This window comes from Pistacia vera, unplaced genomic scaffold (genome assembly GCF_008641045.1).
Source record: "Pistacia vera cultivar Batoury unplaced genomic scaffold, PisVer_v2 Contig62, whole genome shotgun sequence".
In the NCBI taxonomy this organism is placed as follows: domain Eukaryota; kingdom Viridiplantae; phylum Streptophyta; class Magnoliopsida; order Sapindales; family Anacardiaceae; genus Pistacia; species Pistacia vera.
Window position 1 is genome coordinate 233,123 of NW_022196468.1, and position 245,089 is coordinate 478,211.

General features: G+C 34.2%; 28 protein-coding genes, 1 long non-coding RNA gene and 4 pseudogenes across 38 annotated transcripts; 17 read left to right on the forward strand and 16 right to left on the reverse strand.

Annotated features, from left to right (window-relative positions):
* Positions 1 to 34,693: 34,693 nt before the first annotated feature.
* Positions 34,694 to 36,671, forward strand: LOC116110891 (transcription factor MYB108). The gene is made up of 3 exons (XM_031397103.1): positions 34,694 to 35,022; positions 35,493 to 35,622; positions 35,718 to 36,671. Exons 1-3 carry the CDS (start codon positions 34,827 to 34,829, stop codon positions 36,382 to 36,384), a joined length of 993 nt encoding a protein of 330 aa, XP_031252963.1. The 5' UTR covers positions 34,694 to 34,826; the 3' UTR covers positions 36,385 to 36,671.
* Positions 36,672 to 52,759: 16,088 nt separating this feature from the next.
* LOC116110915 (alkaline/neutral invertase A, mitochondrial) lies at positions 52,760 to 57,672 on the forward strand. 2 transcript variants are annotated; one of them, XM_031397134.1, is made up of 7 exons: positions 52,760 to 53,071; positions 53,549 to 54,147; positions 55,272 to 55,437; positions 55,666 to 55,877; positions 56,191 to 56,684; positions 56,771 to 56,819; positions 57,022 to 57,672. In XM_031397134.1, the coding sequence occupies exons 1-7, from the start codon at positions 52,885 to 52,887 to the stop codon at positions 57,346 to 57,348; spliced, it is 2,034 nt and encodes a 677-aa protein (XP_031252994.1). In that variant the 5' UTR covers positions 52,760 to 52,884; the 3' UTR covers positions 57,349 to 57,672. The 2 variants fall into 2 exon arrangements, with proteins under 2 accessions (XP_031252994.1, XP_031252993.1); XM_031397133.1 differs by having other exon boundaries at positions 52,760 to 53,064; positions 53,542 to 54,147.
* A 116-nt stretch (positions 57,673 to 57,788) lies between these two features.
* Positions 57,789 to 60,595, reverse strand: LOC116110916 (gibberellin 2-beta-dioxygenase 2-like). The gene is made up of 3 exons (XM_031397136.1): positions 60,147 to 60,595; positions 58,847 to 59,195; positions 57,789 to 58,296 (listed from the first exon to the last, which is right to left on the reverse strand). Exons 1-3 carry the CDS (start codon positions 60,524 to 60,526, stop codon positions 58,033 to 58,035), a joined length of 993 nt encoding a protein of 330 aa, XP_031252996.1. The 5' UTR covers positions 60,527 to 60,595; the 3' UTR covers positions 57,789 to 58,032.
* A 9,443-nt stretch (positions 60,596 to 70,038) lies between these two features.
* On the reverse strand, positions 70,039 to 70,890 carry LOC116110919. Its single transcript, XR_004124984.1, has 2 exons — positions 70,833 to 70,890; positions 70,039 to 70,744 (listed from the first exon to the last, which is right to left on the reverse strand). It is a non-coding gene; the product is annotated as an uncharacterized LOC116110919 (long non-coding RNA).
* Positions 70,891 to 75,415: 4,525 nt separating this feature from the next.
* On the forward strand, positions 75,416 to 80,571 carry LOC116110910 (beta-glucosidase-like SFR2, chloroplastic). 3 transcript variants are annotated; one of them, XM_031397127.1, is made up of 11 exons: positions 75,418 to 75,654; positions 76,387 to 76,744; positions 76,915 to 77,053; positions 77,279 to 77,445; positions 77,840 to 78,061; positions 78,461 to 78,629; positions 78,705 to 78,938; positions 79,033 to 79,182; positions 79,263 to 79,392; positions 79,656 to 79,885; positions 80,316 to 80,571. In XM_031397127.1, the coding sequence occupies exons 1-10, from the start codon at positions 75,483 to 75,485 to the stop codon at positions 79,847 to 79,849; spliced, it is 1,935 nt and encodes a 644-aa protein (XP_031252987.1). In that variant the 5' UTR covers positions 75,418 to 75,482; the 3' UTR covers positions 79,850 to 79,885; positions 80,316 to 80,571. The 3 variants fall into 3 exon arrangements, with proteins under 3 accessions (XP_031252985.1, XP_031252987.1, XP_031252986.1); XM_031397126.1 differs by having other exon boundaries at positions 75,419 to 75,654; positions 78,458 to 78,629; XM_031397125.1 differs by having other exon boundaries at positions 75,416 to 75,654; positions 78,461 to 78,938.
* A 2,621-nt stretch (positions 80,572 to 83,192) lies between these two features.
* LOC116110879 lies at positions 83,193 to 83,811 on the reverse strand. The gene has a single exon (XM_031397093.1). It carries the CDS (start codon positions 83,778 to 83,780, stop codon positions 83,283 to 83,285), a length of 498 nt encoding a protein of 165 aa, XP_031252953.1. The 5' UTR covers positions 83,781 to 83,811; the 3' UTR covers positions 83,193 to 83,282.
* Positions 83,812 to 83,998: 187 nt separating this feature from the next.
* Positions 83,999 to 84,532, reverse strand: LOC116110931. The gene has a single exon (XM_031397154.1). The coding sequence runs from the start codon at positions 84,530 to 84,532 to the stop codon at positions 84,089 to 84,091; it is 444 nt and encodes a 147-aa protein (XP_031253014.1). The 3' UTR covers positions 83,999 to 84,088.
* A 620-nt stretch (positions 84,533 to 85,152) lies between these two features.
* LOC116110927 (F-box protein At5g49610) lies at positions 85,153 to 88,440 on the forward strand. The gene is made up of 2 exons (XM_031397150.1): positions 85,153 to 86,782; positions 86,890 to 88,440. Exon 1 carries the CDS (start codon positions 85,713 to 85,715, stop codon positions 86,775 to 86,777), a length of 1,065 nt encoding a protein of 354 aa, XP_031253010.1. The 5' UTR covers positions 85,153 to 85,712; the 3' UTR covers positions 86,778 to 86,782; positions 86,890 to 88,440.
* A 1,520-nt stretch (positions 88,441 to 89,960) lies between these two features.
* Positions 89,961 to 91,404, reverse strand: LOC116110932 (annotated as a pseudogene).
* Positions 91,405 to 93,439: 2,035 nt separating this feature from the next.
* LOC116110908 lies at positions 93,440 to 99,505 on the forward strand. The gene is made up of 11 exons (XM_031397118.1): positions 93,440 to 93,574; positions 93,681 to 93,751; positions 94,801 to 95,747; positions 96,010 to 96,139; positions 96,243 to 96,694; positions 96,982 to 97,062; positions 97,158 to 97,256; positions 98,041 to 98,199; positions 98,386 to 98,472; positions 98,668 to 98,739; positions 98,976 to 99,505. The coding sequence occupies exons 3-11, from the start codon at positions 94,932 to 94,934 to the stop codon at positions 99,294 to 99,296; spliced, it is 2,217 nt and encodes a 738-aa protein (XP_031252978.1). The 5' UTR covers positions 93,440 to 93,574; positions 93,681 to 93,751; positions 94,801 to 94,931; the 3' UTR covers positions 99,297 to 99,505.
* A 633-nt stretch (positions 99,506 to 100,138) lies between these two features.
* Positions 100,139 to 102,768, forward strand: LOC116110912. Its single transcript, XM_031397131.1, has 5 exons — positions 100,139 to 100,474; positions 100,917 to 100,971; positions 101,057 to 101,113; positions 101,458 to 101,535; positions 102,087 to 102,768. Exons 1-5 carry the CDS (start codon positions 100,247 to 100,249, stop codon positions 102,578 to 102,580), a joined length of 912 nt encoding a protein of 303 aa, XP_031252991.1. The 5' UTR covers positions 100,139 to 100,246; the 3' UTR covers positions 102,581 to 102,768.
* A 945-nt stretch (positions 102,769 to 103,713) lies between these two features.
* Positions 103,714 to 104,993, forward strand: LOC116110940 (desiccation-related protein PCC13-62). Its single transcript, XM_031397158.1, has 3 exons — positions 103,714 to 104,032; positions 104,125 to 104,350; positions 104,452 to 104,993. The coding sequence occupies exons 1-3, from the start codon at positions 103,728 to 103,730 to the stop codon at positions 104,836 to 104,838; spliced, it is 918 nt and encodes a 305-aa protein (XP_031253018.1). The 5' UTR covers positions 103,714 to 103,727; the 3' UTR covers positions 104,839 to 104,993.
* A 902-nt stretch (positions 104,994 to 105,895) lies between these two features.
* Positions 105,896 to 108,233, reverse strand: LOC116110885 (pentatricopeptide repeat-containing protein At3g48810). Its single transcript, XM_031397098.1, has one exon. It carries the CDS (start codon positions 108,095 to 108,097, stop codon positions 106,091 to 106,093), a length of 2,007 nt encoding a protein of 668 aa, XP_031252958.1. The 5' UTR covers positions 108,098 to 108,233; the 3' UTR covers positions 105,896 to 106,090.
* Positions 108,234 to 108,561: 328 nt separating this feature from the next.
* LOC116110903 (ER membrane protein complex subunit 6) lies at positions 108,562 to 111,133 on the forward strand. Its single transcript, XM_031397114.1, has 5 exons — positions 108,562 to 108,599; positions 109,314 to 109,438; positions 109,877 to 110,072; positions 110,404 to 110,423; positions 110,786 to 111,133. Exons 2-5 carry the CDS (start codon positions 109,323 to 109,325, stop codon positions 110,814 to 110,816), a joined length of 363 nt encoding a protein of 120 aa, XP_031252974.1. The 5' UTR covers positions 108,562 to 108,599; positions 109,314 to 109,322; the 3' UTR covers positions 110,817 to 111,133.
* A 264-nt stretch (positions 111,134 to 111,397) lies between these two features.
* Positions 111,398 to 117,140, reverse strand: LOC116110909 (protein REDUCED WALL ACETYLATION 2). 5 transcript variants are annotated; one of them, XM_031397124.1, is made up of 16 exons: positions 116,945 to 117,140; positions 116,771 to 116,862; positions 116,556 to 116,699; positions 116,417 to 116,473; positions 116,230 to 116,302; positions 115,719 to 115,877; positions 115,225 to 115,374; positions 114,888 to 115,143; positions 114,694 to 114,809; positions 114,452 to 114,538; positions 114,250 to 114,338; positions 114,104 to 114,166; positions 113,913 to 113,969; positions 113,679 to 113,775; positions 112,004 to 112,162; positions 111,398 to 111,758 (listed from the first exon to the last, which is right to left on the reverse strand). In XM_031397124.1, the coding sequence occupies exons 1-16, from the start codon at positions 116,975 to 116,977 to the stop codon at positions 111,753 to 111,755; spliced, it is 1,638 nt and encodes a 545-aa protein (XP_031252984.1). In that variant the 5' UTR covers positions 116,978 to 117,140; the 3' UTR covers positions 111,398 to 111,752. The 5 variants fall into 5 exon arrangements, with proteins under 5 accessions (XP_031252984.1, XP_031252983.1, XP_031252981.1 ...); XM_031397123.1 differs by lacking the exons at positions 111,398 to 111,758; positions 112,004 to 112,162 and adding exons at positions 112,895 to 113,193; positions 113,439 to 113,597 and having other exon boundaries at positions 116,556 to 116,684; XM_031397121.1 differs by lacking the exons at positions 111,398 to 111,758; positions 112,004 to 112,162 and adding exons at positions 112,895 to 113,193; positions 113,439 to 113,597.
* Positions 117,141 to 118,340: 1,200 nt separating this feature from the next.
* LOC116110897 (importin subunit alpha-4-like) lies at positions 118,341 to 122,247 on the forward strand. Its single transcript, XM_031397107.1, has 11 exons — positions 118,341 to 118,424; positions 118,643 to 118,873; positions 119,208 to 119,304; positions 119,391 to 119,482; positions 119,602 to 119,733; positions 119,839 to 120,024; positions 120,154 to 120,317; positions 120,597 to 120,675; positions 121,045 to 121,173; positions 121,420 to 121,547; positions 121,703 to 122,247. The coding sequence occupies exons 1-11, from the start codon at positions 118,380 to 118,382 to the stop codon at positions 122,073 to 122,075; spliced, it is 1,656 nt and encodes a 551-aa protein (XP_031252967.1). The 5' UTR covers positions 118,341 to 118,379; the 3' UTR covers positions 122,076 to 122,247.
* Positions 122,248 to 123,372: 1,125 nt separating this feature from the next.
* On the reverse strand, positions 123,373 to 124,922 carry LOC116110933 (prostatic spermine-binding protein-like). Its single transcript, XM_031397155.1, has 2 exons — positions 124,542 to 124,922; positions 123,373 to 123,742 (listed from the first exon to the last, which is right to left on the reverse strand). Exons 1-2 carry the CDS (start codon positions 124,920 to 124,922, stop codon positions 123,500 to 123,502), a joined length of 624 nt encoding a protein of 207 aa, XP_031253015.1. The 3' UTR covers positions 123,373 to 123,499.
* Positions 124,923 to 128,801: 3,879 nt separating this feature from the next.
* On the forward strand, positions 128,802 to 129,267 carry LOC116110899. Its single transcript, XM_031397109.1, has one exon. The coding sequence runs from the start codon at positions 128,867 to 128,869 to the stop codon at positions 129,113 to 129,115; it is 249 nt and encodes an 82-aa protein (XP_031252969.1). The 5' UTR covers positions 128,802 to 128,866; the 3' UTR covers positions 129,116 to 129,267.
* A 2,332-nt stretch (positions 129,268 to 131,599) lies between these two features.
* Positions 131,600 to 135,588, forward strand: LOC116110894 (nuclear poly(A) polymerase 3). The gene is given in 10 exon segments (XM_031397106.1): positions 131,600 to 132,103; positions 132,195 to 132,272; positions 132,483 to 132,590; positions 132,692 to 132,754; positions 132,843 to 133,004; positions 133,235 to 133,348; positions 133,543 to 133,605; positions 133,725 to 134,027; positions 134,368 to 134,532; positions 135,049 to 135,588. Coding segments are annotated over 10 exon segments (1,662 nt in total). The 5' UTR covers positions 131,600 to 131,887; the 3' UTR covers positions 135,439 to 135,588.
* A 2,412-nt stretch (positions 135,589 to 138,000) lies between these two features.
* LOC116110898 (cell wall / vacuolar inhibitor of fructosidase 1-like) lies at positions 138,001 to 138,837 on the forward strand. Its single transcript, XM_031397108.1, has one exon. It carries the CDS (start codon positions 138,208 to 138,210, stop codon positions 138,766 to 138,768), a length of 561 nt encoding a protein of 186 aa, XP_031252968.1. The 5' UTR covers positions 138,001 to 138,207; the 3' UTR covers positions 138,769 to 138,837.
* Positions 138,838 to 139,809: 972 nt separating this feature from the next.
* Positions 139,810 to 142,432, forward strand: LOC116110934 (annotated as a pseudogene).
* Positions 142,433 to 144,042: 1,610 nt separating this feature from the next.
* Positions 144,043 to 146,574, reverse strand: LOC116110936 (prostatic spermine-binding protein-like). The gene is made up of 4 exons (XM_031397156.1): positions 146,521 to 146,574; positions 145,036 to 145,182; positions 144,696 to 144,720; positions 144,043 to 144,200 (listed from the first exon to the last, which is right to left on the reverse strand). Exons 1-4 carry the CDS (start codon positions 146,572 to 146,574, stop codon positions 144,043 to 144,045), a joined length of 384 nt encoding a protein of 127 aa, XP_031253016.1.
* Positions 146,575 to 153,103: 6,529 nt separating this feature from the next.
* On the forward strand, positions 153,104 to 156,084 carry LOC116110937 (annotated as a pseudogene).
* A 3,013-nt stretch (positions 156,085 to 159,097) lies between these two features.
* Positions 159,098 to 161,057, reverse strand: LOC116110918 (prostatic spermine-binding protein-like). The gene is made up of 2 exons (XM_031397138.1): positions 160,440 to 161,057; positions 159,098 to 159,641 (listed from the first exon to the last, which is right to left on the reverse strand). The coding sequence occupies exons 1-2, from the start codon at positions 160,818 to 160,820 to the stop codon at positions 159,405 to 159,407; spliced, it is 618 nt and encodes a 205-aa protein (XP_031252998.1). The 5' UTR covers positions 160,821 to 161,057; the 3' UTR covers positions 159,098 to 159,404.
* A 7,848-nt stretch (positions 161,058 to 168,905) lies between these two features.
* Positions 168,906 to 169,734, forward strand: LOC116110941 (cell wall / vacuolar inhibitor of fructosidase 1-like). The gene has a single exon (XM_031397159.1). The coding sequence runs from the start codon at positions 169,113 to 169,115 to the stop codon at positions 169,671 to 169,673; it is 561 nt and encodes a 186-aa protein (XP_031253019.1). The 5' UTR covers positions 168,906 to 169,112; the 3' UTR covers positions 169,674 to 169,734.
* A 2,186-nt stretch (positions 169,735 to 171,920) lies between these two features.
* Positions 171,921 to 174,079, reverse strand: LOC116110911. Of its 3 annotated transcripts, XM_031397129.1 has the most exons (5): positions 173,964 to 174,079; positions 173,542 to 173,713; positions 172,875 to 173,493; positions 172,164 to 172,302; positions 171,921 to 172,025 (listed from the first exon to the last, which is right to left on the reverse strand). In XM_031397129.1, exons 3-5 carry the CDS (start codon positions 173,392 to 173,394, stop codon positions 171,965 to 171,967), a joined length of 720 nt encoding a protein of 239 aa, XP_031252989.1. In that variant the 5' UTR covers positions 173,395 to 173,493; positions 173,542 to 173,713; positions 173,964 to 174,079; the 3' UTR covers positions 171,921 to 171,964. The 3 variants fall into 3 exon arrangements, with proteins under 3 accessions (XP_031252989.1, XP_031252990.1, XP_031252988.1); XM_031397130.1 differs by lacking the exon at positions 173,964 to 174,079 and having other exon boundaries at positions 172,164 to 172,299; positions 173,542 to 173,739; XM_031397128.1 differs by lacking the exon at positions 173,964 to 174,079 and having other exon boundaries at positions 173,542 to 173,739.
* Positions 174,080 to 179,816: 5,737 nt separating this feature from the next.
* LOC116110893 (galactokinase-like) lies at positions 179,817 to 183,790 on the reverse strand. Its single transcript, XM_031397105.1, has 13 exons — positions 183,452 to 183,790; positions 183,159 to 183,343; positions 183,029 to 183,075; positions 182,627 to 182,721; positions 182,413 to 182,495; positions 182,209 to 182,277; positions 181,840 to 182,025; positions 181,328 to 181,462; positions 181,023 to 181,157; positions 180,866 to 180,936; positions 180,415 to 180,492; positions 180,168 to 180,309; positions 179,817 to 180,084 (listed from the first exon to the last, which is right to left on the reverse strand). The coding sequence occupies exons 1-13, from the start codon at positions 183,708 to 183,710 to the stop codon at positions 179,941 to 179,943; spliced, it is 1,629 nt and encodes a 542-aa protein (XP_031252965.1). The 5' UTR covers positions 183,711 to 183,790; the 3' UTR covers positions 179,817 to 179,940.
* An 11,723-nt stretch (positions 183,791 to 195,513) lies between these two features.
* LOC116110938 (sugar transporter ESL1-like) lies at positions 195,514 to 196,043 on the forward strand. The gene is made up of 2 exons (XM_031397157.1): positions 195,514 to 195,767; positions 195,876 to 196,043. Exons 1-2 carry the CDS (start codon positions 195,594 to 195,596, stop codon positions 196,041 to 196,043), a joined length of 342 nt encoding a protein of 113 aa, XP_031253017.1. The 5' UTR covers positions 195,514 to 195,593.
* A 3,363-nt stretch (positions 196,044 to 199,406) lies between these two features.
* On the reverse strand, positions 199,407 to 201,647 carry LOC116110939 (annotated as a pseudogene).
* A 785-nt stretch (positions 201,648 to 202,432) lies between these two features.
* Positions 202,433 to 206,494, reverse strand: LOC116110900 (5'-nucleotidase SurE-like). The gene is made up of 10 exons (XM_031397111.1): positions 206,144 to 206,494; positions 205,511 to 205,605; positions 205,070 to 205,137; positions 204,940 to 204,983; positions 204,645 to 204,722; positions 204,401 to 204,554; positions 203,584 to 203,736; positions 203,361 to 203,468; positions 203,107 to 203,172; positions 202,433 to 202,843 (listed from the first exon to the last, which is right to left on the reverse strand). Exons 1-10 carry the CDS (start codon positions 206,419 to 206,421, stop codon positions 202,724 to 202,726), a joined length of 1,164 nt encoding a protein of 387 aa, XP_031252971.1. The 5' UTR covers positions 206,422 to 206,494; the 3' UTR covers positions 202,433 to 202,723.
* A 23,435-nt stretch (positions 206,495 to 229,929) lies between these two features.
* LOC116110884 lies at positions 229,930 to 230,295 on the reverse strand. The gene has a single exon (XM_031397097.1). It carries the CDS (start codon positions 230,218 to 230,220, stop codon positions 230,080 to 230,082), a length of 141 nt encoding a protein of 46 aa, XP_031252957.1. The 5' UTR covers positions 230,221 to 230,295; the 3' UTR covers positions 229,930 to 230,079.
* Positions 230,296 to 235,753: 5,458 nt separating this feature from the next.
* LOC116110926 (AP2/ERF and B3 domain-containing transcription factor RAV1-like) lies at positions 235,754 to 236,746 on the forward strand. Its single transcript, XM_031397149.1, has one exon. The coding sequence runs from the start codon at positions 235,814 to 235,816 to the stop codon at positions 236,690 to 236,692; it is 879 nt and encodes a 292-aa protein (XP_031253009.1). The 5' UTR covers positions 235,754 to 235,813; the 3' UTR covers positions 236,693 to 236,746.
* Positions 236,747 to 239,826: 3,080 nt separating this feature from the next.
* Positions 239,827 to 241,256, reverse strand: LOC116110923 (protein rough sheath 2 homolog). The gene has a single exon (XM_031397145.1). The coding sequence runs from the start codon at positions 241,056 to 241,058 to the stop codon at positions 239,916 to 239,918; it is 1,143 nt and encodes a 380-aa protein (XP_031253005.1). The 5' UTR covers positions 241,059 to 241,256; the 3' UTR covers positions 239,827 to 239,915.
* Between the last annotated feature and the right edge of the window lie 3,833 nt (positions 241,257 to 245,089).

Consider the following 245,089-nt stretch of genomic DNA (forward strand, 5'->3'; position numbering starts at 1 on the left):
GATATTAAATTAATGTAATTGGATACAAACCCACCTTAAATTTTAATGTCAAAAGAGATTAGGTGTTACTGCAAATCAAATTACCTATCATAGTGCTTTGTTCCAATTCATAGGGCAAGGAATCCTTATACAGAAGATTTAATTGACCATAGTTGGGATTGGTCAACTTTGTGACTGCCCTTAAATCTTTGACTTTCTCCCAAGTAAAACTTCGTTTTTGACTTGCTAACCTGTTAGCAAATCTACGGCAAGAGAGATTCATTATATATTTTGTTCATCGAATTTGAATACCATGCGGGAAATCCGGAACGAATAAATCCCCTTTTAGCATGTATATTAGCTACTTTCCGTTTTATCGAATTTGAGTTTATTTTTAATTCAACCGTGTAACTGACAATATATAAACTCAATTGTAATCTATTATTAGAGATAATATGTCACAGAAAGTCAATTTCAAACTTTTTGTAAATCAAATTATTGTTTTAATACATTTAATAACATAACAGTGGACGTAAATATTGTGATACGAGCTATTGAACCACCCTAAAAATCTTTTCCTTGTGTTGTTATTTGATTTTCTTATTCATCCATTGATCTAGCAACGAAATCACGTGTTTCATACAAACTCCTGCATAGATTCTACCATGAATCCTGTTTATTTCTCGTTGGTGCAAATTTTGGTATCAACACACCCATTAATGATTCCTTTCACTGTAAATCGTGCAAATCGAATCTATCGAATACTTAACAGTTAACACGTTTGCTATGATTAACTCATACTTTAATCATTTGATTTGAGACCAATATGGGTGATGGAAGTAATATTTAATTAACTTGGGAAGCAATAAGCAACTAAACAAGCAGCGCATGAATGGTTTGTCGATGGCTTTATTTATAGGTGTTGAAACTTTAGGTCACTATAAATAAAAAAATATGAACAAAGGGTGAAAAAAACTATATAATATTAATCAAACATAAAATGGTAAAGGAGATAATGGCTTGTAGCGTTCACATTGAGATGGGTTTGGATTAAAAAGTCCTACAAGGGTTTGATTTAACATAATAAAACTATAATGCAGGGGCTTTAACCAACAAAATGTCTCAAAAGCATGAGTAAATAGAACAAAAAAGAGAATATGTTTCAGCTTCTTTAATTAATTAATAAATTTGCTAATGGGATCTTAAAGTAGTAAAACATGTTTCCTGCCGCCATTAATGTAGCTTTAGATGCATGCACATTGGATTAAACTAGTCAATCACCGACTTGCATGTACAATGAGGCTTTGTTTATTTCGAGTTCTCTTCTTAATTAATCACCTTTTTTAGTTAATAAATTACTTTCTTAATTGATGTGCTTATCAAGAGTGAACATAGATGATCGATGCTTTTCTGAAGACCAACATGCTCTTAATATAATGAAAAGAATAACTAGTTAGAGTTCAAATCGATGAGCTATATCATAAGAATATGAATGTCAAAAAGCTCGGCGCAAACTCATTTAAACTCAAAATTACGATTAGATAGAGATGATTAGACTAATATAGAAATTACTAACAGTTTGAATATAACATACATAATAAAATAACGGACACAAGATTTACGTGTAAAACCCTCAATTAATTATAAAGGAAACATCCATGAAGTAAGACTAGAAGGATTATTACTACTTGTTTCCACCATTCAAATCATTTTGTGTCAAGGATTATAGGCCAATAAATTCCCATGCCCAAATTCTTTGTTCAAAGATTGTGGAACAATTAATTACCATGCATGCTTGTATTTGGAATCATCTGCATTTCAACATTCTCCCACTTGAAGTCATCTTTCACGATCTTCTCTTATCAATATCACCTGCAAAACCTGAATCTGCATATCCTTGTATTTGGAATTCTGATTTTGATCCTCCATAACATAATGCAGCATTTGTGATCCATTTGATATACCTAAGGATCCTCGTCCCAACATTAAAATGCTTCTAACCTAGATTCGTTATGAATCATCTCATCGTACCTACTGCTTGTGCAATTAATATCTAGCCTTGTGCACATCATGGCAAACATTAGACTTCCCATTGTTGATGCATAGGGTACTCCAGATTTCCATCATCTTTGCTTCATTGCTAGGACACATACTTGAGGATAATTTGTAATTAACAGGAAGTAGGGTAGAAGTTGGCTTACAATCATGAATGTTGAAAGTCATATATTCATGTTTTCTTTTTCTCAGTGAATTTGCAACCCTAGAATCGTGTTTTCTGGTCCCATGTCTTTCATATCAAACATCCTATCTACCCATTTGTGCCTTCAATTCTCTGATGTGATCTATGTTAGGCCTGAAATCAACATGCCATCTACATACAACAGTAGTTTGAAATATGCACAATGATTTGAATTCAGCCTGTTATATCCAAGTCTTATTAGCTAGGAAGGAATTAAATCCCTTGTACCAACTTCTAATAATAACAAAATGAGAACCAAAAGCTCATAAACAATGTGAAATTTCTTTGTTTTCTTGACAATCAACGTGGAAAGACGAGTGAGCTTCACAAAAAATATTGTTATTGTCTTCACTTAGTTGTATTTTTCTTTATGGTTGTTATTGACTTTGTGAAGTCATTGGAGTCCCATTAATTCAACTTAATTTGTTAATTAAACCATAACAAGTAAGCCTAATTAAGTCTACACTTATCAAAATCAATATGGAAATTTACTTGCCCAGCAGTAAAAAAAAAAAAAAAAAAAAATTCTAACTTCTGAAATTTATTGCCCCAAGTGGGACTTTCTTAAATCAATTAATTTGAAAGTAACACATCACCAAAAATAATAAAAATTGACATTAATTGAGCAAAGAATAACCACCAGCCGGATGCTTGGGTAGACTGATAAAGACTCTAGGTGTATTACTCAAACGTTCTAAGTTTGATTTTTCTCAATTACTAATATGGGTGGTTACTAGAGAGTTTATCCGTTGTTAACTTTAAGTCCTGAAAAATTAGTTGAGATGTGTACGAATTAGTCCAGACACCGACAGTCAGAAAACAAAAAAAAAAAAAAAAAAAAAGGAGGAAATAGCTAGGGCAAAGATTGCTACGTAAAAATCGAAAGTTAAAGCTTTAATGATTGTGTGTATACGTGTCTATCTTATAATAAGAGAAATAAATAATAAATAAGTGATGAATGAGACTAATCATGGCATAATAGGGGGTGGAAGAATGAAGAGATTGGGAAGTAACACAAGTTTTTTGAAAAAAGCAAAAAGCAGAAGGAAGAAGACTTGGTATATCAATGGAGAAGTCATTTCTAGCGTGGACTTGATCTAAAGAAAGATTTGTGCCATTGATCTGGACTAGAACACTTTAATTTTCTTTGATTTTTTTGTCAAAAATAATTAGATTTTATGTTGTGTATAGATGTAGTTGTGTGTCCATTACCACGTATCATCCTTATCATCATCATCACCATCATATCGTCATCTTCATTCTTACTTTCTCGTCATCTTCATTTCACCCATAACATCATGAATTCTAGTTTCCATTTACATTTAAAAGGTAAAAGATTTGATTCAATAAATTCTCAAAAATAACTTGTTTTAATTATTAAACTTTGATACGTTTGTTCTCGACATATGTACCCATTTTGAATATATATATTATGTTAGCATATGCAATCTCGACTAATCCTTTGAAGAAACTAAGACAACAATCTACCGTCACGACTCCCTACTTAAATCACAGATGTTCAAATGGGGAATAGAACCCGTTTGAATAAATTTTTCCATTTTTATGTGTTTTTAGTTTATATTTGTAAGTAATACAATAACAAGATAAATGCTGTCAATTAATGTTGGGTATTTTATCACAACAGAAACAACGTGTTGATAACGATAATACGAAATTTCCAAGGGAAAAAGGACGAACATGCTGAAAATGTTGGGTGATTTCAATCAAGTATTTAAAGAATACGTTATAAAATTGGAAATCTAGCTGGTAAAATTGGTCCCCGCAAATCGCAATAGATGTAACCGGTCGGTGGCTATGGAGAATTGTATTTGATCTATGGAAAATTGACCAAATTTTTTTCTAAGTAAATGAATCTGTCACATTGGTCAATTTGCTATACAAAAATAACCATGGAAGGTTAATTGGATTTTATCGAATCGCAAGTATTGTTTGTTGGATTCTTCCTCTAACCTTAAGAAAACAGCTAAAATGGAACGAAGACCATAAGAGTTTATTCAATGAACACTCACCCATTGGCTTATTGCGGCTTTACTAATATTCCTGCCATCTTTGAAATCATGCTTAAGCCAATTCCAAATTGACATGACACCATTATAAATCCAACGTCTAGTTAACAACTCTAAGTGGATTAACTATTATAATGTTGGCTGATCTTGAAATATTTCTAGAATTTTACGTATATATATTTGTATAGTTTGCTTGCAAAAGTAGAGCTGACGCCAAGCCTTGTCAACATGGACGGTCAGAGCTTAGGTAGTTCTCAACCGTTCAGTCCGTCCCACTCGCATGATGACGTGAGCGCATGCTCCTACCGTATGGTATGCGCCAAGAATGCGAAAGATTAGAATCGTTCCACTGTCCAATCCCTACACAAGTCGAGAAGTCATCGAGCAGGGGAGTGAGGACATAAAGAAAGATTTACACGACATCTGACCAATTCCCAATTCAATAATCATTACCTTAATTCATTCCACTATAATAAAGACTCCTTTCCCATTTGTGGGATTAGCTAATTTCACTCTATAATAACATTGCCTCTCTCTCTCTCTTGTATTCACTTATACTCTCAATATATAAATCAACTCGCTAGACGCGACATGATCTCACATATAATACAATATCAATGGACGTAGGAGACTCGCTTGTTTAAGTATCCGAACCACTTTAACTTTTTCTTCATCTCTTATTCAACCAATATCCCATATACACATGTATCTTCTGAGTCAGCAGCATTTCACGTGCGATTAGTTGGTGTCAAAATCACGCATCAACAGTATCTGACATTGATGTCAAAACAATAAAAATGATACATACAGTACAAACATAACTATTTTAATACTGTACTAACTACTTTTAGTAGTTAGCCCATAAACTGCAAGTTGCTTCTGCACCATAAGAACTTCAGGACCCAGTGTCAAAACAGGTAGTTTTCTAGTGGTATACAGATCCAGTAGTCTTATACATTAGTGTCTTTCACTAATACATAGACGTTAAAACGACAAAAAAAAAGGTATATACAAAGTTAACTATTTTACTACTATACTAACTAATTTTGTAGTCAGCACCACAAGAAATTCGAATTCTTCGATGCATTTTAAATATTTTGACGTTGGGTTCCTACTTCGGGACTCACATCAAATAGGTCAACTTTCTAATGGTGTAGAGATATATAGTTTTAGAGCATCTCTAATGATACTCTTTATTTAAAGAGCATATTCCATATAATAAATAATATTTTCATTGATTTTTAAATATAAATAACAAAATTTTTTTCAAATCCAAGAATTTTAAATTTTAGGCAAGAAAATATGTTTTTTAAAAAAAAAAACGTAATAGGAAAAATAAATCATAAATAAATATAAAAAACTTGTAATTTATTATTTAAAATATGATAAAGAGTTAAATTTGACTCTCTAATATAGAGAGTCAAATTCACTCTTTAATTTATTTTATAATAAATAGTCTGTTGTACTATTATTTTATGAATAATTCTTTATAATAAAGAGTTTAAATCATTTAAACGTCATTTGGAGATGTTCTTATATATAAATATCATTCGCTAACGCAAACATCTCATAATGTAGATGTCTGCAAAACAAAAAAATAATTAAACCTAATTTAGATAGAGATCCGAGAGTACTCCGTGCATTTCATCTTTCTCCAATGCAAATATTTGCACCGTATGTATGAAAATATATAATAGTATTTTTCCATCGACATAATATTTGCAGCGTAAATAAATAACTAAATTTATTTATTTATATTGTAAAGTTCAAAACATGAGAAAATCATTTTAAATTTATTATATTAATAATTTTTATTATTCGATATTCAAGATGAATCCTATTCAATGATGAACTATCAACTTCAATACGATCAATCTCTATATAAAAAAGGAACCCAAGTGCCCATTGAAAGGTCATCAATTATACCCAAAGTGGTCCTGCTTATTTGGTCCCTATCAAGACCACCAACGAACATGAACATGTGTCAAAAGGCCGAGCCGTCGGCAAACACGTGGTGCCGCCACCTCATCCACCGTATCAGATCTCCTCCGAGCCAGATGGATAGGTAGCTTGACCACAGGGGGGGATAGAGATTAGTTAAATAAAACCTTTGCTTAGTGGAGTAAAGACACGATGGTTTAATTAAAAGAAATTTTTTTGTTAATTAATCAAGGTGTAGAGTTAGAAACCAACATAATTACGTATACTTTTTAAAAGATAAATCCCCAAAGACTATAGCTATGGGAAGGCGAGCACATACTTAATAGTTTTGAATATCGCAAGCGTGCGTGCGTCTGAGAGATGAGACATTAGTGCTCGTCTTTATCTTTATTTTACTACGCTTTGGCGGCTTTCTTATTATACTGCCATTAAACCGGCTACATTTTAACCTTATTTTATTGACTTTTTCTTTCTATTTTATCGTTTTCTTTTCTTTAAGAAGCTATCACATGAGAACTGAATGATGTATGATGCATGAATATAATAGAATATGAAAGGATCACCACCCAAACTGGCATGAATATGAAAGGAGAACACTATAACCCAGAAATCCCTGAAACCCTTTTTATGGAAAGCTGCTGATATTTTGAAAATATAACATAGCTGAAGTAAGGGCTAGCAGTTTTTTCTTCCATTGCTGCTAAAGATATTGATGGCGGCTACAGTCTTATAGAATTAATCAAGTCGACAGTCTTATCTGAAACTGATAACAGAGAAGTCAGTGTTATGATATGTCTATTTCATGGCATTCTCACAACCTTTTTGAGCTACCATTATTACAATGTTTTGATGATGAATGTAGAAAAACCACGTAAGATTCAATGGATTATTGATATATATAATCCAGATCACAGCACAACTTTTTCTTTGTCAGCTGATCTTTATACAACTAGAAGTGTCCATTATTCTTCATGAGAAATACGCTTAATACCTAACAATTTAAGTATCAGGAAAAAACTTAAACGCGTGCCTCAAAGAGGTCAAAAAAATGGTGAGAATTACGAATTAAATATACCTTAAAGAAGTTTATAATCTAGTTTGGGTCAAAGACGCTACAGATTAATTAACAAAGGTTTTGTAATCCTATCATTGATTAACTTAATTATAGTAATAAACAGTAGCAATATATTAATTAATTAAATGATACACTTGAGTAAAAGTGAGAAAAAAGGTTCCTGTATATGGACATAATGAACACCGTCCATGGAAAATGTCAACTCCATAAACCCTAAAATTCTGGCTAGCTTTTGACAATAGACTTGGAAACATGGCCACTGTCACTCTCATCAACCTAGTTTTAACTTATTATTCCCTCTTCTTCGGTCACTGGATTTCTTTCTTTCAATTTGTTTAATCACAGTATTATTGCAACTAATTATTGAAATTAACGACCACTTCAACAATAAAGAGTTCGAGGCGACACACATGGGCTCCCGCTCATAATAGTTTGGCTTAAGAACTCCTAATAGAGTTTTACTTAGGAATAAGAATCCTAGTAATTTTAACTTTCTCTTAATAAATCAAGTATATAAAAATATTATTCTCTTGTATGAGTGATATATAAAATCATAGTAAATATATTCATTATAACGAGATGAGTGAGAAAATATTGTAACAATATTGACTCTGCTGGAGATAACCCGATTTTGGGTGACCAGGATAAATCGCGTGTGCTCTTTCTCTTTACTATTTTCTTTATTTGTGTGTAATTGGTTTTGGTTTGATTCCAAACACTCTTTAGTTCTTTCACTAATCAGCGCTTTTAACTGAGTTTTTTGAAACAATTAACTCGAGTTTGAATGTTCTAAAGTTTTTAATATTTTCAGCCAAAATGACAGGTTTTCGAAGTAGTTAATCTTAGGTACAAACGTTCTAAAGTTTTTTATATGTAGATCTATAATACTATCGAAAGTTTTACCCAAAAAAAACAACACTTTCAACCAAAATGACAATTTTTTGAAGTAGTTAATCTCAGGTACGAACGTTCTAAAGTTTTTTATATACAAATCTATAATACTGTCAAAAGTTTTTCACCAAAAAACAAAATTTTCAACCAAAAGGATAGTTTTTCGAAGTAATTAATCTCAAATACGAACATCATAAAGTTTTTTATTTACAAATCTATAATACGTGGAAAGTGTTTGACTATTAAAAAAAAAACCTGAAGAAGAAGAAAGAAGTAACCAATTTTTTATTGGCTAGTTATAATATTCCTTGTAGACTAAAAACACATACATTGACTACAATACAACTTCAACTTCGTTGTCAACTTTACATTTGCTAACTACTTTCTTCTTCCACGAACATTGTCAAAAAATTTAACTCTCTGGTCAGAGAATTGTAAATATATATAATTAAGTGGAGATTAGATTGAGTTAATTATATTTTATTACCATTATTAATAGTGGAATGAACCTATAGATGATGATGGGTTAAGTAAAGCTAATTTAAGGGAGGTGTTTAAGTCCCACAAGAAAGAATTGAGTATTGTATTGTGATAATATACGTGTCAAAGGTTTAAGAATTTGTTCTGCTTTCCCCCCTCCAGTCTCCTTTTGGGAGGTACCATTAAGCTATCAATTACTTAATTAATTAATTAAAATCTCTAGAATATTAATCTCTTTAGATTTTCACCTTTTCAACACATTTTTCTTTAGTTTAAGTTTACGAATCTGTAAATCAAAAGGATCTTATGTTAATTAAAGTTAATTGACAATTATATACATAAATATTCGATATTCTAAGTTAATCGTGAACGGATCATGAATGATATCGACCCATCTGAGCTTCCTGATACCCTAATCTTTCTCGAAGATTAATCGCTTTTGTTGTTTCTAATTAAGTTATCTAAAGGCATAATCACATACATTGCATCTTACATTAGCTAGGTATAGCAGCATCATAAATTTTCTTTTACAAAAAAAATTGATTAAGGAGCCGCAAAATTGAATTGACATAAGTGGAATGCTGGCCCTCCACGTATTTTAATTATGTTAATTAATTAGTGATTAATTATTTTAAGTTTATGATTAAGTAGTAGGAGTATGATGTTCACACCAGTGGGCTCATTGATTAATTAATTTTATAATTAATATGATAAATGAAAGGGGATTAGGATTTGCACTTAAAAGAATCACTTAACAAAAAAAATGGTGGAATTATTTAATCTAAATATAGTGATTATTGGGTGGGTTAATGGGTCCTCTTAATTAATTTATTTATTTATTTATTTTGTATTTTATTTTGAGTCTTTTGGGTGGTTCTCTTTCTTTTGCTTTTCCACATAATATTTACTAGTGGCATACTGATAGGTATCTTTCACTGTTATTATTCATGCCAATTCCTTTATTTTTTAAATACAAATAATTTAATTTATAAATAATCTCGTCTTTTATCAAGTTTATTCAAATCGACCCCCTTTTATTAGACCTAATTTTTCTCTCGAATGTAACTATACACGTATTTATACAAATTGATATAACATTATATAATCATAAACCTCCGACCGACGTTATTCCTCCGACCAAAACCATATAAATTAATACGAAAAAAAATTAAAATAAAAAAAAGAAAAGAGATTGTGTCTCTCACTAAAAGAGACAAACAAGGTATTGGATACCGAGAGCAATAGCAAAATCTTAAAGCTCCAAAGAAGATGGCAAACAAATATATATATATTCATTCATATAATAAATATTTATATAATTAATCAAAAAAATATTCCAAAACACGTGATCTTCATGCCTTCAAGTAATATTAATTCCCATCTTTATTATTTGTCATATAATATAATCTTTTTTTATAAAATAAACCTATAGTTTAATTTGGACTGTCCAAAGTTAATAGAATAAACCACTTTTTCCCTCCCAATGTTTGCCTTCATGACCATTTCCCACCTAAAAAGTTTCAAAATACTATTTTCTCACACAAATTTTATATTTCGACCAATCGTTAGCCGATTTCAACATCTTTGCGATGTCGCACCACCGCAATTATCTTCTCCGATTATCACTCACCAAAAACCCCTCAAACCTTTCTCCTGCCAACCCCGTCAATAGTCGACAATCGAGCAATTTGTAGAACGTGTAGCTGCCCCTCCCAAATCAAATTCCGACCAATCCCGACCATCAAAATCTAACCTGTCACACTAAAAGACTCGTCGACATCCTCTTTTTAAAAACCTCAATAGCCTAGACCAAGTTTGTTCTCTACTAGCGGCCAAATCGAAAAATGTATTTTGGGTAGTAAACAGAATATAAACTTTTGGTATAAAAGTGGTATTTAGAAGCTTTTTTTGGGTGGGAAAGTGTCAGTAAGGCAAACATTGGGTGGGAAAAAGTCGTTTACTCAAGTTACTATATCAATTTCTTGTAGACCCCAGCACCCAATAATCGAATTTGAAGTGTTATTGCTGGTGTCCCATTTTTAAATTTTGTTGGCCACGATAAATATAAAATAAGTAATTAATTTGATGTCCCAATTTCAAAATAGACTTTGTATTTTGTTGTCGGCATGTGGAAATTATTGTAATAATATTAAGTGCCACACTTTGCATATAGCGTGTAGTATGTGTAAGCATTTTTCACGCGGCTTCTAAATTGGAGTTTATATTATAATTTATTTATTTATTTATATTCAATTTAATATATAGTTTGGGCTTGAAAGAGATGTAACGTAGATTAAAGAAATGGCCACATACGGATAATGGTATTTGATTAAGTTAATAGTGTGATTAACGCACTAATTAATCTTTACTAAGCAAGAGTGATAATGGTTAATTATAAATAGACACATCGTAGATTAGTTTGGTTTGGTTTATTTTATAAGTGCCTTTAAGGCACGATCAATTAAGTTTCATGCTGTGTGGGCAATGTCATTTTGTAAATTTTTTTTTTGAAATAAGGTGTCTAGGTCTGTTTACGCACATTTCAATTAATCTCTATAAGTGACTAACACAACATCTACCACGATTATCCGCTTAAATCTTAAGAGCTAGAGCGATTTGAACTTGAGACCGTGCGTCTTAACCACGCATCACAGTACTCGTCCTACCACTTGAGCTACAAAAGGATGGATTTTTAATTGAGAATATTTTAGCAATAATTCTTTTATTCGAATATATCTCTTAACAAAAATAATTTACAATATTTCTTATTAAAATTAGTTAATTTTTTTAGGTAAATTATTATTTCAATCAAGCATGATATAATAAAAATAAAAACAATTGTGTATTATCATTAATTAATGAGGATACTAGTTTACAAACTTTTCTCTTTAAAAAAATAAAATAAAAAATAATAATAATAATAAAAGAGAACTCTACGGGTGCGTTTGGTTCATTATTTTGGATAAGATTTTGAAAATAAGATTGGGTAGTTGAATATGGGAGTATTACGAGGTAAAATTTATAAAAAAGCCCCTAGGTTTACTAATTTAATTAAACACCCTAATATATAAAATGAAAAAAACACTCCCACCACCCGCAGTGCCAGACTCCGGCCATCACCGCCGAAATCTGGCTGAAAAACTGCGTTACAACACAAACCGGTCCGATCTGTGTCGTAACGCATCGATATGGCCTTTTCCGGCCCAATTCACCACGAATCTGGTCGGAAAAGGCCAAATCTATAGGGAAATGTGACCGTCGACGGCCGCAAAGGTCCATATTTGGCCGTCGTTTTTGGTCAACGATGGCCAAGATTTGGCTATCGTTGACCATCAACGACGGCCATTTCTTTGGCTATCGCTGAAGGCCAGATCGGTGAATAACCAGCCACTTCCAGTCATAGTGTAAGCCGTAGGGAAAGATTCCGGCTACCACCGACAGTGGTTGCCGAAATCTGGCAAGTATGGGTGGGTGGGGGTGTTTTTGCTAATTTTTAAACTTTTTTGGGGGTATTTAGTGAAATTAATAAACTTAAGGGGTTTAAAAGTAATTAAAAAATACACAAATATTTCTGGAATAATGTGCCAAACAATATTTGGGGAATAAGATTGGAAATATGGGAAAAAATATTGAACCAAACGCACCCTACGATACTCTCTCTTGGTGGACCAGTATAATTTTGCCTGGTCCTCTTCTCTTTTTAATCTCAAATTCTAGGCCATTTTCTGCACCAATTTGGTCCGGATAAACAGTACCATGCCAAATTTGGTGCAGCACTGTTCATCCACACCAAATAGTGTGGCACTATTCATATAACGAAATTTTTTTTAATTTAAATTGTGTTATTTATATTAATATTTATAATAATGATATAATTCAAAAAATAATGAAAAATTAAAAACAAAACTTTATTCAATGCAAATATTAAACTACAATAACTCAAAATAAAAATTAACACTAATTTAAAAACATTTAAATTAAAAGAAAATACAACATAAACTAAAATAACAGTTTAGTATTCCGGTAGATTAGTTCCGGATCTTCTAAGATCATCAAAATATTAGAAAGAACTAGAGTTATTTTGAAATCATTAACCTTGTTGTTGACACTTGACATAAACTAAAATAATGTTTTTCTATATTAAATGTAATGTTTATTTGATTAAATAAATGTTTAATTTTATTAAATTAGTATAATTTTTAAAGTAATTATTATTTAATAAAAATATTATTCACAATCTTTAATTAATATATACAAAAATAATGAGTGAAATAGATTAATTGTTGATTATTACAATAAAAGAAAAAGAAAAAGAATATTCTAAAGAATATTCATTTTGGTATAATATTTGGTGCAATGGGTTGGAGATGTAATAGTATTTCATACCAAAAATCAACCAATTTGGTGTGAAACTTGCACCAATTTGGTGCAATGGGTTGGAGATGGTCTTAGGCATGGCATTGTTCCTTGGAATTCTGGGGACCTGTCCCGACCCGCCCCATATGGGGCGAGTAAGCCCCTGTTTTTTTGGAGATAGGGGCGGGGGTGGCGGGCGTTTTAATGTGGGTGATGCCTTTCCCCCGCCCCGCCCCCCTAGTATATAATATATAATATATAAAATTAAAAATTATATATATACACTTTTCACTAATATCTCTATATTTCACTTAATTACACAATTATCCTACCTATATAAATCCATATTTTCCCAATTTCTCTCACCCTAAACAATTGAACAAGAACAAACCCTAACTCATATTTATGTAAATTTAGCTATGTTTAAACAATTAATTTAAGTGTTTGTCATGTGGATGAGAATTAATTATTGCATTTAGTAATGCTCAAATTGATTTATGTTTATGTAAAACTAATGGGGTGGGGACGGACCTCCAACATTCCCCTATGGAGGCAAGAAAAGGGAATTCTTGTCATCCCCGTAATGGGAATGAGGCAGGGCGGGGAGTGATTTTGAGGACAAGGATGGAAACGGCGGATGAGATCCCCACCCCACCCAGCCCTGCCCCATTGCCATGCTTAATTACCATATGCTCTAGCCTCTAGGCAATTAAAGCATTTGATTTATCCTGCCAAATCACCATCAAATTCCTGCATTCTCTAAACATAACTCACTACAGAGTATCCGAGAAAAAATAAAAATTGTTTTATTTTTAAATACAGAAGAATGAATTATATAAAAAGTTAATAAATTTTGTTTTAAATGAAAGAAAATTGTAAAAAATAAAAATAAAGCAAGAAGAATTATGATACTCATAATTAAAAAAAAAAAAAAACTTATTTACTAGAGTTTAAACTCCTCAAAAATATTTAAATACCCTAGAAAATATCATTTTTCGATTAAATGTTATTGTTATTCCTCATATCGGCAATTGTAAAATTTCAAGGAGCTCTTGAAAATAAAAGTTTTTTCAATAAATAAGAACCCTTGTAAAAACGTAAAAAATTCCATCGAAAATATGATATAGATGAGAGTGAAATTGACTATCTAAATGTAGAGAGTCAAATTCACTTTTGATTTATATTTAAAGAATAAATAGTGTTAGACTTTGTTTAATGGATAAATTTTTTATAATAAAGAGTTTAAATATTAAAGAGTCATTTGGAGATGTTTTTTATAATAATTCATTCTGCTGACCGCAAACATCTCATAATGTAGATGTCTGCAAACAAAAAAAATAATTAAACCTAATTTAGATAGAGATCCGAGAGTACTCCGTGCATTTATCTTTCTCCAATGCAAATATTTGCACGTATGTATGAAAATATTAATAGTATTTTTCCATCGACAGATATTTGAAACGTAAAATATTTATTTATTTATATTGTAAAGTTCAAAACATGAGAAAATCATTTTAGTTTATTATATTAATAATTTTATTATTCGATATTCAAGATGAATCCTATTCAATGATGAACTATCAACTCAATACGATCAATCTCATATAAAAAAGGAACCCAAGTGCCCATTGAAAGGTCATCAATTATACCCCAAGTGGTCCTGCTTATTTGGTCCCTATCAAGACCACCAACGAACATGAACATGTGTCAAAAGGCCGAGCCGTCGGCAAACACGTGGTGCCGCCACCTCATCACCGTATCAGATCTCCTCCGGCCAGATGGTAGGTAGCTGACCACAGGGGGGGATAGAGATTAGTTAATAAAACCTTTGCTTAGTGGAGTAAAGACACGATGGTTTAATTAAAAGAAATTTTTTTGTTAAAATCAAGGTGTAGAGTTAGAAACCAACATAATTACGTATACTTTTTAAAGATAAATCCCCAAAGACTATAGCTATGGGAAGGCGAGCACATAACTTATAGTCTTGAATATCGCAAGCGTGCGTGCGTCTGAGAGATGAGACATTAGTGCTCGCTTTATCTTTATTTACTACGCTTTGGCGGCTTTCTTATATACGGCATTAACCGGCTACATTTTAACCTATTTTATTGACTTTTTCTTTCTATTTATCGTTTTTTTTCTTTAAGAAGCTATCACATGAGAACTGTATGATGTATGATGCATGAATATAATAGAATATGAAAGGATCACCACCCAAACTGGCATGAATATGAAAGGAGAACACTGTAACCAGAAATCCCTGAAACCCTTTTTATGGAAAGCTGCTGAATTTTTGAAAATATAACATAGCTGAAGTAAGGCGTAGCAGTTTTTTCTTCCATTGCTGCTAAGATATTGATGGAATTAATCAAGTCGACAGTCTTATCTGAAACTGTAACAGAGAAGTCAGTGTTATGATATGTCTATTTCATGGCATTCTCACAACCTTTGAGCTACCATAATTACAATGTTTTGATGATGAATGTAGAAAAACCACGTAAGTTCAATGGATTATTGATAATATAATCCAGATCACAGCACAACTTTTTCTTTGTCAGCTGATCTTTATACAACTAGAAGTGTCCATTATTCTTCATGAGAAATACGCTTAATACCTAACATTTTAAGTATCAGGAAAAAAATTAAACGCGTGCCTCAAAGAGGTCAAAAAATGGTGAGAATTAGAATTAATATACCTTAAAGAAGTTTATAATCTAGTTTGGGTCAAAGACGCTACAGATTAATTAACAAAGGTTTTGTAATCCTACATTGATAAATATTATAGTATAAACAGTAGCAATATATTAATTAATTAACGATACACTGAGTAAAGTGAGAAAAAAGGTCTGTATATGGACATAAAGAACACGTCCATGGAAATGTCAACTCCATAAACCCTAAAATTCTGGCTAGCTTTTGACAAAAGACTTAGAAACATGGCCACTGTCACTCTCATCAACCCAGTTTTAACTTATTATTCCCTCTTCTTCGGTCACTGGATTTCTTTCTTTCAATTTGTTTAATCACAGTATTATGCAACTAATTGTTGAAATAACGACCATTTCAACAATAAAGAGTTCGGGGCGACACACATGGGCTCCGCTCATAATAGTTTGGCTTAAGAACTCCTAATAGAGTTTGCTTAGGAATAAAATCCTAATAGTTTTAATTTTCTCTTAATGAATCAGTATATAAAAACATTATTCTTGTATGAATGAATAGAAAATCATAGTAAATACATTCATTGTAATGAGAGAGATGAGAAAATATGCAACAATATTAACTCTGCTGGAAGTAACCCGGTTTGGGTGACCAGGATAAATCACGTATTCTTTCTCTTTACTATTTCTTTATTGTGTGTAGTAGTTTTGATTTGATTCAAACGATCTTAGTTCTTTCACAAATAGCGCATTTAGTTGAGTTTTTCGAAATAGTTAATCTCAAGTTTGAACATTTAAAGTTTTTTTATATTTTAGCCAAAATGACAGGTTTTCGAAGTAGTTAATCTCAAGTACGAACGTCTAAAGTTTTTGATATGCAGATCTATAATATTGTCGAAAGTTTTACCCTAAAAAAGCAAAACTTTCAACCAAAATGACAATTTTTGAAGTAGTTAATCTCAGGTACGAACGTTCTAAAGTTTTTGATATACATATCCATAAATTGTCCAAAGTTTTACCCTAAAAAACAAAAGTTTCAACCAAAAATGAAAGGTTTTTGAAGTAGTTAATTCAGATACAAACGTTCTAAAGTTTTTATATATAATCTATAATACTGTCGAAAGTTTTTCACAAAAAAAAAAAAAAAAAAACAAAATTGTCAACCAAAATGACAGTTTAAAGTAATTAATCTCAGATACGAACATCATAAAGTTTTTATTTACAAATCTATAATACGTGGAAAGTGTTCGTCTACTTAAAAAAAAAAAAAAAAAAAACCTCAAGAAGAGAAAAGAAGTAACCAATTTTTTATTGGCTAGTTATAATATTCCTTGTAGACTAAAAACACATACATTGACTACAATACAACTTCAACTTCGTTGTCAACTTTACATTTGCTAACTACTTTCTTCTTCCACGAACATTGTCAAAAAATTTAACTCTTGGTCAGAGAATTATATATATATATAAGTGGAGACTAGATTGAGTTAATTATATTTATTATAATTATAATTATAGTGGAATGAACCTATAGATGATGAGGGTTAAGTAAAGCTAATTTAAGGGAGGTGTTTAAGTCCCACAAGAAAGAATTGAGTATTGTATTGTGAAATATACGTGTCAAAGGTTTAAGAATTTGTTCTGCTTCCCCCTCCAGTCTCCTTTTGGGGGGTACCATTAAGCTACCAATTACTTAATTAATTAATTAAAATCTCTAGAATATTAATCTCTTTAGACCTTCACCTTTTCAACACATTTTTCTTTAGTTTAAGTTTACGAATCTGTAAATCAAAAGGATCTTATGTAATTAAAGTTAATTGACAATTATATACACAAATTCGATATCTAGTTAATCGTAAAGGATCATGAATGATATCGACCCATCTGAGCTTCTGATACCCTAATCTTTCTCGAAGATTAATCGCTTTTGTTGTTTCTAATTATTATCTAAAGGCATAATCACAACATTAGCTAGGTATAGCAGCATATAAATTTTCTTTTACAAAAAAAATTGATTAAGGAGCCGCAAAATTGAATTGACATAAGTGGAATGCTGGCCCTCCACGTATTTTAATTATGTTAATTAATTAGTGATTAATTATTTTAAGTTTATGATAAGTAGTGGAGTATGATGTTCACACAGTGGGCTCATTGATTAATTAATTTTATAATTATATGAGAATGAAAAGGGATTAGGATTTGCACTTAAAAGAATCACTTAACAAAAAAAATGGTGGAATTATTTAATCTAAATATAGTGATTATTGGGTGGGTTATGGGTCCTCTTAATTCTTATTTTGTTTATTTTGAGTCTTTTGGGTGGTTCTCTTCTTTTGCTTTTCCACATAATATTACTAGTGGCATACTGATAGGTATCTTTCACTGTTATTATTCATGCCAATTCCTTTATTTTTTAAATACAAATAATTAATTTATAAATAATCTCGTCTTTTATCAAGTTTATTCAAATCGACCCCCTTTTATTAGACCTAATTTTTCTCTCGAATGTAACTATAAACGTATTTATACAAATTGATATAACATTATATAATCATAAACCTCCGACCAACATATTCCTCCGACAAAACCATATAAATTAATACGAAAAAAAATTAAAATAAAAAAAGAAAAGAGATTGTGTCTCTCACTAAAAGAGACAAACAAGGTATTGGATACCGAGAGCAATGCAAAATCTTAAAGCTCCAAAGAAGATGGCAAAAAAATATTATATATTCATTCATATAATAAATATTTATAAATTAATCAAAAATATATTCCAAAACACGTGATCCTCATGCCTTCAAGTAATATTAATTCCCATCTTTATTATTTGTCATATAATATAATCTTTTTTATAAAATAAACCTATAGTTTAATTTGGACTGTCCAAAGTTAATAGAATAAACGACTTTTTCCCTCCCAATGTTTGCCTTAATGACCATTTCCACCTAAAAAGTTTCAAAATACCATTTTCCCACACAAAGTTTATATTTCAACCAACGTTGGCCGATTCCGACATCTTTGTGACCTCACGCCACCATCATTTTTTTCTACGATTATCACTCACCAAAACCTCTCAAACCTTTCTCCGTCAACCCGCCAATAGTCGACAATCAAGCAATTTGTAGAACGTGTAGCTGCCCCTCCCAAGTCAGATTTCGACCACAAAATCCAATCTGTCACAACTAAAAGACTCGTCGACTTCCCATTTAAAAGCCTCAACAGCTTAGACCAAGTTTGTTCTCTGTTAGCTGTCCAAATCGGAAGTGTATTCTGAGTAGTAAATAGAATATAAACTTTGGGTGGAAAAGTGGCATTTAGAGCTTTTTTTGATGGGAAAGTGTTATTAATGCAAATATTGGGTGGGAAAGAGTCGTTTACTCAAGTTAAATATCAATTTCTTGTAGACCCCAGCACCCAATAATCGAATTTGAAGTGTATTGCTGGTGTCCATTTTTAATTTTTGTTGGCCACGATAAGTATAAAAAAGTAATTAATTTGATGTCCCAATTTTAAATAGACTTTGTATTTTGTTGTGGCATGTGGAATTAATGTAATAATATTAAGTGCCACACTTTGCATATAGCGTGTAGTATGTGTAAGCATTTTTCACGCGGCTTCTAAATTGGAGATATTATAATTAATTAATTTATTTATATTCAATTTAATATATAGTTTAGGCTTGAAAGAGATGTAACGTAGATTAAAAAAAATGGCCACATACGGATGATGGTATTTGATAAGTTAATAGTGTGATAACGCACTAATTAATCTTTACTAAGCGAGAGTGATAATGGTTAATATAAAATAACAAATCGTAGATTAGTTTGGTTTGGTTTATTTTATAAGTGCCTTTAAGGCACGATCAATTAAGTTTCAGCTGTGTGGCAATGTCATTTTGTAAATTTTTTTTTGAAATAAGGTGTCTAGTCTGTTTACGCACATTTCAATTAATCTCTATAAGTGACTAACAACATCTACCACGATTATCGCTTAAATCTTAAGAGCTAGAGCGATTTGAACTTGAGACCGTGCGTTAACCACGCATCACAGTACTCGTCCTACCACTTGAGCTACAAAAGGATGGATTTTTAATTGGAATATTTGTAATAATTCTTTTATTCGAATATATCTCTTAACAAAAATAATTTACAATATTTTATTAAAATTAGTTAATTTTTTTAGGTAAATTATTATTTCAATCAGCATGATATAATAAAAATAAAAACAATTGTGTATTATCATTAATTAATGAGGATAATAGTTTACAAACTTTTCTCTTAAAAAATAAAAATAAAAAATAATAATAATAATAAAAGAGAACTTACGGGTGCGTTTGGTTCATTATTTTGGATAAGATTTTGAAAATAAGATTCTTTAATTTTCCTTTGATTTTTTTGTCAAAAATAATTAGATTTTATGTTGTGTATAGATGTAGTTGTGTGTCCATTGCCACGTATCATCCTTATCATCATCATCACCATCATAATCGTCATCTTCATTCTTACTTTCCCGTCATCTTTATTTCATCCATAACATCATGAATTCTAGTTTCCATTTACATTTAAAACTTCAAAGATATGATTCAATAAATTCTCAAAAATAACTTGTTTTAATTATTAAAACTTTTGATACGTTTGTTCTCGACATATGTAAACCCATTTTGAATATATATATATATATATGATAGCATATGCATACGTCGATTAATCCTTGGAAGAAACCAGGGCAGTAATATACCGCCACGACTCCCTACTTAAATCACGGATGCTCAAATAGGGAATAGAATCTGAAACCGTACACCTATTTATATTATTTCTAATTCGTCATAACCATCTAAACTACCCACCGATGGATTATTTTATGTTTTATAAACCTTATAGAATAACATATATGAACCCGTTTGAATAAATTTTTCCATTTATTATGTGTTTTTAGTTTATATTTTGTAAATAATACAATAACAAGATGAATGAAATGTCAATTAATGGTGGGTCTTTTATCACAACAGAAACAACGTGGTGATAACGATAATACGAAATTTCCAAGGGAAAAAAGGACGAGCATGCTGAAACTGTTGGGTGATTTCAATCAAGTATTTAAAGAATACGTTATAAAATTTGGAAATCTAGCTGGTAAAATTGGTCCCCGCAAATCGCAATAGATGTAACCGTGTCGGTGGCTATGGAGAATTGTATTTGTACATATGGAAAATTGACCAAATTTTTTTCTAAGTAAATGAATCTGTACAATTGGTCAATTTGCTATACAAAAACGTAACCATGGAAGGTTAACTAATCGTATTTTATCGAATCTCAAAGTATTGTTTGTTGTGATTCTTCCTCTAACCTTAAAGAAAACAGCTAAAATGGAACGAAGACCATAAGAGTTTATTCAATGAACACTCACCCAATTGGCTTAATTTTGTGGCTTTACTAATATTCCTGCCATCTTTGAAATCATGCTTAAGCCAATTCCAAATTGACATGACACCATTATAAATCCTAACCTGTCTAGTTAACAACTCTAAGTGGATTAACTATTATAATGTTGGCTGATCTTGAAAATATTTCTAGAATTTTACGTATATAATATTTGTATATGTTATGCTTGAAAAAGTAGGGCTGATGCCAAGTCTTGTCAGTCTGGACGGTCAGAGCTTAGGTAAGTTCTTCAACCGTTCAAACGTAGTCACGTCACATGATAACGTGAGCGGCATGCTCCTACCAATGCAGTAGGTATGCACCAGAATGGCGAAAGGTTGGAATCGTTCCACGTGTCCAATCCCTACACAAGTCGAGGAAGTCAATCGAGCAAGTGAACAACGGGACATAAAGAAAGATTTATACGGTAATCTGACCCATTCCCGGATTCAGTAATCATTACCTTAATTCATCCCACTATAAATAGAAGACTTCTCTTCCGTTTGTGGGATTAGCTAATTTCACTCTGTAATAGCATTTTCTCTCTCTCTCTCTCTCTCTTGTATTCACTTATACTCTCAATATTATAAATCAACTCGCTAGACGCGACATGATCTCACATATTAATACAATATCAATGGACGTAGGAGGACTCGCTTGTTTAAGTATCCGAACCACTTTAAACATTTTTCTTCATCTCTTATTCAACCAAATATCCCATATACACGTGTGTCTTCTGAGTCAGTTTAGCATTTCTTACATGCGATTAGTTGGTGTCAAAATCACGCATCAACAGTATCTGACATTGATGTCAAAACAATAAAAATAGTACATACAGTACAAACATAACTATTTTAATACTGTACTAACTACTTTTAGGTAGTTAGCACCATAAGAACTGCAAGTTGCTTCGATGCACCATAAGAACTTCAGGACCCAGTGTCAAAACAGGTAAGTTTTCTAGTGGTATACAGATCCAGTAGTCTTATACATATAGTGTCATTCACTAATACATAAACGTTAAAACAAAAAAAAAGGTATAAACAAATTTAACTATTTTACTACTGTACTAACTAATTTTAGGTAGTTAGCACCACAAGAGATTCGAGATTCTTCGATGCATTATTAAATATTTTGACGTTGGGTTCCTACTTCGGGACTCAACATCAAAATAGGTCAACTTTCTAATGGTGTAGAGATATAATAGTTTTAGAGCATCTCTAATGATACTCTTTATTTTAAAGAGCATATTCCATATAAATAAATAATATTTTCATTGATTTTTAAATATAAATAACAAAATTTTTATTCAAATCCAATAGAATCTTTAAATTTTAGGACAAAGAATATGTTTTTTAAAAAAAAAAAACGTAATAGGAAAAATAAATCATAAATAAAATACATAAAAACTTGTAATTTATTATTTAAAATTATGATAAAGAGTTAAATTTGACTCTCTAAATATAGAGAGTCAAATTCACTCTTTAATTTATATTTAAATAATAAATAGTCTGTTGTACTATTATTTTTATGAATAAATTCTTTATAATAAAGAGTTTAAATCATTTAAAACGTCATTTGGAGATGTTCTTATATATAAAATATCATTCGCTAACGCAAACATCTCATAATGTAGATGTCTGCAGAACAAAAAAATAATTAAACCTAATTTAGATAGAGATCCGAGAGTACTCCATGCATTTTATTTTTCTCCAATGCAAATATTCCCACCGTATGTATGAAAATATATAATAGTATTTTTCCGTCAACATAATATTTGCAGCGTAAATAAATAACTAAATTTATTTATTTATATTGTAAAGTTCAAAACATGAGAAAATCATTTTAAATTTATTATATTAATAATTTTTATTATTCGATATTCAAGATGAATCCTATTCAATGATGAACTATCAACTTCAATACGATCAATCTCTATATAAAAAAGGAACCCAAGTGCCCATTGAAAGGTCATCAATTATACCCAAAGTGGTCCTGCTTATTTGGTCCCTATCAAGACCACCAACGAACATGAACATGTGTCAAAAGGCCGAGCCGTCGGCAAACACGTGGTGCCGCCACCTCATCCACCGTATCAGATCTCCTCCGAGCCAGATGGATAGGTAGCTTGACCACAGGGGGGGATAGAGATTAGTTAAATAAAACCTTTGCTTAGTGGAGTAAAGACACGATGGTTTAATTAAAAGAAATTTTTTTGTTAATTAATCAAGGTGTAGAGTTAGAAACCAACATAATTACGTATACTTTTTAAAAGATAAATCCCCAAAGACTATAGCTATGGGAAGGCGAGCACATACTTAATAGTTTTGAATATCGCAAGCGTGCGTGCGTCTGAGAGATGAGACATTAGTGCTCGTCTTTATCTTTATTTTACTACGCTTTGGCGGCTTTCTTATTATACAGCCATTAAACCGGCTACATTTTAACCTTATTTTATTGACTTTTTCTTTCTATTTTATCGTTTTCTTTTCTTTAAGAAGCTATCACATGAGAACTGAATGATGTATGATGCATGAATATAATAGAATATGAAAGGATCACCACCCAAACTGGCATGAATATGAAAGGAGAACACTGTAACCCAGAAATCCCTGAAACCCTTTTTATGGAAAGCTGCTGATATTTTGAAAATATAACATAGCTGAAGTAAGGGCTAGCAGTTTTTTCTTCCATTGCTGCTAAAGATATTGATGGAATTAATCAAGTCGACAGTCTTATCTGAAACTGATAACAGAGAAGTCAGTGTTATGATATGTCTATTTCATGGCATTCTCACAACCTTTTTGAGCTACCATAATTACAATGTTTTGATGATGAATGTAGAAAAACCACGTAAGATTCAATGGATTATTGATATATATAATCCAGATCACAGCACAACTTTTTCTTTGTCAGCTGATCTTTATACAACTAGAAGTGTCCATTATTCTTCATGAGAAATACGCTTAATACCTAACAATTTAAGTATCAGGAAAAAACTTAAACGCGTGCCTCAAAGAGGTCAAAAAAATGGTGAGAATTACGAATTAAATATACCTTAAAGAAGTTTATAATCTAGTTTGGGTCAAAGACGCTACAGATTAATTAACAAAGGTTTTGTAATCCTATCATTGATTAACTTAATTATAGTAATAAACAGTAGCAATATATTAATTAATTAAACGATACACTTGAGTAAAAGTGAGAAAAAAGGTTCCTGTATATGGACATAAAGAACACCGTCCATGGAAAATGTCAACTCCATAAACCCTAAAATTCTGGCTAGCTTTTGACAAAAGACTTAGAAACATGGCCACTGTCACTCTCATCAACCCAGTTTTAACTTATTATTCCCTCTTCTTCGGTCACTGGATTTCTTTCTTTCAATTTGTTTAATCACAGTATTATGCAAACTAATTGTTGAAATAACGACATTTCAACAATAAAGAGTTCGGGGCGACACACATGGGCTCCCGCTCATAATAGTTTGGCTTAAGAACTCCTAATAGAGTTTTGCTTAGGAATAAAAATCCTAATAGTTTTAATTTTCTCTTAATGAATCAAGTATATAAAAACATTATTCTCTTGTATGAATGATATAGAAAATCATAGTAAATACATTCATTGTAATGAGAGAGATGAGAAAATATTGCAACAATATAACTCTGCTGGAAGTAACACGGTTGGGTGACCAGGATAAATCGCACGTATTCTTTCTCTTACTATTTTCTTTATTTGTGTGTGATTAGTTTTGATTGATTCCAAACGATCTTTAGTTCTTTCACAAATCAGCGCATTTAGGTGAGTTTTTCGAAATAGTTAATCTCAAGTTTGAACATTCTAAAGTTTTTTATATTTTTAGCCAAAATGACAGGTTTTCGAAGTAGTTAATCTCAAGTACGAACGTTCTAAAGTTTTTGATATGCAGACTATAATATTGTCGAAAGTTTTACCCTAAAAAAGCAAAACTTTCAACAAAATGACAATTTTTGAAGTAGTTAATTCTAGGTACGAACGTTCTAAAGTTTTGATATACATATCCAATATTGTCCAAAGGTTTACCCTAAAAAACAAAAGTTTCAACCAAAATGACAGGTTTTGAAGTAGTTAATCTCAGATACAAACGTTCTAAAGTTTTTATATATAAATCTATAATACTGTCGAAAGTTTTTCACAAAAAAAAAAAAAAAAAAAAAACAAAATTGTCAACCAAAAGACAGTTTTTCAAAGTAATTAATCTCAGATACGAACATCATAAGTTTTTTTATTTACAAATCTAATACAGTGGAAAGTGTTCGTCTACTTAAAAAAAAAAAAAAAAAAAACCTCAGAAGAAGAAAGAAGGAACCAATTTTTATTGGCTGTTATAATATCCTTGTAGACTAAAACCACTACATTGACTACAATACAACTTCAACTTCGTTGTCAACTTTACATTTGCTAACTACTTTCTTTTCCACGAACATTGTCAAAAAATTTAACTCTCTGGTCAGAGAATTATAATATATATTAAGTGGAGACTAGTTGAGTTAATTATATTTTATTATAATTATAATTAATAGTGGAATGAACCTATAGAGATGATGGGTTAAGTAAAGCTAATTTAGGGAGGTGTTTAAGTCCCACAAGAAAGAATTGAGTATTGTATTGTGATAATATACGTGTCAAAGGTTTAAGAATTTGTTCTGCTTTCCCCCCCCAGTCTCCTTTGGGGGTACCATTAAGCTACCAATTAATTAATTAATTAATTAAAATCTCTAGAAAAATATATTCTTTAGACCTTCACCTTTTCACACATTTTTCTTTAGTTTAAGTTTACGAATCTGTAAATCAAAAGGATCTTATGTTAATTAAGTTAATTGACAATTATTACACAAATATTCGATATTCTAAGTTAATCGTAAACGATCATGAATGATATCGACCCATCTGAGCTTCTGATACCTAATCTTTCTCGAAGATTAATCGCTTTGTTGTTTCTAATTAAGTTATCTAAAGGCATAATCACATACATTAGCTAGGTATAGCAGCATCATAAATTTTCTTTTACAAAAAAAATTGATTAAGGAGCCGCAAAATTGAATTGACATAAGTGGAATGCTGGCCCTCACGTATTTTAATTATGTTAATTAATTAGTGATTAATTATTTTAAGTTATGATTAAGTAGTAGGAGTATGATGTTCACACCAGTGGGCTCATTGATTAATTAATTTTATAATATATGAGAATGAAGGGGATTAGGATTTGCACTTAAAAAGATCACTTAACAAAAAAAATGGTGGAATTATTTAATCTAAATATAGTGATTATTGGGGGGTAATGGGTCCTCTTATCTTTTTTTTGTTTTATTTTGAGTCTTTTGGGTGGTTCTCTTCTTTTGCTTTTCCACATAATATTTACTAGTGGCATACTGATAGGTATCTTTCACTGTTATTATTCATGCCAATTCCTTTATTTTTTAAATACAAATAATTTAATTTATAATAATCTCGTCTTTTATCAAGTTATTCAAATCGACCCCCTTTTATAGACACTAATTTTTCTCTCGAATGTAACTATACACGTATTTATACAAATTGATATAACATTATTAATCATAAACCTCGACCAACATTATTCCTCCGACCAAAACCATATAAATTAATACGAAAAAAAATTAAAATAAAAAAAAGAAAAGAGATTGTGTCTCTCACTAAAAGAGAAAACAGGTATTGGATACCGAGAGCAATAGCAAATCTTAAAGCTCCAAAGAAGATGGCAAACAAATATATAATTCATTCATATATATAAATATTTAATAATTAATCAAAAATATATTCCAAACACGTGATCTCATGCCTTCAAGTAATATTAATTCCCATCTTATTATTTGTCATATAATATAATCTTTTTTTTAAAATAAACCTATAGTTTAATTTGGACTGTCCAAAGTTAATAGAATAAACGACTTTTTCCCCAATGTTTGCTTAATGACCATTTCCCACCTAAAAAGTTTCAAAATACCATTTTCCCACCAAAGTTATATTTCAACCAATCGTTGGCCGATTCCGACATCTTTGGGACCTCAGCCACCATCATTTCTTTTCTACGATTATCACTCACCAAAAACCTCTCAAACCTTTCTCCCGTCAACCCCCAATAGTCGACAATCAAGCAATTTGTAGAACGTGTAGTGCCCCTCCCAAGTCAGATTCGACCACCAAAATCCAATCTGTCACAACTAAAAGACTCGTCGACTTCCCATTTTTAAAAGTCAACAGCTTAGACCAAGTTTGTTCTCTGTTAGCTGTCAAATCGGAAGTGTATTCTGAGTAGTAAATAGAATATAAACTTGGGTGGAAAAGTGGCATTTAGAAGCTTTTTTGATGGGAAAGTGTTATTAATGCAAATATTGGGTGGGAAAGAGTCGTTTTATCAAGTTAATATATCAATTTCTTGTAGACCCCAGCAACCAATAATCGAATTTGAAGTGTTATTGCTGGTGGTCCCATTTTTAATTTTGTTGGCCACGATAAGTATAAAATAAGTAATTAATTTGATGTCCCAATTTTAAAATAAGACTTTGTATTTTGTTGTCGGATGTGGAATTAATGTAATAAATTAAGTGCCACACTTTGCATATAGCGTGTAGTATGTGTAAGCATTTTTCACGCGGCTTCTAAATGGAGTTTATATTATAATTAATTAATTTATTTATATTCAATTTAATATATAGTTTAGGCTTGAAAGAGATGTGAACGTAGATTAAAAAAATGGCCACATACGGATGATGGTATTTGATTAAGTTAATAGTGTGATTAACGCACTAATAATCTTTACTAAGCGAGAGTGATAATGGTTAATTATAAATAGACACATCGTAGATTAGTTTGGTTTGGTTTATTTTATAAGGCCTTTAAGGCACGATCAATTAAGTTTCATGCTGTGTGGGCAATGTCATTTTGTAAATTTTTTTTTGAAATAAGTGTCTAGGTTGTTTACGCACATTTCAATTAATCTCTATAAGTGACTAACACAACATCTACCACGATTATCCGCTTAAATCTTAAGAGCTAGAGCGATTTGAACTTGAGACCGTGCGTATAACCACGCATCACACGTACGTCCTACCACTTGAGCTACAAAAGGATGGATTTTAATTGAGAATATTTTAGTAATAAATCTTTTATTCGAATATATCTCTAACAAAAATAATTACAAATTTCTTATTAAATTAGTTAATTTTTTTAGGTAAATTTATTTCAATCAAGCATGATATAATAAAAATAAAACAATTGTGTATTATCATTAATTAATGAGGATACTAGTTTACAAACTTTTCTCTTAAAAAAATAAAATAAAAAAAATAATAATAATAAAGAGAACTCTACGGGTGCGTTTGGTTCATTATTTTGGATAGATTTTGAAAATAGATTGGGTAGTTGAATATGGGAGTATTACGAGGGAAAATTTATAAAAAAGCCCCTAGGTTTACTAATTTAATTAAACACCCTAATATATAAAATGAAAAAAAACACTCCCACCACCGCCAGTGCCAGACTCCGGCCATCACCGCCGGAATCTGGCTGAAAAAACGCGTACAAACACAAACGGTCCGATCTGTGTCGTAACGCATCGATATGGCCTTTTCCGGCCCAATCACCACGAATTGGTCGGAAAAGGCCAAATCTATAGGGAAATGTGACCGTCGACGGCCGCAAAGGTCCATATTTGGCCGTCGTTTTTGGTCAACGATGGCCAAGATTGCTATCGTTGACCATCAACGACGGCCATTTCTTTGGCTATCGCTGAAGGCCGAGGTGAATAACCAGCCACTTAGTCCTAGTGTAAGCCGTAGGGAAAGATTCCGGCTACCACCGACAGTGGTTGCCGAAATCTGGCAAGTTGGGTGGGTGGGGGTGTTTTTGCTAATTTTTAAACTTTTTGGGGGTATTTAGTGAAATAATAAACTTAAGGGGTTTAAAAGTAATTAAAAATACACAAATATTTTTGGATAATGTGCCAAAACATATTTGGGGAATAAGATTGAATATGGGAAAAAATATTGAACCAAACGCACCCTACGATACTTCTCTTGGTGGACCAGTATAATTTTGCCTGGTCCTCTTCTCTTTTTAATCTCAAATTCTAGGCCATTTTCTGCACCAATTTGGTCCGGATAAACAGTACCATGCCAAATTTGGTGCAGCACTGTTCCTCCACACCAAATAGTGGGGCACTATTCATATAACGAAATTTTTTTAATTTAAATTGTGTTATTTATATTAATATTTATAATAATGATATAATTCAAAAAATAATGAAAAATTAAAAACAAAACTTTATTCAATGCAAATATTAAACACAATAACTCAAAAAAAATTAACACTAATTTAAAAACATTTAAATTAAAGAAAATACAACATAAACTAAAATAACAGTTTGATTCCGGTAGATTAGTTCCGGATCTTCTAAGATCACAAAAATTAGAAAGAACTAGAGTTATTTTGAAATCATTAACCTTGTTGTTGACACTTGACATAAAACTAAAATAATGTTTTTCTATATTAAATGTAATGTTTATTTGATTAAATAATGTTTAATTTTATTAAATTAGGATAATTTTAAAGTAATTATTATTTAATAAAAAATTATTCACATCTTTAATAATATATACAAAAATAATGAGTGAAATAGATAATTGTGATTATTACAATAAAAGAAAAAGAAAAAGAATATTCTAAAGAATATTCATTTGGTATAATATGGTGCAAGGGTTGGAGATGTAATAGTATTTCATACCAAAAATCAACCAATTTGGTGTGAAACTTGCACCATTTGGTGCAATGGGTTGGAGATGGTCTTAGGCATGGCATTGTTCCTTGGAATTCTGGGGATGTCCCGACCCGCCCCATATGGGGCGAGGTAACTGTTTTTTTGGAGATAGGGGCGGGGGTGGGGGCGTTTTAATGTGGGTGATGCCTTCCCCCGCCCCGCCCCCCTAGTATATAATATAATATATAAAATTAAAAATTATATATATACACTTTTCACTAATACTCTATATTTCACTTAATTACACAATTATCCTACATATAAATCCATATTTTCCCAATTTCTCTCACCCTAAACAATTGAACAAGAACAAACCCTAACTCCTATATGTAAATTTAGCTATGTTTAAACAATTAATTTAGTGTTGTCATGTGGATGAGAATTAATTTGCATTTAGTAAGCTCAATTGATTTATGTTTATGTAAAACTAATGGGGTGGGGACGGACCTCCAACATTTCCCCTATGGAGGCAAGAAAGGGAATTCTTGTCATCCCCGTAATGGGAATGAGGCAGGGCGGGGAGTGATTTTGAGGACAAGGATGGAAACGGCGGATGAGATCCCACCCCACCAGCCCTGCCCCATTGCCATGCTTATACCATATGCTTAGCCTCTAGGCAATTAAAGCATTTGATTTATCTGCCAAATCACCATCAAATTCCTGATTCTCTAAACATAACTCACTACAGAGTACCGGAAAAAATAAAAATTGTTTTATTTTTATACAGAAGAATGAATATATAAAAAGTTAATAAATTTGTTTTAAATGAAAGAAAATTGTAAAAAATAAAAAATAAAGCAAGAAGAATTATGATACTCATAATAAAAAAAAAAAAAACTTATTTACTAGAGTTTAAACTCCTCAAAAATATTTCAATACCCTAGAAATATCATTTTTCGATTAAATGTTATTGTATTCCTCATATCGGCAATTGTAAAATTTCAAGGAGCTCTTGAAAATAAAAGTTTTTCAATAAAAGAACCCTTGTAAAAACGTAAAAAATTCCATCGAAAATATGATATAATGATAATGGAAATTCATTTTCAAGAGCAAAATAAAAAAAAAATTATGATAATCAGTACTAAAAAAAAAAAAAAAAAAGCAAAAAAACCTTTTAGAGAGTTTAAACTCCTTAAAAATATCATTTTCTGATCAAATACATCGTTATTCCTCATATTGGCAATTGTAAATTTCCAACAAGCTCCTGAAAATAAAAGCTTTTCAATAGGTAAGACTTTCATTCATACGGCTCCTCCTTATGTGCATAATGAGAATAATACAAGAAATCAAAAAAGATTGAATATTCTCCTTATGAACTGGTTGGCTAATGTTTTTACAAGAAATCTCTAGCTAACATTCCTGCAAAAGATATTTTTTATAACATCGCGCGTGTTGGTACTGGACTAAATAAAATGGAAACTTCAACAATTTCTTTGTTCCAACGCCCCTTAATTTCTAGGAATTAATCACTGAACAGTCTTCGATGATTATAAGGGTATCCAAGTACGACGAGATGGATGTTTGTTATCCCAACCATTCTCTTAGTCCAATCCCGATAAGGAAAATGGAAATTTATAACAAAGTTTTCGTGTTGTTGATTCTTAGGCGTAGCGCCTCCCTTATAAAAACGTAAAAAATTCCATCAAAAATACTATAGACGATGATGAAATTCATTTTCAAGAGCTAATTCAAATAAAGACCCTTGAGGTTCCTCAAAAACCAAACAATTTTGTTCATATTTCAAATTTAATCAACGAAATTGAAATAAATAAACCAAGAACAAAAAGAAGCACTTATAAAGAAAGAAATACAAGTACAATTAACCACATCCATGAATTGTTCTAGGGCGGCACAATTAACCACATCCATGAATTGTTCTAGGGTGTACTTAGTCATCTTTCAATTATACCCCCCCCCCCCCCCCAAAAAAAAAAAGTGCCTTTGTTTACGGGAAATTAGGCTGCGGCTTCCCTTAATTCGGATGCTTGTCCTTGCCGCCCATTGTAAAATTGATTTAACTCATCCTAACGCGACCATGCTAAACAGGTTCGTACACCTACTAAACTTAATTAATTTGACTGGAATGTTAGCAGTAATTGCATTAACTCCATGGATCTGATCTCCATTGCAAAAAGATTCCATAGATCATTGAGTTCGGTGTTCGAATCAAGTAGAGTGGGGCATGTATTCATCCCTTAGATTAGTAGGAATAATAGCAAACTAAAATATCCAAATATATTATATATTAAAAAAAAATCACGTTCGTTTGATTATCAATTGTGGTGTCGGAAGTTGAATTTGTTCAATATCGTTAAATTGGTAGATTGTTATAATGTATATATGTGGTTGGGTTACCTTATCATTTGAGCTAGCTTTTAGGACTAAATTCTACTCGAGTTTGTTTATTATTCTCGTCGTGTATTTAGAGTTTTAAAATATCAAACTCAAAATATATTATTAAAATTACAATTTTTGCTAAATTTTTTAGTGGCAAAAACATTTGGGTGTGTTTGTTTTATTATTTTGAGTAGTATTTTTGAAATATTATTGTTAAGTTGAGTTGGGTTATTATTACCGGGTAGGATTTAAAAATTAACAAAAAAACCCATAGGTTTGTTAATTTAGCTAAACACCCACAATAATAAAAAGTTTATAAATTGACAAAGATACACCCATCCACCCACAGTTGCTAAATTTCAGCCACCACCACCGAATCTGACCGGAATCTTGTTTCATTGCGCATGATTGGCTATATCTGGCCGGTCGTGTGCCGTTATGACCTTTTTCGACCAGATCCACCAGAGAATAATTTTTGAAGATCAAGAATAGGCAACCTAAAAGGGCTAAAAGTAAACTAAAAATTGATCTCTTGGGTGGTACAATATGCAAATTTATTAATAGATTTTATATAAATTTGACTGGAGTGTTAGCAGTAATTGCATTAACACCATGGATCCAATCTCCATTGCAAAAAGACTACATAGATCATTGAGTTTGGTGGTCGAATCATGTAGAGTGGGACATGTATTCATCCCTTAGATCAGTAGGAATAGTAGCAAACTGAAATATCCAAATATATTATATATTAAAAAAAAATCACATTCGTTTGATTATCAACTATGGTGTTAGAAGTTGAATTGGTTCAATGTCGCTAAGTTAGTAGATTGTTATGGTGTATATATGTGGTTGAATTCCCTCCTCATTTGAGCTAGCTTTTAGGACTGAGTTCTACTCGAGTTTATTTATCATTCTCATCGTGTATTTAGAGCTTTAAAATATCAAACTCAAAATATATTATTAAAATTACAATTTTTGCTAAATTTTTGAGTGGCAGAAACATAAGGGTGTGTTTGTTTTATTATTTTAAGTAGTATTTTTGAAATATCATTGTTAAGTTGAGTTGGGTTATTATTACGGGGTAGAATTTAAAAATTAACAAAAAAAAAAAAACCTGTAGGTTTGTTAATTTATATAAACACCCCCAATAATAAAAAGTTTATAATTGATAAAAACACCCCCACTCACCCACAGTTGCTAGATTTCGGCCACCATCGCCGAATCTAGCTAGAATCTTGTTTCATTGTGCATGATCAGCTAGATCTGGTTGGTTGTGCACCGCTATGGCCTTTTCTGGCTAGATCCATCACGGATCTAGTCGGAAAAGGCCAAATTTATGGCCAAATCTAGTTGTCAACGACGACCAAAGATATGGTCGTCGTTGATGGTCAACAACGGCCATATATTAGCTGTCATTGACGGCCAGATGTGGCTATAGATCTGGTCGTCAATGGCCAGATGTGACCAAAGATCCGACCATCAACAGCTAGATCAACGCACTATCAGCCATATCCAATCGGTAGTATGCCATTACACTAGATTCTGGTCACCTTGCAGCGATGGTTGCAAGAATCTAACAAACGTGGGTGGGTGTGAATGTTTTTCTCAATTTATAAAACTTTTTTGTTGGGGGTGTTTAGTTAAATTAACAAACCTATGGGGGTTTTAAATAGTTGAATATTATAGATATGATTTTGAAAATAGAGAAACAAACATGCATTTTTTTAAGGATAAAAATAGAGTATTTTGAAAAAAAACAAAACCAACGTAGCCTATTTTGTGAATAAGAAGCATTAGGGGTGTTCAAAAGAACCGATTGGAACCGGAACCGGTGGATACCCTGGGTTTGGTTCCAGTTTCTACCCAGAACCAGTCATCAACGGGTAGGTTCCGGTTCCAAATTTTTGGAACCGTTACTGTGCGGTTCCGATTTCGGTTCCTATAGGAACCGGAACCGATGGGTACTAATAGTAAAAAACGAACTAATTTCATGTAATTTAAAAAAAAAAAAAATAAGATAGTATCTTTCGCATTGAAATTTTATATTTTTGTGTTAATTATCGTATGACATAAAAATCTATATTTAAACATGAATTTGGGGATATCCCACTTTACAATTTTTAATTAAATAAGAACAAATATTGGAAGAAATTAATTTTTTAATATGAAAAAAAGGGATTAAATAGAAGACAAGTTGTGTCAAAGGAGGGGGGAAAACCAAATCGATGGGGGGGATTGGATTTGATGATAAACTCGTTCGCACACACAAGGAGAAGAGTTAGAAAGTCAAAGAGTCAAACTTCAAAGCCCCCTGTGGCTAATTAGTTATAATTACTAGCAAAAACTACTTAAGTGTTTAATTAAATTAATTAATTATGGAAACCAGAAACCATGAGTGACTATTGCGGCTATCTTTTTCTTTCTCCATATTCAAACCTATCTGTCTATCTATATAAACACACCCTCTCTATCTTCCCTGTATAAATCCAATCTCTCTTTGTTTTCTTTTTCTCTCTCACCTTCTCCCTTTTAGCTTCTTCTCTGTGTTATCTCAAACCCCTTTTTGTTTTCAATCAATCAGTCTCTTCATTTAAGGAAAACTAATGGAAGTTAAAGGAACTAGATCATCTTCAGCTAATTACAGCAACACCTCTTCCTGTTCAACCCTTCAAACTGGTAGTACTGATGAAGATATCGACTTGAGGCGAGGTCCATGGACGGTTGAAGAAGACTTCAAGCTCATCAATTACATTGCTAATCATGGTGAAGGTCGATGGAACTCTCTTGCTCGCTATGCAGGTAATCATTTTACTTTATTTATTATTTCATCTGCTTTTTTCAGTACATACATAATCACAAAGGCAAAGAGCCAAAGAATAAGTCGACAAGTTGAACCCAACTTTTTCTCGTTATGTTTCTATCTTCATATCTGTGTGGTCGATCATAATGGACTTTTCCGTCCTTTCTCTGAAAGAGAAAGGACCCTTCACAACCATCAACAAATTTGATCAGAAGGGAAATTCGATAGGTTTTTATCAGAGTTGTTCTTTAAAATTGTACCACAGGTATTAAAAAAGCATATTTGTTGTGTGCTATAGCTTGTGTTGGATAATTCATGACCCAAAAAGTTTAAGAAAGCAAAAGCACCACCAGTTTGTGAGCAGTGCTCGTGATGATAAAAAGTCTATAGTGAAAAAAATGTCGTCTTTCTTAGATTTCCTAACATCTCTTCTCTCAAAAACTTTACCAAATTAAATTCAATGAAACAGGTCTCAAACGAACTGGAAAAAGTTGCAGATTAAGGTGGCTCAACTATCTTCGCCCGGATGTTCGACGTGGGAATATCACACTTGAAGAACAACTTCTGATTCTCGAGCTTCACTCTCGCTGGGGTAACAGGTGCAAATTTATTTGAATTATTCTTTTGTTTATGAGATTTCTAGCCTAAAGTTTAAACCCTAACGATCATTTTGCTACATCTTTAACCATCACAGATGGTCCAAAATTGCCCAACACTTGCCTGGGAGAACCGATAATGAAATCAAAAACTACTGGAGAACACGAGTCCAGAAGCACGCTAAGCAGCTTAAATGCGACGTGAACAGCAAGCAATTCAAAGACACCATGCGCTATTTATGGATGCCAAGGTTAATGGAAAGAATTCAAGCCGCAAATAAAGCTACTACAACCACCACAGCCACGACGGCTGCTGCCGCCGCCACCGGGTCCAATTCCACAGGTCTCACCACAGCCACGGTGGGTGCCGCGGCCACCACGGGACACATGATGATGCCGCATATGGGACTCAACAATATTAGCAATGAGTTTGGCGGTTCACATGTTACACCAAGTTACACTCCAGACAATTCAAGCACGGGGGCCTCGTCGGACTCGTTTGGAACCCCGGTTTCGGATTTGACTGATTATTACACTATTCCGGTCAGTAACAATCCAAATCCGGATTATTTCCTAGGCGTTAATAACCAAGTTTATTCAGAGTGTTTAATCAGTCCGTCGGGTTACTTTAATCCTGGAATAGAATTCCAGGAGATGGAGCCAAACAACAATCAATTGCTGGACGGTGGGGTCGATGCATCGGACAATTTGTGGAATGTTGAAGACATATGGTTCTTACAGCAACAGTTCAACAGCAACATGTGAAAAATTAACAGAAATAAATGTGGGTGAAAGTGAAATTTTCTAAAAGTATAGAGAGATATTTTTATATATGGGAGAACAAAAAAATAATAATTTAATTTTAACTAGGACAGTCAGTTATTACAAATTTGAGATAGCCTAAGTTAAGATAGACAGACAGAAGTCTAATTGTGGATTATTATTGTGGATTATTTGTAATTTTCTTATTTTGGGGGGTTGAATTTGTAATTTGAGATTTTTATCAATCTCATTCTTTGATATATATTAAAGAAATTGACTCTTTTTAATTAGTCATATTTTATTAGTGCCTTGCATTATAGAAGCATGTCTTTAGATAAAATAAAATAATGATAAGATTTGAATAATTGGTTCCACCATATAATTTATATATACTAAGATGTCATTATTTTAACAGTTATGATTAGAATAAGTGTAATCTAAGTCATGCTACTTTTGACAGCTTTGGCTATGGGGCATGAACTTATAGATTAATAAAGTACCAAAGTTTCTAGATCATAAAAAGTGAACATAAATTTCATTTTATTTTTTTCTGAGACGTGGAGCTCTAGGATTCATCTATTTTTAACTTATACTATATGATCTTATCATCTTAGAATTTCAGATCATTCTTGCCACCTAAGTACAATCTTAAAACTCCCTAAATTCCTCTTTTGTTTGCTTCTACTCGTACGGACATTTTTATAGCCCCATTTAACCGGACAATTCTTATTTTATTTTTCTTATTTTAAAATTAAATTACTCATTAATAATTTATTATTATTATTTTTTAAATATTTTTGGTGGTATTTGGTGAGTGGGATTGTGGGAGTTACGAAAAGGGATTGAAAGTCTAAGAAGAGAGAGGCTGTCACGTGCGAAGAGAGCAAAAAAGAGAAATAAGCACGTGACAGAATAGTAGAATGAGAGAGAGAGAGAGGGGTATGGTTATGGTATGGCGGCGGGGAATCTTTGTAGGCCGCGTGCCTATAAGAGAAGCCACCGAGGTGGTCCCAAAGGTAAAGTGTTGAGAAGACGACACGTGGAATCTATAAAACATTAAAATATTGTTTTTTAAATGGGTTTGATTAGGCTTCCTAGACTCAAACACGTAGATTAGCCGCAACTCTTGAATCAGCCGTTTGCGAAAAAGTCCACGTAAGACTTACAATACATCTTTACAAATACATAACAAATATTTTTATATACTATTTCTACATTTATACTATAAAAATAATACAACCTATTTCGAATTAAGGGATTAATAAATTTGACAGACATTTATTAGCTTTATGGAATTTAGTAGATATGTGGGTCCTGGTTAGACTGGTTAAACCAGTCGGACCGGACCAGGTGTTAAAATAGTATTAAATATCATATAGAACTATATATATGATATTAATGTTTAACCGTTTAACTCATCAATAGGTTTATTTATGTATGAAAAAGTTTTTCATATGCTATATTTAGGGATCTATGTTGAAATTCAGTATTTGATCCAAAATAGGGGTTTGATCTTAACAATATTTATAAATAAATTTACACAAATCTTAGTGAATTTGAATTTATTAAATTAGTTATTTATACAATCTTATTATTAAATTTATTCAGAAGATAAACGAAAGAAAAAACCCAAGAATTATAAATGTTTTTATATTAAAAAAAGAAAAAAATTAAATTAAAACGAGTGTACCACATTGTTCTTATGTTCATCAAATAAAAATCAATCACGTATGTACTGATGTTTAAAATATTCAATTATAATTGGTGGTTGACAGATAAAAAAAAGAAAAAAAAAATATGTTTGACATGTTTGAACACATATATAAATATTAAAATATGTTTTATATTATCAAATAAATAATAAATTGAGAAGTCAAAATATATATATTTTTTATAAAAACATAAATACAAAGTTCCGTAGAGATACGAAAAGAATGTCCAACTGGAGTCCACAACTAATATTGCCAAAGGACTTTTATCTTTGAGCCACGTGGAGCCTCGCGATTTCATAATTATCATCTTCCCTTCAAACTTTCTAACTTGATATTCGGGTGGAGGCCCCTGCATTCCAAGAGTGAAGATGACTACACAGTCAACAAGTGTAGCCCATCCAGTCCCACGCCAGAATCCCCACGTGGTGGCTGATGAGACCGTCTGATGAGGAACCTTAATCGATATGTGAAGTGGGTCCGTGTAAATTTATCTGAAAAGTGGACGGCTAGCCATTGTCATCTTTTCCATTTTCGTTTGATTCAGGCAGTGAGCGAGCGAGCGGTAATAATGAGAAAGCAACAGTTGAGAAACTTTCTTACCTTGTATGTATCTCTATTTGATTATGAGGCTCAAAGATGTGCATGTGCTTTAATGTTTTTTATATGTGAAAAGCATGTCTTTTTCCTTCCATGGCTGAAAAGAAATCAGAAGTCATTTTTCTTTATTTGCAAACTAGTTACATGTTTACATGCAATAGCGGATCCATAATTTTTTTTTGGATAGGTCAAAATAAAAACTAATTACATATTAATATTTTTGTTAGAGTAGACAAAAATCCAAAAATTATATATATTAGTATTTTGAAAAAAAAAAAATTGAGGATGGGCCATGTGGGCTGCATCCGTCCCTGTTTACGCGTGATTTTGATGCTAAGGACTCACACGTGTAAAGTGTTAAGCTCTTTTTAGAAATTATACGTGAATGATTCATAAGAAGTGTTTATGGTACTGAGATTATATATTTACTGAAACATAAATAAAAGATTGGTAAGAGAGATTTTTATAGCGGTTCGGATGCTTAAAGCGAATCTTACATCCACTGTTATTTTATTATTCTTTGACTATTTTTCTGATATTGCCTGTAAAACATACAAAGAATGGATAAATATTTTGTTTACAAAGAAAAATAATGAAGTTCAAATTTGTACGCAGCTCACATATACCTAACCTCTTCTTTTCATGAAGAGAGGTGCTCGTTTATACCTTTGAAGTCAATGTAATGAGTGTTTTTGCAAGTTGTCTTGACATGGGAACCACTCTTTAATCCTTATCTTAAAATGGGATATGATTGATATAAAATATCTCTTGGAGACGGTTTGGGTTTTTGACAACTAATACCACATTATCTTTAAGCGCTTGTTGAACTATGATTGATGATGCTGACATTAGTGTGTATTTTTTGCACAACACACACACACACACTCTATATATATATATATATAGTAGCAGACCCAGGATTTTTACCAAGGGGAGACCTCCGCGGCTCCGCCATTGTTTGTCAAACAATTAGTGAAAACTTTAAAAAATTATCAAACATTACGCAAAGAAAATAATACAATATCAATAACCTGAAAAAAATGTAATAACACGATACTTTCCTACTTGAATAAATCTATGAGAGGCAAAATTTTGAGAAAATGTGTTGAGTAAACTTTGAACAAAACCTTCTTTTATTTTATTTTTTTAATTTTTGGCTTCCAAAGATTATACAATATAAATTTTCATGACTTTGATCAAACCTAGCATTAGCAAAAGTCAACTAAAACTTAAATCAAGTCAACATTGTGTTAACTTTTAATATGAATTAATAAAATAAGGGGGAATTTTCTTGGTATAAACATAGATAATAACTCAAATTTCTTTAATAATTTTGAGCAACTGAACGGTGACATTTGAAATGTAAGAAAGTGGTGGGTGAAGGATAAAAAATAACTTCCTTTAAAATATAGTTAAAGTTTTAATTTGGAAAAGTAAGAACATTCTTAGACACGAAATACATAATAAACTCATAAGATACATGTCTTTTCTCTCAAATTATAATAAAAAATCTCCAAAAAACAAGCATGATTCAACCCCAAAATAAACTAAATTAAAATGAGCAATACACATACCTAAAACTGATAAAACAGAAAACGGAGCTAATTTTAGCACCTTGAGTAGTTAAGGCTTCAACAATTTTAAGAGGGAATAGCATGAGAAAGAGAAAGAGAGGATGAGAGAGTAAAAAAATTTAAGGATAAAAAAAAAAAAAAAAAAATTTGGTGGTGCTGTGGAAAAGATGAGTAGAGAGAGATTTAAACTTTTTATATGATCTATGCTTGGAATATATATATTAATAACAAGTTTTTTGTAGGCCTGAATATATGTATATATACACGTTAAAATCAACGTCTCAGGTTCGATTCTCCGTTCAACATTAAGAAATAGTGTAGGAGTGCATAAACTAGTTCAAACACACACACACCCCACACTATAACATATGGGTTAATTGAAGTATTTAACCCACTCAAACTTAAAAAAATAAAAATAAAATAAATAATAAAATAAATTATATTTTATGGTATTTACAATTTGGACACCAGTTTAATTTTATGGAGTCCCTCAAACTTTGAAAAAATAAAAAAAATGCTTTATATTTTATAATATTTATAATTTTAACCCTACACATTTTTATTTAAATTTATCAATTTAAATGTTTTCAACCCACTAGTGTAAATCCTAACTACTATATATATATTCTTCCATCTCCGTACTACCCTATTCTTTTAGCTTATATTTAAAGTGCTTCCACATGCTTCATTTTCATATCCACACAATTGTTTTGAGTGGATGTCTTACACCGTACACTAAATTCAATCGCCAGAAGATCTTGTTACCATAAATAGCACAAGTTTTCTACATCATGATAAAAAGATCCATCATAAGTTTTTCCACAATGTGACACCATTAGATCTTAAAATCTTATCCTCAGTACATGTTCAACGATTTTTAATAACATTGAATTAATTATAATTAAAAGCAATAATAATGCTATTTATACAAAGTTGAAATCAGTACCATGTTTAATTGTTTTCGATGTGGTAAAAGATTTACTTCCTTATAATTAGTATAATACTGCTGACATGTCATCATGTATGCTCATTGCAGCATTCCGAAAACTCTTTGAGAACCAAATAAAGACGTATAAAATTGATATATTAAAGATACCCACATGATGAATTAGGAAAATTTTGTCAGAAATAGAAGTTAAAACAGTTACGCATAAACTGAAACCCTAATTAGTAAATGATATAGAAGGATTTGCTATCAGATGTACTTTATATNGGTGCCATTCGCTGTCACTGACTCACCGAGTCATCTTCATCTCTATTCTCTGCAGACCAGTGATTTCATTCCAGTAATCCAGCCTTCCAGGTAAGAAATTTTATTTATTAGTCTTTGGATACATTCATCTTTATGTCTACAATGACTCTACATTAATGGCAGTGAAGTGAGTTATCTTCTCTTACAAACATTTGCTCTGTCAGTTTGTGTTTGCGTTATCTTCTCTTACTTCATCCATTAATGGCAGTTTGCATTTGTCCTTTTATGAACTTTAATATTAAAGTTATGATTATTTAGCTTCTGGGTTTTAGCTTTTGCATATATGTTGTTAAGTATTTTTGCTCTATTAGAGCATTTATGAATGTAATGAATGGATTTCACACTTGAAAATTACATGGGAATTCTTTGTTAGAGAATGTTAAGGGTATAGTTAGATGAATGAAACACGAAAACCTCAGATTATAGATAGTTATATTAAATGCATTTCGATGCAAATGTATATTGGATTAGCTAGTATAGATGATGGAGGCAATAGAACAGAGATGCACTATGGATTATTTTATTCATGAATTTGGTTGTGATGTATTATTCTTCCTAATCTTCATAACCTTTAGAGTAAAAATAAGTAACGAGACGATAGGAGCACCAACTTGAGAATCCTTGTTTAGATGTAAATCGTATGGGCTAACCTCTGCTAATTCATGGTTAGGCATTGAAAGGGATTGATCATGCATGTTCTTCAATTACCTATTCAACGAAAGTTAGTTTGTTAACAGTTTGAAAATGAACAGATTACTATAAATTATACGGAGCTTTAGAAAATGAAGGCGATTAGGCACAATTAATTCACTTAATACATGCTAATGGAAATTATAGAGTCAGCCTCAAACCAGACGTCTAAGTTGAATGAGTTAGAGCTACTAAAAAATCCTAGTTTATTCACAGCTATAAGATGGAGAATTAAGAAGACTGAAGGAAGGGATTAAGTAATTTATTTAACAATAGTATTATAATGCGATGTGACAAACAAGATTGCATCATTGAAAATAGTTTTAGTCTTTTGTTACACATTTGTTTACTAATCCAAAATATGCAATTATTCTTGTACTTTAATCTTTAAAATTAGTAGATAACTTTTATTCTTTCTTCCATTATAGGTATGGAAGGCTCATCTAGTAGCCGACCCACATTGATTGACTCAAGTTCACCAATTCAAGCACCAGGAAGTAATCTGGATCCAACTGTAAGTGCAAGTGCAACTTGTGGCACTAGTCCAGCTATTGAAGAAGAAAATGATGATGTTGATAACCCATTCCAAAGGAAGAAAAGAGTGAAGACATCTCCTGTATGGGCAGAATTTAGAGAGGTTCTTCAACCCGATAATACGAAGAAGGTAGAATGCATCCATTGTAAGGCCAAATTGTCCATTAATGCAACTGGAAGCACAACTCAATTTGCTAGACATTTGAAGGGGTGTCTAAGGCGAAGGGTTTTCAGTAATCAACAATAACAGTTGAACTTTCTAGCTNTTTATATACTATTTCTACATTTATACAATAAAAATAATACTACCTATTTCAAATTAAGGGGTAAATAAATTTGACAGACATTTATTAGCTTTATGGAATTTAGTAGATATGTGGGTCCTGGTTAGACTGGTTAAACCAGTCGGACCGGACCAGGTGTTAAAATAGTATTAAATATCATATAGAACTATATATATGATATTAATGTTTAACCGTTTAACTCATCAATAGGTTTATTTATGTATGAAAAAGTTTTTCATATGCTATATTTAGGGATCTATGTTGAAATTCAGTATTTGATCCAAAATAGGGGTTTGATCTTAACAATATTTATAAATAAATTTACACAAATCTTAGTGAATTTGAATTTATTAAATTAGTTATTTATACAATCTTATTATTAAATTTATTCAGAAGATAAACGAAAGAAAAAACCCAAGAATTATAAATGTTTTTATATTAAAAAAAGAAAAAAATTAAATTAAAACGAGTGTACCACATTGTTCTTATGTTCATCAAATAAAAATCAATCACGTATGTACTGATGTTTAAAATATTCAATTATAATTGGTGGTTGACAGATAAAAAAAAGAAAAAAAAAATATGTTTGACATGTTTGAACACATATATAAATATTAAAATATGTTTTATATTATCAAATAAATAATAAATTGAGAAGTCAAAATATATATATTTTTTATAAAAACATAAATACAAAGTTCCGTAGAGATACGAAAAGAATGTCCAACTGGAGTCCACAACTAATATTGCCAAAGGACTTTTATCTTTGAGCCACGTGGAGCCTCGCGATTTCATAATTATCATCTTCCCTTCAAACTTTCTAACTTGATATTCGGGTGGAGGCCCCTGCATTCCAAGAGTGAAGATGACTACACAGTCAACAAGTGTAGCCCATCCAGTCCCACGCCAGAATCCCCACGTGGTGGCTGATGAGACCGTCTGATGAGGAACCTTAATCGATATGTGAAGTGGGTCCGTGTAAATTTATCTGAAAAGTGGACGGCTAGCCATTGTCATCTTTTCCATTTTCGTTTGATTCAGGCAGTGAGCGAGCGAGCGGTAATAATGAGAAAGCAACAGTTGAGAAACTTTCTTACCTTGTATGTATCTCTATTTGATTATGAGGCTCAAAGATGTGCATGTGCTTTAATGTTTTTTATATGTGAAAAGCATGTCTTTTTCCTTCCATGGCTGAAAAAATGAATCCTATATCTACTGTTATTTTATTATTCTTTGACTATTTTTTTAATATTGTCTGTAAGGTATACAAAAAATGGATAAATATTTTGTTTACAGAGAAAAATAATGAAGCTCAAATTTATACGTAGTTCATATATGTTTAACCTCTTCTTTTTATGAAGAGAGGTGTCCATTTATACATTTGAGATCAATGTAATGAGTGTTTTTGTAAGTTGTCTTGACATGTGGGAACCACTTCTTAATCTTTATCTTAAAATGAGATATGATTGATATAAAATATCTCTTGGAGATAGTTTGGGTTTTTTTTACAGCTAATACCACATTATCTTTAAGTGCTTGTTGAACTATGATTGATGATGTTGACATTAGTGTATATTTTTGGCACAACATTATATATATAGTAGCAGACCCATGGTTTTTGCCAAGGAGAGGCCTCCGTGGCTCTGCCATTGTTTGTCAAATAATTAGTGAAAACTTTAAAAAATCATCAAAACTTAAGCAAAAAAAATAATATAATATCAATAACCTGACAAAAAAAAAAAATGTAATAATACGATACTTTCTTACTTGAATAAATCTATGAGAGACAAAATTTTGAGTAAATGTGTTGAGTAAACCTTGAGCAAAACCTTCTTTTAATTTTTGGCTTCCAAAGATTATAATATGAATTTTCATAACTTTGATCAGACCTAGTATAAGCTAAAGTCAACTAAAACTTAAATCAAGTCAACATTGCGTCGACTTTTAATATGAATTAATAAAACAAGGGGGGATTTTCTTGGTATAAACATAAATAATAACTCAAATTTCTTTAATAATTTTGAGCAGCTGAACAATGACATTTGAAATGTAAGAAAGTGGTGGGTGAATGGTGAAAAATAACTTCCTTTGAAATATAGTTAACATTTTAATTTGGAAAAACAGGAAAATTCTCAAACACAAAACACAGAATAAACTCACAAGATACATGTCTTTTCCCTCAAATTATAATAAAAAATCTCCAAAAAAAACAAGCATAATTCAATCCCAAAATAAACTAAATTAAAATAAGCAATACACATACCTAAAACTGATAAAACAGAAAGCGAAGCTAATTGTGATACCTTGAGTAGTGAAGACTTCAACAATTTTAGTCTTCAAAAGTTTTAAGAGATAATAGCATGAGAAAGAGAAAGAGAGGATGAAAGAGTAAAGAATTTTAGGGATAAAAAAAATAAAAAATTGGTAGAGCCGTGGAAAAGAAGAGTGAAGAAAATTTTAAACTTTTAATATGATCAGTGCTTAGAATATATTTATATTAATAGCAAGTATTTTGTAGGCCTGAATATATGTATATATACACGTTAAAATCAATGTCTCAAGTTCAATTCTCCGTTCAACATAAAGGTAATACCTTTGTCCATCGTTATTTGAAGGGTCAAAATGGTCGGTTGTTTTAGGATGAGTTTTATTAAGAAATAGTTGAGGAGTACATAAACTAGTTCCCCCCACTATAACATATGGGTTCAATTGAAGTATTTAACCCATAAAAACTTTAAAAAAATAAAAATTTACAATTTGACCCCACTTTGATTTTATTGAGTCCCTCAAACTTTGAAAAAAAAAAAAAAAAAAAAAANATTTATTAAATTAGTTATTTATACAATCTTATTATTAAATTTATTCAGAAGATAAACGAAAGAAAAAACCCAAGAATTATAAATGTTTTTATATTAAAAAAAGAAAAAAATTAAATTAAAACGAGTGTACCACATTGTTCTTATGTTCATCAAATAAAAATCAATCACGTATGTACTGATGTTTAAAATATTCAATTATAATTGGTGGTTGACAGATAAAAAAAAGAAAAAAAAAATATGTTTGACATGTTTGAACACATATATAAATATTAAAATATGTTTTATATTATCAAATAAATAATAAATTGAGAAGTCAAAATATATATATTTTTTATAAAAACATAAATACAAAGTTCCGTAGAGATACGAAAAGAATGTCCAACTGGAGTCCACAACTAATATTGCCAAAGGACTTTTATCTTTGAGCCACGTGGAGCCTCGCGATTTCATAATTATCATCTTCCCTTCAAACTTTCTAACTTGATATTCGGGTGGAGGCCCCTGCATTCCAAGAGTGAAGATGACTACACAGTCAACAAGTGTAGCCCATCCAGTCCCACGCCAGAATCCCCACGTGGTGGCTGATGAGACCGTCTGATGAGGAACCTTAATCGATATGTGAAGTGGGTCCGTGTAAATTTATCTGAAAAGTGGACGGCTAGCCATTGTCATCTTTTCCATTTTCGTTTGATTCAGGCAGTGAGCGAGCGAGCGGTAATAATGAGAAAGCAACAGTTGAGAAACTTTCTTACCTTGTATGTATCTCTATTTGATTATGAGGCTCAAAGATGTGCATGTGCTTTAATGTTTTTTATATGTGAAAAGCATGTCTTTTTCCTTCCATGGCTGAAAAGAAATCAGAAGTCATTTTTCTTTATTTGCAAACTAGTTACATGTTTACATGCAATAGCGGATCCATAATTTTTTTTTGGATAGGTCAAAATAAAAACTAATTACATATTAATATTTTTGTTAGAGTAGACAAAAATCCAAAAATTATATATATTAGTATTTTGAAAAAAAAAAAATTGAGGATGGGCCATGTGGGCTGCATCCGTCCCTGTTTACGCGTGATTTTGATGCTAAGGACTCACACGTGTAAAGTGTTAAGCTCTTTTTAGAAATTATACGTGAATGATTCATAAGAAGTGTTTATGGTACTGAGATTATATATTTACTGAAACATAAATAAAAGATTGGTAAGAGAGATTTTTATAGCGGTTCGGATGCTTAAAGCGAATCTTACATCCACTGTTATTTTATTATTCTTTGACTATTTTTCTGATATTGCCTGTAAAACATACAAAGAATGGATAAATATTTTGTTTACAAAGAAAAATAATGAAGTTCAAATTTGTACGCAGCTCACATATACCTAACCTCTTCTTTTCATGAAGAGAGGTGCTCGTTTATACCTTTGAAGTCAATGTAATGAGTGTTTTTGCAAGTTGTCTTGACATGGGAACCACTCTTTAATCCTTATCTTAAAATGGGATATGATTGATATAAAATATCTCTTGGAGACGGTTTGGGTTTTTGACAACTAATACCACATTATCTTTAAGCGCTTGTTGAACTATGATTGATGATGCTGACATTAGTGTGTATTTTTTGCACAACACACACACACACACTCTATATATATATATATATAGTAGCAGACCCAGGATTTTTACCAAGGGGAGACCTCCGCGGCTCCGCCATTGTTTGTCAAACAATTAGTGAAAACTTTAAAAAATTATCAAACATTACGCAAAGAAAATAATACAATATCAATAACCTGAAAAAAATGTAATAACACGATACTTTCCTACTTGAATAAATCTATGAGAGGCAAAATTTTGAGAAAATGTGTTGAGTAAACTTTGAACAAAACCTTCTTTTATTTTATTTTTTTAATTTTTGGCTTCCAAAGATTATACAATATAAATTTTCATGACTTTGATCAAACCTAGCATTAGCAAAAGTCAACTAAAACTTAAATCAAGTCAACATTGTGTTAACTTTTAATATGAATTAATAAAATAAGGGGGAATTTTCTTGGTATAAACATAGATAATAACTCAAATTTCTTTAATAATTTTGAGCAACTGAACGGTGACATTTGAAATGTAAGAAAGTGGTGGGTGAAGGATAAAAAATAACTTCCTTTAAAATATAGTTAAAGTTTTAATTTGGAAAAGTAAGAACATTCTTAGACACGAAATACATAATAAACTCATAAGATACATGTCTTTTCTCTCAAATTATAATAAAAAATCTCCAAAAAACAAGCATGATTCAACCCCAAAATAAACTAAATTAAAATGAGCAATACACATACCTAAAACTGATAAAACAGAAAACGGAGCTAATTTTAGCACCTTGAGTAGTTAAGGCTTCAACAATTTTAAGAGGGAATAGCATGAGAAAGAGAAAGAGAGGATGAGAGAGTAAAAAAATTTAAGGATAAAAAAAAAAAAAAAAAAATTTGGTGGTGCTGTGGAAAAGATGAGTAGAGAGAGATTTAAACTTTTTATATGATCTATGCTTGGAATATATATATTAATAACAAGTTTTTTGTAGGCCTGAATATATGTATATATACACGTTAAAATCAACGTCTCAGGTTCGATTCTCCGTTCAACATTAAGAAATAGTGTAGGAGTGCATAAACTAGTTCAAACACACACACACCCCACACTATAACATATGGGTTAATTGAAGTATTTAACCCACTCAAACTTAAAAAAATAAAAATAAAATAAATAATAAAATAAATTATATTTTATGGTATTTACAATTTGGACACCAGTTTAATTTTATGGAGTCCCTCAAACTTTGAAAAAATAAAAAAAATGCTTTATATTTTATAATATTTATAATTTTAACCCTACACATTTTTATTTAAATTTATCAATTTAAATGTTTTCAACCCACTAGTGTAAATCCTAACTACTATATATATATTCTTCCATCTCCGTACTACCCTATTCTTTTAGCTTATATTTAAAGTGCTTCCACATGCTTCATTTTCATATCCACACAATTGTTTTGAGTGGATGTCTTACACCGTACACTAAATTCAATCGCCAGAAGATCTTGTTACCATAAATAGCACAAGTTTTCTACATCATGATAAAAAGATCCATCATAAGTTTTTCCACAATGTGACACCATTAGATCTTAAAATCTTATCCTCAGTACATGTTCAACGATTTGTACTAACATTGAATTAATTATAATTAAAAGCAATAATAATGCTATTTATACAAAGTTGAAATCAGTACCATGTTTAATTGTTTTCGATGTGGTAAAAGATTTACTTCCTTATAATTAGTATAATACTGCTGACATGTCATCATGTATGCTCATTGCAGCATTCCGAAAACTCTTTGAGAACCAAATAAAGACGTATAAATTTGATATATTAAAGATACCCACATGATGAATTAGGAAAATTTTGTCAGAAATAGAAGTTAAAACAGTTAGGCATAAACTGAAACCCTAATTAGTAAATGATATAGAAGGATTTGCTATCAGATGTACTTTATATTTTCTCCTTACCACCACTTAAAGCAAGTTAATTAAATGACGAAGATATGCCCACCATTTTAATAAATATCCTTATAGCTTGCGTAAAGTTTTGGTTTGAATATTGAAAGCGAGGTTGCATTATCGGTACAATACATATCTTTAACTAGGGTTTTTCATCCACAATTTGGAGCTGTTCAATTCATCCAATTGGTCATGGTCGAAAATGAATAGAAAATCTTTCGGACCCGTAACAAATAAAGTAAGTGCTCATGCTACCCTCCCACTATAAGCAACTACACAGTTCCGTATCATTATTAGGTCATGCTTATCCATGTGTATAAGGTTCTAGCTATAGAATGGTGCTAGGGTTAGCGTTTCACACTTGAAAATTCTTTGTTAGAGAATGTTAAGGGTATAGTTAGATGAATGAAACACGAAAACCTCGGATTATAGATAGTTATATATATTATATTAAATGCAAATGTATATTGAATTAGCTGGTATATATGACAGAGGAGATAGTGCATGTGCTTGACCCCAATTGTTTTGGAGAAGGCAAAGTCATAACCCAATTTCTATTACGTATGAAACAGTACAGTTTGTGCTGAATACGTACGTTAAAGCGATAGATCAGAGATGCACTATGGATTATATTATTCATGAATTTGGTTGTGATGTATTATTCTTCCTAATCTTCATAACCTTTAGAATAAAAATAAGTAATTAGATGGCAGGAACACCAACTTGAGAATCCTTGTTTAGATGTGAAATCGTATGGGCTAACTTCTGCTAATTCATGGTTAGGCATCGAAAGGGATTGATCATGCATGTTCTTCGATTACCTATCAAAAGTACTATTAACGAAAGTTAGTTTGTTAGCAGTTTGAAAATGAACAGATTACTATAAATTATACGGAGATTTAGAAAATGAAAGCGATCAGGCACAATTAATTCACTTAATGCATGCTAATGGAATTATAAAGTCAGCCCCAAACCGGACGTCTAAGTTGACTGAGTTAGAGATACTAAAAAATCCTGGTTTATTCACAGCTATAAGCTGGAGAATTAAGTAGACTGAAGGAAGGGATTGAGTAATTTACTGAACAATAATGTTATAATGCGAGCTGACGAACAAGATTGCATCATTGAAAATAGTTTTAGCCACTTAACCAAATTATAATTGGCCAACGATTCAATTACCAACTTGTCTAGCTAAGAGCTTGACTGCAAGGTCAAGGTAAGAAAAACTAGTTTTTTTACTCCGTCTGTTAGTGCAAAAATGGGATCACTGCTTACGCCATCGAAGACTCGTGTTCTTCGGGGAAAAAGTCTAATGCAAAATTGGGTCAGGGCTACGAAGACGAAGTGGCTGTATTGGACCTTACAATGGACTTTGTTGGGCCTTGTTTAATAGCCTTATTATCATTGCATATACTCATCAAGCATCTCTCCCCGTGTTACAACGAAAACATCTTCGTATTTATTTATGCAAAGATTCACACTAACCAAAAGTATGTGATTGACAGTATTAGAATCACGTAGGATATGTGCATGATCCTGTTGAATCAGTAATGAAACAATATGATGATGGATAAGCTATAATTAATCTAGAACATAAAGAACAAAATAAGACTTTTTAAAGTGGTTCAGTTGCTCGTAATGTAATGTCTCTGTCCACTGTTATGTTATTGATTGTAATTCGATCTACAAAGAGTTATTAGTCTGCTTTCTACGGCTTGTTTTTCATTCCTAAAAACAGATTACAACTAGGTTTATATAGTGTCAGTTATATAATTTAGTTGGAGATAAACTCAAATTCGATTAAACGGAAAGTTATGCGATTATCAACCTTGATTATGTGATTCATATTGTGAGATATTTGTATGCCAAGTGGGGATTCTATCCTCACCGGATTTCCACAATATTATTATTATTATTTCAAAAGATAGCCTATTTAGAAAGCTTGTTCGTAAAGAGACTCAAATAATAAGGGTGCTAAATCATGATTGGATACGTCGAGTGTAGTAAAGTTCTTCTCAAGGGAATAAGGTTTCATTTTTTATTGGGTCAACTGAAAGCCCATTAATGGTCTTGAGAAGGAAAAGAGAAGCCCACGTTTTGAAACTTCGGCCCACTAACTAAAATTAAGCCCAACGTATTTCATCCGGCGCCACGTGCCAACAAAAGCAAATATCTCTGTTCATTTTACAATATCTCGCAATATTTCCAACACAGATGGAGAGATCTTTTTTAGTTTCCCGTCATGAACAGATATTTTAGCTTCCCCAATTATACGTAACGTATCGTATAGTTTCAAGTATAGTTGGGGTTCTATGTAGCCAGTCATTTTCACCAATAGAAAGTTCCCACGTGTAAAAGGTTTTGATAAAGTTCTCCATCTGCCCAGTTGGATTTGTCACGGCGTCTTTTTTTTAAAACAGTTCCAAAATTTTAGCTTTCTCGATTTTCGCACATTTTCTAAGATTAAAATTTGGGACCACAACCGACCAATCTGATCCACTGATAAATGGCAAATTTCATATGACGATTATACCCTCTTATCAACTTACACGTTTCGGTGTTCGTCAATATTTTTGAAGCGATAATAGCGTTGATTTTTTCCTTTTTATTATAATAATGTGACTTTTTTCATTTTGACTATTATTTTAGGAAGATACTAATTTTTTTTTTTTTTCCAGAATTTGTGACTCCAAATATTCCGATAGATTCTTACAGTAATTTGACTTGCCCACTTCTCTTGTGATCGGATGACAAAACTTTTGAGTGTTATAGTTTGAATCTAAAAAAGAGTGATTACTAACCACATTTCTGACTTGCATGATCTATTTGATTTATAAAATATTCAATAAACTTAAAAAATTAGGCCCGTGATGCAATCACGCTGGTTTCAAACGCTCCAATTATAAAAAAAAAAAAACATAATTTAACTTCAAAATTAGAATTGTCGTCAAACCTATAATATTTGAAAAGCACAATCAATAGCTTTTGGCTATACAAATGTCTATGATAACTAGTATGAAAGCAAACCATTTCATGTTAATCACGTTTAGAATTTTCCTAGTCATCTCTAAATTAAATTTTATATATATATATATATATATAAAACCAGCACCTACAAAAAGCTTTCAAGTAATAATCTCAAAAGTTCAAGGTTATTCCCGTACTCTTACAACAACAATATCAAAGCAACTTGCACGTGCAGGGATATCAACGTAAAATCAACACTTTTGAATCAACAACGAACTTTCCCCATCACGCAGTCTATAAAAGGCCATTGAAGCTCTGCACCAAAAGTCTAGACGCCTTCAAAATTCAAAAGCATTTTCTCTCAAGCTGTTCTTCAATTGTAAGTAAAAAGCTAGTTCCAATTTATTTTCATTTTAGCTTTTTAATTATAATTATTAAATTATAAATTATTCTCTGTTTTTATATTTTCAAGATTAACAGAGACGTGTAAATATAAAATTAGGATAGATTTACATATACTTGTAATTCGTAACAACAATGAATACTAGTAGCTGTATTGGAATCTCTACTATGAAGCCTTGTTGTAGATTCTTGATTGGTTACAGAATCTCCTCAATATTTGGGGTTTCTAATTTCAAATCGAGAGATTTAGTTACAAGTAATTTGTCGAAGTCACAATCGAAATCGGTTCTTCGTAATGGGGAAGCAAGATGTAAGGTTATAGGTTATAATNACTTTTGAATCAACAACGAACTTTCCCCATCACGCAGTCTATAAAAGGCCATTGAAGCTCTGCACCAAAAGTCTAGACGCCTTCAAAATTCAAAAGCATTTTCTCTCAAGCTGTTCTTCAACTGTAAGTAAAAAGCTAGTTCCAATTTATTTTCATTTTAGCTTTTTAATTATAATTATTAAATTATAAATTATTCTCTGTTTTTATATTTTCAAGATTAACAGAGACGTGTAAATATAAAATTAGGATAGATTTACATATACTTGTAATTCGTAACAACAATGAATACTAGTAGCTGTATTGGAATCTCTACTATGAAGCCTTGTTGTAGATTCTTGATTGGTTACAGAATCTCCTCAATATTTGGGGTTTCTAATTTCAAATCGAGAGATTTAGTTACAAGAAATTTGTCGAAGTCACAATCGAAATCGGTTCTTCGTAATGGGGAAGCTAGATGTAAGGTTATAGGTTATAATAAGTGTGTAGTTGATCCGAATCGGAGGACTTTTTGTGTATCCGATTCGAGTTGGGCTCCCGCGAAAGGGTTAGGAAAGAGTAGTTTTCGTGTTTATAAAGCTAGGAAAAGGGGTGTTTTAGTAATTCCCAATGTAGCGTCGGATTTTAGGAATCACTCAACGTCAATTGAAAATCATGTTAATGAGAAGGGTTTTGAGAGGATTTACATTCAAGGTGGTTTGAATGTGAAGCCTTTGGTAATTGAAAGAATTGAATCAGGAAATGAAGCGGTGAAAGAGGAAGATAATAGGGTAGATGTTAACGGGTTAGGTGTAAATTTAGATAATTTGAAGCACTTAGATGAGAATGTCAAAGCTCAGAGAGAAGCATCGAAGATTGAGGAGGAAGCGTGGAAGTTGCTTCGAGATTCAATTGTGAGTTATTGTGGGAATCCAGTGGGTACAGTTGCAGCTAATGATCCTGCAGATAAGCAACCGTTGAATTACGATCAGGTGTTCATTCGTGATTTTGCACCTTCAGCACTTGCCTTCTTGCTAAATGGAGAAGGGGAGATTGTCAAGAATTTTCTTCTTCACACATTGCAGTTGCAGGTACTTTGTGATCTAAATACCATAAAATTGTCTCATTTTATGCTTCTTTTATTTCCTTGTTCTTAAAAGTACAGTGTTGGTGAATGTTTATCATTATTTTTTTAATTTTCTTGGACAAGGAATATTTCTATTTTTGAACATTGAATTTAAATATACAAGCTTATTGTCTGGTAGAAAATGCTAGAGAAACTTGCTGGGATTAAAATACTTGATACAAAGCCGGCTAGAGAAATCTCTTGGAATGCACTGATTCAGTTTGGACCTAGAAGGCTGCCGTTATGCATAATGGTCTCACTTATTAAGCTTGCCTAGAAGCTCATTGATTAAAATATGCATGTGAATTTGACTATTAACTTGTGTATTTTTTCCTTTATATGAGTGCTAGGGAAATTATTTCCTATCTAACCAATAATGTAGAGATTGTTGTTNCAGTTGCAGGTACTTTGTGATCTAAAAACCATAAAATTGCCTCATTTTATGCTTCTTTTATTTCCTTGTTCTTAAAAGTACAGTGTTGGTGAATGTTTATCATTATTTTTTTAATTTTCTTGGACAAGGAATATTTCTATTTTTGATCATTGAATTTAAATATACAAGCTTATTGTCTGGTAGAAAATGCTAGAGAAACTTGCTGGGATTAAAATACTTGATACAAAGCCGGCTAGAGAAATCTCTTGGAATGCACTGATTCAGTTTGGACCTAGAAGGCTGCCGTTATGCATAATGGTCTCACTTATTAAGCTTGCCTAGAAGCTCATTGATTAAAATATGCATGTGAATTTGACTATTAACTTGTGTATTTTTTCCTTTATATGAGTGCTAGGGAAATTATTTCCTATCTAACCAATAATGTAGAGATTGTTGTTTTAACTATGGAAAGTATAGCCTACTTTTTTTTGTTCGTTGTCAATATCTCAACCCATGACTATATCCTGAACACTTCTACACAATAAAAAGTGAAGAGAAAGAGAGAGAATTTTTGTTGAAAAATTTTCTTGCTTTTAGGCTACATAGCAATTTTCTTTCTAAATAACTCATGAAACATTAGTTTTACTTCCTATGTGAGCTCTGGCAGGTCATCCAACTTTACAGTTGAGTCGTTTTTTCTATTTTTTGATTGTCAGAGTTGGGAGAAGACTGTGGACTGCTATAGTCCTGGGCAAGGGCTGATGCCAGCAAGTTTTAAAGTTAAAACCGTGCCTCTGGATGGAAGTGATGGAGCGTTTGAAGAGGTTCTAGATCCTGATTTTGGTGAATCAGCTATTGGTCGTGTTGCACCTGTTGATTCTGGTAAGATAATGCTCAGTTCTGTTCAATGTAGCATTTGGTAATTTATTAATTTACCGTTAATGTTGATTGAAAAGTTTTCACTATTGTTCAACATCTTTTCTGTTTTTTGGAATTTTTGTCAAATCTTCTGCCAATTTAGAATACAGCAGTTCTCAACACTTTCTTCACTCTTGAAATATCGATATGGGTATAATTGGAATTTGATCAATATTTTCACCACATTGATAGGGTTATGGTGGATCATTTTGTTGAGAGCATATGGAAAGATCACAGGTGACTATGCATTGCAGGAGAGGGTGGATGTCCAGACGGGCATAAGGCTGATCCTAAATTTGTGTTTAACTGATGGATTTGACATGTTTCCATCTCTGTTAGTCACTGATGGGTCCTGCATGATTGATAGACGTATGGGTATCCACGGACACCCTCTTGAAATCCAAGTAAGTTTATCAATCTCAGTATGGTTCAAAATTAACATAAATCTGAAAGTAGTTGCCTTATTTTCTTAATTGTGTTCAGAGGTGGCTGGAAACCAAAATTCAATACTTGCTTTTGTTGTCCATCTTTATATAACCAATGCCATTGAAGATTTTAACTACTAATGCTTTTGCGAAGCATAGCACAGATGTACCACATAACAATTCCTACCTACTGACTCCACTATTCAACATATTTTGTCATTATCTTTTTACTTTTTTCTTTTACATGCTTTCTTTTGCCTTTAGTTTATGTTTTGACAATCTCATTTTGTAGGCCCTGTTCTATGCTGCATTACGCTGCTCCCGTGAGATGCTCATTGTCAATGATGGAACTAAGAACCTGGTAGCTGCTGTAAATAATCGACTTAGTGCACTCTCATTTCATGTCAGAGAATATTATTGGGCGGATATGAAGAAAATCAATGAGATCTACCGTTACAAGACAGAAGAATACTCTGTAGACGCCGTCAACAAGTTCAATATCTATCCTGATCAAATTCCTTCATGGCTAGTTGATTGGATACCCAATGAAGGTGGCTATCTCATTGGCAATCTAGAACCCGGTCATATGGATTTTAGGTTCTTCACACTTGGAAATCTTTGGGCCATTGTTTCTTCTTTAGGTACCCCAAAGCAGAATGAGGGTATTCTGAATTTGATTGAGGCCAAATGGGATGATCTTGTTGCTCATATGCCTCTTAAGATTTGTTACCCTGCTTTGGAGTATGAGGAATGGCGTATAATCACTGGCGGTGACCCAAAGAACACGTGAGGCTCTTTTCATATGTTTTGTTACATGTATCTCCGTATTCATATGGATAGAATTATTGATATGTTGCTCTGTCTATATGCAGCCCATGGTCGTATCATAATGGTGGATCTTGGCCAACACTCCTATGGCAGGTGAGAATAACAGTAATTCAAGTGGAAATTTTTCCTGTATTCTGTTCTTTTGTTTGCTTTTGGGATTGAGTCATCTTATTTAAACGAAGTTCTTAACTATTGATCATGCCTAGTGTAATTATGTTTTGAGTATTTGGCTATGTCATAATGATATGAATTAATTCAGTGTACTCACTAATTCTTTTGCCGATTTATTTTCCAGTTCACCTTGGCCTGCATCAAGATGGGAAGACCAGAATTAGCACAAAAGGCAGTTTCTATGGCAGAGCAGAGGCTATCAGTGGATAAATGGCCTGAATATTACGACACACGAAGTGGGAAGTTCATAGGCAAGCAATCCCGGCTTAACCAAACTTGGACAATTGCTGGTTTCTTGACCTCAAAGATGCTCCTGGAGAACCCAGAGAAGGCATCCTTGTTGTTTTGGGAGGAGGACTACGAGCTCCTCGAGACATGTGTTTGTGCACTTAGCAAAACCGGTCGAAAGAAATGCTCACGCATTGCTGCAAGGACCAAGATCCTCGTCTAATCCCAAGCAAACATCTCTTTATCGCCTTCTGTGACCATCACTGGCATAGTTGGAATTCTTTAGAAAATAATAAGACCAAGGAAGAAAATTCCCCTCTCTGAACACGTTCTGAAGTTGACTTCATGTTTAACAGCCAAAATTACTGATTGGTTGTAACATTCATTGAAGTATTTGACTGATTTGATTTAGTGGCTATGTTTTTAGATAGCCTCTTAACTCAATTTATTGCTGAAAATTGCATGTATTCTTTGATACAAGTAGTTGGACATCAATATACTTTTGACTTCATTTGTATAAGCTTTAAATCATTTAACTCTTATTTTCTAGTATTGTTTTGAAAGGGGAATGTTGTGGTAGTATGCATAGATATTCTAAATGATCAACCAAACTCTTGTGCTTTAAATTGATTTCTATACTTCATAATCAACCAATTTCTTGCATTTTTTTTCTATAGAGTATACATAATAGAAGATCTTCCATTGATAATTTAACTGCAGTAGTAGAACATTACAGTACAAGTCATATTCCCGGTCCCATTTACTAGTACTAATATTAACTACTCACTGTGGACAAAAGCTACGTCAAGGTTTATGACCAAAATTCCCCCTTCAAGGTGGGTACAAGAAAACGTGGACTTTGAAGCCTTTCAAAGCCAAAAACTGACAGTACCCTTAGATCCATGCATCAAGCATCTTCTAGATCATTTCTAGATTTTCTAAAGAGATTGAGACGGCTCTCTCCAAGCCTTAGAGAAAATGCTGTTTTTTTGTATTCAGCCCAAGTAAAAGGCTTATATAGGGAAGGCTCGCCGTGTGTGACCATTTCTGGGGGAGTAATTATCTTTGCATGAAGTGGCGGTGCTCCAAAAAAGGCCATCGACATTCTTGATTGATAAGAGTTGCTCAGTGCTCTGTGCCTCACGCTCACAAACCTCCCATTCGTCATAGCCTACAAAATGACCCCAAGAGGATTTTGTTAGAAAAAGAAAAGGACTTGGGAAAAAAAAAAAATCTTTGCTTTGAAAAAAAATCTTGCCGAAAGGCTTTGTCCATATACTCAATTTCCTTTTCTGTAGACAAATCAAACCAGTCTGATATTTTCATTATTTTGTGTTTCTTAAAACACAGAAAACAGAAACAAACTTAGGTGACAGTTATAATAATGAAGTTTATAGTTTTCCCTTGTTGGCTCCAAGGCCCATAAATGGCAACACAGTCACAGAGGCTAACCAACCAACCAACCAACCAGGAGACTTTTTCAGTTCCATTTCATCTCGAACTTGAATAGTGAACTCAATTACTGAACTCCGAGGTGGAATGGTGATTGGATAGAAACTGATATGTGGGGTGCCACATTGCCATCAAATCCAATGCTTGAGGTAAAGTTTTGCTTGTGAGTTCGTACTGATTCCCAATACACATCACTCTTCGTCATCAGTCCTATCATCATCTTTAAAATAATAAGAGAAACGAAAGGGTAGAAGTAGACCTTCACGTACCTGTAACAAGTCACCAACATTAACACAAAAGGCAGTGGGATCGGGGGAAACCGGGATCCACACACCATCATAAAGAGAAATTTGCAAGCCATCCACGTTGTTGGATCTTAAAAGAGTGAGAATTTGAGGATCCGAATGCTCTCCAAAACCGATTTTAGTGTCCCTAATGTTATCTTTACAGAGAACAAGAGATGGGTAGTGGTTGATCCTGAAGAGCGAATCATTATCAACGTCTCTGATGAGATTACTAAACAATGACGTGTCATGGACCCATAAGCCTTCTGCTATTAGATCCAAGATCTCACATGCTAAGTCCCTAACAGCTTTTATGTAGCAACTCACAGCGGACCTGTCATGCACATAATGAAAAACTCACATGTCAATGAAACAGCAGGTTAGCTTAAACTCACACTGTCTCTCTTTTCTTTTCTTTTGGTTTGGGAACTGTTACTTTCTCTATTTTTGGGTAAAATAAATTTCGGGTTGATTTGATTGAACCTTCCTTGACATACTACTGTCTTTCTTCTTTTAAGTTACAGAACGACTGAGATGCAGGGGCATGTGCTTTTGCTTCTGTTCATTACTGGGAACAGGTTGCTTCTATGACATGCATTTAAAAAGTGATGCTGACACAAGCTTAATAATCCAACTTTTTAGGAAGACTTTATTTAACGCCAATTAGGTTCATTTCAAATCAATGGTTCACGTGTTAACTTTAAACCAAATTCAATTGCATATAATTTACCTTAAGTTATAGACCCTAGTTTTTAAGGGGAAATAGCTTTATCCATTGTTGAAGCAGCAATATCATAAATAATATGGCCCGAAAGATAAAGAAAGAAGACCTATTCATCATATCAACTTCTTTTGAAAACAGATGTGAAATGACTTATCATTCCACTGTGTATAAACTATACAATCAGCTATAAAACTTAGACGTGAATAATGCTTTTAAAAAGATTGACAGGTGAAGCTGAAATGAAAGCTATGGAGGAACCAAAAAAACTAATTAATACAACCCATTTCAAGATAGTTCCTAACACCACGTTCATTCATGTATATAAAAACTCATTAAATTTGAACAAGCTGGCAAATGGCAAGAACTTATAAGCATGGTCCATTTAATTTTTTTTCATCTTATTATTTAAAGAGAAATCATCTCATAACATGCATGCATAAGAATCAACAACACTCATTAATATAAATATTCAATACGTTCATGAAATGCAAAGCCAACTGGTACAACCAGAAACCGTAATAATAATAATAATATTATGAGTATAGGTTTTAGTGTAAGTACCGGAATTTTGTAGGGTCATTGGAAATGGACTTGGATGCTTGAGCAATGGAGAGAGGATTGTTGTGAAGAAGAAGATATTCAACCTCTCCTATGTCACCATTAAAGCCGATATTCTTACAACCATAGCCAAAAGGATTAGCAGGGCCAGCTTGTTGCTTCTCGGCGACTGGTTTTGAAAAGAAATTCAAGCTTTCTTCTTCCATTCTGGCAATGATGTCCTGGTGAACACCATGGTTAATCACCTTGAAGAAACCATAGTCTTCACAGGCTTTAACTATGAGCTTCGAAATCTCTGACCTCTCTCCTGAAAGGTCTATGATAGGTAGCTCAATACCTTGTAGTTTTTCACTTCGTTTAGGAGTTGCAGAAGCCACCACCATGTTTGAAAAATATAAGAGAGTTGTAAGAGTAAGAGAGAGAGCTTCAAGTAAAAAATATAAACCAGTGTGAAGTTCAAGTGTGAGTATTTATTGACAAAGAGAGAGAGAGTTTGTATTGTTTTGGGTGAAGTACAACTAGCCAATTCCTGTCATAAAAAGAAGGTTGACTTTCAAGACTAAATTTGGACTCGAATTTTTATATTTTAATCTCATTTAATGACCCTTTTTAAAATCAGCCTTTATTGACCCTAATAGAACTCTGCTTTAATCAGCTTTATTGTTTAATACCAATTTATTGACTGACGTTGTCTCTCAAATCTAACCTAACCCCACTTGGTCCTTTCACTTTCTCTCACACTTTCACATTCCAAGCTTGATTTGCAAGTAAACCAACCCATTTTGGACCAAACGATCCCCCAACGTGTTTGACATCTCTTCTTGCCCTAGCTAGCACTAAGGCCAACCATTCCATTCCAATATTCCATTCTTTTCTTCATTATATCTTTTAAATTTTAATTTGTGATTTATATTTCGTTTCAAGTAACACATGTTTTAAAGGTGGTCCTCCTTTGAATTGAGTAACTTTCACATTTCCTTTTAATTCATGGAGACTCTAATTTGAACCATGTTCCTTTTTCTCAAAACTGGGGTCCAAAGTCTTGTAGGATTGGGATTCGAATCCTACCTATACTAAGAATTGAAAATGAAAGATTTAATGGGTAGAACTCAAAAAGCCAAAAGCTAGTTTTGGAGAGGAGACAGTCTAATAGTATATACACCATAATAGCCTCTTCCTCACACTCAGACGTGCAGAGTCATGGTCCAAACCCACCATCGCCTCAAACAAATGTGATTATGTTACTATAAAAAAAATAGATTTTGGCATAACTTACTCCCAAAAGCTAGCTCAAGGGATGAAAGAGTCCAACCACACATACACACACACACACACATATATACACCATAACAATCTATTTAAATATACCATAAATAGTCTATTAAATTAACGGTATGACTTGTGAGATAGATACAACGACGTGAGACAAATATAACTTTTAACACTCTTCCTCACACTCAACATGCACAATCAGGGTCCAAACCCACCATCGCCTCAAACAAATGTGATTATGTTACTATAAAAAAAATAGATTTTGGCATAACTTACTCCCAAAAGCTAGCTCAAGGGATGAAAGAGTCCAACCACACATACACACACACACACACATATATACACCATAACAATCTATTTAAATATACCATAAATAGTCTATTAAATTAACGGTATGACTTGTGAGATAGATACAACGACGTGAGACAAATATAACTTTTAACACTCTTCCTCACACTCAACATGCACAATCAGGGTCCAAACCCACCATCGCCTCAAACAAATGTGATTATGTTACTATAAAAAAAATAGATTTTGGCATAACTTACTCCCAAAAGCTAGCTCAAGGGATGAAAGAGTCCAACCACACATACACACACACACACACATATATACACCATAACAATCTATTTAAATATACCATAAATAGTCTATTAAATTAACGGTATGACTTGTGAGATAGATACAACGACGTGAGACAAATATAACTTTTAACACTCTTCCTCACACTCAACATGCACAATCAGGGTCCAAACCCACCATCGCCTCAAACAAATGTGATTATGTTACTATAAAAAAAATAGATTTTGGCATAACTTACTCCCAAAAGCTAGCTCAAGGGATGAAAGAGTCCAACCACACATACACACACACACACACATATATACACCATAACAATCTATTTAAATATACCATAAATAGTCTATTAAATTAACGGTATGACTTGTGAGATAGATACAACGACGTGAGACAAATATAACTTTTAACACTCTTCCTCACACTCAACATGCACAATCAGGGTCCAAACCCACCATCGCCTCAAACAAATGTGATTATGTTACTATAAAAAAAATAGATTTTGGCATAACTTACTCCCAAAAGCTAGCTCAAGGGATGAAAGAGTCCAACCACACATACACACACACACACACATATATACACCATAACAATCTATTTAAATATACCATAAATAGTCTATTAAATTAACGGTATGACTTGTGAGATAGATACAACGACGTGAGACAAATATAACTTTTAACACTCTTCCTCACACTCAACATGCACAATCAGGGTCCAAACCCACCATCGCCTCAAACAAATGTGATTATGTTACTATAAAAAAAATAGATTTTGGCATAACTTACTCCCAAAAGCTAGCTCAAGGGATGAAAGAGTCCAACCACACATACACACACACACACACATATATACACCATAACAATCTATTTAAATATACCATAAATAGTCTATTAAATTAACGGTATGACTTGTGAGATAGATACAACGACGTGAGACAAATATAACTTTTAACACTCTTCCTCACACTCAACATGCACAATCAGGGTCCAAACCCACCATCGCCTCAAACAAATGTGATTATGTTACTATAAAAAAAATAGATTTTGGCATAACTTACTCCCAAAAGCTAGCTCAAGGGATGAAAGAGTCCAACCACACATACACACACACACACACATATATACACCATAACAATCTATTTAAATATACCATAAATAGTCTATTAAATTAACGGTATGACTTGTGAGATAGATACAACGACGTGAGACAAATATAACTTTTAACACTCTTCCTCACACTCAACATGCACAATCAGGGTCCAAACCCACCATCGCCTCAAACAAATGTGATTATGTTACTATAAAAAAAATAGATTTTGGCATAACTTACTCCCAAAAGCTAGCTCAAGGGATGAAAGAGTCCAACCACACATACACACACACACACACATATATACACCATAACAATCTATTTAAATATACCATAAATAGTCTATTAAATTAACGGTATGACTTGTGAGATAGATACAACGACGTGAGACAAATATAACTTTTAACACTCTTCCTCACACTCAACATGCACAATCAGGGTCCAAACCCACCATCGCCTCAAACAAATGTGATTATGTTACTATAAAAAAAATAGATTTTGGCATAACTTACTCCCAAAAGCTAGCTCAAGGGATGAAAGAGTCCAACCACACATACACACACACACACACATATATACACCATAACAATCTATTTAAATATACCATAAATAGTCTATTAAATTAACGGTATGACTTGTGAGATAGATACAACGACGTGAGACAAATATAACTTTTAACACTCTTCCTCACACTCAACATGCACAATCAGGGTCCAAACCCACCATCGCCTCAAACAAATGTGATTATGTTACTATAAAAAAAATAGATTTTGGCATAACTTACTCCCAAAAGCTAGCTCAAGGGATGAAAGAGTCCAACCACACATACACACACACACACACATATATACACCATAACAATCTATTTAAATATACCATAAATAGTCTATTAAATTAACGGTATGACTTGTGAGATAGATACAACGACGTGAGACAAATATAACTTTTAACACTCTTCCTCACACTCAACATGCACAATCAGGGTCCAAACCCACCATCGCCTCAAACAAATGTGATTATGTTACTATAAAAAAAATAGATTTTGGCATAACTTACTCCCAAAAGCTAGCTCAAGGGATGAAAGAGTCCAACCACACATACACACACACACACACATATATACACCATAACAATCTATTTAAATATACCATAAATAGTCTATTAAATTAACGGTATGACTTGTGAGATAGATACAACGACGTGAGACAAATATAACTTTTAACACTCTTCCTCACACTCAACATGCACAATCAGGGTCCAAACCCACCATCGCCTCAAACAAATGTGATTCTATTACTATGAAAAAGTTGATTTGAGTATAATTCACTCTTAAAAGCTAGTTCAAAGGAGGAAAGAGTCCAACCATACACACACGCATAGAGAGGCGGATCTAAAATATGTTGGCCCTGCCTCAAATTTAAATTTATTTCCTATTAATTATTAAGTTTGTAGGAACCAAATAAGAAAATATTAGAGAATGGAACAATAATAGAGGAAAGTTGGGATAGAATAAAAAAGGGTTAGTTTAGTAATGTGATAAACAATAATGAAGGGGTGATGATGTAGATGAATTAAAAGATAAAGATTAGATTAGGATTACCTAATCTGCAACTAAATTTAGAGAATAGAGGAAATGCCTTTTGACTTTCAAAAGTGTTTGTTGACCTCACAAAAGTCTAAAGGTTTGCATTCCCATGCAATCTCACGCCCGAACAGTAGATTTATTAATTATAATATTAATATATAAAATGTAAAAGAAACTTCCTCTTCTCTTCTTTGTTAATTCCTCTACCATTTCCATTCTTTCTAACTTCTTGTAATGGGCATTTGCCACGTTCCCACATCCTTACTCTTAAATATAAGTTTCTTGACTTTAAAACTATACTTTATCCATAAATAGCCGAAAGCGTCATTAGTTTATGTTTTAACTGGAGTAGCATCGGGTACGTAGAATCTCGTGTGAATCAACAAGAACAATTTTACAAGACTAAATACTTATCGGTGATTGATACTGAAGTAGTACCGTGAGAAAAGGATGAAAAAGAACATGAAATCGTAAGCTCTCAACCAGTGTGAGGAGACCAGGGCTCGGATAGTGTGCTTGTTGAAGAATGAACAGACGAATCAATTCTAATAAAATGATCTCACTATTCCAACCTGATAAATGTGAATTTTAAGGTTTTTCTATTGGTTTATCTTAAAAGCCACGAGTAATAATACATTAGACAGATATGGGAGAAATATATAATTATTACAGCCAATAATTGGCCGACAACAAGCAACATTTATACACTCTTTAATTCATCTCTTATACTATAATTAGAAAAATAAATAAATACAGGCAACGGTTATATTCATTTGGTGCGGATCTGTGGGCGGACGGGCCCAAAAAAACGGGCCATGGGCCCAAAGAAAGGTCACCATTGACTATTGAGCCCCAAGTGCCACCAAACTTGACTTAGATATTGGCGGTTTTTACTATAATTTTTAATATATAGTTTTCTTAGCTCAAATAAAATATGTTAGGGTGATGTGAATTACAATGGAGATAGCTATATATATATATATATATATATTAAATTATGGGTATCATATTGTTGGAGGTTAGCATGTTGAGTTTTGCAAGTCTCTTCTGAATGGAACCTCTAGAAAATGATAGAAATTGATGGATTATATTATATTATATCTAATAATTTGATTAAATTTATTAATATTATAACCAACCCACATCAAATAAATATAATTTTAGTACCTTTGGTTATAACATAGACTGTACAACAGCTATTAAATACTAAAGATTGGGACAATTTTGGGTTTTAAAATAATAATCAAGATCACGAGAAAAAGAATAAAAATAAATATAATAGTTTTATAAAACAGGTGAATGATTAGTGGTAAAGACAAACCTGAGAATTTTTAAAAAGATATTAATATAACATACTTTAATAACGAATCAAGTAAAACGCGATAACGCAGTTATATGTATGTTCAATAAAATTCCATCTCATATATGTTTTTTATTTTAAAAATTTATTAATAATGGTAAAGATAAACCCGAGAAATTTGATGAAGATGAATATACAAATGATGTGATATAGATATGTCGGTCGGGTGTATCGAAGATTTTTCTTGGAAGCTTAAACAGAGAGGCAGCCAATCCATGTGTCTTGGGCCATGATAAGGTTTGAAAAACGAAAGGTTTAGGCCTGTGTAGAATGAACCAGAACATGGTCACTGTAGAAAAAGATGAAAAAGATAGATGGCTAGGGCTAACCCAACCCAACCAGACTTTTGAGACCACAAATGGAGAAGCCGAAGGGCCTATTGAAAGAGAGAGTATAGGTCATGAGATGTGAACAAGAAGAATCAAGCTGGCAACAGCAATAGCAGTAGCATAGCACTTGGAACACTTTTTCTGGAGTCTTTATCATGTAATTTGTCTGCCATTTTCAATAAATGTTTAACCATTTTCTCCAAAATGTGTCAAAAAGTGTACTAGATTGTGGATAAGGGTGAAAATCGAGCCGAGCGGCTCGAGTTCGGCTCAAAGACGACTTGGCATTAGTTGAGTCAAGTTCGAGTGAGTTCAAGTTCGATCACAGTAGAACTCAAAACTCGATTAAAACTCGAATACTCTAATTCTATGGAAGCCCGAATACTCAAATTTGATTGAAACTCGTATTCTCGAACTCGAATAAAACTTGATTATACGAACTCGAATTGGAACTCAAATTCCAATTTCAGGTACTGAGTTCGAGTTCGAAGTCGTTTCTCAAGTTCGAACCTTGAACTCGGTACTATAGCTCTCGAGTCGAGTTTGATTAACTAGATACTCGACTCAACTTCGATTTTCCCCTAATTGTGGTTATTTAACACAGAGCGGAGCTAGCTAGCAATTGATTTAAAGGGTCAAAATGTAAGATTAAACAAATAAAGGGGTCGAAGTTAAAAAAAAAAAAAGAAATTTCACATGTAAATATATGTTTTACATACTTTTAAGTTTTAGCAGGCCATGAATGTATTATTTAACACTATACACTCATCTATTTATTGATCCAAAGTGTTAGAAGTTGTATTTCAGTATTTCTCCCATCGCCAATTTATACCCCTTTTTGTTAAAATAATGTTAAAACTCTTTTACATTTTTCTAACTAAACGACCACAAATTTCTCATAAAAGTTGTCCGTTTGGTTTTCATATCCTATATTATTCCACTATCCTATCTTAAAACTAAAAACGCATTTTTTTAAATATTCTTAAAATTCAATCATATTCTATTTACTTAAAAATTTAGATTATTTTTAACACCCCTTAGATTTGTAATTTAACTAAACACCCCTAACAATAAAGTTTATAATTTGACAAAAACCCCTCACTCACCTACATTGCCAATTTCCCGTCACCACCGCCGAAGTGGTCGAATCTACATAAATCTAAACTTTTTCCAGCCAGATCCAGTCGATGGTGCACCATTACGGCAAATCCCGTCCACCTTCCCCGGTGGTGGTCGGCTACCGGCAATACGTGGGTGGATAAGATGTTTTTGTCATTTATAAACTTTTATTGTTGGGTGTTTAATTAAATTAACAAACCTATGGTTTAAATAATCAAATATTTTCAGAAAAAAATTATTTAAAAATGTGCAAAAACTTATCAAAATACTACTCAACCCAACTTTTTCTAAAAAACTATTCTAAAAAGTGGCAAAATAGTGAACCAACACTGTATATTTTCATAAACCCAACTCAATAAGCTGTATTGAAACGTTTTAAGCTTGGATGTATGGCTAGATAACCCAATAGAAGCCCCTTTATTGGACGGCTATTGAAATGGGTCAATTGTGGATTTTCTTTCTGGCAAAAGAAAATATATATTGATGATGATGGGAAATGAGAAAGAAGTAAAATGAATTTCCACATGAAGCCACAGTAAAAAGTGAGGGAAGGTTATTATGATTTACCTATTGTCGTTCATGTAGGCATATATTATTGGATTTGAGAGGGCACTCAGATCCTCTCTACTTTAGAAAGGGTCATGAAAGGAATGAATGATTTTAGAAAAAAAGTAAGAAGAGGTAATGAATGAACCATGTTAGCATGTTACCCAAAGATGGTAAAAAGTTTGAAAAGAAGAAGGGCCCATCGCTTTCAGAAACCTAACACTCAAAAAGGGATCTGGATCTAGAGCTCAAATATTAAGTAATAAGATACAAGCAAAATTAATGATTAGTTTTGCCTCAATTCAAATGATCTTTTAGCTTTTATGTTGTCACCATTCTCTTTCCTCTTCTTCTCTCTGCCCATGAGAAAGACCAGAGGGAAAAAATAGGTCATTAGTCAGTTCATCAGTATGTTGGAGACGAAGCAAGGATTGAGCTTTTCAATGCCCACAGTGAACATCATCATTTTCTGATTCAATTCACCACCATGATTGTTAGTATCCTACGGTATCCGATACTACATCATACGATCGATACCAGGTCGTCAACGATCCATATCAAAGTATGTATTATAAACCTTTCGATACATTGATATGTATCCTACGATACGATACGTAATCCGTTCGTATCCTTAAAATATCGATATAAATCGCTACGACTTTATTAATTTGGGCCAAAGGTCCAAAAAAAAAATTCGGGTCGAACCCCGGTCACCCAACTCGATTCACTAAAACCTGTCCAAATTTACCCATTTTGCATGAAGAAAGTAAGAGGAATATGTATTGCCTATTTTACATGATAATATATATAAGTGGAATATAGATATTGACATTGATCTTGAATTTTGTGATTAATTTTGATTAGTAATACCGTAATTTAAAGCCAATAATACCACAAAATTTTTTTAATTAATCTTGGGATGAATTAATTTTTAGAAAATTTTGATTATTTTATTAATTTTTTTGAAAAAGGCGTATCTTAGGATACGATACGATACGCGATACACGATTCAAAAAATTAGGTTTTCGATACATGATACGTACACGTTTGGAACCATGGTCACCACTCCTCTTTTATTATTCTACTAAAAAATTCAAACGTGAAACTATCTTTGGGTGATCGAGTGAGGTTTTAAGTTCGAATCTTTCCTCGATTGTTAATAGGAGTAACCATTAGAATTTTTACTTGACCGATAATTTTAGGGTTTTTCGAGGATTAATTGAACAAAGTTCCATGTGACATGTCCAACAAATATCAATATCTAATTGGGTTTGTCTCTCTTTCAACACATCATTTAGTAGATGAGTAATAAGGGTTGGGACAGTTGTCGAATAGAGGGAGCCTCTCAGGTAGGGCTACCATTTTGCAGCACAGGAAATAATTGAAAATTAGGTGTAGTCATTAATTATTCCAATGTTAGTGTAGGAATCTTTTGCCTGATTATGCCATGTTGAAACTCTTACGCATACATAGAAGAAGATGGATCATCAATTTAACTAAGTTCTACTGTTAATTTAATGGTTGATATTCTTGGTGGGTTTTGCGCAGAATAAGCAGTGCAGAGAGAAGCAGTGTAGAGATATAATTTTTGCAGAAACAAAGATTTGAGTGTCAACCGGCAAACTGAGGAAGATGATCACTCACTTTTATTTTATCCCACTTTGTCCTGCGCAAAAGGAGAAAAAATATGGAAGAGAAGATTGAAATTAAGTGCTTTCATGGGCGGCTGCTTTTTGTTTTTTGGTTTCTCTGACCTCATCCCATGACATTTATGAGGAGAAGTAGAAATTAAACACAGTGAGGGTAAAAAAAATAAAGAGAGAGAGAGAGAGAGAGCTCCAATAATACAGTGGAAATACTATGGCTATACAGAATAAGAGCAGTCACGAGGGGAAAGTCTAACTCTTTACGCACAGATCTGAAAGAATATTTATTTCTTTTGCCTATTTTCTCAGAAAACAACATAAAAAACAACGAAACTGAAACCTGCAACAGCATATTTCTGCACACCTCACATAATAACAATTGAAATTGATGGTCTTAACAGAATATGAAATAGTGTTTTCACTGTCAAATACATAAAGAAAACAAAACAAAACAAACTATACACACAAACACAGAGACTTTTTATTACAATTGCTTCAAGTAGAACTGTAGAAGTAGTACTCTTTTACAGAACTCTCATCTCAAACTCATGATACAATATCTACATATTATGGGATAAAAACCTAAACCCCACATTGCAAAAATGGTGTTTAATTGAAGAATTTTATACTTATGAAGAAAGATCGTATGCTACTTTTGCTTCGAACAGCTCAGGAGGGATAGACAAGGAAGGAGAAGATGAGTTGGGCGGAACCGGGGAGAAACGATGATCAAACTCTATATCAGAAAATTCTGCTATAGAATTTGTTAAAAAACAAAAACAAAAATAAAAATTCACAAAATGGGGTCTTACAAGGTCAAGAAAAGGTCTTACAAGGTCAAGAAGACTTTAAAAGTAGAAACAAATTAAGAAAAGAAAGAAATTAAAAACAAAGTAAAAATGAAGAAGAAGAGGATAGTTGAAAAAGCTCAGGTAGGATAGCACCAAATTAAGATGAAGATGAAGATGAAGTAGTCGTTGCCTCCATTACAAACCAATTACTCTTATTGTAATCTTCCATGGAGTCTTCACCTTCACCTTCGCCCTTCTGCATGATGGTCTTGGCTTCAACATCACCTGCATGGACAACATCATAATTAATATTAAACTTTACATAAATTATTGTACTAAAATTCCAATTCAGACATATATATCTTATTCATACCTTGAAGAAACTTGTGTCTTGATTTCATCTGTATGATCTCTTTCTCTCTCTCTCTCTCTCTCTCTCTCAGTGCAGAGTTGTGTGGGAGAGAGAAAAGAGAAAGAATAATAAGAAGAGAAGAAAGTAAGTGTGATGTAAGGGAAAAGTGTGCAGGGAAGGTACATTATAAAGAGGGAGTTTGATGGAGATTTTGTACACCCAACTGGGCTTTCATGGACCTATCATTGTCAGGTCTAATAGGCCCATGAAGAATGTAAAAAGGCCCGCCCGGCCGACCAAGGGCAAGGGACCGGCAGCACTTAATTTATTAAAGCAAAGTCTTATAAGGAGGTGAAAAAGATATTTATGAAGGTAGGTAAATGATAATTTTCAAACTATAGGAGTATAAGAAATTACTGATATAAAACAATTTACCCCTTGAGGTTTGATCTAATTACAAATATCCCCTTAATGTTTTTGAAATAACAAAAATCCCCTTAATCCTTCCAATCTTTTGAGCACAATACTATACTTATAACCCAATCTCGACGTGAAAACTCGCAATTGATTTTTGATGAATTTTTTTGCATAACCAATTGCGAGCTGTCACGTCAGGATTGTGAGATTGAGGTGCGAGTCAATCTTTATTGATCTTTTTGTCCAAGTGGCAGCTTTTGGTCCATCAAAATTGATGATATGCTTATGAATCACATAATTTATAATTTTCAAATAACTAAGATGTTTTATACTTCAAAGGGCAATACTGGGCTTACAACACAATTTCACAAACTTTCTCTCACAACCTCGATGTGGTAGCTATCAATTGGTCAACTCGCAATGAGCTCACTTACCCAATTGTAAGCTGACCAATTGCGAGTTATCACGTCGGGATTATGAGAAAAAAGTTTGTAAAATTGTGTTGTTAGCCAATCTTTATTGTATTTAAAAATACTAATTTTGTACATAAAAACGAAGATTGTATGCATATAAACTTCCAAACCCTAAAAGTTAAACATTAAATACTAATTTTATTAGCCGAATAAAGGTTGGTAACAGTTAAGGAGCAAGGCATAATCTTGTATTGTACAAGGATTTCTTCGCAAGACTTGCAAGTAAATACAAAGCCAGCTAATTCATGATTAGAATTAATTAATTAAAATTTTAATTTGCACAATGAGCTAAATGCTGAATGCTAAATCCAATTCTTGACTCATTAGAAAATGGATTGTATTGTATTAATTGACCTTATTGAAAGCTAGAGTCGGTCCAATTAATATTATTTTCTATAATGTATAGAGCACTAGAATGGGGAAATGGGATTTCTAGGTAATTGCAATACAATGCTTAAATTAAGTGGATTTGAATTCTCCTTTGTTAAGGCCATTGCCATCACAGTCTCCTAAGATAATGGTCAAAATATTGAGAAAAATAATCTCACCTTCCCCAACTCCTTGGCCTGCGTTCTTTGTAATATTCTACTACAACTTTGTATTAATTTAACATGCTTTGACTCCTCTCCTCTCCAGAACCCACCACCAACATAGATCCTCACGAGGGTTCATGAACAACACAACACAAATCTCTCTGTTTGTTCATGAATCATTGATAAAATTTAGACAAAAACCTGAAAGGGTGTTGAATGATTGGGTAAAGTTAAGTTTGTGTCAAACAAAATTGAGCACACAATTGCAGATTTAGCAAATACATGAAGCAGCTGGGTTAGGTGCAGTGCAGGCGTGTAAGAAGGGTTGACCTGTTCTTGAATGAGTCCCAGTAATGTGTTAAGAGAGTGATGATTGATGAAAATAATACAGCTAGGTTTCCATTATTCTCTGAAACTTCACTGAACACAAGTGACCAAATAATACGCCATTACTATTCATTCACCCCTCGTTTTATCTACGAGGGTCACTGTTTTCTGCCCCTTTTATTCCCATCTCATGCCCATACTGTACATTTGGGAATAATTATAATATCACATTTATATATATATTACACATGACTATGCATTATATATATACATATAGGACCACGACATGGGGAATATCAAAATATAAGTTAGTAAAATAATGTTATTTAGTGGATTCTTTTTATATATAGTAGAAATTCGGTTTATTAATTAATATGAATGAATATTCTTTTATGTACCACCTTTGTGTAGTTCAAGTGGTAGGACGAGTCTTGAGATGTATGGTTAAAGTGTATGGTCTCGGGTTCGAATCTTTTTGGTTTTCAAGATTTAAGAATGTGATTATAACGGTGAGATGCTATGCTAGTCACTTACAGAGATTAGATGAAGTGCACACAAATTGTCGATGGATATATTGACTGCATAGAACGTTTAATGATTTAGCTAACAAGAGAACAAGGATTAACCACACAAAAAACGAAGGCAAATCGTTACTCATTTACAATACTAAAAGAGTTACTGAGAGTAATATTGAATAGCAAGATGGACTGTCCCCATGATCACCTACCTATCTCTCAAGATTTAAGTAGGTGATCATATCGGTGGGATATTGTACTATAGTTGAGATGTGCACAAATTTATCTGGACACTTTACGATAACCAATGCTTTAGATTGGCTATTGTATACTCTATATTATCATTCCTAAATTGATAAGCTATGTGTGATCATTTACACTAAAACAGCATAAAACGTTTCGTAATTTAGCTAAGAAGAGAACAAGGATTAACCACACAAAAAACGAAGGCAAATCGTAACTCATTTACAGTATTGAAAAAGTTACTGAGAATAACATTCATCAATTTTCAAGAAAACGTCTCTACTAAAATGCTATTGAATCGCAACAAGATGGGTTGTCCACAACCCATGATAGAGCAAATTGTTTGGCCTCTAAATAGAAGAAAAATTTGACGTGACTTAAAATATGAACCATTTTTGGTTACAAGGAATCCCTTCAATACTAGCAGACAACCACTAGTTGAAGATGATAAAAAACATGGAGCCACTATCCATGAGACAGACTTAGAATGTTAAATTTGGTCATAACCATAACAGGAAACCAATAATGCATAAAGTCAGAATAGAATAATTTAACCATATTGTAAATTCATTAACGTAAAAACTTGGTATCTCGAAACCCCTTTCGATGTCTTTCCATTCATTATCAACGTGTCCAAAGTTGGAGGCGTTTTGGTGTGTTGAAGAGAGGCCCATTTGGGCCTAGAAACATACAAAACCTGCAAAGATTCTCGCTGGGAGCAAAATTTGAATTCTGGTTTCATGGTCCAACTACAATCTCCAGGTAAAATGGCGACAACCCATTAATTTTTTACCATTTTGTTAGTGGATTTTTTTTTTTTTTTTTTTTTTTAAATTTATGACCGAAGTGTCTGAGCCAGTTTAGGCACACTTTAATTAATTTTTCGAGACCCTAAAACTACCGACTATGTAACAACGGTTTCGATTCTGGTTCTGGATACCCTGTAAAATTACAATGACCCTCCAAAAGTTTTTAAAATGGCAAAAAAACTCTTAAAAACTTACAAATACCCCCCCACCTGGAACTTGTTAACAAAAATAAAATTACAAATTACAAACTCCATTACTTTGTAAAGATAGATTCTTAAAAGTCAAATCAACTTACTTTAAATGTTATGAAATATAAATATATATTTTATTAACCCTCTACTCTTTAATTTTATTTTATATTAGTCTCGGTTCCCGGTTTTGGTTTCTAACTATGAGAACCAGAACCGAAATTGCACAGTAACGATTCCAAAAATTTGAAACCGGAACCTCTCTGTTGATAGCCGGTTCCAGGTAGGAACCAGAACCAAACTCCGGGTACCCGCCGGTTTCAATTCCAATCGGTTCTTTTGAATACCCCTAGCTATCACTATTAGCAATCAAGGAGGGATTTGATCTTAGGACCTCTTAATAATACACTTAAGAGTCTCTATCAAACCATTCAGCTATTTAGAGGTAGTTAATTTTGTTAGTAGTAGGAAATGTTGACCCTATATGTTTTTACCTTTTTGCCCTAAACCCTAAACATGAAGAAGAATAAAAAAATAAATTATAAAAGGCCCACAATCTCTCATTTGCAGATTGATTGTGACTTGTCATTGTAATTAGGGCTACCTTGCCTTCTCCTTTCATATTATATACATCCTTTGTGGTAGAACAAACAATGCCATTTGCCTTTTGAAGTAATTCATGATTGGGCTGGACCACCAAATACATTTGTTCTTGGACCACAAGATCATGTCCAACTAAGAATTATTACAACTTTAGAATAATGTTTGATATTTAAGCCATACTCTAAAAATATTTTAAATTAAAATCATATTATAAAATTTTCATGTAATTATGAAAAAATATATATTTAAATTCTAAATAATCTTCTCCTTTAACCGTTTGTGATGTACCCAACAATGACTCGGCCCATTAGGCCCATTGCACAGACCCGTACACTTCACGTTTACTGTGAGTGTGAGTGACAATTAGATTGTTTGTCTGTGACTGTGAAGATCAATTTCTATCAACCACGTGGCGAGTTTGTGAGTTACAAACTCGCCACGTCACTATTCGAAACGCGACTCACTCATGTCATGAGGATTGATTTAATTTTAAAATTTACCGGTTAAGAGCTGAGAAACTTTTCGGCTTTTTTCGTCCTTTGAGTGGATGAAAATTGGATGAAATGAATTTGATAACACTCTTTGTGTCGGCGACGAAACTCGCTGGAGTTTTAGTGACTGCTACAGTAGCAGCTAATGCCTTCTCGTTTTCTCGTTACCGGAAAAAGTATCTCCAGCGGTTTCGCTCTCCGATTGACGAGTCTACTGATATTCTGGCGTCCTTCAATAGTGAAGGTTAGTGACTAATCTTTTAATTTATAATTAACTTCATAATTGTTGATAAGATTAAGCAACCAGAAGAAGCTTAAACTTAGTAATGTAGAATTGCGGATATTTTATTACTTGAGAAATGTTTTAGTGTATTCTTATGACGTTGTTAGGTGCGTTGCTTGCTTGTGATATCTCTAATCTTTTGTTTATATGGTAGAAGATATGTTGCTAAATCTAATGATTTACGTAGAACAAAACAGAACGATACCATTTTTGTACATTTACCATGTTGAGAAGACTATTTCAGGGCCCTTTTGATTTACAGTTTTTGCATACGATCTTTAAATTAGCTAAAATGAGAATAAGATAAGCACTAAACAGTTAAAATAGTATTATACTTACTAACTATCAATATAAACTTATGTGGGATGATGTGATTGGAGCAATAAAATTAATAATGAATTACTTAAATTAGAAGTAAATATGGGAATGATGCATTAGTGGTGTTTCAGTCTGTATAAATTAGTTTGTATCTGGTTAATGTGTACTAAAAAACATTGTCCTTAAATTACTTGTGTATGGATAATGTACTTGGTGTCGCACAGTAGAAAAGTGGGAAATGGAGGCGTAATTTTTATATAACAATTCTGCTGGCACCTGGCTGGTGGGAAATTGAGACTGTTCTGTGTTTGTGAATTGACGAAGCGCTGGGGCTGTCAAGTTATCGTAAGTGGTGTTGTGTTCTATGGTTCTCAGGTGAAGGGGAAGATGAGTTCTTCTTTGGGTTGGCAACTGCACCAGCTCATGTTGAAGACAGGCTTAATGATGCCTGGCTCCAGTTTGCAGCAGACGAACCTAGCGATGCATCAGATCAGCAGGGCCTGCAACCTGCAGATGCCATAATGGGTTCTGGTGAGGGTGATGGTGGGTCTCAGCAAGCTCCAATGTCAGGTACAGCAGTTAATCAGACGGTGAAGAAAAAGAAGTCTCTCAAGATAGCCATGGAAGCTATGATTAGAGGGTTTGAGAAGTATGTAGAAGTAGAAGAAGAAGTAACTGCACCGAAAGAAGAATTGCATCATAAAGTTGCTGCATGGCACAATGTTCCACACCCGTAAGCAATGATATGATGTGATATGATGTTTTAAAATTTTAAAGTTGAGTGCATGACAAGAAATTTTACTTTGGTCTAGCCCCAGCATCATTATCTATAATCATTGCATTGATAAAAGTTGTACTTTTATATTCTTAATTTGATAAATGGATTGCTTGAATTGGTTCCAGCGAGGAGAGGCTACGATTTTGGTCTGATCCTGATACAGAACTGAAGCTGGCCAAAGATACTGGTATATCTGTGTTCCGTATGGGAATAGATTGGGCAAGGATCATGCCTGAGGAGCCAGTCAATGGCCTTAAGGAAACTGTAAGTCTGATGTTAATTACTCATTTATTCTAAATGCATTTGATATATTCTGATGCCTTGCTGGAACTTGAAACAATTCTGGAGTTTAACTTACGATTCTAATATTGAACCAAATGTCCTGGTTTTTTTTTATAATAAGCTGTGCAAAGTAAATACTATTCTTTTCTATAGAAATTTTTTTTAACTAATTTTATGCTTAGTTAAGCTGTATTTGTTCTGTTTTAGGTTAATTATGCAGCACTGGAGCGTTATAAGTGGATCATCAATAGGGTTCGCTCCTATGGAATGAAGGTAATGCTCACTCTATTTCATCACTCATTGCCACCATGGGCTGGTGAGTATGGTGGTTGGAAACTGGAGAAAACTGTTGACTATTTCATGGATTTTACCAGGTTAGTCATTTTCTAAGTGAGATGTCTCAGTGAGTTGCTTTATGCCGTTCAGATTGTAGCTGATCACTCTGTTCCTCATTTGTCTCCCATCATAAGTGAACAAAGATCATGATAAGACAAACTTGTGAACACATTAATATGGATAAAGCTGTTGCTTTCTTGGTTGCTCATTCATGTCATATCTCAAAAATTAACTGAATGTAGTCATTAAAAAACAGAATATGTAGTGACCTTGATCAGATTGTAAGAAGTTGGAAAATGTAGATTTCTTGGTTGCTTCTTGATATTGCTTCTTGCATTGAGCTCATTTGATGGTTCTTACTTTGGGAAATCAGTGGAATGACTTATACTATCTTATTAGCTATGGAAGTCTGATGTTTCTGGTTTTCTGCAGGCTTGTTGTTGATAATGTATCAGATATGATAGACTATTGGGTAACCTTTAATGAGCCACATGTCTTCTGTATGCTTACATATTGTGCTGGGACTTGGCCTGGTGGTAATCCTGATATGCTGGAGGTTGCTACGTCTGCTCTGCCAACTGGTGTTTTTAATCAGGCCATGCATTGGATGGCCATTGCACACTCCAAGGCGTATGATTATATCCATGACAAAAGGTTTCTCCTCCTCGTACAATCTCTGAAGAATAAAGAATTTTGTGAAGATATTTCTTTTATATAGAACAGAAAACAATAACATACACGCAGAAGCATTTCTAATCCAAACAATATACTCAGTAAACTTCTCATAATTCTCAAAATCGTTGTAATTTGAATAATGCTTTAGTTCCAACAACTTGAGGCAAGTTAAGATACTAAACTTCTTGTATCATTATATTGTTTAGGGCTTTACTCTGTTAAATTCATGGTAGGCCGTATCTTTCCCCACCATATATATTGTTTTTGGTTTTGTCTCCCTGCTTACCTAACAAGATAGCTATTCAAATAGATGCAAAATTCTATATTTCTTTCCCTTCTTATTAGCTTTTCTAATATTCTATGTTCTTTTTTCAGCAGCACATTATCAAAGACAAAAGTTGGGGTGGCACACCATGTATCATTTACACGACCATATGGTCTCTTCGATATTGCTGCAGTGACACTGTCTAATTCTCTTACCCTCTTCCCATATTTGGATAGTATCTCTGATAGGCTGGATTTCATAGGCATTAATTACTATGGACAGGTTCTTATTGATTTCTCTTTCCAAGTACACTGTAACTGTCTTCATCATACAAAGGTACTAACACTTCCATTTCAGGAAGTGATATCTGGTGCTGGCTTGAAGTTGGTAGAGACTGATGAGTATAGTGAATCTGGGCGAGGTGTATATCCTGATGGCCTTTACCGCATGCTGATTCAGTTCCATGAAAGATACAAGCATCTAAATGTACCATTTATCATTTCGGAAAACGGGGTTGCTGATGAGACCGATATCATTCGTCGACCATATCTTATAGAACATCTACTTGCTATTTATGCAGCAATGATGACAGTTTGACACTTGAACTTTTCACTAGTTTTGGATTGGTTAGCTTTCATTAGTTCATTTCATAGTCACTATTGACCTTCCTGTGGTTAATTTACAGGGTGTTCCTGTGCTTGGTTACCTGTTTTGGACTATTTCAGATAATTGGGAGTGGGCTGATGGTTATGGTCCCAAGTTTGGTCTTGTTGCAGTTGATCGTGCCAATAATCTTGCCCGGATTCCTCGTCCTTCATACCATCTTTTTACCAAGGTTTGAATTATGATTGTTTGCATTAGATTCCTTGGTCTTTTTTTTTCTTCTAAATGGCATTGGTTGCATTTTGATTTCAGGTTGTGACCACTGGTAAAGTCACACGTGGAGACCGAGCACGTGCATGGAATGATCTCCGAGTTGCGGCTAAAGTGAAAAAAACACGACCTTTCTACAGGGCAGTAGACAAACGCGGTTTAATGTATGCAGGTAGACTGAGCAGTTTAAATTCTTTAAATTCCAAGTTATATTTCATCTTCTTTGTTCTCAGTCATGCTATTCATCCTCACAAAAAACCTTTTTGTCTTAATTGTTAACTATATGGTCCATTTGCTCGCTCTAACATTGATGATAAAGTTTCCTTATAAAGGCAAACTTCTCACTTGAGGTTGTGAATAAATTTGTTTATCTATTTTTGTTTAAATCCCTTAAATTATGTACGATATAATCTTCTCATTTTGTTCTATTGACAGGAGGCCTTGATGAACCAATGCAACGGCCTTTTGTTGAACGAGATTGGCGGTTTGGCCACTATGAGATGGAAGGTCTGCAAGACCCATTGAGCCGCTTATCGAGACTCATTCTGCTGCCATTCTCCCTTATAAGGAAAAGAAAACCACAGAAGGATGATGCTGAGTTGGTTCTTCAGTCCCTTGAATTTAGCTAATGATCGTTTACCTGTTTCATCAAACTCTTAAGCAAGGTACACCAACTTCCCCTTTTGCTTATAAATGATGTGTGTTCTACTAGTATCTTAGCTTGGTGCCTCGAAAAGTTTAAAAGTTTGTAAGGGTAACTGCATCTGTGGCATGTCTGTTCCAAGTACCTAGCACCAAATAATTAAATTGTGGCTCCCTTCAAATGATAGTCACTGCTTTTGTGTGCTTTGAGCATTAATGTCATGATTTACCTCTACAAATTGCTTCTCATTTAATAAGCCACGGAGGGTATTGCAGCTTGTTATGAGTCGTCGACGATCTATGTTCTTTACTCACAATGTTTTCTTCATAGTATTATCTTGTATCAATTATTGACCATCTTCTGCGCAGCCTAAATGCTTCTTTAATCTCTAGAAAAATAACTCATGAGGTTTTTTTTTTTCTTTTTTTCTTTTTTTCTTTTTGATGCTTCAGTGCGGAAATGATTCAACTAAAAATATATTTTGCACCAAAGAGTTGTTAAGATTAGAATGGGTATTAGTTGGTGTGGATGCTGCAGAACCGCGGGGCAGCATTTTTGCAACTTAATTGTAATGTAATCCGGCCGTGATCTTAAAGTACTGTTACTACAGATACAAAATCACGTCGGTATTTCGTGTGAACAGATATCATGTATATTTATTACAAGGTTAAAGCCGTGGCAATAGATTACTGTGTTAGTCTCTTCCGAGGATTAGTTGAGGTATATATTGGATTGAACACCTTGATTATAGAAAAAAAAAAAAAAAAAAAAAAAAAGGAGGTTGGATCTGGGACTATAAGTACATGGATTACCCAAATCATAATATATTAAAAATGAGTAAGTTGGTCTTCCCATACCTTAATCACCTTCATTAAAGGTTCTAGCTCTCTATAAATTGATTGAATAAGTTTATTTATTTGGGTAGGCTTATTTAAATCTCAATAAAACTCTTTGTATAAGCCATTTTTTTTTTTAATAAATAAAGTTCATTAAAAAAATTTATTTATAAATATCTTATAGTTTTATTTCAATATTATCTTCGAGATATATGATACATATAATTAAATATATAGGTATAAGATCACTAAATATTAAACTCATCAACTTCGTTAGAAAGTTTTAAAAAACTTCTTATAATTATCATAAACCCTACATATATCGACAACCGTAAGAATCATCATGTTCACCTTGAAAGACCTTAACTCGGCGAGGAAGATGTCGGAGAAAGCTTGTCGGAGATACATACTACTCTCAATTCCTGTTGCACGCATTGGCAGGCAGTTAATTAACCAGAAATTGTTTTGCCTACTTTACATAGAGCATACGTCTTTCACTATATATGCTTCTTCCACACTACTTTTCCTTCTCCTCCCTTCACCCTTACCCCTTAGCAATCCCCTCCGCCCAAACCCCACCGTCCTAGGGTGCTTTTGCGGCTTCGAACAAGGCTACGACGAGTGCAAACAACTTCTTCTACTAATCAGCAGAATCTTAGCCAAAATGTTAAACTCAAACAATAATACTAACTTAACAAACCCCTCTCATTAACTCCATGTGGGAGTTTGTAATTAGCTTGATCAGGCGGGTTCTATTATTGGACAGGCGAGTTCCATGTGAACTGACGAATTATGAGTTGACACGTGACGTTTGTGAGAGAAAATTAGTGAGAAGTGTTCGCGAGTGTAGTGTTGCTCGTAACTCAGAATACTTCACCGACTATTACCCCTAAAATTTTAATATTGATATGATCCCACTATTTTAACTTCCTTACAATTGTGCCCCTCTTCTAATCTTTTTTTAATTCTTTTTTTTTTTTTAATTACTTATATCAAGTATTAATATTCTAATTATTATATTTATATATATTTTTTATTATGTTAGTTATTTTAATTATATTTTTTACTTGTTACATTAAGTTGTTATTTATCTTGAAATTTTTTAATTTTATAACATAGTTAATGAGTTAATTGTATGATAATTTTTAGTATTAATATTCTTATGGTGTCCTCAGACCAAAGTTCTGACCGAAGCTCATTAACAGCCGATGAACTCTACTGATTTCTCGAAGTATTATAGATTCACTGTATATAAAGCATATTAAAAAAAGGAAAAAGAAAAAGAAAGTAGAATCAGTAGAAGTGGGTTCCATAGAATTGGAATATGCTCAGTGGACATAATATTAAGTAGGAAAGTGGGGAATTCTTTGGTTGTTTTTGGTAACCAGAGGGATTGTTTTTCTTTGGCTAATATTGTTGATATAGAAATCTGCACCAACCAGAGAATTCTAATTGACTTTGTCAGAACCGGAATGGATGTGTGTGTGAAATAATGTAAATCAGCAATGAACAAAAAAGAAAGAGTCATAAATAAGAACACAAGACAATTTTTAAAATGGTTCGACAAGTTATAACTTGAACCTACGTCCACTGTTATCTTATTGCTTTTGAGAACTTACAAAAAACAATATAATTCATAGGAAATTTTACTTAGAACAATAGTCAAACCCCCCTAAAAATAAGTTATGATGGGTTTATATATCACTCATTTACATGATAGAGTTGAGATAAGATTCAAATACGTAAAATTAGGAAATCGCATGATCTTCGGCTACCTTAGTTGCAGTCTAAGTCAATCTGAATGTCTTTATTCTAAATTAAACCAATCTAAATATCTTCTCCTCTAATAAGGAATTATCTACTCCGGATTGACCGCACATCAAATATTATTAGCTAGCTGGTTCAAGAATGAGCACGACAACATCTTCTCAAAGCTTCTATCCCTTTGGTTACGTGAATGATCGACAGAGAATAGAGAACAAAATTTGCTGCCAATAAGCATATTCCAATTCCAACCCAACAAGCATTATTTTTCAGCATATTCTTATTTTAATTACCTCAACTAGCTCAAGTAAACTATTAAACCAATATCATTAACCTTCCAAAAATATATACATATTGTTGTCAAAGTCAAACATTGGTTAGTAGACGACGGCCTTAGTCACTTATAGACTAATACAGAGCCGAATTATACCCTCACAACTTTCAGGATAAAACCGTGTGGGCCTTAGGGTTTAAAGCGGATAATACTTTTAATAACCCACCTACCAAGTGTCTAGATGGATAAAACCGTGCGGATCTTAAGATCTAAAATGGATGATACTTCTAAGAATTCACCTATCATATGTTTTGATCCGACATAAGTCAACAATACACATGGAATAAATAACTAAGTTTTCAATATATTAAAAATTATACATATACAATTGATCAATTTCAGAATAAATATACATGTGGTTCAGTTTTATTGAACAATTTATTCGAGAAGTGTATGCACAATTATCTTCTTTTTTTTTTCACACATTGACTGCGCAAATTTCCCTCCTGATTCTCCTCTTCTTCGACTTCTTCACCTCGTTCAAATCATGGCTGGCTTGGAAGTTGGAACACGGATAAGGGAAGAGACTTGGACAAACCAGAAGGAGTCTTGAAGGTAATATTGGACCCATTTGGAGAATCATAATTCACATAAATTTCACGTAATGAAATCCAAATCAGAAACTCTTTGGCTTTGACACCGGTCAGGTTCTTGATCCTGTTTTGCTCAAAATAGGCAGTAACTTCGATATCAAACAACACAGCTACATTATCAAACCTGTGCTCACTTTTCTCCTTGTGTTTAAGCCATACAAACCCTAATTCTTTCACGTACCCACATTCTTCAATGTCTTGGTGAATCGTTAGGAGACCAACGGGCAAGCCATTGTCGGCTAACAGAAGCATGAACTTCTCTCTGCACGTTTCATCTCCATGATAAACTTCAGCTTTTGCTTTCATCTCTTCTGTCACCACAGACATCTCCTTCAGCATCTGCCTGCTTGAGCTTGATTTAGTTGGCTGAAGAAGATTTGGAGATAACATGGCGTGACTCTTTGTTATTTCTCAAAGAATATGGACGGTTTGAAAAGTTATGGGGGTTGCTCTGAAATTATTTAAATGTATTATCAAATCATATGAATATTTTATCAGGTATATTATTTATAATATTATATGAAAAGAATTATTAGCTNAATTGATCAATTTCAGAATAAATATACATGTGGTTCAGTTTTATTGAACAATTTATTCGAGAAGTGTATGCACAATTATCTTCTTTTTTTTTTCACACATTGACTGCGCAAATTTCCCTCCTGATTCTCCTCTTCTTCGACTTCTTCACCTCGTTCAAATCATGGCTGGCTTGGAAGTTGGAACACGGATAAGGGAAGAGACTTGGACAAACCAGAAGGAGTCTTGAAGGTAATACTGGACCCATTTGGAGAATCATAATTCACATAAATTTCACGTAATGAAATCCAAATCAGAAACTCTTTGGCTTTGACACCGGTCAGGTTCTTGATCCTGTTTTGCTCAAAATAGGCAGTAACTTCGATATCAAACAACACAGCTACATTATCAAACCTGTGCTCAATTTTCTCCTTGTGTTTAAGCCATACAAACCCTAATTCTTTCACGTACCCACATTCTTCAATGTCTTGGTGAATCGTAAGGAGACCAACGGGCAAGCCATTGTCGGCTAACAGAAGCATGAACTTCTCTCTGCACGTTTCATCCCCATGATAAACTTTAGCTTTTGCTTTCATCTCTTCTGTCACCAGAGACATCTCCTTCATCCTCTGCCTGCTTGAGCTTGATTTAGTTGGCTGAAGAAGATTTGGAGATAACGTGTCGTGACTCTTTGTTATTTCTCAAAGAAAATGGACGGTTTGAAAAGTTATGGGGGTTGCTCTGAAATTATTTAAATGTATTATCAAATCATATTAATATTTTATCAGGTATATTATTTATAATATTATATGAAAAGAATTATTAGCTGAGACTATATACCTATTTACTATATATGAGTTGTTTGCCTTATTTAAAAAGAACATTAAAGATTATTCGTTACATTATTTTATATTCTATTTTCATTTTATTTGCTTAATAATTATTCTAATTTTTGAAACAAGAAATAAAAAAAATAGATAATTTAATATACTGTATATAACTAAAAAAAATTAAAGACACAAAAAATATATAAAATATAATATTAAATGCCACCTTTTTTTTTTTTTTACGTGGCAGAAGCCCATTTCGGGCCCTTGTCCCTTCTGACAATTTGTCAACGTGGACCAACCCTAATTTTCTTTGTGGCCCATCATGCAACTGGGATGGCCTCCAGATAATCTCCTCTTAAAAGTAATCACAGCCGTTGATATTATTTTTTATATTTTATGACTGTTATGCCGCTCCACTGTCTGAAGAAACGGAAAAATTCTGACATCCGACGGTAGAAGACTCGAAGGTTTTGCGTAATTTCTGGCACATGAGGGTTTTTTTTAAAGTTACAGAAAGCATCAAGGGGTTTAAATAATCCCATAAAAATAATACCTAAAATGATTTTCTTATCAATTTTGTATTATTTTTTTCTTCCTCTAGTTTAGAGAGACTTTTTATTTAGCCCTTCACCTTTTGATGATTTATCCGTTGGTCGGCCAGAGCTCGGTATATATTATCCTCAAAATTTGCGAATCTCTAATCGGTGATCATCTTAATTAAACCCCGCAAACTCTCATCTTTATTTACCTAAAATTAGCTTCACAAACGTTCTTCTTTTCAATCCTTTGATCCATAAAGCTGCAGAAAAAAATTCCAATTTTTAAGCGCTAAAAATGATCTCTTTTATTCCAAAACAATAAAAATATGAACTTCAATCGAACACCAATCTCGAAATCTTCATAAGGTAAGCAGATCTCTGTCCTTTTTTGATTTTATCAACTGGGTATTTAAGATTATGAGTGATGAATTGAAAAGATGAGTTTTTTTCCTGATGAAGTTTTACAACAAATTCTTGCAAGATTGCCACTTAAGTCCCTTTTTAGGACAAAAACAGTGTGCAAAATTTGGTATCGATTAACTTCTGACAAGTATTTTGTTCAACTGTACAATGAAGTGTCTTCTAAGCATCCAATGTTATTAGTTGAGATTTCAGATTCAACAGAATCAAAATCTAGTCTTATATGTGTGGATAATTTGAGGGGTGTATCTGAAGTTTCCTTAGATTTTTTACATGATAGAATTAAGGTCAGAGCTTCATGTAATGGATTGCTGTGTTGCTCTAGTGTCCCCGATAAGGGTGTTTATTATGTATGCAACCCTATGACTAGAGAGTGGAAGTTGCTCCCTAAGAGTAGAGAGAGGCCTGTGACTCGCTTTCATCCAGATGGTGAGGCCACTTTGATTGGTTTAGCTTGTGATCTAACAATGAATAAGTTTAGTGTTGTGTTAGCCGGTTATCATCGCACATTTGGTCACAGGCCTGATGGGACTTTCATTTGTTTGATTTATGATTCTGAATCAAATAAATGGAGGAAGTTTGTTTCGTTTCAAGATCATCAATTCAGTCACATGAATAGAAATCAAGTTGTGTTTGTGAATGGTGCTCTTCATTGGTTGACTGGTAGTTCTTCTTGTATACTTGCGCTTGATTTGGATTGTGACACTTGGAGGAAGATTAAATTGCCGGATGTGGTTTTTTATGGGTCTGGAAATAGAGTATACTTGTTGGAATTAGATGGGTGCTTGTCTGTGATTCAAATTTCTGATGTGTGGATGAAAACTTGGGTGTTGAAGGATTACTACAGAGAAGAATGGCATACAGTGGATAGGGTGAGTCTTAGATGTATAAGGGAAATGGTTCCAAGCATTTTTCCAATAAGTCAAACAAATGAATATGTCTTCTTAGCGTCTCATAAGCAGGTGTTGGTGTATCATCGAAAGAGTAGATTGTGGAAAGAGATGTATTCTGTGAAGAATAGCTCAACACTTCCATTGTGGTTTTCGGCACATGCATTTCGAAGTACCATTTCCTCTTTGTAATGAAGGTGTGTTCTTAAATTCTTATATGCATCTACTGCTTAAATTCATATCTGCATATTCTGCTTATTTGGATGATCATCACATTTTGTTTTGTAATTTGACATGTCCTCAGAATAAGTTGAAATGAAATGAAGTTGCTGTTGTACATATCAAGCTTTGTATTTTTATGCGATATGACCTTGGCCAATAATATCTTCTTTGTCGATAACTAGTGCGTCGAGTTTGTTATCAGATTCAAATTTTAGTGCTCTGGAGTTGGTTGTTGTCACTTGCACCGCAATAATCTTCTTATACGGACAACTGGTGCTTCAAGTTTGTTATCAAATTCAAATTTTAGTGCTCTGGAGTTGGTCATTCTTACTCAGCTGCAATAGTCAAAGCAATTGAGCTTGGTAATGATATGTATTGCATACAATTCATTTAATCTTGATTTGTATAGTATGATAAAAATTTTAGTCCTGGTAAGAAGTCTTTCATTTTGCAAAAATTTTTTAATTGTAATTATTGACTATGTAAATCTGCTGGAAATTAAGTTATGAATAAACCCTTTTTCCATTTCTTCAAGAAAAGGTAATCATCTTTTGGTAATATGTTCATTACTATATCAAAGCTAATATCAGTTCATGATTATGATTACAGTTTATCATTATTGCTCTTCTAAGAAATTTGTCAGATTGTTCACGTGTTTTGAATGAAGAATTTTTATTATTCAGTAACCTTAGAGCATAACATGAAAGGGCAAGGTATTGCTTAGTGTGCTGCTTTGAGGAGGCGCACAAAGCAGAAAAATTCTAACATAATATAACAATAAAATAACCCACCAAAAGAAAATGAAAAACAACTGCAATCTTTTATAAAAATTATGAGGAAGAACAATAGATTGTTTAGAATGCAATTAGAGATCAATTATCTAGAGAATAATACCACCATAGAGGAGCAGTTAACTATATAGGTGACCAATTATCCAATCTGAAATGCTCCAATTGTTGATCTGAGAACCAGGTCGATGCTCCATTGTGGAAAGAGATGTATTCTGTGGAGAACAGCTCAACACTCCTGTTGTGGTTCTTGGCACATGCGTTCCGAAGTATAATTTCCTCTTTGTCAATTAGGGCGTGTTCTTACATTCTTTTATGCATATACTGCTTATTTGGATGATCATCACATTATGTTTTGTTATTTTACATGTCCTCAGAATAAGTTGAAATGAAATGAAGTTGCTATTGTTCATATCAAGCTTGGTATTTTTATGCAATATGTCCTTGGCCAATGATATCTCTTAAATGGACAACTAGTGCGTCGAGTTTGTTATCAGATTCGAATTTTAGTGCTCTGGTGTTGGCCATTGTTACTTACACCTCAATAATTTTCTTATATGGACAACTAGTGCATCAAGTTTGTTATCAAATTGAAATTTTAGTGCTCTGGAGTTGGTCATTCTTACTCAGCTGCAATAATCAAGGCAACTGAGCTTGGTAACGATATATCATACTTGTACAAGATGTTTATGAGTTGGAGATCCTTTATATTGCATACAATTCATTTAATCTTGATTTGTATTGTATGATAAAAACTTTAGTCCAGGTAAGAAGTCTTTCAATTCACAAAAAGCATATAAGTGTTGCTTCAATTGTAATTATTGACTATGTAAATCTGCTGCAAATTAAATTATGAATAACCCCTTTTCCATTTCTTAAAGAAAAGGAAATCATCTTTTGGCAATATGTTATTATATTTCAGCAAATATCAGTTCATGTATCAGATTACAGTTTATCATTGTTGCTCTTGTAAAAAATCTGTCAAAATGGTTCATGTGGTTTTGAATGAAATTCTTACATGTGAGTAAACTTGGAGCAGAACATGAAAGAGCTTAATTTTGCTACTTTTTGGAGGGGCTTAAAAGCAGAAAGATTCTATCAAAAATATAACAAAAAATAACCCACCAAAAGGAAAATGAAAAGCAACTGGTCTTTATTAAAATTGTCAGGGAAAGAACCATACATGGTGTAGAATGCAACTGGGTCAAGTGCAGCAGTTAACAAAATTGGTGACCATTAAATTTAGATGGTAGAAAAGCTGCCTGAGTCATCAGTATCCAGTCTGAAAATGGTCCAATCATCGATCTGAGAACTGGTTCAATCTATGTTCACGCCCATTATGCCACTCATTACGTCATGGAGGTTCAAGTTCATATTATCTTAAACAAGTTTTAGACTTAATCAATTTCTCCTCCATCATTCCCTTCGTACACAGTGCTCGTGACAATTTGAATAAGAGAAGCAACGAACAGACACAGAGCAGGATACCGACCAATCGGTTTCTTCCAAGCGTAATTTCAGTGATTGAACTGAATAATACGATGGAAAGGGTTGGCTTGGCACGTCAAAAATACGATGAAGAGTATGAAATTTCCCGATAATCCAATGTTTCAGAAAGTTTATCCTGTTTTTAATTTTGTAGAACATTTTGCAAGCATACTGTTTGTTTTATCAATGGAGTTAAGAGTCATTGACTCTTTCATGCGACTGGGGACGGCTACTTATTCCTTTGTTATGTGGAGCAGGAGCACCATTCTCTCACTCGTTGCTTTAGTTGGGTTGCCCAAGTTCACTGTGCTCATGGTAAGTCCGTCTTCTAAATAAATTCTTAGATACTTAATTTAGTGGTTGAAGTTATTATAAAACAGCTGCTGGTTTACATTGCAAAATTTTGTATTTCAGTTTATAGCTGCTTTGTTGTCTTCTCCAGTTAGGTTCACCAATGGAATTATAATAGTAGTTGCCATTTTTGGAACTGTTTTCCTATGGTTTCATTGAAGTTTCTGGACAACTGTGATTGTTATCTTCCTTAGAGGTGATCATTTTACCCTTTTTCTTATGGATGGTTTGGAAGGCAGTTTGAGTCCCTCCTCGTATGCTAATAGGGATAGCTACTTGAGTTCTTATCCGGTCAACAGTTTCATGATCCTAGGGGATTAGTTAAGGTGTAAGTAAGCTGACCCAAACATTTCCGGTCATAAAAAAAAAGTACGCATAAACTGACCCCAACAAACCCGATCATTAAAAAAAACAAAGATAAGAGAGATGGGTGAAACATTCTTGTCAACCAACACTTCAAATTAGCAAACCTACACACTAAACTAAAAAATTTATCTACAAATAAATTAATGGAAAACTGTTCATGCTATAGACAACTCTGGGGCATTACCATCATGCCGCTACTTGTTCCCTCAATGTTCTTACATGAAGATTTAGACTCTCCATTCGTGTAAGTAAGTTTAATATCTTGCAAATTGATCCCTTTGCATGGATTACTAGGGCTGCAATCAAATGTCACAGCCTCTTTATTAGCAGAAGTTCCTCGTGTTTCTGTATGTCACTTCACTAATCTCCACACCCGAAGCCTGTTAACAATGGTGGAAAAATTAGTTAAAAAACCTGACATTATGTATCAAATTTTACCTTTAAAATGCCCATATTATGTACCTGATAAGGACATCCTTGGTTGTGGGGGCAATAATTTTGATCTATTATAATGGGGTTCTTGACGTTATTCATTAAGATGTTTTCGAAGACAACATTTCTCACAAAACCAGTGCTAGGTCTTCCCCATGACTTGATTCGAACTCCATTGTCTGACCCTGTGAAAACTGCGTTTGTTAGTGTCACGTTTTCGACTCCATGTTCATTGAAGTTCCTCGCAAGACTGCCAATGCTGTGAAAGGCATAAGCATATATAATATTAGCATAATAACATTCGTATGGTGAAAGTTCAACCCAAATTTTGTTCTATTGATTCCAGTACCTTACACCATGTCCAGGGCCACATTTGATGTTGCTGATTAGCAAATTCCTGGTACCTGGACCGATTGATATACAATCATCTCCGGTCCGGAAAGTTCCACCCGTGATTAAAACGCGGGAGGAGGATTGAACATGAATACCGTCTGTATTGGGACTTTTGTCCGGAGCAATAAGCTTCACATTTCGGACTTTAACACACCGTTGCAACTATCGATTACCAGATGAGCCGCCTGACTGTTGATTGATGTCAAGTCTCTAATTTTGATGTTATTTGCCCAACTGAATGTTATTGACCGCATCACACAGACGATATCTTATATGCAGTTATGCACATATAAAAACCAGTTTAAATTACGAGGGAATTAAGAAACTTATACCTTAGCACCAGCTGGGCAATTCTGTCTGGATTTCCTGCAATCCCAGAAGGCAGCACCCTTTGCATCAAGATGGCCACCTTTGACTGAAAGATTATCAACTTTTCGAAACAAAATCCAATGTTTCGACTTTCCAAGCGCACGGTAATTATCTGAAGGAGCCACAATCGTTCCGTTTATTTGAACTGTAATTCTATTCCTGCATGGCCCTCCAAACTCTACTGCCATAATCAGATATCTTCCTTTAGGGATTAAAATTGTGGAGGAGGCCTGACCTGAGCTACATGCAGCTCTCCATGCCTCGAGGGAAGACTGAGTTGAGTCTACTTTGCCATCTGGTTTCGCACCATAAGTAATCACATTAACGTGTGTTGAATTTGTTGATTGGATAAAGAATATGATAAAGAGATGGACTATAGAAGAAACAAAAACAATAAGCTTGGCCGCCATGTGCAAACAGAGACAAGAAAGCTAGAGAATCTCAGATAATTTGTAGAGAGTTTGATAAACAAAGAAGGGTACACAGTAATCGGTTCTCATTATTATTTATATTAGACCTTATTTTTTATATATATATATGGGTTGAGTTTTTGCATGACACAAAATTCTTCAATGAAAATCTTTATAACTAAATAAATGGATTAACTTATTGATAATTATGATTAATTATAAGATTAATTAGAAAAAGAAAATGATTTAATGTTTAGGAGCATGATCAGACTCCCATTATATTTATGAAGAATTTGCATGCCCAGGAAATATACAGACTTAAATAGAGAATTAAAGTCCAACCTATTTATAATAGATATCCATAACATAATAAACGTAAAACCTAAAATAAATGTGAAATTATAAGATAAAGATAAATACTATATATTATGTAAAATAAACCTGATAAAAATATTATCTCAAACTTTAATATATTGCTTTGTAAATTAAATGTAATGTGATAAAGGGTATATAGATATTTAAATAAACAATTGACATTTTTGGACGATCGATGTAGCCTTTTACATCAAAGAATTTTAATAACACCAAAACGGTAAACCCTATAACCGAAACTTCTAATAATTTGACAAAAAAGATATTGTTTTCTTGCCAAATCTAAGATTGCATAATAAACACTTAATTTGAGGCTAAAAACTACAAAAATTGGATGTAAAGTGACTAAATGATTTTTTTATATTCTTTTTTCTTTTTTTCTTTTAGTTATCTGAGGCATCTAGAGCCACATTAGAACCTGCATAATACTCAGGGCCATGGAACATGTACCCTACAAGCCCAATGAACTAAGATAATTGCACAAATATGGTAGATACTTCTCCTACGACTCGAACACAAAACCCCTTAAATATAATTAATCATAATGGCTAAAAGGTTTACCATCTGGTTACAGGAAAGAGGTATTATATTCATTTTGGTTGGTGTCATATAGTAATTAATTAAAATGTGGAAATATTAAATATGAAAAACCTTTTAAGTCACTAGGGTTAGTTATAATTAGGGGTCTTGTGTTCGAGTCGCGGCAAGAGAAACACCTATCACATTTGTATAATTACCTTAATCTATTATACTTATACAATGTTTCGTGGCTATGAGAATTAAATAGGCTCAACTGATAATTATGCTCGGATACTTCAGTTATTGAATAAATAAAAACCATTTTATTTATACTTGAAGGCATTTGTTTGTCTATGATTTTTATTTTTATCAATGTGTATTGAAGCAATCAACAAAATCTAATATATATATTAAGACGATTTGATCATGCTTAAAGAGAGTCGAATTTTAGAAATGGTGCATTTGTTTCCCTATTTTTGCCCTATCTTATCCCTATGATTTCCAAAATACACATTTCTTTTCTTACTCTGAAAATATTATTATATTTTATTCAATTTTTAAACCCTCTAAATTTGTTAATTTAACTAAATACCCCCTAAAAAAAGTTTAGAAATTGATAAAAACACCCCCACCCATCTACATTTGCTAGATTCTGACCACCACCAACGAAAGATGGCTGTAATTTGGTATAATGTCACACTACCATCTGGATCTGGCCAGTAGTACATCGATATAGTCTTTTTTTGCCAGATCCACGGTGGATCTAGCTAAAAAAGGCCATCTTGACACACGACCGACTAAATCCAGCCAGTTGTGCTCCGATACGACAACTTTGGCCACCCTCCGACAGTGGTGACTAGCTACTGGTATTTAATGGGTAGGTGAGAGTGTTTTTATAATTTTTAATATTTTTATTAAAGAGTGTTTAGTAAATTAACAAATCTAAGAGAATATTTTTGTTAATTTTTAAATCTTACCTCCTTGTTATCACTTCATTCTTACTTTTTCAAAAATATCAAAACAAATTAGACTGATACACGTGTATATGTAAGTATAAGACTAATGAAGGAGAATCCTAATCCAGAGTGGCGCAAGGCATTCCTACGCCGCGATTGGAGACAGCAATATCCAAGTGAGCCAAACAGTCCGTAACAACAATAACTCACAAGTCACAACACAACTTCGATTACCTGGCTGCTTCGTGGTAGTGTCTGTCTCTGTGTCTTTGCCTTGCCCAGTCGCATATATTGTTACATTTTTTTAATTCAAAACTGAAAAGGTTTGACATTCTCTCTTTTCTTTAACAACAGAATCAGTTCAAGAACACCACCAACATCACTTTTTTAATTTTCTTTTTTTAATGCTCTAAAAACTCCTTGTTTTAGGGCTTATCTCTGCTTATTGTTCATACTCCTCTCTCTATCTCACAAAGTGCCTGCACTTGGCTTTACTTAAGGTATGTCTGTTGAATAAATTGTTTATTTATTTATTTTGATTTTTGATGGTTTCATTTAATCACTAATTGAACTTTTTTTTTTTTTCTTCTTCTTAGACCGAATTTTGATGTCTAAACATTGTAGAGGATGGTTAAAAACTGGGTTTTTAATTAATTTATTTTTTTGTTAAATTATGAAGTTTGGTTCTGAAATGGGTTTGCCTTGGTTTTATCACCAAGCCGAGTTCATGTCATACGATTCATGGATTATGTTAAGGTCTTTACAGAACTTAGTATTATAGTTCTATCTTGTAGAAAATTTGATACTTCAACCTATAGCTAACATGGGTATTTCTTTAATTTTGATTTATTTTATTTATTGCTTCTTCTTCTTCTTCATTTTTTTTTTTTTTTGTGGCTTGAGAGCATTAGCTTTGTATATTTATAGTTGCAAGTGCATTTCCTTGCAGAAAACTATAGTTTGTAGTGATGTAGAAATAATTTTGTGTGTTGTGTTGATATTAGAATATAAGTGGAATTGTTTTGATGATAAGGAGTAAATGACCCTGTAGCTTACTGATAGTTATTTAGCTTCTCGTAACTTAAGCGCTTCAAATATTGTGTTTCATTGAGCTCTATGGGAATGGTTTGTTTTAAGTATTATTGACTTCATTTCTAAGTTTTCGGTTCAAGAGAGAAATTTTAAATGGTGGAGCAGTGTGATTTATCTTATGCGATAAACAGTTGAAAAGTAAGGTGTAGAGCATCACTTGTTATCTATGTGCAAAATATGATGCATCTTTTTTTTTTTTTTTTTGGTGAGGTATTGGTGATTCTGCCACTAGTCAATCAGTTTCCTGTTATCTTGATTTGTAGTTTTATTTAACCTGCATTATTGGTTGTTCTTCATCAAGTATTGTTTTTCTTCCTGTTACATCATTGTATACAAGATCAGAAAACAATTGTTTAGAAGCATCAGACATGACTTTCCATTGTTTATGAAAAATTTTCTGCTTGCTTTTAAAGCATCCCTATGAAATATACAGACTGATTATATTTTCTGTTGACAGATTATATTCAAGTGATAGAAAAGTTTATGTTTGTCTTGTGGAATCCATCTTGCTTGACGTAGCTTCTGTGATGGCTTAAAATGGATTAAATTGTCTTCTTCTGTAAACTATTTCTTGATAAATATTGTTCCATGGCTCGGAAGGGTAATCAGCAAAAGAATGGCTTGGATCGTCAAGCATCAAGCCACAGAAAAAAAGGTTCGAATTCAGGGTCTCCTGTCCCTGATATGACAGGACAGGGTAGAGACAGCAAGGTAAAGGTTTTTCCTGGGGAGGATCTCCCAGATGGTTGCCATCAAGGCATTCCTTTCGTGGACAGTGCAAGTAAAGCCCATCATGCAGGAGATGAGAATAAAAGGAAGCAAAATTGTGGGGCATCTCCCAGAAAAGAGAAGCAAGGAACTGATTTGCAGGATATTGACCAATCGGTTTCTTCCAAGGGCAATTCTGGTGATGACACTGAAAATATTTCTTCGATGCAAACGCCTAATATAAGAGAAGCAATTGCTCGCCGTGGTAGAAAACATGGAAAGAGTGGCCTTGGTTGCTTGCTGAATGGATTGCATGTTAAAAATGCGATGGAGAATGTTAAGTTTCCGGATAACGAGCTGGTTAGAAGCCTAAGGGCACAGATATCATCCAAGTTGGAGGCAGCATTTGAGTTGTTGGAGAGGCAGATGCCATTGTTTGTTTCTCTAACAACAAAGTTTTATAATGCCTGTGATTATGTTAAAATGAAGTTTCAGCAAGTTTATCCTGTTGTTCTAATTTTTCTCAAACATTTGGCAAGCATACTACTTATTTTATCAATGGTTTGGTTGGACTGTGCTCTAAGGGGCATTGACTCTTTTCTGCGGATGGGGACAACATCTTTCTTTTCAGTTATATGGTGCAGCATTCTCTCAGTAATTGCTATGGTTGGGATGGCAAAGTTTCTTATGGTCCTGGTAAGCATTGGTGCTTTCTCTTAAACAAATTCTTGATACTTTAGTTGTTGAAGTTATTATCGAGATTTGGTTATATATATGACCAAATGTACTTTTAGTCTGCAGTATATTCGATTTTTTTTTTTTTTTAATTGTTGTGGCTGTAATCCTTGCATGCGATAGAAACTTATTTTGTCAGCTAGTGAAGCGTCCCTAGATCTTTTAAAATAGCTTTTGGTTTACATGATTTCTTATGTAGTTGAACCAAACTTTGTATTCTCAGGTTATACCTGCTTTGGTGGCTTTTTTTATTGGGTTCACCCTTGCAATCATAGTAGTTGCCCTTTTGGGAACTGTTTTTCTATGGTTTTATGGAAGTTTTTGGACAACAGTGCTTGTTATTTTCCTTGGAGGTGATCATTTTTCCCTTTTCCTGATTGTGTGTCTTTGTGTTTACTTTTTTTCAATGTTTGTTTTCCTGACCTTGGGAAGGTTTAATACCTGCTAATGTTTCAGGATTGGCATTCAAGTTGAGCCATGAGAGCCTTGCACTATTTATTACAACTGTGTACTCAATATATTGTGCTTGGACTTATGTTGGATGGCTTGGTTTGCTGTTGGCACTGAATTTATCTTTTATCTCAAGTGATGCTCTGATATACTTTCTAAAGCATAACATAAATCAACAAAGAAGAACGGATGGGCCCCATGATCAAACCTTTGGGATGCAAGGTGGACCAGGGTACTTCAATGGTGAGTCAGGGCATGCTTCATCCTCTGATAATGCCCCGGGGTTATCTGCTGATCGTAGTGCGGGAGTGCCTTCAACTAGTGGGGCAGACTCTGAGATGACTTCTGAAGATGAAGTAGCTCGGTTGTTGAACTGTACTGACTACTATTCAGCTTTGGGCTTGTCACGATATGAGAATGTTGATGTTTCTGTAGTGAAGCGAGAGTATAGAAAAAGGGTATATCCCATCTTTGTTTATCATTTTTATGATGATTGCACTTTATTTCTCCACTTGCTATATACATGCTGGTTCTGATATTTTCTTGAAAGTTAGTCTTGCAGATCTATCAAAAATTGTTTTGATAGTCTTATTGGCCAAAATTATGGTCTTATAGCTATCGAGGCTTCTTTACTGTTAGATATGTACTATTACTTGCCATTTTGCATTCTTCCTTTAACCAAAAATCAAAGAAGAAAAAGGATAAAAATTTATGTATATATAATGGAGTTTTTCAAATATTTTAGGCTATGTTGGTCCATCCTGATAAGAACATGGGTAATGAGAAAGCTGTGGAAGCGTTTAAGAAACTTCAGAATGCTTATGAGGTAAATTTTATGGTTTCTTCTTATTTATCATTTGAAAGAATCATTTTCACGTTCTATAGACTTATTTTAATTAATGTTAAACTAAAATTTTCTAGGTTCTCCTTGATTCATTAAAGCGAAAAGCATATGATGATGAGTTGAGGAGGGAGGAGCTGCTAAACTGTTTCCGTAGGTTCCAAAGTGCTTCTCAGAAGGTTTGAATATACTTCTCGTTCCTGTTATCTTCCCAGTTTTTTCTTAGATATTAAATTTGAACTTTCTCATCCTTCTCTTTGTTTTTTACCCTACCATTTTCTTTTGTCAAGAAGAAGTCCCTAGCTTATTTTCACTCGACAAGCTTTTGTAATTTGATGAAAAGAATTAAAAGAGTGAGCTTGAGTAATGCTATACTTTGAAGATCAAAATTCGTAGTGGCTCGACATACTGCATTACTTTCATTTTTCTTTTGAGCAAAATTTCATGTGTTCAGTTGGAAATGGTTTGACCCATATTTTTCTGATTGAAATCATTTTCCAAGTTTATACTGAAATTAGCAACTGTCAATGCTGCAAGTAGGCTAGTCAGTATTTGTCATTTATTCTTTTGATATGACTTCAAGTCTTCAATTGTTGGCCTTTGGTTATGTTATTTATTACTAAGGTTGTCCTAGATTTCACGGAGCTTTAAATTGCTCATATTTTCCTTGAATCCTACTTTCCTTCCTGTTTGTGACTGAAATTATTTTTTTCTTTGCTTTTATTTTTTCACTGCCAATATTTGTTGACTATATAAAGCATCTAAGAATCAAGATTATAACATTTACTCAAAAGTACAGCAATAACACAAAAGGTGTTATGAAAATGGAAATTCAGATATTGTTTTTCTAATGCATTAAGCTTCTATAAACTTTCAACTCTGTTCTTAGCACTTAATGTTTTGGTCTAGGTTTTATCAAATCCTTAAATTGTACTTGGCTTTTAATTGTGATTGATTTCTCAGAATGGCAGGCATGGTTTCTTTGCATCCGGATCTGCAAGGTCAGAAACTGATAGTGAGGACCCCATTGGAGATTCTAGGCGAATAGCCTGCAAAAAGTGCAACAACTTTCATGTGTGGATTGAGACCAAGAAATCAAAATCACGAGCAAGATGGTGCCAGGTTTTCCCCTTTGCTTTCTAAAGTTGTGCATGTTTTTAGATGCCAGCCATTAATTGATGTTGGCACTGAACATATTAACTGTACAAGATGGATCCAGCTTTCTGTAAGCATGGTGCGCCTTGTTGGTGTCAATAAGAGAATTTTGTTCCTGGTGCTTATATTTTTCCCCTTGGTTCCCTTTTGAAGGAATGCAAAGATTATCATCTAGCAAAAGATGGAGATGGATGGGTTGAACAATCTTCCCAACCCTTCTTTTTTGGATTACTGCAGAAGGCAAGCATCTCTTATATGCACAGCATTTTTTATTTTACTTTTTTGCTTTTATCATAATTAGCCACTTCTCTATTTGTGAAAATGCCAAAAGTTCATGCCATAACTTTATTTAATCAGACATAAGCCTTAATTTTATTGAATAAGACATAATTTTGAGGTGTGGTTCTGCTTTTTCACTGAAAGTTAAATGTGCAGGTAGATTCGCCTTCTGCATATGTTTGCGCAGATGGCAAGGTTTATAATGCTACCGAATGGTATATTTGTCAGGTTAGTCATTTCTTCCTCTCATCATGAATCAGTACTCATATCATGACGCAATAGTTTTTTGTTATTGCGGATCACAAATTTTGAAGATTTAAGAGTGATGTAATCAAATATTAGAGGATAGTTTTGTATATCTAGCTGTGGTACACGTCCTTTGTCCTTTCATTGAACACCTGCACACAATATGTAAACACACCTCTACACCAAGAGGTATTGGAGTGATGGGATTTTTATTGCAGGGAATGAGATGTCCAGCCAACACTCACAAGCCAAGTTTTCATGTGAATACTAGTTTAACCTCCAAGCATGGTACTAGCAAGGGAACAAGTTCTGGACAAAGAGGTGGTCGGATGCCAACATCTAACCTGGATGAGACCATGACTGAGGAGGAATTCGTAGAGTGGTTACAGAATGCAGTGCAGTCCGGACTGTTTGATAATTTTGGTGCTAGTACCTCCTCCGAAAGCCCAACCGCCAACACGGGATCAGGCTTCAAGGGCAGTGGTGCCAATAATAGCAGTGGCAACAAGAGAAAGAAAAAGGGAAAGAAGCAATGGTGATTTCTTCTTTTTTCTCTCCTGATTCTTATGATAAAACTTGTAAGCTTTGAATGAGCCTACCAAAGATAGGCTCTGAATCTGATGGAAGATGAGATCTTTTGTCTTTTTTCAAGAAAGAAGAGGTTTTACTTTACTATATTGTATGCCAGCATATGATCAGAAGTGCCCTTTCAGGCGCCAATATACAAAGCTTGTATAGCTTTTTACCATCTTTCTTCATCTTCTGAAAAATCAGCTTGAGATGTTCTACTGCCCTAAAATTTGTATACATTGAATTTTCTCCATATTACATAAAACGCCTATCCTATTTATGCCAATGATGGTGTAATTTCTTGTTAGGGTTAATGCTACTCACATTCCTCCGGCTCACAAAATCAACATTTGGTTTTCATAAAATTTAAAATAAAGATAGACTGATAAACAGTTTTTACAAAGTTTCTTTCGTAAATTCAATATGACAGTTGATAATTGGTTTCTGATGAATTCATAGAGTGGAAAAATTTATTAGAACAGAAATCAATTATTAATTATTACATCAGTTTTGTGAGAGAAAATTTATAAAATTCGATTGTTAGTACAATATTGTCCAAAAATTGATGGTTTACTAATGATATCATCTGCTGTTAATTTTTTCAATTTTTGGTCCATTAATGACATCATATTATGTTAATTTTTTTCAGTTGAGTAAATATGACATCATCTTATGTTAACTTTTTTCAGTTGAGTAAATAATAAATATGACAGAAAATGAGGGTAAAATAGATATTTTAAAATGAAAAGAAAAATAAAATCTAAATTAAAAAGAAAAAAAATTACAAATATATATTTTTTAAAACAATTAACAGTAGATTTCTATATATCCATTCAACGGACTTAAACCTCCTTTCTCCCCTAGTACTCCTCTTACGGATATCGTTTCTGAAGCATTTCCCATTTTCTCTTTAAAGAAAATGGACTCACTCCTGCACACAACCTCTGCAACTTCTCTAGCTTCTAAACTCCTAAAACTGAGTGTTCATAAACAAAGCAACTCATTCTTGACGTTCGCAAGAAAATCAGTTATAGTAAGCGCCAAAAAGAGCAGCAAGAAGAATACCAACAAGGAAGACACTCACAGCTTCTTTGACAAACCGGAAGAGGATTCTCTTTTCTTCCCTGAAGCTGTCCTCCTCAAAGAGGTTTTTTGGGACTTCTTTTGTTCCTCAATTTCCATTTATTTTATTGGGTTTCTTTTTTTTTTTCTTTTTTTTTTTTTTTGAATATTGTAGTTACTAGTATGAGTTGTTAGTTTGTAGTTATCACTGGGCAGGGTTTTGTGGTTGGTTTTTAGAATTTAATTAAAAAAAAAAATCCTTTTTTTATTGAATTTTTGGTTGATTTTGTGAATTGGATTTATTTTGTTAAGCTTCTTTTGTTACTCCGTTTCATTTATTTTATTGGGTTTTATATTTGTTTTGACTGTTGTAGTTACTGGTATGATTTTATGGATAAAGTGGTTATCTTGTAGTCAGTACCATTTAGAGTTTCGCGGCAGGTTGTTGGAATTTAGTAAAAAAATTCATTTTTGATTGAATTTGTGGTTGAGTATGTAATATGGGTTGGTTTTAATCTGGGTTGCAGAAGAAAGTTCAGGAAGATGGTAGAGTTCTTCCTGAGTTTGCTGATGCTGAAGAGGGTAAGTGATTATGCTTTAAAGTTTTATTTATTTTTGGGTTTTACAGTGTTTGTTGTACTGATTGTAATGTTTTGAGTATTTGCAGAAGAGCTCTATGAATTTCTTAACCTCCAGTTGCAAAGTGAAGTGTCTGTGGATAGAAGTAAGTAATCTTGCTGGGTTTTGTTTGTCTTTTGCATGACTGGATTGCTGAAAAGAACCTCAGAAAAATTAAAATGTTGTTTGAAGTATTTTTCAAAGTTTGTGTAGACTGGGTAATTGAAGTTTGAGTTATTGTGTATGGTGAAATGGAATCCAAAGTGTTGTGATTGTTTCGCATAAAATAAATGGATAACTTGAATTGGTTGAAGAAATGTTCTTTGTGTGTTTTGCCAGAACTCTTCAAAGGAAATTTGGTGGGAGAAGATTCTTAACTAGCTTGTAGATTGACCTTGTCATGTGCTTTAGGATATATCTTATGACTTATTGTTTCCCTTGTTTGTGCAGTGCGCCACTATGAAGTGGTTTATTTAATTCATGAGAAGCATGCAGAAGAGGTTGGAAGTGTCAATGAGAAAGTTCAAGGTGGATTTTTGGACTAAAATTTTTTAGTGCAATTGTTTTGTTGATTGTTCAACATTATATACTGCTTGGTTCTGAACTATTTTCTTTTCCATTATGAATGAAATGTGTCCTGGATTGTATTTTTTGAGACTGGATGCTTGCGAAGCAGAAAGGTCTCTTTGTTGGATTTCCTTGTGTGTGTCATTTCACTATCCCTTTGTTAACCCTTAAATGTACTGCATGATGCTACTTCTAGCTTGAGTGTGATGAGCATCTCAACTGTGTCAATTTATGTTCCTTAAATCTATTATGCAGAAAATCAGAAAAGTTTTGCAAAATGCAAGTCTAAACTATCAATTTTTCTCAGCCTCTGAATCTTACGTATTCAACTTCACACAGAAAAAAGATTCTTGGTTCCATACAACTATTTCTGGAGCAAGTTGCATGTTGTACTCAAGACAAGGATCTTCTATTTTCTATACTTGACAGGATTTTACTAGAATATATTCTTCTTTGAAATTTACTTTATATTCTTGCACAAGTTCCATATAATCATGAAATACGTATTGCAGATTTTTTAAGGGAGAAGAAAGGCAAGTTATGGAGATTTAACGACTGGGGTCTTCGAAGACTGGCATACAAGATACAGAAAGCCAAGAATGCCCACTACATCTTGATGAACTTTGAGTTAGAAGCCAAATATATTAATGAGTTTAAGACCATGCTAGACAAAGATGAAAGAGTCATTCGACACCTTGTGATAAAGAGGGACAACGCAATCACTGAGGATTGCCCTCCTCCCCCTGAGTTCCACACTTTGCGTGCAGATACGCAAGGTTATGACGATGATGATGAGGACTCAGATTATGACGATGCCTATGATGATGAAGATGAAGATGACACTTGGGATGGTGAAGGTGAAGAGATGGATGGCTATGACGATGTTGAAGATGGTGTTGTTATTGTCAACGTAGATGATGATAATAAAAAACAAAAGAACAATAAATCACCTAATGCAATTGCCCTAGGAGGAAGAAATCTTAGCGCCGAGAAAGTAAGTAGATAGTAGATTATCGACATTTTCGTTTCTGGCTTCATAATAGTATCGACTGTCGATGAATGCTCATAGTTTGTTGCTATGTATAAGCTTGTATGAGAATTAAATTATGACAGTTGAATTTATGCATATTGATCTTCTTAATGTACCACTTCAATTGAATCAGTTCTTTTCCGAGGAAAATGATCGTGTTATTTTCTGGGTTTTGCTGACATTATTCAAGCTGTCTATGATGAGCAAATACTCAGGGCAGAAGCTATTGAATTGAACAAACAAATTGATTATAAAAATATAAGATTATCTCTTCTTATACACTAAACCAATCCATATTTATAATAATCTTCAAATATCTTACTCCCCATCTTTCTTCTCCTGCATAATCCTCAAAATTTATGTTATGCAATGGTATAAAATATTTTTTTATGGCCATATATTATATTTGATATATGGGAATGTCATAAATAATTTTGGCACAAATTGCTGGCCCTTGATTCCCTTTCATTAACCATCAATTATAACCTTGATTTTTGCATTAAACATAAATTAAGAGAAAATCATGGTCTTTCCTATTAAGCTTCATCCATTAAAACATGGGAAGCAACCAAAACTGAAAGAGTTTATTTCAGGGAAGAAATCTGAACTTTCTCATAACCTCTTCATAGATATGGAGGAGTACTTATCCACAGCTTTAATTAGAAAGAACCGTTACAGAATGAAATCCGACTATAACATTACAGCTATTCAGAAATATTATATTCATGCATTTACTTTCAATTTTTTCCCCCTTTAATCTTTGCACAATCTTCTGTGTCCACATCAAGAAGATGTTCCTAAAATTTAGCTTCCTTTTAAGATCAAATAGAGACAGTTTTGGTTTTACCTTTTCAAGATTTCCAGCTCACCATGCAAAGACTATGCCCACTTAAGGACACAATGCTCACTCTACACTATTAATTCTCATCTTCAGAATCAGTAACTGATGAGATTGTATCAACCCCACGTGGCATTTCCATGCTTAGACCAAGCATTTTCATCTTCCAACGTGTCACTCTACACTTTCTTTTCTCTAGTTAACTCTTCAAACTCTCTATATAAACACCCACTTCGGCTAAGACACAACACAAAACAAATACACAGATCTTATAACATTAAGCCAATGGCAATGTATAGTTCTTTCACTCTTTCAGCAATGGTCATTTTGGCCTTGTTTCTTGTTCCAGGCTCATATTCTACCGCTTCAGTACCAGAATCTGATGTTGATCTTCTTGAGTTTCCATTGAATTTAGAGTATTTAGAAGCTGAGTTCTTCTTGTATGGTGCTTTGGGTGTTGGCTTGGACAAGGTTGCTCCAAACTTAACTGTGGGAGGTCCTCCACCCATTGGTGCCCAAAAGGCCAATCTTGACCCTTTCATTAGAGATGTAATCTTGCAATTTGCATGGCAAGAAGTTGGGCACTTGAGGTTATTATATATTTTTTCATAATGCTTTTGTTTTATGCTTTCTGTTTGATGGTTTTTTTTATGTTTTAATTCAAGTGTTACTTTTTATGCAGGGCTATTAAGAACACAGTAAAAGGATTTCCAAGGCCATTGTTGGATTTGAGTCCAAAATCATTTGCAAAAGTGATAAACAAAGCCTTTGGAAAGGATTTGAATCCTCCTTTTGATCCCTATCAAAATAGCATCAATTATCTCATTGCATCTTATGTGATCCCTTATGTTGGTCTCACTGGATATGTTGGTGCAAATCCTAAACTCCAAGGAGCTGTTTCAAAAAGGGTAAGTTTAAAATCCACAAACTTGATCAACTTTAATGAAATCAGAACATTTTATGTTATAATTTTGGCTTATTTTTGTGCACTTTGTATGGTTCTATTCAGCTTGTTGCTGGGCTTTTAGGTGTTGAATCAGGTCAAGATGCAGTTATCAGAGCATTGTTATATGAGAAAGCCTTGGAGACGGTGCATCCATATGATATAACAGTAGCTGAATTCACAAACAGAATTTCAGAACTGAGGAATAAGCTTGGACGGTCAGGATTGAAAGATGAAGGGCTTATTGTTTCAAAGTACCTGGGTGCTGAAGGGAAAATTAGGGGCAATGTGCTGGCTGGTGATGAATTTTCAGTTGCATATGACAGAACTCCAGAGGAAATTTTGAGGATTGTATATGGAAGTGGTCATGAAAATTCCCCTGGAGGTTTCTACCCGAAGGGTGGAAATGGACGTATAGCTAAATCTCATTTACACAGGCTGCTTAAAGAATAAAGCTTAGAATAGGTGTTCTTTTAACTTTTGAGTCAAGTTGAAGTTTATTTGGAGATAAACAAGTATGGAGTTGTTCCCTTCTGCTTAATTTTGCTGCTCTCTTTTTATGGTTATGTAAAGTGCCTGCTTATTGTGCCAATCATATTTCAAATAAGACCACGATTATGCAAATTGCCTGCTTATTGTGCCAATCAATATATCAATTAAGACCAAAAGTGATTTTACATCCTCTTTTTTGTCCGGCTAGCTTTTATGTCTAGACTAGCTTACACAACCCTCAACTAATCCCGGGAGTCTCCTTTCATTATGTGCAATTTGTGAAATGCTTTTGTGGCTTTGACACATTAAAAACTAATTGCAAATCTCTTACTAGTCATCAAATAGGCCACAAAAAAAAAAAAAAAAAAAAAAAAATGCAGGAGAACCTATTCTGTGATTCTTCGTTTTGTGGGATTTTAGACCAATGAGGCCAGAGTTACATCTTCATAGAATTTCAAGGCACATTTTTACAAAGTTGAAATTGCGTTATGTAAAGCATTTGAACAAGCCTATATACAAAGCCAGACAATGAAAGGCAACAATTAATGTTACAACTCCTACACATAAATTGCAAACTACTATAGTAAATCAGAATGAACTACTGTTGAGATGTAATATTAAGCAACAGAATCTGTGCCTGCTGCAACCATACCGCAGAGATCACACAGTGGTTGTTTAGTCATTGAACTGGGGAAAAATCTGCATGCAAGAAAATGGGACAAGTTGATACAAAATCATAGAAGATCTCTTAACATTACAATTCCTTCAATTCAGTGGAGTGTATGGGAATAAGTCTATTAAATTGACGCAGTAATCAGCAAAGGAAAAGGTCAAATTGATAATCTGGCACACACCTGATCCATGTTGGTTTGGAATCATGTCAAGAAAGAGCTTGCAAATGCGTGTGCCCTCTCTACTTTCTACACAACTTTTTGTCTGCAACATAAATTAAAAGAAAGGAATTACAAGTCTGAAGAGGATTGGTGTTTGAATGTAAGAATCAATGCTAAATACTTACTTGCCATGTATCAGATGATTGAAACTGCGTGACGTTGTCCCTCTGCCTTCTCTATAATGGTTGTGCCGATTATAAGCCCAACAAAGAGATCTCACAGAATCCAACATGCAACGAAAAATACAAGCATCTGTTGCATTTTACTTAGAGTGGCAAAATATATCTGTTTGCCGGCTGCGCTTCTGCAGAAACAATCACTTACTTGCGAGCCATGATCTCATCCAGAACATGAACTGGCCCCAAATGACCTAAGTTGCTAAAAAAACACCTAACCAACATATTCCATGTGGCATTGTTGGGACAGAACCCTTCATTTAACATCTTTTGAAGAAAATTGAAGGCCTCTTCTAAGCCAATCCAATTACAGATACCCCATAAGATACTATTGTATGAGATTATTTCTGGATTCCACTCTCCTCGAGCTCTAATTCTATCCAAAAGTTGAATAGCATCCCCAACCTTACCCTGCCTGCAGTAGGCATAAATTAATATGTTGAATGTGATAGCATCGGGTTTTGTCCCTCCAACCAGCATTTTCCCCATAAACTTGAAAGCCTCATCTAACATACCGGCATGACAAAAACCATGCAATATGGTATTATAAGACACAATATTAAGCTCAATCCCACTTTCTTCTATGTCCATGACAAGCTCAAAAGCTTCTTTTAATCTGTTTACTTTGAGAAGGCCATCCAGTAGCTCATTATATGTTGTGATATTAGGCTTACACCTGTATTGCTTCATTTGATCAAGGACTTTCATTGCCCAGTCTTCTCTTCCACAGCCGCATAATCCTTTGATAAATGTATTGAAAGTAATTGTATTAGGAGGACAATTTTCCAAAGCCATTTTTTCTATCAGAGAATGAGCTTGGTTAAACATAGAATTCCTACAAAGGATACCCACCATGCAGGTATATGCCACAACATTAGGAGAACAACCGTTACTTATCATCCTGTTCCATGTCTCAGATGCACCAACCAAATTTCCAGCTTTTGCAAATCCATCAATTAGAGCACTATATGTAGTCACGTTTGGGTGGCAGCCCTTTTTCTCCATCTGATAGGATACAGATACAGCCTCATCCATATTCCCACTGGTGCACAGACCATGTATTAGGGTATTATAAGCAACAATATTGGGCATGAATCCCTCTCTAGCCATTCGCTTCCACAAGTCAAGAGCTTCATACAATCTTCTTCCAAGTAAATAGCCCTTCAGCAAGGAAGTAAAACTGTGGATATTAGGACTACACCCTCTCACAAACATCTGACCTAAAACAGCAAGAGACAGTTCAACATTCCCAATATCAGACAAAGAGTTGATAATTGTTGAATATGTGATAACATTAGGATCAATTCCTCTATCCACCATCTCATCTAACAAAAAAAAGGCCTCCTCAATTTTGCATTCTTTACACAACCCATTAACCAAAGCATTATAAACACTCACAATAGGTTCAAATCTCACTGCAAGCTCCCTCGCTTCCTCCACCTTACCAGCCTTACACATCGAAGACACTATAGTAGTATAACTCACCGCATCAGGAGAACACCCCTTGTTCGCCATCTCAGCAAGCAATTTACAAGCACCATCAATCCTATTATTCTTACACAACGCCTTCAAAAGAATATTATACGTAAACACATTTGGCTCCATCCCATCTCTCTTCATATTACTATATATCGGATTAATCATCGAAAACTTGTTCTTACTAAGCAATACATCCAAAATATGATTATAAATCTTAACACTCGGTTTGCACCCAAATTCCCTTATCCTATAAAACATCTTCAACGCTTGCTCAGCCACCCCCACTCGCCGATAACAACTTATGACACTAATAAAAATATCCTCAGAGCAGCTAATTCCTTCTAGCTTCATCTGTTGTAAAAGATACTGAACACCATCTATTTCACATTTTTGACCAAGTTTCTCGATCATAACTTGGTATGTTAAAGCGGTGTGCTTAAATGAGTTTGAGTTAGCTACCGATTTGAAGTAGTTTAAAGCTAGTGCAATGTTGGGTTCCTGTTTCAATCTGTTGATCACTTGAAATTCTTCAACATGGGTTTGTTTTTTCTGGGTTTGGTTGTCATTTTTGTTAATATTATTAGGCTTCAAGATTGGGTTTGTGTTTAGGACAAAAGGAATTGATGGTTTATGAACTTTTAACAGTAAAGAACACCCTTCTTTCAAATACATTATTATTGGTTTTTATGAAAAAAAAACAAAAACCTTTAAAGTTCAGGACTGAAAATCAAGAACTCTTAAGCTAAAACCTTGAGAAAATGAAACAAAACTAAAATTAAGGATTGCGTACCTCATGAATCAAATACTTTTGAAGACGCTGGTAACACACAGACGAGGACCAAAGCAGGAAGAGGAAGAAATAGTGGGAGCAGCAACGGCGTCGTTTAATCAAACAATAAAATACCTGGCCCATTGAGATGTGCTTCTTAAATCCAAACAAATTCGGGCCTGAGGCTATCGGGGCATTATATATCAAAAACGAAGGCCCAAGCCCATATACAATGTATACAAAACAAATATGTAAATCCGGGCCTGAGGCTAGAGGCCCATAAGATATCAAAATAAAGGCCCAAGCCCGTAATAGTGGATACAAAACAAAGATATAAAACCAGAGAGTCGATTTTCAGTAGCAGAGCGAAGTGAAGAAAGTCTCTCGTCTTCTCCGATTGTTTGGGTAAAAATTTGTTTGTTTGTTTATTATGAATTATGATCTTATTATCTGTTTCTGTTTTCTTTTTTTGTTTCTGTTTTTGCTCAGCTAATTCGTTTTTCACTGAATCCAAAACTTCAGAATTCTCAGATCTATTTCATAGTTTATGGCTTAATAATCGCTTGAACTTTGTCCTAAGTAAGAAAATTCGGATACTTTGGTGAAGGTTAGGTTTTGAAGTGCATTAGCTGTGCCTCTTTCATGTCGATTTGATGTTCTTTAGATTTTTTTTTCTATGGTGCTTTGACTGATTCACAGGTTCTACAGGCTCCGTATTAATCTTTGATTCGTTTATGTGCTTACTATTTGGATTTTAGAGGCTGTAATGTTGATATCTGAAGTGTGTTTCTGGTTTTGCGTTGCTCTTGAATTTAAATTTTGGGTTTTTCACGTTATGATCAATGCATCTGAAATAAAGTTTATGGAATTTTAACTGTTGGCGTTTTGATTATCTTTCTCGTATGCATTAGTTTTATCAAAGGTTTTTATTTATACAGAATTCTTCTTTTCAGCTTCTGTGGTGGTATTGTAATACCATTAGAGTTAGGTGTGAATTTATTATTTGAAGTGAGGACTTTTGTAAAGTGTGAATCTAGTTTATGATAGTGTGATTTATATAAAGTTTATAGATGGTTTGTTCACTTTTGTTTTCTTTTTCTTTGTTTGGTTATCAACTAGGCAAAAAATATGGCGGGGCATGCTGATTCGGGTAGATTGGGAAAGAAATCAAGTGAGGCCGCTGATGAGTTGCACACCTTCAATGCTGAGAATATGCAGAGTAACATGAAAATTATATATTACAGGTTTGTATTATATCCTTGGAAGGAAAGAGAGTCATTCATGTTGACATTATAGAAAACAGAGTTGTGACTAGATACCAAACCCACAGGATTATGCACGTAGAAAATTTATGAGTCAATGGTGTTTAATACTCTTCAAAGTTTCAGGTTTATTTGGAGATTTGTGCTGATGCAATTCAAAATTGGTGGTTGATCGTATTTTCCTTGTGTGAATTGAAATTATGTGTGGGGTCTGTATGTGGGAGAGAGATTAGAATTCTTTAAAATTGGCTTTAACACCTTGAGAGGTGTCTAAACAAATGTTCAATGGATCACAGGTCTCATGGCTATTGATTGAGTTAGTGATTACTGTATCAGGATATTAAAAGATTCATCACGCATATCATGCAGGACATGATCTATGTTGGTGCTGAAACCTAACCAGGTTTTTTTTTATTGCAGCCGCACATTTTTATCAATCATTGGTGGGGTCATTGCCGGAATCTTGGGATTCACCGGCCTCACTGGGTTCGTTTTTTATTTTCTTATCATGGCAATTGCTTCTGTTGGACTCATAGCCAAGGCAAAATTTTCAATCCATTCATACTTTGACTGCTGGAACCGGATTTTACTTGATGGCTTCACGGGTGGCCTTCTGGTACACTTCTCTACCTTCTGTTAAGTTTTTTTTTTTTTGTTTTTTTTTTTCTAAAAGAATTTAAACTCGTTTGTGTAGGGCTTTCCCTTTTAATAGCAATTTTATGTATTGTGAATAGTTTACTTTCAGAAATGACTGCTTTTTGTTTTTATGTTCCTTCTCTTTATGAAGAAATGGTTTTAGGATCAACTGAAATGTTCTTGTCTCTTATATTTTCCCGGAACAATGATGGACAACTATAAACTGTTTTGCATGTTTCCAGCCACAAATCCTTTATCAGATTTATTTAATTATTAAAGCGGACTAACTTTCTATTTATATATTTTTGCAGTCGTTTGTGCTGTTCTGGACGTATCCTTTCAAATAATTAAAGCAGTTAATAGCAGAAACCTTAATTGTTACACGGTAAATTAAATTGGTAGATAGCATGGTTTTCCTTGAATGATGTTTCCCTGAGCTTTCTGATATCTCCCTCATTTGTTATTTTAGTCATTCGTTTGAAACCCAGTTCATTCTTGGAGCATCCTGTTCAAGCCCTTCAATTTGTGGCATTCATACCTCAACATGTTTATTATTTTGTCGCATCATCATTTCAATTGCATAACCAAAGGTGTTGAAGAGTGAATTATTAAGCTAATCTTAAGATATTAATTTGATTTATTAGTTCTCACCACCGTTTTTGTGTTTAGCTGTTTCCTTACATAAAATACCAGATTTGCTTATGACATCGTGCATATTTTCTAAAGAACTACGTGCAATATCTTGAACGGATGGGAAGCTCTGCAGCGGCTGCTCGCAGCTGACATATCCGCATAACCCAGGAGTTTGAAAATGTGATGACTTTTGTACCTATTTATAAACTTATCTTTTTTCATTATATTTTTGGGCTGGAGAAACATTCTGGGCCACTTTGTTGTTACTCCAAACTGGTAATGTTTGTACCAAGCTGCGTTTTATTTAGATTACTTGAGGAAAGAGGAAAAAGAAATCAATCTTTGAAACGTTGAGGTTGTATATTTAATGCTGACTTGAGAGTGAAAATTTTCATCCCTTTTTATCAATTTATGCCCTCTGTGATGTTTGCGAGGTGAAAGAAAATTTAAATGGCACTATGCAAGTTCTATCAAGTGGTTATTTATCATAAGCAACTTATCTAACCTATTAGGTTTATAAGGTGTTTAATAAATCTCGGATTAGTTGAGATACATGTAAATTAACTCAAACACTGGGTCACCAAAAAAAAATAATAGTAGAAACATGCTCAAAAAATGCTTAATTCAAAACTACGAGGATTGATAGAGGTCTGATGATGACCAGCCAAATGTATCAGTACGTTTTTGTTTTTTTACTCTGGTCAGTGCAACAGCTTCATTCTAATGGATGCAGATAAAAGAAATAAATTTGAATGCTATATCATACTCCTGATCACTGTAGTGGTACAAGAAACATGACAAGAACCCCTCACAATTTAGAGAGGTTATATCGAACTTTTCCTATATAATAGACGTCTCAATTTCAAACACTATAGGCATTATCAACTTTTACATTATCAACCTGGTGAACTCACCAAAGAATCCATTTTGCAGTTTGGTTTCTCATACTTCCCGTGGAAAATAGTCGTTCCATCGACTCCGAGAGCAGAAGCTTGCACCCTTAATACTAGTTTTCTACACCATATTCTCACACCTGTTAAGTAAGAAAATATATCAGCAGAACTGCCGTTTGCAGAGATAAACCATACCTAAAATAGCAGACTGTTAATGGAAGTTTTCGTCTTCAAACTAAATCTATCACTGTGAATCTCAGTTCATGTGTTTGGAATATCCATGCTCAACTACTGTGTTTTTATATATTAGGCAAATATACTTAACACCGAGCTGAAAACTCCAAAAAAGAACAGCTGTTAATAAATTTTGAAGAATAAATCTTACCAACATCTGAGGAATTCTCAAGAAGACAAAAGACACAGAATATAAAACACTGGCGATTATAGCAGCTGTAACCACATTGTAGAGGAGGCGCTTGTCATCTTTACCGGGCACAAATGCTATTTTTAAAGTATTTGTCAGCTCAAATAATCTGTAAGAAACCTGCAACCGAAGCAAAAATTTCAATACAAAAAGGGATGCTATGTACTTTCAAGATTTTAAACTATAACTTTGTTCACTTACAGCAACATATATGGCAGTGGTGAGCATAAAGTTCAACATTGGGTAATCAGGGATCAGTGAAAGCAACAATTTAGGTTGTCCATCAGGAACTGCCGATCTGCAAGTCATTGGAAATTATATGAAGAAAACAAAATCTATAAATCAAAATTGTACAAATGTAAATTCATTGCATCAATTAACAATGGAAAAACCATAAATACACTAGCAACCATTTACAAGTCAGCTTTAGCATACCTTAACCAGATATGGAACTGTGAGATGTACGTCTCCAGTGTTACCTTTCCAAGCCATCTAGTAAATAGAAGGCAATATATCAAACAAAAAAGGTCATCTGAAGGTATATATATCAGAATGACACAACTTCTGTATAAGTGAATTAAAAAAAAGGGGATATAAATACAGTGCATAATTTAAAGGTCACTTACGCAAAGAGGGTCAAGCTGTAGCTACGGAAAGACTGTGTGAGGTTTCGCAAACAAATATAGACACTGATCAAAAGAATAAATGAAACACGGTTAAATAATGTTCATCTTTTGAATATTTGATATACACAGAGATGAAAGTGACATACGTTANACCAGCCAAATGTATCAGTACGTTTTTGTTTTTCTACTCTGGTCAGTGCAACAGCTTCATTCTAATGGATGCAGATAAAAGAAATAAATTTGAATGCTATATCATACTCCTGATCACAGTAGTGGTACAAGAAAGATGACAAGAACCCCTCACAATTTAGAGAGGTTATATCGAACTTTTCCTATATAATAGATGTCTCAATTTCAAACACTATAGGCATTATCAACTTTTACATTATCAACCTGGTGAACTCACCAATGAATCCATTTTGCAGTTTGGTTTCTCGAACTTCCCGTGGAAAATAGTCGTTCCATCGACTCCGAGAGCAGAAGCTTGCACCCTTAATACTAGTTTTCTACACCATATTCTCACACCTGTTAAGTAAGAAAATATATCAGCAGAACTGCCGTTTGCAGAGATAAACCATACCTAAAATAGCAGACTGTTAATGGAAGTTTTCGTCTTCAAACTAAATCTATCACTGTGAATCTCAGTTCATGTGTTTGGAATATCCACGCTCAACTACTGTGTTTTTATATATTAGGCAAATACACTTAACACCGAGCTGAAAACTCCAAAAAAGAACAGCTGTTAATAAATTTTGAAGAATAAATCTTACCAACATCTGAGGAATTCTCAGGAAGACAAAAGACAGAGAATATAAAACACTGGCGATTATAGCAGCTGTAACCACGTTGTAGAGGAGGCGCTTGTCATCTTTACCGGGCACAAATGCTATTTTTAAAGTATTTGTCAGCTCAAATAATCTGTAAGAAACCTGCAACCGAAGCAAAAAAATCAATACAAAAAGGGATGATATGAATTTTCAAGATTTTAAACTATAACTTTCTTCACTTACAGCAACATATATGGCAGTGGTGAGCATAAAGTTCAACATTGGGTAATCAGGGATCAGTGAAAGCAACAATTTAGGTTGTCCATCAGGAACTGCCGATCTGCAAGTCATTGGAAATTATATGAAGAAAACAAAATCTATAAATCAAAATTGTACAAATGTAAATTCATTGCATCAATTAACAATGGAAAAACCATAAATACACTAGCAACCATTTACAAGTCAGCTTCAGCATACCTTAACCAGATATGGAACTGTGAGATGTACGTCTCCAGTGTTACCTTTCCAAGCCATCTAGTAAACAGAAGGCAATATATCAAACAAAAAAGGTCATCTGAAGGTATATATATCAGAATGACACAACTTCTGTATAAGTGAATTAAAAAAAAGGGGATATAAATACAGTGCATAATTTAAAGGTCACTTACGCAAAGAGGGTCAAGCTGTAGCTACGGAAAGACTGTGTGAGGTTTCGCAAACAAATATAGACACTGATCGAAAGAATAAATGAAACACGGTTAAATAATGTTCATCTTTTGAATATTTGATATACACAGAGATGAAAGTGACATACGTTATTGGAATCCACGAGGTATAAGGATGATACTTGTTGTAAGTAATCTTATCCAGTTTGTATACATACTCGAACCAGATGAATCCAACCTAGAAATTGAATAGGAACTGTTTGCATCAGCAATGGAATTTAAAAATAATAATAATAAAGAATAAAAAATAAAAAATTAATACATTTTAATAAAAATAGAGAAATTCAATACCGCAAGGGCCAATAGTCCAACAGCCGTTTTAATTGATATTCGGCGCTTCACTTCTGTTTCCTCTAGTTTCTCCATCCACCTTTCAACCTGTAATAACATTTAATAATATTTAGGTCTTGGCACAGAAAGACAAATCCAGAGAGATCTTTCAAGTAGCCATTACTACATCAAACATAAACTTTGCATTAACTTGATTTTTATTTTCCTTTTTCTTTATGACATAGAATATCATCAAGACTTACTGTTGGATGATAGTATGCATATATCATCCCAACTATCCATATGTAACGATCAAGCCCTGAGCGGAAATGCCACTCATGCAAGACAGGCAACGTGGGCTTGGCTGGGTCAGTATAACCTGCAACACTTGAAGATAACAAGTTTAGTGAGACCTCCAATGTTTTAACTAGGAAAAAAGCTAGGGAATGTTACTAACCAACAAGGAAAGTAAATGGGCTCCACAGCAATTCGAACACTCCAGGTACTTCCCAGACTATAATAACCACCAAGAAGCAGGCAATAATTTTTACAGCAATGACCGACCCAATCTCATTATACTTGTTCAGAATACCAAGTGCGCCATAAACCATGAGAGTAAACAAAGTGTGCATTGGGCAAATGTAATACAGCATGTAACTGTTGTTAAGGACGACGCAGCAAAATATGACCAGGAAATTAAGCCTCCACATCATCTGCTCAACACAATAAGTTTGAAGCACTTTACCAATAGACATAACTAAAACAAGCAATCTTAGACATTTAAAGCTACATACCTGTGCAAACCTTGCAAGACTGAAATCTTTGCGTATATAATAATATGAGAAGTTCCCAAATCCAGTCATCCACACATAAGCAGCAATAAACATTCGGATTGCATTGTAAATTTCTGTTGCAGCAAAGTAATGGTACATCAAAAACAACACCTGTAAGATAAGTAGAAAGAGTAAGACCACCTATTTATGGTTGGGCAACATGACATGCTAGTAGCATATGCCAAAAGTGTTTTCCACAATTGGATGTGAATAACTTTTTTGATCTTTTTTCAAATTAGAAATCACAGGATCAAGCAAAGAAAACCAAGCAAACTACAAAAGTTGGAAGAGTGCTTCAGCAAATAGTGTTACAGCAGATAACAGATATTGAACATTGTGCCCAAAGAAACTAGTCAAGGATACAATTGAAGTATTCCAGCCAAGAATGAAGCATATCAACTATATCATCCAATATAAATAGATAAGCATAAGCAAATGTGTGTGAAGTGACAAACCTGCATCCAACCTTTCCACTCCTCAGTTTGATGTCTATTCAAATAGAGTATGGACTTCCCCGAGAATGGTGACTTATCATGATGTATCTTGAAAGAAGTTATTGCAGAAACTATGATGAGAAGGAAGTAGAGAAATATGAAAAGATCCCGATTGTAACTCTGCACAGACAGATGATGGTTTAGGTTAAGGAACGAATGCAAAATAAAAATTTAAAAGGAATAAACTAAATCCAAAAGTTTACTAGCTTATATAATTGTGAAGTAATCAAAGCATCATATAGACAATTAGACACGAATTCAAACACATCTAAGAAAATTACTCCATTGAATTGAAAAGATCATTGTTGAATATTCTTGTCGAGTGTTTAAAACTTACCATTTATATTGATTTGCAACTTCAACATTCCTCAAACGACTAAAATTTTCTTTAACCACATGAACCAAGAACTACCAAACTCTCACACTAAGGATTCCTACAAAGAAAATAATAAGATAAACTTATCAGTGTCACCTTTTTTGCTGACCCAAAGACGTCCGTCCGGTCACATATGTAAAAGTAAGCCAAAAGGACACCAAATTCAGATCTGTTACAAGGAAAACAGTGAAAATAATAGGCGAATCACAATCTAATTGTAGGCACTAATAACAACAACAAATAATAATAATAAATATAACTCAGTGTACTAATATCCACTTACATAGCTCTAAGCGTGAGACGATTTTCGATCAAGAATGACTCTTCCATCATAAGGAATCTAAACAAGTACAATTCTCATAAGCTAAAAATAAACTAAATAATCAATCAACTACGTAAAGAATCCATGCCATCAAACGAACCTGAAGATAGGAGAAGATGCAGACGAACTCCGAGCTTTCGGAGACGCTGACTGCAATCCTCCGCCTTCTAGAAGAACCGCTTTGTCATCTTCCTTCACCGTCTCATCTCCAACTCCCAATTCATCCAAACTGACATCAGAGTGCCTACTAAACTCGCAATTTAGTAAAAAATAAAAAAGATTTTTTAATTCAACAATATAAGCTGTTGAACTTACACTTTGCTCGGCAATAATTTTTTTTTGTACTCTAAATATTCTGAATAAATCCATGCTGCAAACACGGTGACTATTCCGATGAAAAACGAAACCTGCAATTCATTAAACAGATGTTAACTGTAATTAAGTGAGATCTGGAAGCAAATGAAGCTCTAAACGACGGCGCATTGGTACCTGGCCGGGAGTGACAGGACTGGAGATCGTCATTTTTGGCAAATCAAAAGAACACTACTAAACCAACGCGCATTTCACTGAAACTTTCAAATCCTGATCGGATCTGATAAAAATCTATGTCAGATAAATCGACGGCCGAGATTTGAACAGAATCTATCAAAAACCAACTCTAAATGCAAAAAGAATTTAGATTAGAGCGGTTCGTTGGGAAACCTGTGTTTGTTACCATTTATGAAAGTGGTGTTTCTGCCAACTTTGATTATTATTATTATTTTCAAGTTCAGTTGGGTCCCAGATGTTTTAACACCGTTGGATTGATGTTTCATGTGCTGCATTGTGGGTGATTATGATACTGATGCGTCGCAGCGAATCGGGATTTTTTTTTTTTTTTTTTTTTTAGTAATTTGTAGAGTAGAGTGGCGGATGAGAGATAATGACGTGGCAACCTCTTTAGTTTTAATTCCTTGTGATTAATAATTTCGAATTAAAGAGTTGTAAGCCTCTAATTGAGATTAAGACAAACAAGGATGGGGGAGGGATAAGCTATGTGCGAGCCCAGGGACTTTTGGGTTGATGAGACACGGGTCAAGAGATCTGACTATCTTGGTCAATGAGCTGTCGGCAACTTTTGAACGCGCGTGCGTGTTGATCTCACCGACACCGGTGACTTCTAATGCTGATGTAACTCCAAGTCCAACCCTCCATTTATGGCAGCACATCCTCATATTATCGGGCCTTAAAACTTTTTGAGTCTTTAAATTTTCATGTGGACCTCCTGGTATGCTCCGTATTGAGCCTTATGTGGCCCAAATATAGTGCTTATCTGCTTATTTATGTTGGCCGAAAAGAATTCAATGTAATGTCTAAGAGGTTTTCGTGAAAGGGCATGTCCCATTTGCGAATTACAGGTTATAAGAGAAAGTTTACGGGATTGAATTATAAGTGTAGTATTATCTTTAATCAAGTAAACTCTTTTATATAATAGAATAATTTTTTTTAATGATTAGGGGTGTCTTGGCTAGCGTGTATATGCCTCAATTAATTCTCTAAGACCTTGAAACTATCGTTTGGTAAGAGCTCTAGTAACCACTTTTATTAACAGTTGTGGGGACTCAAACTCAAGAGATCATATCAGATCTTCTTCTTACTCTTTTATCGTTAAGTGAACTCAAATTTGGGAGATCATATTAGATAATTCTTTGTTCTTTTACCATCCGACCATCTAACGGTATGAGTTCTACTTGTCCAGCAATAGATTCCATTTGATTAAATCAATGTGAGTTATCACATGGGTTAATAAGAGATGTTTGTGAGATTACTATTAGTGCTAGCGGTATACAGCATAACAATTGGATGTCTGTCTCTTGGTCCAAGCATGTTCTGAAACTGGCCCATATATACAGCTTATATATGTTTATCTCACAGTTGACATAAGATGATTCCATTGGAAGCTCAGAAAACATACATAAATACGTTAAGGGTACCCTATAAAGTACACTTTTGCATACAAAATTTCAAAAAGATAATTTTTATAATTAAAAACAGTAAATGGGTTATGGGCGGCGATACAATACAAGGCTAACTTTCATCATGTGCTCCTTATAATTCATCACACAATTATTGCTTCCTTCTCTGCCTGTCTCTCTTTTTCTCTTTTAGTACTTTTATCGAACACTTATACCTCAAACTAATTGACAGACTTTTACTCTCTCACACACAATGTCGCTGAGGCCAACTTCTCGAACTGAAGTGCGGAAGAAAGCATACAAAAGTGGGGTCGATGCAGAGGACGCTCGTCGAAGAAGAGGGGACAATTTGGTGGAGATAAGGAAGAATAAAAGAGAAGATAGTCTTTTGAAGAAACGAAGAGAGGGACTTGTTCTTCAGTCTCAGCCTTTAACTGAAAGCAATGCTTCTATGGAGAAAAAGGTGGGTTTTTACACTGTTTCTTGATCTGGGTTTTCTTTGTTTTTTGATATTGTTGAATGTTTCTGCTCAAGTTTATGTTTTGTTGTTCGCTGAGCATTTGTGGGAAAGAGTAAAAATTGGGAATTTAAGTTGCTTAGAGTGTCAACAAGATATTTTGAAGTGTTAATTGTCCATGTAGATTATAATCTTCTTTTTCTCAGAAACAATTTAATGGGTTAGTGGAAATCCTGGAGCTGTTCTTTTGTCAGAGTTTTGATAGAAATGTAGTTGAGTTTAGGACTTACTTGGCTATAATTGATTCATGTAAACTTCTAATTTGTATTGATGACTACAGTTGGAGAGTATACCTTCAATGGTGCAAGGAGTATCATCTGATAATCCTGCCTCACAATTGGAAGCCACCACTCAATTCAGAAAGCTGTTATCAATTGGTGTGTGCATTTTTTGTTTTTCTTTTGATAGAGTGTTTTCATAATTGTATCCAGTTGGTAAAAGGTGTTAACATGTGTTTGTGCAGAGCGTTGCCCCCCAATCGAGGAGGTAATCAGAGCAGGTGTTGTGCCTCGGTTTGTGGAGTTTCTTGATAGGCATGATGTACCTCAACTGCAAGTATGGGATTCTGGTGGAGCTTGTTTCAGTTATTTTTCAATTGTATTTTTGTTTGCTATGCCCCAGAATTTATATACTCAACTTACCATCAGGTTTTGTGTTTTATTCTTCATCTCTAGTTTGAGGCAGCATGGGCTTTGACCAACATTGCATCTGGTACATCAGAGCATACGCGAGTTGTTATTGATCATGGTGCTGTGCCTAAGTTTGTGCAACTCTTGGGTTCTTCAAGTGATGATGTTCGAGAACAGGTGTCTACTACTTAGCTTTTATTTTGTAACTTTTTAATCTACCATTAATTCATCTTGGAAGGTGTATAACCTTTTATTTAACCGCATTCTCCATCAATTGCACAGGCTGTATGGGCATTGGGCAATGTTGCAGGTGACTCCCCAAGTTGTAGAGATCTTGTTCTTAGTCATGGCGCATTAATGCCATTACTGGCTCAGTTGAATGAGCACTCAAAACTGTCTATGCTAAGGAATGCTACTTGGACTTTATCGAACTTCTGCCGTGGCAAGCCACCGGCACCATTTGACCAGGTGCAGTGACAGTTATGATCTTTTTTGTGTTCAAACAATAAACCTTACTTTCTCTTTTTAATTGGGTAATGTTACACCGGACAATGGAGCACAAGATCATGATTAATAATATTTGTTCTTCTCATTCAGGTGAAACCTGCATTGGTAGCCCTACGGCACCTGATCTTCTCAACTGATGAAGAAGTTCTGACTGATGCTTGCTGGGCCCTTTCATATCTTTCTGATGGCACAAATGATAAGATTCAGGCTGTAATTGAGGCTGGTGTTTGTCCACGGCTTGTGGAGCTTCTCCTGTAAGATGCCTTCTATTGAAATCATTTCTCTTCTCAATGCCACCTTTCCTTCATCTTAATATAATAGGTTAAAATTTTTTAAAAAGAGAACTATTGAGTTGGTGTTCTCTTTCTTTATGGAGCCATTTACCTAGATGGGTTGAATGGTTAGAGTTAAATAGGTTTTGCGCAATTCCGTAGGTGGAATAGAGAGCTTTGGTTTGTTGGTGTTTTATGTTTTATGTTATGGCATCTTTTAGGTTAGTATTGCTAATTTGTGTCTGTTCTCATCTCATGCAGTCATCCATCACCAACAGTCCTTGTGCCTGCTCTTCGAACTGTAGGGAACATAGTTACGGGTGATGATACTCAAACTCAGGTATCTATTTCACATCGTGAGAATTTATCACATTCTTAGATGTGCCTGATGGAAAACCAAGTGATTTTGGACTCTATGAAACTTAGTTTTGGGAAGGAGTTAGGGGGAAAAAAAATATATTTAAAACCGTCTTCCTTAATCCAGTTTTAAATAAGTTGTGGAATAAAGAAAAATAGCTAGAATGCAAAGACTGTTTGGGAGTTGAATACTTCCATCCTTTTTTCATGAACATGTGTGTCATGTTAGAAATATTCTTTAAGCATATAATAGCTGTTGCATTAAGTGGACTTATATATATATATTTTATATTAATGTTTACATCCTCTTGTTGTTATTACCAAGGTTAAATTCTGAAATAAAATTTTTCAGTGTATAATCGACCACCAAGGGCTGCCTTGTCTCTACCAACTTCTTACACAAAACTACAAGAAGAGCATTAAGAAAGAAGCCTGTTGGACGATTTCAAACATAACAGCCGGAAGTAAAAGTCAAATACAGGTAACATGCAGAATCATTTTTTGTGCATCTTTTATGTTATCAAAAAATTATGCACTAAGGGCCTTGTTATGAGTTCATTACTCATGGCTATCATGGCCATTTAATCACAACTATACTGATTAGTGAAGATAATTTGTAGACTCTACCAAATTTCTTGGATTTTTTTGCCTGTGCTATTCTAAAAACTCCAAATTTGAGAAGTTGCACATACTGTATAATGACTAATTCTTACTTTCTCTGCAACAGGCTGTTATTGAGGCAAACATAATTGCACCTCTTGTACACCTGCTTCAAAATGCTGAATTTGAAGTCAAGAAGGAAGCTGCATGGGCTATTTCCAATGCCACGTCTGGAGGTTCAAGAGAACAGATTCAGTATGCTTTTGCTTGCTTCCTCCACTCTCATATATGTTTTTCGTTGAATATGTTGTAATATCTTTGCCTATAACGTTAATATATATATATATATATCTTTGCCTATAACGTTCCTAAATATATATATATATATTAACGTTTTATGATTTCTGCAGATTCTTGGTAAATCAAGGCTGTATCAAACCACTCTGCGATCTCCTAGTCTGCCCTGATCCAAGGATTGTGACAGTGTGCCTTGAGGGCCTTGAAAACATTCTAAAGATCGGCGAGGCTGACAAAGAAGCGGGAAATACCGCGGTCAACATCTATTCGGAAATGATTGATGAATGCGACGGATTGGATAAAATTGAGAACCTGCAGAGCCACGACAACAACGAGATCTATGAGAAAGCTGTTAAGATTTTAGAGAGGTATTGGGTAGAGGAAGAAGAGGAGCAAAATCTTCAAGATGGTACCAACAACCAGGACCAGGAGTTCAATTTTGGAACTGGCCAGCCTAACATTCCCTCTGAGGGATTTAAATTTTAATTTAGTTGAAATACTGGTGTTTCCTTTTTTCACGCTATCTATTTATTCCTTTTATGTTCTGTATTTGCGGCTCAGTTTTTGTGGGGGTGGGCGGGCCTTACTTGTGTGAATTTTATTCGACAATGTAATCTTTAATTTATCCTTTTATTTCCTTTCGAATAGGAAAGTTTAATCTAATGTTATTATATGCTCTTAGCCTAGACTTCACCCGAATCTTAGGGTCCAAGCCCAAGTTATAACCGTCCAACCACGTGTCTGCCATTGGCTTTGACGTCATCTCATGGGGCTTCTAGATAAAGTTTTCAAAGATTTAATTGCTATTGTCACGGAAGATTCCAGGATTTGGATGAGATTGCCAGCTCACTTTATCATCATCACATTATCAGGCTGTTTGCGTGACGCGTCAACGTCTGTCATTTTCCTTTCCTCACCACCAACCGCCGAGAAAATGCCATCTGTCAAATGATGAAATCAACCGAAAATCTCATTAGTAGAGCCTAAAAAATAAAAAATAAATACATATACTGACGAAAATAACCTCAAACTAGAATATTATGGATGTATTGCTGCCGACTTTGTTACAAGGATAGCATAGTAATATAATTTTACCAAAACAGAGCATGTGCATTAACGGGTCCCATTACCCACTAACTGAAGAAGAAAGAAGGGTTACTTCAGGAATAAAAAAATGATGAGATAATTTCCCCATTCTTTGCATCTGTCGCATCATTTTAGGTTTGTTTACTTCGCAAAACAGGATTTTCGTACTGGCACTCGTCTATCACACTGTTAAAATTGTTGCCAAATTTTTTTGTTCTTGCTCGTTAAATTACTGCCATCCGAGTGGTCAAATGCAATAATAAAGGGCTCAAACATCAGTCCAAGCTTGGAGACCAAAACCCAGTCCAGCCCCCGAGGGCCAGGCTAAACAAAAAATTATATGGGTGTAGTCCATGATATGATATCCATAGCTTTGCCCAATTGAAGTGATAAAACTCATCAGTTTATTTTCTTTAATGAAGACTGAAGTTGAAATTTGACGAATCCCAAGGCACCAACCATTCAGAATGTCAGTAAAGGACAACAAAGAAGTTAAAGTAATACAAGGACCCTATCTAGAAATCTGCAGTAAAACCTAACAGATGAAAGTTTTGAAGAGTCTACAACTTATCTAAGGATCATAACTTACACAAATTCTAAACCAGCTGTTTCAGATAGTTTTTCACAAACACCGCAACATAAACTATGCATTACCCAAATGAAACATATAACCTAAAATAGTAATCAGGATGATGATAATACAGGATCGAAAAACACAATCATCCTATCCTTCTTTCTACAGAAAGGAGATGGATTTAAGATAGAGGTAGAGAGATTGACCTATATGTCAATGGTCAGTCCTCAAACCAAGACGGGGCCCAGCCCTATCGCTTGGATGGTCTCTCATCATCCTCTCCACCATCATCATCGTCGTCGTCTGAATCATCCCTATCTGTTCTTTTCCTTTTAGGTGGAGCCTCAACCTTTCCGGCACCCTCGTCATCTTCATCGTCTTCCTCTTCATTGATTTCTTCATCATCACCGTTCTCTACTGGTTCGAAATCACTGGCATCTTCCTCGTCTTCAGGACGACCAACTGGCCGGACGAGGTATTCGGTTCCTAGATCCTCCTACATACAGATATACTTATACGTAAAATGACACTAAAGGAAGAGGACAGAATCAATCATATACACAAAATACAAGGGACCATGTATAAAAATAATGACGAAAAATAAAAATTGAAAATTTCTTTGAATATAAATCTGATTTACAGTAAAATTTCACATGGAAAAACGACTTTTAATGTCAATAACAAATGAATAGAATAAAAAGCCTTCAGACCCAAATCATTAAATAGCATGAACAGACAACCAGCTCCACCTTTACAGAAAGGTCAAAAGAAAAATATGAAGGAGCCCAAGTGTCTTTAAATAAACTACACCTAAAGCCCTAAAGATTTTAGGTAATAAAATTGTCCATCCAATTTATACACCAAACCCTGCAACTATGTGCATAACCGAAAAAAAACAATCAAAATTCAAAATCAAGCAGCTGGGCTTTCAACCTTGAGACAGACACAACAACCAGGATACTGTTTACAAAGATTAAAAACAAACTAAAATTGAACAAAAAAAACTGTTATTTTACAGATCATCAAAAGAACAAAGTATCCTCCTTAGATCTGATCATATTTCTTACTTAAATCTCATGATTCATACAAACGGAACAAAAAGAAACAGATCTAAAAGTACAACACGTACAAACTAAAGATCCGTCAATTTGTTTTTCATATTTACCACAAAATCAAGGTATAAACAAGCAGATCTGATATATTTCCACAGGCAAAATACTCAGAAATATTACTAAAAATAAACAAATAAACTAAGCATAGACTGAGCACAAAATTAAGGGAGATTTTTTTACCTCTTCTCCACAGTCCTCGTCGTCGTCGTTATTCTCGTCATCGTCGTCGTCGTCATCGTCGTCATCGTCTCCGTCACCGTCATCATCCTCGTCGTCATCGTCGTCATCTTCATCGTCTTCCTCATCATCAGCTGAATGAACCGGCGGTCCACTAGTTGAGTGCAAAACCTGCACTTCATCATCATCATCTACTTCCTCTTCATCTTCGTCGTCGTCGTCGTCGTCATCGTCGTCATCTTCGTCGTCATCGTTATCTCCGTCTTCTTCTTCCTCTACACCATCTTTTGTCTCAGTCTCCGTCTCTTCTTCGCTTCCTTCACTCAAGAGAATTATATCTTCCTCTTCTTCAATCTCCGGTAGAATTTTCTTCTCTTCTTCCATGTTCAAAGCTTGCACAAACTTTCTCGAGAAAAAATTAAATTTTTATTTTTTCAAGGAAAAAATTTGGAAAACAGGGGAAGAGAGGCGAGGATAGGAGCTTGTTCGTTCGTTGTACCAGTAGTGTCTGCAACTGTGATCTGAGCCGTTGAAACGCAGGGTTCACGCGGATTGATGACGTGTCAAGATATTGGACGGCTAAGATGAAACAATATGTATTTTTGTGGTGATACTTGATAGAGTCATTGCGGCGCTCTCTTTATTCGATTTCATAGTCAGCTGCCTCTCACGTGCGTTGGAGCGGTTGAGGAATCTAGGGTTAGGATTTTGATTTTCGCGAATATTCTCAATTGGCCCATTTATTTTTTTCTTTCGGACTACGCCGTTTTGTTCAAGGCCCGGATGGTTGGCCCAATTGGTTTAGGTAATCCACTCAAATCATAAACCAAACACCCTCCTAATATTCAATTAAAAATTATAATATAAGTTGGGTAGTAGTCATTGCCGTCAAGGAAGAAGGCGTTTAGACTCACCCACCCCCTCTTGCGTGGGGATTTATATCTCCTTTTATATAAGGAAAATTTGGTGGTTTATTACAGGGTGGTGAATATGACAGGTTTAGCTATTTCAAAGCCTTAATGAGGAAGATTTAAGATTAGATAGAGGACACGAAACACCTAATACTGGATTAATTAATTAATATAGTAATTTTATGGACCTAAACAACTGCCTTATTCGGCTAAAATGAGATTGTAAAACAATAAAAGTTCAAGCCCGCCAAGGACGGAGTCACTAATGGGTGAGTGGGGGCTCATGCCCTCACTGAAATTGGATTTAATCAAAATAGCATAATAAAAATCCAAGCGTTATCACCATTATTATTTTATTTTGTTATTTTAAAATATCAAATATATTTTAAATTGTAATACATAAAATAAATATAAATTATTTTGCATATGAAGATCTATTGACGAAACTTAATGAATTAAAAAGTCAATTTTTCATAGATAATAATATTCAAAATTTTTTCACTTGCCCGACTGTGACAAAATTTTGAATTCATCAATACGAAAGTGATATTATGGTCGTTGAAATTGATGATTTTTATGTAGAATTTAATGACTCTTTTTCATTTAGGAATTTTTAAAATACTATTTTATTATCCAAATTTATATTATGGTTTCAATTCTGACATCGTTACGACCCCATATCAGCATAATTCTCTTCCCTAATCATCACGCACCAAAACCCTTTAAACCATACTCATGCAAACCCTGCAAATCGTCAATAATTAAGTGATTAGAGTTTGTGCAACTACTCCTCCCAAATCAAATCATAATCAATATCAACCACTAAAAGACTTATAGGTCTTTTCTCTTCAAAAGCTCCAATAATCTAGATTGAGTATGTTTTTTTATTATCATCAAAATATAAATTTAGATAATAAAATAGCGTTTTAAAAGTATGCGACTTAAAAAAATTTCATTAAACCATTATTCCAAGTGGGAAAAAGATGTTAAATCTTTTATTTATCGTTAATTGATAATATTTGTATATATTGTACAAAAAATTTCTTTACGAGAATCAATAAAACTTGAATATAATGAACACACATACAAGCCCGTCAATGACGGAGCCACTAATGGGTGAGCCCCCACTGAAACTGGATTTAATCAAAATAGCATAAAAATCCAAGCATTATCACCATTATTATTTTAAAATATCAAATATATTTTTAATTTGTTTCTTTTTGTCGTCAGTCAAATACATAAAATAAATACAAATTATTTTGCATACGAAGATTTATCGGCGGAACTTAATGAATTAAGAAGTCAAATTTTCATAGATAATACTATTTGAAATTTTTTCACTTGCTCCGACTGTGACAAAATTTTGACTTCATCGATACAAAAACAGTATGAACCTATGAGGTTTGTTGAAATCTTTTTTTCTCACCCAAAGATTAGTTTAATGACATTTTTTCACTCACTAACTTTTAAAATATCATTTTATTATCCAAATTTATATTCGGTTTTCGATTCTGACATCGTTACGACCTCACACTATCATCATTCTCTTCCCCCGATCATCACTTACCAAAACCTCTCAAACCCTACTCCCGTCGACTCCACCAATCACCGACAATCGAGCGATTAGGGTTTGTATAGCTGCCCCTCCCAAGTCAAATTTTGATCATTATTAACCATAAAAAATCCAACATTCAACCACTAAAAGACTCATTGACCTTCCTTCTTCAAAAGCCCCAAGTCTAGAGGTGTTCAAAACCGGCTAACCGAACCGGTTTTGATGGATAACTAGTTTTCCCTTTTTCTTTTTTTTTTCCCCAAATTAAATTGTGAATATAAACAATACATATCCAAATAAAAATTAAACATTCATACATATCTGTTGACCACAACTAACAATACATAAAAAATTGATACAAATAAAAGTCCAAAATGAAATTATTTTTTTATTTAATATATAATATTTTTTTATTTAATATATATATAAATATATATATATTTTTTTTAAAAAAACTGGTTCAAAAAACCGGTTTTGGTTAACCTTTTTTTATTTTTTTCTGAATCGGTAACTAAACCGAAAATCCGAGTTTTGAATTTTTCAAATCGTAACCGAACCGTTTTTTCGGTTAATTGGTTTTTCAGTTCAGTTTGGTTTTTGCATTTTTTTAACGCCCCTAGCCCCAACAGCCTGTAAGTGTGCTCTCTATTTACTACCAGAATATAAATTTGAGTAGTAAAGTGATATTTTAAAAGTCTGTGGTGAAAAACTAACATTAAACCATTATTTGGGTGACAAAAAGTCGTTAACTCTTTTCTTTATCATTAATAGATTGTATTTGTATATATTGTAAAAAAAAAATCTTTATGAGAATCGGAAAAACAACACACATACAATCAATTAACAAAGATGTATATATGTCGCATATACGAATACAATGTGTTTTCATTGATTGGTTGTACATGTATTTGTTGTATTCAAGACTTTCTCCTTGAAAATATTATGCAATTGGCTTAGTTTAATATATGCTAAAATTGTTTAATGATATCAAGATACGGGTAAGGTAATCTCATATGAACTCTCCAAGTGAAAAAAGTCTATCCAAAAAGGGTTACGAGCATTAAAGGTTATCCGAATATAGGGTTTTAGGTTCGATCCCCGTCTAAGCATCCACAATTTAAGTGGGGCGCTATGGCAGTGGGTTGTTACATTAGTCTCTCCGGATGATTAAATGAGGTGCGCGTAAGCTGGTTCGGACACCTTGGTTATATATAAAAAATATATATATATATATGCAATACAAGATATAAATATTTGCATGATTAATATCCACAAAATTAATCACCCTTGGGTGGTCAGGTGAAACGATAAAAACTCTTGAGTGTATTACTCAAGGGATTTTAAGTTCGATTTTTCTCGATTGTTAATAAGAGGGCTACTATAGGATTTACCCAATCGTTAATTTTCAGACTCTGAATGATTAGTTAAGATACGCGTAAACGGGCACGATCATTAAAAATAAAAAAAAAATCCACGTTGTTAATCAGTTTCAATGTCAAAGAATTTAGGTTTTGTTCAACCGCCAACTTGCCTAATAATGAAGTCCCCAAATGCTAACTTCCAATCGCCGAATAAATTTCACATGTATTGTTGCTTCCTTAATTATAATTATAAATTCATATATTAATTAATTTTCAAAATTAAATTTATAAATATCTATAAACTTTTTAAATTTTAAATTTGCAAGATAAATCATCAACTAATTAGTCAAGTCAATCCGTGCTGTAACACCTGTAACACGTGGACTTAATAAATTAACGTAAGACACAGACAAAAAAAATATCCCACTAATAATAATTGTTCGTGTACCGAATGCTAGAAGGGCCTTAGAATCTCAGAGAGAGACTCCCAGAGCCAGAGATATGTGTGCAAGGTGGTCGGCGTCATATTTCCGATGGCCGGACTTCGAATTTTCTTTTTCGCCGTCGTTTTTCCGGTGGCCTGAGTTCGATTTTTCTTATTTCACAAGTGGGTGGAATTTGCATCAGAGTTTCAGATGGTTCGATTTCTCCATTGATGACTTGTTGTGGACGTTTGTTACTGTGTTCGAGTCTTTTCTTTTAGTCTCCATGCTCTGTTATTTCTTCTTGTTCTGTGGTTGTACCCTTTGAAAAAAAAAAAAAAAAAAATGTAGTTCTTTTTTTATTTTTCCCCCCCCTTAAAGAGTTCATGTGTATATTAAACATATTCAGTGTAATTTGCAGGCATCTAACAGCTTGATTGGTGAGTTTATTCAATTATGATGAGTGGTTTGATTTTTTTATCGAATTTTTTCTCTGGGTTTTTAATTTGTTTCTTCGTGGGGATGAGCTGGTTTCTGGGTTCATAAGATGGAAGAATTACGGCGAATTGCATTGTGTTGAATTATTAATGGTGAAATGGGATTGAATTTGAAGTTACATTTTGAGTGGTTGAGACAAGTAACCACAGCCTACAGTTGGGGCAAAGTGTTTGAAAAAGCTTTAACAAGTTGGGGGATCTTTTTTCCAGGTACAGTACAGCCAATTTCATGAACATTTAAAATCTTTTATGAATCAGCAAGAAGAGTGCATTATTTTAGGCCTCTTCACTCTGCATTTCACATTCATAAATCATCTTTTGTTTGGCATTTAGTTATCACTGGATGCCTATCTTTATGTTCCATCTTATCTTCAAATGCTTTATAAATTTCACTTTCATGTTATGGGTTCAGCTACTTGTGTGTGATGCTTCAATTTCAAACTCGGATTCTTCTTTAAATTTGTTGAATGATTGGGGAGTTTATAGAAGAGTAAAAGATTTGTTTAACTTCAACCCACAAAGACAAGGAATTCTACAGAGACAAAAATGTTCTAGTAATTGATTTGTGTGTAGAAATATCGGCCCGGCTTCCTGTATGAAATGAAAGTTCGTCGCCCTTAGTCACATCATATTAAAGAGCTTACAAAAGAAGGGAAAATAACCGTTCATTTTGGTAGGCGTGTTCAAAAAACCGATTGGAACCGACCCGGTTTGGTTGTGGTTTTTATCCGGAATGATCGTCAACGGTAAGTTTTTGTTCTAATTTTTTGGGATTGATACTATATGGTTTCGGTTTCAGTTCTTATATTAGGAATTGAAATCGAAACTGAGACTAATTTAAAATAAAATTAAAGAATAGGGGTGATAATAAAAACTTTTATTAAAAAATTAACATGAATACATTTTTATTTTTATTTTATTACATTTAAAGTATGTTTGTTTGATTTTTGATAATTTACTTTTATAAAGTAACGAAGTTTGTAATTTTATTTTTGTTAACAAGTGTTATTTTTCATTTTAAAAACTTTTTAGGGGTAATTGTAATTTTATTGGATACCCAAAACTGAAACTGTTGTTAGGATATGTAATTCTAAATTTCAAGAAATCGTCGATTCCAGTTTCGATTCCTTCAGAAAATGTAAGGTACCCGAAACTGAATATCCCAATTTTTGGCGGCCTTCTATTTGTCCAAAGGTATCAAAACTAAGTTTGCTTAAGCAATTTTTGTCTTGGTTCATATAATGTTGTTAGAGCGCTAATTTGTTGGACTATTATGATGTACATACATTGTTAGGATATACACAATAATATATGCAAAATAGTAAATAAGATATAAGATTTACTTTGGTTCATTTCAATAAAAGAATTATATTCAGCATTCAAATATAGAAATAGAGTATTTACATTAAGTATTTTACTCTTGCTCTCTATTATCTTTCTTTTAGTTTTTTTCACTATTACAAAATATATATAATAGAAAACCTAACCCTATTGTAGGCTTACATGATATAACCTGACCCAAATATTAATAAATTAATTTTAAACCCAATTTCTAATTCTAAACCCAAATATTAGCAAATCAAATCTAAATCTAATTATTTGAATGATTCAGCATACATTGATAATTCGTCAAAACTATGCGAAACATGAACCATATCCGTCACTCGCAAGCACTAGCCACATAGAGTCAACTTTTTAAAAATTTAAAAAAAGTGTTAAAGTTTATGAGTTGAATTTTATTGGGTTAATAGAAATTGTTTGAAAAACCCAAGTTATAAGTTGAATTTTGATAAATTTGTGTTGTTTTTTTCTTTTTTAATTGTAATTTTTTTTAAAGTGTCATTTTAATTGTATTGGTTAGATAAAGTATATATTTTATCATAAACTTTGATATTTTGAATCCATTGAATCACCGATTCAGAATCCTAACCGCGTCCCGATCACTCGTGTTAGCCTTTGAAAATGAGTTTAACCTAAACCAGTTTATAACGATAATGATCAGATTTAAAATTTTACGGTTTGTAACTAATTACCAATCTATTTTATATGACAACTCACTGCAAAACAACAGTAAAAAATCAACGGCTAGAAATTAATTTGTTTAACATTTTAATGATAATTTGGTGACACTGTTAATAACTGTTTTGTTATTTTACAAAAAATAGCTTTAAAACAAACATTAACAGTAAAAATCTTGTCCCAGCTACCCAATTGTGTGTAGCCACGTAAGGAGACCGGCCCACCTGTACGGAGCAACCTCAGCCGATTAGTAAACTAAACTCAAAGTGGTGGAGAGTGGAGACGTCGCGTGGCTGGGCTGCTCTGTAAGACAGAGAAGAATAAATTTAATAGAACTGGGTACGCGCTTTTGCCACGTGTCCGGTCACTCCAACACCCCTGCCACGCTTTATAATAGTGTCCACAATTTCAGTCCAGCCCTCTCTCTGTCTCGTACTATCGTTTCTTTTACGCTGTTTTTGAGAGTTCAGAGAAAAGAAAAGCAGAAACGAAACACAGTACTTGTTATTTTTTTCATTTCCGAAAATTGATTTAAGTTTTTGAAAACACAAAAAACTAAAAATTGTTGTGAAAAAACATTGTGTATGGCAGCTTATGCTTATAATAACAATCAAATTAATTTCGTGGATTTTCCTTTTCGCCCATTAAACCCTAGCTCCAGTGGCGTACCAAACCCAAATTTTAATCAAGCTCCTCTTCCGTATAATCCTTTGCTCTTTGTTGTTCCTCCTTTTGGAGTTCCTTTGAATCCTTCTCTGTTGATTCAAATGGACGAGGAAAGATCGCTCTCTCTTCTTCAGGTAATTTCTTTGGTTTCTTTTTCTTTTTTTTTTTAGTTGGAGAAAACACATTTTTAATGATTATTTATTTGTTTGTTACTGTTTGGTTTAGTTGATCGCAAATGAAGGACTCGTGCCGGTAAGAGAGGAAGAAGAGAAGAGAATAAGTGTCATTAAAAAGCTTAAACAGGTTTTCTTTCAGTTCTTTTATGCATTTCTTTCCTTTCTTTTTGTTTTAATTTAACAGAATAATTGTTTGAAATTTGGTGTTTTATACGTTATTCAATCATGTAGGTTTAGAATTTAGATTTTTGCAATTTGGACCATTTGTTAATCTGGGGTCTGCTAATCAAAGGTGTAAGTGTTCTTAAACCAAGTAATTCAAGATTTAATTTTGCAGATAGTGTTGTCATGGGCCAAGAAGGTTGCTTGGCAACGTTGACTTCCTAACGAGCAAATTGCAGAGACTCATGCAACGATATTAACATATGGTTCCTATGGCCTTGGTGTAAGTTTTTAGCTTGTTTCCTAGTTTACTTTCTAAGTTTGTTGGAAGTTTTCTTGGTGAATTCTGTGTCTTGTTAACTGATTTCATTTCCCTTTTTTCAGGTTCACGGTTCAGAGTCGGATATTGATGCTTTATGTGTTGGCCCCCACTTTGCCACAATGGCGGTAAGTTTATCTATTTAACTGATCTTTCATTGTCACCCTGAAGTGGAACAAGCATTGTTTTGAATTTTGATATACCTGATTTGTACAGGAGGATTTTTTCATTGTTTTGCGCAACATGCTTAAGAGCAGATCAGAAGTTACAGAGATCCACTGTGTGAAGGATGCGAAAGTTCCTCTGATGCGGTTTAAATTTGATGGAATTTTGATTGATCTTCCATATGCGCAACTTAAAGTACCTTCTGTTCCTGATGTAAGTCTAGTACCTTTGTTATTGGGAAAATTCTCACAATTAATGGTTACAGCATTTTTAGCTGTGCTAATGTTATATAAATCTAATTTCTCGCATATACTACTAATCATTACTAGCATGATTTAGTAATGGGATTGCAGTATGTTTTGTTATAGTCGTTAAGTTCTTGTGTATTTTCCTTCACTGTTGGATTGAGGTGAGTATTAACTTGGTGTGGCTATGAATTCCAGGATGTGGATGTACTCAATCCATTCTTTGTAAGGGATATTGATGAAACCAGTTGGAAAAGTTTGTCTGGAGTACGTGCAAATCAACGTATTATTCAGCTTGTTCCGGACTTGGAGGTAGTTTTTAAATCTCTGCATGGCATACAATTTTCCTTAATTTGCAATGCATGACTGATTTGATTGTGAATTGTAGATTGATAACCAAACCATGCAGTTTGAAACTGTTCTAATTGGTTCTCACAATTTTTCCTTGTTTTCGTCTTGTCCAACTTCAGTTTTTCTACGTCTCATTATTTACTGATATGTTCCAGAAATTCCAATCAGTGCTGCGATGTGTCAAATTATGGGCAAAAAGGCGAGGAGTGTATGGTAATGTAAGTAGAATGTGCTTGGTATCACATTCATTATAAGCTTCAACACTACTTGAGGCACTTTATAGACACTTGTTTTTGGTTGAATGACGAATTGAAAGTTATTACTTATGTAAATGCAGTTAAATGGGTTTCTAGGAGGAGTCCATCTGGCAATTCTTGTGGCATTTGTTTGTCAAAATTTTCCAAAAGGCAGTATAAGTCTTCTGATTTCAAACTTCTTTAAGACGTTTGGCTTTTGGCCTTGGCCTGCACCAGTCATGCTGCAGGATACAATGTCACCAGCTGGATTTCCTTCTGAGACACGGTCTTTGATGCCTATCAGGTTGCCATGTAGTCCACAAGAGTATTGTCATACCAATATCACTAGAAGCACATTCTACAAAATCAGAGCAGAGTTTCTCCGAGCACATAATTTGACTAGGGTATGTACTATTTACATGGTATCATTATTGTTGGTATAGCTGTCTTTATTGTATGCTAAATTACAGGTTTAGTGAAGGAAGGAATCAAAGGAAATGAGAGGATTTAAAATGTAGAAATTTACTACAAAATCCTTTCCCTTTATAACCCTTTCACTCCATTTGTGTTCTCTTTCGGGCAGGGGGGACTGGTGGGTCCAATAGAGAACCCAATCCTTCCATATTCCTTAATTACTATGCATTTATTATAACCAAATTAGGAGAGGAGCCTTTACTTTTTCCATTATCTTCCTTTTCATTTCTTCTGCCTTTCTTCAACGGAACTTCTTTCTTGGCATTGCAGGATCTCTTGAGGCCAGATTTTGATTGGCACACCCTTTTTGAGCCTTTTCCATACTCAAAGAAGTATGCACGATTTGTCAAAGTTTATCTTTCGGCTTCTAATCCTGATGATCTGGGAGATTGGGTGGGTTGGGTGAAGTCACGTTTTCGAGGTCTTCTTGTCAAGGTAAGTGTCTTTACAATGCTGCTAAACTAATTCATGTTAACCAGATCTGTGGTGGTTTAGTTTGTTAATTAGGAAATGAAATGTAAAATAAGAAAACTGACTACATTCATGTCTTATGAGATCTATTGTATACTAGGCAAATATATAGATAGTCCCCAATTTAAGTAAAAATTGCCTCATTGTGGTCGCATGTTAAGTTTTCCAGAGTCCACATGAGGCCCTATACATTGTATTATCTATGGTTTTTTGGGTGTCATGGACTGCAGTCACATTGATGACAGTTTCTGGCACGAATGTCTTTGCGGATATTCCAATTAATATTGTTTCTCTGTTGAACCTCATTTTCTACTCCAGTATACCCTTAAAAACTTTATTCTGTTCCTGTTCAATGCATCTTCCATAGCTTTAGGACATGAATTTCACATGCACTAATGATATCATCCCTACATTAATATCATAGTTTTGGCATCTTTGCAATTTTGTAGACGCTTGATGAGGTTTTTTAATATGCTGCAGTTGGAGGATGTACAAGGCTTATGCGACCCTAACCCCACAGAATATGCTGATACTGACGTGGCAGAGCCAAATGTCGTTTTCTACTGGGGCCTGCAACCTGGTAGAACTCAGTTCTTAGATATAGAATCTGTTCAAAAAGATTTCTGGAAAAATATCACCAACGGCTATCAAGGCTCTATTGGACGAATGAAATTATCCATTGTGCAAGCTTCTCAACTGTTGAGGAATTCACAGTTTGACACTGGAAGTGGGAAAAGAACAAAAGCTTGTTGGAAGATTATCGACTACAATCTGCAGAGTGTCCCTACTTACTCACAGCATTTGCCAAACTACTTTGTCGGGTATGTGGCAGCCAATGGAGATACTAAGTACCCAAGTGCTGGGGGTTAAAATTTTATTCTGTTCCGGCTTCAATTTTGTTTTGCTTTTTGCGGAATTTGATTTTCATGGTTTCTCTTACGCTACCAGATTTTTTAACAAAATGAATGATGTATGAGTTGCTCAGCAAATAGGATAGATATAATACAAGCTGGATATTCGAACGAGGAGGAAGAAGTTTAGATTGGATTTGTACATATGGGGTATAATTTTTTTTCTTAATTTTTTTTGCAGCACTGTTGTAAAGATTCAACGCTGTGCTTTTACCTTGTAGAACTACTTACATATTATATTAGAATATAAAAATGATTCTTAAACATTGCTGAATCAGTCTGAAACTCAAATAGAAGTCTACTTTTGAAAGAAATTCTTCAAGCACTGAAAGAAAGCTGATTAATGAATGTGATGGCCATGTTCTTATTTTGATTGATTTTCTCATTTGCCTAGCCAGTCCTACTGAGAGCTCGGATCGGACCGGCCGGGCCGGTTTAGGTCTTAGTGGGGTTTTTGTAATATTTTAAAATTATAAGGGTTAATTAATTTTGTAGGGGTGTTTTGGAGATATGTCAAAAGTTTAGGGATTAATTGAATTTTTTAGGGTATTTTTGAAATAAATAAAAATTTTAGGGACTAATTGAATGTTTTTAGGGGAATTTTTGTAATATATTAAAATTTGAGAGATTAATAATAATTTTTAAAAAATAAAATTATCGTTGACATCATCAGTCCAACTCTGAGAGGTGTGAAAAGAGCTTTGTTAAAGCAAATTTGCCTTTGTTTACTTTTAAAACCCAACCTAAAATTATGAATACATTTAGGTTTGATTTCTCATTGGACGTAAAAATAGTGTTTTTGTCTATAATTTATTTGAAGGGTGCGATGATGGATTACTGTAGGATAATTTTCCTTTAGCAATAATCGAGATATGTGTAAATGGACTGGACACTTTAGTTAAAAAAATAATATTACACAAAAGTTCACTAATTTTCAATTTAATAAACAAGATTTTTGTCACATGAAAAGAAGAAGCATCCAGAAACTATATAACAAAATATATTATACTTAACATATGTATAATAATTGATAGGTCAGTCGACACAAAGTGACAACGGGGCTTCGTTTCAAATATTCACGAGACCAAATCAGTCCTGTCTGTTGTTTTCATTGCTTGTCAGATTACTGACTCAAACTATTCACTAATAGTTTTTAAGAAAGAATTTGAACAAGTCCCCAATCGTTTGAGTTATTGATAAACATGAAATTTTGAATCAACGAAAATCCCTCTTGGTGTTAGTTGATTGTTAGAATATTAAGTGGGTTTATTAGTATTAACACTACGGTGTTTCCTTCTAAGCGATCGTAGCCGAAGAGATCTCCTTTGAGCTTGCGAGACAATGTTGGGGTCGTTAAGACGCATATTAAACACTGCAAGAAGTGGAAAGTTGACACAACGGTCTACAACGAGTGACATTACGGATTAACAACGTATAAAGTCAAAGAAACATGGTGAGACTAGGGTTGTCAGTTGAGCCGAGCCGCTCGCAAGCCGGCTCGACTCGACTCTTTAAATACTTGAACTCGACTCAAGTAAGATACCGAGTCGAGTTCGAGTCTATCCCGACTCGACTCGATTGGGCTCACTAGCCAATAGTGGCCCGTTTGGGGTTTTTCTACGCATAATACAAGTTTTTGTTTTATTTTGTAATTTAACATGTAAAAGACTAGAAGGTTTAAAAAATCACCAATTAACCCAAAATCAAATCCCGTAAATGCATTCTCCCCCAAATCAAGAACCCTAAAACAAGATTCCGTAAATTTATCAAAAATTGGATATGATTTGTGTAAAACAAGATCTGTAGGTTATATTAAATAAGTACCAAACGACTCGTAATCGAGCCACTTCGAGCTCGGGTCAAGTCACGAGTCGAGTTTTCCTGACTCGATCGACTCATGACTCGATTCGAACTTGTCTAATGCTTAACCGAGCCAGAATCGTTTAGGGTGATGCTCGGTTCGAGTCGGCTCGTTTACACCCCTAAATGAGACGCATGTTGGGAGTGCAACATGTAAGCAATGGGCACCAACAACAGCGTAGTATGGAAATGAATAGTAGTCTCGTGTGCCATAGCCGGAAGCATGTATCTTTCCTATCAATAACCTAAACTTATCAATTGAATCCTTAAATCGCATATTCCACCATAAAACATCTGTTAATTTAACTTATTAATTATAAAGAGATGGAAAGGGTAGAATATAGACAAAATCCTTGAGTGGATCAAAGAACTTTACTGGTTGTGGTTTGTCAAATTCTCTATGCCTTGTCTCTTTCTGCCACAAAACTATGGGTACCAATTGGATCTTCAAAAGGGTTTAGAGAAACAACAGCTTTTTGTACTTAAAAGCACATTTTCCTTCTCTTTTCTACCATTTTTGTTCACGGGTCAAGTTTGGCATCATTTCATAAAGGAGAGACTGAGATGGCCATAATCAATTCAACATCTTGTGATTCTATAACTTTTCACCGAATTATTGATAATCAAAACGTAATTCCCTCTACAGCAACAGCCCAAGCATGCCCTGCTTTCACATGAAAATATGTGATAATAAGGACAAAGCAAATTCAAAGAAGTTTTACTTTTTGGACGAAAGGGGATCCCCAAACTCTCTCTATAAAATAATGGAGGATTTGCAAACCACCTTAAAAAAAACCAAACCAATCATCTTTCTTCTGCTCTGTTCTCTGGGCATTTCAGTTCAGTTCACTTCAGTTTCTCTGCAAACATGCAAAAAACTCTGACCTTTCTTCTTCTTTTTCTTCTTCTTCTTCTTCTTTTCCTATCAGTTCATTTACAACTACAATGTGAAGCTGCTGCTATTAACGTAGACGATGATGATTTGATAGAGAAAATATGCAGAAAAACACCCTTTCATGATCTCTGTGTGGCCACTCTGCAGCCAATCGCCAACACCCCAGGTTCAAATATTAAAGGGCTGGCCAGTTCAGTGGCTAATATTGTTCTGGGAAATGCAACCGACACTTTGCATTACATAGAGGGGCTGATTAAACAGACTTCAGACCCCAAAGAAGAGAGAGCTTTGGCTGAATGTGCAGAACTCTACATCTCAGTTGTCAAATATGAGCTTCCTGAAGCCATTGAAGCTTTGAGTAAAGGTCAATATGGATTTGCAAACTATGGAATTTCCGATGCTGCCAAACTAGTTGATCAATGTGACAAGGGTTTCCCAGGAAAAAGTGGATCTCCATTAAGTGACAGAAACAAACTTATTCATAGCCTTTCTCAGATTGCTGTTGCCATTATTAATGTTTTGGCAAAGGGTTAGATTTCATTGTTGTATCTGTTGTTAATATTTTAGTCATCTATGTATTATTATTGTGGTTTGTGTGACAATAAAATACAATATTAGATGCTTCTTCCAGCCTCCAGTGTTCTGTCTAGATCTTGTACTTTTTGAGTTTAAAAGGTTACAATGAAAAGTAGCTCATAATCCAATCTTAAAAACTCTCTCTCATAACTTCTATAACTCTCAGTTTTTTTGCATATAGTAATTGCCTTATAACCATAGAACGAAAATCCTGATTCTCTTTCTATTTCATGCCCTTTTGAGCCACTCATCACATGGAACTGGGCCTAATCTGGTTTATGTGGTGGTAAGAAACAGACCAATACCAGCTTGTAGAAGCCTCTAGATTAAGGGTTTTTTTTTTTAAATTTTTATGCTTGGTGTGTATAGTTTTGGAATGATGTATGTACTATGTTTCATATTTAACTATACTTTCCTGTATCTGCAAATACTTTTCAGAGATAAAAAATGGAAGAAAAAACTTCATCAAATTATTTATTCGTGTATAAGAGTTTACAAAATTTTATCTTTTAGTAATAAAAAACAATATTTCAAATTTGAAATTATTTATTCTTCTAAATTTGATTATTGTAACGTGTTTGTGCTTTTCCCTTAAAAGAAATCTAGTAACTTAGCTCATGTGAATGCATGTGCTAGCTCAGGCTCAACCGCAGAATTAAAAGGATCTTCACTGCAGGTGTTTAAACAGCTGCATTGGAAGGAAGATACCAAGCTGGTTCCAGGAGACTTTCTCAGTCACGTGCCATTTATCTCTTTTTGATATAAACTGAAACACTCTTCTATGGAGAAAAAGTGGGTTTTTACAACACTGTTTCTTGATCTGGGTTTTCTTTGTTTTTTGATTTGTTGAATGTTTCTGCTCAAGTTTTGTTTTGTTGTTCGCTGAGCATTTGTGGAAAGAGTAAAAATTGGGATTTAAGTTGCTTAGAGTGTCAACAGATATTTTGAAGTGTTAATTGTCCTGTAGATTATAATCTTCTTTTTCCTCAGAACAATTTAATGGGTTAGTGGAATCCTGGGCTGTGTTCTTTTGTCAGAGTTTTGATAGAAATGTAGTTGAGTTTAGGACTTACTTGCTATAATGTTCATGTAAACTTCTAATTTGTATGATTACTACAGTTGGAGGTATACCTTCATGGGTGCAAGGAGTTACATCTGATAATCCTGCCTCACAATTGGAAGCCACCACTCATTCAGAAAGCTGTTATCAATTGGTGTGTGCATTTTTTGTTTTTCTTTGATAGAGTGTTTTCATAATTGTATCCAGTTGGTAAAGGTGTACATGTGTTTGTGCAGAGCGTTTGCCCCCCAATCGAGGAGGTATAGATCAGGTGTTGTGCCTCGTTTTTGGAGTTTCTTGATAGGCATGATGTACCTCAACTGCAAGTATGGGATTCTGGTGGAGCTTGTTTCAGTTTTTTTCATTGTATTTTTTGTTTGCTATCCCCCAGAATTATATACTCAACTTACCATCAGGTTTTGTGTTTTATTCTTCATCTCTAGTTTGAGGCAGCATGGGCTTTGACCACATTGCATCTGGTACATCAGAGCATACAGTTTTATTGATCATGGTGCCGTGCCTAAGTTTGTGCAACTCTTGGGTTCTTCAAGTGATGATGTTCGAGAACCAGGTGTCTACTACTTAGCTTTTATTTTTGTAACTTTTTAATCTACCATTAATTCATCTTGAAGGTATAACCTTTTATTTACCACATTCTCCATCAATTGCACAGGCTGTATGGCAATTGGCAATGTTGCAGGGACTCCCCCAGGTTGTAGAGATCTTGTTCTAGTCATGGCGCTTATCTCATTAACTGGCTCAGTTGAATGAGCACTCAAAACTGTCTATGCTAAGGATGCTATTGGACTTTATCGAACTTCTGCCGTGGCAACCACCGGCCCCATTTGACCAGTTGCAGTGACAGTTATATCTTTTTTGTGTTCAAACAATAACCTACTTTCTCTTTTAATGGGTAATGTTACAACCGGACAATGGAGCACAAGATCATGATTATAATATTTGTTTCTTCTCATCATGTGAAACTGCATTGGTAGCCCTACGGCACCTGATCTTCTCAACTGAGAAGAATTTCTGACTGATGCTTGCTGGCCCCTTTCATATCTTTCTGATGGCACAAATGATAAGATTCAGCTGTAATTGAGGCTGGTGTTTGCCACCGGCTTGTGGAGCTTCTCCTGTAAGATGGCCTTCTCATTGAAATCATTTCTCTTCTCAATGCCACCTTTCCTTCATCTTAATATAATAGGTTAAATTTTTTAAAAAGAGACTATTGAGTTGGTGTTCTCTTTCTTTATGGAGCCATTTACCTAATGTGGGTTGAATGGTTAGAGTTAAATAGGTTTTGCGCAATTCCGTAGGTGGAATAGAGCTTTGGTTGTTGGTGTTTTATGTTTTATGTTTGGCATCTTTTAGGTTAGTATTGCTAATTTGTGTCTGTTCTCATCTCATGCAGTCATCCATCCCCAACATCCTTGTGCCTGCTCTTCGAACTGTAGGGAACATAGTTACGGGTGATAACTCAAACTCAGGTATCTATTTCACATCGTGAGAATTTATCACATTCTTAGATTTGCCTGATGAAAACCAAGTGATTTTGGACTCAATGAAACTTAGTTTTGGGAGGAGTTAGGGGGAAAAAATAATTAATAAACGTCTTCCTTAATCCAGTTTATAAGTTGTTGAATAAAAGAAAAATACTAGAATGCAAAGCTGTTTGGGAGTTGAATACTTCCATCCCTTTTTCATGACACATGTTAGAAATATTCTTTAAGCATAATAATGCTTTGCATTAAGTACTTATATATATATATTTTATATAATTTAAATCCTCTTGTTGTTATTACCAAGGTTAAATTCTGAATAAATTTTTCAGTGTATAATCGACCACCAAGGGCTGCCTTGTCTCTACCAACTTCTTACACAAAACTACAAGAAGAGCATTAAGAAGAAGCCTGTTGGACGATTTCAAACATAACAGCCGGAAGTAAAATCAAATACAGGTAACATGCAGAATCTTTTTTTTTTTTTTTTGCATCTTTTTGTTATCAAAATTTATGCACTAAGGGCCTTGTTATGAGTTCATTACTCATGGCTATCATGGCCATTTAATCACAACTATACTGATTAGTGAAGATAATTTGTAGACTCTACCAATTTCTTGGATTTTTTTTGCCTGTGTTATTCTAAAACTCCAAATTTGAGAAGTTGCACGATACTGTATAATGACTAATTCTTACTTTCTCTGCAACAGGCTGTTATTGAGGCAAACAATATGCACCTCTTGTACACCTGCTTCAAATGCTGAATTTGAAGTCAAGAAGGAAGCTGCATGGGCTATTTCCCCAATGCCACGTCTGAGGTTCAAGAGAACAGATTCATATGCTTTTGCTTGCTTCCTCCACTCTCATATATGTTTTTTCGTTGAATATGTTGTAATATCTTTGCCTATAACGTCTAAATATATATATATATATATTAACGTTATATGATTTCTACAGATTCTTGGTAAATCAAGGCTGTATCAAACCACTCTGCGATCTCCTAGTCTGCCCTGATCCAAGGATTGTGACAGTGTGCCTTGAGGGCCTTGAAACATTCTAAAGATCGGCGAGCGGTACAAGAAGCGGGAAATACCGCGTCAACATCTATTCGAATGAATGATGATGCGACGGATTGGATAAAATTAGAACCTGCAGAGCCGACAACAACGAATCTATGAAAGCTGTTAAGATTTTAGAGAGGTATTGGTAGAGGAAGAGAGAGCAAATCTCAAGATGGTACCAACAACCAGGACCAGAGTTCAATTTTGGAACTGGCCAGCCTAACATTCCCTCTGAGGGATTTAAATTTTAATTTAGTTGAAATACTGGTGTTCCTTTTTCACGCTATCTATTTATTCCTTTTATATTCTGTATTTGCGGCTCAGTTTTTGTGGGGTGGCCGGCCTTACTTGTGTGAATTTTATTCGACAATGTAATCTTTAATTTATCCTTTTATTTCCTTTCGAATAGGAAGTTTAATCTAATGTTATTATTGCTCTTAGGGCCTAGACTTCACCCGAATCTTAGGGTCCAAGCCCAAGTTATAACGTCCAACCACGTGTCTCCCATGATGGGCCTCAATCCATGCCGCTTCTAGATAAAGTTTTCAAAGATTTAATTGCTATTGTCACGGAGATTCCAGGATTTGGATTAGATTGCCAGCTCACTTTATCATCATCACTTATCAGGCTGTTTGCGTGACGCGTCAACGTCTGTCATTTTTCCTTTCCTCACCACCAACCGCCGACAAAATGCCATCTGTCAATGATGAAATCAACCGAAAATCTCATTATTAGAGCCTGAAAAATAAAAATAAATACATATACTGACGAAATAACCTCAACTAGAATATTGTGTATTTGCTGCCGATTTGTTTACAAGATAGCATGTAATATATTTTTACCAAAACAGAGCATGTGCATTAACGTGGTCCCATTACCCACTACTGAGAAGAAAGAGAGGTTACTTCAGAATAAAAAATTAGATAATTTCCCCATTCTTTGCATCTGTCGCATCATATTAGGTTGTTTTTTCGCAAAACAGGTTTTCGTACTGCTGTCTATCACACTGTTAAAATTGTTGCCAATTTTTTGTTCTTGCTGTTAAATTACTGCCATCCGATGGTCAAATGCAATAATAAGGGCTCAAACATCAGTCCAAGCTTGGAGACCAAAACCCAGTCCGCCCCCGAGGCCAGGCTAAACAAAATTTATGGGTGTGTCCATGATAATCCCATAGCTTTGCCCAATTGAAGTGATAAAACTCATAGTTTATTTTTTTAATGAAGATTGAAATTTGACAATCCCAAGGCACCAACCATTTAGAATATCAGTAAAGGACAACAAGAGTTAAAGTAATACAGGACCCTATCTAAAATCTGCAGTAAACCCTAACAGATGAAAGTTTTGAAGGTCTACACTTATCTAAGGATCATAACTTACACAAATTCTAAACCAACTGTTTCAGATAGTTTTTTCACAACACACCGCAACATAAACTATGCATTACCCAAATGAAACATATAACCTAAAATAGTAATCAGGATGATAATACAGGATCGAAAAACACAATCATCCTATCCTTCTTTCTACAGAAAGGATGGATTTAAGATAAGGTAGAGAGATTGACCTATATGTCAATGGTCATCCTCAAACCAAGACGGGGCCCGCCCTATCGCTTGGATGGTCTCTCATCATCCTCTCCACCATCATCATCGTCGTCGTCGTCTGAATCATCCCTCTGTTCTTTTCCTTTTAGGTGGAGCCTCAACCTTCCGTCGTCATCTTCGTCGTCTTCCTCTTCATTGATTTCTTCATCGTCACCGTTCTCTACGGTTCGAAATCACTGGCATCTTCCTCGTCTTCAGACGACCAACTGGCCGGACGGGTATTCGGTTCCTAGATCCTCCTACATACAGATATAACGTAAAATGACACTAAAGGAAGAGGACAGAATCAATCATATACACAAAATACAAGGGACATGTATAAAAATAATGAGAAAATAAAATTGAAAATTTCTTTGATATAAATCTGATTTCACAGTAAATTTCACATGGAAAAACGACTTTTAATGTCAATAACAATGATAGAATAAAAAGCCTTCAGACCCAAATCATTAAATAGCATGAACAGACAACCGCTCCACCTTTACAGAAGGTAAAAGAAAATATGAAGGAGCCCAATGTCTTTAAATAAACTACACCTAAAGCCTAAAGATTTTAGGTAATAAAATTGTCCATCCAATTTATACACCCAAACCCTGCAACTATGTGCATAACCCAAAAAAAAAATCAAATTCAAATCAAGCAGCTGGGCTTTCACCTTGAGACAGACACACACCAGGATACTGTTTACAAAGATTAAAACAACAAAATTGAACAAAAAAACTGTTATTTTACAGATCATCAAAAGAACAAAGTATTCCTTAGATCTGATCATATTTCTTACTAAATCTCATGATTCATACAAACGGAACAAAAGAACAGATCTAAAAGTACAACACGTACAAACTAGAGATCCGTCAATTTATTTTTCATATTTACCACAAATAAGGATAACAAGCGATCTGTATATTTCCACAGGCAAAATACTCAGAAATATTACTAAATAAAAAAATAAACTAAGCATAGACTGAGCACAAAATTAAGGGAGATTTTTTTACCTCTTCTCCACCGTCCTCGTCCTCGTCGTTATTCTCGTCGTCGTCGTCGTCATCGTCGTCATCGTCTCCGTCACCGTCATCATCCTCGTCGTCATCGTCGTCATCTTCATCGTCTTCCTCATCATCAGCTGAATGAACCGGCGTCCACTAGTTGAGTGCAAACCTGCACTTCATCATCATCATCTACTTCCTCTTCATCTTCGTCGTCGTCGTCGTCCGTCATCGTCGTCATCTTCGTCGTCATCGTTATCTCCGTCTCTTCTTCCTCTCACCCATCTTTTGTCTCAGTCTCCGTCTCTTCTTCGCTTCCTTCACTCAGAGAATTATATCTTCCCTTCTTCATTTCCGGTTGAATTTTCTTCTCTCTTCTTCCATGTTCAAAGCTTGCACAAATTTCTCTCGAAAAAAATTAATTTTTATTTTTTCAAGGAAAAATTTGGAAAACAGGGGAGAGAGGCGAGGATAGGAGCTTGTTCGTTCGTTGTACCAGTAGTGTCTGCAACTGTGATCTGAGCCGTTGAAACGCAGGGTTCACGCGGATTGCTGACGTTTCAAAATATTGGACGGCTAAGATGAAACATATGTATTTTTGTGGTGATGAGTCATTGCGGCGCTCTCTTTATTCGATTTCATAGTCAGCTGCCTCTCACGTGCGTTGGAGCGGTTGAGGAACTAGGGTTAGGATTTTGATTTTCGCGATATTCTCAATTGGCCCATTTATTTTTTCTTTCGGACTACGCCGTTTTGTTCAAGGCCCGGATGGTTGGCCCAATTGGTTTAGGTAATCCACTCAATCCTAATATTCAATTAAAAATATATATAAGTTGGGTAGTAGTCATTGCTCGTCAAGGAAGAAGGCTTTAGACTCACCCACCCCCTCTTGCGTGGGATTTATATCTCCTTTTATATAAGGAAATTTGGTTTTTTTCAGGGTGGTGAATATGACAGGTTTAGCTATTTCAAAGCCTTAATGAGGAAGATTTAAGATTAGATAAGGGACACGAACACCTATACTGGATTAATTAATTAATATATGTAATTTTATGGACCTAACAACTGCCTTATTGGCTAAATGAGATTGTAAAACATAAAAGTTCAAGCCACCAAGACGGAGTCCACTAATGGGGATGTGGGGCTCATGAAATAACATATCAAATATAGTTTAAATTGTAATACAGTAATAAATAAATTATTTTTTGCATATGAAAGATTTATTGACGAAACTTAATGAATTAAAAAGTCATTTTTCATAGATAATATATTCAAATTTTTTCACTTGCCCGAGTGCAAAATTTTGATTCATCAATACGAAAGTGATTGTATATGAATGAGCTGTTACATTAGGTTGTGAATGATTGATTTTTATTAGAATAAACTTTTTTTTCTAAATATATTTTAATGACATTTTTTCATTAATTTTTAAAATTCATATATTTTTAAATTTATATGTTTTTCATTATGACATCGTTACGACCCATATATCACATTTTCTTCTTGATCATCATCACAAAACCCTTTAAAATACTCACTGAACCCCATCCAATTGTCAATAATTAAGTAATTAGAGTTTGTGCAACTCCACTCTCCAGTAAAATTCATAATCAATATCAATTATCAAAAATCTTATCGGTTTTTTTTTTTTTCAAAGCTTAATAATTAAATCAAGTATAATTTTTTGTTTATTGCTAAAATATAAATTAAATATAAATATGTTTTAAAGTTGATTAAAAAAATTCATTAAACATTATTAAATGAAAAAGAGTTAATCTTTTATTTATCGTAATTGATATATTTTATATATATTGTACAAAAATTTTCTTTACAGAATCAAAAAACTTATATAATGCACACTACAAGCCCGTCAATGACGAGCCACTAATGGTGAGCCGCCCCCACTGAAATGGATTTAATCAAAATAGCATTAAAAATCCAAGCATTATCACCATTATTATTTAAAAATATCAAATATATTTTTAATTTGTTTCTTTTGGTCGTCATCAAATACATAAAATAAATACAATTATTTGCATACAAGATTTATCGGCGGAACTTAATGAATTAAGGTCAAATTTCATAGATAATACTATTTGAAATTTTTTCACTTCTCCGACTGGTGACAAAATTTTTGACTTCATCAATACAAAAACAGTATGACCAATGAGGTTTGTTGAAATCTTTTTTCCTCAAACCAAATGATTTAATGACATGTTTTTCATCCATTAACTTTTAAAAATCATTTTATTATCCAAATTTATATTCGTTTCCGATTCTGACATCGTTACGACCTCACCTATCATCATTCTTTCCGATCATCACTCACTAAAACCTCTCAAACCCTACTCTTGTCGACCCCACCAATCACCGACAATCAGCGATTAGGTTTTAATAGCCCTCTCTCCAAGTCAAATTGATCATTATTAACCACAAAAATTCAACTTCAACCACAAAAGACCTTCAAAGCCTACACCTGGACTAGTCTCTATTCGCTACCCATAATATAAGTTTGGTGTAAATAGTATTTTAAAGTCTGTGTAATTACATTAAACCATTATTGGTTGAAAAAAAAATCGTTAACTCTTTTCTTTACCGTTATGATTTTTGATATATATTTGTACAAAAAACCTCTTTATGATAATCGGTAAAACTTTGTATTGAATGAACACACTACATCAATAACAAAATGTTATCGTCCATAATCCAATACAATGTGTTCATTGATTGGTTGACATGTATTTGTTGTTATTAAGACTTTTCTCCTTGAAAGTATTATGCAATTGGCTCAGTTTAATATATGTAAATGTTTATGATATCAAATATGGGTAAGGTTTCTCATATAAACCTCCCAAGTGAAAAAAGTCTATCCAAAAAGGGTTACGACATTAACGGTAGTCAAAAGCCCCAACAGATTCTCGTATTGCCCACAACAGGTACGGACTCTAGTTACTGTATCCCGCCCCCCCCTTTAAGGTTTCTTTGTCTCTCCACCATGACAACCAAGGGGCTATAGCAAATGGGAAGCACAGAGTACCATCAGACAGCTGCGCGGCGTGCAGGTTATACTGAATATAGGTTTCAGGTTCGATCCTCCATCTAAGCATCCACAATTTAAGGTGGTCCTATGTTTGTGTGTTGTTACATTAGTGTCCCCGAGGATTAAAATTAGGTGCGCATAAGCGTTCGGACACAATTGGTTACAAAAAAAAAAAAAGTTATCATAATATTTCAAAAGTATGCAATACAAATATAATTAAATATTTGCATGATTAATTTTCACATTATTAACCACCTTTAGATGGTCAGATGAGCGATAAGAGACTCTTGAGTATATTACTCAAGGGGTTTTAAGTTCGATTTTTCTCATTTGTTATAAGAGGCCACTAGAGGGTTTACCCAAATCTTTAATTTTTAAGCTCCGAATATTAGTTAAATTACTAAACATGATATTAAAAAAAGAAAAAAAATCCCATCGTTAATTCAGTTTCAACGTCAAAGATTTAGGTTTTGTTCAACTGCCAACTTGTCTAATAATAATCCCCAAATGCCAACTCCCAATTGCCGAATAATTTCACATGTTTTGTTCTTTCTTATTATAATTATAAATATCATATATTAATTAATTTTCAAAATTAATTTATAATATCTATAAACTTTTTAATTTTTAAATCTTGCAAGATAAATCATCAACTAATTATTCAAGTCAATCCGTGCTGTAACACCTGTAACACGTGGACTTAATAAATTAACGTAAAACACAGACAAAAAAAATATCCCACTAATATAATTGTTCGTGTAGTGAATGCTAGAAGGGCCTTAAATCTCAGAGAGAGACTCCCAGACCCAGAGATATGTGTGCAGTGGTCGGCGTCATATTTCGGTGGCCGGACTTCGAATTTTCTTTTTCGCCGTCGTTTTTCCGGGTGGCCTGAGTTCGATTTTTCTTATTTCACAAGTGGGTGAATTTGCATCAGAGTTTCAATGGTTCGATTTCTCCATTGATGACTTGTTGTGGACGTTTGTTACTGTGTTCGAGTCTTTTCTTTTAGTCTCCATGCTCTGTTATTTCTTCTTGTTCTGTGGTTGACCTTTGAAAAAAAAAAAAAAAAAACAAATGTAGTTCTTTTTTTTATTTTAGTTTTTCCCCCCTTAAAGAGTTCATGTGTATATTATATATTCAGTGTAATTTGCAGGCATCTAACAGCTTGATTGGTGATTTTATTCAATTATATGAGTGGTTTGATTTTTTTATCGAATTTTTCTCTGGGTTTTAATTTTGTTTCTTCGTGGGGATGAGCTGGTTTCTGGTTCATAAGATGAAGAATTACGGCGAATTGCATTGTGTTGAATTATTAATGGTGAAATGGGATTGAATTTGAAGTTACATTTTGAGTGGTTGAGACATTACCACAGCCTACAGTTGGGGCAAGTGTTTGAAAAAGCTTTAACAAGTTGGGGGATCTTTTTTCCAGGTCAGTACAGCCAATTTCATGAACATTTAAAATCTTTTATGAATCACAAGAAGAGTGCATTATTTTAGGCCTCTTCACTCTGCATTTCACATTCATAAATCATCTTTTGTTTGGCATTTAGTTACCCTGGATGCCTATCTTTATGTTCCATCTTATCTTCAAATGCTTTAAATTCACTTTCATGTTATGGGTTCAGCTACTTGTGTGTGATGCTTCAATTTGAAACTCGGATTCTTCTTTAAATTTGTTGAATGATTGGGGAGTTTATAGAAGAGTAAAAGATTTTGTTTAACTTCAACCCCAAAGACAAGGAATTCCACAGAGACAAAAATTCTAGTAATTGATTTGTGTAGAAATTCGCCCCCTTCTGTTGAAATGAAAGTTCGTGGCCCTTAGTCACATCATATTTAAAGGTTACAAAAGAAGGGAAAATAACCGTTCTTTTTGGTAGTGGTGTTTAAAAAACCGATTGGAACATAAACGGCGGGATTCGAGGTTTGGGTTCGGTTTCATCGGGATTGATCATCACGGTGTGTATTAATTTTAAATTTTTGGAATTGTTATTATAGAGTTTTGGTTTCTATAAGAAAACCGAAATTAAAATCGGACTAATATAAATAAAATTAAGAGAACGGTGTTAATAAACTTTTGTAAAAGTAAAGTGTGATTTATATTTATATTTATTTATATATTTAGGGGGTTTGGTTTAGGGAATGTGAGTTCTGAAAATTTAGATAACCTTGAAGATTACTGGAAATCTTTTAGAAAATGTTTGGTTAATTGGTGAGTATGTTTATTAATATGTTTAGTTGACAGGATAATTGGTGGGTATGTTATTTAAATTACTAAATTGTTATTTAATTAAATATTGATTATATAACCCCTTGCATTTAAAACTTAGCAAAACAACCCCATAAAAGTTTGGAAAATCAAAGCGCCCCACTAACTCAGTCACTGTCGATCGTCGGCAGCCACCACAGGCCGTCGCAATCGACAAGCAACGACGCACGAAGGCAGAAATGGCCTCCGTGCCCTTATGGCCCTTGCTAGCTAGACGACCATTGATCTAGTCGTTTACGCATATCTGATCAGAATTGCCATATCGGCCACAAACGACCATTTTCGGTCTTTCGCCGGCGGTAGGTGGTGGGGTGGTGAGCTGCATTTGTTTTGAATTCAAGGGTAATTTTGTCCAAAAAGTTTTTAATTTGGGTGAATAGTAAAAGCTATATTCATGTAAAAATTTAAAATAGGGTATTATGGTCCTAAAAATTTATTAATAAGTGATAGATTGTAACAAAAAAGATTACCCTGGTAATCTTAGAATACCTAGAAAATTGAAGTAATCAGATTACCTCAAATATTACCACAGTAGTTACTTTTGAAGATTACTGGAATCTTGTTTACTTGACACCAAACGTGGTAATTAATAATATAGAGACACATACTCTAATAATCTCACATTACCCCCCAACCACACCCCTTAAAGTAAGTTTGTTTGACTTTGAGAATCTACCTTTATATCAACATTTGTATTTTTTTTTTTTAAATAGTGCAGGTAGAGGTGTTTGTAGTTTTTAAGAGTTTTTTTTTTTTTCATTTTAAAAACTTTTGGGGTAATTGTAATTTTATGGATACCCAAATCGGATGAATCGTTGTTAGGATATGTAATTTCCAATTTCAAGAAATGTGATTCCAGTTTCGATTCCTTTAGAAATGAAGGTATCGGAATGAATACCCACTTTTTGGCGGCCTTCTATTTGTCCAAAGGTATCAAAACTAGTTTGCTTAAGCAATTTTGTCTTGGTTCATATAATGTTGTTAGAGCTAATTTTATTAATTGTTAGATGTCATACGTTGTTAGGATATACACAATAATATGCAAATAGTAAATAAGATATGATTACTGATTCGTTTCAAATAAAGAATTACTTTACATTCAAATAAAGAAATGAGTATTTTTATTGAGTATTTTACTCTTGCTCTCTTTATCTTTTTCTTTAGTTTTTTTACTATTACAAATATTATATAATAAAACCTAACCCCATGGTAGGCTTACATGATATAACCGATCCGACCAAATATTAATAAATTAATTTTAAACCCAATTTCTAATTCTAAACCCAAATATTAGCAAATCAATCTAAATCTAATTATTTGAATGATCGACATACTTGATAATTCTCAAAACTATGGAACATGAACCATATCCGTCCACTCCAAGCACTAGCCACATAGAGTCAACTTTTTAAATTTAAAAAAGTTTAAAGTTTATGAGTTGAATTTATTGGGTTAATAGAAATTGTTTGAAAAACCCAAGTTATAAGTTGAATTTTGATAATTTGTTTGTTTTTTTTTATGTAATTTTTTTAAAGTGTCATTTTAATTGTATTGGTTAGATAAAGTATATATTTTATTATAAACTTTGATATTTTGAATCCACGATTCAGAATCCTAACCACCTCCCCGATCACTCGTGTTAGCCTTTGAAATGGTTTAACCTAAACCAGTTTATAACGATAATGATCAGATTTAAATTTTACGGTTTGTAACTAATTACCATCTATTTTATATGACAACTCACTGCAAAACAACAGTAAAAAATCAACGGCTAGAAATTAATTTTGTTAACATTTTAATGATATTTGGTGACACTGTTATAACTGTTTTGTTATTTTACAAAAATAGCTTTAAAACAAACATTAACAGTAAAAATCTGTTCCCAGCTACCCAATTGTGTAGCCACGTAAGGAGACCGGCCCACCTGTACGGAGCAACCTCGCCGATAGTAAACTAAACTCAAAGTGGTGAGATGGAGACGTCGGGTGGCTGGGCTGCTCTTAACACGAGAATAAATTTATAGAACTGGTACGCGCTTTTGCCACTGTCCGGTCACTAACCACCCCTGCCACGCTTTATAATATCTCCCACAATTTCAGTCCACCTCTCTCTGTGTCTCGTACTCTCTTTTCTTTTACGCCGTTTTTGAGAGTTCAGAGAAAAGAAAAGCAGAAACGAAACAAGTACTTGTTATTTTTTTCATTTCCGAAAATTGATTAAGTTTTTGAAAACACAAAAAACTAAAAATTGTTGTGAAAAAACCATTGTGTATGGCAGCTTATGCTTATAATAACAATCAATTAATTTCGTGGATTTTCCTTTCGCCCATTAAACCCTAGCTCCAGTGGCTTACCAACCCAAATTTTAATCAAGCTCCTTCCGTATAATCCTTTGCTCTTTGTTGTTCCTCCTTTTGGAGTTCCTTTGAATCCTTCTCTGTTATTCAAATGGACAGAGATCGCTCTCTCTTCTTCAGGTAATTTCTTTGGTTTCTTTTTCTTTTTTTTTTTAGTTGGAGAAAACCATTTTTATGATTATTTATTTGTTTTTACTGTTTGGTTTAGTTATCGCAAATGAAGGACTCGTGCCGGTAAGAGAGGAGAAAAGAGAATATGTCATAAAAAGCTTAAACAGTTTCTTTCAGTTCTTTTATGATTTCTTTCCTTTCTTTTTTGTTTAATTTAACAATAATTGTTTGAAATTTGGTGTTTTTATCGTTATTCTCATGTAGGTTTAGAATTTAGATTTTTGCAATTTGGACCATGGTTAATCTGGGGTCTGCTATCAAGGTGTAAGTGTTCTAAACCAAGTAATTCAAGATTTAATTTTGCAGATAGTGTTGTCATGGCCAAGAAGGTTGCTTGGCAACGTACGTTCCTAACGAGCAAATTGCAGAGACCATGCAACGATATTAACATATGGTTCCTATGGCCTTGGTGTAAGTTTTTAGCTTGTTCTAGTTTACTTTCTAATTTTTTGGAAGTTTTCTTGGTGAATTCTGTGTCTTGTTAACTGATTTCATTTCCTTTTTTCAGGTTCACGGTTCAGAGTCGGATATTGATGCTTTATGTGTTGGCCCCCACTTTGCCACAATGGCGGTAAGTTTATCTATTAACTGATCTTCATTGTCACCCGAAGTGGAAAAGCTTTGTTTTGAATTTTGATAACCTGATTTGTACAGGAGGATTTTTTCATTGTTTTGCGCAACATGCTTAAGAGCAGATCAGAAGTTACGAGATCCACTGTGTGAAGGATGCGAAAGTTCCTCTGATGCGGTTAAATTTGATGGATTTTTGATTATCTTCCATATGCGCACTTAAAGTACCTCTGTTCCTGATGTAATTCTAGTACCTTTGTTATTGGGAAAATTCTCACAATTGGTTCCAGCATTTTTAGCTGTGCTAATGTTATATAAATCTAATTTCTCGCATATACTACTAATCATTACTACATGATTAGTAATGGGATTGCAGTATGTTTTTTATAGTCGTTAAATTCTTGTGTATTTTCCTTCACTGTTGGATTGAGGTGAGTAAACTTGGTGTGGCATGAATTCCGATGTGGAGTACTCAATCCATTCTTTGTAAGATATTGATGAAACCAGTTGGAAAAGTTTGTCTGGGTACTTGCAATCACCGTATTATTCAGCTTGTTCCGGACTTGGAGTAGTTTTTAAATCTCTGCATGCATACAATTTCCTTAATTTGCAATGCATGACTGATTTGATTGTAATTGTAGATTGATAACCAACTGCAGTTTGAAACTGTTCTAATTGGTTCTCAACATTTTTCCTTGTTTTCGTCTTGTCCACACTTCAGTTTTTCTACTCTCATTATTTACTGATATGTTCCAGAAATTCCAATCAGTGCTGCGATGTGTCAATTATGGGCAAAAGGCGAGGAGTGTAGGTAATGTAAGTAGAATGTGCTTGGTCACATTCTTATAAGCTTCACACTACTGAGGCACTTTATAGACACTTTTTTTTTGTTGAATGCGAATTGAAAGTTATTCTTATTGTAATGCAGTTAAATGGGTTCCTAGGAGGAGTCCATCTGGCAATTCTTGTGGCATTTGTTTGTCAAAATTTTCCAAAAGGCATATAAGTTTCTGATTTCAAACTCTTTAAGACGTTTGGCTTGGCCTTGGCCTCACCAGTCATGCTGCAGGATACAATGTCACCAGCTGGATTTCCTTCTGAGACACGGTCTTTGATGCCTATCGGTTGCCATGTAGTCCACAAGAGTATTGTCATACCAATATCCCTAGAAGCACATTCTACAAATCAGAGCAGAGCTTCTCCGAGCACATAATTTGACTAGGGTATGTACTATTTACATGGTATCATTATTGTTGGTATAGCTGTCTTTATTGTATGCTAAATAAGGTTTAGTGAAGGAGGACAAAGGAAATGAGGATTTAAAATGTAGAAATTTACTACAAATCCTTTCCCTTTATAACCCTTTCACTCCATTGTGTTCTCTTTCGGCGGGGGGACTGGTGGGTCCAATAGAGAACCCAATCCTTCCATATTCCTTAATTACTATGCATTTATTATAACACATTAAAAGAGAGCCTTTATTTTTCCATTATCTTCCTTCATTCTTCTTTCTTCTGCTTCTTTCTTCAACGGAACTTCTTTCTTGGCATTGCAGGATCTCTTGAGGCCAGATTTTGATTGGCACACCCTTTTTGAGCCTTTTCCATACTCAAAGAAGTGCACGATTTGTCAAAGTTTATCTTTCGGCTTCTAATCCTGATGACTGAGATTGGGTGGGGGTGGGTGAAGTACGTTTTCGAGGTCTTCTTGTCAGGTAAGTGTCTTTACAATGCTGCAAACTAATTCATGTTAACCAGATCTGTGGTGGTTTGTTTGTTAATTAGGAAATGAAATGTAAAATAAGAAAACTGACTACATTCATGTCTTATGAGATCTATTGTATACTAGGCAAATTATAGTAGTCCCCAATTTAAGTAAATTGCTTCATTTGGTCGCATGTTAAGTTTTCCAGAGTCCACATGAGGCCCTATACATTGTATTACTATGGTTTTTTGGGTGTCATGGACTGCAGTCACATTGATGACAGTTTCTGGCACGAATGTCTTTGCGGATTCCAATTAATATTGTTTTCTGTTGAACTCATTTTCTACTCCAGTATACCCTTAAAAACTTTATTCTGTTCCTGTTCAATCATCTTCCATAGCTTTAGGACATGAATTTCACATGCACTAATGATACTCCCTACATTAATATCATAGTTTTGGCATCTTTGCAATTTGTTACGCTTGATGAGGTTTTTAATATGCTGCAGCGTGGAGGATGTACAAGGCTTATGCGACCCTAACCCACAGAATATGCTGATACTGACTGGCAGAGCCAAATGTCGTTTTCTCTACTGGGGCCTGCAACCTGGTAGAACTCAGTTCTTAGATATAGAACTGTTCAAAAGATTTCTGGAAAATATCACCAACGGCTATCAAGGCTCTATTGGACGAATGAAATTATCCATTGTGCAAGCTTCTCAACTGTTGAGGAATTCACAGTTTGACACTGGAAGTGGGAAAAGAACAAAAGCTTGTTGGAAGATATCGACTACAATCTGCGAGTGTTCCTACTTACTCACAGCATTTGCCAAACTACTTTGTCGGTTATGGGGCACCAATGGAGATACTAAGTACCCAAGTGCTGGGGTTAAATTTTCTTCTGTTCCGGCTTCAATTTTGTTTTGCTTTTGGCGGAATTTGATTTTCATGGTTTCTTCGCTACGATTTTTTAACAAATGAATGATGTATGAGTTCTCAGCAAATAGGATAGATAAATACAAGCTGGATATTCGAACGAGAGAGTTGATTGGATTTGTACATATGGGGTATAATTTTTTTTTTTTTTTCATGCAGCACTGTTAAAGATTCAACGCTGTGCTTTTACCTTGTAAACTACTTACATTTATATTAAGAATATAAAAATGATTCTTAAACATTGCTGAATCAGTCTGAAATCAAATAGAAGTCTACTTGAAGATTAGCATGAAGAAAGCTGATTAATGATTTGATGGCATGTTCTTATTTTGATTGATTTTCTCATTTGCCTAGCCATCCTACTGAGAGCTCGGTCGACCGGTCCGGGCCGGTTTAGGTCTTAGTGGGTTTTTTGTAATATTTAAAATTATAAGGTTATTAATTTTGTAGGGTGTTTTGGAGATATGTCAAAAGTTTAGGGATTAATTGAATTTTTTGGGTATTTTGTAAATAAAAATTTAGGGACTAATTGAATGTTTTTTAGGGAATTTTGTAATATATTAAAATTTTGAAGATTATATAATTTTTTAAAAATAAAATTACTCGTTGCATCAATCAGTCCACCTGAGGGTGTGAAAAGAGCTTTGTTAAAGCAAATTTGCCTTTGTTTACTTTTAAAACCCAACCTAAAATTATGAATACATTTAGGTTTGATTTCTCATTGGACGTAAAATAGTTTTTTGTCTTAATTTATTTGAAGGGTGGCATGATGATTGTAGGATAATTTTCCTTTAGCAATAATCGAGATAGTTTAAATGGACTAGACACTTTAGTTAAAAAAATAATATTACCACAAGTCACTAATTTTCAATTATAAACAAAGATTTTGTCACATGAAAAGAAAGCATCCAGAAACTATATAACAAATATATTAACTTAACATATGTAAATAATTGATAGGTCGTCGACACAATGACAACGGGGCTTCGTTTCAATATTCACGAGACCAAATCGTCCTGTCTGTTGTTTTATTGCTTGTCAGATTACTGACTCAAACATTCACTAATTTTTTTAAGAAAGAATTAGAACAAGTCCCACTTGTTTTGTTTTGAAACAACAAAATCCCTCTTGGTGTTAGTTGATTGTTAGAATATTAATGTGGGTTTATTAGTATTACACTACGGTGTTTCCTTCTAACGATCGTAGCCGAGGATCTCCTGATTTGCGAGACAATGTTGGGGTCGTTAAGACGCATATTAACACTATGCAAGAAGTGAAAGTTGACACAACGGTGTACAACGAATGACACTGGAATTAGCAATGTATGAAGTTGAAGAAACATGGTGAGTCATGTTGGGAGTGCAACATGTAAGCAATGGGCAGTAGGGGCGGATCTAGAGTATATTGAGGATGAATTTAAAAAAAAAAAAAAAGTTATATGTAATTTTTTTTCTTTTTATGTCAATTTCAACTAAAAACATAGATATGAATATTATATGCTATTACATTTATTTTGACTCACGCTAATAAGAATTTCTGGATCCGCTATTTGTGGCCGAAAAGAATTCAATGTAATGTCTAAGAGGTTTTCGTGAAGAAAAATAATACAGTTATTGAAAAGAGGGTATCAAATTTATATACTAAATAAGATGATATAATCTTGATTATCTATTAATTATAAATTAATATTAATTAACTGTTAGAATTATATCACGTTATTCGGTACATGAATTTAGTGCGCTTTTTTCGGTAACTGTAGCATTACTCTTTTGTAAAAGGGAATGACTTGGCAAGTTATAAATTAAAGGATAAAATATTGGCTGTCAACCTAACTTTATAAGCTTTCTCACACAGTTTCGACGTGGTAGTTCGTAATCAGTTAGTTTACAAATGAATAGGCAGGACCTATTTACGAACGACCTAATTATGAGCTATCATATCGGGATTGTAAGAGAAAGTTTATGAAATTAAATTGTAAATATAACATTATTCTCAATAAAGTAAACTCTTTTATATGGCAAAACAAATTTTTTTTTATGACCAGGGGTGTCTTGGTTAGCGTGTGTATGTCTCAACTAATTCTTTAAGACCTTAAAACTATCGTTTGGTAAGAGCTCTAGTGATCACTCCTATCAACAATTGTGGGGACTCAAACTCGGGAGACTATATTAAATCCTCCTCTTACTCTTTTACCGTCAAGTGAACTCAAATTTGGGAAATCATATTAAATCATTCTTTGTTCTTTTACCATCCGACGGTCTAGCGGTATGAGTAATACTACACTGATAAACACTTCTCACTAAATTTCTCTCACAAACGTGTTAGCTCGCATGAGTCTCACTTGTCTAATAATGGGTCCTGTCTAACAAAGCCAATTGCGAGCTGTCATATGGTTTAGTGAGAGATGTTTATTAGACTATTATTATTGCTAGCAGTATACAGCATAACAATTGGATGTGTCTCTCTTGGTCCAAGCATGTTCTGAAACTGGCCCATTTATAGAGCTTATATATGTTTATCTCACAATTGACATAAGATGATTCCATTGGAAGCTCAGAACACATACATAAATACGTTAAGGGTACCCTACAAAGTACACTTTTGCATACAAAATTTCAAAAAGAAAATTTTATAATTAAAAACAGTAAATGGGTTATGGGCAGCGATACAATACAAGGCTAACTTTCATCATGTGCTCCTTATAATTCATCACACAATTATTGCTTCCTTCTCTGCCTGTCTCTCTTTTCTCTTTTAGTACTTTTATCGAACACTTATACCTCAAACTAATTGACAGACTTTTACTCTCTCACACACAATGTCGCTGAGGCCAACTTCTCGAACCGAAGTGCGGAAGAAAGCATACAAAAGTGGGGTCGATGCAGAGGACGCTCGTCGAAGAAGAGAGGACAATTTGGTGGAGATAAGGAAGAATAAAAGAGAAGATAGTCTTTTGAAGAAACGAAGAGAGGGACTTGTTCTTCAGTCTCAGCCTTTANTAAAGTAATACAGGGACCCTATCTAGAAATCTGCAGTAAAACCTAACAGATGAAAGTTTTGAAGAGTCTACAACTTATCTAAGGATCATAACTTACACAAATTCTAAACCAACTGTTTCAGATAGTTTTTCACAAACACCGCAACATAAACTATGCATTACCCAAATGAAACATATAACCTAAAATAGTAATCAGGATGATAATACAGGATCGAAAAACACAATCATCCTATCCTTCTTTCTACAGAAAGGAGATGGATTTAAGATAGAGGTAGAGAGATTGACCTATATGTCAATGGTCAGTCCTCAAACCAAGACGGGGCCCAGCCCTATCGCTTGGATGGTCTCTCATCATCCTCTCCACCATCATCATCGTCGTCGTCTGAATCATCCCTATCTGTTCTTTTCCTTTTAGGTGGAGCCTCAACCTTTCCGTCATCTTCGTCGTCTTCCTCTTCATTGATTTCTTCATCGTCACCGTTCTCTACTGGTTCGAAATCACTGGCATCTTCCTCGTCTTCAGCACGACCAACTGGCCGGACGAGGTATTCGGTTCCTAGATCCTCCTACATACAGATATACTTATAGGTAAAATGACACTAAAGGAAGAGGACAGAATCAATCATATACACAAAATACAAGGGAACATGTATAAAAATAACGATGAAAAATAAAAATTGAAAATTTCTTTGAATATAAATCTGATTCACAGTAAAATTTCACATGGAAAAACGACTTTTAATGTCAATAACAAATGAATAGAATAAAAAGCCTTCAGACCCAAATCATTAAATAGCATGAACAGAAAACCAGCTCCACCTTTACAGAAAGGTTAAAAGAAAAATATGAAGGAGCCCAAGTGTCTTTAAATAAACTACACCTAAAGCCCTAAAGATTTTAGGTAATAAAATTGTCCATCCAATTTATACACCAAACCCTGCAACTATGTGCATAACCCAAAAAAAAAAAAATCAAAATTCAAAATCAAGCAGCTGGGCTTTCATCCTTGAGACAGACACAACAATCAGGATACTGTTTACAAAGATTAAAAACAAACCAAAATTGAACAGAAAAAACTGTTATTTTACAGATCATCAAAAGAACAAAGTATTCACCTTAGATCTGATCATATTTCTTAACTAAATCTCATGATTCATACAAACGGAACAAAAAGAAACAGATCTAAAAGTACAACACGTACAAACTAGAGATCCGTCAATTTATTTTTCATATTTACCACAAAATAAAGGGATAAACAAGCAGATCTGATATATTTCCACAGGCAAAATACTCAGAAATATTACTACAAATAAATAAATAAACTAAGCATAGACTGAGCACAAAATTAAGGGAGATTTTTTTACCTCTTCTCCACCGTCCTCGTCCTCGTCGTTATTCTCGTCGTCGTCATCGTCATCGTCGTCATCGTCTCCGTCACCGTCATCATCCTCGTCGTCATCGTCGTCATCTTCATCGTCTTCCTCATCATCAGCTGAATGAACCGGCGGTCCACTAGTTGAGTGCAAAACCTGCACGTCATCATCATCATCTACTTCCTCTTCATCTTCGTCGTCGTCGTCGTCGTCGTCATCGTCGTCATCTTCGTCGTCATCGTTATCTCCGTCTTCTTCTTCCTCTACACCATCTTTTGTCTCAGTCTCCGTCTCTTCTTCGCTTCCTTCACTCAAGAGAATTATATCTTCCTCTTCTTCAGTTTCCGGTTGAATTTTCTTCTCTTCTTCCATGTTCAAAGCTTGCACAAATTTTCTCGAGAAAAAATTAAATTTTTATTTTTTCAAGGAAAAAATTTGGAAAACAGGGGAAGAGAGGCGAGGATAGGAGCTTGTTCGTTCGTTGTACCAGTAGTGTCTGCAACTGTGATCTGAGCCGTTGAAACGCAGGGTTCACGCGGATTGATGACGTGTCAAGATATTGGACGGCTAAGATGAAACAATATGTATTTTTGTGGTGATACTTGATAGAGTCATTGCGGCGCTCTCTTTATTCGATTTCATAGTCAGCTGCCTCTCACGTGCGTTGGAGCGGTTGAGGAATCTAGGGTTAGGATTTTGATTTTCGCGAATATTCTCAATTGGCCCATTTATTTTTTTCTTTCGGACTACGCCGTTTTGTTCAAGGCCCGGATGGTTGGCCCAATTGGTTTAGGTAATCCACTCAAATCATAAACCAAACACCCTCCTAATATTCAATTAAAAATTATAATATAAGTTGGGTAGTAGTCATTGGCGTCAAGGAAGAAGGCGTTTAGACTCACCCACCCCCTCTTGCGTGGGGATTTATATCTCCTTTTATATAAGGAAAATTTGGTGCTTTATTACAGGGTGGTGAATATGACAGGTTTAGCTATTTCAAAGCCTTAATGAGGAAGATTTAAGATTAGATAGAGGACACGAAACACCTAATACTGGATTAATTAATTAATTAATTAATATAGTAATTTTATGGACCTCAACAACTGCCTTATTGGCTAAAATGAGATTGTAAAACAGTAAAAGTTCAAGTCCACCAATGACGGAGTCACTAATGGGCGAGTGGGGGCATGAAATAAATATCAAATATATTTTAAATTGTAATACATGAAATAAATATAAATTATTTTGCATATGAAGATTTATTGACGAAACTTAATGAATTAAAAAGTCAATTTTTCATAGATAATAATATTTGAAAATTTTTCACTTGCCCCGCAAGTGACAAAATTTTGACTTCATCAATACGAAAGTGATTTGTATAACTGTCCAATGAGGGTGCATGTACATTAGGTTCGCTGAAATTGATGATTTTTATCTAGAATAAACAATTTTTTTTCTCACACAAATAATAGTTTAATGACATTTTTTCACCTATAAATTTTTAAAATGTCATTATATTATTTAAATTTATATTATGTTTTCAATTATGACATCGTTACGATCTCATATTATCACAATTTTCTTCTTTGATCATCATATACTAAAACTCTTTAAATTATACTCACGTAAGCCCCACCAATTGTCAATAATTAAGTAATTAGAGTTTGTGCAACCACTTCTTCAAAGTAAAATTCTAATCAATATCAATTATCAAAAATCTTATCGGTTTTTTTTTTTCAAAAGTCTTAATAATTTAAATCAAGTATAATTTTTTGTTTATTGCTAAAATATAAATTTAAATAATAAAATAGTGTTTTAAAGGCTGTGATTGAAAAAAATTCATTAAACTATTATTTAAATAGGAAAAAGACGTTAACTCTTTTATTTATCGTCAATTGATAGTATTTATATATATATTGTACAAAAATTTTCTTTACGAGAATCAAGAAAACTTGTATATAATGAGCACACATACAAGCCCGCCAATGACGGAGCCACTAATGGGTGAGTTGGGGCTCATGCCCCCACTGAAATTGGATTTAATCAAAATAGCATTAAAAATCCAAGCATTATCACCGTTATTATTTTAAAATATCAAATATATTTTTAATTTGTTTCTTTTTGTCGTCATTCAAATACATAAAATAAATACAAATTATTTTGCATATGAAGATTTATCGGCGGAACTTAATGAATTAAGTAGTCAAATTTTCATAGATAATACTATTTGAAATTTTTTCACTTGCCCCGACTGTGACAAAATTTTGACTTCATCAATACAAAAACAGTATGAACCAATGAGGTTTGTTGAAATCTTTTTTTCTCAAACCAAATAATGATTTAATGATATTTTTTCATCCATTAACTTTTAAAATATCATTTTATTATCTAAATTTATATTCTGTTTCCGATTCTGACATCGTTACGACCTCACACCGCCATCATTCTCTTCTTCCGATCATCACTCACTAAAACCTCTCAAACCCTACTCTTGTCGACCCCACCAATCACCGACAATCAAGCGATTAGAGTTTATATAGCCACTTCTCTCAAGTCAAATTCCGATCATTCTTAACCACAAAAATTCAACTTTCAACCACCAAAAGACTCTTCAAAAGCCCTACAGCCTGGAAGTATGCTCTCTATTCGCTACCATAATATAAGTTTGGGTAGTAAAGTAGTATTTTAAAAGTCTGTGGGTGGGAAGATGACATTAAACCATTATTTGGGTGAAAAAAAATCGTTAACTCTTTTCTTTACCGTTAATAGATTGTATTTGTATATATTGTACAAAAAAAAAAATCTTTATGAGAATCGGGAAAACTTGTATATGATGAACACACATACCATCAATAAACAAAGATGTATATACGTCGCATATACGAATACAATGTGTTTTCATTGATTGGTTGTACATGTATTTGTTGTATTCAAGACTTTCTCCTTGAAAGTATTATGCAATTGGCTCAGTTTAATATATGCTAAAATTGTTTAATGATATCAAGATATGGGTAAGGTTATCTCATATAAACTCTCCAAGTGAAAAAAGTCTATCCAAAAAGGGTTACGAGCATTAACGGTTATGTCACGCCCACGGCCCCACACAGGAGTTCCTCGTAGTGCCCACACAGGTACGTGACTCACTAGTTACTGTATCCCCCCCACCCCCCCCCCCCCCCCCCCCCCCCCCCCCCCCCCCCCCCCAAGGGATTTCTTTCGTCTCTACCCACCATCTCGACCAAGAAGGGTGCTATAGCAAATGGAAGACACCATAGTCCATCAGACAGCTGCCGCGGGCGTGACAGGTTATCGGAATATAAGGTTTCAGGTTCGATCCCCATCTAAGCATCCACAATTTAAGTGGGGCACTATGTTGTGGGTTGTTACATTAGTGTCTCCCGAGGATTAATGAGGTGCGCATAAGGGTTCGGACACATTGGTTCCATAATATTATCAAAAGATATGCAATACAAAATATAAATAAATATTTGCATGATTAATTTCCACATTATTAACCACCTTTAGATGGTCAGATGGAGCGATAGAGACTCTTGAGTATATTACTCAAGGGGTTTTAAGTTCGATTTTTCTCATTTGTTAATAAGAGGGCCACTAGAGGGTTTACCCAATCGTTAATTTTAAGGCTCCGAATAATTAGTTAAGATATACATAAACATGATCATTAAAAAAAAGAAAAAAAATCCACATCGTTAATCAGTTTCAACGTCAAAGAATTTAGGTTTTGTTCAACTGCCAACTTGTCTAAATAATGAAGTCCCCAAATGCCAACTCCCAATTGCCGAATAAATTTCACATGTATTGTTGCTTTCTTAATTATAATTATAAATTCATATATTAATTAATTTTCAAAATTAAATTTATAAATATCTATAAACTTTTTTAATTTTTAATCTGCAAGATAAATCATCAACTAATTAGTCAAGTCAATCCGTGCTGTAACACCTGTAACACGTGGACTTAATAAATTAACGTAACACACAGACAAAAAAAATATCCCACTAATAATAATTGTTCGTGTAGTGAATGCTAGAAGGGCCTTAGAATCTCAGAGAGAGACTCCCAGACCCAGAGATATGTGTGCAAGGTGGTCGGCGTCATATTTCCGGTGGCCGGACTTCGAATTTTCTTTTTCGCCGTCGTTTTTCCGGTGGCCTGAGTTCGATTTTTCTTATTTCACAAGTGGGTGGAATTTGCATCAGAGTTTCAGATGGTTCGATTTCTCCATTGATGACTTGTTGTGGACGTTTGTTACTGTGTTCGAGTCTTTTCTTTTAGTCTCCATGCTCTGTTATTTCTTCTTGTTCTGTGGTTGTACCCTTTGAAAAAAAAAAAAAAAAAAATGTAGTTCTTTTTTTATTTTTCCCCCCCCTTAAAGAGTTCATGTGTATATTAAACATATTCAGTGTAATTTGCAGGCATCTAACAGCTTGATTGGTGAGTTTATTCAATTATGATGAGTGGTTTGATTTTTTTATCGAATTTTTTCTCTGGGTTTTTAATTTGTTTCTTCGTGGGGATGAGCTGGTTTCTGGGTTCATAAGATGGAAGAATTACGGCGAATTGCATTGTGTTGAATTATTAATGGTGAAATGGGATTGAATTTGAAGTTACATTTTGAGTGGTTGAGACAAGTAACCACAGCCTACAGTTGGGGCAAAGTGTTTGAAAAAGCTTTAACAAGTTGGGGGATCTTTTTTCCAGGTACAGTACAGCCAATTTCATGAACATTTAAAATCTTTTATGAATCAGCAAGAAGAGTGCATTATTTTAGGCCTCTTCACTCTGCATTTCACATTCATAAATCATCTTTTGTTTGGCATTTAGTTATCCCTGGATGCCTATCTTTATGTTCCATCTTATCTTCAAATGCTTTATGAATTTCACTTTCATGTTATGGGTTCAGCTACTTGTGTGTGATGCTTCAATTTGAAACTCGGATTCTTCTTTAAATTTGTTGAATGATTGGGGAGTTTATAGAAGAGTAAAAGATTTGTTTAACTTCAACCCTCAAAGACAAGGAATTCCACAGAGACAAAAATATACTAGTAATTGATTAGTGTGTAGAAATATCGCCCCAGCTTCCTGTATGAAATGAAAGTTCGTGGCCCTTAGTCACATCATATTTTAGAGCTTACAAAAGAAGGGAAAATAACCGTTCTTTTTGGTAGTGGTGTTCAAAAAACCGATTGGAACATAAACGGCGGGGATTCGAGGTTTGGGTTCGGTTTCTATCCGGAATTGATCATCAACGGATAGGTATTAATTTTAAATTTTTGGAATTGTTATTATAGAGTTTTGGTTTCTATAGTAGAAAACCGAAATTATAAATCGGACTAATATAAAATAAAATTAAAGAGTAACGGTGTTAATAAAAACTTTTGTAAAAAGAGTAATATGAGTGTATTTATATTTATACTTTATAATATTTAGGGGGTGTTTGGTTTAGGGAATGTGAGATTACTGAAAAGTTAGATTACCTTGAAGATTACTGGAAATCTTTAGGAAAATGTGTTTGGTTAATTGGTGAGTATGTTATATTAATATGTTTAGTTGACAGGAATAAATTGGTGGGTATGTTATTTAAATTACTAAATTGTTATTTAATTAAATATTGATTATTATAACCCCTTGCATTTAAAAACTTAGCAAAAACAACCCCATAATAAAAGTTTGGAAAATCAACAAAGCGCCCTCACTAACTCAGTCACTGTCGATCGTCGGCAGCCACCACAGGCCGTCGGCAATCGACAAGCTAACGACGCACGGAAGGCAGGAAATGGCCTCCGTGCGCCGTATGGCCATTGCTAGCTAGATAACGACCATTGATCTAGTCGTTTACGGCATATCTGATCAGAAATTGCCATATCGGCACACAACGACCATTTTCGGTCTTTCGCCGGCGGTAGGTGGTGGGGTGGGTGAGCTGCAATTTGTTTTGAATTCAAGGGTAATTTTGTCCAAAAAGTTATTTAATTTGGGTGAAATAGTAAAAGCTATATTCATGTAAATAAATTTAAAAATAAGGGTATTATTGTCCTAAAAATTTATTAATAAGTGATAGAATTGTAACAAAAAAGATTACCCTGGTAATCTTAGAATACCTAAGAAAATTGAAGTAATCAGATTACCTCAAATATTACCAACAGTAGTTACTTTTGAAGATTACTGGAATCTTGTATTACTTGACAACCAAACGTGGTAATTAAGTAATATAAGATAACATAACTCTAATAATCTCACATTACCCCCAACCAAACACCCCCTTAAAGTAAGTTTGTTTGACTTTTGAGAATCTACCTTTATAAAGTAACAGAATTTGTAATTTTATTTTTTTTAATAAGTGCAGGTAGAGGGGTGTTTGTAAGTTTTTAAGAGTTTTTTTTTTTTTTCATTTTAAAAACTTTTGGGGGGTAATTGTAATTTTATAGGATACCCAGAATCGGAATCAGAATCGTTGTTAGGATATGTAATTTCCAATTTCAAAGAATTGTTGGTTCCAGTTTCGATTCCTTTAGAAAATGCAAGGTATTCGGAATTGAATACCCCAACTTTTTGGGGCCTTCTATTTGTCTAAAGGTATCAAAACTAAGTTTGCTTAAGCAATATTTGTCTTGGGTTCATATAATGTTGTTAGAACGCTAATTTATTAAATTGTTATGATGTATATACGTTGTTAGGATATACACAATAATAAATGCAGAATAGTAAATAAGATGCATGATTTACCTTGATTCGTTTCAATAAAAGAATTACGTTTAACATTCAAATAAAGAAATAGAGTATTTTTATTGAGTATTTTACTCTTGCTCTCTGTTATCTTTTCTTTAGTTTTTTTTACTATTACAAAATATATATAATAAAAAACCTAACCCCATGGTAGGCTTACATGATATAACCCGATCCAGATCCAAATATTAATAAATTAATTTTAAACCCAATTTCTAATTCTAAACCCAAATATTAGCAAATCAANAGAGGTGTGAAAAGAGCTTTGTTAAAGCAAATTTGCCTTTGTTTACTTTTAAAACCCAACCTAAAATTATGAATACATTTAGGTTTGATTTCTCATTGGACGTAAAAATAGTGTTTTTGTCTATAATTTATTTGAAGGGTGCGATGATGGATTACTGTAGGATAATTTTCCTTTAGCAATAATCGAGATATGTGTAAATGGACTGGACACTTTAGTTAAAAAAATAATATTACACAAAAGTTCACTAATTTTCAATTTAATAAACAAGATTTTTGTCACATGAAAAGAAGAAGCATCCAGAAACTATATAACAAGATATATTAGACTTAACATATGTATAATAATTGATAGGTCAGTCGACACAAAGTGACAACGGGGCTTCGTTTCAAATATTCACGAGACCAAATCAGTCCTGTCTGTTGTTTTCATTGCTTGTCAGATTACTGACTCAAACTATTCACTAATATTTTTTAAGAAAGAATTAGAACAAGTCCCCAATTGTTTGTTTGAAACAACAAAAATCCCTCTTGGTGTTAGTTGATTGTTAGAATATTAAGTGGGTTTATTAGTATTAACACTACGGTGTTTCCTTCTAAACGATCGTAGCCGAAGAGATCTCCCTTGAGTTTGCGAGACAATGTTGGGGTCGTTAAGACGCACATTAAACACTATAAAGAGTGAAAAGTTGACACAACGGTGTACAACGAATGACACTGGGAATTAGCAATGTATGAAGTTGAAGAAACATGGTGAGACTCATGTTGGGAGTGCAACATGTAAGCAATGGGCAGTAGGGGCGGATCTAGAGTATATTGAGGATGAATTTAAAAAAAAAAAAAAAAGTTATATGTAATTTTTTTTCTTTTTATGTCAATTTCAACTAAAAACATAGAATATGAATATTATATGCTATTACATTTTATTTTGACTCACGCTAATAAGAATTTCTGGATCCGCTATTGATGGGCATCAACAACAGCGCAGTATGGAAATGAATAGTAGTCTCGTGTGCCATAGTCGGAAGCATGTATCTTTCCTATTAATAACCTAAACTTATCAATTGAATCCTTAAATCGCATATTCCACCATAAAACATCTGTTAATTTAACTTATTAATTATAAAGAGATGGAAAGGGAAGAATATAGACAAAATCCTTGAGTGGATCAAAGAACTTTACTGGTTGTGGTTTATCAAATTCTCTATGCCTTGTCTCTTTCTGCCACAAAACTATGGGTACCAATTGGATCTTCAAAAGGGTTTAGAGAAACAACAGCTTTTTGTACTTAAAAGCACATTTTCCTTCTCTTTTCTACCATTTTTGTTCACGGGTCAAGTTTGGCATCATTTCATAAAGGAGAGACTGAGATGGCCATAATCAATTCAACATCTTGTGATTCTATAACTTTTCACCGAATTATTGATAATCAAAACGTAATTCCCTCTACAGCAACAGCCCAAGCATGCCCTGCTTTCACATGAAAATATGTGATAATAAGGACAAAGCAAATTCAAAGAAGTTTTACTTTTTGGACGAAAGGGGATCCCCAAACTCTCTCTATAAAATAATGGAGGATTTGCAAACCACCTTAAAAAAAACCAAACCAATCATCTTTCTTCTGCTCTGTTCTCTGGGCATTTCAGTTCAGTTCACTTCAGTTTCTCTGCAAACATGCAAAAAACTCTGACCTTTCTTCTTCTTTTTCTTCTTCTTCTTCTTCTTTTCCTATCAGTTCATTTACAACTACAATGTGAAGCTGCTGCTATTAACGTAGACGATGATGATTTGATAGAGAAAATATGCAGAAAAACACCCTTTCATGATCTCTGTGTGGCCACTCTGCAGCCAATCGCCAACACCCCAGGTTCAAATATTAAAGGGCTGGCCAGTTCAGTGGCTAATATTGTTCTGGGAAATGCAACCGACACTTTGCATTACATAGAGGGGCTGATTAAACAGACTTCAGACCCCAAAGAAGAGAGAGCTTTGGCTGAATGTGCAGAACTCTACATCTCAGTTGTCAAATATGAGCTTCCTGAAGCCATTGAAGCTTTGAGTAAAGGTCAATATGGATTTGCAAACTATGGAATTTCCGATGCTGCCAAACTAGTTGATCAATGTGACAAGGGTTTCCCAGGAAAAAGTGGATCTCCATTAAGTGACAGAAACAAACTTATTCATAGCCTTTCTCAGATTGCTGTTGCCATTATTAATGTTTTGGCAAAGGGTTAGATTTCATTGTTGTACCTGTTGTTAATATTTTAGTCATCTATGTATTATTATTGTGGTTTGTGTGACAATAAAATACAATATTAGATGCTTCTTCCAGCCTCCAGTGTTCTGTCTAGATCTTGTACTTTTTGAGTTTAAAAGGTTACAATGAAAAGTAGCTCATAATCCAATCTTAAAAACTCTCTCTCATAACTTCTACAACTCTCAGTTTTTTTGCATATAGTAATTGCCTTATAACCATAGAATGAAGATCCTGATTCTCTTTCTATTTCATGCCCTTTTGAGCCACTCATCACATGGAACTGGGCCTAATCTGGTTTATGTGGTGGTAAGAAACAGACCAAAACCAGCTTGTAGAAGCCTCTAGATTAAGGGTTTATTTTTTAAAATTTTTGTTCTTGGTGCGTATAGTTTTGGAATGATGTATGTACTATGTTTCATATTTTAATTATACTTTCCTGTATCTGCAAATATTTTTCAGTGAGAAAAAATGGAAGAAAAAACTAAATCAAATTATTTATTCGTGTATAAGAGTTTACAAAATTTTATCTTTTAGTAATAAAAAACAATATTTCAAATTTGAAATTATTTATTCTTCTAAATTTGATTATTGTAACGTGTTTGTGCTTTTCCCTTAAAAGAAATCTAGTAACTTAGCTCATGTGAATGCATGTGCTAGCTCAGGCTCAACCGCAGAATTAAAAGGATCTTCACTGCAGGTGTTTAAACAGCTGCATTGGAAGGTTCTATGGTTCGACCAAGGTCCTCTGAAAGAGTGTCGTCACGTGCCATTTATCTCTTTTTGATAGGCTGAACGACTTACGCATACCCAAAATTTGTCAAAACGACAAGTTGATACCCAAAAAGTTTTGAAACGACAAATAAATAACTTTCGTCATGTTCTGTTAGTGATTTTCGTTTGATAATAGTGAAAAGACTAAAATACTCTTGAAAGTTTAAAATTTTAGTTTTTTATAAATTTAAAAATTTCTAAAAAACCCTCTAAGTTTGCTAATTTGACTAAATACTGCAATATATAAAATTTTTATAAAATAACAAAAACACCCCAGCCACCTGCAGTGCCAGATTCCGGCCACCACGGCCAGAATTTAGCCGAGAAATTGCGTTACGTCACAGACCCATCGGATTTGTGTCATAACGCGTAGATCTGGCATTTTCCGGCAAGATCTGTGACTGATTTGGCTGGAAAAGGCCAGATCTACAGCCAGATCTGGCCTTCGAGGCCAGAATCTTGCCGAAAAATTGTGTTACGACACAAACCCATCGGATCTGTGTCGTAACACGTCGATCTGGCATTTTCCTGCCAGATCCGTGGAGGATCTGGACCGAAAAGACCAGATCTGGCCGTAGAGGCCGAAAAAGGCCAGATCGACGCGTTACGATATAGATCCATCGGATCTGTGTTGTAACACAATTTTCCGACCAGATTCTGACGGTGGTGGCCGAAATTTAGCACTGCAGGTGACGGGGGTATTTTTGTTATTTTATAAAAATTTTATATATTGGAGTATTTAGTCAAATTAGCAAACCTAGGAGGTTTTTTAGAAATTTTTAAATTTATAAAAAACTAAAATATTAAACTTGGAAGGGCATTTTAGTCTTTTCACTATTATCAAACGAAAACCACAAACAGAACATGACGGAAGGTACTTATTTGTCATTTCAAAACCTTTTAGGTACCAACTTGTCGTTTTAACGTTCTCCCCTTTTTTATATCCAAATTCCAACCCACCAAAAACAAAGACCAACACTAAAGCATGGACAATACTCATATTCACAGGATCATGTTTTGCAGACAAATTATTATTATTATTATTCTCATTGACATCAAATATTTTCATTTACAAAGAAGGCATACTTATTTTCTTATATCCTCAGCATTCCCATGTTTTCAAGTAAACATAAAACACCAAGATAGTTGCAAAGTAATAATCAAATTGGCCTCCATCTAAACTCTGAGTTTCTCAAGTACTCCTATGGACATAATCACCAACACAACATGTCTCTTTACATTAGTTGCCCAGGAGGCAACTAATAGGACATATGTGGTGTGGCCTAATGAACAAAACGAAATGACCCAGTTAAATTTTATATGGTAAATTTAACTCATCCCCCATTTTAGATTAATTACCCGGCAAAATTTCCAACTTCAGAGGTCCATGTGTATCGAAAGTGCAAGTGTAATGGCTTGCAAGAGAACTGCAGGAACTACAAGTGAGTTTATGTATAGCCTTGAAGACAACTCTATGATGCTCCGTGATATTCCAATTTCATCCAGCAGCTATATTTATGCTTTGATGTGGATCTGAAACCGCAACCTGCTCCACCAAACTGCAATTTCAAAAAAAATGGGAGTTTGGTTTTATTAGATTGCTCTGATGTTGTTTTCATTCATTTTCAGAACTTACGGACCATAGGAGGGAAAGGTGCATAGTATAACTTTCATAGCCAAAATCAACAGTAACTTACTTGGGAAATCCAGGTCCATTAGCATTACTTGGAGCTGGGTTTCCAGTGAAGTGAACAGAAATTAAACCACCCTCTGTTGATCCTGTTGAGATGGGAGATTCCTCAAAGTTTACCTTTGTAGCCCCGGATGACAATCCTGCTAAGGAAAATTCAAGAAAAGAAGAACAAGAAGTTACAAGGCTTGAATAAAACAAAGATAAAGTTCACTATATGATTCTCAAGACCAATAGAATTCTTCAAAAACAATACGATAAGTGTTAATTATACCAAAAGGCACCATGAAATTATACTGAATTATATATCCTGTTAAATGAAATCTTCCTTCCAAAACTAATTTACCTTGGAAGAAAATTGTATTGGTACTAATCCCGTTCCTACTAGGGGTTAAAAACACATGGAAAGAAAAAGTAGGTCTTTTAAATCATTCAAAGACTAGTTTTCTTCTTACCTCTCAGATGATGAGCATAAAACACCAAAAGGGACTAGGTGAATATTGAGCAAACTAGAGGAAGAAAAAAGTGGGGAAAAGATCATCCACGAAAGTAAAACATGAATCAGACCCTTCGCCAAAATTTCAAAATTTGTTGAAAACTAAAGAGAGCATGGAACCCAATTCTTAGGTTAAGTCATTATGGGAACAAACACTAAACAGTTATGCAATTCTCAATTTCACATAAGTCAAACTCAAATTCATTAAAAAAAAAATGTTACCTTGAAAGATAATCACAAGACAAAAGAGAACAGTGAACACCATGGCTAATATGTTGCTATTTGGTGACGACTGTTTTGCAGCTTTCATCTTCTTCAAAGCTTTCATTCTCTCAATCCTTGCACGTTTCAACATGGCAATTTCAGTAATCTCTTTGATGAGCTTCAGGTCAGCAGAATCCAGTGATGGACCTCTTGGTGGTTTGGGAGGTTTTGGGGCCTTCTTATTGCTCGACTTTTTTCGTTTCTCCTTCACCACTTTCTTCCCCTCATCATCTTTACTCGCCCCCTTCAGATTCTCCACCGAAACCCCATCAATACTTGACACATTGCTACATAAACTCGCCTTATCTTCAACTTTCACTGATCCGTCCATAAACCGACTACATACTTTGGCAAGCAACATCTTTACCTGTTTTTTAACACCAGATATAGTGTCTTCCCTTGAACCATCTTCACTAACCACACACCCACTTTCAAGATCAATTAAATATTTTTTCTCTACTGGAACAACATGATCCATTGCAACCGTACAAGCTTAACCTGATTTTACCTTCTCACACACAAAATAATCAAAGCCCCAAATTTTTTAAAATCCCACCAAAAGTTCAATCTTTGTAGCCAACCCACATAAACACGATAGCTGTTTTACACAATACAACACCATTTATAGCCAAAAGGCCCCAGTCACCATATCCAGCTCAAGAAGCAATAGTATCTTTCCGGTTTTCAACTCACAAATAGGACTTTAAATATCATTAAAAAATCAGCAATTTAACTTCGTCTACACGCCTATGCCACCTTTACAGCGATAAATTAACCTCTCTCTCAAAGTCAATCTCCTGAAAACAATTCCAAAAATGAACAAAACCCTGCATTTTTCAATACAACAGGGAAAAAAAATCAATCACAGCAAGAACATCGAAAGACTTTCAAAAAAAATAAAAAAAATAAATACAATGTGGCTTCAAGCTTGATGAAAAATATGAACCTTGAAAACAAAGCACGGAACAAGTCTTGATTTTCGACCCGTATCAAAAGCAAAACGCAAACCAATCAAATTGAAATCCGCAAAATGCAAGCAAATAATACCTTAAAAAAGAAGCAAAGAAATCCCCAGATCCGACGCAAAGTAGTGCACAAAACAAAACACGGAAGTAGAGTGAGTGATGAAAAGGATAGCTCTGAGTTTTGGTTTATAAGGAGAGAGAAAGAAAGAGTCAGAAGGAGCGAGTTATAAGGAGAAGACACGAGGAGTATTAAGAGTAAATTAAATTAATTAATTATGATTTTTGATTAATTTACGCGTTGTCGTTTGAGTTTGGCGCAGATTTGAATGTGGGGCAGTGAAGGAATCGCCACCGACACCTTGGGAATTAAATTTGTTGCTCTGACTAATTTTTTTTTTTCTTAATTTTATAATTAACTAATATTTTTTTACATTTAAATTAATGATTTAGTAATATTATTCATACAATATTCTCGTACAATATTATGTGATAAAAGATAATTAGATAAAAATTTAATTTTAATTTAAAATCAACCTATATTTTTTGTAATATTATTCTTAATGATTTATAGAGTCGTTGAATTTGATAAGATTAATGTTTCTCCCTGTTTCTTAATATTTACATCGTTAAAGGTTATTATTTTTTTATTTTCTAAAAATGGTCGGAAAGTGGGGTTTGAGTTTCTTTTCTATATTTTCATTCGGCTCTACCAAAATGAGTTTCTATGGCATTATCAGTGCGAAAAATTTTAATATTGTAAGATAATTGAGTTTGAGACATTATAGTAAAATCAGAATAAATACCCTTCAAATTATATTAATTTTAATTTTTAAAAAAAGGCAAAAATATATTTTATCATTAAACTTAGTGGTAATGTCACTTTCCTATGAGTTTAAATGGGGCACTCAATATTAAATTTTGATTGCAATATGTGGAACTTTCAATCGTGAAACACATGGAAACATTAAAATAAATGTAACTTTTTTATTATTTTTGAAAATAAATTCACCGGAGATGTCTTCGGGTGTAGAATTTGCTTTTGGCCGTATTGAACAATTATATGGTAGACTTCGAAAGTGTTTGTCTAAGTTTATAAGCTAATCAAACTAGTTTATAAGCTCTAAAATTAAGTTGACGTGTTTATTTATAACTTTTTTGAACTTATAAGTTGAGTTTATAAGCCAAAAAAAAAAAGTTTGGGGGGGAGGAGGAGGAGATACTTTTTTTTTTCTTATAAGCACTCTGCTTATAAGCTAGTTTGACCAAATATATTACCATATTATCCTTGTTTAATTTTAAAATTTTATAGTATACCATTGTTTAATGTAGTACCCTTTTTAGGTATTTTATAATAAAATGTACTTATAAGCCACATTTTACTAAACACGTCAACTACTTATCAGTCACTTATAAGTACTTTAACCAAACACGTAATTGCTTAAAATTGTAAATGCTTATAAGCTAAAATTAGTTTATAAGCACTTGTTGCTTATAAGCTAATTTTCATAGGCTCAGACAATCACTCCTTTTGTCAAGAAAGAGATGAAAAATACAAACACAAAAGAAATCAAAAAGGGTGAGGGAGCCGAGCAACCATATATTATCATTTCATAATTTATATAACAATAAGAAAGAAAAAAAATAGTTCAATTCAAGTAGGATCGGATTGGGGATGAGGCGTCCCTCTAGAAGAAAATTGTGTTTTTATCAAAAAAAAAAAAAAAAAAAACGGATTTCATATCTAAATTCTGAAATTTGAGCAGAAAAAACCATTGTTTTAAAACCCGGACCAGAGAGTAACCCGTTTTGCTGCTTGGGTCACGGGTCAACCAGTTGGATCGATGACATCAGCGATAATTTTATTTTTAAAAATTACATATTAATCCCTTAAATTTTAATATATTACAAAAATTCTTCTAAAAAGTTTAAATTAGTCTCTAAAATTTTTATTTATTTAAAAAATGTCTCCAAAAAATTACTAATTAATCCTTAAACTATTGAAATATCTCTAAAATACCCTTATAAAATTATAATTAACCCTTATAATTTTGAAATATTATAAAAATCTTTCTAAGACTTGAATCGGACCAGAGAAGCTGTCGGGTCTCAATCAGACTGGTCGGTCTGGTCTGGATTTTAAAACAGAGGAAAAAACACGTGTATGCGGGTAGGCCCTCAAAATCTCACTATTCTTATACATTTTGAACCCATTATTAATACATCATATCTAAATTTAAGTGAGAGCATTTAATGCTCTTTTGGTGGGGTTCTCTTGCTCTAAATAATTCAATTTCTGTCTCATGGATTGTCTCACCAATTTTGTTAAAACATTTCATATTTTTTTTCAATTTATGATTTCTAGGTTCTACAGATCTCGACCCTTTATCTAAATAGAAGCCATTAAAGCGAAAGATGTTAATATAAAACTAATAAGAGAATTGATACAAATTAGACCCAAAACAAATACATATTTTTTTAATTAAGATGTTCGGACCAATTTACGTTTACCTTTACTAATCTTGAAGAAAAACTACTCCACAGCAACCCATCGTTGCGACTCTTCAACTAAAACATAGGCAAAATTACTATTTTTGTGCCCAACGGAAATTTGAACCTGAAATTGTAGGTGAAAGTTATGCATAACTTTCTTGATTCGCCCTTGTCGTTGGGCTACCATGGGTGGGTAATATTGTCTCTTTAATTGAGCTTGAATTCTTAAATTGTTGTAATTTAATTTTTTATTTTTTGAATGAAGTTATTTATTAGAGAGAGAAGTAAAACATTTAGTGGATGCACTTGGTACTTATTATGAAATGTCATTGTTTGCAAAATCTTTGAAGACCCAAATAGACTGACACGAAGATGGTAACATAGTATTGTGGGACCTAAGCTTTACATTATTTCAGGAACTTGGTTTTTCCTCTTCAAAATTCATCGTATATTATAATATAAAAATTTGAAAAATAAATAACTATGGTCCGTTTGATTAATTATTTTTGCACTATCATATCCCTATCTTACCCAAAATATACATTTGTTCCATATTCTTAAAATCCTATTTTATTTTATTCAATTATTTTAAACCCTCTAAGTTTGTTAATTTAACTAAACATACAAAAAAAAGTTTAGAAATTGACAAAAACACCCTCACCCACCCATATTTTCCAGATTCCGGCCACCACCGTCAGAAGGTAGTTGGAATCTGGTATAATGACGCACTACCGGCTAGATCTGGTCGATAGTGCGCCAATCTATCATTTTTCGGCCAGATCCACGGTGGATCTGGCCGGAAAAAACCAGATCTTTGGTCGTAGCTGATTGTCAACGACAACCATATCTTTGATGGTTGTTGGCGACCAAACATGGCCAGATCTGGCTTTTTCCAGCTAGATCTACAATGAATTTGGCTAGAAAATGTCATCTTGACGCACGAATGACTAGATTCAGTTGGTTGTGCGCCAATACGGTGACTCTGACCATCATCCGATGGTGGTGGTCGGTTGTCGGTATTTAATGGATGAGTGAGAGTGTTTTTGTAATTTTCAATGCTTTTATTATAGGAGTGTTTAATAACTTAACAAACTTAAGGAGGTATTTTTATTAATTTTTAAATTCTAACCCGTTATTCTCATTTAACTCTTACTTTTTCGAAAATATTATCCAAAATACTAAAACAATCTAACAAATTTTTAATTGACAAAAAAGTAGAGATGATAAAAGAAGCATGGTCTACCACGTGGGATTATCTACATAGTGATGTGAGAGTATCCTTGTGATGGTGCATCATGCATGTACCATCAAAGTCTAGTACCATCTTTATTTAATTGTGTGGGGCTAGAGTGTCAACGATGGTCGTTTTTTTGACGATTGTTGACGAGCAAACATGGTTAGATCTGAGTTTTTCTAACTAGATTCACGGTGAATTTAGTTAGAAAAGACTATCTCGATGCACAAACGACCAAATCCAATTGGTCGTGTGTTGATACAACGACTCTGACTACCCTCCGACGGTGGTAGTCGGCTGTCGGTATTTAATAGGTGGATGGGAGAGTTTTTATAATTTTTAATAGTTTTATTATAAGGGTATTTAATAAATTAACAAATTTAAGAAAATATTTTTATTAATTTTTAAATCCTAATCTGTTATTCCAATCTAACTCTTATTTTTTCGAAAATATTACCTAAAATACTAAAACAAACTAACGGGTTTTTAATTGACAAAAAAATTGAGATAATAAAAGATGCATGGTCTACCACGTGGGATTATCTACATAGTAATGTGAGAGTATCCTTGTGATGGTGCATCATGCATCAAAATCTAGTACCATCTTGATTTAATTGCGTAGGGCTGGGGTGTCAACTGTCAAGGTCGATCTGGTTGCACACGGCCGAACAAATGGCGTAATACTGTAGCACAAATAATATATATATATATATATATATATTTTTTTTTTAATTTTGCTTTTTTTTTTTAATTTTGTTAAGTTAATTTGATTATTAAATTTTATACCAAAAATCACACCAAATTTGAGTATTTGTATTTAATTTAATTTGATTATTATTTATAAAATGATATAATTTAAAAAATGATGAAAAATTAAAAATAGAACTTTATTCAATGCAAATATTAAACTACAATAACTAAAAATAAAAATTAACACTAATTTAAAAACAATAAAATTAAAAGAAAATACAAAATAAACTCAAATTACAATTTAGTATTCTGGTAGATTAGTTCCAGATCCAGTAAGATCATCAAAATATTGAAAAGAACTAGAGTTATCTTGAGATCTTTGAACTAGAGTTATTTTATATTAGATGTAATGTTTTTCTATATTAAATGTAATATTTATTTGATTAAATAAATGCTTAATTTTATTAAATTAGTATAATTTTTAAAATAATTATTATTTAATAAAAATATCATTCCTAATATTTAAAAAATATATACAAAAATAATGAGTGAAATAGATTAATTGTTGATTATTATAATAAAAGAAAAAAAAGAATATTCTAAGGAATATTTTTTTTGGTGTAATATTTGGTGTTGTGGATTGGAGATGGAATAGTGTTTTGCACCAAAATTTGCACCAAATTGGTGCAATAGGTTGGAGATGGTCTGAGGTGTTCTAAAACCATTACTTGCCAGATTTTTTATGGATTGGTTTTGACCGGTTTAAAAACCCCCCAAAACCGGTGTAGTGCATTTTTGAAGGGTTTATAAAACACTCCAAACTAGTTTAAAAATTTTATCTCAAAAAAACCCATTTCCACTATTATTTTTCTGAACAGTTCTCTTTCAGAGTTTGCTATTCTTGAATATGAATTGGGTTATTCAATGGAAAACCCGAACTCATTCATAATGTGGGAAGCTCAATTTGGCTTCTTTTGCATATATTTTCAGCAAATCTAGTTGTTGAGTGGAAGTCAAATTACCAAGTATGCTAATAGTGCCAGCATACCCAATGTTATCAACTAAATTACATATTTTATTGAGAACATACAAATAAATTAAATAATATACAATGAAAGAACTTATAAATAAATTAAACTTGGAAGGAACTTTGATACTAAGTATTGGTAATTGAAAAAAAAAAAGTCTCATGTACTGGTTGAAGTTGAGACATTTTTATGGGCATATATATAAATTTATTATTTTAAAAAACTGTTAAAACCGCTGAAAAATAAACTCCCAAACACAGGTTGGATGTTTTAAAAACCGCTTCTAAAAATCTCTCAAAACCACTACGATAGTTTACCCTTAAAACCGTTACGATGGTTTACCGCTACCATAAAACTCTCAAGTAGACCCTTAATCACCGAACAAAAGTTTTTATTTATCTGAGTTAAAATCTTGTTTTTCTTATTTAAAAATGGCAATTTCACATGGCTTAAAACTTAAACTACACAGTAACATTAGTGCAAAGTACAAATCTCCGAGAATAAAAATTATACAGAGCTTTATTATAATATACCATTTAAAAAGTAAAAAACTAAGGACTCACGCAGTACATAACAATGTAGAGATTACATGGGGATTAATAAACAAGCTTAAAAAATCAGGCTTGTTTGGAATGATTTGCGGAAGAAGACTGAAGTTTGATAATAGCAGCACCGCTTGATGGCTTCGAAGCAAAAACATAAAGCCCAAGATCATTCTTGCTAATCACACCCTTGATGATTCTTGCCTGGTAGAAATTTTCCTGATATATATAAATCCAGTGTTAGATTTGTCCTTTGAAAAAAAGGATTGTAAACAGAGAAATTCAGTCAAATATTGGAGTACCTTCAAATTGAGGATGAACTGTGGAACAATGCCCTCTTTCACCAAAGCAACCGCACAACCACCCCATCCGGCCCCTGTCAGCCTTGCCCCTAGAGCGCCATTATCACGGCACACTTTTACCAGTTCTTCCAACTCTGGGCAGCTGGTAACAGATTAAGGGAAAAGATAAAAGTGAATATAATGTTTATAGAATATTGGAAGGCTAACAGAGCTGATATATGCTAGGAAGATAGATGCTATTGTGTACCTGCACTCATATAGAACACTACAACTGTGGTGGCTGTCATTCATAAGGTCACCAAGCTTCTTCAGCTTGTCTTCCTCACTGCAAAAATAATACTTCAAAAGTCATAATTTGACAAACTAGGGCTTAGATCCTACAAATCCCATCGAAAGACATGCAAGGAGCTGAAAAAAGAAATTCAATCTTTGTCGCCAGATATGACTAGTTTGTAAGTTGTACAAAAGCAGAGGTAATTATGAGTTTCCTTTGTAAAGGAACTAGAATCTTATAAATCAAACAGCTAACATAAAAAAAAAAATTATAAATAAAGAGCTAATATATAAAAAATAAATAAATAAATAAAAAAAAGGTTGAAGATGTTAAACTTTTTACATTTGATAAACAGTCCCTAAAATATATGCCAAAAATTCATAGATGATACAAAGAATAACTAATATCTAATGATAAAACTCACCTTAAATTTGAGGATACAGTGTCCTTGAAAGCATACACCCTCTTGGCTTCAGAGTACACATGGGCAGCTCTCTGGGACACAAACAGAACTTTGAGGAAACAAGTGATGATTGAATAAACAGCCAATTCTAAAGGCATTAAATTAATGAAGAAGATACCTGATGTAACTTGAAGTGCTTGGCAGCTTTTAGTACGTCCAAAGAAGTTGGACTATTTGCAAAGACTGATGATAGCTTTTCCCCAATGATCTTTTCAATATCTTCAGCAGTGTATGGTTCCTCATGCAAAAGTTCCTTTAATGAATACAATAGATTATAAGTTGACAACAATCCAAAATCCATAATCACTGTGAAGTTATACAACCCAAAACCAAGATCCAAATACTGTGCAAATAAGGGGATTTCCTAAATTGTTAAGTAGAATAAAAAACACATGAAAACATTAAAATTCAATCAATAAATACCTTAACAGCAAGGACAGGATCAGAAGATCCATGTTTACCAGCATATGCTACACATAATCCCTCAACATCAGAAAGAGTTTTAACTTTAGATACAGCCTCTGTTGGCTTCATTCCCAGCTTTATACCAAGAACGATCTGAAATTCCCAAAAGCAAATTTTGAGCAAAAGACATGACAATGAAAAGTCGATTTGAGGAAATATTATAACAGTCACTGAAATTTTACACCCAAGTGCAAGTTCTAGTTATGATAAATCCTACTTTTAAATTAGAAATCAGGATATACTGTAGAAGTTATTAAAAGAGTCCCATAAAATCTTACCAGAACTTTGATTCTGGAAAATCTATGTTTTCATTTATTTAAACGCCAAAATTTTACACAAGCATATGAGGGAAATAAGAATTTTAAAACCCAAGTCAGGAATACTTGAAGCAAACTAATTATAAGCACTGCTTAAACATACATTGGTACTAACAAGGAAAAGTATTTTACATTCAGGGGTGTAAAACTTACCGCAGCCAATCGACATTCAACAACTCTGTTATTGTAATTTGTAGCGGCAGTAACTGCTTTCTGAGATTCTGCCAAAGAATGGGCTATCACAAAAGTCCCACCAGCGGGAAGTTGTACATCAGTTGCACGAATAGGGTTAAAGTCAATCAGTTCAGCAAACCCAGTTTTGGCCATGATAGAGATTGCCTGCCAATGGAGACAAGATAAGGACCAACGATAAATTTTTTTTTTTTGTGTATTCATAATAATATTAGCCACTAACCGTAAACAAGAAATTCCATCAAATTTAACTCATGGAATAGATGATCCCTGATATTCATTCACAAAATAAGAATGAAATTTGCAATTAAACAGAATATTGTCTCTAACCTGGTCCATCCCACCAGACTGTGTTCCAATATGTCGTTCACATTCACATGTAAGCTGTGCAAGCTCTTTCTGTCAAACAAGGAAAATAAGTTAGAACTCAAAATAGTAATAATCCCACTGGACATATTCTCAAAAAATGCTTTCCGAGAGAGAAATCAGATGCTATAAACTATATTCCTGAAGTGTTTTGGAAGATTGGTATACCTTTGGGAAATTCACACCAAAAGCAGCCATGATGGCAATTGTAGAAGAACAAACAAACGCTGCAGAGCTTGACAGACCAGAACCTAGATTAAAGAAAAGTGTCTCAGACTTGCGAAAAATATGTAACAAAGAAAGTAACTTCATGGTACAATAAGAACAACTAACTAATCAACTTTCATTTAATAAGCCACAGTAAACTTATCCGAAAATTCACCTGTTGGAACTATCCCATCCACAACAATATCAAGTCCAACCGGTGGTTCAACTTTCACTCCTTTAGCTTTCTCATATTCATAATAGCCTTTGTATCTGGACAAAACATGCCATTACAACAAAGATGAGGAAACCAATTTTAAATTTATTTTACATCACCTATTTTATAAATGATTGCTTTTAAAAGAAGTACACCCATAAGTTGCACTAAGAAACCAAAAACAGTTCAAAAACTGAAAATGTCACAAGTCCTTTTAACTTCAATTTTTCACAATACTACAGTTGTTCTATTTTTAATCCTTAAAACTAGATTTGTGAAGTCATTAAATCACATGGAAACCATATGAATAATTTTCTTCTTTTTTTAAAAAAAAAAAAAAAAAAATATGGCAATTTATCTTACGCGCAAATGAAATAATGGCCCCATTTATGGTTCTTCAAATCAATTTCCTGCCAAAAAAGAAACAAAACATATGAGCAGATCATTTTAAAAAAAAGCTCGCTAGCCTCTAAATAAAGCTCTAGTTACTGACCTGATTAGGATCAGCAGGATAAGTACAAATGGTGTACTTATCATCAACATTAGCAATTCGAAGAAGCTTTTGAGCCTCTCTCGACTTGTGTTTTCTTATCGCCACGATTGTGTCTTGGCGAATTGCCATTGGCAACACCGAGTATCCTTCATAGTCAATATGTTCACCAATCAAGTTGACTCTCCCTGCATCATTAGTTAAACATTTTTAATCATTACAAAAGATAATTTCCATTTTTGTTTTCATATTATTTTTTTCTAAGCAACCAATCAGACAGATAAACAATAGTTGACCTGGAGATCGAGCGTAAAGATCAGGCTGATGACCGAAAACTTCAAGAAACTTAGACTTCAATCTATCCAAACGAAGTTGAGCCTCTTCGAGCTGAGATCCCCCTCCGTATACCGGCTCAAGCGACGCGTGAATCGGCACCGATAATTCTTCGTGCGTCGTCGCCGTCTTCTCCACCGCTATTGGTGATTCTTCATGGTGTATCGCTGTCTTCTCCATTGCCACCGTCAATTCTTCCTCGTCTTTCAACAACTGCGCCATTTGAATGCTTTGGTTTTCTTTTATTAACCGTCACAGAAACCGAAGCTACAGTAACCTCTTTATCCTTTATTATTATTTTAACTTGATAGTTTATATAGTGTGTTTTCTTCTGCCTTAATCTTCGGTAGAGGAAGAAGATTTTTTATTTTTCGAATTTGGGATTAGTTAATTTAGATTTTGTGCTAATCTCACGGGTAATCAGTTTACATTGATTAGCTTAAGAACTCCCTTAATTAGGAAATTAACTGTATTAGCGTATGGTTAATTTTTTTTTTAAACAAGGATTAGGATATTACCTTAATCCTAAATAGATAAGAATTAAAATTTAAAGAGGATAATAAAGGGAATGTTTTGTTTTAGTTTAAATGGAAACAAATTTAATTTCTTTTTTAGCAGAAATTTATAAATCCAAACAGAATCATGCATTGCGCGGGCAATATTTATTATACTTATGAGCAAATTACTCTTTCCCACCCAAGGTTTGCCTTAATAACCCTTTCCCATCCCAAAAGTTTCAAAATACCACTTTCACACCTAAAGTTTATATTCTGATAATCATTTTCTCAGCTGACATTTGACGAGTTAATAGAAACTAGAATAAGAGGAGTTTTAAAGAGTTAAGATCAATGGATCGAATGGTGGTGACTGATTGAATATTTACTGTTAGAATCAGTCGAAAATCATTTAACAACAGGAAACCCTAAGTGGTCAGCAATCAGTGGGAAATCAAGTGCAGAAGTGAGAGGGTTTTATAGAGAGGAGACTAACGGTTCAAATGATGATGACGGAGATAATTTTTGTCATCAAAATCAACTTTGGATAATAACAAAATATTAATTTTGGGTGGAAAAGTGAAATTTTGAAACTTCTTCATGGGGAATGACTAAGGCAAACCTTGGGTGGGAAAAAGTTGTTTACTCCTATAATTATTATAGCATTATCAGTGTGACATCATGGGAATTCCACGTATTAAAAGTCAGGAAAAAAGGAATTACCACAAACCAAAAATATGCATTTAATCAGGATTTTAATATAGAAAATAGAAATTATCAAGAATAAATACATTCATTAAAACAATTCCACATATTAAAAGTCCAGAAAAAAAAATTTTGGTTCGGTTAAACAGCTGGATGGGTCCAAAATTCTAGTTGAAGGAAAATGTGGCACGTGTTAGAGGCAAATGGGCAAATGGACAAGACAAATTGATGGCAAAAAAGGAAAAAAAAAAAAAAGAAAAAAAGGTGTGGATGAAAATTAGATGTGGACCATATGGTCACTTGTGTACAAGTAATGTAAGTGGCATTTTCTATATATTATCAGCATAGATTCCATGCCCACTAAAATGTAATGACAAAGCATCTACAAACTTTTGGCGCTTTCACCGATTCCCTTCATTATTGCATACTCGTGTCAGTTGTCACTAGTAGACAGTAGTAGATTCATAAATTCTTATTAGGATGGGCTAAAATAAGATGTAATAGTGTATAATATTTATATTTTATATTTTTAGTTAAAATTGACATAAAAAGAAAAAAAATTACATATAAATATTTTTTTCAAAAAATTTGAGGGTGGGCATGTCAATATACTCTAGATCCGCCCTTAGTTGTCACTCATGTGATCCCAAAAAATTAAAGACGAAAATAAATACTACAATAAATCCAGTAATCTAGTAACCATGTCCGTTTGGTTAGCTATTTAGAATAACATTTTTGAAAAATAGATGGCTTTGTTTGGCTCAAGTTTGGGAATACTACTTTTAGCATTCCCAATAAAGTTAAACAGTAAAATTGCAAAAACTACAATATTATTCGACTTTTTTAAACCCCTTAAATTTGTTAATTTAATTAAATACTCTTAAATATTTTTTTTAGAAATTACAAAAACGCCCCAACAACCCACGTCTACCAGATTCCGGCCACCACTGCCGAAAGATGGTCGGAATCTAGAATAACGGCGCATTACATGTTGAATATGGCCGGTAATGCACCGATCTAGCCTTTTTCGGCCAGATCTAAGGCCAAAGAACGGCCAAATCTTTGGCCGTAGTCAGTCGTCAACGACGGCCAACATATGTTCGTCGTTGACCATCAACGACGACCTACATATGTTCGTCGTTGACCATCAAGGACAACCATATGTTGGCCGTCGTTGATGAGCAAATACGGCCAGATATGGCCGTCAATGGCCAGATCTAGATATAGATCTGGCTTTTTTCGGCCAGATTCACCATGGATCTGGGCGAAAAAGGTCATATCGGTACACAACCGGCAAGATCTAGCCGGTCATGCATTGATATAGCCACTCCAGCCACCCTCCGACGGTGGTGGCTGGCTGTCCATATTTTTGGGGTGGGTTGGGGGTGTTTTTGTTAACTTTTAATGTTTTATTATAGGAGTGTTTAGTAAAAAATAAACATAGGGGGTATTTTTATTAATTTCCAAATCTTACATCATAATACCCGCCCAATTCAACTTTTTTTAACTTTTTTCAAAAACGTAAAAATGTGAACCAAACGAAGCCGATATGATTTTGAAAAGTTTTTAGTACATTTCTGAATAGTGTTTTCTAAAAATATTTTTTAACCCCCTTAGATTTGTTAATTTAACTAAATACCCCTCCACAATAAAAGTTTATAAATTGAGAAAAACATCTCTATCCACCCACATATTGCTGGCAATTGGCCACTACTGTAAGGAGGTGGCCGAAATCAACCATAATGGTGCACGACCGGTTGGATTTGGCTAGTTGTGCGCCGATCTGGCCTTCCGTGGACCCAATCGGAAACGGCCAGATCTATGTCCACAGATTTGGCTGTTGACAGCCAAGATATCTGACCGTCAACAACAGCCATATCTTGGCTGTCGTTGATGGCTAGATTTCTGGCCGTCGTTTGGTTGTCAACAATGACTTAAATATGACCACCATTAACAGCTAGATTTGGCCATTAACGAACAAATCTTTGGTCATAGATCTGGCTTTTTTGGCCATATCCATGGTGGATCTGACCGAAAATGGACAAATTGGCTCACGACTGGCCATATCCAGTCGATCATTATGCTAGCAGTGACTGCCTGACTGGTGGCGGCGATGGCTACTAATGGGTGATAATGGTTTGGATTTGTGAGAGTGTTTTTGTTAATTTTAAAACTTTTATTGACAAAGATAATTGTGAATGTTTTGAGTTGAATAGGATATGATTGAATTTTGAATATTGAAACAAATATGTATTTTGATAGGAGAGGATAGGGTTGGGATAGTGAAACAAATGCAACCAGAATATTCCACGCACCTTAAACCGCTTTTAAAATATAATAAACCAGTTTGATCGATGGTTTACCATTCATGGATGTTGATAAGATCCCTCCATTTAGTAGCACCTTGGAATGACATAGCCCTAAAGTAAAGTGAAGGGCGAGGTTCAAACAAGGAAAGGTTTACGGTGGATAGCTAGGCACCCAGAGACAAGGAAGGGTGTAGTAAGTGACGGAATGCTTTGGGGAGTTGAAAACAAGTGCAGATCCAAATATTTCTAAATAGGTAAACCTTTTGAACTACTACTGAATCTATGGACAGGCAAAAGACAACCTAGTGAACTGAAACATCTTAGTAGCTAGAGGAAAAGAAAGCAAAAGCAATTCCATAATAGCAGTGAGTGAAATGGGAGCAACCTCAACCATAAAAACGAGGTTGTGGGAGAGTAATACAAGTGTTGTGCTGCTAGGTGAAGCGATGGAGTGCTACACTCTAGATTGTGAGAGTCCAATGGCCAAAAGCATCATTAGCTTACGCTCTGACCCTATTCCCAAAAGCTAGCTTGAAGGGGAAGCCTATCCACATAATACACCATAAATAGTCTACCAAATTGACAAGATGGACTAAATACAACTTCTAACATACATTATGACTGTAAAATCATTGTTTTAAAACCCGGCTCGGTCCGACTGATTTAACTGGGACTCGGGAGCTTCACCAGGCTGGGTTAACAATTTCTCTATTCACCCAAAACTCTAGAATTTGGGATGATAATCGACGAACAATTGAAGGTTGGGATGTTGGGGCTTTTGAAGAGAAAGTGCCGATGAGTACAATGGTGGCGACAAAGTTGAATTCTAGTGAGTGAATTGACCGAAAATCGAAAAAAAAAACAGGCGGCAACAACAGTTGGCTTTTGCTGGTGATTGGCGAGGCTAACGGGGGTGGGGTGAGGTGGGTTTTGGTCGAGAGGAAGAGGGAAGTATTTTTTGGGTGATGGGGAGAGTTGTCGACTCTGACATCGGTGAGATCTGGCCTAGAATGTCGACATTAGCGTAGGAGTTCGATTTCAGCCAGATCTTAGGTAGATTTTCTAAAGAATGAGCTCAAGATATGACTGAAATTGCATTTGAAGTGTCACTGGCTGATTTGTATTTAGAATGTGTTTGCTAAATTTCAAACCTATAGGGACTTAACATAATTTTTAAGGGTGTATTTGCTAAATTTTAAAAGTTTTGTCACCCGATTTGATTGGCTGGTCGGTCAAACCGGGATCCAACAACTTTGCTGGGTTTCACCCCGGGTTGGTTATTAAAACAATGTGTAAAACCATTTAAACTAAAATGGAAATTACAAATTTCNTATGATCACAGTTAATAAAACCATTTTTCAGTTTAATTTCCATATTTCAATCAGTGTTGTATATATTCTGAATTTCTTGTTGACCCTTGTTAGGGCCAAAAATCGTCTTAGGCTTGACGAGGCCTAATAACGAAATAAACATGTCACGAGCCTCACGGCGCAGGGCCTTAACCCAATCCCGATTGGGCCTACGCTTAAAATCACCTTGCGAACTACCCATTCTATGAGTTGGGCTATCCTATAAGTTAAGCTAAACTGAGTTTCAGTCTATTAGCCTACAACAGTCTATAAATAGAAAATCAGAATCCTATTCTATTTCCTCTTCTACTAAGATTCCAAATCAAGATTCCAAATCTTACTCAAACTATCAAACTTGATCTGATAAGGTCAAGAAATCATATCTCTTTCACGATAGGGATTATCTCCCAAAATAGTTCTTAGTGTTATACTAAGATTCCAAATCTTATTTAAACTATTAAACTTAATCTGATAAGATCAAGAAACCATGTCTCTTTCATGATAGAGATTATCTCTCAAAATAAGACTTAGTGTCCTACTAAGATTCCAAATCTTATTTAAACTATTAAACTTAATCTGATAAGGTGAAAAAATCATATTTCTTTCTTGATAGGGATTATCTCCCAAAAAAGAGGACTCAATGTCCTACTAGGATTCCAACCCCTTGGGTTCACTATGAAAACCAGAGGCTTGCCCTCTCATTAAGCATGCAATCTCCCATAGTCAATCTACACTACTCAAAACCATCTATTTGCTCCTAAGTTCTTGCTCCCAAGAACCTGATGCCTCCGCCGTAGTCCTAGCCTCCGACAAGACTCTTGGTAATTCTTCATCTCCTTAATTCTTATCAAATAATCTATTTCAGCCTCGCTGACTTGAGCGTCAGAGTGCCTACGGCAAACACCACCCTGTTGTTTTCCGGAAGCTTCACACTTGCTCTTTCATGTGTGCAGGTCTAGCGGATTATCAGTGGCCTCAACCTCACGGGATCAGACCCTATTTTCATGACGGTAGATTTTTTGCATCTACAACCCTCAATTATTTTTGTCCTCGAAAGTGCTGGAAATGTCTGGTGTCCAATTCCTGGAATTTTTCAAATATGTATTTCACTTCATCCTGGAATATCTGTTATGTAAAAGCCTTACTCACCAATCAATTTAACTTCAGTTTTTGTGGGCACTGGATCCTGTGGTTGCGGATCGGTTCAAAGTACGCATTGAGTACAGTTGTATACTGAGAGTGCAATTCTCTATATATTTAAAACCCAAACCAGAACATGTATATTATAAAATCAGGTTTCAATAGCTTTGAGATTTCAGTGGGACTATACTTGCCCAGAGCCTCTGCTAGCACAGCCAAGAAAGCGATGGGTTTTTTGTCCCTACGGGAATGGAGCGACAAAAGTTTTAAGAATTCATGAGAAGGTCACGACGAGACGAGCTGTTTATCATTACGATAGGTGTCAAGTGAAATTGCAGTGATGTATGTAGCTGAGGCATCCTAACAGATCGATAGACTTGAACCTTGTTCCTACATGACTCGATCAATTCGATCAGGCATTCACTATCTATTTTCATTGTTCAACTCTTTGACAATACAAAAAACCATTGTTCAACTCTTTCACAACAAGAAAAAACCAAAAGCTCTGCCCTCCCTGTCTATCTATCCAAGGGATGGATGTCACCCAAATTTCTCATACCGGTCAGCTTCAAAGCCCTGAAGATTATTTAAATTTGACTTTTGGTTGTAAGAATTATATGTCAAAAACTTTAATTTGTGTACCTTTCCAGTACATCATTTCACCCAAAAATAGTGACTAGTGATGTTATATTACGTTTATTAATTATTTTGAAACAATTCCTTCTACATATTAATTGATTTAACCTGGAAATTACATCAATATTGAACTATATTACTCCAGATAAGCACCCACGATCTTTCTCTCACTTTAATGAAAAAAAAAATAAAGAAGAGAGATAGGTGGGGAGAAGGATTGTGCAAGATGACGAGGTGGGACAGAATGCCACCATCGTAGCATAAAAACTTGGCCGTGTTGCGCCTTTTAAACTTTGCCTAGCTGTGCCTTAATCTTGGTCGTTTGTGGCCTTGTTGCCCAATCGCTGCCTGAAGCAAGGCCCGCAATGAACTTGGGTGGGGGAGAGGAAGTGAAGCGAAACGTCGGTGGGAAAGTAGGAAGAGTTGAGGTTTGATGGGGTGGGGGGATGAAGCCGACGGTAGTGTCAGGTGGGGTGGTTGGTGCTGAAATCGACCAGAATCTAGCAAGGAGCAGTGATTGGGCGAAGCCAAATGGAATGGTGGTAGGCCATTTTTGGATCTGCGGGGTGGGGGGTAGAGGGAGAGGTGTTAGTGTGGGGTTTGGGGATCAGATGGTGGTGGGGGGTGGGGGTCAAGACACCGCCGGAATTAGGCGGGGGGCCTGAAACGGCAGTCGCACGGGGGGGGGGTGTTGTTTTATTTTGTGATGAGGTTTTGAGATGTGGAGGGAAAAAAAAGATGGGAGGAGGAGGCGGAGATGAGAAGAAATGGGAGGGGAAGAGAAAAAAAGAAAAAATGTCTGTTTTACCTCCACTGTTAAAATAAAGGGAGCGGAGTTAGTGTTAGGGGTACGAATTTGGAATAAATGAAACTAGGGGTATCAAATTGTCACTTACTAACCCGGGTGGGAATATGTCGTTTACTCAAAAAAGAATTGTAAACTAACAAAAAGACTGAATAAATTAAGGAATATTATAATAATTGTGACATTGTACTATGTTGAACAAAAAAATAGTATGGCAATGTACCAATAAACTCAAAGGCCTGACATGAATTGAACTTGTCACTGGAGATGACTATTGTCAATGCCATTATTAATTGAACTGTTACTGTGATGTTAAGGTTAATGAATTGTTTGCTTAAGTACAAGTTTTTGTTAAAATATTTCACAGTTACATGATAACTATGCTTGTACATTTCAGTATGCTGTTTTCAGCTCAAAATTGCAATAGGAGGAATGTTAGGTGCAGTGATAAGTGGGAGAATTGCAGACTTCTTTGGCCGAAGATGGGTAAGTTTTCAGATCCTTAGTGTTTATAATTTTTTTTTCCCATTAATTATCAGTGATTAATGTGATTGATGTTGTAACACAGGCAATGGAATTTCAGAATTGATCTGCATGTTGGTTGGGTTTTAATATATTCGCTAAAGTTTCTTCATTTCCCTTCCCACCTAAGTTCTTTATGAAGTAGCATTTTGGATGGCCTTGTAATTGCTATGCATGTTTTTGTTCTTGGAGCTTCTTTACAGACAAATGTGGTTTGAAAATTATAAATTTTTCAATGCTTGTTGACAGGATGCAACATTGCTAGACTTGGGAAGGTTTATATTGGGATGTGGAATTGGACTTACTTCTTATTGCGTAATTATTATTTCTAAGCTTCCTATATCATTTCAAATGACATTTCTTTGATAAATTAATTAATAATGCTCTTTCTGCAATCTATTGTTATCCAGGTTCCATATATGTTGCAGAAATTAATCCTAAGCATGTTAGGGGAGCTTTGCTGCGCTAAATCCGGTATATAAATGTCCCCATTTTAGAAAATTTTGATTAATGGTTCCTCTTCTATATATTTTTTGAGTCAAGTTGCTTAGTGTTTGCATGATTCTTTTTGCAGTTGCTAATGGGGTTAGGCCATCTTTGGCCTTTCTCTTCGGTTCTTGTCAACTGGCAAATCTTAGTTTATAGGTCCTTCTACAAGCTCTTTATGATTCTAATACAATGATGCCTAGGTGTTCAAAAACTAAATTAGTTTGTATGTGATTTTACTTGCAGGAATTGTTCCAGGACTAATACAACTCCTTGCCTATTCTTCATTCCAGAGTCCCCCCGAGGCTGGTGAGTTTACTGAAATTGATTTGGATATAATTATTTAGCTGAAAAATGAAATAGAATACAGTTTTTAGTAATACTGCAGTATTTCACATGGCCTGCAAATGAAATATGTGTTAATTTATAAACGTTTGGATTATTTCAACTAGTAGATGTGTTTCGGTTAATGGCACTTGTTAAAGACTAAATTGACATAATTTAGGTGCCATTAGTTATATTACTTCATAATAAGCTGAAAGAGTGAGTGCAATTGTCTGCAGGCAAATGTGGTAAAATGAAAGAGTTTGAAGATTCTCTTCGGCGCCTGAGGGGGCCGGATGCTGATATTGCGCCAGAAGCTGCTGAAATCAAAGTAAGTTTCAAATCTTTCATGAGTACTTTTTCTGAGCTTCAACTCAGAGAGCATTTTTTTAAGCTTTTGAAATTACCTTTCTCAGTTAGATGCAGAAATGAGACAGGATTTTGTTTGAATTGGCAGGAATATACAGAATATCTAAATCAGATGTCAGAAGGTGGATTTGCCACATGTTCCAACGGAAATATCTTTATACACTATTGTAAGCCTTATACTTCATTCATCCAAATCTTGCAGCAGCCGGTAATCCCTTTATTTTTTATTTGATTTATGATGTTTCAAAACTGTTTCAGTGGAGTTGGCCTGATTATATTCCACACGACTTGGGGGAGTTTATGGTTTTTTGTTCTATGCAAGCACCATTTTTGAGGATGCTGGTAACTATGTGATCATTTTAATTCTCCATAAGATAGATTAAAAAAGTAATATGGAATTACAAATATGACTACACTTCTAATTTTTATATTTTACAATGGCTTTCCGAGCAGGATTGGTACATAGCAGCATCTATTGTTCAGGTTATTACAGCCTCAATATGTGTAACTCTAGCAATTGTTGTGATTATGTAAACCTCAGCTAAGTTGATATTCTTCTGCAGATATAAACAACTGTTTTGGGACTTTCTTGATAGACAGGGCTGGAAGGCGGCCGATGTTACTGGTTAGAATGAACAGAAATCTTATGTTTAAGTTTGAATGTTGATTATCAACAAAATAAACCAAAAGCTGAATTTTACAAATGTTTGCAGATTTCTACAGCGGGAGCTTGCTTGGGTCTGTATTACAGGATTGGCATTCTAGTCAAGGTTCGGTTTATAGCAAATATTTATCATTACCACTTTACTTCACCTCCCCTGCCTGCCGGCTGTTACTCTTTTTCTTGTGGCTGTTGTTTCTGGTAACGACTCTTTGCTTCCATGAGCAGGACCTTGGCTCTGAGGGGGAGCTCAATGCCTGGTTGGCTTTTATGGTGTATTGGTAATGAGATGTCTCTAGCATTGTTTTCTTTGTCTCTGAGGGGAAAATATGAGAGATGAAATTTATTTCTATGTATCAGGATCTCATATTATCCTGGTTGATATGTCTATTTATGGATTGTTTGTTTGATTCTGCTAATCAGGTGTATTGGGACTTCTTCAACTTGGTCTAGGAGAATACCTGGATTATAATGTCAGAGGTAATGCATAAATTTTTCTCAGCTTCTGAGACAAACAAAGTTTAATGGTGTGTATAAAGATGGATTGTTGTTCCAGATTTTTCCTAAAACATAAAGGTCCAGCTGGAAGCCTTGTGTCCTTTCAGTTGGATTGGACCTGGCTTGTTTCCTACACATTCGTCTATTTATTGATTGGAGCCAATCAGGTGATGCCTCCTCATTGCCAAATTTTCTCTCTCATTCTCACGTAATAAACAGATCCTAGTGGTTTTGAAATTCATCTGAAAACGCGTTCGAATATTGGAAAGGAAGATTGATGAATCTCTAAACTACATGGGAAATCACTTGTTTTAGGAAAGGGTACAAGTACTAGTATTATTTTGAGTTGAAGTTGCTGAGTTATTATTTATACATATTTCAGGAATATTCTTCATATATGGTGGCATTGTGCTCTTGGTGTTCTATTCATTGCAAAGTGGTGCCAGAAACCAAGGGTCGAGCGTTAGAAGAAATACAAGAATCAATGATGAATGATTCCCGTTAGAATAATATACCAATAAGTTAACATGATCATGCTGGAGATCAATGGGAGACTTGATGTATCCTCTAATGTCGAGAACAAAAAAAAAAAAAAAAAAAAAAAAAAAAAAAAAATAAGAGAGAGAGAATTTGGTCTCTATGAAATAGATCATCAAATAACTTAGAAAAAAAAGGCTTGTAGAAGTATGTATGATTTTAGCTTTGAAGGCATTTTTATTTAGGTGAGATGGTTTATCTTGGACTGACTATACCTGCATTTTATTTGTTTTAATGATCAGCGCAGTTCTAATTTAGAAACAATTTTCGAATATTTGCCTTGTGGACTAGGCTGAAATTTAAGGGGAAGGGAGTTGATACGAGTATTATTTTATGGAATTATTTATACATTGTTTTGGTTGAATAAACTTTGAATTAGTCTAGTATTTGAATAAGTCTAGCCTAGTTTATTGGGTTGTTAGTTCTAGAAAAAACCAACTTGAACGTTGGGTTTAGTCATTCCTATTTTTGTGGAGATAAATGTTCCACTTGTTGCTATTTATTCTTAAATGAAAGGAATGCAGAACACCTTTTTTTTTCCTGCTTTACTTAGTTGTTATCTATTTGGACTTTACTCAAAATAGGTAGAGGAAAAGCTAAGACTACAGGTTGGTATCTACCATCAAGTCACTCAAAAAATCTAAAAATCAACACAACTCCAAAGGTCTTTGTTTTCTCTCCCATCAAAAGACAGAAAACTTCTGCATAAGCAAATCACTGCAGTTTCTAGAGATAATCCAACTAATTTTAGTTTCCCTGCATGAATTAGCCCAATTTCTAAAGAACTTTAAGTATCCTATATCTTCTCATGTATATCATCTTATTGGGTCACAAAATTTTGTATCAAAGAGATTCAATCCTAATTGATAGGATTGCTTATATGACAATATCACGATAATTATAAGAATTAATTTTATGTTAGTATACGTAACATTAATATTTAAAGAAAAGGTAGAATAAAATAAAGCATGTTTTTATATACTGATAATTAAATAGAATGACCCAAATCTTGATCATACATTAAGTTACTTAATTGGGTGCTAATGTAACAAGATGCTTGAAAACGTATTGTAAAAAACTACAAGAGGAAACTTGAAAGCGAATGGTCCTGGTTAAGTCTTGTCGTCAACGCTTTACATCAGTAATTCCTATACAATATACAGAGTCAAATATATAATATGCGAGAAAAAGTTAGCTAAGCAAACTAACACTCAAACCTCTCCTTAATTTCTCTCTCTTTTCATCTCTTCTCTCTTGCAGATATTCAAACATGGCGGAAGGGTTACTAACGAGTTCATTCATTATGAAAAGTGGAGTCTCCATTCATAACAGCTTTCAGAGTGAACCGCTTCTGCCAGATGATCAGCCATCAGGGCCCGTCACTTTTAAGCTTATTTTCAGCAGCTTGGTTGCCGTTTGCGGCTCCTACGTTTATGGACATGCCGTAAGTTTAATTATATATCATATTAAACTGAAAATTTATTCATTATTCATTATTCCTTGCTTGATTACATGATTATTTCATATTGAAGATGAGTTATTTGATTTGCAGGTGGGATATTCATCACCGGCTGAGTCTGGAATCATGGAAGACCTTGGCCTGACTACGGCACAAGTGAGTTTCAGTAATCATTTGATCTTCTTCAGTTCGTTTCTTTCTTTTCTTTTCTTTTCTCTTTTAAAAAAGTTTTTTACGTACTTGTCTTTCAAACTGAAATAGTTCAAATACTTACTAGTCAAAGTACAGTATATATGGTTATTTACTGTTTGGGATTTTCTTATAACATTAAAAAAAAAAAAAATACTTTTAGTCTTTTCAAGAAATAATTCAAGATCTTGTCCTTTGAGTCTAAGCAATCCTGTTTGGCCTGGAAAATTTTATCCAGGTACTGTGATCTTACTGTTATTCTTGAAAATGTATGAAAATTTGATGCAGACATGCTATTGCTTTGCACCCTCTTTCCTCACTTGTTAAAACTTAAAATATATTCACCTTATTTATCGATAATATTAGAAAAAAAAAACAGTGATGGCTGAAGATGAAGCTTATTTTCCTACTTGTTAATTTGGCCAGATGGTACAATTCCGTACACAAAATTGCATGTGAATTAATTGATGGAGTTTACATTCACCAAACCTTTATTTTCTTAATTATTATCTAACATGTTAATGATAATTGGTAACGTCAATTTGAGTGAAAATTTGTCAAAATGAGTAGATAATATTCTTGGAAGAAACAAAAACAGTGTTATTTGACTTGCTTTGACATATTAAGCAGAGTGGAGAAAGTTAGTTGTCGTTCAAAATGGTCCAGGTTTAGGTCGAAATGGGTCCAGTATTAATTTCATCCTGCGGGCATGTCTGAGTAAGGTCCACCTTGAGTTGATAACTTTTGACATTTTTACTTTCTAGGTCTCACTATATGAAGTAGTGTGATGTTGGTGTATCTCCTTAAACCGCAACTACCTTTCCTCCTCCTATAAACACAGAGGAACGCCACACCCAAAACACTTCAACCCACTGTGTGCCAAACCCATCCTTATCACCCCATCCCAGTATTACTTCACCATCAACAATCAATCATAAACCTATCCACCATCATGTACAAACTATCCGCCATTATCCACAACTATCACAGTAACCAAAAAACATAAATCAAAATCAAAACACCTATTCATTCAATAAATAAAAAGAAATCAAAACATCTATTCGGAATACAAAGGAAAAAAATTGAAAAAAAAAATAAAGAAGAGAGATAGGTTGGGGAGAAAGGATTGTGCAAGATGACGAGGTGGGACAAGAATGCCACCATCGTAGCATAAAAACTTGGCCGGTGTTGCGCCTTTTAAACTTTGCCTAGTGCTGTGCCTTAATCTTGGTCGTCGTGTGGCCTTGTTAGGCCACAATCGCTGCCTGAAGCAAGGCCAGCAATGAACTTGGGTGGGGGAGAGGAAGTGAAGCGAAACGTCGGTGGGAAAGTAGGAAGAGTTGAGGTTTTGATGAGGGTGGGGGGATGAAGCCGACGGTAGTGTCAGGTGGGGTGTTGGTGCCTGAAATCGACCAGAATCTAGCCAAGGAGCAGTGATTGTGCGAAGCCAAATGGAATGGTGGTAGGCCATTTTTGGGATCTGCGGGGTGGGGGGTAGAGAGGTTTTAGTGTGGTGGGTTTGGGGGATCAGATGGTGGTGGGGGGTGGGGGTCAAGACACCGCCGGAATTAGGCGGGGNGCCGGTTGTTTATGGAATGAATCAAAACCCTAAAAGAGAAAGCAAGAGAGAGAGAAACAGAGAAAGAGGGGTGTAGACGAGAAAAATGAAAAGGTAAGAGATTGATGAACAGAAGAAATGGACCGGGTCTAACGGGGTTAACTACTTAACTTTACAGAGAGAGAGAGAGAGAGAGAGAGAGAGAGGATGTTGAAAAATGGGGAATGATGATTAAGAGAAGAAGGAATAGTTATGTTTTAAAGATACATAACAATAACTCAGGTTTGCTTTTATTTTAATGACATAAAATTATTACATGACATCACATATTCTCCACGATTCTACATTATTATAATTTCTATTCACCCTTGTCCAGAGTACACGTATTAAGGTCCTAAAATATATATATATATCAAAAGTATTCAGGTTAGAATATACGTACCTCAACTAATCTTTTAGGACCCTAAAATTATCAATCAAATAAAAATTTTAGTAACTACTCTACTAGTAATCGATGAGGGACTCGAACTCAAAACATCTTGAATAATATATTAGGGGAATTAAACAGGAACAAGAGGTATCCACGAAAGGACAAAATCGAGGAAACAGAAGAGATTCGAGCTAATAGAAAGGGAAAAAAAAATAAAGCATAAATTTCACTTTCACTTCAAAGAAACATGCGATAAAAATAGTCCAGTTTATAAAACTTCTTATCTAAATGAGAATCAAGAAAATGCGAAATTATAAATAGTTAAAGAAAAAATAACAAATAAAGAAAAATATCTATTATGATTTGAAAAACCTCTCGTGACCCTTCTTTTCTACTATAAACGATCGACTACTTGATCATCAGAAATAGTTTAATTAATATATTCAAATATAAATTTTATTATAATTATACTTAAATATCGTTTGGATTCATTTTATTAGAGGTGTGTTATATATTAAAATCTTATACTTAAATAAAAACTTTTGGATCATCTTATCAGATCCATATTGCAATGGTGGAAGGGTATATATATATATATTTGGAAGCTTGAAAATGAATTCTATCCTAACCCATTTATCAAAATTATTGAAGGTATTAATTTTTATTTTTAATGTATTTTCGTTTATAAAATGAAAACTATTTTATTTGATAATGAGTATACAATATGAGTTCATTTAAAACTATTTAAGGCTTGAATTAATGTATCCAAATCAATGGATTTTTCAATGAATTTATTTACAAAATATTTATAAAAAATTAAAAATAAAAATCAATTTATATAGAGTTTTTTTTTTTTTTTTAAGTTTTACAAATTTAATTTACTAATAGCATAATAATAATCCCATATATTACAAATTTTATTGATGGTATAATGTCAAAAATAATAAAGAGAATCAAATCTAATGAAATAATTAAAATGTGATGTGTCCTTCATTGATTTAATCCCATGAAGACGTGATTAGTGACATTATTATATTACTAGGTTTGTCTTTAAACTTTCAGACACGACAACGTTTTTGGTCAGCTACCGACTTCTAACAAAAGCAGACGTGATCCCTTGTCATTGGACTAAGTCCTAGTCAAAAGATATCATCATTTCTTTTTATAAATAATTTTCTTTTTATAAAAGAATTGACCTTAGATCTCCCAACATAATGTTAAAGTTAATAGAGGCCGGCAAAAAGCCCGAGCCCAAAGGGCCCAGTCCTTGGGAGAACTAATCCTTGTAGGACCTCAAAGGTTAGTGGTGGGATCATTGAAACCAGCAAGATCAAGTTTAAGAAATTCAAAGGAAAAGACAGATTAAAAGTGGGCTGACGAAAAGGAAACTATAATTTGTGCTTTAAAAGGAAAAATGCCGCTCTATGTATCGGCAGATGAAGATGAATCAATTGGAGATTTTCACCATGGTCCCAACCCCGCCGCTGCTAACCTTCCCTCCCCCCTAGTCCCACCAAAATCATCACATCATTCCATGTAAAAGAGACTGTCAAAACATAGCCAATCTCACAAGAACCATAGGTAAAATCCGAAATTTCATAGACTACTTTAGAGTGCAAACCTTGTTGGTCAATGGAGCTGTAGGGATTTCAATATTCAAGAGCAACTCTTGGGGAAAACTCCCTTTTCAATATCTCTATAGCTGCATTTATCAAAGGTAAACAGACAGTGACTGCATCCTGAAATCACTTTCTTGACTTTCATCCTTCTTCCTATCAAAGACCATAAAGCCAATAATCACTTATCAATGATTTAAAAAAGCTACAATTACATCCCATAGAACAGAGGACAATTAACTCACCAGTTCAGGGATATAGACAAAGATGGTACTCCCAAATCAATGCCTCCCTAGCTCCAGCAACCACACCTAGGTAGAACCTGGTGAATTTCAAAGTTATACAAGTAAATTCATTTTGCATTTAAGGGGCAAAAGGATTAATAGGAAACAATAATTAGCCCTTCCACAGCTTGTAAGCGATATTCACTAGTGGTACATATTCAAAAGGAATCACGTAAACTAGCAAATGATTCCAAAGATAATCCAGAATGACAAATTATAAACGATGAACATAATCTAATTGGAAAACAACTTACGTGTGATGACCCCAGCTTGAGCCTCGGTTGATTCCACTAATTACCTGAAATCATAATAAATAAAAACTCTGAGAAAAATGCTAAAAATTAAAATCCACATGTACAAACAGGACTTATATAAATGCTAACCACACCAGGCTTTGACCAAGAAAAGAGTGTCCCAGATAATGCTAACGACACACAATCCACAGGAGTCCCTGTTTAACAAGCACCAACAACAAAGTTTATATTACAACAAACAAGAAGAACTAATCATAGAAACCATACCAAATTCACACATAAGGCCACAGAACGATGGGTATATTCGTTGAAAAATTAATATGTTCATCACCAATCAAGGAAAAAGGATACATTTCATAATTCACTGAGAAAACAATAAGTCATATCGCATTTACACATTCTTAAAAGAATACATAACTGAAATATGTATGACCTAAAATTCAATACCAGATAAAGCTTTTCTGAAATATATGGTAATTAGATAATTTTACATCCTCATTGAATAACATCAAATCACAGCAGCCTTCACGAAAAAGTTGCAACAGTACAAATTTGCAGCCATACCTAAAACTTCATATGCTGTGGCGCCGCGATTTCAGCAGAATTAACTGCAATAGTTTCGCGCAGAGTCACAGAATGACCAGATAGTGATTTGTCCCTAAAGCACCCATTCACAAACTAACAAATCACCAAAATATTCCAAAATTCAATATCAATAGCAAAAGAGAAAGAGAAAGTTATTGGCACACCTAAATATCAAATTCAATTGAGAAACACAACAAGTCCAATAAAATCAAGCCTACCCAGATATGAAAATCAATTCAAAACACAAGAACAATACAATTAGACAACAAAATCATATCCTCGAATACAAAATTCAGAGAAACAAAGCATAAAAATAATAAAAAAAAAAAGGCACTCTTAATCTAAACAAACACAAGTACCCAGATAATAAATTGAGACAAACAACACAAAATAAAATCCATAACTAACAAAAACCAGATACCCAAATGACAAATCAAGAGAAAAAAACAACAAATTAGTAAATTAGAAACAACCCATATGCTCAAATGAACCAACAAAGAGAAAACCACCAAATTTAACAACCCAGATACCAAAATTTAACTTCAATCCAAAGCATGATAATGAAAAAGAAATGGAAATAAACCCACGATTGAGGAGCGCAAACATGAACATTGTAGAGGCCTTCATACCAAAGCTTGAACAATAACAAGGCCAGGGGACTCAATTCCATCCCGTTAGTGACCAAAACAACAGGCTTGGAACTACCAGAATCAGAGGTGGAAGGTTCGGTTGAATCACACGCGTCATCCTTTGATTTCTCACTATCCTCATTGCTATTGTTCTTCTTCTTCTTCAAAAGCACCTCTTCAAGATTAGACACAACCCCAGGAGGCACCAGGTTACTCCTCACAGAAGTCAGGCGACTTAAATTGGCACTGCAGTCTGAAAACCATTTTGCAGCCAATGTGTATGTGTTTAAGAGAAGAAGAGAGAGGACCCTCGTCCCCATCAATGTGTTTAATTGTAAAATTAAACTATCAGGTCATTAAACTGAAGAAGCACAGAGAGTTCAGTTGATGATGAATGGACGTTCTGCAGCTAAGAACCATTTTCAGTTTGCTGTTGTTTTCTTTCTAAATCTATTACTAGTCTTCCAGTACCGTCTATGTTAGTAATGTGTATTAAACTATTAATAACAACCCAGACCTCATCTCATCATCTTCAACTTCTGTCTCTTTCTCTCACTAGCACTGCAGTGGTCTTGTCATTTGACTGTGTGTAACGTATGTAGAAACGTACATTGCCATCTTCAAACACCTAAATTACAGCCTTTTACCATAACTTTCCCACATGGTTTAGTAGGATTATCCCGTGACCCAAACAAGCCTTCCAACACCTAAATTACAGCCTTTTACCATAACTTTCTCACATGATTTGGTAGGGTTATCCATAACTAAACTAACAATATTTTCAACTGTTCTTGTGATTCAAACCTAAAACTAAGACAAATCCTACCATCCATAACTAACAATATTAACAACTATTTTTGTGATTCTAATCTGAAACCACAAGGAAAACAAACCCCTTGACCCTATCACTCCACCCACCCATTATTGGTTAAATAATTGATGTCAAGCAACTCACTTAGGCATTTAGTTTGCTCTACAAGGTAAGGTACGGGATTTAATTCTTAATATCATCCCTTGAGTAAACAAAATATGAAAATAATTCAAAAAATTCTATTAAATTAGCCAATGGTATTTTTGTGCTCCGACTTTTATCGCGCAAAAATTAAAAAAAAAAAAAAAATTAATTTATGCAACAAGATTTAGAAAATACAGAATAAAGCACAGGGTCATAAATTTAGACCCGGCTGTTTGCAATTGCAATTACATTTTTGTATCAACTAGGACAAACAAACCCACCCAAACGCCAATGCCACCAATATTTGAAACCCAAGAAAAAAATAAAAATACAAAAAAATAAAAATAAATTATAATAATAATAATAAAGGAAACTCAAAAACAATTGATGATTAAATTAACAGAATTGGTCATGAAACTGTGTACAAAGTCTCTGAATCTCTTATGTTTGTGTTGAAGTTTGTTGCTCGCTGGTAAGCAGTGCAGTAGAGATCCATTCTGATGCAGCTGCTTGTGTATCGGACCCGGTTTGTGGTTGAAGCGATAAAGGGGTTATGGCCACCTGCAATTTCAAGCGAAAATGAACAAGTTAGATGACGGTAATCCACGGAATACTGCCTTGCTGGTACGGTAAAATCGCTACGATTGGATTGACAGCCGAAAAATGAACAGCGTCACTTCAACAGTTGATATTGGTATAGTAATGTTACTGTGGTAATAATAGAGTTCGAGCATTATGGAACGAGCCTTTTCGGGTTTCAGTGGAACTTCTCATTGTATCAAATACATTTCACCGGTAAACAGGAAATTATAGTTTTAACTTACAAATCCATTTTCAAGCGCTCTAAAGTCCAGTTCTTCGTCTGTATCTTCCTGCTCCTTATCTAGAAACTGCAGGTTACCATGGCTGATTTAGTTCAGGGCTAAAATTAAAACTACAGTTGTTTGGTGAAAGAGAAATAAGACAGAAAATCCAAAACGAACGACCCTGGGCTAAGTTAACTCTGTTTTCCATGTTGAAAGGATAATGTACAAGATTGGCTTCGAAATTCAGGCTCAGTGGTAAAAGTTTTATTTACCTCTAGTCGGAAGAACTTCTTGACCCGGTTTGTATCAGGTTTACCAGCAGCTCCAACTGATTCAATCTCCACATTCTTCTTTTGTGTAGTTATACGGCGAGCTGCACCCTGAGAGAAACAGGACAGGTAAATCTCTTGTACTGTGAACACAAAGGATATACAATATGCATTCCAAATAAAAAGAAGATGAGGAAGTGGAATCCAATTTGTATAAGCTACTCACAGCAGCAGAGGCATCTCGGCTCAGCTGTGCAAGCTGTATGCCAAGACTTTGTTGGTTAGACATGAAATGCGCCCCAGCAGGATGCCGGTTTGCCGAAACAGCTAGCCAGCTAGGAGTGGATCTCCACATGCTTTGCTTTGTAAATTTGAAACCCTGTCAAGCATGAGATAAAAAATATGCATATCAGTAAGCCGTAAAATGTAAAACTGGTAACACTGTGGAATCTCAGTATAAATAAAAGGCAATACAGAATAAAACTGTGCTGTGAGATCAAGTAAGCCGGACAAAAGAAGGGAGTTGGACACTTATGCATGGTCACTTTATGACACATGAAAGATATCCATTGCATGGCAATAACAACCTGGCCCTAGGCCAATCATAAAAGGAAAAATGTCATGTTATTTAATAATTTGTAGAAAAAGGAAAATTTTTTAATGGGAATCAGGAGAAACAGAAGAAAAAGTAGAATTTTTTTTTTTCAAAGGTTAGTGGTGGGGATCACTTGAAACCAGCAAGATCAAGTTTAAAGAAATTCAAAGGAAAAAGAAAGATTAAAAGTGGGCTGACGAAAAGGAAACTATAATTTGTGCTTTAAAAGGATAAAATGCCAGCTCTATGTATCGGCAGATGAAGATGAATCAATTGGAGATTTTCACCATGGATCCCAAACCCGACCCGCTGCTAACCTTCCCTCCCCCCTAGTCCCACCAAAATCATCACATCATTCCATGTAAAAGAGACTGTCAAAACTATAGCCAATCTCACAAGAACCATAGGTAAAATCCGAAATTTCATAGACTACTTTAGAGTGAAAAACCTTGTTGGTCAATGGAGCTGTAGGGATTTCAATATTCAGAGAGCAACTCTTGGGGAAAACTCCCTTTTCAATATCTCTAATAGCTGCATTTATCAAAGGTAAACAGACAGTGACTGCATCCTTGAAATCACTTTCTTGACTTTCATCCTTCTTCCTATCAAAGACCATAAAGCCAAATAATCACTTATCAATGATTTAAAAAAGCTACAATTACATCCCATAGAACAGAGGACAATTAACTCACCAGTTCAGGGATATAGACAAAGATGGTACTCCACAAATCAATGCCTCCCTAGCTCCAGCAACCACACCTGAGTAGAACCTGGTGAATTTCAAAGTTATACAAGTAAATTCATTTTGCATTTAAGGGGCAAAAGGATTAATAGGAAACAATAATTAGCCCTTCCACAGCTTGTAAGCGATATTCACTAGGTGGTACATATTCAAAAGGAATCACGTAAACTAGCAAATTATTCCAAAGATAATCCAGAATGACAAATTATAAACGAGTAACATAATCTAATTGGAAAACAACTTACGTGTGATGACCACAGCTTGAGCCTCGGTTGATTCCACTAATTACCTGAAATCATAATAAATAAAAACTCTGAGAAAAATGCTAAAAATTAAAATCCACATGTACAAACAAGGACTTATATAAATGCTAACCAGCACAGGCTTTGACCAAGAAAAGAGTGTCCCAGATAATGCTAACGACACACAATCCACAGGAGTCCCTGTTTAACAAGCACCAACAACAAAGTTTATATTACAACAAACAAGAAGAACTAAATCATAGAAACCATACCAAATTCACACATAAGGCCACAGCACGATGGGTAATATTCATTGAAAAATGATAATAGTTCATCACCAATCAAGGAAAAAGGATACATTTCATAATTCACTGAGAAAAACAATAAGTCATATCGCATTTACACATTCTTAAAAGAATAGCATAACTGAAATATGTATGACCTAAAATTCAATACCAGATAAAGCTTTTCTAAAATATATGGCAATTAGGATAATTTTACATCCTCATTGAATAACATCAAATCACAGCAGCCTTCACGAAAAAGTTGCAACAGTATAAATTTGCAGCCATACCTGAAACTTCATATGCTGTGGCGCCGGCGATTTCAGCAGAATTAACTGCAATAGTTTCGCGCAGAGTCACAGAATGACCAGATAGTGATTTGTCCCTAAAGCAATCCATTCACAAACTAACAAATCACCAAAATATTCCAAAATTCAATATCAATAGCAAAAGAGAAAGAGAAAGTTATTGGCACACCTAAATATCAAATTCAATTGAGAAACACAACAAAGTCCAATAAAATCAAGCCTACCCAGATATGAAAATCAATTCAAAACACAAGAAACAATCAAATTAGACAACAAAATCATATCCTCGAATACAAAAATTCAGAGAAACAAAAAGCATAAAAAATAATAAAAACAAAAAAGGCACTCTTAATCTAAACAAAACACAAGTACCCAGATAATAAATTGAGACAAACAACACAAAATAAAATCCATAACTAAACAAAACCCAGATACCCAAATGACAAAAATCAAAGAGAAAAAAACAACAAATTAGATAAATTAGAAACAACCCATATGCTCAAATGAACCAACAAAAAGAAAAACCACAAATTTAACAAAACCCAGATACCAAAATTTAAACTTTAATCCAAAAAGCATGATAATGAAAAAAGAAATGGAAGAAAATAAACCCACGATTGAGGAGCGCAAACATGAACATTGTAGAGGCCTTCATTAACCAAAGCTTGAACAAGATAAACAAGGCCAGGGGACTCAATTCCATCTCCATTAGTGACCAAAACAACAGGCTTGGAACTATCAGAATCAGAGGTGGAAGGTTCGGTTGAATCACACGCGTCATCCTTTGATTTCTCACTATCCTCATTGCTATTGTTCTTCTTCTTCCTCAAAAGCACCTCTTCAAGATTAGACACAAGCCCAGGAGGCACCAGGTTACTCCTCACAGAAGTCATGGCGAATTAAAGCTGGTTGTTTATGGAATGAATCAAAACCCTAAAAGAGAAAGCAAGAGAGAGAGAGAAACAGAAAGAGAGCGGGGGTAAACGAGAAAAATGAAAAGGTAAGAGATTGATGAACAGAAGAAATGGACCGGGTCCAACGGGGTTAACTTTACAGAGAGAGAGAGGATGTTGAAAAAGGGGATTGATGATTAAGAGAAGAAGGAATAGTTATGTTTTAAAGATACACAACAATAACTCAGGTTTGCTTTAATGACATAAAATTATTACATGACATCATATTCTCACGATTCTACATTATTATAATTTCGATTAATCCTTGTCCTCAATACACGGTCCTAAAAAAAAAAAAAAAAAAAATATATATATATATTGTATGATAATATATTGTATGATAAGAAATATTCAAGTTAGTTTATGCGTACCTCAATTAATCTCTTAAGATCTTGAAACTATCAATCAAATAATAATTTTAATAACTATTCTATTAGTAATCAAGGAGAGACTCGAACTCAAGACATCTTAAGTAATATATTAAGGGGATTAAACAAGAACAAGAGATATCCTTAGAAGAACAAAATCAAGGAAACAGAAGAGATCCGAGTGAATGGAAAGGGAAAAAAAAAATAATAAAGCATAAATTTCACTTTCACTTTAAAGAAACATGCGATAAAAATAGCCTAGTTTATAAAACTTCTTATTTAGATGGAAATTAAGAAAATGCGAAGTTAAAAATAGTTTTAAAAAAAAATAACAAATAAAGAAAAATATCTATTATGGTTTGAAAAACCTCTTGTGACTCTTCTTTTCGGCTATAAACAATGGATCACTCGATCACCAGAAATAGTTTAATTAATATATTCAAATATAAATTTTATTATAATTATACTTAAATATCGTTTGGATTCATTTTATTAGAGGTGTGTTATATATTAGAATCTTATACTTAAATAAAAACTTTTGGATCATCTTATCAGATCCACATTGCAATGGTGGAAGGGTATATGTATATATTTGGAAGCTTGAAAATGAATTCTATCCGAACCCATTTATCAAAATTATTGAAGGTATTAATTTTTATTTTTAATGTATTTTCGTGTATAAAATGAAAACTATTTTATTTGATAATGAGTATAAAATATGAGTTCTTTTAAAACTATTTAAGGCTTGAATTAATGTATCCAAATCAATGGATTTTTCAATGAATTTATTTACAAAATATTTATAAAAAATTAAAAATAAAAATCAATTTATATAGAGCCCTTTTTTTTTTTAGCTTTACTAATAGCATAATAATAATCCCATATATTACAAATTTTATTGATGGTATAATGTCAAAAATAATAAAGAGAATCAAATCTAATGAAATAATTAAAATGTGATGTGTCCTTCATTGATTTAATCCCATGAAGACGTGATTAGTGACATTATTATATTACTAGGTTTGTCTTTAAACTTTCAGACACGACAACGTTTTTGGTCAGCTACCGACTTCTAACAAAAGCAGACGTGATCCCTTGTCATTGGACTAAGTCCTAGTCAAAAGATATCATCATTTCTTTTTATAAATAATTTTCTTTTTATAAAAGAATTGACCTTAGATCCCCCAACATGGTTATAATTAGAACAATGTTAAAGTTAATAGGGGCCGGCAAAAAGCCCGAGCCCAAAGGGCCCAGTCCTTGGGAGAACTAATCCTTGTAGGACCGGTCCGAGCCCTGGAGAGGGGTGACTGAGTTAATTTCATAACACCCCTAACAAATGACCAAAACCCCCTGGTAAATAACCAAAACTCCCTATAATATATGAATTACATACTAAATTTAGTGGTTAAAATTAATTTTTTATCAAGCGTGCATAGGACCGGTCTTGGCCCGAGCCTCGGACCGATCAAAGCCCTCACAAAAGTGACGAGCCCAAGATCGGATCCAACCAATTTTGGACCAGTCCTTCAGTGTTATCCCAGTCTGTTTGCCCACCTCTAAAAGTTAACGATACATGATTTTTTTTTTTTTTTAATTCTGGTTAGATGGATATTAATGTTGTTAGATAGTATTAATTAAATATTAAGAGTAAACAATTTAGTTTAATTTTTATAGAACAATAAAAATTTGTCTACTAACATCAATAAACAAGATGTTATATTTTTGAAAGAAGTAATCGACTTTTACCCACCCAAATAATGACTTAATGACACTTTCCCACCTATAGGCTTTTAAAATACTACTTTATTACACAAATTTATATTTCATTTCCGATTCCGACATTGTTGCGACCTCACACCACTACCATTTTCATCCCTAATCGTTACTCACTAAAACCCCTCAAACCCTACTCCTACCAACCTCGTCAATCGCAGTCAATCGAGTGATTAAGGTTTGCGACTTTGCGCAGTCACCCCTCTTAAGTTAAATTTCGATCAATCTCAACCATCAAAATCCAACCTTCCAACACCAAAAGACTCATCGGCCTCCCTTCTTCAAAATCTCCAATAGTCTGGACCAAGTTTGCTCATTAATCGTCGTCAAAAAATAAATTTAGATAGTAAAATGGTATTTTAAAAAGTTTATGAGTGAAAAAGTGTCATTAAACAATTCTTTTGAAAAACAATAAACTATTATTTAGACGATAAAGAAAGAGATGTGAAGTTATAGTGAAGGTAACATAGTTAAGCTATAGAAAGAAAGAGATTCAAACCAAAAAAAAAAAAAAAAAAGGTTACAGTTTTCATATAAAAAAAAAAAATAATAAAATAAAAAAGGTTGATACTCTATCGGATAGAAATATGAAGGAGAAATACTTATATTCGGTGGTCTCACAATCTTATTTGCTGATATGCTGAGACAGTTCAATGACACAATGACATATATTATAATATATGTACCAAATTTTCTCTAGGTCCTATTTTCGCCTTGATTCAAAGTGAGGATAAAATAATTTATGATTAAAATAAGTCAATTTTGGTTATTATCTCTATATCAATGTGATCAAATTTACCACACATATATAAGATTCAAAAAGCTAAAAAAAAAATTAAACGTAAAATTTATAAAGGATTATGCTATAGTAATACAATTTTTTTAACCAGATTTGTGACACAAATTCATAACCTTTGATTTAATTTAATCCAAAAGATTTGAATAAAAAGTTAGAATTAGTTAATTTTTAATGACAATCAAATAATTTTTAAATTATTGGATTATCATAAATCAATGGTTATGAATTTATATCACGAATTTTTTTAAAAAAGTACTTGAAAAATAAGATAGAATATGTGAAATCTATCATATAGAATGTGAAACTAATAACATATAATTTTGATAGAAAAACATTTCTGTTGTAATTTATAATCACACTTGAAACCTTTTACATTGATTAATACCTATAAAATTATATGTTTTTTATTTTTAATTTTCTTTTTATAAAATATAAATATTAAAAATATTTTATTATTTATTTTTTGTCAACTGATTACAAACTTGCTGTCCTAGGTCACTATTTATGCCTACCTTAAGCAAAAATCCATTACGAAAATACAATGTACCAATTTATTAAGAGAATCCATCTACTCCCAAATCCCTTCGCGCTCAACAATGCAAATTTTTCCTAGTTTGCGAGATGTAAAACTTAATCTCCACNTGTTGAGGTCGGTGAAGTCGACGCACGTTCACCATTTGCTGTTAGGCTTCTTTACCAGGACCGGGTTGGTAACCCAGGTAAGGTAGAGCGCTTCTCGGATAGATCCACTTCGAAGGAGGTTATCTACCTCAAGTTTCAAGGCAGCATATCACTCCGGATCCATAGCTCTCCTCTTTTGACGAACTGGCTTGGCTTCACTGTCGATGGTCAACACATGGCAAATAATATCTGAACTGATCCCGACCATATCCGTGTGCGACCAAGTGAACACATCGATATTCCCTCTGAGGAAGTTAGTCAGTTCATTGGCGAGCTGGGGGTTGAGATTGTTCCCAATCTGTAACACCCTCCTCGATTCGTTCTTGTCGACCAGTACTTCAGACAGGTCCTTAACTAGCCCACTGGAAGGGAATCCTGAATACGAGGATCCATATTATCCTCGGCTGGGCTAGGTTGTGGCTCGATCCGACCGATTGCCATTGCCTGTCTAGGAATGTCGCGCTAGATGCCTTTCCCCTTACACACCATCTGCACTGCCTTCACATAACAGTCGCGAGATGCGCACTGAGATCCGCTCACTTCCCTTATCCCCATCGAGGTAGGGAACTTCATCTTCAGATGATATATTGAAGTGACTGCCTTGAAGATTCTCAACAGAGGTCGCCCGAGGATTCCATTAAAAGCGGATGGACAATCCACTACCAAGAACTCCGTTACCTTAGTCACTTTGTCAAAATCACCCAGTATGACTGGGAGTGAAATCGTTCATTTGGGATTAGGTGGTCCCCTGTAAAATCGTATAAAAGGAATGAGGCAGGCTTCAGGTCGGCCTCGTCCAAATTCATTCTTTCGAATGTTGAAGCGAACAAGATGTTAACGCACTTCCGTTATCCATCAACATTCTATGGATGTTGTGGCGCCCTATGAGAGGCATGATCACAAGGGCGTCGTTGTGGGGATGTTGCAATCGGGCTGCATCCTTTTCAGAGAAGGAAATTTCCTCCTCCCTGTAAACTTTTTATAGTCGCTGCGTCGTGCTCATCACTCTGATAGGGTCGTGATGGGCTTCACGAGCATACCTTTCCTGGGCACCTCGCGAGTTTCTTGCGAAGTGCGATCCCCCGAAGATCAAATTGAGGGTGCATACCCCTTTTTGATCACAACGCTTCTTACTCGATTCCCCTTGATTTTTCTCTTGTGAGAGAGTAAAGTCATCAATATACTCCTTGAAATGTCCTTGCTTGATGAGGTTTTTGATCGCCTGCTTGAGAGCTCGGCATTCATCGGTATGGTGCCCATTATCCCGATGATAGCAACAATATTTTTTATTGTTCCTGGCCGATGGGGGATTCTTCATGGGCTCAGGTTCTTCGAGTAGGCTGGCCTCTTCTGATTTATCAAGAATATCTGATACGGACGCATTCAAGGGCGTATATTGGTTCCTGTCACGATCGCAACAATGAACTGGGGCATAAGACTTTTTGGGCTCATAACGCGGCTTTTTTTCTTTTCGTTCATCGTCAGGAGCCCATCTGCGATCAACTCTCCTTCTTTCCTCCCAACCAGGCGCACTTCCTGAGGCGCCGTGGTCACGGCGGTGGAGCGCCGCTAAAGAATTTTCAATACAGAGGTACTTCTCTGCAAGGTTGTAGAAACGGGTGAGGGAAACATTATCCTCAGCCTGTAGCTCTTTCCACAGGTCAATCTGCGGACGAACTCCCACTATGATGAGAGTCCGAACAGACTCTTCGGGAGTGTGAGCTACTTTGTTGAGTTCTCTATAGAATCGATCTACGTATGATTGGAGGGATTCGTCCCTCTCTTGCCTTATATTGCTGAGGTAGCTCAAAAGCATCGAGAAATTTCTATTCGCTTGGAAGTGCCTCAGGAACGTTGTGCTCATCTGAGGCCACGAATTGATCAATTCTACCGAGAGCAACCTGAACCATCGTTTGGCATGAGAGGTCAAGGTCATTGCCAGGCAACGACACTTTGCCAAATCTGAGACCTGGTGAAGCTCCATTAGGTCGTTGAATTCATATAAATGATCCTGCGGATTAGAATTTCCGTCGAACACCCGCATGTCGGGCATTCTAAACCTCGATGGGAGTGGGGCGGCTAACACCGCCAGAGAAAATGGAGACGCCGATGCGACCTGCCCTTGCTCGTACTGCTAGGCTTTCAGTTGGTCTAGAGCTTGCTGAAGCTCTTCGATCTAGTGCATCGGAGCCATCTCGGGATTGCTTTTGCCCACGCAGGTTCAACCCTCGCAGTGGTGATTAAGGAAAGTCCAGAGGTCGGACTCTACTTCAGCTCGGCCGGCAGTTCTGGCTGCTCTCAACACATGCTAGCTAGAGCCGTGTGATGGCGATGAACGGTGCGGGGAATTTTCATGATTCCCACGGTGATACGAACTGCCCCGTGGAGTGTGGGAACCTCCTGCACGACTACGATCAGGATTGCTCTGGCGGTGATGAGAATCGCCCTACCCAGCACTTTTGTGGGGGTTTTCACATGACGTGGTGTGAGATGGCTCGGGCTATACCCTTTCACCGAGTCTCAACACCACGGGTATTCTACTCGGGGCGTGGTCGGTGTTCGTTGGGCCTTTTGAGCTTTTAGGCCTATTCTTCGCCACTTGCTTACCCTTTCTTCAACGCGCTGTAGTACTCGCGGCACGGGCTATCGCCCTTTGCAGCGCTTCGCGTGACCTGCAAGCGTTTTTGGCGGTTGCACTGCCTCATTTGATTTAGGTGGTACATCCTGGTCTAAACGGTCCAATCTTTGCGTGACCGTTTGGAGAGTATTGTTGAACCTCTCCAGGTAGCTTAGAACGATGGGGTCAAGTTGTGAACTTGACGGGATGTCCCCCGCGGTGGTCTGCGGGACTGAGGGTACCCCGAGAGAGGTATCCTCCTACATTTAGGGGATCCCCTCAATGCTTTGGTTGGTTCGCTCAGGTTCAAATCGGTGAGCCATTTGCTGTTGCGGGACCGATAAGTTAGAGATTCTCCTGATGAAGGATGAACGCTTGATTTTGGACACCAACTAAACACACGTGTGAAATGCTGAGCAGGCCCAGAAGACACACGTGAATGATAAAAATGAGAATGAAAGAGAGTAACAAGACAGTGTTTAAAGTGGTTCGGATGCTAAGGAAGCAAATCCTACGTCCACTGATGTATATTAATGATAGCGACCTGGTCGCGGTCAGCGAGTTGACTTTACAAGTGATTTTACAAATGAGAGAGAGAGAGAGAGATATAATATATGTTGTTTCTTTCAGAGATTAGCTAATCCCCGAAATTGAGAGAGGAATTCTCAATTTATAGTGGGATGGATCAAGGTGATGATTGTTGAATCTATGAGTTGGTGGGATTATCCGTACAAATCTTCCTTTATGTCCCATTGCTCGTTTTCCAGAGCGATTTGCGCGATTTGGTGCATGCAATGGGACACGTGGAAGCTCTCCAGCTCATGGCTGACCTGGCGCGTGCCCACTACACTGACAGAAGCAGGCTGCTCCTTCGTCATGTGACTTGGCTGTGGGTTCCCAGGTTCTGACTTTTGCATGCTGACTTGGTCTGCATCAGCCCTGCTTTCCTAAGGCATAACACTAAATATCTTAATACAAATTTTAGAAAAGAACCCAGGTTTGGTAGAATTCAGTTCAGTCAAGAATTGTTCTAGGCCTTTTTCTTACATATATATTTGCTTGTTTATTTAAATGTTTCAATAAAATTCTATATCCAAGATCTATAGCCATCAATTTGCTACTTAAAAATATTGGTAAATTCATCTCTTTTATTCTGTTTAATATCTTTATTACAATTCCACCCTTTAATTATGGGTTAATGAATAAATTCAAGATTCTTTATAAACTCTTGTATCTTTTTATAAGGAATCTTGAATTTTGAATAAATATTGGTATTGACTAGTTCACCATAGCCCATCTATCGTATGATTGTGCATTTGGGTCCAATCCATGAAGTGATCACTCAAGCCCACTACCTTAGTGTTTCTTGGGCCTAATAAGCTTTTAATAGAAAAAAAAAGAGTGGAATTTTGACACTAATGGACTAAAGAAGTCTTATTTCTTAAGACAGTTTATTTCAAACTTTTTTTTTCCTTATGACACCCTATAAATTCCATAAATACGGTTTATTTCATTATTATTATTTTTTATTATGAAAGAGTAAACATTTCAATCTCTTCGACTTCACTTATGCTCCATACATCCCCCCACAATTATTTCTAAAACAAAATTTTAGATAACCAAATCAAAGTTTTAGAAAAAATTAGAGCTAAAAACAATCCTTACAAATCCCGGGAACATCGCGCGTGCGTGCATGCGCTTTCAAAGAATAGGAAATTAAAATTAATTTTAATAACTTAATATAGAGATAAATTTTTAATTATAAAATTTAATAAAAAGTAGAGCTTCTTTAATCCATTAGTGGGGTGCTTTACTTGAACGACTTTTGAGATTTGGACTGAATCTTCAATTAGGTTTCCATGAGCCTCCTCGACAAAATTGCATCAAATTAAAATAGTTATTACAAATACAAATTAAAAATGCAACTAATACACAAGCTAAATGATACTAAAGCACAAAAACACTCAAACACGCACAAAGTCAGAAGACTTTTTCTTCAAAAATCAAACATCTATTGAAGTAAGAATCTTATGGCTGCTTCAAAATCCTCTAATTTGATAGTAAAAATCCATGGAATTTCTAAGAGTGATTGGAGTTCTTTTAGGAATACGTAACTTTTTATTTCATAGATGTTGTTCCAGAGAACAAGTATCTAGTAGTTAAGGAGACTTGAGAGGAAAAAATAATATTTAAATGCATAAATATTTCTAATATTATAACTGTTATATGTCAATGGATCTTTACAAATTTTGCCAAATAAGATGAGATGATATAAATCTATTAATTCCTGAAGAACGAACTAAAAATTAGAAAAATGAGGCATAAAGAAAAAAAAACACATATTTAAGTTTAAAATGGTAATTTTAGTATTAACCGAAGTTTAAAAAGAGATTTGAAAATATAATTTATGGGGTTAAAAATCACTTTGCTATTTATATAATAAAACTCTTTTAATTGGAGATACAATGACCATTTGAAAGGTAACATTCTATATGGAGTGAAATAGCCGATGCAAATTAAATACAAGACCCAATGGTTTTATTAATTAAATAGAAGGATATATTGGTAATTTAATTTTAAAACACGGTTTGAAAGGGTATAAATTAAGACGTAAAAATTTAAAGGGTGTTAAATAAGATTTTATGGACTCGATAATGCACATGTTTTAACTCAACCCTCTAGGTTTAATTAAATAACACAGTTTCTCTTGAGATTTTAGAAATAACAAAAGCATTTCTATTGTTAGTGAGCTGTTAGTTGGCCTTTAAAATTTATAACATGATAGATTTTAATTAAAAAAAAAAAAACTTAACTAACAAGTTTTGTTATTACTCTAACTGTTGAAGTGAAGATTGAAACTATGTTGCTTTGGAGTTTAATGAAACGCAACGTTTGGTATCTAGCTGTGATGAGTCTTGGTCGTTGATCCAAACCTGATCTGATGCCTGAGAATCTTCACTGAGTCAACAATATAAAAGGAGAGGCAATGCACAGTCAACGAAAGTTTTAGCTACTGCACTTTTCTCTGTTTAAAAGAAACTTTACTCTTTCGCGTTTTCTCTCTGCTTTGAGTTGTTTAGTTTGGTTGGAGAAATTCTTGTAACTTGGGTTGATTGGGTAATCTAGTAATCAATCAGGAGGGCTTATTTGCTCTTGTTCTTGGGAATTCCTAGTGAGTGTCTCTAGGAGTAGTTACTGTGAGGGTTTCTTGTAATTGGAGAGATGTTCTTGCTCGAATCTTTTCTAATAAGTAGTGCAGCGAGCTCTCCCATTTTCGTAGCTCAACGTGAACATAACTTATCCAATTTGGATAAGTGAACCACTATAAAATCTGTGTTGTGTTGGTTCTTGTTTATCTTTCTGGTTTGTGTGATATTTTTTATCTGTTTGTATTATCATTCAGTTCTTGCAGTGTTCGAGGGAACCCAACCTCCCAGGTTTAACAAAAACAACTTTGACGCATCAGATGCCTTTCTCTTTTTATTCCAACTATTTAAATACACTTTACATCAACGCTCTACTCCTAAACACATTCCACGATTCCTTGAGACTAGGACTTTGAATAGGAAACAACTCTATAACTTACTAACTACTCCCTAATGACTAGGACTCTTGATAATGATCCACATGGATCAGTTATTGAAGTAAAATAGTAAAACCATACTTTGCTGAAAAGAAAATAAAGGAGATGTTTAGACACGTAACAACTCCCCCCCTTTGAAATCACCCTTGTCCGCAAGGGTGCAAGAAGGAAACCGCAGTTGGAACTCTTCAAGGTCTTCCCAGGTGGCATCTGCTGGACAGAAAGTCTTCCAGTGAATAAGAAGTTCAACGCGGCCATTTCTTGTGCGAGTGTCTAAAATTGCTTGAGGACAAATAGCTTCATCCGAAACTTCTAATTCTTGTGGGAGTGTGGGTGCCACCTCTGGTGCTTGACCAACGAACTTCTTCAACAAGAAAATGTGGAAGATAGGATGGATTTTGGAACTTGCCGAGAGTTGTAATTTATAAGCAACTGGACTAATTTTCTGGAGGATTGGAAAAGGACCATAAAATTTGGGGGCCAACTTTTGCGGCTTTCGAAACTATACAGACATCTATCTATAAGGTTGAAGCTTGAGATAAACAAGATCCCCTACGGAAAATTCCACATCTCTGTGTTTATGGTCATATATCGCTTTCATATATTTCTGGGCATTGGCAATACGAGATCGAACCAAGGCCAGAAACTGGTCCCTGTCCTGCAAGGTCTAATCCACAGCTTCTAAATTCGTAGTACCAAGGATATAAGATAAATGATCTGGAGGAGCTCGTCCATAAACCACTTGGAAGGGTGTGCTTTTAATAGTATTGTGGTAGCTTGTATTGCAAGCATATTCGATCCAGGGAATCCAAGCAACCCAGTCTCGTGGCTTGTCACCTGTTAAGCACCTTAAATACATCTCGATGCAACGATTAACAATTTCTGTTTGGCCATCTGTTTGTGGGTGATATGCCAAACTAAAATTGAAATTTGTTCCATGTAGCTTAGATAGTGTAGTCCAGAATTTACTTGTAAAAGTGTTATCCCGATCACAAACGATAGACTCCGGCATTCCATGAAGACAAATACTTGCTCAGAGAAAATTTCAGCGACCTTTGTAGCAGTGTAAAGATGGGAGAGAGGGATGAAATGTGCAAATTTAGATAGCCGATCCACAACTACAAAGAGGGTGGACTTACCTTTTGATTGTGGAAGTCCATCAATGAAATCCATTGAGATGTTTGACCAGATTTGTGTTGGTATTGGCAGTGGCTATAGTAACCCTGTTGGAAGCAAATTTTGGCCTTTATTCCGCTGACATGTATCACAATTCAACACATGATCTTGCACATGTCGTTTCATATTCTTCCAATGGAATACAACCTTCATTCTTTGTAAAGTTTTACTAACATCCTTATATGCAATTCCATGAAACTGGGAGATAATTTGAGGTATGAGACTTGAATGATCAGCAAGATAAATTTTGTCCTTGAAAAAGAGTATCCCTTCTTTGTAACTCCAAGGAGCAATAATATTGTCAGTTTCACATAGATGCACTAGCCGTTGCAACAACGAGTTCGAGGTTGTTTCTTCTTTGATATGCTGAACCCACCTGGGGATTGGTTGAGACAACGCATGTAGTTTTGCTTCATAACCCCATCTAGAAAGAGCATCCACGACTATATTATCAGACCCCTTAGTGTATTCAATAACAAAGTCATCACCCATAAGCTTGGAAACCATCGTTGTTGACTTGTAGTGGCAATTCGCTGCTTCCATAGGTATTTTAGGCTGCATTGATCGGCCTTGATAAAAAAGGACATCCCAAAAGATATGGGCGCCATTTTTGCACAGCAATAATAACAGCCAACATCTCCTTCTCATAGGTAGAGAGGAGAAGGTTACGACCATGAAGGGCTTGAGAAAAGTAAGCAATGGGTTGATTGTTTTGAGAAAGGACTGCTCCAATACCGTTTTCGCTGGCATCACATTCAACCACAAAGTTTTTTGAAAAGTCTAGCAATGCAAGAATAGGGCCATTGGCCATGGCAACTTTGAGAAGTTTGAAAGCATATTCAGATTCGGGTGACCAATGAAAAGAGTTTTTTGTAAGCATCTGTGTTAGAGGTCCTGCAATCTTGCCATACCCTTTGATAAATTTACGATAGTAACCTGTTAAACCAAGGAAACCCTGTAAACTTTTCAAGGAGAGAGGTTTGGGCCACTCAAGCATAGCCTTAACCTTGTCTTGGTCCATTGAAACACCTGTCTTGCTGATTATATGTCCTAGATAGGAAATTGACTGTTGCGCAAATTGGCATTTCTGAATTTTAAGGAAGAGATGGTGGGCGGGGAGAGTTGCCAGGACAATGTCTAAGTGTTGAATATGGTCTTCCTAAGAACGGTTATAAATAAGAATATCATCAAAAAAAACTAAGACAAACTTGCGAAGATACCTTTTGAAGACCTCATTCATTAACGCTTGGAAGGTGGATGGTGCATTCGTCAAGCCAAAAGGCATAACTAGAAATTCGAAGTGCCCTTGATGAGTACGGAAGGTTGTTTTCTCTATATCAGATGGATGGACCCAAATTTGATGATAGCCAGAGCGAAGATCCAATTTAGAGAAATACTCAGCACCATGTAATTCATCTAGCAATTCATCAAACCACCGGAATAGGGAATTTGTCTTTGATTGTCTAACTATTTAGAGAATGGTAGTCAACACAGAACCGCCAAGACCTATCTTGTTTTTTGACTAATATCACAGGTGAACTATAAGGACTATGACTAGGGCGTATGATGCCATATGCAAGCATTTCTCCTATTAATATTTCGATCTCATTCTTTTGAAAGTGAGGATATCGGTACAGACAAACACAAGTTGGGGTGCTTCCTGGTTTCATTGGAATGCGATGGTCAAGATTGCGTTTGGGAGGTAGTCCTTGCAGCTCCACAAATAGCTCTACATAATCTGCTAGTAAAGCTTGAAGTCGTGGGTCCCATTGTATTGATGGTGGTGAAGGATTACCTTCTAAGGCATGGAGTTGGACAACCATACCTTCCTTGCACTTTTGAATCTCCTTCCCATGTCTGAACCTGTGATACATTTATTAGCAGAAGATAAACCTTTTAATCTTATTGTTTGACCATTGGATGTAAATTCCATGGTGAGCTTAGAGAAATCCCACATGATAGGACCCAAAGTTTCTAGCCATTGAGCACCCAAAACCGCATCCTATCCTTGCATTGGGAGCAAATAAAAATCAGCAGTGATAGAATTGCCTTGCAAGATCATGGAGACTCCCGCACACTTGCCTTGGCTCGCAAGTGTTTCGCCGTTAGCTACCCATACATCTAAGTGACCAGTAGACTCTGTTGGTAACCCCAATCTTTTTGTTAATTCCTCTCTTAGAAAATTGTGTGTGCTGCCACTATCAAGTAACACAACCACAAGTAACTTACCAATAGTTCCTCGGACCTTCATAGTTTTCAGTGTAGACGTACTGGAAATAGCATGCAAACTAATTGCTGGAGTGTCATATTCTTGGTCTACATTGATGTCTTCGTCATTTGGTTGGTCTTCATCTGGGTAGCAAGCTTCTAAGACAAACAAACGCTTACAATCATGACGAGGACCGTATTTGTCATGGCAATGGAAACACAACCCTTGCTTACTTCATTCCTCAATCTCTACGGGTGAAAATTTCCGGGTGATGGGCGCTAAGGTAGAGGATCCAGGTGATATGGATGGGATAGTCCTTCGAAACTCTGTCTGTGGCACACGCTTGCTGCCAAATTTGGCTTCATAAAGTCGTGCCAACCCAACTGTAGCAGTAAGAGAAGCGAGACGCGAAGCCTGCACCTCTACTTGAATCATCTCTTTTAGCCCACTTATAAAACATCCAACTTACTGTGATGGAGAAAGATGCCATGCCTAGTTCAATAGTCTCTCAAATTGGCTTTGGTAATCCCCAACAGTCCCCACTTGTCGTAACTTGGTCAAATCCCCAAAGAAGTCTTCGAACTCGGTTGGCCCAAACCGCGCATGAAGGCCCTTCTTCAAATTAGTCCAGGTTAAGAGGTCACCTTCCTCTTTTAAGATTTGGTACCACAGTTGTGCATCACCATCCAAGTGATAAGCAGCGAGGGTTGCTTGGTCTTCAGGGTCGATCTGTTGGAACTCGAAAAATTGCTTGGCCCTACATATCCAACTTGTTGGATCCTCATTTCCTTTGTACTTTGGGAATTCTAGTTTGGTAATTTTGGGCACAATCGATTTGTTGGAACGAGGAGCTCTATTTTCTGTGCAATGACCATTTGAGTTGTCTCCTTGCTCGCTCGAACGCTGACTTACTAGAACATCAAACTTAGCATTCATAGCTGCAAACAATTCATGCATCTCTTGGCGAGCTCTTTCTTATGTAGAAGAGAGATGACCCACCTCTATCTCTAATCGGCTGACTCTATCTTCAGCCATATCCTGCTCTGATACCACTCTATTAGGAGTGAGCTCAAGTAGACCAGCTCTGGATTGAATCCTTGAGCGAAGTCTGGTGTTATAAGCTATTTTGCTGTTTTTTATGATGAGAATAAGTGTTGAACAAGGCTTCTTCGAGGGAACCCAACCTCCCAGGTTTAACAAAAACAACTTTGACGCATCAGATGCCTTTCTCTTTTTATTCCAACTATTTAAATACACTTTACATTAACGCTCTACTCCTAAACAAACTCCACGATTCCTTGAGACTAGGACTTTGAATAGGAAAACCCTCTATAACTTACTAACTACTCCCTAATGACTAGGACTCTTGATAATGATCCACATGGATCAGTTATTGAAGTAAACTAGTAAAACCATACTTTGCTGAAAAGAAAACAAAGGAGATGTTTAGACACGTAACAAGGAGGCTATGGTAGAGAAGGTTGAGGCAATGGCGGAAGAAAAAACTGGAGGAAAGAGCTTGGGAGAGAAGATTGAGGCTATGGCGGAAGAAAAAATCGGAGAAAAAGAAAGAAGAGAAAGGAGAGATGAAGAAGAAGATAAGAGAGAGAAGAGAAAAATGAAATAAAAAAATTAGGGATTTATGGATTAATTTAAAATTAATGGATATAAAATTACTATATTGTCCTTAGTTAAACGGATTTTATTAACAGATTTGGACATAAAGTGGGTAATTGTCATTTTCAAACCTTTTGGGTATCAAACTGTCTTTATGGCAAACTATGGGTGGGTGCATGTTGTTCGGCCTTTCATAAAATATTACAAGTTTAATGTTTCATTTTGCAAATAAAATTTTGACTATAACTGTACTTTACATTAATTATTACAAAATAGATATATTGTATTATAATTTTTACATTGTATGGGAGGTATGGAAGATTCTTCCCTTGTGGTCGGTCGGCAAACTCTTTAACTACTAGGGCTAGTTATATCCAAGAGGTCTTGTGTTCAAATCTTAAGAGAGATACTTATCATATTTGTGAAATTACCTTAATTTATTGGGCTTGTAGAGTGTTCCGTGACTCTAAAAATTAGATAATTTTATGGTCTTAAGGATTAAATAGACTCTAATGTGAGCTTGAATACCTCTAATAACTTAAAAATAAAATAAAAAGATTTAACTAAAGTCTTAGAAGTTGTACACCAAATAGGTACTCCGGTGGCCATGGTTGCTGTGGTGGGCTAGAAGACAGTATAATTGGGATTTGCAAGGTTTTTGACTTTTTTCTATTGCTTCACTGTTCATGCCAGCAAAGGAGCATGACCACACATTTTCTGATAATGTATAGCCTTCCTTTCACTTCTCTAAAAAACCCCAAAAAAAAATAATTATGTTGAGGCATTACGTGATATTATCTTGAGAATATTAATTATAAAATTAATCATTTTGTAGCTGTACAAATATTATATTGTCTGCAAATAGATTACTTAAGAGTTGTATGCTAAAGTTCAAGTCATGTGGCTGCGTTTGGCACACCGCACTAAACTGGATTAGCCATATAAGATTGTATTGCAATTGATTAAGCTTAAGGGGTTAGTCTACCGGTTAAGAAGGTTTGTTTTATTATTTAATTTCTTGGGTTCAAAAATTAAGATCACATATCATAATAATATTAAGACTTACCTAATTATTTGGACTTATAAGGTATTCAATAGACCACAGAGATTAGTTGAGGTATACGCAAACTCACATAGACACCCCATTTACCCAAAAAAAAAAATTGCAATGGATCAAATTATATAATTAAAATTAAAAATTTAATTATTAAATTAATTTGAATATTAATTCATTAAATATTTAAATAGTTAAATATAAAATTAAATTAAATTATCAATTTATTTTTATTTATTTTTTAAAATTAAAATATAATCCTTTTATTAAATTATTTAGTAAAATTATTATTATATATTTATATAATTTTAATTATTTGATTATATTAGATATTAAATTATAAGGATAATTATTTTAAACCTAGGGTGTGTCTGGCTTAGAGATGGCAATGGGCCCGATATTTTCAGGTATCCGGCCCGAAAAGGTCAGGCTTTACCCGATGTTCACAGGCTTGGGCTTGGGCTTGATTTTAAGGCCCGATCTTGAGTACGGGCCAGTCTGGGTATGTCTTCAGGCCCGGCCCGACCCAACAATTTTTGTATTAATTATACTAAATTACCTTTATACTATATATTTAATTACAAAATTATCCTACATATATATATTCATTTTTCCCAAACCCTACGTGGATGGATGGATGCACTTTGTGGAAAATTATTTATATATTTGGTGAGTATTAAAAAATAAATTAATATTTAAAAATTGTTTCTAGAATTAAAAATATATAAAAATAAAATAAAATTTATTAATATTTAAAAATTCATATTATAAAAATGAGCAGGCTTAGGTCGAGCCTGAGATTACAAAAAGCCCGTCGGGTCAGGCTTTACTTGTCATACCCGTGACGAGCTCAAGCCGGGCTTGGGCATTTGTCATGAGGTCAGGCTTGGGCCTGGGCCAATGGGTACCCGGTCACGGCCCGACCCATTGTCATCACTAGTTTTGCTGAAGATTATCCCCTATTACTAATGTAATATCATCTTATATTATTTAGATTACCACGTTTAGTTGTCAACTAATATAAGATTTCGGTAATCTTCTAAAACCAATAGTAATTACTGTTGGTTATATAGGTGGTAATCTTATTACCTTCATTTTTTTAGGTATTTTAAGATTATTTGGTAATATTAATTTTGTCATAATTTTACCCTTAATTATTAAAATTATTGGAAAATTATGCCCCCATTTTGAAATTAATTTACGTGAACCTATCATTACAATTTTACCCTTGATTAATTAAGTTTTTGAACAATAATGCCCTTATATTTAAAACAAATTACAGGCCACCCAAAACCATTACCACTTGCCAATCACCACTGTTGGTCATTGGCCAACCATTGTGGGTAGCTAAAATGACGAACAACTAGCCAGATCTGACCGGCCGTAAGCTAATATGGTCGTTTTCGACCAAATCGATTGCTGGAAATGGCCTTATGGTAATAGATCCGGCCATTAACGATCAAATCCATGGCACCGTGCGCCTTGGCCATTAACGGCCAGATCCATGGTGCACAATTGCCATAGATCTGGCTAAAAATGGACAAAATTGATCTTTACCCAACCATGTTAAATAATGTTAACGCCCTCCTATATTATCAACAGTAACTACTATTAGTTTTAGAAGATTAACAGAATCTTATATTACTTGATAACCAAACGTGGTAATCAAGTAATAAAAGATGACATTACTTCATTAATTGGGAATTACCTCCAACCAAACACGCCCATATGGGTTTGATCTCTTTGACGGACTGAAAATAATTCTATTGTACTCCTAAAGCTAGCCCAATTTACATCCTGCGGAAGTTAATGAACACTAATTTGTCGGTGCAAATCATATCAATTCTAGAGTTGATCTCAATACCAGCCCCCAACACGATTAAGTAAAACCAAACAAAAAGATAATGAAAAGGATTTCCATTTATCTTTGTCGTGAGCTTTTGTGAAGAAATGACCCCAACTTCAGTCAAATCTTTTCTCAAAGTATTAAGCACATAGAATTTGGACATGTTCGCCACAAGACAAAGAGGGATATTTATAAAACCCCACACTTTTTTGTGAAGCCTCCAATTAGAATCAAATATATATACTTGGGCCAAATTCATCAAAGAGACCCAAAAATACTGGCTTTAGAGTTTAGAGTCAAACACTTGGCCCAAATTATGCAAGGGACGTAGAATCGGTGCTGTACCTGGAGAGGAAATCAAGGTTGACGAGGTGGTCTCGTAAACGTGAAGTTTATTGTAGTAGTTCAAAGTTTGATCAAAGGATAGAGTTTGAAGCATTGCGAAATAGGGAGTGTTCTTGCAATTAAGGCTTAATTTTGACTTTATAATTGAACCGTAAATATTTACCATAATGGATTGGCTTTATCTGTATTTGGCCTCTTAAATATAAGTATTTTGCTAAACCATATAAAAACCCCTTATATTATTTATTTCGGTAAAAATGAAACACAGTCTAAGACTTTAATGTAACAACGCTGGATGAAAGAGTAACATACATGCATGTGAAAATGATTACAGAGCAGGTGGCAGTAGGCCCAAAACCACCCTAACTCAAATGGAACTGTGGTGGTGGCGGTGGTGGTGGTGGGGCTGTGATCTGCACATAGTATTAGATGGTGCACGTGGGTATGATAAAGCTGCAGCAGGCTGCAACCAGTTTGACCGAAGATAACTGCGAAGAATGAAGTGTCAGTTTATGATTGGTTGAATAAGAAAAAGAGGGCAGTATTATTATAAAGTTATAAATTACCCACATCGAATCTCAATCTGAATGTGACCAAAAACAGAAGCAGAGAACAAGTTTGCTTTTAATTCTCAGGCCCAAATNTTATTTATTTCGGTAAAAATGAAACACAGTCTAAGACTTTAATGTAACAACGCTGGATGAAAGAGTAACATACATGCATGTGAAAATGATTACAGAGCAGGTGGCAGTAGGCCCAAAACCACCCTAACTCAAATGGAACTGTGGTGGTGGCGGTGGTGGTGGTGGGGCTGTGATCTGCACATAGTATTAGATGGTGCACGTGGGTATGATAAAGCTGCAGCAGGCTGCAACCAGTTTGACCGAAGATAACTGCGAAGAATGAAGTGTCAGTTTATGATTGGTTGAATAAGAAAAAGAGGGCAGTATTATTATAAAGTTATAAATTACCCACATCGAATCTCAATCTGAATGTGACCAAAAACAGAAGCAGAGAACAAGTTTGCTTTTAATTCTCAGGCCCAAATGACATTTTGACCCCCCAATTTATCGTAAAAGAATCTTTTCCCTTAGATTATCCTGAATGTAATAACTTTTGTTTTTAACGAGTGAATGATAATTTCCCACCCAAGGTTTGCCAAAATCATTCCACCCATAAACGTTATTAAATATATTTTTTTACCCCTATCTTGGTTTATATTAATTTCAGGGTTAATAAATTAAAATCAGTTATTGAAAAGGTTTAAACAAAAAATATTCATATGAAAAAAACAGATTAACTCTTTATCAAAAAAAAAAAAAAAAAAAAAATATTTTTGAAACATACCAATTACTGAATCAAAAATTAAATTTTCAAAAACACTATAGATATGATCTTTTATCATATAAATATATTAATTATGACGATAAGAAAGTTCATAAATCACTAGTCCAAGTAAAGAATGAAGAAGAAGGCTTTTATAATTACAACAAAGGGAAAGGAAAATTGTTTGGTATGCTAGGAAGTATCCCCATCAATAATTACCTAGGCGAAAACGATATTATAGATATAGATAAAATTTCAAATATAAAATAGTTTGATTGGAGAATTCTCAATTTTTGTCTTAGAAATAACATCGATATTCAATTTTTAAATTTTAAAAAAAATAATAATTGGTCGTAATCGTGCCCAACCGAGTGCGAATCAGCTAGAATCAATGGTGTGATTATGACCAACTATTCTTTTTCAATGTTTTTTTTTTTTTTTCAAATTTTCATAATTTTTTTTTTTTTTTTTGGATTTTTCTTCTTTTTTCAAATTTTTTCGAAATTATATTTTTATATAATTTCATAAAATATATACAATTTAATAAAATATTGTTTTGTAGTTTTATAAATACTTAATTGACAGATATTATTATAATTTTTAAAAATAATACATACAATGTTAATTTTTTTTAGAAACACACATATTTTAATAGTGAAACTTCCATTATAATTATAGAAATTGAAGATGGGGGTTTAAATGACTAATTTCCAAGTTGGTGAAGGTAATTTTATGTGTTTATAATTTAAGGGTATAAGAAACATTAACCCTGTAATATATACTGTGTGAACCGAAAAGAATGCCATTTTGCTGTTAAAACTAGCGTCTAAATTTAACGATGAGTGGGGAAATGGTTTTTTCAAAGTTTATGGGTAATTACAACAAACGTTGGGTGGGAAAATATTATTCACTTTATCTTTAAATTTTGAATTCAGGGTGTTAAAATTTTGCTGTTTAAAAGACAATCTTGTCAATTCACTTCACAAATATGATATTACAGGGATAGATAATTTAATATAAACCACCACTGGGATGGCCTGATGGTAAAAAGATAAAATAAAGTTCTATAAGCTCTAGAGTTTGAGTTCGTCTAATAAGGGTAGTTATTGAGGAGCTTCTCTAGTCGTCAACTTTAGGGTCTCGACGAGTTAGTTAAGATGCATGCAAGTTAGTCTGAATTCCTTCGATCATTAACAAAAAAAAAAGATAATCTAATATAACATTAAGAATCGATAATATTACCCTCTTAAGGTTAAATTTTAATGCCTAAATTTGAAAAATAGCTAGGAACAGGGGAAAAAGTGTTTTTTTCCTAATAGATGGGGTTGAAATTGTCACTGTGCCTTAACTCTCTCTCTCTCTCTCTCATCACCTACTTTTTTTCTACTGGGACCAATATTTTCTCCAAAAGCTGCAGATGTGAACAGTGTTACTTTCCGACTTATCTGTGATCTTTAAACACGCGTTGCACGTGCACATGTGTCTGCCTTTCTTAAATTTTGTGGGTTATTACTTATTACGTTCTGCTCTGTCTTCTGTCTGTACATTTGCTGAAAAGTTGATCAATTAAAAATAAATTTAAATTATTCTTTTGAATATTTTTTTTTTTTAGATTATGAGTAAATTAAACACAATCTAATATCTATACAAAATTCAAACATTTATTTTATTTACATGTATTTTTTAGGATTATTAGAAATTTCTTAAAACACACAAAAGTTAAACGTCCTAAAAATATATTTAAAAAAAATTATCAAAAGATATTTCGTGTTTTTTTGTTTATAACAATAATATATAGTCCTCACACTTGGGTAGTTCAAATTGTAAGACGAGTATTAGGATGTGTGGTTAAGACATACGGTTTCATATTCGAATATCCTTAAGTCTTAAGATTTAAGCAGTGGAGGTGGATTGCTACACTATTCTCCTTTGATGATTAATTGTAAGTTGACTCGAACACCTTGGTTACAAAAGAAAAAAAACTCTTGAGGATTAGTCGTAAGTTGACTCTGACACCTTAATTAAAAAAAAAAAAAAATTTAGTCGTATTAAATTATTCATCATAGAGTAAAAATAAATAAATAAATAAACCCAATGTGTTCTTAAAGATTATAAGATTCAGTGGGCTTCAATTTTGAACTCGATTTACAAAGCGAGATCAAGAAACTTTTGAATTATAAGAAAAATTAAGTACGTTTGATTTTTCTTTTTACCAAGTAATATTGAGTAATTTAAAAATTAGACTTAACAAATGTTAATTACGCCAGCATGTTAACAGTTAAGTGTACATTTGGGTTATGCCATATATAAATGATGTGTGGTCAGTACCAGGAGCGTGGATTTATGTCACGTGTAATTTCATTTTAAGTTAATTTTATTTATAAATTTATTATCGTAATAATATATAAACGGATTTTTCACTCAAATTAGAGGATCTTTCTTTTTGACGTCTCACTCATATCTTGCGTAAACCACAATTGTACGCAGAAAAACATAGAAAGTAAGATAAAAATAGTAGACATAAGATTTGCGTCTGACATCCAAACCACTTTAAAAATAAAAATTATTAGCAGAATTCATACAATCTCTTACTTAGGTTTCTTCACGGATCTTACGTACTTTTTGTTGGTATAAATCACAACATCAACATTAACTAAAGTTATTCAATCAATACGTTATTTTGAGATGTCGACTTCGAAACTTTATTAATTATTTTAGTTGGATTCATTGGTTTGGACACATTATATGTATGGTTCATTTATGCATCTTTTACATGGTCGACTAATTTCTTAATTAAAAAGGAAAGATTAAGCACAAAAATCAATTAATTAATATGGAAAATATATGCATATGTAGTTTCAATTATATACATATACAATGAATTATTGTGTTAATTCACATGCAGGCATGGCCCCTAATCGAATTATTTTCATAATTTTAGTTCATTAATTTAATTTTCATAAATTTAGCCAAACAATGTCTAGATAAACAGGAGAAAGCTCGAAGGTAGGTTGTTTCCTTATACAATGCAGCCAAAACAAATTCCAATAATAATAATCATGTGGGTTTTGTCAAAATATATTTTATGAATTTTAAAATTCTTTCATATATACATGCATCAAATTAATTAAGTCTTTCTGAATTTAATAAAATTTATCAAAATTAAATCCTTCCCACTTACTTAATTAATTCAAAGTCATAGATATTTTTATGAAAAGCTTAAATGATTGAAATAGCAATCAATGGTTCAATTTAATTTGTAATATCAAACTTGTTGGCAATTTATAGACCATAATCCATGGTACCATATGTCTCCCATTACTTTTTAAAATTCAATTAAAATTAATTAGTTTTTTTTTTTTTTAAGAAAAAAAAAAAAAACTGTCTTATCAACTGGTACAAACACACATGTGAGCACCAATACGTTCAACAGCCAATTTCATAGCTGTGAGTTGACAAGACCTCCGAAAATGGAACCTACATTAAAGACACCACAATGAACAATCATCACCATTCTTATAACAATGTCCTTTTTTCATACTTCTCTTTTAATACTAATTCTGGTTCTAATTCAATATCTCCACCATTATTAATCGTTCACATCCCTCTTCACCATCATCATCATCATCATCCTTAGTTTCTTCAATTTCTCAGATAACTTGCAGAATTTTTAATCCAATCCAAACCAAATCTAATCTTTCATACATGTATGTGAGATTCTATGTTTCAAATAATAATATAATTACTTAAATTAATACCCAGAAAATTTCCACGAGGTAGCTCATGTATGAATGGGGGCTCTTTCTCAAGTGATATACAGGAGTTAATTATTCAACCTCTTTGCACCATTTTTTTCTGATATATAAGCTTCAGAGACAGCGAAGATAGAAACAGAAAATGAAGAAGAAATTCATGTAATTAAATCTGAAAAGAAGCATTTGATTCTGATTGTAATTTTCCGTGTACATAACAAATGCTCAAGGTGGAAAATTCATGCAGGAGAGGAAAGAAGAGTCTATAAATATTAGTAGAAGTAATAATAATCCATAACAATTAATAAGTTAATATTCTCGTTGGTATTTACATTTGTGAAGAAGTACAAAAACGAAGAAGAAAAGAAGTAATAGAGCTTAAAATTATATCTGCAAATTCACAGAAATAATAAATCGATGAATATTTCTTGCTTCTTCACTTGGAACTTTTAGTCATGCCAGCAGAGGAGCATGACCACACATGTTCTGATAATGTATAGCCTTCCTTTCTGTTGTTTAAGATACCCTCCGAGCCGCCTGCATGACACCTTCTTCTTCGAGTCTTTCATATTGTTTCTTCTCGTCTCCATTTCTGTGTAAATTAGAGGAAAAAAGAGAGAGTAGTTTGAACAGAGCTAGAGCTAGAAAGAAATAAGCCCGAAGTAGTGATACTGATTACTGAAAATGTTTGAAATGAGATAAAGAGAAGAGGGTGTTTATATAGTGAGAGAATGGTGGTGGTGGTGGTCCAAAGTGACGAGCTCAGGCCCTCTAAAACTCTACTGAGAGTGTGCCACGTCAGTGTCTTCACCAAAATTAATGAGGGTTTTTTTCATCGACCAAGAGAGTTGGTCGGCCATTGATGGAAAATGGTGGGAAAAAAAAAAAAGATAAAAATTAATACAAGGGGGTTAAGTTTAGGTATTTGGAAAGGACTACTGCTGGCCTGCCCATCCTGCCATGTTTTCTTGACGATGTTTATCCTATATTTCTTGTAGAAGCTCAGATGTTTCCTTGTCATTTCCTGTTTGACTGCATATTACAATTACCTTGATGCTTTTATTATTTACCAAACAATTGTACTATCACTTCGTGGGCAATTTATATTTTTATAAACCCTAATTTTCCAGTTTGCTGCTAAAATTCAATATATTTCTTTATTTTACACATGAATACTCCTGCGTCCTATTTGGGATTGTTGTTTTCTTTTACAAGTTAAAGATCACTTCTTTTATAATTTAACACTAATTTAATTAATTAATTCTTTAAACAAATATACTTACACATATATAGTATATTTTATTGACAGCTAATACCTTGTCCTTGAAAATTATAATAAGAATAAAAAAAATTTCGTAAAATTTAAAAAGCATGTCTAGTACAATTTAATCCGAATAAAGGTTATGAAAAAATAACTTATTAGAGCAGATGTTATGAAAAATGTGTTTGGTGTTTGATCATAAAAATTTAAAAGAGCTTTTTAATATTAACTTATCACAAAGGATTTTGATATATGAGATTAGATCAAGTCAAAATTTTAAAATATAATAAGGATATGTTTTATATTTCAATACTATAAGTCATAAAATAGATTATTTTAAATCTTATAAGCACTTTTGAAATGCAATTAATTAATCTAAACAAAATTTGAATCTACTGATGACTTTAGGTAAGCTAAATGTCTTAAAGGGCAGTTGATCACAACTAATTATTTCTACAACTTTTTTTTTGTTTGTAATGGTCGGAGATGTCCGAGCCACTTTTTTCGCATCTTAAGTAATCCTTTGTGATCTTAAAACTATCGACCGAGTAAGAGTTTTAATGACTATTCATATTAGTAACTAAAAAGAGACTTGAATTCAGAAACTCTTGAATATACTCAAGAGTCTATCTCGTTCTACAACTCTTTTTATAACGTCAGTATCTCTGAGTTCGTGCATGAAATTGATAGTGAAGAAAGAAAATGGAGAATTGGAATAAGCTAATGTTAGTACAGCTAATAACTTGAAATGTTAACAAGCACAAGTAGTCCGTTCCTCGATAGCATAAAACGAAGAAGGCAAAGGAGGAGACAATGAGGAACAGTTTTATAAGAAAGGCTCAAAACTCCAAAAATTTGCAAGTAGAATCTGAGTGACCTGTTTAAACCCAACAAAAACTGAAATGGGAAATGGGATTATCCACAGCGTAATCCCACATGTTTTGTCTTGTGCTTCACCCATTCCACTTTTCACGTCGGGAAACTCTCTGGGGCTTGCACCTGGACCAGACCCCATTCTTCATTCTTATTTCTTAACTTCACTTCTTGGACTCAAGTATATATTTGCAGTCGACTCTGGAGCTTATAATTATACTCAGAATTTGACAATTTCGGAGAAACACACATCCTTCGTCTACAGGGCGAAACTATAAATTATGATCTGTTAGACAATTTTCCAATGGGAAAATATTCCGATGCAAATATTGGAATAAAACACATCCCCTAACGAAATACAACATTTGTTAGGAGAGGTGCTTTATCTTTTTCCAACCAAAATATATTGTTAGAAGATAATATAACCTTCCAATAAACCCGTCTCATATATCTTTTTTGTTAGAAGATAATTAATGTTATCCAATTACAAATCTAAATTTTAAAAATATGTATGAAATATAAAAAAATCTTAGCCAAATCTAATGGAAGGATTTGAGTCTAAACCCATCTAGACTGGTTTTTCTATAAAATATTATTCCAGTTATGATCGATGGATCGATCAGTCATGTTAGGTAGGGTCTCAACTCAATCAGTAAACAATTTTTATACACAAAAAAGAAGAAGATAATGCTGAAGAGGGATTTTTAATTAAAAGGAGACAACGAACATTAATTTACAATTAAATTTAATTAACAAATAAAATGGGCGCCAGTTTTTGTCTCTTTGCACGTCATAGAAAATTACAGAACTGTACAGTACAAAGAAGACTGGTCGGCACGTGATAATCCCGTGAGGGACATGGTCCCCGTCCTTGCCTTTCCTAACCTAGATTTTTGTTAGTGTTTCTCCTTCTGTCGAGTTGAATTAATTAAATCCTTTAATTATTAATGGGATTTTTTTTTTTTTTTTTTTTTTTTTGAATGTGAATGAGGGAGTATCTTTGTCTTGGTTTATTCAAAAGATTACGGAAGTTCCTAAATTGTACGGTTCAACGAATACGGTTGCATAATGGGTTTGGTATTGGAATTAGATTTATATTAATTTAGTTCAGCATGAGATTGCACTAAATCTTTGATAGCTGGCATTCTGTGTATCTGGATGTTGAGGATACCTTAATTAAGTGTAATTAACAATTTGATCCCATATTTTTCTCTTCATTTCCACTCTAAATCTCCTTTTTTGTTCTTTTTGACGTTTTATCTTTTCTAACATTTATTTTATCAAAATATCATATGAGTAACTATCCAATGGTAGTCTGATAATAAAAGAGTAAAAAAAGGTTCTATAAACTTCTGAGTTCAAGTCCTCACAAACCCTAATAAGGGTGACAATTGAAAAGTTTATTTGATCGTCATTAACCTCAAAGTCTCAAAGTATTAATTGATGTGCCATTTTTACAGTAATTTTTAAATGAAAATGATAACAAAGAGTTGTATAAGTTTAATAAGGCTATCTTTTTTTTTTTTCATCATTTATTAAACACAAATTCACAATCCAACTTAAATCAAAATAAAGAGAGGAGGACCAATTTTTTTTTTTGGAAAGATATCGGTAGTTTAGGCTGAAAGCATGAAGGCTCATTTCAGAAGTTATAAAGCCCAATAAAGGCGCAACTGGGGAGGCCCAATATAAAACTAAACTTTTAGATCCACCAATTCTTCTAAGGCCTCTCAGAGTTTACATAATTATATATCAAGGATAGAAAATATAAAACATACGGGCATTGGGTGAACAAGATCAAACCTCATGGTGCAGCTTCATGGAGCAATTATCATTTCCTCTTTATTCATAGATTTTGCTTGAATCAAGTTTATATCATTTACCCATATTATAATTTTTGGGGTTGAATAGATTTTTGGGTCAAATCATAGCTTCTTATTAAAACAAATTGAATAATTTTATTGATTACCATATAAAAACTTTGGATTCTTTTCCTATCCTACCCAAATACATATTTGTTTCAGTATTCTCAAAATTCAATCTTATTTTATTCAACTAAAATTGTTTAGTTTTTTAACCCCTTATGTTTATTAATTTAACTAAACACCCTCAACAATAAAAGTTTATAAATTGACAAAAACACCCCCACTTACCCACCTATTCCCAGTAGCCGGCCACCACCGCTGGAAGCTAGCTGAAATCTACCAAAATGGCACATGACTAATTGGATCTGGTCGGTCGTGCGCTGATCTAGCCTTTTCCGGCTAGATATTCCTACGACTTCTATCCACCCTCTGACGATGGTGGTCGGCTGCTGGCATTTAATGGGTGAGTGGGGGTGTTTTTATTAATTTTCAAATCTTATTTTCATAATAGCAACCCAACTCAACCTTTTTAAAAATATACTCAAAATACTCTACCAAACACACCCAAATATTTTATTGGATAAGGTAATTGGTTGGCCACCCACTTGGTACAGCTCGAACTCAAGACCCTTGGTCTTTAACCTAGCACCTCTCACTCCCCTCACCATCCGGCCACAAGTGGGTAGTTAAAACAAATATTTTATATGTAAAAAATAAGATAAAAAGCAAGCAAAATATATCTCCTCATCTCCAATATGATAGTAAAATATAAGAATATATGCTAACAATTAAAAGGGAAGGGAGCAACCCCAAAGGGGTTGGCCTAACGGTTAAATAGGTTTAGTCTTGGTTTCGAATCTTGGGACCACTTACCACTTTATAACTTATCAGTCATTTGAGTTTGTAAGATATTCAATAAGCCCCGGAGATTATTTGAGGTGTGCACTAACTGGTCTTGTAGGATGTTTAATAGACATTGAAGATTAGTTGAAGTACACACAAACTGGTCCAAAAACCCTAGTTACCAAAAAAAAAAAAAAAAAAAAAGTGAATGGGGCACGTGGCTTATTTCTTCTGTAAGTGACCCGCCCGCCAGGAGATGACTTAATTAAAAAGTATTATATACCTTTTCAATATTATCAAAAACCTCAAGATTCTCTTATAAAAGTGAGGAGCTAGGCTTTGGTGGTTGGTTTTAGAATTAGAGTGGCAAATCATTCAAATTCAAAAATTTTTGTTCACCTTTTGCTGTATCAATATCAAGGTAGGGACGTAGGGTAACAACCACTGAGTGGCCTAACAATCAATCAGCACTCTTAAATGTATTAATTAAGAGGTTATAAGTTCGATCAATCTGGATTGTTAATAGAGTTGACCACTAATGAGATTTATCCGATTATCAACTTTAAGGTCTTAGAAGATTAATTGAGGGACATACAAACTGACTTAAATACTCCCGGTCAAAAGGGGGGTGGGGGTGGTATTGGGTGAGACCACGACAACTTTGCATTTATTTACACAATAATATCATTACATAGAGATGTGGAAATTTGAAAATATATATATTATTTTATTTTTGGCTTTTCCAAGTGTATGAATTTTACTTTTGGCTGTTCCAAGTGCATGAACACACAAAGAAACCCCCTTTGGATTATGCAATTTCTGATTTGATCATTAAACCCAATGTATTTGAAGAATTTGAACCTGGATAATAAGACAATGCCCTTCTGTCAGAAACTCCCAGAATGACATTTTGCCAAGTAGAACTATATTCTTGGAAATTTCAACCAATCTCTTCTCTCCTTTTTCCACACACTTGGCAATATTTTTATATATAATATAACAGAAATCCACATTGATGAAGACTTTATTATAAAAATAATATAAGATAAGATTGAATAAAGCGATGCAATAAAGAGATATGAGATGAGATGGCTGAATCAACAGCATGGGAAAGGCCATGGCTGGCCAGAGGATCAAATCAGTGTTCTCAAGCATATAGCCTTTCATGGGGGGATGAATTTAGCGAACAACTTCTGCTTACCCTCATGTGATTCCCATCAATTACCTACCCCACTTTCTCATTCTTAATATTCAGCTATATAAATCTATTTTCACCTCATCAAATTATTCAACCAAACTTTTACTTTATATTTCATTTCATTATCACCCTCTTGAAGAAACATGGATGATTCTGAATATGGCAATGAGGTTGAATCCAAAAAGTTGCCTTCTTCCAAGTACAAAGGAGTCGTTCCGCAACCCAATGGAAGATGGGGAGTGCAAATATACGAGAAGCATCGACGCGTATGGTTAGGTACTTTCACCGAAGAAGAAGAAGCCGCTAGGGTTTATGATATCGCAGCTCTGAGGTTCCGCGGCCACAATGCAATAACAAACTTCAACGTTTCTTTCGAGAACGACGAAGATTATTACATGGAAAAGCTTTTCTTGAGCTCGCATTCGAAGGCGGAGATCGTCGACATGTTGAGGAAGCATACGTACAAGGCCGAGCTCGAAGAGCGCAAGCAGAACTATGCATGTCATGGAATTAGCGGTAACGCGTTCAACCAAGAGCCGTTCGGGGAGAGCCGGGAGTTGTTGTTTGAGAAAGTGGTGACACCGAGCGATGTGGGGAAGCTGAACAGAATGGTGATACCGAAACAACAAGCTGAAAAGCACTTTCCATTGTACACAGAGATTGCTTCGAAGGGTGTGTTGATGAATTTTGAGGATAATTCAAAGAAAGTATGGAGATTGAGATATTGTTATTGGAGTAGTAGTCAGAGTTATGTGTTGACAAAAGGGTGGAGGAGATTTGTGAAGGAGAAAAACTTGAAGGCAGGAGATTTGGTGTGCTTTTGGAGATCCAATGTTGGGCCGAATCCAAGGCTTTTTATGGACAGTAAGCCCAGAAACGGGTCGGGTTCTGAAGATCAGATGGAGACCAAGGGCGAGGAACAGGAGGCGGTTGGACCAGTTGAAACAATGGGTGAGGTTAGGTTATTTGGTGTCAACATTTTAGATGAACCAAATAGAGATTACGTTGCAAATAATAGGTAATATTAGAAGTTAAATTACAAGGTGAGAAAAGAGACAGAATTTTGGATATACAAAGAGTGGCTTAAGTTTAGATATTTGTAACAGCACTCTTAATACTGTGTCAGAACCCAAAAAATCACCAAAACAGATTAACAGTGTTAATTTAAGAGTGCGAATCTAGAATTTATAAAACCATGGGTGAAAACTTGTCGATTCACCAAACCCTGAGTGGGTACATGTAGTTTACTCTAATTAAGATAAGATATGTAGAGAGGTCCCTCTGGTTATGGGTAGATTGGCTATGCGCCTATGCCCACTAAGCCTGCATTTACAAAGCCACTTTCTTGTGTGCCCACAATTGTCAAAGATTCCAATTAACAGTAGAACTTGTATTTCCTTTAACTTATATCATGTTCATATGCAGTGAGTAGTACAACTTGTACAACATTATCTCTAAAGATTTCAACCTATCCTTCAATTTAGCATTAATTTGTCATTGGATTCTATTGTTAAATAAATCTCACAATTTACCATTTTTCTTAAAAAATTAATCAATAACAATGTGGATTTGACTACAAAATTGCTTTCATTGAGTAGAATGGGAACAACCCACTAGGGATTAATTTTGAATCGATAAAAGATCGTTATTCTTAAATGAGTCAATAAACCACTTTTTCCCACACAGATAATGGCTTAACAACATTTTCTCACCCATAAACTTTTAAAATATCACTTTACTATTAAAATTTATATTTCGTTTCCAATTCCGGCATTGTTGCGACCTCACACCGTTACCATTCTCTTCCCCGATCATCACTCACAAAAACCCCTCAAACCCTACTCTCGTCGACCCTACCAATCGCTAGCAATCGAGCGATTAGGGTTTATACAGCCATTCCTCCAAAGTTAAATTCTGGTCAATTCCAACCATTAAAATCCAACATTTCACCAACAAAAAGACTCATCGGTTTCTATTCTTCAAAAGCCTCAACAGCTTGAATTGAGTTTGCTCTCTGTTTGTCGTCGGAATATAAATTTAGATAGTAAAGTGGTATTTTAAAAATTTGTGGACAAAAAAGTATCATTAAGTCATTATTTATGTGGGAAAAAGTTGTTAACTATTTTTAAATTTATTAAAAATTATAGGATTCGATGAAAACTCTGGTTTTTAGTTAATTGCTATCGAGGGTTGTGTTGGGGATGAAAATTGAAATGTTAGATTGTGTTTGAATGATATTACTCAAAAAATTGTTTAATGTTTAATTTAATTTCTAGGGATTTGGATGTTGTTGTTAGAAATCAAATTTACAGCTGTAATTTGGTTAGTACAACAAGTAAGGGAGAGTTGAATGTTTGTTGTCTGTTTTAACAGAGATTTGTTGTCAGCTTTATTACATTGTGTTGAGAGTTCTCTTCTCTTTGAGTTTTTCAATAAAATACACTCTTTATTGGTTTGCCTAAACTTTTCTTAATTAATTAATTAATTATTAAAATGACCCCTCATAAATTAAGTACCTGCTCTTTAAGTCCAAACCTCTAGATATTCCTGAAAAAGGAATATCAAATTCTCTTATTTATTATTACATTTTTTTGATTCCGATCTCATATATTGGGAAATGTTAACATGTACTATTGACATTTAATATTAGTACATTAAGACTCCGCCTTATTTATTGCTAAAATTTATATAAAAAATATATTATACATCATGAATTATCAAGATATATAACAATTTATCTCCTTATATTAGTATTTGGTTAATGTGTAATTATATTTAATTTAAGAATAATGTTGTATATAAAAAGTTTGGATTTCATATTTGTGTCCTAATCATGTGGCAATTGATTTACCAAGTTGCTATACAGTTTTGGGATCCCAATATCTTAGGTATAATATTATTGTTAATTGAGTAAACGAAATGTTCCCACCCGAGGTTCAACGAAATGACAAGTTGATACTCTTGGTTTCGCTTATTCTAAATTTATACCCTTAAAGTAGCACCATTACCTACAGTTGGGTTCTGATACAGGTGTAGAGGCTGCAATTGTCGAACTGCACTTAAAGTAACACCTTTCATCTTCTTGGTTTTCGGCTCCAAGCACTGCCGTAACCTCTTAGGCCAAATCCCAGCCGATTCTCATACCGAAAATCAACCTTGTCTGCATCTTTTGACTCCCTTTCCTTTCCTCTTCAAAACCCATCCCTCCTTTGGACCCTCCCCACTCATCGTTTGCTAAGCTGTCGATGACCTACACTTTTCGCTGTGAGACAGTCGTAGTTTTGCAACCCTCTCATCCGCTTTTCATTGGGTTTTGGTGTTTTCTTGATGGAGTTTGTTGTTTTTGAAGTGTTGTTTGCGATTGTGTTGCTGTTTTGTTTATTTTTTATCGTCGGCAACCCTCCTAGATGAGAATCTAGAATAAATATAATTAGGGGTATAATTTTGGGATTGTGGTAAACCTTGGGTGGGAACATGTCGTTTGCTCTTGTTAATTAAATTGATTAAGAGTAGAATAAGTTAGTTTGACAAAAATACCAATTATGGGATTGTGCTATGAGAGGAAGAGAGAGGTACGAAACGCGCGTAGGAAGTGAAAGTGTGAAAGAGGTGGGGGGTTGGGTGGCTATCCCAATGTCCAGTGATTAGTCATTTTCAATAGACGTAGCCTTGCAATTGCCTTTGCGTAGCATCTTTACCTCTTTCTGTGCTACAGCTACTCCCCCTCTCTACCCTTTCTTTTTATCTATTCTTTTCAATTTAATTTTTCCTTTTTTAAACCAACTCTCCATTAATGTCTTTCAAGCATATATCAAATCATCCTCTTCTTTCCCTAACATTTATGTAAACAACGATTTGACACTACACACCAATCTGTCTTTAATCTACTAATTGAACCCAACCTCATTTCACTCTGCCCATTTGGTTAACAAATCATTTCACTTTCTCATCAAAACCCCATAAATCATCACTCAATGCCACACTGGGTTTCAAGTTTTTAACTTCACTTATGTATGATAATACGCAGCTTATCTAACGTTAATCTATGCAAATATATCGCAAGTTCACAACAAAGGTTCATTAATGGTGAAATGAAGACGATTATTAGTAAAAGATGAAAAACAAAACAAACACTAGTACTAGTATGTAGATTCATGGATCATTTTGTTACATAAAACCCTTGCCCAAAAGCTGATTCAAAATGCATTACTCGTCATAATATTTCATAGTTATAGCTATGGCTAACTACAGCAAATCCTTTGGGATACAGAATCCGTTTCCATGGCCACTGTGAACCCCAATCTGCTCAATGAGCTTCATCAGTTTAACATGTTTATTACACCAAGCTTCCATTAACTTTGCCTCTTTGCTCTCGGCATCTCTCTGCAAACTAGTCAACTGTTCTCTATATTCACTCTCAAGTCTACCCAGAAACGCCATTTCTTCTTCTCTTAAAGATCTAATCTTTGCCTCAACTTCCTCCATTTTTTCTCTTCTCTTCCTCGCTTTCTCTGACTCCAGTTGCTGCTCCAATCTACTTAGTCTCCATGTCGCTTCCTTCTTGTGTTGCAGCCAGCTTTGTTTACCCTCTTCAAGCTCCTTACAGCACTGTATCAAAGTGCCCACTTGTTGACCTGGCATGAACCGGGTCATGTCAACCGGATCAAGAGCAGGAGGTTCAGACGGCGAGAGAGATAAACTCACAGAAGGAGAAGCTGTGGTTGTGGAAGAAGTTGAAGATGACAAAGATGAACAAGTATTATGATTATTCATCCATAAAGGAAGCACATTTGCGGAAGAAGTTGAAGGACCCGACCCAAGTGAAAGAACCGGTTCAGGATCCGGCAATGACATATTAGGCATAATAATACTAGTAGGGCTCAGATTATTCAAAGACTGCAATGCAAAAAGCTTCGGTTGAACGTACTTCTCCGCAAAAGTCTCTAAAATATGATCGTACCTCCCCTGAGCAACCTTTTCCGGCGAAGAAACCGACGCCGAAGTGACTTGAATAACATTCCCTTCTTGATCCGAATACTCTCTTCTTTGCTTATGCAATTGTTTCAACTGTTTCTCCTTAAAAACTTCCCACCACTTGCCGAGTCTTTTCGCGGTTCTTCCGGGGACTTCACTGGCAATCTTTTTCCACTTGTTGCCGTACTTGGCCTGTAAAGAAATGACTAAAGATTGTTCTTCCGGGGTTAAAGAACCCTTTTTGATGCCGGGTTTGAGGTAGTTTTTCCAGCGTTCGAGACAGGACTTGGGGTCTCGATTGAGAGGTTTTGGCATGCGCTGAGAAATGAGGTTCCATTCTTTAGGGCCATATTGCTTCACGTATGCTCTCAAGATGGCGTCTTCTTCTGGTTGCCAACGTTGCCTCTCCTTCATTTCATCATTATCATTTCCTTGTGGGTTTTTGGGATCCTTACTGATCCATCTTTTCTGTTGATAAATCGTTTTATTATATCATTGAGATAAAATAAAGGCTCGAGTGTGTGAGAACTGTGAGAGAGATTTCTCGAACGGATTTGCTGTGGGCTATAGCTAGCTTTAAAGTTTTGATGAGGGGCAAGCTACAGGCTACAGCTAGAAGAGATCCCTTCCCCCACTTGAGGTCATTTCATTACACGGATGGGAATGGGATATGGTTACACCACGCGCTTCATTTCACGTGTGAGCTACAGACGTTCACTGAAATAAAAAAGAACCTTTATTAATAATTTAATTTGTCATAAATATTAACCCCCAACAACATCAAACCCTAACACCGCAACAATTAAAGGTGGTTATCTAATCTACTATTGAATGTTTAACAAAATTTGGTGGGCATATTCAGCAACCATTATTGGGTACTAAGGAATGGTCAATGGTGAAACTAAAACGGTGGTGCGATAAGACTTAGAGCATTGAATGAGAGATTTCTTTGGTAATTTTTTTTTTTTGGTTTGAGTTTATCAGGTAAGAGAAAGAGTGAGAAAAAGAGAAGCGTGAAAAGGGTATTTCAATTTGATTTTGATTTTGATTGTATGGTCATTGTTTGGTGTGGAAGATGGCAGAGAGAGCAGAGAGAAAGAGGAAGAAGGTGAGGTTAGTTGCATTGGTGGTGGGGGCAGAAATGAGTCAGAATTGTGGGTGGACATGACTGGACACTGTGTCAAAACACCAAATATTATAAACAAAAAAAAAAAAAAAAAAATGCAGCAAAATTGTACTACTTTCTCAGACTAAGACGATGCTAGCAGAGCTGAGCTAGTTTGGCTTGTGATAATCTGAAATTTATAAATAGAAAGATGCCAATCTGCCATAAAAACGTATTCAGCCTGCTATTAAAGGTAAGTCTGCATTACTGCATACAATGTGTGCACTTTTGTCAAGAGATATTTTTAATTTAAATAAATAAAACCAAATGGGTTTTTTATTTATTTTTTTATTAATTTTCTCTTTTGTATAAGGATACAGAGTGTACAATGATTAGGAATTTGTTTGCCTCGATTACTGGGTTTTCTAAGCAAGTTTCCATTTAGCTTCTTGTTTCACTCTTGGGGGAAAAAACAAACAGATGGAAGGGGAAATATTCAACTTCTTCCTTGTTGGGATTTGAGAAGATCTTGTTTGTGTTTTTTCACTTTTATTTATATATTTCCATGTGTCCTCAACCTCTCTCTTTTTTTTTTTTTTTTTTTTTTTTTTTTTTTTAAAAGGCGTTTAGAAGCGAGTGCATTGTATGCTACCCATTGTGAGCGTGGTATGAAAAAGAAAGAAACACGTAAGGACAGAAGACTAATCAACGCAATTAGGATCTGCTGGAAGAGGAGAGGACGATTGTTTTTGTATGTGGTTTGGTTGGGCCTCTCTCAGCCCAATTACATTCTCACACTGTTTTGTCATGAGTCGGACGCAATTACCTAAAAGATTTTCTGAGTCAACTCCATAAGACGTTTATGTTCTCACATTTTTGGTAAAAAGAAGGTTTTCATGCTACCTTGTAGTAAGTCGGACGGTTCATATTCTCGACTTTCAGATAAAAAAGAAGATTTTCAGACTACCTTGCCGTGAATTGGACGGTTGCTAACTACCAAAAGATTAGCCTATTAAAGATGCTACCCTACCCATAATTTAAACCCAAATCCAATCCATAGTTTCATACGTGGCTACTGGGAAAATCATAAAGCAAATTGCACATTGGTTAGGCAGAGGGAGATCAATGGATTGTTGATTTTCGTTAATAATGTGGGCATGTATCAATGCAAAACATACTAAAATTCATTGAGAGTTTAGTGGTTGTGGAAAGTTTGTCATAATGAGTCCATCATCAATTGAGAAGGAGCTACTGGAATATACATGCCGTGACTGTTATAAACAAGCACTGAAACTGAACCATTCCTGTGATTTACTGCAACAATCCTCAGCTCAATTATCAATGAATGGGTGCCCCAACTCTCAGAGACACCCACTTCAATTCCACCACTTCTACTCTTGCACACTCAAACTGCATGTTCGTGTTCAAATGGCTGAGACTTTTATTTAATTTCTTACCCCATCAACACCAAGAAGAAAGACCCGGAGTGGGATTCTCATCTTCTTCGTCATAATACCTTTTCTGATCAAACTCGTCAGCAACGTGGATGTTTCCCCCTTTCCGTTTGTTTAAGCAAAGTCTTAATCTTACTTCAAATCTCCCAAGGGCTCCCCATCTTTTAACATTCCAAAAATTTACAAGCTGTTCATGTACATGTACTGCCTACTGTTTTTACCCAGTAAAACGAAAGCGACATGTATGTTTTCGTAAGTTTTCCACGCTCTCTCTCTCACACACACACACACACACCAACACACACCACCACACCACATATATATATTATTATATATATTATATATTATATTATAGAGATATATATGAGTTTATTTTAGTATTTTGGATAATATTTTTGAAAAAGTGAGACTTTGGTGATTATTACAAGATAGAATTTAAAAACTAACAAAAACATCATTTAGGTTTGTTAATTTATTAAACACTCATGTAATAAAATATTAAAAATTAACAAAAACACCCCCACCCACCTTGGCAATCGGCCACCACTGTAGGAGGGTGGCCAGAGTCGCCATATTGGCGCAAGACTGGTTGGATCGATCGTGCGTCAATATGACCTTTTCCAATCAGATTCACCGTGGATCTGGTCGAAAAAAGCTAGATCTACGGCTAGATCCAGCCATTGACGGCCACAACTGGCTGCTTTTAGTCATCAATGACAATAAAATCTTGGCCGTCGTTGATGACTAGCTACGGTCAAAGATCTGATCGTTAACGGCTAGATCTTTGGCCGTAGATTTGGCTTTTTCCGACCATATCCATGGTGGATCTGACAAGAAAATGCTAGATCGACACACTATCGGCCAGATCCAACTAGTAGTGCGCTATTATACCAGATTTTGACCACCTTTCAACGGTGCTAGCCGAAATCTAGCAAATGTGGGTGGTAGGGGTGTTTTTATCAATTTATAAACTTTTTTTTGGGGGGTGTTTAGTTAAATGAATAAACTTAGGGGGTTAAAAAAATTGAATAAAATATAATAGTATTTTCAAAATAGGGAAATAAATGTGTATTTTGGAAATGATAGGAATATGATAGGGCTAAAATAGGGAAACAAACGCACTCATATTTTTCTATGACATTGGTGTTTGGGTTAGCTTACCCGCACCACAATTAATTTCATGGGATCTAAAACTACCGGTCTAGTAATAGCTTAAGTATCTATCCTTATTAGTAAGTGAAGAGGGACTCGAACTTAAGACCTCTTAAGTAATAATCCAAGAGTCCCTATAAAACCACTTGATCACCTAGAAGTAGTTAATATATTTATTAAGTAATACACTGTTTTATTTTATTTTTTCTGGAAATTAGAAGATAAGTGATATATGACAACATTTTCTAAATTAAGTATTCAATTATATCTTTTTTAATTGATTTTATAATTATAATTTTACATTTGGAAGTTTATTTATTCAGTAATGCTAGACTTACCGACCCAATTATCGATTTGACATACTAACTCATGTGAATTGAGTCAAATTTTGAGATTTGAGGTAGTTGGATAGGTGGGTCGGTATGTCAAAATCGATAGTTGGGTTGGTAAGTCTAGCATTACTGTTATTTGTTTAGGATTTTAGTTAATTATGAAGATCTATTTTAATTATGTTTAGTTTTTTATTTTATTTTATAATAATAGTAGGATTTTCTTATTTCATTATGATTTCTTATTGGTGTAGTAATAGGATTAATTTAGTATAAATATGTTTGTTATACTATAAACAAACATTAATAAGTTATTAATAAAATTTTTTAATGGTTCATTTCCGATGAATCCTGTCAAGTAAAACATGAACGTAGATATAAATTAAACTATTTCTCTATTACATT

Coding starts and splice junctions, on each gene's coding strand:
- LOC116110897 (XM_031397107.1), top strand. CDS start 118,380: ATGATTCCATTGGAAGCTCAGAAAACATACATAAATACGTTAAGG. Junction 119,483..119,601: donor ATGATGTACCTCAACTGCAA/GTATGGGATTCT, acceptor CTTCATCTCTAG/TTTGAGGCAGCATGGGCTTT. Junction 120,676..121,044: donor GTGATGATACTCAAACTCAG/GTATCTATTTCA, acceptor AAAATTTTTCAG/TGTATAATCGACCACCAAGG.
- LOC116110898 (XM_031397108.1), top strand. CDS start 138,208: ATGCAAAAAACTCTGACCTTTCTTCTTCTTTTTCTTCTTCTTCTTCTT.
- LOC116110938 (XM_031397157.1), top strand. CDS start 195,594: ATGGCGGAAGGGTTACTAACGAGTTCATTCATTATGAAAAGTGGAGTC. Junction 195,768..195,875: donor CCTACGTTTATGGACATGCC/GTAAGTTTAATT, acceptor TTTGATTTGCAG/GTGGGATATTCATCACCGGC.
- LOC116110941 (XM_031397159.1), top strand. CDS start 169,113: ATGCAAAAAACTCTGACCTTTCTTCTTCTTTTTCTTCTTCTTCTTCTT.
- LOC116110911 (XM_031397129.1), bottom strand. CDS start 173,394: ATGGATCATGTTGTTCCAGTAGAGAAAAAATATTTAATTGATCTTGAA. Junction 172,303..172,874: donor TCTTGTGATTATCTTTCAAG/GTAACATTTTTT, acceptor AATTTTCCTTAG/CAGGATTGTCATCCGGGGCT. Junction 172,026..172,163: donor AATGGACCTGGATTTCCCAA/GTAAGTTACTGT, acceptor TTGAAATTGCAG/TTTGGTGGAGCAGGTTGCGG.
- LOC116110933 (XM_031397155.1), bottom strand. CDS start 124,922: ATGGAAGAAGAGAAGAAAATTCTACCGGAGATTGAAGAAGAGGAAGAT. Junction 123,743..124,541: donor ACGAGGACTGTGGAGAAGAG/GTAAAAAAATCT, acceptor TGTATGTAGGAG/GATCTAGGAACCGAATACCT.
- LOC116110879 (XM_031397093.1), bottom strand. CDS start 83,780: ATGTTATCTCCAAATCTTCTTCAGCCAACTAAATCAAGCTCAAGCAGG.
- LOC116110926 (XM_031397149.1), top strand. CDS start 235,814: ATGGATGATTCTGAATATGGCAATGAGGTTGAATCCAAAAAGTTGCCT.
- LOC116110899 (XM_031397109.1), top strand. CDS start 128,867: ATGTGTGCAAGGTGGTCGGCGTCATATTTCCGATGGCCGGACTTCGAA.
- LOC116110900 (XM_031397111.1), bottom strand. CDS start 206,421: ATGACTTCTGTGAGGAGTAACCTGGTGCCTCCTGGGCTTGTGTCTAAT. Junction 205,606..206,143: donor CATGTTTGCGCTCCTCAATC/GTGGGTTTATTT, acceptor GGATTGCTTTAG/GGACAAATCACTATCTGGTC. Junction 205,138..205,510: donor CACAGCATATGAAGTTTCAG/GTATGGCTGCAA, acceptor CTTGTTAAACAG/GGACTCCTGTGGATTGTGTG.
- LOC116110903 (XM_031397114.1), top strand. CDS start 109,323: ATGGCGGGGCATGCTGATTCGGGTAGATTGGGAAAGAAATCAAGTGAG. Junction 109,439..109,876: donor ATGAAAATTATATATTACAG/GTTTGTATTATA, acceptor TTTTTATTGCAG/CCGCACATTTTTATCAATCA. Junction 110,073..110,403: donor GCTTCACGGGTGGCCTTCTG/GTACACTTCTCT, acceptor ATATTTTTGCAG/TCGTTTGTGCTGTTCTGGAC.
- LOC116110891 (XM_031397103.1), top strand. CDS start 34,827: ATGGAAGTTAAAGGAACTAGATCATCTTCAGCTAATTACAGCAACACC. Junction 35,023..35,492: donor CTCTCTTGCTCGCTATGCAG/GTAATCATTTTA, acceptor TCAATGAAACAG/GTCTCAAACGAACTGGAAAA. Junction 35,623..35,717: donor CACTCTCGCTGGGGTAACAG/GTGCAAATTTAT, acceptor TAACCATCACAG/ATGGTCCAAAATTGCCCAAC.
- LOC116110885 (XM_031397098.1), bottom strand. CDS start 108,097: ATGTATTTGAAAGAAGGGTGTTCTTTACTGTTAAAAGTTCATAAACCA.
- LOC116110915 (XM_031397134.1), top strand. CDS start 52,885: ATGAATACTAGTAGCTGTATTGGAATCTCTACTATGAAGCCTTGTTGT. Junction 56,685..56,770: donor GGCGGTGACCCAAAGAACAC/GTGAGGCTCTTT, acceptor GTCTATATGCAG/CCCATGGTCGTATCATAATG. Junction 56,820..57,021: donor GGCCAACACTCCTATGGCAG/GTGAGAATAACA, acceptor TTTATTTTCCAG/TTCACCTTGGCCTGCATCAA.
- LOC116110940 (XM_031397158.1), top strand. CDS start 103,728: ATGGCAATGTATAGTTCTTTCACTCTTTCAGCAATGGTCATTTTGGCC. Junction 104,033..104,124: donor CAAGAAGTTGGGCACTTGAG/GTTATTATATAT, acceptor CTTTTTATGCAG/GGCTATTAAGAACACAGTAA. Junction 104,351..104,451: donor AAGGAGCTGTTTCAAAAAGG/GTAAGTTTAAAA, acceptor GGTTCTATTCAG/CTTGTTGCTGGGCTTTTAGG.
- LOC116110918 (XM_031397138.1), bottom strand. CDS start 160,820: ATGGAAGAAGAGAAGAAAATTCAACCGGAAACTGAAGAAGAGGAAGAT. Junction 159,642..160,439: donor ACGAGGACGGTGGAGAAGAG/GTAAAAAAATCT, acceptor ATCTGTATGTAG/GAGGATCTAGGAACCGAATA.
- LOC116110884 (XM_031397097.1), bottom strand. CDS start 230,220: ATGGAGACGAGAAGAAACAATATGAAAGACTCGAAGAAGAAGGTGTCA.
- LOC116110927 (XM_031397150.1), top strand. CDS start 85,713: ATGAGTTTTTTTCCTGATGAAGTTTTACAACAAATTCTTGCAAGATTG.
- LOC116110908 (XM_031397118.1), top strand. CDS start 94,932: ATGGCTCGGAAGGGTAATCAGCAAAAGAATGGCTTGGATCGTCAAGCA. Junction 97,257..98,040: donor TCCAAAGTGCTTCTCAGAAG/GTTTGAATATAC, acceptor TTGATTTCTCAG/AATGGCAGGCATGGTTTCTT. Junction 98,740..98,975: donor CCGAATGGTATATTTGTCAG/GTTAGTCATTTC, acceptor TTTTTATTGCAG/GGAATGAGATGTCCAGCCAA.
- LOC116110931 (XM_031397154.1), bottom strand. CDS start 84,532: ATGAAGGAGATGTCTCTGGTGACAGAAGAGATGAAAGCAAAAGCTAAA.
- LOC116110893 (XM_031397105.1), bottom strand. CDS start 183,710: ATGGCGCAGTTGTTGAAAGACGAGGAAGAATTGACGGTGGCAATGGAG. Junction 182,026..182,208: donor AGTCTGGTGGGATGGACCAG/GTTAGAGACAAT, acceptor CTCCATTGGCAG/GCAATCTCTATCATGGCCAA. Junction 180,937..181,022: donor AGCACTTCAAGTTACATCAG/GTATCTTCTTCA, acceptor TTTGTGTCCCAG/AGAGCTGCCCATGTGTACTC.
- LOC116110916 (XM_031397136.1), bottom strand. CDS start 60,526: ATGGTGGTGGCTTCTGCAACTCCTAAACGAAGTGAAAAACTACAAGGT. Junction 59,196..60,146: donor AATGACCCTACAAAATTCCG/GTACTTACACTA, acceptor TGTGCATGACAG/GTCCGCTGTGAGTTGCTACA. Junction 58,297..58,846: donor ATGTTGGTGACTTGTTACAG/GTACGTGAAGGT, acceptor GTCATTTTGTAG/GCTATGACGAATGGGAGGTT.
- LOC116110923 (XM_031397145.1), bottom strand. CDS start 241,058: ATGAAGGAGAGGCAACGTTGGCAACCAGAAGAAGACGCCATCTTGAGA.
- LOC116110936 (XM_031397156.1), bottom strand. CDS start 146,574: ATGGGGTTCAGTGAGTATTTTAAAGGGTTTTGTGATGATGATCAAGAA. Junction 145,183..146,520: donor ATGATGATCAAGAAGAAAAT/GTGATATATGGG, acceptor GCACTCAACTAG/TGGACGCCGGTTCATTCAGC. Junction 144,201..144,695: donor TGGTGTGTGTCTGTCTCAAG/GTGAAAGCCCAG, acceptor TTCGAACCGTAG/AGAACGGTGACGATGAAGAA.
- LOC116110912 (XM_031397131.1), top strand. CDS start 100,247: ATGGACTCACTCCTGCACACAACCTCTGCAACTTCTCTAGCTTCTAAA. Junction 100,475..100,916: donor AAGCTGTCCTCCTCAAAGAG/GTTTTTTGGGAC, acceptor TCTGGGTTGCAG/AAGAAAGTTCAGGAAGATGG. Junction 100,972..101,056: donor GTTTGCTGATGCTGAAGAGG/GTAAGTGATTAT, acceptor GAGTATTTGCAG/AAGAGCTCTATGAATTTCTT.
- LOC116110910 (XM_031397125.1), top strand. CDS start 75,483: ATGAATTTGATAACACTCTTTGTGTCGGCGACGAAACTCGCTGGAGTT. Junction 77,054..77,278: donor TCAATGGCCTTAAGGAAACT/GTAAGTCTGATG, acceptor GTTCTGTTTTAG/GTTAATTATGCAGCACTGGA. Junction 78,939..79,032: donor TTTATGCAGCAATGATGACA/GTTTGACACTTG, acceptor GTTAATTTACAG/GGTGTTCCTGTGCTTGGTTA.
- LOC116110909 (XM_031397119.1), bottom strand. CDS start 116,977: ATGACGATCTCCAGTCCTGTCACTCCCGGCCAG. Junction 116,303..116,416: donor CGTCTCACGCTTAGAGCTAT/GTAAGTGGATAT, acceptor TCCTTGTAACAG/ATCTGAATTTGGTGTCCTTT. Junction 114,810..114,887: donor CCCATTTACTTTCCTTGTTG/GTTAGTAACATT, acceptor CAAGTGTTGCAG/GTTATACTGACCCAGCCAAG.